The sequence below is a fragment of the Falco punctatus genome (assembly GCF_963210335.1).
Source record: "Falco punctatus genome assembly, chromosome: 5".
Lineage (NCBI taxonomy): Eukaryota > Metazoa > Chordata > Aves > Falconiformes > Falconidae > Falco > Falco punctatus.
This window is the reverse complement of record NC_137584.1, coordinates 36,054,876-36,343,233: the sequence shown is the minus strand read 5'-3', so window position 1 is coordinate 36,343,233 and position 288,358 is coordinate 36,054,876. Positions and strand designations below refer to the sequence as shown.

Here is a 288,358-nt window from a genome sequence, read left to right as displayed (position 1 = left end):
CCAGTTTAATAGAACAGAAAAGGAAGGGAAAAGAATAATGCCAAAAGAATATACAAAGCAACTGATGCACAATGCAATTGCTTACCAGCTGCTGACTGATGCACCACCAGTCCCTGAGGTGTGAGCCACCACCCCATTGTCTTCTACCCTCAGTTTTATTGTTCATTATGACATCATATGGTCTGGAATATCCCTTTGGTCAGTTGGGGTCAGCTGTCCTGGCTGTGTCCCCTCCCAGCTTCTTGTGCCGCCCAGCCTACTCATTGGTAGGGCAGTATGAAAAGCTGGGAAGTCTTTGAATTTTTTTAAACACTGCTCAGCAACAACTAAAACATCAACGTGTTATCAACATTATTCTCATCCTAAATCCAAAACACACGACTGTAGCAATTACTAGGAAGAAAATTAACTCTTTCCCAGTCAAAACCAGGAGACTAGTATAAGAATCTATTTCTTAAACTATCTGTCACTGTCATGGTTTAACCTCAGCTGGCAACTAAGCCCCACACAGCCACTTGCTCACTCCCCTCTGGTCAGACAAGGGAAAGAATCAGAAGCCTAAAAGTGAAAAAAACCTTGTGGGTTGAGATAAAGACAGTTTAATAGGTGAAGCCAAACCTGCACACACAATCAAGCAAAACAAGGAATTCATACACCACTTCCCACCAGCAGGCAGGTGTTCAGCCACGTCTAGGAAAGCAGGGCTCCAGCACGTGTGACAGTTACTTGAGAAGGTAAACACCATAAGTCTGAAGGTCTTCCTGCCTCCTTCTTCTCCCCTCTCAGCTTTATATTCTGAGCATGATGCCATATGGTATGCAATATCCATTGGTTCAGTTGGGGTCACCTGTCCCAGCTGTGTTCCCTCCAAACTTCTTGTGCCTCACCAGCCTACTTGCTGGTGGGGAAAGGTGAGGAGCAGAAAAGCCCCCGACTCTGTCAGCACTGCTCAGCAATAATGAAAACATCTATGAATTCCTGAATTAGCAACACCATTTTCAGCACAAATCCAAAACATAACCCCATACCAACTACTGCGAAGAAAATTAACTCTATCCTAGAAAAAATCAGCACGGTCACCTTTAATAGATACCCGCATATGAACATAAATACTCCTCTCTGAGCATGCCATGTGTTGCTCAGAAAGGTTGCTCAGAGAGGCTGTACAGTTTTCATCATTGGAAATATTCAAAGCCCTAATGGAGAAATTCCTGAACAGCAGGGTCTGATCTCACAGCTGTGCCTGCTTTGAACAACAGGATGTACCAGAGACTTCCTAAAGTCTCTTCCATCTTGGATTATTCTGTGATTCTGTGTTCTTCTCCAAATACTTCTGATTCTTTTTTTTTTTTTTTTTTCCCCATTACATTCTATATAGCATAATTTACAAATTATTTATGGCTAACCTCAACAACTAAAATTAGCTGTCCATAAAGGGATCTAGACTTTACCAAAACCCCTGGAAATTTTAATTCGAGAAGAAGAATAGGTTTAATCTTCTCTTTGATGACTAAAATGTAGATAACTGTTTTGTTGTTCTTTATTTTTTCTCATCTGTTTCCTTTACTTTTTTCTGCCTGACACCAAAGGCGAATAAGCTGCCTTTCATTACTCTGCTTTTTCAAGTTTGTTCGATCTTCTTAGTGATTCGATGGTGTATTATGATGAGATTATTATGATAATGTTATGGTACTTATACTTTGTCCTTCTATTTGTTCCTTGTTTGTTCATATTTTGCCTTTCGCTATCTCTTCTCTGTATATTTTTCAAATATTGCCACACAACCCCATTTGTCATTCTTAAAGATGAATTTTTGAAGTTATATACTTCGTATTACAACCATGATACAACAAATACCCCAAGATAATCTAATTACTGTAAGTATTATATTTGTGTATGTTTAAGCATTGTGTTATAACTGGCATCTCAGTGGTATCAAAGCTTTCCTTTTAGAGATTTCATGAGTCTTTTGTCTGAGTTTTTACTCTTCCATTCTAACTAATCTTACTGTTTTACATTTGCTTTTGATAGGTCAATCCACGTAGACCCAATGTACTCATTAACATACTTAATAGATTTCCTGTATAGTTTGAGATCCTACTTCTTTTATCTGCATTAACAATTTTGTGTATTATTTGCAGTTCTGATACCACTTACCGCATACTTGCTGTTCACTTCTCTGCTCATTATTCCATCAGGGCTATAACGATAACAATTGTGAAAGTGGCAAGAAAAATAAAATCTCATTATTTTCAGATTGCTAATACTCAGAAAATTGTAGTAAAGCTTTGTCAGTTCTTGCAAATTCTTTTCACTTTCTTCTTCCCTTAACAACTCAGTCATGGAAAAGAACACCCATGACTGCAACGTAGACACCTATGTTGGAACAAGCCAGTCCAGACCCATTTGATAATCCACAGGAGAAAGGGAATTTCTAGGCAGTAATTTGTCTTATCTAGTTTAGATATATGAAGGAGGTGGATACAAATTGTAATCTAGCAGTGCCCATTTCTCTCCCCAGGCTACAAAGACAGGCTGAAGAACTAATTCAGTGTACAGAGGTTTGCACTACAGACATAATATTAAGTGACATAAATTCCATTTCCAGTAGGAAATGGCAAAACCCCAACATACAAACTTAAAACATTTGAGAAAAATGTATCAGATATACAGAACTTTATACTTTGACAAATTGTATTTTTCAAGAAAAAAGGTGTGTTTCTGCAGCTTTTTGTAAACTTCCTGAGCTTTTGGTCTAGTTAGACAGGTGCATGCTCATCTTTTACAGGTAAGAGGCAATAATCAGGGGAGGATGGACTCTTGGCTGTTTCCTTGTTATGTAGTTAAATGAATGCAAGGTAACTTCTGGGATGGTATTATCAAGCAATGAGATACACTATCAGCAAAATGCTACCTACTCCCCTTCTTACAAGCAAAGGTGAAGCAAAAAAAGAGATTCCCATACACCGTGTGGTGTCTTTAAAAGGATAATCCTAGGACACTGCACTTTGTTCACCACCCTTTGGTGTGATCAGTGCTTAAAAGCATCATTTAGCCTTCTGTGTGTTCTTAGGCATTGGAGAACTCTCAAGGTGGTGCAGTAGTTTTAGCTCATACTAGCAGTAGGCAATGTTTTGTGAGGTTTTGTTGTTTGATCTCATGAATAATCAGAGATATGTATATTTAAAACATTGAAATGTAGGTAACGTATATTAACATAATTTTTCATGTATATTGTACTGGCGTATATGCTGTACAGTTACACTGCAAAATGCTAGAGTTAAACCGTATGCATCACATATTTGCATTTGCTGTTGTAAACTAGAATATTGGGCTCATTTTGTAAGTGCAATATATATTCATATGCTTCAGGATTTAATAATTTTAATGCCAGGAGGGATAATTCTGATCATTTAGTCTGACCTGCTGCCTAATGCATGCAGAGAATTTCGCTGAGTTTCAATATTTTTTGGAATAAACAACACAAATGAGGATCCCCAGAAATAAATTTGATGAGGAAATGACTACTAGATTGATGATTTTGCAGATCTTTATGTTAATGCAGATATCGCAGAACAAAACATAGAAACCCCATACAGTCAGATCACTTTTTCGGCTTACATCCTTAGGCAGCCTTTCCCTGGCCCTAATGAGTAAAATCTTACCCTGCTTACAGCTTTCTCTGCTACAAAGAGCATTTTCCTATCACATGGGTGAGATCATGCTACAACTTACCCTCTAATGCTTCACTAGCTCCCCCTTAGACACATTGAAAACAAGCTAGCGGTGTTAACTTCCATGACTCTTGTGTTTCAGTCTGTGCATCACTTCTGTCTAACAATCACCAGGCTTCAAGTCCTCAGACTAGGCCTAGCCTGTTAGAAAGACCTCCAAAGACCAAGAACTAAGAACCTGGCCGGAAAATTGTATTAATCCTTTAATATTTTCATATCAGAATTCTGACTTTTATTGGCTGGGCTTTAAGCTAAATACTAGGCTTGTCTGTCACGGTTATGGGGTGGGAGGGAGACATTGCTCTGCTGCTCCGGGTATTTTGGGAATATTACTGTGTACCTTTAACAGTCACTTCTTCGGAGACAACATCTAGGCCATATATTCTAAGCCAAACTCAAGTTTTTCATCAAAGACTCAACGACTTTCCTTATTGCCACCTAAAGTTAGAAGATGTCCACAAACAGCTTCAGGCTTCCATTAAGACCTTCTTTTAACGAGTCCAACATAACAGTTACTAAAACTATTCTGCAAAAGATAATCCTGTTGTTATAAACCTTTCAGCTGCTGTATATCATGGTAAGCAACACTTCTTTCCATTCACCTTGTTATCTACAAGTATATTATCTGTCCTTGCTTGTTTTACATGTAGATGATGAGCTCTCTGTAGGAAAGACCATCTTTCCTGTTTGGGTTTGCCCAAAATTTACAAGGAGATAGATACATTTTTCTGACTGGAGACCTGAAGCAGGATCATACTGCAAATGAATAACTCTTATAATTTTGAAATACATAGTTCTTCTTTAGCTGTAGTGCTTCCATATGAGGTAAATCAAAGCTGCTTCCAAAATGGGAATAGCAAAATCTATGTCTCTCAGGAAGTCTGAAAAAGCTATTAATATATTCCTAACTGAATGACATAATATGACCTATCAACTTCACTGGCAGCTTTATAAATGCATATACATACACATATATACATAAACCCTAAGTATTTTTGGAAAGGAATCTGAGTTTGTTCAATGTGTGCTATGCTTAAGTTTTGGTCCATTCACAGTACAAATAAATGATAATGACAATCCGTTACTTTTCATTGTCTGTCTTAAACTGTTGTAAAACAGTAAGAACATGAAAAATTATGAAAAATTAGGTTGGTCTAAATTTAGGGGTTTGTCTTATGTACCAAGATGTATATTAAAAATGAGGGGGCTTTAATATTTTTTAAAATGTAATGAGAGTTATCCCTGTCATCTTAAAGCTGTTCAAACTATAACCTGACTCATTTAGTTGCATGAGTAGGAAAATATTCCTGACTACTAGTTTATCATGCAAAAATAATTGAATTAAAACTGTTTCTAAAAAAACTGTGAGAGGGATGTGTCAACATTTTGTGAAATGTGAATGCTTCCTTGAAATAATAGACATGTCAAACTGCTGTTTCCAGTGAGACACGTTATAGATAAAAAGCCATCCGGTAACATGTCACTGATATTCTTGGCACGTTATGCTGGAGCCTTGATTCATTTATATGTGTATGTGCATGTATATATATACACATATATGTTAAAACCCAAGAGCTTGATTCTGATTTTACTTAGCTGCTTCCTTTGATGTTACCTTGAATTTTCACTGCCTTAAAGAAAAACTGATTGATCCTCATGGTATTGCTAACAGTGTTCAGAGTAGTTTCAGGTATGAACCACGTGACGTGATGATTTTGTCACAGCTTTGGTCTATACACACAATTGTTTTTTGTTCCCTGCATTTTGGCATTACCAGGGAATCTAAACAGACTGTGATGTTCTCAGCTATGTGTATTATTTAAAACTATTTGCTAAATACCTTCTGCAAAACATTTTGATTTAAAAAATTTGCTACACATGCTTTCTTGTAAACATCCTGTCTATGAAGTACCTTTCTCATTAGAGTGGTTTTGATTTTTCTGACAAATCATGTGATATTTTTTTCTGATGTCTTACTATGACACATAATTTAGTTGCTGATTAGAAACCTCATATATGCCAGAAAATAAGTTTATCATAACAATCTTCTTTGCAAGCTCCTTCCATCAGAATTACTTCTGGCAGGCATATTTACTAGGATCTCACCCTTTTCCTAACTTTGGAAAGCCCTTTGTGCTACACTAGCCTTGCCTCCATGGGAAGGCACGTAGAATGAGGTGCTAGTCAGACCAAGCGGGTGCATTGCAGCTTTTAACTAAACCTTAAGCTAAAACCTGTAGTCATGGCATTTTCTGGTCTGAATGGAAACTCTGGGAGCTTGTCTCTCTGCAGTCATATGAGGGAGCTGGAAAAATGGGATTTATGTGTGTGCTCATTTTGGCTGGGATAAATTTGTAGTAGCTAGTACAGGGCTGTGTTTTGGATTTGTGCTGAAAACAGTGTTGATATTACAGAGGTATTCATTATTGCTGAGCAGGGATTACACAGAGTCAAGGTCTTCTCTGCCTCTCACCCCACCTCACCACTGAGAAGGCTGGGGGTGCACAAGAAGTTGGGAGGGGGCTGATCCCAGCTGACCAAAGGGATATTCCATACCATATGACATTGTACTCAGCATATAAAGCTGAGGCGGGAGAAGAAGAAGGTGGGGAAGATGTTTGGAGTTACGGTGTTTGCCTTCCCAAGTCACTGTTATGTGTGATGGAGCCCAGCTTTCCTGGAGATGGCTGAACACCTGCCTGCTGGTGGGAAGCACTGAATGAATTGCCTGTTTTTCTTGCATGCACATGCAGGTTTTGCTTTACCTATTAAACTGTCTTTATGTCAACCCATGAGGTTTTTTTCATGTTCAGTGTTTCAATTCTCTCTCCCATTCCACCAGGTGGGAGTGAGCAAGTGGCTGGGTCAGTCATTTGCTGGCTGGGGTTAAACCATGACAGTGTGACAAGGCAGTCAGTATCCAAATTATGCTGATTGTAGATACTGCTGTAGGATGCTGAGGACACACCCCATGAAAATTCTGCTGTTTGAAAATAAGAAGCATGCAAATTCCTTAAGCATTCCAAAAAAACCCTAAACAATAAACCTGTCTAGTGGATGCATATACTCATATACACTCACATAAACACAGCCACACATGAACATGGAAGAATTTTTATACTGATGATAGTTGTCCTACTCATTCTGCTCATTAAGAGTCCTTAGGTATTGAAATGAGATTCAAAGTTCCAATCAGATTCACAATAGCTTTATTTTATCTATAAGAGAAAGGCAGAAGGGACAAATATCATAACATATAAAAATGTTTCTGGACTCAGTAGTAGCCATATTGATTTAATTCATCTCACTGGGGTAGTACTATAACGGCACAAAAAGTGTTGGAAAGTTCAGAGGCATTAATCTTCTTATCTGCGCACTGAAACTCACTCTGAAAAGATAGATGAAGGAGGGCTGATGAATGCTGCTTCATTAGGAGAATTTTAAAATGCAATTTGTCTTCATGAAAACGAGGGGTTACACATTTCCAGCTTTCTCCTGGGCCTGCTAGAAATATTTTTAAGCAATAACCTTTGATGCAGAATAGTCTTTATGGTAGGAGAGTAATTATTATAGAAGAGAGGTATGTCGTGGTCAATCTGTTTGTGAATTATAGCAGTGGAAAACCTTAGAACTTCAGGTTCAAATTTCCTAAATATGATTATGTGATATCAGAAAAAAAAAAAATCCCTTTAACTAACTTGGGTCTATGTTCAGTAGATTATGCAGAAGATTTTCATAGTGCTTAAGGCTAATGGTGCAGGTGATGAGCTAAAACTTGATTAATCCTCAAAATTTGTATGAATCAAAAAGCTTTTTCCTAATAGAATAGTGGATGTTAAAATAACATTCTAATAGAATAATGGATACTTTTGCTGTTACTCACACCTTAATTCCAGACTGCCTTGTATTGCCTAAGAGCTTTATGACTGCAAAAGGTGGAAGAAAAAAAGAATTGCAAAGGTGCAGATATGACACCTGTAAACAGAGAGCAAAACTTGGCTAGGCAAACACATTTTGTTGGGATAATGAGGTTTCAAAAAATTCTGTTGCCTGATTGCTTATTTCTTGTCTTATTGTGCATAATCCTTAGACATACAGGGATCTGAAACCAAAGCCAGTGAAGCCAATGGACAGATTAATGCAAGCATGTATTAGACTGGAATTTAGAGCAAAGTTTAAGAGGAAGAGTACTCCCCATGTCTGGCACGATGAAAGCTCTCTGTTTTTCCCCTTCCCTACATTTATTTGGCTCTTCAGCCTTGTACTCAGAGGTACCCATTCCACATTACTCTGCCTGATCCCACTTACAAAGCTCTATAATACAGTTGCAGTGGAAGAAAAGGTTAAGAGGGAGGGCACTAATCCAACTCCTCTACTGGAGTGGGCTTTTCCGCTGCCAAGTTCTTCCCCCCCGTCCCCCTCCCCGTCCCCCGTCCCCGTCCCCTCCCCCTTTTATATGCTCCCTTTTTGTGTATTGGTTCACCGAAAAAAAATTATTTTAGCCTTCTGCTACAATTCTTAGTTCTTCTGCATAGCAGAGTGGTTTACACCTAAAAAAACAAGCCAGCTCTGCTTGGTACCTTCTGTACTTATGGTGCTTTCCCAGGGCATTCTGCATAGTTGTCCCCTACACAGGCTGAAGCCTGCTATTCTGAAGGCCATAGTCTTAATGCTGCTGCCCATCCTCCAGCCTTTGTCTTGTTTTCAACTCTGAAGCTGTTGCCCATGATCGCTGTCACCATGGTTGGCCTCATTTGTGAGCAGCAGGTCAAGTTCAGCATCAACCCTGGTTGGCCCCTCCAGCATTCAGGTAAGGAAATTGTCACCAGCGTGATCTAGGAGCCTTTTGAACCATCCACCCAGGTCCATGTTGTCTCCCCACAGATGTTAGGATGGTTCAAATTCCCTTGGAATGTGAAGGCCTGAACATGGCAGACCATTACCAGTTTTTAGAGAAAGTCTCCTGTGTCCTCATTGTGAGGCCATCTGCACTGCACCCTCATCTCAATATCTACTTCATGCCACTTAATTGTTCTCTATTTCTGGAAATTTGGTCTCAGAAGCTCCAAAACTGCAAAAGCATGTCTGTATTTTACAGTTTATTTCAGTGGGCTTTGAGTCAGGCTGCTCTAGACATCATTAACTGTGCTGGAGACATAAACGTGCCACATTTTGTGTGTTTCACGTGGCAGTTCCACTTACCTCCCCTTCACTAAATTTTTCCTCTCCACCTCCGCTCCCTGTACTGCTCCCCTCAATGTTTAAGCCTCAGAGGTGTTGGAAAGTAGGTGGGAAGATACTGCAAAAATGAATTTAAACTTTTATATATGGGAAATGGAGTGTGGTATTGAATCAACAAAAATTATTCCAGGTCTAGGCAGAAAGAATCTGAAACAAGACATAAGCAGCCATACATAAAATGTCGGAAACCACAGAGGAAATAGCTGACAAGATGAGTGGTAACAAGGTGAACAACATATCAAAGTGGAAAAAAAATCCCTCTAGAGAAGACAAGATGGATGAAGGAAGCAAGTTACTGTATGTGTGAGAGTGTGTTTAATATACTCAGCTGTGTAAGACCTTCAGGGAAAAGATCACTGAAGCTATCAGAAAATTCACTGCCATTATGGACTAATGCTCCTATCAGACAAAGGACACTGGTGAAGTTACAGGTATATCTGCTCCCTTTCCACAGTCTATAAAGTCTCCCCATGACGTAGATTAGCTGAATCCCTCAGGTATGGAATCATTCAGGGAAATAAAGAAAGTGTGGCACATACATGAGCTGATGATCTGACTATGGAAATGCTATGGATGTGTGCTGGAGGTAGTGGGGGCCACCTGTGTGTCCATTTGAAAGGCGGAAGGCAGGAGACTAATCAGGGTAGTGAGACTTACACAAAGGGAAAACAGGAAGGCAGGTGAAGAGCAGATCTGTGCTCTTCTTTACCCCATGTCCTGCACTTCAATCTAAAACTATCTTCTGTGGATTGTTCATTATGACTTGTTTGGGCAGGTATACTCAATAGTACACTGCATAATGTCTTCCACTAGTACAATCATCCTCCTGTTGTCTGGATTTCAGCTTCAGAAGCAACAAAGACTATGGCAACAGTCCAAAGTCAGTGTAAGCACTCTGATGTTTGCTTTACATCAAACTGTGTATGTCTCATTTGCTTTGATTAAAGGCTGTTTCAAAGCTCCCAAAGTTTGACTGTTTGTAAATCCACATCTCTGAAATGAGGTAACAATTTAATGAAGACAAATATGTACTCATTGCTAATTAAAAAATAAAATCCAGAGCACTTTTCATTGTAGATTTCTCTTTTTTCTCATAATTTAAGAAGGCTGTAGTAAACATCTCACCTTAATCTTAGCTACTTTGAGGACTTCTGTTTCTAAGCTGGTCAGGAAATATCCAACAGGGATATGTCGCTCTTAAAATAGGCATATTTTAGTGCCTTGGGTCTGGCTGAGATGGAGTTAATTTTCCCCATAGCAGCCCTGATAGTGCTGTGCTTTGTCTTGGCAGCTAGAAAGGTGTTGATAACACACCAGTGTTTGGGCTGTTGCTGAGCAGTGCTCACACAGCACCAAGGCTGTCTCCCCAGCCTTCCCCCTCACTAGTAGACTGGAGGTGGGCAAGGTCTTGGGAGGGCATAGCCAGGACAGCTGACCCCAGCTGACCAAAGGGCTATTCCATCCTAGATGTTGTCTGCTCAGCAATAAAAGCTAAGAGAAAGGAGGATGAAGCAGGGACATTCATTATTACAACATTTGTCTTCTGGAGCACCAGCTACATGTACTGAAGCCCTGCTTTCTGGGAAGTGGCTGGATATCGCTTGTTGATATGGAGCAGAGAATAAATCTTTTGTTTTCCTTTGCTTCTGAGCATGGCCATTGCTTTTGCTTTATTAAACTGCCTTTATCTTGACTCACAAGTTTGGGTTTTTTTTCCATTTTATTTCCTGCCTTCCCTTGTCCTGCTGAGGAGGGGAGTGATAGAGTGGCTTGGTGAGCACCTGGCGTCCAGCCAAGGTCAACCCTAAGTCACCACACTAAGTCAAATTAATTGCTTTCCAGAAATGACAATTTCCCTCTTCATTACAAAGTGGATCTAGACTGTTAGATCTCAATACAAGGATCTCATATTAAAGCAACTGTGAATTCTTAGAGTAGGGTTTCATTTGAGACTGAGGTATCTACATCTGTGTATCCACCACAATTGTCAACAAGTACTGAAAGTCTGAACTCTAGTAAATGAAATCAGTAGTCTGGAGAGTGGTTCATTTTAGTCTAAAGAAGATAAGTAGGAGATGATTTAGTTGCTGAGATGCTCTGAGGTGACAGCGCCACATGGGTTTGGCAGCTCTGACACAAGACTTACACAAGACCCGTAGCATTCTGGTTTGACAGCAGGAGGCCGTGTAATATATCCCATGGTGGTATAACAGTGCATGCTTATGTTCAGGAAGCTGAATCCTGTCCCTAATGTCCCCCTAGAAATCTATATGCAGACATTTTAAAATAAGCATTTTAATCTTTGAATAAATCCTCCCTCCCTTTCTTAAATTAAGTAGATAAATCTTGCTTTAAACCACCAAAATTAAATTTAAGAACACAACCTTGATTCTAATCTTCAGTGTATATGGTCCTAACGTATTTTGCTAACAATGCAGCATATTCCATATAATTTTAGCTTAGGACATAGATTGAAAGCCAAAATAACACCTACATACTTCAAATTAAATTTATATGTAAATCAGATATCTAAAACCAAAGGGATGACCTCAGAAATCTCCTCAAACTGCTTAGATTCCTGCAATGTGAGCCCATACCCACCCCCAAAATATACTGCTAATCACAGTCATGCTCTGAGACACAACAACTGTCCTGATATCACAAGACAATGAAGCAGAACAAGCTTCATTTGAAATTATAATGGCAGTGGTGTGCTCCCAATCTTACGTGTGGCAACCTGTTTCTACAAAGCACACAGCAGTCAGAACACTGTCCTAGGAAACATTGCCAAAAGGACAGCAAGAAAGCTGGAGATTCATCGGCCTAAAAATGCTTTGTATTTTGTCAATGGGTATTTCTTACTCTGCTCTAGATTGGCTGCAGGCACTCCACGGTCTACATATTGCTGACCTTCTGTCCATATGGCTACCCTGTGGACAGCTTGAAGATTGACTATAGAGAACTTTTCCAAATAGTCTTGCTGGCATGTTAGTGCAGCAGTGTGCTCTACCGTATGTGTGCCCTGTGTTCTGGATAGAACCTGGAGTTTGCTTCAGGCTTGCTCTGTAGAAAGAAGATGAATCTACTCTTTTAAGGTGGCCCCAGGGCCACGAAGGAGTAGCAGCATAGTGAGAATCGCTATCTAGTATCATTTAGGAGGCCCTGGAAGATCCCAGACAACCTCACAGGGCTGGTACATACAATACAAGATCGTTTTGTTCTCGACTAGCATCTGCAACACAACTGGGAAAATTCATCACAGTCGAATGAGAACATTAGATACTTCTGTTCAGCCAACTATATCTCAAATGACCTCAATGTTTAGAAGTGGTGGCATGTATCAAATTAACACATTTATGTGGTGTCGCTATAGCAAGATGTCAACCGCATGCCGTGCCACAAATTCTGTTTCTCTTGCCTCATACTTAGAATGGCAGATATTAACGTATTTGCTGCTGTCTCCTCTGAGAGAACATAGCAAGGTCTACTAAGTTTTTTGAGGGAGAAACTGGTAAAATATAAGAGAAACTTTAAAGTTGATGTCACCCCTAGCTTTAAATATGGTATAAAACTCCTACATTTGTGTGCTTATAAGGCAAAATGAGAGAGGTGGGCAGATCCCAGTATATCTGAAAAGTGTAAATATGACTACAATGTAATATGGAAAATACATGAAAATTGGAATAATTTAATTGAGAAGTAATTTAGCTATCATAAACTAAGAAATAGCACAGCTGGAGGATTTTAAAAGTGATTTGGAAGCAAAATCCTCTCATTGAATTGGAGAATAAAAATTCGGTTAGGGACTTTGTAGAACAGCAAAGCTGGTAGAGCTTCTATAACTAAGGGCCTGTCAGCATTTCCATTACAAACCAGTACTTTCTGGGGATTATTTCTCATCCAGAAGAGTTTGATGTGGGATGAACTTGGGATAAGACATCTCAGCCTTTGAGTAATATAATGGTGCTCTATTATAATAAAAATCTGTATTAGTTTCATAACTGTTGTCTACTGCATGGCTACATTATACCTTTTGATATAAAGATACCCAAGCTAATGCTGACCTAAGGAAGTATGCCCACCTAATATAGTTCAGGTAAAGCTTTTAAGGCAAAATAGCTTCATTGGTGTGATGTTATGCCCAAGTTACTCAGCCAAAACTCTCAGCTTGGCTTATTTTCTCAGGTGAGTTTTTCACCAGGGGTGTTTCCATTCCATTCAACATTCTCCTAATGCACATCTGCAGCTCATCTGCATTGCTCCTACTAGTGATGAGATAAATGGAACAAAGGAAAGGTAACAGTTACATGAAAAAGCAAGTCCTGGTCCATTCCAGATCTGGCTTGGGCATTACAAAAGGAAAAAAAACAAACCACAAAACAACAAGAATTGTGAGGTAATTCCAATGATATCTTAATATTCTTAAGGAATATTAAAAGGAATTAATAAATGTAAAACCTAGCGTTCTTCTCTTTTGAATTATGTTGCAATTACTTTTGTGGTGCAGACTTAGAGGTGAATTGTCAATGGTTCATTATGCATGACCGAGTAAATAGCTTGGATTGCTTGGGAACAAACTTCCAGCCTCCCTGGGTTTGGGACAGCTCTGTCATGGAGCTTCAATATTGGGTAAGCAGGGTTGCAAAGATCATTATTAATGATAGATATATTATCATATGATAATATGATAGCGTATGGGAACCAAAGGGGAGTCTATTCTCTTAGCTAAAGGTTATAAGAGTTTAAGGTCCTGTTCTCTCATCCCTTTGTGTTCTCGAGGCTGCAACACTAAAATTTGGAAAACTATTTAGAAATTTACTTATGATAAAAGTCGAAAAGGAGAAAAAACATAGATGGACTAAGTAGCTAGACCTAGATGCTGAAAATAAATAATTTCTAGTGATGAGGTAAATAGATGGATTAGAAGATGAATGTGATAACAACCGTACATTCCCCTTTGGGGAACAAAATAGCTTGCTGCAGATGCTGCAAGCTGACACAACAGTCGGAGAAGAAAAAGGTTAATTTTTTAGTCTTTTCTTACTAGTATCCTACAGATTAACATGAAAATGATTTGCTTTATCTCTGTATTCATTTTATGTACTGGAAATGGAGTACCACATCTGATCTTATGGCAAATCATTCATTCTCTTTTGAGCTGTCTATGTGAATTTGTCATATGTTTTCCTTTCCAGCAGGTATCTTTACCTCATGAGTATATACAAAATATTCCTAGCTAATTGTTACCATTTTTCCAGGTAGAAAAAGTAGGTTGTCACAATTGTTACAATAAATATTTAAAAATAATAAACATAGTTCAATTTCAGACAAAATATCCAAGGACTACAATTCTCTAGGGACCTTACTATCTTTCTGAGGTTGACAAAATAGTGGTAATCTGGACTATACCACCCATGAAGCAGTCTCACCTCTGACTTCAGTTCTTCTCAACCTCACATCTCTGAATCCCAACAGTTTCTTCCTCCATCACCTCCATATTATCAAGTTCTTGGCTTGCTAAAGGTGTCTAGAAATGTATAACCTTCCCTGGAAACAATTTACAATTTCTGCTAGACCGGTACAGCAGCACTGCAAGTAAGGTGGGGGGGGGGGGGGGTGGGTGGGGGTGGGGGCGGGTGGGGGATGGGAATGATTTTTTATTGGTTTATTGGTGGGATTTTTATCTTCAAGAAGGACTTACAAGAGATTTTTCCTGGTGGAGTGCTTGTTGAAAGCCTACATGTGGCTTCAGAGAATGGCATGAATTAAAAAAGAAAAAAAAATCAATGCTCTTCCCACTGTAACAAAGAACTAACCTTTTCTCACTAACCTTTCTCTAGTTTGAAGGTTAGTGCCTAGATAAAGTAGCTTGCAAGGGAGTGAAGTTGGATTCCTCAATGACCCCTTGGAAAGAACATGCACTACATATAGAATATTTACTTAGGTTTAAAGGTAAATTTTAGAGCAGCCAAGTCATGGATCAATGTTGGAATTTGACGCTTTCTTCCCTTCTAATTTAATTTTTAATACAGAAAATAAAAGCATGATTTATTATTGGATTCAGCAAAACAATTATGTTACTCTGTGTACTGGCAGTTCATCTAAGATGGTACAGATTTGATCTCTGGTCTCACTGTGCAATAAGTAATGATACCATAAAATTGCTCTCCTTCAGCTGTTGTATTTATCCCTATGAAGCAGAACAATTTCCATGGAAGAATGTGAGTGTGCCATCTACTTATATGCATTCACATTGCTGTGCAGTTTGCCCAGCTGGAAAAGATGTAAAATGGGAAGACTCAAACCCCTTCATGAATAAAATGACTTAAAGGCTGTATTTAGCATATTCTGCAGGAGTGCTGTAAGTCTGAATGTATTTTGCAGAAAGGTAGTTGGAAACTCCTCGTGGTTGATTCACTTTGGTTAGTCCTGGGAAGTTACTTGCTTACGATGGTGGTTTCTCCCTTCAGGAACACAGAATTCCTTCTATTTGCTATGGAGAGAGTGGAAACACTTAATGTGCTGGCCAGTGTGGCTCTGAGAAAAGGTGCCCTAGCTCAGTACAGAATGAACACGTATACAAAGTTACGTTGCCTAGAAGACCAAATACAAATTCAGACTAGAAATAAAGTCTATGTATTTAACAAACTGAACAATTTAACATGGAAGGAAATTATTAACAGCTAGTGTAGGTTTTCCATCACTAGAAATTTTAAAATCAATAGTGGCTGTGTTTCTAAGACATATGCTCTACTTCAAATGAACACTGATTCACAGTCTTTATAATGGCCTGTATCATGCAGAAGCATAGACTATTCAATCCCTTCTAGGTTTATGCTCTGAATCTTTGAAGACAGCTGTTTCCATTAACTGGAAAAGTAGAAAAGAAGCTTTTGTCAATAATAGCAGTGATATATGAAAGCAGAGGTTAAAATAAGCATAAATGGGACAGTTCGTATGCTGCTGCTTCTCTACTAGACATAAGAAAGAAGATTCTTATGTCTCCTGCATGGTGCATCTGTTCTTCACTCATCATGTTGTATTCCTGATAAGGTGACACACATTCATCACCTCTGCCTGTGGGTAGAAGAAAGCTTATAGCTCTTCTCCAAACCCTGGAAATAAACCCCTTCCCCTTCCATCACTCTCCTGAATAAATCTATTTGAAACATACTTGAAGGAGTGAGGAGATTATTGAAAAGTGGAAGGAAAAGGGGAGCAAAAATTTACTTTAATATGGTATACACAAATATACCAATTAATAGGATGTAAGGTTGCCTTGGGAGAGGAGAGGGAGACAGAAAATAAAGGATGGGAAAAAAGAGGAACAAAATGAAGGAAAACAACCTTGAATTCACAATAAACTAACATGAGGCTTTGCTAATTTGCAGAGGCCCTCAGCTTACTGCCTCTTGATGAAATAAATAAGTAATTTACATACATCCATCAACAGCTCTATGAGCACAGTGATGGGATCACCAGACTTTTAGCCTCCAAATTATAGAAGTGACAGGAATCTAGAAAACTAGTTAAATTAAAACACCCCTTGACACAACAGATACTTGATCTTGCAGGCTTCACAGAGGTTTTTACTTTCTTTTATCAGACTCTGTGTGGTGATATACTAGATTACAATTACCTGGAGAGACAGTCAGAAATTTATAGACAATATAGCCAATATACTTTTATTCATCACAGTAGAAACAAATATTTAAAGAACCTATTTCCATAAAAAAAAAAAAGGCAGAAGGTATGATTATAATTTCTAAAAATTAATAAAGTGTCGGAACTGGTTTAGTATAGAATGTACAGGAGGGCATTAGTGAAGAATTATTAGTCCTTTTGGAATGCATTGTTGGGTGTATATTGTTAAAGATTCTGTCTAAAAAAGAAATTCTTTTGCTCCAATTTAAAATCTATCTGTATATTATATTCCTAAACAGGTCTGAGAAGATGTTTTCCTATTAAATTATTTTTGTTGGAAAACTAAGCTTCTGAAGAAACAAAATATTACACAATATGAATTGTGTTCAGTTCAAGTAGTAGTGAATTCAGAAAATTCAATGATATATGATATGAATGAGGCCAATGACTATGTAGTGGTCAATAACTATTGTAGATAACATATTGATAATCTGTGACTTTTAATGGAGGATGTTAATTTTAATGTTCATAAAATTACTGTTTCAAACCTGTACTATTTCAGACAAAATTAAAACCCCCATTTGATATTAAAGTACGCTGGTTTCTTGACAAAATGTATGAAAAAATCATTTTCAAATAGTCTGTTTTTTCTCTTTTCTCCCACTCTCCATTACTCTTCAAAAGTGAAGCTTTTCATAGTTAATTTGAGAGGAAATGGCTTTCTTGCATGTTTTCCCTTGTATTTCCTACAAGAATAGAAAATACCTAGTTCTGAGTACACGGTTTGAATACTGCTGTAGTCCAGACTTTGAAAACTTCTGTCCTCTATTTCCACTCTATTCTGCTGGGTGTATACACAAAGCGGAAATTGTACTAGCGCTTGAATTAGGTTAAGAAAAAAAAAATCCAGGTTAGCTGACATAGGGGAAGCAGAATGTTACTCACCTGATTGTCTGAACAGCACAATAGGTGCACTCTCCCCCTCTGTACCTGTGTGTGTGTGGCTCTTCAGTTCCTCAAAGAACACATTTCTCCTTCACAGAGAAAACAACTATTTTCTTCTGTGCAAGAAGAAGAGGAAGGGCAGAGGGAAGGTTACACTTCAGGGAAGAAAAGTCTTCTCACACTTGAATTAGTTTTGCAAAACCAGTTGAGAGTAATTCATAATGCTTCACTGTTTAAATGAGTTCATTTTGGAATGCAGCTACTGGAGATGGAGGAGAGCAGCATGTCGTTATTGCAAAAGACAGACAGGACTCACTCTGTGTGGGGCATACTAAGTTTTATCTTTATTAAATATTGATTTTAAAATCATTAAGTCACTAAGAGCTTGGAGATACTGATTAAATTACTTGCTAATCTAGAACAAACTGGTTCTGTTTTAAACAGAATAAACTGAAATAATCTCAGGAGGTTTCTTTATGTTATGAGTAAACAAAAAAACCCAACCTACTTTTAGATTCAAACACTGATAAAAAGCTCTGGAACCGGTGAACACACAGTATCTGGACAAATTCTTATTGCACATGAATAGTCATCTGAATGTATCTCAGATTTAACCCAGTCCTTATCTGGCCTTATCTGTCTGGGTAAGGCAGATTAGTTCTGAGTAAAGACAAATTATGTCACTGGAAATTAAACACAGCTGCCACAGCCTTCAATAAAACACTGTAAAGTCAGTTCTAGCTCATTTGTTTGTCCATGATGTGTTCTGGAGCAAGCTTTGGGGTATGGTAACCATAATGTTTCTGCAGAGGTTTGCAAATGCCAGGTATGGTCTTCAAGGACTACCAACAATTTTCTTCTACTACTTCAAATAAAAATATAGTAATCGTCCAGAATTTCACACAGCCCTCTCTAAAATGTCTTGTCTGACTCAGGTTCTCCATTCTTTGTCTGGGTAACTTGTTAGCTGGTTCAACCTTGTGTTAGCAGCTCTTATCTGTCCTTTTTCTCAGATGTATTTTCACAGTGGCTCCAGACATTTCTTATTGCATTCTTCACCTGTATAAGGCAACAATATGCGAGAAAAGTTTCCTGCCTAGTATACACATACAACCAACATTTCAAACAAGGGCAAGTACGGTTAGAATTCTCAATGTATATTTAGACTTCTTAACAGTAGAAAAACGCTGAATATCTGTAGGTTCAACTTATAGCAGAAGCTCAGGTTCTTCATAGTTTTCCAATTTCAGAATATATATGAACTCTATACAGGCTAAATGAAAAAAAATTAGAAGTCCATATAATTTAACAGCCAAATTCATTATAGAATTTAAAACCCACATGCATTTTTGGTATATGTCAGTCTGAAAAACTACTGTTTTTCTTTTAGCTGAAGTCTTCATCTTAACCTGCCTGACTGGCAATGAAGAGTTTAATCTACTGATCATATTTCAGGTACTGTACATTTCTAGATAACTATCAACCAACATTTTTTTTTAATAGGAATAGTGGTAATTGATCATTTGATCTATTGATCACACACAAAAGGATGTGTAGATGCAAAATCACTTAAAACCAATAAATCATATTTGGTGATCTTCTAAAGCATATAATCTAGTTCAGTGAAAAGTCATAAACCAAATACATGAATCACTTGTGAAATCTATACCTTATTTTATCTAGAAGGTGAGAATCACCTCTGTTGAAATATTTGTGAAGTCATTGACTTCAAAGTTAAATACATGCTCACTGCTTAGCTCTACTGAAGTCAAAGGCATTTGGATTATCCCACATAAAAACTATATATTATTGTTATTTCTTCCCATTACCTGAGATCTCAATGGAAACATAACTACTAATGTATCTCTAACTTAGACTGTTGTAAGTGAATTCAGAATTTTATCACCTTCTTCAGTGTTGCAAGTGTTCCCATCAAGGTTGCTTTCTGTCATGTCTATATTCAGTGTGACTATACTCAGTGTGCACAGTACTGCTGTGATAATGTACCATGAGATTCTAGTGCACAGCAAATAATTTGGTTTATGCTTATGTTTTTCATGCCCCACAGTTTCTTCAGTTTCTGCCAGATCCTAGTTGCCATTTTTAATTTAATTTTTAATTAAGCAAATTATCAAACAACAAAGTCTATAGGGAGACACTCTTTTCCCTTCCTCTATATAAGCCACATATTTGGTGTTCTTGAATGCACTTCACAAATGATAATGATTTTCAAAAGTTTAGTAACATTTTTGTATCTTTCTTGTCTACCATTTTGTTGCACTTTTGACAGTATGGAAACTCTTCCTTTTTGAGCCTGTAATTCCTGCAAAGCTCCCAGCACTAAACACTGGCAATTCTGTATTTTATATCCATCTCTAATGTATCTCATGCATCTGCTTAACGATTAATAGTCTTTAGGTTCTGGACACATATCATACATTCTAGATACATACTTCTTCTACTGTGTCTTTTTCTTTTTGTGAGTGATTTTCTATATTTCCATAATTAAACTTTCTGGGTAAAAAACTAGTTCCAACTTGAGATGCTTATATTTAGGCATTCCCATGTTTATATCTATAGGCTTCTTTGGGGCATAATTTAAGTGCAACAAGCAAACATCTATGGTTTTTATGGGTGCCTGAGGTTGTAGAAGTTGCCTGTACAAGGCAGGTAGCTATAATGCAGAACTCTACGACCCCCTGGTCTTTCTGGAGGGTCAGCTGAAGGCCAGACAGAATTCCTTTGAGCATCATAAATGATGCTGGACACCCATATTCAGGCAATGGTGCCCAGGTGCCACTATAGTCTCCCATAGGGCACTTGAAATGGCAGTAGGGCAAACCTCTACTCATTACACACAGTGAAACTTGAGCTTAACCTGAAGCAGAGATTCAAATTTTTGTCCACTGTCTGAATTTCATTCTTTCTATTGAGTGTAAAGGGATGTTAGACATCTAATGTACTGGTTCACACCTAAAACTGCTCTTAATTTCTTTTCTCAGGTTTGCATTCCATTTAAAACCTGACACCTTTTGTAAATCTGTATGTAACTGTTCTAACTCCGTTACCCTTCTTTCCATTTATTTCTAACTACAGATCTCACACTGGTGTCTTTACAGTGGCTTACGCTCAGTGCCATTTCATTCCTCTTTCAGTGTTAGAACTTTATCCAAGATATGTTCAATCCATTTTCTGTCTCTTCAAGAGTGGTCTGTCACAATAAAATTTTTTCTATGACATTCTAGTTCACTTGCAGCCTGTTGTACTGTTTCTATGATCATAAAGCCTGTTCACCCTAAATTCATGTTCCATGCCTTGCAAAAATTGCTAAATTTAGCCTGGCTTATCTGCCCAACTCCCTTATATCAATCTTTGCCCAATGCAATACTGCCACAAAATTCTATGTATTTGTGATGGAATCATTTTTTCACTGCCTCGGACATATTTTTTACTAGTATTTCCTCCTTCCTGAAGAGCATGCTGTTTGTCTACACCAGAATAGTTTTGTTATTTCTTCATCAGAAGTTACGTACTCTTAAATATTTATAGTATCAGCTTGTAATGGTTCTACACTTTTCCCAGTCAACTATTTCAGGTAGACTAACTTCTTTTCCATGTAAATTTGCTATGCAGACATAGTTCTACTTCAGTTTCTTGTAGAGAAGCCAAGGATGCAAGTCTGTCAAACTCAGTACCTAAGTGCAGATTCCACTTCCTTCCCTGTGATTGCTACTCAAATGCAGATTATCATGATAATTTTTCATCCCTCTACTTCAAATCTATGATGTAGTTTTGTCATTTAAAAACTTTTATGTTGATATAGTTGTTTTAATGTGTAATCAAATGCGTATTATGTACCATTTCTGCTGTTTCTGCTTTGACTCCTCTTTGGCTCTCACTAAATCAAATTATAAGATTCATACTCTTCCAAATAAACTCCATTGGCTTAATCAACTTTTCAGTTTCAGTTGATTCAGCCACTGACTTACCTTGAAACTGTCTTAACTATTGGATTTTCTGACTAATCTGGGTCACCTAGAAATGTCTTTTTCTGGTAGCAGTTTATTTTAGTCTCTACTATGATTTTCAGTTCTCTTTTTGCACTGTAATACAGATTTTGTAAACTCCTCAAGTCCTTAATAGTTATTCCTCCATGGCATTATTAACATTTCCTGAGACTTGTTTAGGCTTCTTCTTACTGACATTGTTCAAGGTCCTCAATGGCACATCTTCCCCAGTTTACTCGGCACAGCCACCGGCTCCTCCTTCACAGTGCTTTCCTCCTGTTGTTTAGATCTGTTAACAGGATGATTTTAACAAGTATTTAAAAACAAAACAAACAAAACAAAACAAAACAAACCAAAACAAAACAACTTTTGTAATGACCAGGGCTTTACCTGGCCGTCACACCAGTTTTCCTCTAGTTTCTTAAAAAAAATTGTAAGGAATATACCACCTTTCACAATGATCTAGGCTACTGTAACAACCATTATGATTAAACCTTCTAGTATTAGTATCCCCTACCACTGTGACACTGGTGTGCTGTACTTCCCAGCACTTCAGTTATTTCTGCAGAAAATGTATGTCAGTCTATGTAGTCTCTGTCAACAATCCAGAATCTACAATATACTTAGAAAAGAATAATGTCCAGTTAGTAGAAGCAAGTCAAGCAAATCATCAATATTACATCAATATTTCCTGGGCTACATTGATGTCTGGTCATTCTACATGAAGATCACAGAAGTTTGAAGCCCTTATAGAGCCTTGTCCAAGTACCTATTTGAACGTCATTTTCAAAAGTTCTTATCCCTTTCCACTGACTCAGCTGGATTCATCCTTCTCTTTGGTTCTGCCTAATGGGGCTTGCTGAACCTGGTGTAGTCTGGCGTGCTTCTTTGCTGCATGTCTACAGTCAGAGGATCTATTCTGATGCTCCAAATTCAGTTGTGATGATTAAACTGAGATATTGGCATTATTGTAACAAAGCTCTTTCTATTCCAAAAGCAGAGAACATTATTTACTGAGCCAGGGAAGTCTTGCTGCTGGCCACTGGAAGTAGGCATATGATATGAATTTAAAAAGTTCTTACTCCATGCAGCAGAAAGAGAGGGATGGTTCTTGCTTGCCCCAGGCTGTGATTGCACATAGTGTTATACACAAGTACGTCACAGCTTGGTGCTGGGTTCCTGAACTGCTGAATTGGACTGTAATTGAAGAATTAGAGAGGGAGCCTCCAAAGATTAAAAGATTACCTAATTTATGTGACATCTGAAGCTGTACAAGCTGTTGTTCATGTTGTTTCTAGAATTTAGCCTGTAATACTGGTCACTACATAAATTCAAGAGAGATATCCTCTATAAAACTGGTTCCTTACCTGCTGCATGACTTAGTCCTCACAGAGTAATAAGTTCTTAATTAGACTATAAATTATTTGCAGTAGAAACAGTGGATGAGATTCTCAACTAGCACAAAATCAGTACAACCCCATTGACTTCAACAGGAGAATGCTAATTCTTACTGTGTTGTCAATGCTTAGAATTTTATTGGTGGTCTTGCCATTTGTGATGCTTTTCTTAAGATTTTGGCTGCAGAGGATGTGTTTAAGTGAGAATCTCAACCTTTTTTTTTTTTTTTTTTAAAAATGCATCTCAGCTTTGCAGAGAAGCAGAGCTTGAAAACATGGCTTCAGTAAATTGTCAAGGCTTTAAAAACACAAGGTGAGTAGAACTCATTAAATATATTGTGTATTTCTGTAAATCATCAAATATTTATGTCACTTGCATAATTTCATTGAGTGAAGCCAGAAAGGGTTGCAGGGAGAAGGTGCAGTTTATTAATTTTAAACACTTGGATTTGGTAATAGAGAATTTGACTCAGTATTGGCTTTGATGTATTTCTGTTGGGTGTCTAAGAGACTTTGAGGACCTATGTGTTTACTAATACTAGCAACACTCCTACCGCTCTTAAAGCTCTTGTTGCTAGTGGTATAATACATTTGTCGTTACTACTGCCACCACTGATATTTTGTGAAGGGGGAGAAACACTTTTTACCTCTTTTAATAGGGACTATACAGCTAAATAGAAGACCTAGTGTATCTTACTCACAAACCGTTAGAGATCTGGAGATGGAAGACTCCATGTTTTCCCCTTGGGTCCTCATATTGGATCTTGAGGATGGAGCTTTAGGGACACATGCTGTAATGTGTTCTTTGAAGAGGAAGACATAGAGGTAGTGTATTTGAATGAATCATCTGAGAACAACTAGCTGTCTTTGTGAAGTGAGATGTATTGAATAAACAATGGAATGAAGACAATGGTTGTCTATTGTCATGAAACCCAAATTTTTCATTCTGTTACCCTCTTCCAAGGGTAACATCTTGTTCCAAGAGGACAGGTTCCCCTTTTGTGCCCTCTTTAATAAGAGTGAGTGTGAGAGGGAGCTTGTTTTCACTGTATTTTTATCAAGGGAGAAAGAAATTGCTGGCTGCTACACTTTGTCTGAAAAGTGTATTTAAAAAGAAAAAATAACAAACATAAAAATTGTTGTTTTCTTAAGTGAAGAGGTAAGGGACTGGAACATGGCAATTATATTAAATCAGGTTGCATTTTAAACTGCTTTGTGCTCTCACAGGAGAGACAGGGTTTTATACTGAGTTCTGTAAATGGGCATTCTGAAACAGAAGACTTTAAAAAACTGTCATGCTTAATGATACCTACAACAGAATGCCAAGAGGAAGATAAAAGATCAACTCTGTTATTCCCACTTTGGCTCTCAGGAAGAGGTCTGCAAAGTATCCTTCAATCTTTTAGAAATCTGTGAAAACTAGCACTAGCTGAAAGGTTTTCCACTTTTAATAATATGAAATAGCTTTTCAGTTAAACAAAAATGTTCCTGAAAAAATGTCCACTTTCATGAAGAACATCTGGTTGGGTTTTCATGAAAATACATAAAACTGTAAGTGGAACTCACTGTTAGTGGGAAAAAATGCATAATGGTTATTAAAAAAGGATTAAAAAAACGAAAAAAAAAACCCTCCCCAGAATGTTTCTCCCTATATTATGCACACAAAACAAAAATTTCTGGTCAACGTGTTCTAGACATTTCTAGAAATTATATACATAGTCAGAACTGGATATTACTATTTCAGGAGTGAATTATTCCAAAATAATGACGTAAAATATCATCGGTGAGATAACAATGGTGAGATAATTCTACCTCAAATATTAATGGGGCCTGTCAAAATCTCATGAAAGACTATAGAAATATTTCTGCTGAATTCTGCTGCTGTTTGGTGAACTACATTTTATCTTTATAATAGTGGATTAGCCAATGCCTTATAAAACTGGACCAACAGAATATTAGCTACAAGACCATTCTTAATGTCGCTAGCCTTTAATGTACACAAATAATTCATTTGATTAAAAAAAATAGTTTTATTAGAGTTTTATTTACTCTTCATTCTAAAGGCAATAGCCATGAATCCTACTCTGGCACCTTACTCTTGTTTTTATCAGGAGTTAGGGATTAAAATAACTTTGAGATTCTGGACCTAAGGCTTCAGGTGCCAGCAGCTGTGTCAGAGTCAGGAGTGGTATTCATAGATTCACAGAACTGCTCAGGTTGAAACGAACATTTAAAGAACATCTGGTCCAACCTTTCATGGGAAAGCAAGCCTAGATTAGATTATCTAGAACCTTGTCTAATAGCATCTTGAAAATCTCCCATGATGGGGACTCCATCACATCTCTAGGGAGGTTGTTTCAGTGAATGTATTTCTTACATCAAGGAGAAGCCGTTTCTGCTGTGACTTTTACCTGTTGCCCCTTTTCTTCTCCATGTGGCTCCTTGTGAAGAGAGAGCCTTCATTGTTTGGTAGCTGTCCTTTAAGTACTGGCATACTGTAATGAGTTTCCCCAGATCTTTCTCCAGGAAGAAGAGATCTAACTTCTTCAGTCTTTCTTCACAGGGCAGGTTCTTCAGCCCTTTGACCTTCATGGCCCTCCTTTGGACCCGCTCAGTCTCTCTGTATCTTTTTTGTATTGTGGGGACCAAAACTGAACACAGTACTCTAGATGTGGCCTGACAAGCAGTGAGTAGAGTGGGATGATCACATCTCTATCTTTGCAAGTGATGCCCCTGCAGACTCAGCCCAGGATTTGATTTACCTTCATTGCAAATTCCTGACCTATAAACTCAAGACAGTCCTTTCTCTGGAAAGGAATATTTGAATACTTGTTCATTTAACATCAGAGAAGAGATCACAACAATCAAACAACATTTATGCTTCTAAGTCCATTTCACATTACACTTGGTAAAATGAAGCATTTGGTGCTCAGTGACAATGCCAGGGCAGGCCAAATGCTACAGAACATGCTTGAATAAAAATAATGAATTAATCTGATGGCCTTCCTGTTGTTTTTTGCCTTTAAATACTTACGCAAGAAAAATTGTATCCATTGGAATGCTTGTGGAAACAGACACTACCACCCTTCTGATGACCATAGTACAAGCTCTTTAGTGTTTTCTGATGCACTGATGACCTGCATGTCAGATGAAGAAGCCAAATACAAAATGGACATAATGAAAAGTTAAAAGAGAGGGTTTTGTAAATGTTACCTTATAGCTTAAAATGAAACTGCATATACCATACATGGATTATTTTCAAACAATGACAAAGCAAAGAAGAACCAAAGTCCATCCACATCATAGAATTTACAACAATAAAAAGATTATATTTAGTGATTGTGTTGTTTAATGCTAATTTTCCACTCACTTCTAGCCAGAGTATAATAGAAAATTTGGGATTAGTAGAGACATATTATTTTGATTTATTGGCTCGCTGAGTTTATTCATTATTTGTGAATGATTATTTTTTGCTGCTACATAGGTCTAATTAATTGTTACAGTACTAAGAAGGTTTTTGCATGAACATTTGTATCATTCTGTGTCACAGAAAATGAATTAGAAAATAAAATATTAACAAATGGTTTTATTTCAGGGCTAACCTTGATGAAGGCAAGAGTCTTGCCTTTTTCTTGTTCTTCTGTTTCTAATATGACAAAACATCTGTTGTCAGCGGAAGCTTTACTTTTGTCATTCTGTTGTGTATCCTGACTGACGAGGATTTTCGAGTGCCATTGGGGATCTTTCGTCTGCAACAAAAACACCCTTCCATTTGAAAGAGTGAATCTCAGTTAGCAGTTAAATGTGTCAGGACTATGACACTGTATTGAAAATTTCTGTCTGGTGGTACATGCAGAATAGTATGTACTATAATACATAAGAATAATATATTACTCTTTTCAGTAAGTACCAGATACAGACAACAGAGCTTGAAAACTATAAAACAAGGCAGAAGTGGCCCACCATAAACATAGGCAAACACACATAAGGAAGTGCTAAGAGTTGCTGAGGACCAGAAGAAAGCAAATGTCATTCCTGTCTTCCAGGAGGGCAAGAAGTACCAAGGGAACTGCAGGCTGGTCATCCTCAACCTCACTTCCTGGGAAAGTGACGGAGCAAGTCATCCTGGAAACCATTTCCAAACACATGGGAGTTAACAAGGTCATTGGTAGCACTCAGCATGGATTTGTGAAGGGGACATCACGGTGGACAAAACTGATAGTATTCTAGGATGAGATTACTGGGTGGGTGGGTGAGGGAAGAGCGGTGGATGTTGTTTACTGTGAATTGAACAAGGATTTTGCCACACCTTCATGGCACTTTATAGGCCTCAATGTTACTGACTGGCCCCACCTGAAGCCCAGACCCACTCCTCCACCTCAGTCTGGGACCTTTGGTTCACCATGAGGGTTATGTGAATCCAAACAGTAATAGAGTCTGACAACACATTAGAAAACTAACTTTATTAAGGCAATAAGAAAGATGAACAGCAATGGGCCCGTATGGCAGCTTACCCCATCACTGATAGCGAACAGCGGATCAGAGGCAATGCCATGGCTCTGGCAGGCAATGTGGGTAAGAATCTCACCCACCCCTTGGCTCCATCAATGGTATTGCAAATTGTGATCATGAATGACATCTTACATTAAATGTGGGTGGCACCCTGCGCGGGCTGCCAGTATAAGCCAGGGGCGGTGTGTCAGGAGGCAGAGTGTTGGGTGGTCAGACAGTGGAACCGGTCGCCCAGAGATGATGTGGAGCCTCCACCCTTGAAGATATTAAAAATCTGACTGGACACGGTCCTGGGCAACCTGCTTTAGATGACCCTGCTCTGACCAGAGCCGTTTGACTAAGTGATCTCCAGAGGCCCTTGTCAACCTCAGCTAATTCTGTATTACATTCGATATCTCAAAATAAATTAGAATATTTGAACCATGACTGAGTATGAAAATAAGAGGAAAAACATGGGGGAAACATGTAGCAAAAGTTGAACAATGATCCATCTTCCTAGGGTTATTTAAGGTATCTAAAGCCAAATCACAGAGGTATTCAACTCCTTTGATTGAAATTAGTGGTAATTAGATGCCTTTATACAATTAAGGCTCTGGCCAAAATAATCACTGTAAGATTAGTTACTGTCACCTTCTTTAGTTTTATGGCATTATTTCCATGCCTTATTAAGGTATCTGTCTCTTTATTAATTGGTAAAAGCAGTGCACCTCACCTTCCATCTTTCTTCATCCAGTGTAGACATCCCAGTGACATGATTTACTGAGCCAGAAGAGGACATACCAGCATATCACAAGATACTCTTATCTTGCAGCTAGAAATTTTCCTGCTCATGGAGAATGGAGATAAGTTTAGTAGGGCTAGTTGTGTAAGGGATGTTTACCCCTAACATGCCTCTGTAATTTAACGGATGCCACTAGTTTAGTCCTATATGTTGCTGTTGGATCAAGTCTGCTACAAGTGAAACAGCAATTCCATTTCACTGCTATAGCTAAACTGTGAAAAATATAATCATCTCATCCCACATATTTCAGAATTTAGAGATTGAACCCATAAAAGGAGAATACTGTGAAGATACTTGAAATTAGTCCTTAAAAGAGTCACCAGATGTTCAATGAACTAAAAGTCTAGTTTCAAAGGGTGTGGGTCATGCTTGTAATTGGTATTAATGGAACCTGATTCTTTCTATCATATTATATCAAATGATCTTATGGGTGCTTTCTGTGAGACTAGAAGAAAAATCTTGTTCTGTGCATGAGTGAATATTTATTTGCAAAGTTCATTTCCTCAGTGCTACATATGCTCCACTTCAATAAAATATACTGCTATGACTATATAGCAAATGCACAACTCTTGCAAACAACAAAACATGTCACTCTATTAAAGGTATCAAATGCTTTATAATTCACTGACATAAATCAGTAGATAGCACAGTGGAAGTGCACTACATCACCTTTGTGACTATGCACTGAAAGCAGTACTGCAATATTTTTGAAAAGCTAATTTACCCAGACATGGTATGCTACAAACCAATAGAATGATATTGAATAGAAAAGTATAATTTGTATGTGGATTCAAGGCTAGAAACCAGCCTCATGATACCATTCTGCATGTCTCAGCTGATAAAGTATCAAGGCTTTTCCATTCACCTTTCCTCAACTCCTAGTTTTCCCTCATTTGAAGGGCCAGTATTTTGTGCTTCTACATTTTTCCTTGATATTAAATGTAATTTCTTATTATTAACCCCCTCAGTTTTTATCAGCTTGCTTTTTATCCATTATAAAATACATATAAAATATAGTTCTTTTTCATATAATAAGATGGTGAGCTGCTATAACCTCCAATCTTGTAGGTTACAGCAGTAACTCTGTAACGGAAGAGCTGTAATTCATACATGAATACAAATTCCTTCACAATATTTCTGTTATTTCAGACAGTGCCATTACATTTCTAATTTCTGTCTTTCTAAACATGATTTCCTTGAGTTCCCTTATCAGACCACAAAAGGGGATCTTCCACCCTTTAAGGAAGAGTTTCCTTTCCATTTAATCCTTCTGGTTTTCACAGTTCTCTCATCAGGCCCAGCTGTGTCTGGAAGATTGCCTTGCCAATCCATGACAGTTGCCTTTATGGCAAAATGTATCCATAGGCCCTTCTGTCCATCTGAACATGGATTGCTTGGTAGAAGTGTGGAGGAAGATGTCTATGGCTGTTTTTTCAGACACTATCATCAGAGCACAATGGCGTATTGTTGCAGATGGAACAGAAGATACAGTCCTGGAAAGGGAAACACTGCAAGCCACAGGAAGGTTTCCATTGCTTCTGAATTACATGTGACCCAGAAGAACTGTGCGATCAAGAAAAACTGGGACTGAAAGAAGATAAAGAAGTCATCTCATCTATTTTGCAGCTCCAATACAAGATTAACTGTCCTTGACTGTTCCTCACAGATCTGCTCTTTAAAACACAGCCTCCCTAAACCTGGTGACAGGACGCATAGATTTTCTTTCCTTACAGTTGAAGCTGCTTCTTTATTGAACCATCTTAAACCCATTACCCTTGCTGTAACCACAGGGGACACGAACAGTCTAGTCCTTTACTCTCTACAGCTACTTTTTACATTATTATGTCTGCTCTCAGCCTTCTCTTCTATAAACTAAACCACCCCAATTGTTTCAAACTCTCCTCATTGCTCTTGCTTTCTAGATCACTGATAATTCCCAGTTGGTCTCCTTTAGCTTCTTTTGAAACTGGTGCACACTTCTGAAATGCAGTTCAGAAAATGAAGCACAGTGTGGTTTCTGAGACTGAGCACAGTATGAAGTGCTGAGGAAAATGAAAGAACTATTTCATATTATACAAATTATATAGCTCTTTACACACCCTAGTAAGTTGTGTGCCATTTTTTTTTAACTTACTTTTTAGATCCTCCAACTTCTCAAGAAAATTCTAATCTGGTTCTGCAGAATATAACACAGGGAAAGAAGCTACTGAGTCAGTACTCATTCTTTAGCAAAGGATCTTGGCCACTTAGTGGATCACAAGCTGAACATGAGACAGTGGTGTTAGGTGGTGCCTATACACGTAAGTACACTCTCCACACCAGTGCGTACTGAAAACATTGAGCAGCAGCAGATCTGGGAAAGGTCCTGTCAGAATTCTGCTCCATACATCTTTTGCAATTAATAGAAGTGCTTCGAATGGTTGTATGGTTCTACACTCACACTTTATACATATATAACATGCTGATGTATTGGCTATAATTCACTGACCAGACCTATTTTGGCCAATGTTTAAGCAAAGCCTTTTCAGGAGCAATATATGATGTGACCGGTGTACCAGTGCAGCTTACACAGCACTGAAACTGCTTTAATTTGCCATCTAAGTGTTTCAGGGCAAATTTTATTCACCTGATCTGACTAAAAGTTTTGAATCCCCAGTTTTCTAGTCTAGTCAAGTTTGGCTGAAAAAAAATTTTTAACTTTCCTTTTGACAGCAAACCAGATCAGTCATTCTCAATGATTTTGCTTGCATTGGTATCCACATAATGCAAAGCTTCCACCAAATATTTTTTTTTTAATATGGCAGACATGAAGCAAATGTGGTCTTGCTTTGCTGGCAATTTGAACAGTTTCAGGTTTATTCTGGCTAAGCTCTGAGGTCATGCCAGAGCCATGAAGATATGTTTGCAGGATTTTGAAGCCAAATTGATAAACAATGTCCAAAGCATCGGTCTGGACTGGGAACTGCTCTAGCTCTTCTCACAGTTTTTAATTTGTTCAGTGTGAAAAAACAAAACACATCAGTTTTGCCTCTACTAAAAAAAAAAAAAAAATAAAATACACAAACATAAAAACAGCCCTGCGATGCCTGTTGCAGGGAAAAACTGCTCAGTTCATGTAGCTGAAGTCAGAATAGGATTGAAACAGTTTATTGATTTATTAACAGCATGTAATTAACTTGCAATCAGTGAACTATATGTATTCAAGATCTGTATCACCAAGACAATCGACAAACTGCAATACTAGATGCAGAGTGTTAATGGACACCTACAAATTTCTAAACAACCTTCTAAAACAAATCCTGAGAAGTTGTAATCACACCTATTTGCATGCACACACATGCACACTCACACGGCTACATGAACCCCCCAACACACACCTCACAGGCTGTGGGTGTTACCACCATCCCTCTTCCCATGGAGTGTAGTCCCTACATGCACGCCCTTTCCATGGCAGATGCAGACGCTCCAGCGCTACGTGAGCCTGTGCTGCCAAGGAGGGTTTCGGGGGCAGTCCTATAGTGGTTACTTTGGGTGCTGCTGATGCTGGAAGAACAACAGCACCTGTGCTCAATGTGGGTGAGAAGGGGCACTGGGAAGGGCTGCGCTGACATCAGATTTAAATTTAACTGATTTTCTGTACGGGTCCTATTTCTGTCCTGTGATCATCTGTCCTTTGTGCACCTGAAGAGATTACTCACTGACTATATTTTTTCTAGTCATTGATATTCAACAGCCCACTAGGCTGGTCCTTTTGGATTTTTTTTGTGATACATTGGAAAGTTGGTTCTTTGTGGTTTTCATACACGTGCTTTTAGTGGGGTGCTTTCTTTGCTTTAAAAAAGGGGCAGAAGAAACTGAGTGGTGGTTTCCTTTTAAAATCCCTGGAAATGGCTCAGGATCTGTTCTTGTCAATGAAATAAATTGTTTTAACTAACTCTTCTAATTTCTTCTAACTGCCCTCAGTTGCATTAGATCACACAAGAATGGCATGCTGACTCAGACTTTTGTGCTGGAATGAATGTCTTACTGCAAATCACAAGCTTATCTCCATTTTTAATTTCTTTTTATTTTGATTGTGGAGGATTTTGAGAAGCCTGGAACATTTTCTGGGCTTATTTTCCTGGTGAAAACGTGGATACTCATTAAGGAAAGGAAGATTTTTAAATGTGGAAAAAGTAAACAAGGGCACTGCCACCCTTGATAGAGGCTTATTACCCCACACCAGCACACCTGCTCTTGTGATATCATTTCTACATTTATTTTTTTCTAGGTTTTCTAATTTTCACAATATAATTTCTGCAGGTGTGCTATCGGTGAATTCTGAGCTTTTTACTTTTGCTCTGCTTATCTGTTTTCATTGATTTCCCCTTGGAGGTCAGACAACTTTACTGGCAACTTGCTGGACACACCATTACAGTTTTCTTCATTTCAAGTCTATTTCACATCAGCATCCTCCTCCCCAGCAGCACTTGGTTTAGATTTTTGTCTACCAGTCATCAAAAAGATACCTGCTGCTTTTTTTTTGCCTTTTTTTTTTTTTAGTAATGCTATTATCCATATGAACAGCAACGCAGGGAATGTAGCCTTGGAATAAGGCATTGCTTCACTTCATCTATTTTACAACTCTCAGCTTGTATAATTAGCAAGAATAGTGCAGGATCACATGGTGAACCATAACACTAGAATTTACTGTCAGTGAAAACCAAACAAAATACTGTGTAAAAAGGGCAGGTTATTTTGAGACCTATTGAGTAGTTGGTTTCTACCAAGAGAGAAAAATCTCATAGATACAAGAGATTTGGAAGAAGTCAAATGTTTGAAACAGCTTTAAAAGAATATGTTAGAAAGGCTGGTACCCTGCTGACCATGTGTGACAGGAAGTCATCTTCTGAGATTAGAAAAGTGAAGGGGTCTAAACCAATAAAATGCTCAATGAATTTGATCCCCACTTACGTCATTAGAGTCAAGAAGGTCATTTAAACTCTGTCTTTCACAAGTTTAGAACCAAACTCATAGAGAAAAATAATGCCATAAGGTTAGGCTATATAGCACTCTGAGACAAATGAAAAGCTTGGTTATTTAGGCTTGGTGGTAAAGTAATATGTTGATGAAAATCTCCAGTGAAAGCTCATTTAAAGAAGCAAGTGATTATTATAATATAAGTATTTACTTCAATTATCACTGAAACTATTCAGAAACAAAATTCAAAAAAATTAACATAATTCTTAGGGATACAAGTGAGCATATCCCTATAATAAAAAAGCCTGCACAAATGCACAGTAAAGATTAATCTCAAATATAAATATGTCACATTCTAAATAAGTGTACTGGTTTTAGTTGGGATAGAGTTATAGTTCTTCACAGCAGCTTGTACGGGGCTATGTTTTGGATTTGTGATGAAAATGGTGTTAATAGCACAGGGATGTTTTAGTAATTGCTGAGCAGTGCTGACACAGAGCCAAGGCATTTTCTGTATCTCTTGCTGGTGTTGCGCAAGAAGTTGGGAGGGGACACAACTGGGACAGTTGACCCCAGCTGATCAAAGGGATATTCCATACCACGTGACATTGTGATCAGCAATAAAAGCTGAGGGAAAGAAGGAGGAAGGGAGGATGTTCAGAGTTGTGGTGTTTGACTTCCCAATTAATGCACAATGGACCCCAGCTTTCCTGGGGATGGCTAAACACCTACTTGACGTAGCGAATGAATTCCTTATTTTGCTTTACTTGTGCTTGCTGGTTTTCCTTTACTTATTAAACTGTCTCTATCTCACCACTTTTCCCTTCCAGTTCGCTCCCCTGTCCCACTGGAGGGGAGTGAGCGAGTGGCTGTGTAGTGCTTAGCTGCCTACTGGGGTTAAAACACAGCAGTAAAGATAACTAATGAAAGTTTGTTTTACAGCTTTTTAAAGACAGGGAAGTAAGATCCAGATAAAGTAAGTGTTAATATTTAAGGACCTCAATACTTTTGTATGAAAATAGATTTAACAATGCTGGATTTCATCTGGTCATGTGAGAAAGGGGGGAGCCACAAAGTTTAGCCTTTGAAGCAAGGAACAGTTTAAGATAATTTAAAAAACCCCAATGTGAAAGATATGCAATAAGAAGTGGTAAAGAGTAGGCTGTTTCTTAAGTCTTACCTCACACTTTTTCAACAAATGAGTCAGAAATTCGATGTGCACCATATGGAATCATTGAGTGCCAGGATAACCAGAGTGGATGAATAAACACCAATTATCCTATAGACAGAAAAGCATCACAGAAAGGAGCTGTTGAGTTCAGGTGGAAGGTCCTCTGTAGTACATAGGTTTTGCTCCCCAATTTTGGTACTGACATGTCTTGACTAGTCTGGGGCTTTCACATTTCATTTTGGAGTTTCTAATCCAGTCTAAAGGGTCATTTAACAGTTCATAGCTGCTACAGGTTGGGGCTCCTCCTCAGCTTTTGGCATTGCAGTGTGGACACTACAGGCTGGAGAACGGAGACTTATGTGGGTACACCTGAATGGGTTGTACTCCTTATAATCTGACACTAGCGTGGTTAACAGAGATTCCTTGAGACATGGAGCTGCCTGCAGATCAACCTTGGTTAATAGTCTGTGCTGTTGCTGGCAGAGCCCCTGTATGGTCCTGTATGGTTAGGTGGTGCTGGTGTGGCAGAAAGAACATCCACAGACAAAAACAGGAGGGACTCATGACCTCCAGGGAGAGCTTCCACTCCCGCTCATGGAACTGAGACAGACATCTGGGCAAGGCAGGGCTCTTTGCAGCTGGTGTTGGATCTCCAGAGGAATGCTCATCTGTTCATGTATATTCCTAACTTTTAGCTACACCTCTACCTCAAAGATAGCTGAATACTCTTGCTAATCTTTTGGAGCACCTGGAGATTTAATCATCTTCTTGGGCAGCAGAGTTGTTTATTTTGAAAGGAGGATTTACAGCCCTGAAGGGTTTCCTGAGCTTTACTGTTCTTTTTCTTTCAAAAACTAGAGACAATCATGCCTTCAATCAACAACCTTGCTGCCCCTCTCCTTTCATTCAACATTTCAGGTTAATGAAGCACTGAAGATGTGGAAGGCCTACATTCAATAATTACCTTCCTCTGACATGGTGTAAGTTCCCCTTTAAATGAAAATTCTAAACAGTAAATCATAACTTAAAAAGAAGGAGAATTAATAGGAAAACTTCCTCCTTGAGAAGCTGTTCTCTTTCATCTCTGAACTCTGCATTAATTTCAGAAAAGTGGAAGTGAGCTCTTTCCAAAGGGAAGCAGAAGTATTCTTCCATTAATAAGGGAAGAAGACCAATCTTCCAGGGCTGTGTTTGTGTATTTCATATAAAACAATAAACAAGTACTTTGGTTAACTGACATTTCAGAAAATGGATTAGTATCCAGGTCTCCATGCTCAAAGCTGTATCATGCCATATCTCTGTCATCAAGGTTGCCATGGTAGAAAATGATACTTGTTCTTGGCCACTTGCATAATTAATTCTCTGTACAAAGAGAAGTGTTTTCCAAGAGAGAATAAGACTAAATCCATCCCTGCTTCCTGGCTTGAATATATTCAATTTTTGGAGTACTCTCTGAGTTAGAAAATCTCAAACTCTTCAGACAAGCCCACATCTTCAGTGACTGCTTTAATCTCTGACTGCACAGATAAATGATTAGGAAGGTAGCAGTCTGAAACACTGGTCCCTTTCTTTAACTTTTCTTTTCTTTTCTTTTCTTTTTTCTTTTCTTTTCTTTTTTCTTTTCTTTTCTTTTCTTTTCTTTTCTTTTCTTTTCTTTTCTTTTCTTTTCTTTTCTTTTCTTTTCTTTTCTTTTCTTTTCTTTTCTTTTCTTCTTTTTTCTTTTCTTTTCTTTTCTTTTCCCTCCCCTCCCCTCCCCTCCCCTCCCCTCCCCTCTCCTCTCCTCTCCTCTCCTCTCCTCTCCTCTCCTCTCCTCTCCTCTCCTCTCCTCTCCTCTCCTCTCCTCTCCTCTCCTCTCTTCTTCTCGTTCACTTTTATTTCTTGCCTTGCCTTGCCTTGCCTTTCTTGTTAGCAATGTCTACAATCAGTGTATTGAGGTTATACCTGCTGGATCAGATTGCACTTGCAGGTTTGGAGAACACTGTGGATCTGAAAACATTTCAGTTCCTGTTAATTCTTGAGTTTCCTCTTACTATTAGTATTCAGGTACATCTGCACACAGGTAGATTATCTATCTTTGCTATGCTAAAAGAGTTTTGGAAACTACAGTATCAGGCAAAGGCTTTAGGTAATTTTTAGAAACATGACTTCATGGATAGGACTTGGTATTTAAGGGCTTTTATGCTTCTGTTCTTGGATAACTTACAGAAGAGTGAAAAAGGAAACTTAAAGTATCAACAACTGGGCTCCAATTTTCTTCATACTATTGCCAGGTTTTTCCCACCAGGCCATATTTTCCATTTCAATTATTTAATTATTGTTGACCCTAGACATTGCTTGACTGAATATGAATGAATTCAATATGCTCAAGTTTGAGTTCCAAATTTAAGTATTATTTTATTAATAATTCTATCAATTGATTTATTTTTTGTAAAATCATTTTATGATTTGCCTAAGAATAAAACTGCAGAAAGACAAAAGAAACAGATAAGAGGGAACATTTAGCCCAGACTAGATTGCCATGTACTATTTTCCTTAGGGAGTAAGAATAAAATAATTGTAAAACAGTGTTTATAATTACCACATTGGATAAAGGTCAAATAAAAGCCAAGCTTTATTATAATAGCTTCATTTCAGAAATTAAAGGGAAATCAATACAATTCATTAATAGTGATTTAGGGCTCTGGATCTCTCTGAGGTACTTATAGGGCCCCCATTAACACAGTATCTAAGCACTTACTAATCTTTAATGTATTTATTCTCCCAACACAGCTGCAAGCTAGGTTTCTAATCCTTATTTCATTCTGCATTGGAGCATATCCCAAAAAGTGTGGGGAATTGTAAATGAAGGAGAGAAATTTAATCATCCCTTGTTCTAGGACAGACTGTCATTAGTAAATCATTGAATCATATAATGATAGAATAAAACAGGTTGGAATGGGACCTCAAAAGGTCTCTAGTCCAATGTCCTGTTCAAAGCAGGGTCATCTTTGGGGTCAGATTATGTTCCTCAGGGATTTCTGTAGCTGGATCTTGAGAATTGTCAACAGACACTGCACAACAGCTCTGCGCATCCTGTACCAAAACCTGGCTGTCCTAATGCAGCGAAACTATGCCAGTATGAGGTTCAGGGGTTTTCTGGACTGAAGCCATTGTGTATGGCATCCCATATTCTGTACAAGTACTATAAGTTTCATGTGTTTCTCTCAGAGAATATGGCTAAAATTTACCTATAGAATTGCATGGAGCTCTAGTAAGAGACACTGAGATTGATTTTTAACCCTGGAGTTAGAATTACTCATGTAGAAAGGTCAGGTCCCCAACCTGCGAGGTAAAAGCATCAGTTTTAGCCCTCTAAGTGCCATTGTGGCTAGGGTTCCTCTAATGCCAGGGAGAAGTGTAAAAGTAAAGCTCAGAGGCACTCGGGAATCTACATCTATTGCATGTCACTTCACTCTTACTACTGCAAGATGGAGATACAGCTGTCTGACTTCTCTAGATCACTTCTGCAGGTACTTTCATTACCCCAGTACTGGCCTCATTGCTCAGGGATAAAAATTACATCAGGCAATTACAATTGTTGAGATCTAGGCATCACAATACTGACCAGAGAAATGCTCAAGTACGTGGAGCTTTTTGCCAAAATTTTTTGCTTGTGGGAAAAAGCATTGCCCACCAAAGCTAGCTGGAAGTGGATGCCATGCTGTACAGAAGCTCACATTCCCCTGTGATGACTGTGTGACTGAGCAAAGCCAGCTTCTGCCACATCATGAAGACAAAGAACCTTGGAAATGTATGTGTGTGATAACTGGAAAATATTTAGACACTGCTGCTGTTTGCATCCCCGAGTAATGGGTGCAACTAAAAGGAAGGTGATGAGGATTTATGATAATAGCTTACCCTGATGTGGTTTTGATCTTCAGAGCAATTGTATTACAAAGCAAAATGGAATGAAAACATTATAGAAATTGGAGGAATGTTTCAAAACACATCCCTAAACATATGCCCTAAAATTTTGGGGTTCTGTTTTGACTTTTTGTTTGTTTGTTTGTTTGGTGGGTTGGTTGTTTTTTGTATGGTTTTTATTGCTTAGGTTTTTTAAGTCACTAAACCAGAAAACATTGTCGTTCAGGAGCCAATCTTGCAATTTGTAGAGAACTAAGCCAAACCCTGATAAGATGCCAAATTGTGATTGGTATCTAGAATGAAAAATGTCCAAAGATACACTTGAAATTAAACCTTGACAAATGCAATTAGAATTTGCTAAGGCAAGGAAATCACACAGATCAAATTAAAGCTTAGATCTGATGAAGGTGCAAAGAGCTCCAAGGTGGAGTCCACTGAAAACAACAGACAGAGCAGCATATAGTTTGGCAAATAAAGTGATACAATACAGTGCTTTAGTAAAAGGGTCGGGAACTGCATTGTTTTTTAGCAATTGCAAGGATATGCAAGCAAAGGCAGAATATACACTATGTGAACAAAGAGGATGACAGTACTACCTTTAGCTTCAAGGAATTCTTTATACAAGAATGAGATATACCTAAAGTTGGATTAGGTAGTAGTCAAAGAGCAAACAGAGAATTTATTAACTTTAACGTACATGGGTTCATAAGCCAATATGTCACTGAAATTGTAATAGCAGCCCAGGAACAAATAAATAAAATAAATAATAATAATAAAAAAAAACAAACCACAAAAACCACCAATAATAAGAAGTGAATATATAAAATAGAGGATTTAAAGTGATGAGCATCACACCAAGAAGGCAAACAATAGCTTTGGGTAAATAATAAATGAGAAAAATACAGCACAATTCAGAATTGTACCAAGAGGAAAAGTACCCAGCATACATGGAAAAATGTATCAATTCCTTTGCGTTCTCAAGAAGCACACTTGTCAAAGGGTTAAAAGGTTAAAACAAAAGAGGAAAAAATATGGTATCTTGTAACACAAAAAAAGCTTTCAGAAGCATATATTCATCATCCTAAATACAAAACACGGCACTATACCAGTTGCTAGGAAGAAAATTAACTCTATCCCAGCTAAAAACCAGGGCAGGGACCATTTATATTTACTTCAGAAGTATATTTGTGTTTTGGAAGCAGATAGGTATAGTTTGTGATGAAGAGGTGTCGGGCATCTAGTCCAATGTTACTGCCCAGAATTTGGAATCAAGGTACACTCCCAGAACCTGGAACTAAGAGTATAATGGATGACTATCACACTTCGGGTACAAATCAGAAGATAGGACTGTTCCAGCTGCCCCACATTTCACACACAACATGCTAAGAATCAGTCACAGTTGCTGCTTGAAGCAGAGCTATTACCTGTGTCACCTATAAGACCACCATACTTATAACCCAACACACTCACCCAGCAATTCTTAGCAGGACTTAGCTTTTAAGAACTTAGTTCTTAAACCATAGCCTTGGAACTAAAAAAGGGACCAGAACGCTCTCAGAAAAATCTTTGCTTGCTAGAATAAAAATACTCAAAGGAGAAATAAATAGAACCACCATGGTTTTTGGAAGAGGAATAAACCCAGAGAAAATCTAACAGTTCTTCATCAACACCTGAAATTTAAAAAAGAATAATCCCTAATGCAGGAAGCAAAGATGGATGATCCCAGATTTTTTTTTTCCCATATTTGCACATATTTTATACCCCTGTGGCCAGACAGTTTTTCAGAAGGTCACACAGATTTTTTTTCTGCAGACAATACGTTGCACAGAAATGCAATAATTTTTTGATGATACAGAGGATAGTAAGATCAAGACAGATGATGCTTTGCAGGGTAGAGGATGAAAAGCAGTAGAAGAGCATGACCAGAGGTTCCTGTCAGCTCTGACAGGGTCAGACTTGCTGGACTAGCGTAAAACAGTGAAAAATGTAACATGTGAAATACACCTTGGAGAGATGTTGACACAGCAAGGTGCACATAGAGATCACAGGTAAAGTTCAGATAATCATTAATCTTGTCCCAGTAGGCAATGGAAGGATGCAAAGACTCTGAGAATCTACAAAAAAGACACAAAACAAAATACTCACTTTATGGCAGGTTCTACAAAAAATGTCTAGGGGACACAGGATTTAGCTCTAAATTTAGGGTCCGGGAAAGCAAAGGAGTTGATTAACAAATCCCCAGTCATGAAAGACCATGAAGTCTGTGTTGTCCAGAGACTCCACTTGAGAAGAAAACTAACATCACATCAATACAGCCAAAACTAGAAGTGATTTATATATGTTTGCTGAAACAGGGTACCACAATTCTCAAGCACAAAATAATTATTTAGCTTTATTTTAGAGACAGAAAATTATTTATCATAAACCAGAATCAGATGGAGCTGGCCATAAAATACTACTGATCTGGGGAAAAGGATAGGGTCAATAGCCTTTGTTTATGATTACAACCAATTAATCAGTTAATTGATGTATAGTATGCCATATGCTATATAAATATGTATGTTGTATAAATATATGTGTGTGTAGAAGATATAGGGGTTGGGTTTCTTACTTTTGAAGGTATATGTATGTATACCGTTTGTATGTTCTGTTGGGTCTGAGATGGAGTTAATTTTCCCCATAGCAGCCCTGATAGTGCTGTGCTTTGTCTTGGCAGCTAGAAAGGTGTTGATAACACACCAGTGTTTGGGCTGTTGCTGAGCAGTGCTCACACAGCACCAAGGCTGTCTCCCCAGCCTTCCCCCTCACTAGTAGACTGGAGGTGGGCAAGGTCTTGGGAGGGCATAGCCAGGACAGCTGACCCCAGCTGACCAAAGGGCTATTCCATCCTAGATGTTGTCTGCTCAGCAATAAAAGCTAAGAGAAAGGAGGATGAAGCAGGGACATTCATTATTACAACATTTGTCTTCTGGAGCACCAGCTACATGTACTGAAGCCCTGCTTTCTGGGAAGTGGCTGGATATCGCCTGTTGATATGGAGCAGAGAATAAATCTTTTGTTTTCCTTTGCTTCTGAGCATGGCCATTGCTTTTGCTTTATTAAACTGCCTTTATCTTGACTCACAAGTTTGGGTTTTTTTTCCATTTTATTTCCTGCCTTCCCTTGTCCTGCTGAGGAGGGGAGTGATAGAGTGGCTTGGTGGGCACCTGGCGTCCAGCCAAGGTCAACCCACCACACTAAGTCAAATTAATTGCTTTCTAGAAATACACACATACACATTTTACTTATATATATGCATATATACTCCAATATATATTTATACATACACACACATGCAAGCACAGTCACACACTCTGCTTGGAGCAGAATGGCTGGAAAGCTGTCTGGTGGCAAAGTACCTGGGGATGCTGGGTGACAGCTGGCTGAACATGATCCAGCAGTGTGCCCAGGTGGCCAAGAAGGCCAACAGCATCCTGGCTTGTGTCAGAAATAGTGCAGCCAGCAGGACAAGAGAAGTGATTGTCCCTCTGTACTCAGCACTGATGATTTCACACCTTGAATCCTGTGTTCATTTTTGGGCCCCTCACTCCAAGAGGGACACTGAGGTGCTGGAGCGTGTCCAGAGAAGGGCAATGAAGCTGGTGAAGGGTCTGGAGCACAAGTCTTATGAGGAGAGGCTGAGGGAACTAGGTTTGTTTAGCCTGAAGAAAAGGATGTTCAGGGGAGACCTCATTGCTCTCTAAAACTGCCTGAAAGGAGGTGGTAGTGAGGTGGGTACAGGCCTCTTCTCCCAAGCAACAAACGATAGGACCAGAGGAAACAATCTCGACCTCATGTTGTGCCAGGGGAAGTTTAGATGGGTTATTAGGAAAAAGCCTTCACCAAAATGGTTGTCAAGCATTGGAACAGGCTACCCAGGGAAGTGTTTGCGTTACCATCCCTGCAGCTATTTAAAGGATGAGTGGTGCTTAGGGACAGCGCTTAGAGCAGACTTGGCAACATTAGGTTTATGATTGGACTCAATGATCTGAAAGGTCTTCCAACCTAAATGATTCTGACTCTAGGATCCTAAAGAATATATAGAATCATCAATATTAGAATACGTCTTCAGAAGTGTCCCAGTTCAATGTGCTGCACAAAGAAGGTGAATTTCCCTGTTAAACATGACCCCCTCTTTTTCTATGAACTCTCAAGCTGCAAACAATTAAAACCTGACTGAAATTTGGTGGTTACTGACACACACTGCTGCATTTTACTGAAGAGCTCATGAGCAGCACACAATATACACATATATAAATATCTTAATCAAATCATATAAAATAAAAAATAGCCTCCAGTCCAATTTTGTTCTACTGCAAAGGACAATATCAAAAGCATGCCTTAACCTCTACTAACTACTAAGAGGAGGAATGGGATATTGTCGCGTTGCATTCATATGACATTTCTAAGGTGTTACAAGGAAAACACAATTGAAGGATATACCAAGATCTTTATAAACTGAAAAGCCTTAAAAAGCTGTGATTCATTTACAGTAGTAAAAATATTGTCAGAGCTGTTAACATCATCAGCAACGTTCTTAACTCTGTTAAGGTTAATCAGATAGGGGGAAAAGTCTAAGACTCAAAAAAACTGGTCCAGGAAGAGAAATTAGACTTTGTCGTGTTGTTCATAAAAAATATTTATACTTGTCCTTGATCTCTATTTTCACTTTCTTGAGAAAATCTAAGTAGAAGATATGATTTCCAAAGTAGTGATCACCATGTCACATCTATAGTGGGCTAACAATAATAAAATCTGACAGTGGCCCATAGTGTGACAAGACAACCATCTCTATCTTGTGTGACCTAGTGAGCTTGTGGAGAATGGTGTCAAAATAATAAAATGCCTCCTAAACAGAGGCTGCAAAATCTGTATTTAGTGCTGGTAAAATACAGAATGTAAACAATGACGCATAGGTTGCCACTGTAGATATTTTGTTCATTAGAAAACTGACAGCAAGAACAGTAACATTCTTAAAAACTGACATTAAGTCTTGCAGACTTAGACACAACACAGATAAGATACCAAAAAGCAGCATGATTTGAGGTCACTGATTTGCTGCCAGTTCTCAGAACGATGTTAGCTTGTTGACAAAGTAAAATCACAGTATCAAAGAATATAGCTCTGATGTGATGCTCTTAGAGAGACACACACCATGAAAGGATGGGTATCATTGCCTCAGCACCATGGAAAAGGCATCAGAAGCTGTAAGCCCCCTTTCACAAAAAGCTGTCTGGCAGCAGCCCAATAGCCAGCATTAGTCAGTCCCAGGACCTTGATTCAAGGGGAATTAAATGACCTAGTGCTTCTTGAAAATGTCATTGCCCACACATGAGGAGAGCACCAATTATGTCATCTGAACTCCAAATTGTAGTAGAGAATTCCTGAATATTAATCAGTGGGTGGTGTGTTGTTTTGAAATATTTTATGTCTCTGGTGGTTATTGTTTGGTGACAGCCATTGTACAGCTGGTGAGAGAAGAGGCAGGTAATTGCACCTTCAGGTGGTGGTCCTGATTGCTGCCTGAAGCTACTCTGCATTGCAAGGGCATTTGTGTTACACAGAACCTGAAGTGCATCCATCAGATTCCTTGGCAATCTAAACCACGCATTGTTAGAATTATTTAAGAAAGGGGAAAAAGAGATAATTCAGTCCAAGTCTTTGACCAATGCCTGAACTGTTACATAAAACTTCCTGTCTTTGGACTTTCAAAGTGGAACACAGATGGAACTTTCTAGAAGAACTTTACTTCTGTGGATTCTTCCTTTTTGTTACCCTTATCTATCAAATGTTTCAGAAGCCCTAAAATCCCTGTGTTCCTGTTCACACAGAGACAGAAGGTTTTCGAACAACATATGCCTGGGGAGAGAATGGGCACAGTGATTCCACTCACCCTCTTTTCCCATGAATAACGGAATAGAATAAGGACCCTGTCTACAGAAATGCAGAAATAATAAATACAACAAAGTAGGAGAAAAAAAAAGGCACAGAACTGTCAATTAATTTGCATATTTCCAGCTGAATTGTCTGATGGGAGAAAATAACAAATTGTTACTGTTTTGTTGTTTTGGATTAGAGATATGTGCAAATACTTGATTTAGTGGTGAAATTTTTTGATTTATGTTCTACTGAAGATAAATGTTATAACTTCAAAATTAGGAAGTATTATGGAAACAGATGGGAATTGAAATGAACAACAATAAAGTTAAGTTCCAGCATAGAAAGACTGCATGTCAGCTCTCTAGCTTAAATTTTCAGGTTCATTAATAAGAATTACAGCATTCTTAAATATGTAGTCTCAATGCATCAAAGCTTCCTATGGGCATCTTCTACAATGCAAGCTTTATGGATCAAGCACTGGTTTGATATCTGTGTTAGAACTCTACTGTTATTGAAGAAAAAATACAAGTAAAAAATGCAAAATTGTACCTCTGTTGGCATAATCATGAGTAAGGGCAGGAATAAGGTTATGTCTACTTACAGATGTTGGGATTTGTCTTTCCACTTGACAATGTTTATTCAACTAGGCTGAACCCACAGAACAAAAGGATCTGCAGACATGGCTCACTGATTTGGTTTACAGGGCTGGAAACAGACCAGTCCCACTGTGTTCTCCTCAGATTTATCTCAGTCCCCATTCTACACAGCAGGAGCTGCTGTTTGGCCTCAGTCGCACAAGTGGGCCCAATATTCAACTCATTGTTCAGGCCTCCAGGGGGGTGGGAGTAGAAGGAATGTCTCTTTGTGGAAAAGGTTTGTCAGGTTCTCAATCTTTGCAAACAATTGCAGGCCATTTTTATTAGTTCTCTAAGCAGGCGATTTGCAAAAGTATCAAATCTGAGTTTTAAGTGTCACTTTAAGTAGCTATCAGACCTGAGGCAAATAAATTTTGTCATATGCTGTCGCTCTTGAACTTTCCCAAAAGTAAAAGATTGGAGGAAAGCATGATTTCCTAAGAGTATACCTATAGACTGCTGGAAAAGATGGGAACTGGGCTAATTGGCCCTTTTCTGACAGTAATAGGAACAAAAGCCTTTTGGAAATCTAGTATCATAGACACAAACACAAATATCAACAGGTTACAAAGTACTGCAGTAAAATTACATGCTATGCAAAAACTAAAAACACTAAGTGATTTACTGAAATAATAAGAGATTAACAACATTTTAAAAAGAAAAAAGAAAAAGAAAAAAAAAGAAAGGCCTAGCTCTTTAACCCAGTTATATAGGAGCTATTTTTAAAATGATAGAACAAATGCAAGAAACAGATCAAAACACATATCTCTGAAAGAGGACAACATTCTAAAGGAAATATTCCTACTGGTAAATCAAAGTAAAAATCTGTCTGAGTCACTGAAGATAATTTCAATTTTCTATTTATTTTTGAGTCATCTTGAAAACCAAAAGACTACGGCAGGAGTCCTCAAACTTTTTAAACAGGGGGCTGGCATGTGGATGAAGTGGCAGGAGGCCATCTGCGGCTGCTTGGTTTCCCCCCCCAACCCCTGGCGGGGGGGGGGGTGGGGGGTGGGGGGGTTGGGGGGGGTCTGTAAATACCAGGGGACGGATTGAGGACCCTGGGGGGCCATATCTGGCCCGCGGACCATAGTTTGAGGACCTCTGGACTATGGGACTCTAATAGTTTGTTTAAAACATATTTCAGCTAGATCCACAGTGTGAAAACCACCACGAGCCAAAATACCTACAGATACTTGCAGGACAATGGAATATTTCACGTGTCTATACATATATTTTTATATATCTATATATAAGACAGGCTACAATTGAAAGAACATTTTAATAATGCTGTACTCTTCATGGTCAAGTGAGCCAAGCTACCTGCTGTTAGCTTCCACAAGTGTTAGCTTTCTTTGCTACATTTTAAAATATACTTTCCCCATCACTGAGGTCATAGAGCTGTTTCTGTTTTCTAAGGCATTCTTTTGGAAGCTTTTAGTGAATCGTTTTTTCTTTCTTGTGCTTCTAATTACTGTTTTCATAAGTGAGATTAAGGTCTTCTTTTGTCTCTATTTACTATTTGTATTGCAATAATATCTAGAAGTCCCAATTATAAGCACTTAGGAACCTATAATATGCTTCATGTTGTACAAACACATATTTAAAAATTATGCCTGACCCAGAGGATTTACAGTCCCAAGTAATTCTATTGTGTTTAAGGCATTTTACATATATACTAACCAGAGTATGATATTACTCTGGGTTACACTACCAGCTGAAGTACAGCCTAGAACAAGTAATTTTGTCTTCCTACTTATTCTCTAACCCTGGAATGAGAGTAGTATAATATTAACTCATCTTTCCTAGGAGCATGCCAGATAAAATCACTACTGAATTCCTGTCTAGAGATTTATACTTGTTAAAAAGGGGATAAATTTTAGGGTCTGTGATTATTAAGATTTAATCATCAGTTGTCAAAAGAAATTCATATGAGGCATGGGTGAAGAAATAATAATTATATTTTTGACACATATTGAGGTTTTCAAATTTATTATTGTTCTGCATGTTTGTAATTCCTTCTTTATCCCATATAATAAAGCTATTCAAAACCCATAAGATTTGAATCTCAGTACGCCATGCTTTAGTCTTGCTGTTGCTCTTTTACTCCAATTTCTTTACCTCAAAAACAGCCAGAAGAGTCAATATTGCCTCTTGAAATTACATTCTTCTGAAGTCTTTGTAGTTATTTATGTATTTCTAATAATTTTTGCTGTTTATCTCCTTCAATAGACAAAACTTTCCTCTAATCTAATCATAAAATCCATTGTCAAAATCTTCAGATGTCTCCAGATGTGGTACATCTTTCTTTAAAAACCCAAACAAAATAGAAAAAAAAAAGGCAACCCTTTTGTTTATCGCCCTGTGTATTTCTGTGCTACTGCATTTATAAAAAGAATCAAATTTATACTAAGGGTAGGGTACAGTGTGCTTTGTTTTGAATAGGTTATTTGTAATGTAATAGTCTTGTGAATTACCAATATGCTGCAGAGCAAGGGGAAAATGTGATTGTGAAGGGCATGATGATGATTCAATTGGTTTTGTGGCCATAATGCATCCTTTCCAACTGGCATTTCAGCATTTGTTCTATCTTTGTATGTATTATCTACTTGTACTGTATATTCAGAAACTCTCTTCTGTAACAACCGTGCACTTTTTTTTTTTTTTTCTCCCCAAGTTTGGTGTGTATGAAGGGCTATGGGGTGTTTTGACCAGTGTTCAGTGCTAGCTTTGTATGACCCCTCTCCTGCCAGCAGCCTTGAGAAGCAGTACCGAATTGTCATCTTGGACTATATCAGTACACAAACTGCTACCTCTGTGTGAAGGACTTGTGTGATCCTACCTCCCTCCATGCCTACTATGCTGCTTCTTGTAGTTGATATTTTTGGACATCTCAACTCACTTCAATGTGTATTTGCTTCCTTCTCCATCTAAAAATGTATGTTTCTGCAGCTTGGTTCTTCTTGTCACCCATCTTAATTTAATCAAAATGCTTAAATATTCACGTAGCCAATGCACTTGAAGAATAGCAAGGGACATCTCTAGGAAGTAACTCAGCTACCATACGTTGAAACAGAGATCATCCTCTGGCAACAACCTCTCTTACTTTACTGACTATAGATGGAGTCCATATAAGCTTCTTACTTTAGAACAACAGTGTAAATGAGCAGGGCTGATTCACATCTTTTGTTCCCTTATTGTAGCTCAAAGATGCATTTTTAAAATTGGATTTGGAGCGCTTTTCTGCACCTCTGTCCTTCAGGCACTGTTTATATATTTCAGTAAATTGTTACCTGAGCATCAGAATTAAAGACACTAGGTTCTTGCAGGCTTCAGTCTTATTCACTTCCTCTTGTCCTTGCATAACACCATCCCATTTTCTATGCAGCCTATGGATTGCTCCAGTTTTATTACTTAGCTAACTTGCTAGAAAAAACACTGAGTATTTGACTGGCTCAAAACTAGGTGTATTGATTTGGGAGCTGACACACCAAAGAGAACTGCTAATTATTCTGCTCTCTCTGCAAGCTATTAGGTCAGTAAGTAGGTCACACAATGTACGTTTCTACATATAGGCATCCACAGGCGTTGTAGGCGTCCAAGCTCCCATGACAGTCCATGTGCATCATCTAGTCAGTGTGGTAGCAGAGAGCAAAGAGCTGCTCAGCTGCACTGTAGTCACACTCAAGACTCCATAGACTAAGTATGTATTTTTTTAAACATGGTTAAAATGTAGTTAACTTCAACACCTAGTTCACATACACATACATCCATGCAGTCCTTTATACTTTGGTGTCAAAACCTGGAGCCAGCTCTATTTCTGTGTTTGATTCAACTGCCTTCACATAGGTGTTACATCTAATTTTTGAGATGCTCAAGGCTATGGGTCTCCCACAACTATTGTGGTGTGCACAACAGTCTTGTGTGGATTTCTTTGCAGTTCATCTATAATGGTATTAGATTCCTGTGGTAAGGAAGAGGGATGGTCCTGTTATGCCTATGTGCAAAAACTGCTATCTCACTTAAAACATGGGCTTCAGGCCTCTGGCTACAGCTGAAAAAGTCAGCTCTCCACTTCAGAGTCCCAATGCTCCATGTTGCACTGTGGAGACATAAAGCATACATCTCTACTAGGAAGCTACATGAGGCAGAGCAGAGTTGTACTGGCATTTGATAACTCATATTTAATTTTTTTTTTTTTGCATGTTCTCTGGCATGAATTTGGCCAATTAGCGCTCATTCAGAAAAGGCTGGGCACAGTTCAACTACCTGTTTTCAAACTAGTGTGATCTGTATCACTTGTCCTCAGAGCCTGAAAAATGTCCAGGGTCCATGCTGCTCATTGAAATGACACAGCAAGAATGTAAGCAAGAATTCAGTTCTGAATAGGAACATCTCATTTTCTGTGTGAGTTATGGGCTTGCATTGACAAGTACTACTGTTGAATGGGCAGAAAGATGAAGAATGTAAGTGGCTTACATTAGTACCTTATTGTATACATTGTAGTGGACTGAAATATTATAATCTTCTTAGCAAAAAGTGTATTACTTGGTAATAGATACTACAGAGCAGTAACCAAGAGGAAAAAAACCCTCTACAACCTTCATATTTGAAAGAGGTAATGGTATTAGGTTTTATGGTGACTTGAAAAGATTGAAAAGGTTGATATTGGTAGTCCTAACTGATGTAAATAAAAGTATTTGCCAGTGTTTCATAAGTTTCATTTTCAAAGAATTGTGGGGTTGGCAATATTTTTATGACACAGAACAAATAATTTAAGGCTAAACTGAATCTGTAACATGCCATGATTTAAATCAGGTAGATGATACGTGCACTTCACATGTAAATGAACTTACCAGAAAATTGCTTCTCATAAGTGCAGTATAAAAGCGTACAAAAGTGTAGAAGCTACACAGTCGATTAGTAAGTGCAGTGGTGATGAAGCAACTCTAAGTAGAGAAAAGTTACTTTTAAGTTAATGTGGCTGAGGGTTATCAATAGAAAGAAAAGCAACTGGAATAGGGACAGCCTTCTGCTACAGTGACTTCAGAAACTGAGAGGATATCTGCCAGTCAGTAGAAAGATCTCAATTTCTCTGTTGAGGGTTTTTTGTTTTGTTTTGTTTTGTTTTTCTTGAAATGAGTGATTCAACACAATTTGAAGGTTCATATTTCATACTGCTATATCGGGCTTTGTGTGGTCTGATGTCTGGATATAAACTGACATGCTGCAGTGCTCATGTCACAATGCATCAGGTTCTTTTTTCTTTTTGCCAGCTTTTAGGCATCATGAAGGCTTTAATTTGCTCTTCTCATTGTACGAACATGCCTAATTCCAACTCAATAGACACTATTTCAATACTTGAGACAGTATTTTAATAAATAGCATATGATGGTTTCCATCATTTCTTGTTCAGCCTTTCAATTAACACATCTGTGTGGACAAGGAGAGGTGAAAAGTGACAGACACAGGATGGCCCAGGGAACTGGGTCAGTCCTGCAGCTTCCACTAGCTATTCCTACCAGACAAAAATGATTACAAGAGGAACAAAACTCATTGATTATGTCTATTTAGTAGTTAAAAGCCTTTAAAACTTGGCAAAGCCTTTAAAACATGACAAAGTAAACTGTGAGGAGGAAATTGGCTTCCTGTTCTTTGCAATAGGTGAAAATATGAATGTTGAGTTTGAGCACAGTGTTATTTATGCACTAATATCAAAATTACAGCTATGTGCTGCGTGTGTCACTTCACAGTTGGAAATCAAATTATACTCCTGCTGGAATATTGGCACATTGGTATCAGCTATAGCAGCTGCTTTGCTTTCTCTGACTTTTCTTACTATTGCTGCTAATGAAAAAGGAGGCTGCTGTCGCTGCTCTTAACAGCACTATTTTTCTCCTCACTTGAAAAGCAAGCAGACAGTCTGGGTCTTCTCATGGCACAAAAGGAAAGGAACAATTAATTGCTGCTGAAATGCTTGTACAAAAGGTCACCAAACAATATAAGTTCTTATTTGGTACTGAACTTTGAAGCAAAGAATTATGGATTGTAGAAGGGATCCAGCAGTTAGATCCCCAATACATAGAAAAGAAGGAGAAAGAAGGCTAAACTTGATGGGAGTTTCCTAGACAGTCAGGAACAAGCTTGCCAGCCATCTGTAAAGAAGGTGTTCATGAAGCACGTTGAAGGAAACCATTACAACGTGTCATCCATGCCCTAACACAAGCACAGAAGGAGGAGGAGCACTGAGAAACTGAGTATGCAGAAGCTGCTAGTCTTAAACCTAGAAGTTATGTATTGGCAACAGCTTGGCTTCTCAAAGGTGGCATGAGGCACTAACTTATAAGCACCTAAATATTTACAAGGCTTCCAAACCCATCATAGCCCAAGGGAATAGTGAATATGCAGAACGTCTCTGCCCCAGCAAGAAAATTCCAGACCTTTTGGTGTTGAATCAATGATTAATTAAAAACACAGACTAGCTTTGCCTTGCAAACAATGACAAAAGATAAATTGAGATTCTTTACAAAAACATAATTTTAAATTCATGTTGAACATAAAAAGAAACCTGCTCCTTACCTGAGGGATTTTGCCTGCTTCACATTAATAAAAAATCAGTTGTCTAATCAATATCATGATATCACAGATTTTGTCTTCTGGGGTTGAAATTTTATCTTGCACTAAAGGAAAGCATTATTATTATTACTACTACTAATAATACTATCGTAATCATATTTCTTTGTAACTGATACTTTTTTATTGTATTCTCATTGCTCTTATTTCACTTATGATTTGAAAGACACAAGTAACACCTGATGAGCATTGCACATTTGCTATAGTACAAAGACTTTTTCAGAAATAAAAGGCTTATTTCGTTTACAGAGCAAATCAATTCCACAGCCTCTCCATCCCACATACTTTTCCTTTGCTTTTTAACGTGTTTTCCCTCCTCAAGAACTTTGTGATATGTACTGTATCTTGGCCACACACAGAATAAGAAAGGGAAGGTTTTAACTTGGTAGGAATAAAAGCTGAATTACACCAAATGTTTAATATAGAAAGTTGAGACAACTCTTACTTTTTATGCACCATCTATAACCCATTCCATCAGCAGATAAGTTGATAAGATTCTTGCTTTTAAAGATGTCAAACATGTTTGGCAGTAATAGCTTCGTGCCTACTTTGTACTAAAGGACCCAAACCAAACATCAGGACACATTGGTACTACTTATTGTGTACTGTATTGTGCACTTTTTCCTTTGTGCTTGATCAAAAAAACTGGGAAAAAAGTACCTGAAAGAAGTATTTGTTCCTTTAGCTCAAAAAACCTGGCTTGTAAGTCTAAGTTCAGTCCTTGGCATTAATCAAAGTCCTGATATTCACATTTTTATGACTGTTGACTTCTGCCCTCTTCCATTTCACCACCCCATTTCTGGATAGATATTATTCAGCATTTTTGACTTGATAGGATCATCTGACCTGATGCACAACATTGTCCCATAGTATTACATCAGTAATTACTTCAGTAAATATAGTCTCCAGAGACTTCAACTTAACGTATATGAATTCATATACTGTCAATGGATTCTGGAATTTCTGTGGTATCTGGTCAGAAATCAGCAGCTCTATTCACAACAATTTATTTCTCTTTCAATTAGACATCTGCACTTGACAAACTTTTCCCTTAAAAAAACATCTTGGAAAATAACAATCCACTGGGGATACAGGGAAGGCTGTAAATACTGCTACATACTCATCAGTGAGTAAAATGCACTTGTAGTCAAATACTAAGTAACAATCCAGTAGATGGAGCTGCTGAACACCCAGTGTATACCCAGAATTTTGTAGGTTCAGTATAATTTTGCTTGTGACATGTATTAAACACGGTTTTTCTCATCAGCTTTTTACCCCAATTAAAGCAGCTTTTAGAAGGTGGAATCAAGGATCTCATGGCTTAATTACCAGAATAAGACTTAGAGTTCTTAATCCTTTCTGATGACTGATCTGGGCTCTAGTTCTACCACTTATTTTAGTAGAATTTTGAAATCCCTACGAACTCTGTGTTCGCAGCTCCCCAGCCTTAGATCCTTTCGATGAATGGGCAATGTATCTTGATCTGAAGCTTGATAAAGTCATTTAGTTCAGTAGCTGAAAAATATTAGTCACCTATATGTGAGTTATCCTTAATAAAAATACCTGCAGGCATGACCAGTCTGAGACAACCACATGTGAAAAACAGCTTCTTTCCTTCTGTGGAGATGAGTATGAAAAGAATCTTCCAGATAAAGTGTGGAAAATAGGAGATGGACGGTTTTTAACTATTTGAGGAATAATGATTTCAAATGAAATTCACATCTGCCTAAGCTATTATGTGAAACCTAAACCAAACTCAGTCCCCACTATTGATAAAAGTGCCTATACTTCTAGAACCCAATGAGTTAACCCTGCTCACATCTTCTCTATTATTCTTCTTTCCTCCAACTTGAATAAACACAATTTCCAAGCAGAATGTAGCATTAAAGTTCCAGTTACCTAAATAGCTTTATCAGCATCTTCTTCCCCTTATTCCCCTTACATCCAGCAGGATGACTCTAGGTGTGTATTCCAAAGAGCTTGTTGATCTTTTTAATGCTAATTAGTGTTTGATTAGGATCTGAGAATCAAGGAAACAAGGCCAGATTTTTCCACCATTGATTGATGAATTAATTAAAGGCATCTAGATGGAATTTAATGCTGGAAGTGTGCCATGTTGATTGTCCTTTACATTTTGCAGGAACATTTTCAGCATTATCAATCTAACATTGTTTTACAAGATTAAGTCTTTAGGACATGGTTTAAATGGTTAGGTAGGTATCTAAAAAGGCAAGTACACCTGGGGGAAAAAGATGTCAAGACACTTCAAAAATTCAAAAGAAACAAACCTGCAGAACCCCTTATACTCATTTGATTTTCAGAATGGATGAAAGCCTGCAGTTCTAATTCATTTTATCACTGCATTTTGGATACTCACTTGGAGAAAACAGCAGCAAGCATAGAGCAAATCAGGATGAGAACAAACTTTGTGCAATCTTACATTCAGCAGAAACCCTCTAGTCCTACATACTCTACTGGTATAAAGCAACACAGTTCCATCAGTGTTATAGATACTTCGATAATTTATACCAAACAATGAACTTTTTTTTTTTTTTTTCCTTTTTCCTGCTTGTAATTAATCTATGGCTATTTCAGTATACCTGCTGTGACATACTGATGAAATAACTAATTGTCTTTAGAAAATAGCAAAAATTTAAGACAGTTATAAGTTGAATAGAACTCAAGAATGATTTTTTTCAAGACATGATTGAGACTGAGAATAATTTACACAGAGAGGCAAAACAAAAGCTACATGACTGTTTTTAAAATTACACATATGGCTTTTCCATTTTATAGCAAAAAGATGTAGCAGGGGCTAATCTTGTACAAATAGCCTGCATCTTGCCACAATAGGATTGTTCTGACTAGCATGGATAAACAGCCATACCTAAATACAATCTTATGAAATAAATGAAACTATTGTTAAATGGTAGATGCAAACATGATGGGTTGAAGTGTTACTTAAAAAGGTTCTGCTGCTGCTTTTAAAAAGCTATAATGTTCTATGAAGTTGTTTAAAAATGGTACTTTATTCTTACTTGGTTTTGTCTGGCTATGACAGAGTCATTCCTGGTATACTTGCAGATTGTTTTAGAATCCTCAAAGGATATTTTAAGGAACTGCAATTCATTTGCTATAGCCATAAAAAAGCACACATTACTTATACATGAAGTTGAATACATCCCACCTACCTTTAGCAGTGGGATTAATCTCAGCTAACTCTAGGCAACTTCAGTATAGACATCTGTACCTGAGAACGTTACCAGAGGTGCCATGTGTAGCCAAAGAAGAAAAATCTGCATTGTTGGAGTTTTTTATCCAGCCTATTTTAGAGAGCTGCTTGAGGATGAGACAAAATTGCCTCTCCGTAGCCAAGGGTTAGAACCCAGCCCGACTGCAAATAAAGTGAGGTAATCAAAACAGGTAATATTCTCAGTTCAGTTTTTAAATGACCAAATATTAACAAGTTTATGTGAATTAATCCTATAGCTCTAGGTGGGGGGTGAACAGTACAGAAGATGTTGGGCATAAATATGAAAAACTGATCACTTTAAAAAAACAGGAAAGGAGATAACACATCAGGTTTTAGTGTTTTCTTTCTGTTTGTAAAGAATTTTTACACAGCTTCAGATACTGAATAATAATTGGGTGTACCCTAAGTAAACCTTTAATTTTAGTAGTACTAAAATAAAGCTGGTCAAATGTGTTTTTTAGTTCAGTGGTCAAATTAAAAATGTGGGAAACTGGTCAGTTTGGCTTGAACAGAAGCTAAAACATTTCAGGTTTCATGCTTTCACAAGAGAAATCAATTGAATAATGAATGGTACTGTTTCTACTAAAACAAGATGTTTCATTTCACATGGAGTTTAACCAGAATATTTCCTCAATTTTCTTCCTTTTATTAGAATTCTTGCTAAGCAAATTATGCTGTTTTGAAAGGTAAAGTATGTTCTTTTAAAATAAGTTAACTGGGAAAACTTTCAAACTGGCATTGCCTTACCTTTTTGTGCTAGATGCAAATTGCAGAGCAGAACCTAAGTGGCTCTGCTTGAATAGGGGAATTACCATTCCTAATATTAGCTTCAGGGAGATTTTATGTGCAAACTGCAGATATTTCCATGGGCTTTGTTAAGTTCAGTTACTGCATAAGACTTTTCTATACTCGAAGTCTCAATTATTTTATTATTCTTTTTAAGCCTAACTGGTAGCCATTGTGCAATTTGCATACTGCAAAAAAGTGTAGTTTAGGAAAGAGATCACAGAATCTCAGAAGGGTTGAGGTTGGAAGGGACCTTGGTGAGCAACTAGGTCCAACCCTCCTTCTCAAGAACAGCCACCCAGAGCACATTGCCCAGGGCAGGTTTTGAATGCCCCCAAGGAGGCTGACTCCACAGCCTCTTTGGCCAACCTGTGCTCCTGCCTGGTCACCCTCATAGGAAAAAAGCATTTCCTGATGTTCAGAGCGAACCTCCTGTGTTTCATTCTGTACCCGCTGTCAATGTGCAAGGCCACAGTGCTGTCTCGTGTTCTGCTTGGTGTCCCCCAGGACCCCAAGGTCCTTTTCTGCTGAGCTGCTTTCCAGGTGGGGGCCCCAACTGGACGTACTGGTGCATGGGGTTGTTCCTTGCCAGGTGCAGGGCTTTGCAATTCCCACTTCTCCAGCCTGTCAAGGTACTTATGGATGGCAGTATAACCCTCTGGCATGTATGACTCCTCCCAGTTTTGTATGGTATTTTAGGTAGCCCAGTTATGGAATGCTATATAAAGTTAAAAATCTAACAAAACAAAAATAGGGGAATGAAAAATGGGGAAAAACCACACAAGCTGAGGTTTGGACTGGTTTTACAATTCATTCAGTCAGTTATTTCTTTTTCAGTCATATTTTGCACGACCAGTGGAGATGCCTTGGTTAGTTTATTGAAAATTATCCTGGAACAGTTGCTACAATCTGAAGATTTTATATTACTATTTTTGCAACAGAGTTTATTAATCATAAAATGTTCATATTGCATTAGTTAGAAATGAATACTGGTGACATAGTAAAGATGAAAAATTATAATATTTCTTATATTAAATATCCTAAGTGTGCTACAGATTACAATTTAGCAGCAGTAGCAATTGCTAATAGAAAATGAAAGATAGGTAAAATAAAAAATCTTAGTCATATGAAATTATACATACCTCCATTCTGCAAGCAAAGAGACAAGGAAGTTCACCATTTTTTGAGTGTAATGGAGAAAACTACATTTCTGATTTGCCTTAATCATATGATGCATGCTTTTTTAACTCAAATATATATGCACACATATACTGTAGTAAAATTCAACCATTGCACAAAGGGTTAGCTGCAAACAACAAGCATCTTTTGCATTTACTTTGGTCATGCTTCTTGTTTCAGCTACACATTCCCACCAAAACAGAGGTCCAGTGTGTTGTCAGTCTTTTTTTTCCCCCATCAATTAACTAATATCTCATATAGTACTTTAGAACGTAAGTATTCCCCCTAAAATATCCCAGGATCACTGATTCTAGGTATGTTTTAAAAGTAATAACCTACATAAATGCTCAGATAGGAGGTGTTGTATATGTAATTAAATATATACATTTTTAAACTTCAGGAAAAGTTCTTTTTCTCAGATTGTTCTGACTGCAAGAAAACATCTTATTTAGTGCTAGTGGTCAGATATAGATATTATTACAACACAGAAAATTAATATTGTTATAATTAATATGAAAATTTGAGATGAGATTCAATACATAGACGTTTAAGTTTCAAAATAATAACTTTGGCTGATAGTTTAAATCAACATAGCAGACCAAATAGTGCAGACATTAAAATCTGTCATTTTCACAAAGATTATCACAGTAGCAGTACAAGACTGACTATATGCATGGAAAATAATTTTATCATATTGCAATGTATGTTCTGACTCAGCAATGCTCTTCTCTACAATGTAATAAAGCAGACAGCAATAAAAATAATTTAGTCCAATATAAATGTAATGAGAGAAAGGACAAACCAAAGTGCGGGATGGATGAGAATGACATCAATACATTCTATTTTGACAGATTAAACATAGTAAAATATTGAAATTATAATATATGTGAAGTGTGATATGATCTCAGAAGGAAAAATCCTGAGTCCTCAGGAAAGAAATTATTAGTATATCCAAAATAACCATTGTCAATGTAAAAAAGAAACTCTTTTATTAAATATCATTGCATTAAACATAATTTCCTCCCATCTTTTAATGTATTAAAATCTTTGTTCATCAAATAAAGGTAGAGAGACTCTACTGGACTTCAGCCATCCATGTAAAAGAGTTTAAACTTAACAGCCTCAAGGAGTTTAATTTAGGCATAGATTGAAAATCTGAGTTTCAACAGGGCAGAATTTATTTAAGAAGCTGTACCCATCATCCAAATATAACTTGGAAAATAGTGATCTGAAACTGCTGTAACAGGCTTATTTGTGAAAATTCTAAACCTTAGACTTTTGAAGATGTTGTAGTGTACATTTCCAGCACAGACCTAAGTACAGTGGAAGGTTAAGTACAGTTAAGAACATCACAGGAGAGAATGATGCTACTTGGAGATGAGAAGATTTATAACCAACCCTCTTTTAAAGCATGTGAGAGAGTTAGGTCCTGTTTCAGAAAGCTGAAGAATTATGTTTGTAGGGATGTATTTAGGGGGTAAGAGGGGTGGATACATCACCTGGATAATTTTTCCTGTATGGCTAATCATGTAATAATCATGTTAAAAGATTTTGGGAAGGCAAAAAGAAAAAATAAAAAGTCTTGGGAAGGAAGGTCAGAAGATGACTTTATTGACTTTTTATGGTGAGTTTTTTTCCTCCAAGTGAATCGAAAAAACAGAAGTGATAATGATGAGATAGGGACTATAAGGACGTTTTGGTTACACTGTTGGAATCTGGAATTATTTTTGAGCAAAAATAATATAAGACACTACCACCTACAGAACATGTCACATTAAGGCTTTGCAAGTGCAGAAGGGCCAAGAGCATGATGTCACTTCCAGCCATCTCTGAAGTCTACCTTGTGGTCTAGTATTAACACACTTGGAGAGGTAATATATACCACAGCTTCATCTGAAATGTTTAGTGGTAGAATTGTCTGGCTACTGTCAGAGACAGGATCTGGCGTCCTTGCTCTGTCACAACATGGTAATGACTTGTCTTCCAGGAGAACGTCCAAAAGAAGAAAGGCTCTGGCAACCTTGGGAAGAATCAGCAAGTACAAATCAAATGTTTTCAAAGTTTCAATTTCCAAACACTTTTATTTTTCAAATAAAAGGTAAAGAAGGGACAGAAAAGGATGGAAGCAGCAGAGAAGATAGGTTTTGTTGTTGTTTTTTTTTAAAGTATCTCCACCAATTCTAATGACTACAGAATAATTTGATGTGTTTTACCAGTTATACTATTAGTAAAGCAAACTAAAATGTCAATTGGTTAAAAATTTACTGAACTATAAATTGAAATTGAACCAACAAAAAATGTAAATCATAGAAATATTACAAAATTATCAGAAAGAAAATGGAATTTATAAAACTTTGACAAGTATTTACAACAAAAGCTGCAATAAAAATAGCTTCACAAGCAGGCATTTTTCAGGAAACACAGCTTATAGATTACTTATTACTTTACTGGTGAAATTTCTGAGTTTTTCATCATCCACATAAAAATATTTCAAACAAATTTTCATAGCATAGTGCATTCATAGGTAAGGATTTTACGCTCTTCCTTCATCAATGATTCAACATTACAAAATGTAATGTTATGTGAATATGATATGCATCTTTTTATAAAGATCCTGTTTCTGGATTTGCTGGAGGCAGATGGAGATGAAGATTGTTTTTTATCTTGACTCCAAAGGAAAGGAAGAAGCAAAAAATGAAATAAAGGCTGATATAGTTTGTAACATTTAATAAAATAGTGTGGCATCACCTTTGTCTTCATTTGTAATTCACCAAGAATCTTTGGCTCTAAAGCACAATCATAAAGTCTTGAATCTCAAACCATAAGATATTTTTTTTTGAAGTGATTTATATCTTCTGTGGAGATGGGTAATACATTAGACTAATGAACAGCAAAACCTCTTTAATTATTTAATAGTTATCTAAGAAAAGCAGTTACATAGTATAAAAATCCTTCAGCACTTAAAACTTCATAGTCATTGTCTTGTTTCAGGCCACAGTCACTACCAAAACAGAAGTAATCTACTATTTATCAGCTTACTATTTGAGAAAATTCTCTACATAGACTTATATCAGTCCCAGGAGTATGATGCATAGAGAAATATGCCATATGAGTTCTTAAAAATTCTTTTGTGTTTGAAAAGTGGAAACAAGATTGGTAGAAAGGAAGTATGAATTAAATGGTAAAATTCATAGAATAAAAGATTGACTTGCAAAATTTCAGAAAGCTGAGTGCTAATTTGATTATCAAACTATTTATGATGGAAGTAATTTAATTTCTAACACTGTTCTTTAAAACTAGACCAGAGAGAATGTGTGTGTATATATGTGTGTGTGTATATACATATATATATATATATATATATATATATATATATATATATATGTACACTGACATTCAAGTATGAGAGACCTCAGTGATGAAAAGATCTTTTACATTTTAGGGTTAAAATACTCAAGAACAAACCAAGGACTTTGAACAATGCAAGAGAAATACAACTGGAATAAGTACAGGTAAGTTCAGCTCTCGTCAGTGTGCAAGAAACCTGGACTAGGGTTTGACAAAGAGCAGGTCCTTCTAGGTAAAAGCCTCCTTTTTCTTAGCCATGGTTATAGGATCTTAATTAAGTTCTCCTTAAATAATTTCCCTTCCCTAAAGCTATTCTCCCCAAGCTCAGTAGAACTGTGCCAGATACTATTCAATGTGATGATAGTTGGAGACTGGAGATACTGATCCTAAAGTATTTACATAGTGGGGCTTTCATGAAGCCTGAAGAAAGAACAGGTGATGTTCTGTTAAGCCTCTTCTACCTGGATTAATTCCTCTTCTACCTGGATTAGGACTCTCTGTTAATGTTTTTATCTCCTTCTTGGTTAAAGTGAAGGGTTAAAGCTGAAAACAAATCTGATCTTATGGTTTTCTGCTAAGAAAAGGAAAAATTGTGACATATTTGTTATACATGAAAGGTATTAAATAAGATGGCAAGAATACAACTAAACAAGTATATTGGAGGAAAAAAAAACCAAAAAACAAAAAAAAAAAAAAAAAAAAAAACAAAAAAAAAAAAAAGAAGAAAGATAGCAAGAAATGTTAGATCATTCTCCCAAAGGTGTTCTACCCCTATCAAAGTGGAAGATCAGAGAAGAAGATAGATAAAATATTACAGGATAGAATAGGGAATTAAAGCATGAAAGTTAGAAATAGCCAAAGTACTATATGAAAGCTTTTAAAATATGTATAAAGAACACTAAAATATGCTGACTGACTGTGCTTTGCACACCATGTATCCATTTACCTGCAAGACACTAAACTGAGAAAAGCAGAGTTTTGAATATGAGTACAAAACCACTGGATCTTCAGATCTGGTGGGCTTTGCTAAAGAAAAGCTGACTGGGGTACAGAGGTCTGTTCTTAAAGTACAGCTGTACTTGGAGAAGTGACTATCTGAAGTACTTACAAGTTCCCATTTCTGCAGTTAGAGTGCTTCACAATTGTTAATACTTTTATTATCAGAACATCTTGCAGAACTATGAGACTCTTGTTATAGATATATTACAGACAGAGAACATAAAGGTGAATTACTAGTTCATTTGGGGAAAAAATATTATTTACCACATTGAGAAATATTTATTTTGGGACTTAGGATACTATTTATAGATCAATGAATTTTTATCAAATTTCTATAATGGTAGACCTAAAGACTCTTGCCTGCTTGTAGCAGTATAAATGTTGGTTGCCTAAAGTTACTTACTTTAAACTGTGCAATCTGCTGTAGGTGAACCTGCTTTTAGCAGGCGGTTGGGCTAGGTGACCTCCAGAGGTCCCTTCCAATTTTGACCATTCTGAGATTCTGTGTGTCTGTAAACTTGTTTTACAATGAATAGGAAGAGCAGTCATTTCTAAAGGGCACTACATATCATGCTTAGACAGGTAACTAGCACAGGTGGGATGAATCAGCCTCTAACTTAATCTATAAAAGGAACCCAAAATATCTACTTTTTATTTAAATGGCTAAATTTCATATATGTAGTGTAGAGGGATTTTTAAAGGACTGAAGACATATGTTACCATTGTCTGGGTTGGACAACCCAGGCCTGTTAGTTGAAGCTGCAGAGCAACTTTAAATTGTCCTGGGAACAAGCAGTGTGAGAAGGTGCAGAGCAAGTCCTGGGAACCGCGGAATCAGCACACTCTCATCGGGACACTCTGATCCGCTGCCTGCAGCGTGCCCACCAGCCAGCAACACAGACTCCACGTGGCCAGAGACTTTTATCCAATCACCTGTGTGTAAAGTCATGTGAGCGGTTGGTTTAAGTTATAAATATGACCTGTTTGTTTAATAAAGTGAGCACGGCATGTAGCCATACTGGTGTGATTGTCGTGACTTAGCGGACTCTCCACGGGGGACCCTCTTCGATATAGAAATGATTCACATGCCTGAGCATAGGTATCTAATGCCATTTTAAATACCTGAGGGCATCCAAGACCTCTTGAAGATACAGCGCAGGACATATAATGTCCTTTGGAACCAACAGCCAAAGCTGACAAACACTACGCTAACAGGGGCCCCATCCTCAGCTGGATGGTAGTGGTAGTGTCGTGGTTTAACCCCAGCCAGCTGCCAAGCCCCACACAGCTGTTCACTCACTCCCCCACGGTGGGATGGGGGAGAGAATCTGATGACTAAAAGTGAGAAAACTCATGGGCTGAGTTAAAGACAGTTTAATAGGTACAGCAAAAGCTGCGCATAAAAGCAAAGTAAACCAAGGAATTAATTGATCATTTTCCATCAGCAGGCAGGTACTCAGCCATCCCCAGGAAAGCTGGGCTCCGTCACATGTAACAACACTTTGCAAAGACAAATGCCATCACTCTGAGCATCCCCCCTTCCTGCTTCTTCCCCCTGCTTTATATGCTGAGCATGATGTCGTACAATATGGAATATCTGTTGGGTCAGTTGGGGTCAGCTGTCCCAGCTGTGTCCCCTCCCAACTTCTTGTGCCTCCTGAGCCTACTCGCTGGAGGGGTGAGAAGAAGAAAAGACCTTGGCTTTGTGTAACCACTGCTCAGCAAGGACTAAAACATCCCTGTGTTATCAACACTCTTTTCAGCACAAATTCGAAGCATAGCCCCATAGTAGCTACTATGAAGAAGACTGACTCTATTCCAGCCAAAGCCAGCACAGGTGGCAGAGATCACATTGAGGTGGTGGTAAGGCTGGGTCAGAACAACCTTCTGCTCTTCCTGGTCAAGTTGGGCTGCCACAACCTGAACTCCCAGTTATGTATAGGTCCAGCAAAAGAGAAACAAGAGGGAGATGTACTCCAAAAGAGTCAATGAATAAAATCATGTAATGGGTTTGGTATTGGTGACTAGAACCTGAGATCCTTCCTGGGCTTTTGTTAAACATCCCAGCCCTGGGTTTGAGAGTAACTGCCTGCACTAACCACACTCCCATGTGCCTGTGCAACTGCATCATCTCCTGTGGTTGCTTCACTACAAGACCTCTCACTCTCTAATATAGGTCAGCATAGCTGCTGAACAGGATTTGATACTGAGGCTCTGTGGGTGTGTATTTAACTTTTTCAGGAACATACAAAAAGCTGGAGAGTGTGGCTCAGATACCAAATGCCCGCTTTGAGTCTGCATTCTAATAAGAGTTCATGAATTATGTAGGCAACACAATGAGAACATTTGAAATGGTGTTTGCATCTGCTGTGAGACTTAAAATTTAATGGATTTTTAAGTAATTAGCATGAGCTATTTACCACACTGAGTTATACTGTAGAGGTAGCTGAATATAAAAATAAATATGATAATAATATGCATAAAGTGCTCATTTCTTGCAGCCTTATATTTTATTTTTAAAAGGCAGTGCTTAAGCAGACTATCCAAATTGACAGGGAGAATATGATATAATGCCTTTCCTCTTCTTTTTCTTAAAAGAAATCTTTTGTCATTTAGAAGATGACAGACTAGTTTTTGATAGCTTTGATGTGACATAATGCAATGCATCCATAATCTAGTATGTCACAGCCATTTTTAATATGTACGGTATCCATTAGCTAATCAAGGCATCTCAATGAATGATCCATTCTCTGTATTTTCTTCTAGGGACTCCACAGTTCTGCAGTTAAGGAACAAAAGTAGTCAAAATTGGCTGATGTTTGTGCCTTGCTCTGTCATCAGCTAGTTTAAGTGACTCTTTATCTGAATGGTAAAAGGCATAGCAAAATCCCACCAACCAGAAGGTAAAGAGACTGTTTCAAATCAGAAATAATGTGTAAATAGATTTTAAACTATGAAGATAATAGATTATTAGGATGAACTGGAGGACTGGTAAGTTCTCTTTGTCTTGTAATAACTGGTTCCTTAAAAGGGTCTGTTTCTTATGGCAGATTATGGTGACAACACATTAGGATAGGCAGTGATGTCTATATCGTTAATGACCAGACATGAGACCCAAGACATGTACCCAAGGCAAGTGGAACTCTGCTTCTCCATCACCTTCTAAAAACAGATACTTATCAGAACAACATCTTTTAAGGCAAAAGCAGGGAAAGACATCCGGAAAGTGAAAGGCCTTGATTCTATTTTGACTCTTTACCCATCAGATTAAGATAAGTAGATGAGTTGTCATTGACAAAAAGTAAGAATCAAGAGTAACTTATTTTGCAGAAATCTAGTATATGGTGATCTAGACCCTTTCTTATTTTTACAGTTTAGACTGGAAATTTCTATATGAACAGTAAAAAAGTAAATCAAACCAAAAGGGTTCCTCACTTTAATTTGCATCTCCTGTGCCCACTGTGTTGCTTTTTAGCTCTGAAGACATGACACTCACACCTGTAGCTGGATTTTGATCCAGTTTCAATAGGAGAAATGGTGAGCCACCCATGCAGAGTTTCTTGTGATCTGCTCTTCGGGCACCTGACTGCAAAATGAGTAGTATGAGTGAGAAATCACCAGGGATAAGGCAGCCCCTCCCCCAGGAATCTTGTTTCCAAAGCAAACAGGCTAACCTATTCTGCAAGACACTAGCACCACCATGTTGTAGAGTAAAAACCATGTCACCTAATTAGAGTTAGTAAAAATATGATGATGACCAGGGCTGGCCATGTCTAACAAGTTATGTGATGTTTTTTCAACTAAGGATGTTGCTTAGCTTTCACAGGTCCCTAAAAACCTTTCAGAAGAATTAAGGAAACTTTCTTAATTGCTGAGGTGGACAAAGATAAGTTTTCTGAAAAATTGGCTGGGTTCCTCAGTTATAGAATACTTGTGTAATCTGTATCTGACCCAAATTAATAATGAAATTATTCATTTATTAAAAAAAATAATACTCCAAATTCACCAATATAATTAAAATTTAAAAAGGCTCAAAATGTACATTAAGTTTTAAAAGAATTCTTCGATATGAGTTCAAATCTTCATCCTAAAAAAGTTTATATAGCAGGACTTGTCTAATGTTGTAGCAGTGTTGGAACAATTCCAGTAGCTTTAGAAAAATTACTCCCATCATATCAGAAGCTAAATTCTGCTCCTGTTTGTACCCAGTGCTCTACAGGTTCCAATAAAAGTCAGTGAAGCATGCATTTCAAGGCAGAGTTTGTCACATTCATTTCCAGTTTCATGAGGTTAATGACTTAAAATCTTTTCTTTTTTTCCTTGGGCCAACAGGAACAAATAATAAAATGGAAACACGTGTGCTGGCCCCAGAGGGCTAAGTGCTTTGCACTTTTCCACAAAGACCTCCTCTGAGTGACACCAACAGTGAGTGACACTTATGGGATCCAGGAGGGACTATTTCCAGCTGCCTTTCCTGAGCCATAAAAGTAGAGCTGCTCTGTTATAATAGCTTTTGTGGACAGAATAACAGTGATGTATTTGTGAAGATGCCACAGAAGCCTTAAAATGAAGATACGTCTTCAGTATTTTCTCAAGTGTTAAAGACAGCTTTAGTAACTTCAGCATTCATAGACAGATAAATAAAACCTCTGGAAATAATACAAAGAGTTTACTTACCAAGGTCTAACACCTTGATCTAACTAGTAAGTAAAAAAATTAGACATAACAGTGAAAATATCTATGCTAGGTCTTGTTTTGTACAGTATTGTATTTGGAATTTGATTATGCTTTAAATGCACATACCTCTTTAGGAAGGCAATAATATCCTAATTGCCTGTGTGGCAAACTTGGCTTTGGACAGTCAAGTTAGGCCAGCTGGTCTGAAATGGCTTTCAAAATGGCTTTGTGATTTTAATACATTTTAATTTGTCAGCAAAGGAATTTGTATCTCACAATGAAATGTGAGTGCTGGAGAAAAAATTGATAATATTTTGGAGATAATAAAAGTTATCTCCAAAATCTCAAAGTGGTATCACACAAAATCACAAAGACATGAGTGGTTAAAGGAACAGCATCAGCCATTACGTTGTCTCTACCACAGCACCATTTTGCACCAGGTGAGCAGCAAACACCCCAAGCAGTCTCTTTTGCAGGATGTTGTGATTCCAGTAAGGACAGGTGCAGGTTTTATGTGCCTACCCTGGCACTTAAGGTATTTCTAGCCAGGACAAATGACTTCTGATTCTTTCAGGCTGTGTCTGCAGGAGGAAGTCAAGAGAGCCAGGCAAAACACTGGAATGTTAGATTTTGACTAGGATCATGTAAGTCATGTTGGTTGTCTGCAACTGAGGGCTGCAGTACATGGGATGGCAGGGCAGGGCAGGGAGCATGGAAGTAGGGAGAGGCCTCCTTCCTGTGCTCCTTTCCTGTAGCCTGTATCCTTCTATAAAGTGATTTTACCAACAAGCACACATTGTTTTTCTTCTTTATGAATTCATCTTCTCAGACATCAGGTGTCTCACAACCAAAGAGTACACTAATTAGTTCAAACCAACCTTCTACCCCTCCCTCTTCTCCACCACCAGAGGCTATGGATCAGAATTCAACACTTCCTGTTTGCAAAAACAATTGCAGCATCTATCTTGTCACTTTGATTGGAGTTTTTACCCATATTTTTTTCTTGGTTATTACTGTAGTAGCAGGGTGGTGACTTTTTCACCCACGAGAAAAAGACAGAGTAGTGTGTAAGTAGCTTCCAAGTTGAAGATTTGATTGATTTACTCTGCTGAAATTAGTTCTTCCATTTCTTAATATATCTGTTGAATTGGATCTTTAAAATCTGGTGATCCCAAATTGATTCAGATTGAACATATGGCATGGTTAAAATTGTGGCTAGAAGTCCAGCAGAAAGAAAGTAGTAGCTGAACTTTCACTTGACAAGTCCATACATATCAGATGATGAATGTTGGAAAACTACTCAGCAAATACTCTGGAGTGGTTTTTTTCCACCTTCACATTGTACGTTAAAGAAATGGCACTACGAGGAAGAACATGATCCAATACATAAGGTTTTCTTCAAAAGCCTTGGACTGTGGCATCCCCATCAAGTTCATCTTGAAAAAAAGTATTCAACTGGGAAAACCCTCTCCATTACAGCACAAAATGTTGGAATACCATTAAAAGTCAGAATGCTGCTCCCAGTATAGCCCTCTTAATTTATTTTGAACCTGTCCCACTGCTTATTTGCATCTCTTCTCTAATAGTTTCAAACATAGTTTCAAGCGTTCAAACAAGTATTAAACTAATACTATAGGGAACTTACTTGGCTTATCTCTTGTCTTGCTACCTGTTGTTCAGTACCAAAGGGTCATGTCTTCTCAGAACTACACACAATCATGTGCTTGCTAGATTTCAAAGAAACAGTCCCTGGCTACTTCTTCAGCTGGAGGAAAATGCTTAATGATCAAAGACACTTTGTTGTTCTTTATATCCTATCTTAAAACTTTCCTTTGTCACATTGGCTGCAGTGATGCAGGCTGCAGTCTCTGGGGCATAGCAGATAATTTGCCTCAGCAATTAATGCAGGCTGCCTTGGTTTTTGATGAAGAGTTTTGGAAACCCCTATTTCCTGAAAGCTTATTTGAAGTCTAACTGATCATTTAGATTTTCTTTATACACAAGCAGTTCTTGCTGTCATCAGGGAAGATCACTGCTTTAAGACTGGCTTTGGCATTCACATGTGTGTGGTATAAGTTACCCTGTTTCTGAGCGTTTGGGCCAGGTTCAAAATATTTGGAAGATGCAGTCAGATTAATGGTGACTCCCAGACTTGCTGACTTGTCAAGTCTAGAGGTCCCAAACATAAGCAAGTGTTACAGATGGAATATCAATCAAAGAAACATACAATCACTTAGGGTGGAAAAGACTTTTAAGATCATCAAGTCCAACTGTAAACCTAACACTGCCAAGCCCCCCACTAAACCCTGTCCCTAAGCACCACATCTACACGTCTTTTAAAAACCTCCAGGGATGGTGACTCAACCACTTCCCTGGGCCGCCTAGTCCAATCCTTGATGACCCTTTCAGTGAAGAAATTTTTCCAAATATCCCATCTAAACAGCCCCTGGAACAACTTGAGGCCATTTCCTCTTGTCCTATCACTTGCTACCTGGAAAAAGAGACTGACACCCATCTCTCTAAAATCTCCTTTCAGGTAGTTGTAGATAACAATTATATGTGTAGTTCAAACACTGACACTGGGCTTGGTCTCAGTTCCTTTGTACATACATGTTAATTCTGATAATAAATTAGTTTTAGAGTTCTGTGCCTGATTCCCAGAGACTAGAACCTCTTACAGTGACAATTGCATGGTTCAACATTTTATGGTTCAACTTTAGCTCACACTGCAGTGACTCATGCTTATGAGGTAAGGGGCAAGACAGTGGTTATTTCCCCCCTCCCTTCTTGAAAATTTACTATGCTAACCTCACTACCAAACAGCCAAAAATTCTTGAGCCTTCCTATAGACTTGATTCTCAAGATGATCACCATGAGGGTCACTCATAGTTGTGACATTGGCCTTTTAAGAAAGGAAAGCACTGTTTAAGCCATTTGAAGTTTCACATTAAACTTAATGGATTTAATTGTTGGAATCCAGCATTACTTTCACATGTTAAAGAAAAAGAGGGTTCATTGAATCACTTCCAATGCATGCATTTTTAGAGACAGATCTTTTCTGAGAGAGTGCAGTTACTTAAGTGGGTGCCTTTCTGCGAAATCCTGGATTTTCATTATGCTATTTACTTTAAGAGCATACCCAGGTAAGGGAAAAAAATTCTATGAAGATTCAATACTACCTGCTGTAAGATTAAATAAAACAGCTCCTATGAAAAAAAATAACTTACATTGCCAGAGCAGAAAGGGTCAAACAATAAAATACCCATTGTCTCCTGTCAAAGTAAATCACACTAACAGGTTTCTATGGCACAGGTGTTATGAGATCTTGATAGCAATATTTTTAAGATGGGAAATCTATATTATCTAACAATAAAGGTGGCATGGTGAGAAATGGTTATCTCAGGTTATGAACATGCATCCAGGACCAGGCAGGTGACATGTATTGCCTAGCATTGAGTTTAATTTCCTGGAATCAAAGTTAGGCCTTTTTTTTTCTTCTCACTGTCACTGATAAAAACATCACTTGATAATGTTGTCTGCTTTGATCCACAAATTTAGGAAAGGCTTTTGACTAGTTCCTACAGGCCTTATCGTAACAAAAGGATGGTCTGCATGGCCTCCTCCTGGAGCTGAGCTACCAGCTGGGTGACACTACTGAGACAATTATAACCCCATCAGTTTACTCTTGGTTTCCACAAGTTCCATGCTGAGTTATGAACAATTCCTTCTCTCTTCTCCCTAACCTTTTCCATGTGATAGATACTCTTTGAGGATGTGGAGTAATCAGGCTCCATAGTCTCAGTTGCAGAGGGACCAACTCCACCCCTGATTCATGAAGCACGTTTGAGCAGGGGAAGGGGAAAAATGTTATCGTCTCCTCTTCACTAGCAATTTGGTCTTGCAAAACCAAGGTCAGGTGACAAAATACCTTTTGGTATGCGGAGGTGAAGGAATAGGGATAGAACAGAATTTATGACTTTGTAGGTTAGATTCAGTACTCTTGTATGCTGCATCTGGGTAATTACAATGTTCATGACTGACCTTAATTTGCAAGGGAGCCAGGGTAGTATTTCCCCACTGGGCAAGGTGAAGGCTTGTGGTATACTTCCTGTTCTACACAAATCCCACAGTCCCCTACCCCAATAGATTTTACTCATTGACTGTCTCTCTGTTTTGTTTCTGTGAACTCAGCACCATCAGAATATGATCTAGGTCTTTAGGTGATAAACCACTACAAATAATAATAAATCTACTACTATGACATTATTAAAAACAAGTCTTTAGTACTCTACTACCAATTACCAAGCTGAGAACATCTTGCAAGGAAGATGGTGCATAGGGAGGAAGAAATGACACACAGGGAATAGGTCTGATTAAATATGCTGAACTGTCATGTCAGCTTTAGACCTGGACCATTTCATTATCTCGATAGCTGCTTTTGGAAATTTAGGAGTATACTGATAGTAAGCAGGCAGTGAGTTTGCATGTGCAATCAGATTTGTAATTGCAAAATTATGCTCAGGAGATGTGCTCTGCTTCCTCCCACCTTTCCACATTTTCACAATACATCATATTTTTCACTATCTTTCTAAAACTTCACAGAAACTTCTGAGATCTCCATTCTCCCACTCCACGCCTCTTGGAATCTGCACATCTGAGCAGAACCAGAGTTTGCATTGCCAATAGAGCAGACATGGAAATGAAACACTTTTGATTTCTCTCACCCAGAATTTTTTAGCTAGAGTCCATCTGCTCACCAGTGCCTATTTAGGAATGCACAACACCTTTTTCTTCTTCCATAGCAGCCAAACTGAACAAGAGTGGGTGGGAATATTAAAATGACACTTTTGAACTGAACTGTAACTTTTTATTAAATGAGAGGGAGAAGAAAAAAAAAAGTGACATATCGCCTTTATAGATTCTAAGCTGGAGCTGAAAAGGCAAAATCTATCTGTTAAAATAATCATGGCTAAATTTTCAGTAATGAGCAGAACTTTGCCTCTGTTGCCTCTGACATCAAAAGGTAGCCCTTTGAGTAAATAGCTCATATTGACCTGTACTCCATTGTTAGAAGAAAAGGATCATTTAATGACAAAAAATAGTTTTTACATGGATTGCAAAATTTTGCTTAAAAATGGAGGGCATGATGTGGTTCTGCTGAAGGCTGGAAGGGTGATACTTTTAAAAACTTGGGCTTTATATTCTCTGAAAATTATTGCATGTGATATTTCACCCACAGATAAGTGTGAATGCAAAATTTGGCACTGATTATGAACTGGGAGTTACAAGCAATAGTCAATAGGTTTGCATTTCAAACATAAACAGCTTGAACAAGGGAAATATTACTTCCTATCACATTTATTTCACCAGTCTGTTGTAGCACAGGATTCAAGCACTTCCTCACATGCTATAGTGAACATTTTACTCCTCTTATCTGAAATAATATAATTGCCATTAGACAAAGCAGCTGCTAGGCATGTTCATTTGCTGTTGCTTTCACTTCAAATTGCAGTGGCTGCTGTCATACTCTGCTGCTTTCAAAGGCGTACCTATATTGTGCACTTCTGCTGCTACCATGCCAGTACTTCTCAGAAGAGATATAAAACTACAAGCTCTGAGCATGCGCAGTCATGAACAACACTATGCTTACATCCTTCAGCTGCTACTGCAAATACCACAATAAAACTCTTACTGCTTTAAGTATTTTCTAAGATACGATGAGGAAAAAAATATTTCTAACCTACCACCTGAAAATTGGACCCTTCAAGTTATCATGAGCTGCACATATGAAGATCTATGCACCCCCAACCACTAATTATTTTGATGATGGCTCTTGAATTTCAACAGTAATAGAAAAGCGAGTTAGATAAACATGTGGAGCACCTGTAACAACTATTAATATCAATAAGAACTTTGGGTACATACCACCTCTTCAAATGAGATTGTTTATTGAGTTGGCTACCTTTGCAATTTTGTCTTGAAAATTATACCTGATAAATCTGTGTAGCTTGTCTTTAGGAATCATAGCATCATGCCTGATGCTGGGGAAAAAAATAAATTACTGCATCCAGTGATTCCTTCCATGAAACATTTGTTTCCAACACATTCTCATATAGTGATATGTGCTACATAAGGAGCCTACGTCTGGAATTTGAATTTGAAAAAAACCTAGAAAAAGGCCTCAGATTTTAAAGAAGAATGCAGAGGTCTATTAGTAAAGGTAATTATCTTGCCACCCAAGTGTTTGGTTTAGGTACAGAGAATTGTGGTATCAGGCATTTGTGCTTACCTAGGAAGTTCCATTTGTATAATTGATTTCCACACCTGAAGTAGTCACCTGAGTCTGCCCTTATGGATAGAGTAGGTATTCAACACTGGAGAGATTGGTCACCCTGTAATGATTATGGATGTGCTCATTTACCTCCACTGGTTGAAAAAGGAGGCCAGTTTGACTAGTTCAGATGATGATATCTGCAGCTGCAGATGGCAAAATTATGGAGGTCAACACGATCCACAACACTCAGAGTTCCATACACATAAAATGGCCGTATTTAGGAGAGCATTTTGTCCAAAAATATATATTTTCTTTGAAAGGTGAACATTAATCAGATCTACCTAACAGAGGCCAAAATTTGCTCTCATTTAATAGCTGCAGTTCTTTGGATATCATTTTTCCACTGACTCACCTAGTATATATGTGGTACATTCCTATGACTGTGTAACATCTTTTTCCTCTGTTCAGAGCTCCATTTTATACCAAAAAAAGACCAATGAAGTAGGAAGATTTCTTATTGTTTCAGTGGACTTCAGACAGAGACCTCAAAGCACCCTGCAAGAGGTAAATACTATCCTTACTGAACACACAAGATTTACTGAACCTGCATTATGTAAAGTGACAGTAAAATTGTTTGTTCTGAACTGCTCTTTTATTCTATTATAACCATTCTTATTATGTGCTCTTCTGCATCTAATGTCAGGTGACAACACACTAACATGTTTAACATTAATGACTAACTGATAAACAATGGAAGTCAAATGATCTGCAGTCTTTGATTATACCTATGGTAACCCTTTTAATAGGTTGTTTTGCATGTTCCTCCTTCTGAAAGTGTCAGCTTGCCATTCTTCTGGACATAGTTCACGTGATTCACATGCCCCTTGGGCATATGATTCAATGAGTGGTTGGTGGGATTTTTTCTATATATAATGATACATTATCTGCCATTATTGAAATGCTTGGAAAAAAGTTCTTAATGTTTAGCTTAACACAGGTGTCACACTTTGCTGCTGTAGGTAGCACTGAGACTCAAACCCACTATAGTGTGTTGGATAACAGATGCAAATGTGCTTCTTTGGGTTTGATTGTTATGGATTTCTGTATAGAATAAGTTCCTGACTCCTTGCTTTGCAGATGTTGCACCTCAAACTGTATCCTTGAATCATGAGCTGACTAGTGGACTACACTTGCTGGAAAACCTGTCTAAGTTTTCCACTATATGAGGTTTTTCAGTCCCTAATATCTCAGAGCCATGGTGTTATAGGCCTTTAAAAAACTACACTACTGACCAGAAGTTCCTGTTGCCTCAAAAATAGAGGGAAACTCTTCAAGCTGAAAATGTCTGATGGTATCAGAGAAAGGGTTGGTGTCTGTTAAAGAACTTGGAGTAATAAGGCTATTTAACATTTATAACACATGCTCATTTACAGGTGAGGTATGCCAAGATTATTACTACTGCTAGCTCCATTTTCCAGAAGATAATATTATGCCTGCAAAGTTGAGAGACTTAAAGTGAGGTTCCAGAGTACATACAAGTACCTGTATACATAAACTAAGAGTATACGTGGAGAAGTTATCCTCTGAAATACTGAATCATATATATAACATTATATATTAATATTATATATAAATATAAAACCACAACAAAACCAAAAGCATAGCTAGATTTAAATATCAGTATTTACCACATTCCTGAGCTTTGCTTCTGTACCACTAATAGTAGCAGCGGTGGTTCTAGTTACTTGTAATAAGGACAACTTCAGATACCAACAGCAATAGGAACAGCAGAAACAGATGATGCCTACTCAGGTGCTGGCTTGTTGCTTTTAAGTGCTCAGGAGATGTGCATCAGTCCCCTCTCTGAGGGAGGGTTTCAACAACTGAGATCCTCATTTGACCTCTTTGCTCTTGTTTTTGTGATTGATACCTTCTCACTAACCACCACCACCACCTGCCCCATCATTCCATGAGTAACTGTTTGCTCAGAAACAAATGCCTGCAGGCTGTTGGGAACTGGACTTGTCTATTCTGTGGAAGTGATCATTGTGCCACAGTTCAGGAACCCATTTCCACTGATTTCTTTCTTACTAGTCTCTCTGGGCACGACCACTTTGAAACCTGCTTGAAGATGGTTGTAACAGGGTGTTTTATAAAGGGCTTCTCCTGGCCTTTGTTAAGCCCATTCTTTGTGGGACAGGCACACACAGACAGTTCATTTTCTGTTTTACCATCATTTGGGCCCAGTGTTTCCTTCTGCTATAGAAGTTTGGGTAAAGGGTCGTGTTTGACCCTCCCAGAGAATAAACAAAATTGCTTGGGTGAGAAAAAGACAAACTATCTAAATGTGCATTTAGGGGCTTAATGCTCTCCATGTATTTAATAAGTAATGGAAGAACATAGTGTGGGGTGGATGGTTTCTCTAGGTGACCAAGGCCAAGATTCATGAAAACATATATTTAAGTACTTTGTATTTTAAACTCTCAGGACAGTTACATGGGACAAGATGCAGACAAGCTCAAACACCTCTCATGTCTCCTGTCTTGTATTGTGATTTCTATATAATCTCCCTGACAGGTTCCTCATCTTGATAACAGGGGGAACAAACAAATTACATGTACTGTGGGACATCTTCACAGATCTGTTTAGTTGCAGTCCATGGAATTTCAGCAGTTATGTCTCTCCTTGATTTCTTACTTACCATTTTGGGTGTGATTAAACTCATTAGTCTATATGCCTAAAACCTAGAATTCTAAATCTGAGCTAGTCACCCTCAAATATCCCTGTGATCACTAGCTAAAAAATATCTCCAATGCACAAGCCATCTGATCCTAGGAAATGTGTCTGAAACCAGTAAGATTAACTGTCCTCTGGAGGATTCTATTTCTCTACACTGACTATAAAAAAGTCTGAGAATGACTTGTTGAAATGCAGTTACCATTTGTATGTCTGAAATTAATTGCGATGAATCCCACTGTTTATGCCTCCTAATCCAGCCCTGACACCTCAGTCAGAGAAAATCTGGAATCAGTGTTTACCAGACCACAGAGGTTTTAGCAGCTGTTGTGTCAGAAAACACATCCGAAATTTTAAAGACCACCAAATTCTTCAGAGCCCTGCTTCACCTTTGTGTTTCTGGCTGTCCTTCTCCTGCTGTAGCTTTTTGGCGGTGCAAATTCCACACCCTCAAGATCAAGAGGCCACAAACAAAAAATGAAGATAGGATGGTTTTGAAACAGCTTTGCTCTGCTACATCAAATAACGTAGTGACTAGTGTTTTCACCTATAGGATAGAAAACATTTTTGTTTCCTCATTTGGAAGGAATGCTTGAATCAGAAGATATTGCTATTCTGTGGCAGGTGACAGTATCTTCTTAAAGGCTTTTCTATTTGGTAAGAACATCTACATGAATCAGGTCTTTCATTCCCCAGGACTGGGGGATATATCGATATACTTGATAAGTTATTGACTGCAGATGAAAAATGGCTGCCATATTTTACTGCCTAGTTTCAGGGACCACTCACAACTACATGTTTTCAAACTGCTTTGGTAGTTAGATATCCATAAAAAGTGGGTAGAGTTTTATTTAAACTGCAGAAATAAAAATATTGAGTTAAAATTCTTGTTAGGTCAAAATAACACAAATATATTTTGGGGAGAAAAAAAAAGAGAGAAATTATTTCAGTTATTTTCCTATTATTTCATCCAGTTTTCCTGTTGACTTTGCTAATGTAGGTCTTTCCTCAACAAAATTGATATTTTAAGAAGAAAAAATTTACAAAGTTTCATTAAAAAAGCCAAAATGAAAAGTTACGGCATTTCAAAAATGAAGCATTTAATTGAAAAAAATTGTAAGTAGAATATTTTTACTTTAATAAATTCCTGTTTTCTGGCCAAAATTATTCACTTGAATTGACAGTTGTTTATGCAGAGAATTTACTATCCACAGAAAAAAGTGTCACTCAATTCTACATGAACACCTCCTAGGGAACAGGCGTAGGCCCTACCTTTTTTTCACTAGCTTCCTCCTTGCTAGTCCTGGTGTTTCCCCACTTACCTCAGTACTTTCTGCAAGTCTCAATCTTATCTGCCTAACTTACCCATCTGTCAGTAGTGTTGCTATTTAACTCAGAGATAATACAATATTTGGCAATAGCGTGCTTAAAAATTGGTGTAGCACTCCCCCTCCCGCCCCATTTAATTTATACTTAGCTTTTTGTGAAAAAGTTGAGAGAAACATTGCCATTTCATTGAGTCAATACAGTTTAAAAATATTCAACAAATGTAGTTCAGGTTCTGTGGGTTTACAGTGGTGAGAATTGTATCCATAATTTCTGCTATGAGAATTCAACCTTTGAAATAAATATGGACCTTCCCACACCTGTCCCTGTAATAAAAATGTTGCTATTCTACTGGCAGTCTTTTAAAATCTTCCTCTTTTTTAACAGTCAGCATTTGGAAGGCTGTCCCTAAATTTTTTATAGAGCATTTATTGAAATAACCCATTCTCCTATCAATTCACTGGGTATTGGAGAATTCTGTGTGGAGAATGATATTTTGTTTTTGTTAATAGCTAACAGATTTTTATTCACATATTATTCCTGTGAACTTTCAGTTCTTTGTCCTTATGGAATGAGCTGCCACTCACATTTTTAAATGACACTGTATAATAGACTCATTCTCTCCTAAGGTGAACTGGTCTATTCCTTACATTGCTTGCTGCATTGTAAGAATACAGCCCCTTTCTTGTAGTTACATGCCCTTTAACCTGCACAAAACTCTCAGTTCCCTGGTTTCTTTTAGCAAGAAAATTCATTACTTTCTCCCCATAAGAGACTATTGCTCTCTCCCAGGGACATTTTAAGTTAGTTTATGCTTAGCGTTAAATCTGAGGATGTTATGGATATGTATCCAGTTACAAGAAGATGACCAGATAATTTTGATTGTTTAATAAAGTAGGCCCGATCTGTGGCCAGTTGAGTTTCCTGAGTTACTTTACTTTTGTGAATGTTATATATTATTTATGCAGTAAATAGCTGCCTACACTGTTTATATAATTCACCTCCTCTTTCTGGGCTACTCTAGCATGCTTCCGAGGAGAAAGCATGTATGACTGATGTTTCCATCATTTGTTCTCTATGGAGCAAGTTTTGACACAGACACTGTACCAGTATCATTAAATTTATAATAACAATCGAAATGTGTTCTACTTTGCAGTGACCTGGTGTGGACTCAATGCTTATTAAACAAGGTCAGCAGTTATATACGTATAATCTAGCAAATGGTATATTCATAATATAAAATGTTAGCACAAGATGTAAATTAATATTTGTCATTACAGTTATATGATGAGAACAAAACCAGAAGGAAAACTAATGGGAATCATGATAAAAGAAAGTCAAATACTAAAAAACAACTGTTGAAAACTTAGGCTGTCCAGGCTAGACTTCCACATTATTCATTCACAGAATAGGGTGGGAAGTTATCCTCCCTCCTCCAAAAGAAACACCTTTAGAGGGAATGAAGACATTTCTCCCAGGCACTGTTCTTTGATAAAAGTGATCATTTCCTGTAGGTATCAGAGTTATTTGTTAATTGTGCAACCAGTGAGGGACAAGAACAAAGGAAAAGCTGCCTTTCTTATCATTAGTCCCAGTAACAATCCAAATCAGTGCTCAGGCCATGCCGCCTAGCTCTGTCCAGACCAAACATTCAGGTAGGAGGGCTTCTCTCAGGTGTAGCTCCCATCACACCTGTGTGTAGGCTGAACAAAAACTGAAGAAACACTACATGTTGGAAACACAGTGGGATAATGTGCATGACTGGACTGATGCAATGGATAGCTACAAACATTTCAGAAGGGAAAGGCAAGGCAGCAGAGGTGGTGGGGTAGCTCTGTATGTCAGGAACTGCCTAGAGCTGAATGATGGTGACAGGAGGGTTGAATGTTTATGGGTAAGAATCAGGGGGAGGGCCAACAAGGCAGTTATCCTGGTGGGAATAGACTGCCCAACTTGGAGGAAGAAACAGAAAACATTCTACAAGCAGCTGGGAGAGGTCTCAAGATTGCTAGCCCTTGTACTCATGGGGGACATCAACTTGCCAGATGTCCACTGGAGATACAACACAGCGGAGAGGAAGCAGCCTGGGAGCTTCCTGGAGCGTGTGGAAGATGGCAGCTCCCTGACCCAGCTGGTGAGGGAGCCAGCTAGGGAAGGTGCCCGCTGAGCCTGCTGTTTGCCGGAAGACTGGAGGTTAGCCAATGTGACACCCATCTACAAGGGCAGGAAGGAGGATCCAGGCAACTACAGGCCTGTCAGCCTGACCTCAGTGCCAAAGGTTATGTAGCAGATCATCTTGAGCACCATCACATGACACATGCGGGACAACTGGGGATCAGGCCCAGCCAGCATGGGTTTAGGACAGGCAGGTCCTGCTTGACAAGCCCAATCTCCTTCTATGACAAGGTGACTCACCTAGCAGATGAGGGAAAGGCTGTGGATGTTGTCTAGCCGGACCTTAGAAACGCCTTTGACACCCTTTCCTACAGCGCTCTCCTGGAGAAACAGCTGCTCATGGCTTGAATGGGTGTACTCTACACTGAGTTAAAAGCTATCTGGACAGCCAAGCCCAAAAAGTGGTAGTGAACAGAGTTTCATCCATTTGATGGTTGTCACAGGTGGTGTTCCCCAGGGCTCAGTACTGGGGCCAGTTCTGTTAAATATCTTTGTCAATGATCTGGATGAGGGAATCGAGTGCACCCTCAGTGCACTCAGTCTGCAGATGATACCAAGTTGGGGTTGAGGGTGGTGCTGTTGATCTGCTGGAGGGCAGGCAGGCTCTGCAGGGGGATCTGGACAGTCTGGACCAATGGGCCAAGGCCAGTTGTATGAGGTTCCACAAGGCTCAGTGCCGGGTCCTGCCCCTGGGTCACACCAGCCCCACACAACACTACAGGCTGGGGCAGAGCAGCTGGAAAGCTGCCTGGTGGGAAAGGGCCTGGGGGTGCTGGGTGACAGCTGGCTGAACATGAGCCAGCAATGTGCCCGGGTGGCCAAGAAGGCCAACAGCACCCTGGCTTTTGTCAGAAACAGTGTGGCCAGCAGGACCATGGCAGTGGTAGTCCCCCTGTACTCAGAACTGGTGAGGCTGCATGTGGAATCCAAGGTTTTGGGCCCCTTGCTGCAAGAGGGATATTGAGGTGCTGGATCATGTCCAGAGAAGGGCAATGAAGCTGGTGAAGGGTCTGGAGAATAAGTCCTATGTGGAGAAGCTGAGAGAATTGGGGTTGTATAGTCTGGAGAAGAGGAAACTCAGGGGGAATCTTACTGCTGTCTACAACTACTTGAAAGGAGGTTGTAAGCAGGTGGAGGTAGGTCTCTCCCTCCAGATAAGTGACAGGACAAGAAGAAATTTCCTCAAGTTGTGTCAGAGGAGGTTTTGATGAGGTATTTGGAGAAATTTTTTCACGGCAAGGGTGTTCAAGCACTGGTACAGGCTGCCCAGGAACCATCTCTGAAAGTGTTTAAAAAATGTGTAGTGGCGGTGCTTTAGTGACATGGTTTAGTGATGGATTTGGCAGTCCTGGGTTAACAGTTGGACTTGATCTCAAAGGTCTTTTCCAACCTAAATGATTCTATGAATCTATGATTCTATACATTTTAAAAGAATTTTTACAGTAACATGGGGAGATCTTGTATGTTTTGGCAAATGAAACCCCAACCCAGTTGGATAAAACCACTAGGATTCTAAAAATACCTTGTGTTTATCAGGAGTGCAGAGAAGGACAGGAGAAGTAACAAAGTATATAATGTAGAAATAGCAAAATTAAAGAAAAAAAAAACCACAACAAAACAGGCTCTTAGTCATGCTACATGTAAAGGACTTCACATCTGGTTTCTCCAGTTGACAGCACCAGGTTTATTTCTTTTCCAGTCTTGCTCAAAAGACACTGGAGACCTTGAGACTATAGATAATTCGTTAGGACTGGTTCAATGGAAATTAAATCACCTGTAGTCAACAAGATGCTCAGGTCTAGAATTTTTACTGAATTAATATTTCTGTGGAAGATAATATGAATCCCTGGTGTGCCTGTCATTAATTTGAGATGTGTAACTAATCCCATTCATTTTAGAAGGTGTATTTTAAAAGTTTTTGTAATTCTACTGGCTTCCGTGGGACTACACACCTGCTTAAAATTAATCACGTGCTTCTGTGCTTTGCTGGATTTGAGCTTTGGATTTAGTAAAAGCTTAAAGACTGACAATAATAATAACAATAAAACTGCTATAATTAAGACAGTGACACTACGATGGTTACTGCTGTGGCTACACTGAGCGATATATACCGTAACACACAGCATAGTAACAGTAATTACACACTTCACTAGTTTTTATTGTAATGTATGCTATAGTGTAACTTAATTTCCATCTTGTGCATATTAACCCAAGATACATTTGGAGTGTTTACTACCTGGGTTGTTTTAACAGAAATGAGGATTATGTGTTTAATGTGCACGTAGAATAAAAATAACATTTGCATTACTTATGTGAAACCAGGAGTTATAACAAAACCTTGCATCTTCTAACCACGGGATTTTAGAATATTAAGTTATTAAAACAGCCTGCTTTGCGACTGGATTCAAGCAAAATTTTGGCTTTACAACCTTGCAGCCCTGAGTTCCTAAAATATTGCTTTTGTTGTCAGACTCCTTCAGGCAAAAGCTCATTATGTTCGAAGTCTAATCAATGTATATAATTGCAAGGCAAACAATGCTGAGCTACAGCATTGTCAAATTAAACCCAACTTCATGTACTGTAACTAGTTAAGTACTTGAGTGCTTCAGCAATTTATGTTATGCAGCGCACCCAAGCAACTTGGCTGTATTTAAGAGAATATCATTGCTGAAGCCCCCTTTTCTATCTGAGGGGTTTATAACTCAGCTGTTTTAATTTGCTTTGGGTGGAGCAAAGGTGGTATACGAGCTCTTCAGCCAGATGCTGTAATTCTCCCTCCCTTATACCTTGCAAAATTAAAATGCTGTGTGTTGGGCTGCTTCTGAACAGTTTTTCCTTATAGAATAGAAAAAGATCCTTGTTGCCAGTTTAGGAGGTTTCATTCATACCCATCAAATGAAAAAGTATCCTCGTTTTTCACATAAGTGTTGTGCAACGTGGCAGTCCCACTTAGTAGCTGGTGCAAAAATGAGGATTGTAAAACATGTAAACCAAACTCTTCTTTGATACCAATGGTGGTATCCGAGTTTCCAGCTGAGTTTTACCCACCGCAGAAAAAAATGCTTGTCCATGGTATTTCTTCAGTCTCTTCTGCTTCCATTTTCCCAAGCAGTTAATTTCTTTATTTCATAACAATCTGGCTAGGGTTTTGTGTCAAGTATTTACAGCCTTGCCTTTGTTCTCAAACCTCTTCTTATTTGTGTATATAGATTAGAAACCATGAATCAGACCTTCCCAACCAGGACCAGGGTATTTTTGCATGGCTAAAAAAATTGTTTTTTTCTGGCATTGATGGTTAATGATTTTCTCTCCACTCAGTCATTTGGGAGACTGATATTCCCTATAAATTATAAGTAACATACTTTTTAATTTTTGTCACAGACACACAATTTAAGACCAAAAGTGACCATTTGGTCTTCTAGTAGTATCTCCAACTATATAAATACTAATCATATATATGTTTCAGTTTTCGAGAACCCCACTGAAAAAGGTAAATCTCTGTCTCTTTTGACTCCTTTCTGGGAGCTATGAGGAGTCACATTCCTGTGGACTTTTTATTCCTTTGCTTTTGAACACCTTCTGATTCATTCATTATAACTAATGGAGTAGTTCCTATACACACGTTTACATGCAGCTAATGTGTAACATGTCATCTGGAACTAATGCTCTTTGTATAGACAGTTTACTTGATAATATGTAACTTCCACCTATACTTACACAGGCTTTGAAGGTTGGGGTTTTTTTGCTTATCAACAAAAAAGTCAATTTCTAAACCAAATGTCACCTTTCCCATTTCTTTCAAGTCTATATTAAGGCTCAGTTTGCCCACTTTTACCCATACTGAGAGGATCTGACCACAGCAGTAATGCCACTGACATCGTTGGACTTGTGGGATAAAGAAAAAATTATTCATTTGATTTATGATTCCACATTTGAATCCATACAATTATTTAGGTTTATATAAAGAGGCTGTCCTCACTTTGACATGAAACAATATAAATTTAAGTATGTTTAATCTTAAATATGAGAAGAACTAATGCTGTTATGACTTATACTTTTCTTAAAATATCATAATAAACTATGTATTCATATGTATATGTTAAAATTTTATAGCACAATTTTGGTTTGGGCTTTATGGTACTAAATGGTAATTTTCCTCTTACTCTTCCCTTTCTTCCTCCTCCCAATAAAGCTGATAACAATCTGCAACATTTATTCCAAGATTTTTAAGAAAATATATTTTAATTCTGGTTTGCCCTCCATGACAACATCTTCATCTTTTTTTCTGTAGAAACATGTCTTTTTGTGTGAGCAATATATGGTCCCAGAGCTGACTGATCTAGCTGTGGGGCTGTCTCTGTGAAGCAGGACTAATTAGCACAGATATAAAATTGTACTGAGGTTTTCAGGACCCAAATGCCGAGCTTTGTAGACTGCTGCCCTGTGCCATGAAGTCATTCATGTTCAGGGAGTCTCTAAAATAGTGCAGCACTGCACCAGGTAAGCACATGTGTTCTGCTGAATTTGCAATAGTAACACCTATAGTTTGCAGAAGATATTTTATGTTTTGACATTCGTCTCAGTCTTAGGCTAGTATAGAAAAACTGTTAGGGCTGCAGGCAGACAACTAGATCTCTGACTTTGCCGTGGCTTGAGGTTAAACTAGCTGAACAGGAGTAAAACTATTTGGGATTGATGTGGGAGAAAAAAAAAAAAGGAGACACATGGGAAATGAAAGAGATGGTCAAGAAATGGAAAAAGGAAAAATCAGGTTTGAGAAGCATGTGTTTGGTGCTGACTGAAGGTGGTGCTGGGCAGCTCTGCTCTTCATCACTGGGGGACAATAAAGCAAACCTGTACCACACAAGTCAAACCTGTTTCAGCGGCCACAACTGGGAAAAGGTATGTTTTTCCTGGATGACTGGAAAACACTGAACTTAAATTTCAAATCACAGAATTGCCTGCTCATATAAAAAAAGTACATAAAGCCCAGTAGTGTTGATGCAGGTTGATGGAGTGGTAACAGACTTATACTGACAGCAAATTTGATCCTTAAGTTTCCAAATGCTAGGGATGAAGTAAGCTTGACATAGGGATGTCTGAAGTTTCAAAAATACCTCTGTTCTTTATCTGACACCTTATTCATTCTCAATATGTCTTATTTTCCCTGCATAGACCAGTTCTGTAGTCTTTCTTCATGCTCTCTTGCCTTCTAGCCTAGTTTCTCCTGTGGAATTAACTAATCATATTTCTCTTTTGGTAAGGGTAAGGGCTTGTTCTCTGAGACTGCAATCTTGTAATTAAAGAAAGCTTACAATGCCAGTGTCAATCACAATGCTCTGAAAGTGGATAGCAATGACCTCAGTTATGTTCCTTTATACAGCACCTTTCAGACTATGATCAGGAAAGTAATACTTTAGGGACATGAATCTGACTCAACCTGTAACTAAGGGTTTAAATGATGCTCAGACTTCTGCTTTTGACCCATTCTTTTCTTTGCTTTACAAGATAATGACCACATATGAAGACTGTATGAAAAACCTGATTTTCTATTTTTGCCCAAAACATTCTGTGCTAAAAATGCCCCATTCGGAGCTGATTTCACCCCTTCATTTCTGGGTTTGCTTGTTCATGATGAATAAACTTTTTTATCTTATTCCAGAGATTTTTTGTGTGTGTTTGACTTCTTTCATAACTTCAAAAAGCATAAAAAGACAATTAATGATAAAGTCTTCTCCAAATGTTTAGTTATATTTCATTGTGCAGTAGTTCCAGATGACTCCCAAATGAAGGAGGACCACAGTGCAGTATATAGTGTGGCCTAAGTTCATCCATCTTAACTTGAATCAGAAACTAACCTTGTCATTATTAAACATATAAAAGCTTTTGACGGTAAATGGAGCAGTATATTTAGGACTGGTTGCAGTGTAACACTTTCTATTAGAAGACTTTCAGCTACACACAGCTTTATCTGACTCAGGCTGAAAATTCCTGCTCCTGATGACTCATTCCAGCTGATTTGTTTTCGATACTTTCTCAGACCTATCCAGATGTGTCTGAGAGGGATGCCATTGGTGAATTTATTGTTCTAGTTATAGTGAAAAAGCCTATCAATATTTGAGAAATCTTACTTCTTCCATTCTTGGGAGCATGGGGTTGCAGACATGTCTCTTACTGGTAAGACACACAGCTGGCAACTTCCTTAGTGTAGAAAAAAACAAACACACACCACACACACCCCCAAAACAAATAAACAAACAAAAACCCCCAAAACCCAGGAAACAGTTTGCCTGCAATGACGGGTTGTAACTGGTAGGTGTCCTTAGGGGCTCTTGTGCTTATGTACATGACATTGTTATTTCCATCTGTCTCCCAGTAATGGTTGCTAATTATTCCTTAGTAGTCACTTATTACTCCTATGCCTGAATCATCTCAGCATGTATTGTGCTCTTCAGGCTTTGCAGCTTTTTGGTAATTTCATATACCCTACTGCATATGCTTTGTCCCAACACTGAAAAGAAACTACATTTCTAGGTTCCCAACTCTCAGGCTGATTGATTTGGCTGGTAGACCAGGACCTACACCTTTTCAGTCACTGTTGTTTTCCAAAGTAGCCAGTGTAACTAAAGCAAAGATTAAATCCTCATGGGAGGAAACCTTTATCTGTCTCTGTTCCAGCCCTAATGACATTTATGTTTTAGGTGTTGAAGCACAGAGACCTGATCTGGCCATTCTAGATTTCAGATGCCAAAAAACAGTGGGATGAACTGACCTGAACTTTCAGTCAGCTTAGCTAGTAAATTGGGAAGGTCCAGGCCATGGACTTGAGCACTGACTGTTTCACTGTGTAATTGCTAGTGTTGTCCTCAAAATCTTATGGGTGTGAAAGAAAATATATTTAAAGCCAAGATTTGTTGATTGAAATCTTAACAGTCTAATAAAAAGATATTATTGGTCCAGATCTAATTACTGTAGAGAAAGAAAACAAAGAGACTCATAGAATCATAGAACCATTTAGGTTGGAAAAGACCTTTGAGATCAAGTCCAACTGTGAATCCAGGACTGCCAACTCTATCACTAAACCATGTCACTAAGCACCACATCCATATGTTTTTAAACACTTCCAGAAATGGAGATTCCACCACCTCCCTGGGCAGCCTATTCCAATGCTTGAACACCTTTGCTGTGATGAAATTTTTCCTAATATTCAATCTAAACCTCTTCTGGCATAACTTCAGGAAATTTCCACTTGTCCTCTTGCTTGTTATCTGGGAGAAGAGGCCTAACCCCAGGTGCCTACAGCCTCTTTTCAGGTACTTGTATAGAGCAATATCATTCCTGTCTCCTCTTCTACAGATTAAACAACCCCAATCCCCTCAGCCTCTCTTCATAGAGACCACCAGGTCTTTTTCCACCAGGCAGCTTTCCAGCCACTCTGCCCCCAGCCTGTAGTGTTGCATGGGGCTGTTGTGACCCCAGTGCAAGACCCAGCACTGAGCCTTGTTGAACCTCATACCATTGACCTCAGCCCATCAGTCCAGTCTGTCCAGATTCCTCTGCAGATCCTCCTGCCCTCAAGCAGATCAACACTCCCCAACAACTTGGTATCAACTGCAAACTCCACTGAGGGTGAACTCGATTCCCGTGTTCAGACTGTCGATAAAGTTATTGAACAGGACTCGCTCCAGTACTGAAGTCCTGGGGAACACCATCTGTGACCAACCACCAACTGGTACTACCGCTTTTTGGGTTGGCTGTCCAGCCAGCATTTAACCCAGTGTAGAGTGCACTCATTCAAGCCATGAGCAGCCAGTTTCTCCAGGACAATGCTGTGGGAGACGATATCAAAGACTACTGAAGTTCAGGCAGACAACATCCACAGCCTTTCCTTCATCTGCTAGGTGGGTCATCTTGTCATAGCAGGATATCAGATTTATCAAGCAAGTCCTGCCTTTCACAACACAATTCTGTCTGAGATTAACCAATGCTAGCTGGGGAACCCAGTCAAAAATGGAGACTATAAAACCATTACAGAAAAGAAGTCTCAATAAAAATGAGACAGTTATAATTGTTATACAGACACTTCCAAGTATCTAGTCCTTTTATCTCTTGCTATGATCATTTCTTTGCTGCCAATCTGAGTCCTGATGTCTAGAGCTTCAGCTGGGCAAAGGAATATGACAAGTCATCAGCCTCCTGAGTCCTTTCCTTGGAGGAGTATGATGTTGACAGATCCTTCTACTTCACTCTAGGATCCAATGGAAGCAGTTTTCTCTGTGTTTGCAAACATGTTTTTTCTTTGTTGACACATAAGACCAAATTCACCATACATAGTGCATTTTACAAACAGTTCCTTTTTGTTCTTTTTTGTTACCACCGCAGCTGGTTTTCCCCAGACATGAAGACATTACTTCAAATGTCCTGGCTTTCAACATAGGAGGTTCTTCTCCCCCACCTCAAATGAGTTTTATGCTCAGAAATGTTGATCTTGACTCCCAAATCATCCAAGTCACAGTTAAGGAAATTTTCTATAGTAATTCATCCTCCCGGTACTACATTTTTGGGACACAGGTACAGTGTGATTTGAGCATAGTGCAAAGGTGTCTAAAGTAGGTAAAGCCAAAGCTGGTAAGTCTGCCAAACAAAATGGGAATTTGTTAGGTTGGGGGTGAAGACCGTCTAGTTATGGTAGTGTGATGCTTATGAGAAGCCATGCTCTGTGTCTTTTTGTTCTGTTTCTGGGGTATCTGCTGTGGGACAGACCCCAGTTATGGTGTAGCTGTGATATGGTGGTCTCCTGAGAGTCTTAAATCCATTCTCCGCAACATACCCTATTTGAAAAGATTGTTTGTGAACATTTTGGGTTTTTTCTGAATTGTATCAATTTCTTACCAGCCACACTTATTGTGTAATTTGGTCTTCTATCAGTTCCGTTTTCTTTGAACACAGTACAGGTATAAGAGGAGACATGATTTTCTAAGGGAAGAGATATGAAATCATTTTCCTTTTGGAAAATCATATAAAGGTAGTATCTAAATTGCCTAACATAGGCAACTAATCTAGATGGACTGGATTTCCTTTTAGAAACCTTCAGGGACACTAATCTTCTCCATTAACTCTATGGGAAGCTATGGCATTTTCTTTAGAAAAAAAGGCCTGTTAGTTACCTATTAGGCATAGTGAATATCATCCACAAACTTTTCTATTGAAGTATTAAATACTACCTGGGTCACAGACTGGATTTTTGACTGTATGATAAAGATGTTGTCCATGTTTCCTTTTAGTAGAGGCTTCAACTTTAGATTTTTAGATGCTTATTAATGCTTCTAGGATAAGTGCCAATAACATTTTTTTTAATACTTTTGAAATTCATCAGAGCCCAAATGTTCTGAGGCACCATTTGACATGAGTAGAAATTTCAATGCTATAGTGTAAGGCATCAACACAAAGAAACAAATTCTGCCTTAAATCCTTCTATATTAAATCACTGGTTGAAGAAATATGCTAAATATTTTTTGGTAAATATTAATTACTTATGTGATGGAAATGATTACATTGATGAAATTTGTTAATGACAAAGTGAGAAAGTTTTAAGCTAGGTGGAGCACAGGATTAACATTTGAAATGATCTTAATCAACTGGAGAATTGGTTCAAAATCAACAAAATGAGATTCAACAAAAAGCTAATGTGAAGTACCTTGTGAAATCAATTACGCACATACAAAATGAAGAGTAGCTGACTAGGCAATACCATTGCAAAAAAGCATCAGGGAGATAAAATGGATTGCAAGCTGAATTCAACATTAACAATAAGATGTTGCAGAAAGGGCAAATGTCTTTCTGCAATATAGGAACAATAATGTTGGAGGAAGACAACCAGGTAATTATTGCTCACTATCTAGTGCTAGGGGAGGATGCACCTAGGGTACTATGTCCATTTCAAGAAGATGAAGATAAATTGGCGAATCCAAAGGAGGTATACAAGAATGATTAGAGGCTGGAAAACATCACCTCTGAGGAAATGTTCTAAATAATTAGATTTGCATTTTCTAGAAAAGAGAGAATGAGAATAAGTAAAAGAGAGGAGGGCTGCAAGAGAGGCATGTGAGAACCATGGTTAAATATGCAAAAGGTTGCAGTGATCTATTGCTCTCCAAGTCTACTGAGTTTGTGTTACAAAAACTAATTTGCTTAATTCTTGAGGGAGTGAGTCAGGAAATGTATTTTGTGTAGATTCTGGGAAATGCTTTTTAGTAATTTTAATATTTAAAAAAATAATAATTTTAATATTTCATAATTTTATAATTTAATAATTTTTGTTGCTTTTTTTCCCCCTTTTCTTTTGCCCACCCTCTGGAGAACAACAGCAAGTAAGATTCTTTCAGGAAAGAGGAAAAAGAAAACCTCTTTTCAGCAAAGTTTTTTTTGCTTAATCCCACTTTGAAAATGTGGTGAAAGTTTCGATAAGTTGAACAGTATAGAGTTGGCATGCATGAGGTATTGATGGCAATACTAAAACACAGAATCACAGAAGGGTTGAGATTGGAAGGAACCTCTGGAGGTAATTTGGTCCAACTTTTCTACTCAAGAATGGCCACCCAGAGCCAGTTGTCCAGGACTATGTCCAGCCACCTCTTGGACACCTCCAAGGAGGGTGATTCCACAACCTTTTCGGGCAACCTTTACTACTGATTGGTCACCCTCACAGGACAAAAGCAGGTTTTGATGACCAGAAGGAAACTCTCATGTTTCAGTTTGTGCTCATTGTCGTTGTCCTGTCACTGAGCACCACTCAAAAGAACCTGGCTCAGTCCTCCTAGCACCTTCCTTTCAGGAATTTATATACATTGATAAGACCCGCTCCTGATCCATCTCTTTTCTAGGTTTAACAGTCCTAGCTCTTGCTTTTTCCTCATAGAAGTGATAATCCAGTTCCCAGCTGTTATACTATTTTTCAATCCACAGGAAATAGAAAACAGAATCTAATAGAAAGCACAGAACAGGGCAGAATATAATAGAATAAGAAATATCTATAAAATTAACCAGTTTCCTATTTGGAAGTCATTTGAGGAAATGCATTCAGATCTTCCAACAAAACTTCCTGACAGAGATATGTCTGACTATAATTCAGCTTGTTTATTGGACAGATAAAAATTGTGACTTTCCTCATCTGCTTTGAATGTAAACCTTTCTTCTTTTGCATAAAAGTTGGATCGCCTTCTAAGAATCCGGCACCAAAGGTGGGAGATGGGGAATTAAAGACCCCAAGGTCAAAGTCAGTGTCAGTTCATTTACAGGTCCAAGGAGTTACAGAATTTTTATTTCCTGCTAAGGCTGAAGCAAAGGGAGAGCCATATCTGAACTGAGAGCTTCATAATTTTGGCGTCTAGATTCAGTTTATTTTTAGTTAATTTAAATCTTATATTTGATACAATTAGAAAGATTTGCAGTTTCTCTATAAAGAGAATGGATAGAGAAGGGAGGAGGCAAACTGAGCACATGAATAGCATTAGTAAGTCAAATATTATTACTTTTATGCTCAAAATTTAGTCTAAATCGAAATGTTATGACTGATTGGGGTAGAGCACACTTCTGCATCACTGAGTCTGTTAAATACTTCTAGTTTTAGAAAGCATTAGTGTGCATGTTTAACTACATAGATTCAGCATGTGCTTAGAAAATGGATTGCTCACTAAAAGGTATTCTTGTTTGGCTCATGGAGCATCCTGAAATCCTGCCTCTGTATGCAGATGTCCACCACTGCTCTCAGAGGAGTCAAGACCAATGTTTCCTTTGGCTGTAAGCACTCAGTCATGCCTTCCATGCTTTGGTTCACTTAGTATCTCAATATGAAGAGGCACCTACCCATTTTTGGTCTGGCTAATGCTGCTAAAAGAAAGATCAAAAGCAAGTTGTACAAGAAAACACGTTTTGTGGGAAGTAGATGTTTTCCAAAACACAGGGAAACTAAAGCTTAAAAACTATTTACAACAATACCAAACCACATGATCTACATCTATAATTTTTTTCAAGACAAAAAAAAATGTCTGATTGTTAATCAGGGCCCTGAGGGCATCAATGGACCTTACTGGTCTCCAGTCAGCCCCGCCTACAGCCTTCCCAACCCCTGCCCATGGACTCAGGGGCTCCATTTCAGCTCAGGCCTGGTCTCCTTTTGCTCCTGCCTAGGCTCCCTGAATGGACTCCCTGGGATGGATATTCCACTTACGACAGTTTGGTATGGTTTTGCTACATATGCATTTTTCTTGTGATAGATGCTGGCACAAGATGTAGGACATAAATCTTAAATGCTTCTTTTTAGCTTTTTCCTTCATAAATCCTATGCCAGAAGCCTTTCACTGTCAAGATAATACAAAAGGAAGAAAAAAAAAAAGAGAAAAAAAAATACAGGCAGTTTCTCTAAGTAGTCAGTTAGTGACTTCTCTGTAGTGGGAAAATAAAAAGGTACTGTTGGGTGTCCCCTCACGATACACTGAACTGTCTCTTCCCTGGTCTTTGGCCAGGGTAGCTTGGGTTGTGAGCTGAATTTGTTTTGGCGAGTCTCACAGAGTAACAGACCTCTTCGCAACCAATTTTTTTTCATGCATGATGAGACATTCAGATTGCTCAAGAAGTCACCCAGATATACACAAACAGCAAATTGCAGGACCACCTTCACTTCTAAATAACAACTGCAAATCGCCTCTGCTGCTACCAATATTCAATTGCAAATCGTCAGTTCCACCACCAGTCTTCTTAGTAGGCACTCTCATTGCTCTAGTAAAATAGTTCTTATAGCCAACTGGGAACCTCTGGGATTACGAATATAAATCCCACAACACAGTTGAAGAACATGCTTGCTCGGTCTTTCTGCAAGTCATTATTTGCAGAAAAGACACTGACTAAGGAGTTAAAGGATGCCGAAGAAGTCCTTCAACAACAGTCATGTCTATTTAAACTGCCTTTCATACAGCCTCTGAAATATATTGATTTATTCAGCATAGCAAATAAATTCTCTTCCAATGGCCTGAAGAGGATGCTTGTGGAACATGGCTATAAGGGAGCCTTTTTATTTCTTTGTGACTAGTTTTGAACCTTATTCAGAGCTATAATAATGTATCTGAAATAAAAAAAAAACCAACAAAACTAAACCCCCCATGCACATTTTTGCTTAATGTGTGCTGTGTGGTTCAGATAAGAAAAAAAAATTATGTTGCTTAGAATCATTCAAGCTGCCGTTATCATGTATGTATGTGTTGCATCACACATTTCTGATTCACAGGTTCTCAGTAAAAAACCTCTTGGTGCCTCAGGTGAACCAGCTTTTGCTTTCTCATCAGCTAAATTTTTGAATTATTTTCTAAAGTGAAATATATGTATTTCACTGATGCTGGGCAGAACAAGTTTAGAATTTGGTCTATAAAGAAAATTTAAAAATATAAAATCATTCTAATGGATTAATCATTTTCAGCATTCTCTTTGGGAAATACGTAACTGCAATAATGGGTTGGAGCTATTTAACAATCTACTTGGTTCCCTGTATTTACCTTGAAAGTCAGTCAGTCCGTGTTTCCCAATCAAGTGATTTGTACTATGTGTGAGGTCCAATCTGAGAAATTAGGGCCTAGGTTTAGATTCGTTGCAGCTGCCTTTATATAGCTAAGATATAGCAGAGATGGTTATGTCTGTGTGAGTCAGTCTGCGTCTCCTGTGGTCAATGGTGAGACACAAATATTTCTAGGGCACAATTCATTTGTCCTTTAGGATGAAATTAATTTTACCCTGACAATACTTCATTATCTCTATTGATTGTAAGAGGAAGTTGGTGCAGACTGGTTTAGATAGGGATATCTGCATTTGGTCAGGTGAGTCACACAGCATTAGAAAGGGACAGGAAAATTTTATACAATCCTAGAAGAACTCTGAGTTTTCAACAGCTTTGCCTTTGCTGAATGGGTTAAAAATAAATAAATAAATAAATAAAGTTTCAGAAAATGTGCATACTTTAAGGAAAACAAAATCAATTGTCACATAAATGACTCGGGTATTCCCCTTTCAAGTTTTCTGTTTCTTTTCTTGAAGCTATACAGTAATATGAATTTTCTATTAAAGACAATTTGACCTTGTTCCAAACATAAAAACACAGAAAACATGAGCAGGTAAAGATTCTGGATATTAGTAATTTCTAATATTGAAGTAATTTTTCTTTTGATGGCAACTTCATAGGTTCTGCTTCTAGAGTTAAGTTGAATATCAAATTCAGTTTCATTTCTGAACAAGCTTCTGCTTATTCAAAAGGATTACTCCAATATAACTCTGGGAAGTAGACTGGCGTGAAAACTAAATAACTGTTTTCTGTTACAACAGAATTTCCAGTCGGCTTTGCACATTGAAACTGCAGCACTACCAACTTCACAAATGAAAATTCAAATATCCAGAAACAATATGCAGAGTTATAGCTGCATAATCTTTACAGATAAGGTGTTCTTACACAGTGCCACCTAATATTCAGGTGGTGAGGAAGCACAACTGTCTTCCCTTTGGACACTGAGCAACCCATAAGATTGTTGCTCAGAGGCATCTTTTGGAAATCACATCACTGTGGAGAAAACCCCAGCTGATGTGGGCTGGCCCTTGTCCTCCCTGCCCAGTCCCAGCACCCTCCAGAGGAAACCAGTCACATCTCCATGTCAAACAGCTGTTGGTATTGGTGTCCTTTTGAGCATTTTGGCTTTCTTGTGGCTCTGACACATACTCATTATTTTCTGGGCTCTGCTTGTCTCTCTGTTTCAGATCAAAGGGATAAAAAGAATGAAAAGGTTATGTCAGAGCTCATTAAATCAGTGCTTTTGCAGCATTATGTTGTGTGCCTCATGCTTTTACAAGGGTGTGGAGAAGAAACTGAGGACAAGGCTGGCTCAGATGTTGTTAGAAGAATGTCACTGTTGGAGAAAAACAGAACTGATGTGATACACTTCCATGCTGTTGATTTGGAGTGAATGTCATGGTGATCTTGACAGTGTGTCTTGGTTTCTTTTTGGAACTGTCTGGCTTCAGAAGGCAACTGAAAACTGAAATAGCATGCACACAATTTGGGCATTTGAGGAAATAGACCTTTGAAGCAAAAGCAGCAGCAGCCAAAGGGACAAAACTGTTTGTCAGTTAGCTCCAAATGATGCTGCATCAAAGCTGTTTGGAAGTGCTTCTGGTCTAGGATTGTTCCACTGTGCCTGGGGACTCCCCTGACTGCTCTCCCTAATCCTCACTTTTCCTATTCAACTGCAAGACCCAAGAGAAGAAAGCAGAAGTTGGATGTGTGTGATGTAGTTGGTGTGGGCTCAAGAAATGGAATCACAGAATCATAGAATTGTTTGGGTTGGAAGGAACCTTGAAGATCATTTAGTTCCAACCCCCTTGCCATAGGCAGCAACACATACTACTAGACCAGGTCACTCAAAGCCCTGTCCAACCTGGCCTTCAACACTTCTAGGAACAAAGCATCCACAACTTCTCTGGGCAACCTGTTCCAGTGTCTTCCCCTCATCACAGTAAAAAATTTATTCCTTATATCTAATCTAAATCCACCTTCTTTAAAGTCATTCCCCGTTGTCCTATGCCTTTCTGCCCTTGTAAAAAGTCCCTCTCTGTCTTTCTTGTAGGACTTCTTTAATTGCTGGAAGGCTGCTATTAGGTGTCCCTGGAGCCTTCTCTTCTCCACAGTGAACAACCCCAACTCTCTCAGCCTATCTTCATAAGAGAGGTGATCTGTCCCTCTTGTCATTTTCACAACCCTCTTCTACACTCGATCCAACAGGTCCATGTCCTCCTTATGTTGGGGACTCCAGAACTGAACACAGTACTCCAAGTGGGGTATCATCAGAGAGGAATAGAGGGGTAGATTCCCCTCTCTGGACCTGCTGGCCACACTTCTTTTGATGCAGCCCAGGATTTGGTTGGCATTCTGGGCTACAAGCACACATTGCCAGCTCATCTTGAGCTTCTCATAAACAAACACCCCCAAGTCTTTCTCCTCAGGGTTGCTCTGTATTTGTGCTTGAGATTGCCCTGACCCAGGTGCAGAACCTTGCACTTGGCCTTGTTGAACCTCATGAGATTCAGATGGACCCACTTCTCAAGGTTTTCCAGGTCCCTCTGGATGGTATCTCTTCCCTCCAGCATGTCAACCACACCACTCTCCTTGGTGCTGTCTACAATCTTGTTGAGGGCGAACTTGATCCTGCTATTTATGTCATTGATTAATATATTGGACAGTACTGGTCCTAGTAGAGACACCTGAGGCAAACCACTTGTCACAGATCTCACTCTGGAAGTGACCATTCAACCAACTCCTCATCCACTGAACAGTCTATCCATCAAATCCATGTCTCTCCAATTTAGAGATAAGGATCTTGTAGGAGACCATGTCAAAGGCCTTACAGAAGTCCAGATAGACAACGTCCATAGCTCTTCCCTTGTCCACTGTTGTAGTGATTCCATCATAGAAGGGGTTGGTCAAGCAAGACTTGCCCATGGTGAAGCTATGCAGGCTATCTAAAATCACCTCCCTGTCATACATTCAGCTGTACATATGCAAACTCTGCCTTTAGAACCACAGAGTAGTTCCTGGACTATTTGATTTACAAATAAAGATGTAGCTTCAGGATCCATGGCTGTTTCTGGTTTCTATTTGTTGCACTGTGGTTGCACATAGATGTTAGTTACAGTTATGGTCTTGAGCCTTGTGATACAAAGGCCTATGAACAAAATAAAAATTCCACAGAACTTTCTAGAACCCTCCCCCCACCACCCCCCAAGAAAAAAATCAACCCAATAATACCAGAAGGTATGTTAAATTGCACTTTCCCTTCCTCCCATCGTAGGACTCAGAGAGGCAAAAGAAGACATGTCCTGGCTTTCAACATAGAAGGTTCTTCTCCCCCACCTCAAATGAGTTTTACGCTCAGAAATGTTGATCTTGACTCCCAAATCATCCAAGTCACAGTTAAGGAAATTTTCTATAGTAATTCATCCTCCCGGTACTACATTTTTGGGACACAGGTACAGTGTGATTTGAGCATAGTGCAAAGGTGTCTAAAGTAGGTAAAGCCAAAGCTGGTAAGTCTGCCAAACAAAATGGGAATTTGTTAGGTTGGGGGTGAAGACCGTCTAGTTATGGTAGTGTGATGCTTATGAGAAGCCATGCTCTGTGTCTTTTTGTTCTGTTTCTGGGGTATCTGCTGTGGGACAGACCCCAGTTATGGTGTAGCTGTGATATGGTGGTCTCCTGAGAGTCTTAAATCCATTCTCCGCAACATACCCTATTTGAAAAGATTGTTTGTGAACATTTTGGGTTTTTTCTGAATTGTATCAATTTCTTACCAGCCACACTTATTGTGTAATTTGGTCTTCTATCAGTTCCGTTTTCTTTGAACACAGTACAGGTATAAGAGGAGACATGATTTTCTAAGGGAAGAGATATGAAATTGCCTGTCAAGGTCCCTCTGGATGGCATCCTTTCCCTCCAGCATGACAACCGCATCACTCAGATTGGTGTCATCGGGAAACTTGCTGAGGGTGAACTCAATCCCACTGTCCATGTCACTGACAATGTTGAACAGTACTGGTCCCAGTACCAAGCAGTGATTCAAACTGTTAATCCACAAGCATCAACAAGAGAAAGGAAAACAGGGTAACCAGAAGAGAAAGTCTGAGCGAAAGGAGCCCTTTGGAACATTTCTTCTAGTGGGTATATTACTGCTGACTGCTCAGCCTTTCTGTTGGCTGTAGAAGGTGCTGGAAATGGAAGGTAAAATAATCCAGAATATTTGCTCCATAGCCAGACTGCCTTATCCCAGAAAAATGCAGAGGGTGGGTAATCCCACTTTCACCACACTTCTTTAGCTTTCTCTATTCAACAGCAGTTCAAGAAAAAATAGAGATGAGAAAATTAATGAATTAATTAACTAAAACCCTTAGTCATGAAACAGTGGAAATGGGGTGGCCACATGGGAAATAGCAATAAAAATAAGCTTCACAGAAAAACTCCAATTTTTATATTGAAAAGTCAAGTGAATGTACAACAAATAGACATCACACACAAGATAGTCATAAGGTAACTATTTCTGAAAACAGCATATGCTGAAGCACTCACATTTTTGAGTAATTTTCAGTTTAGTCATGCAGAGGTGACCAACTGTGAAACTAATTATAGAAATTTAAAGAGCACTGACACTTGTATGAAAATGAAACGAGTGATGTTGTCAGAGTGGGCAAAAAAGCTGAGGTGATCTGACTTATCTGAGTGGAAGAACCAGCCTCTTCATTTTGGTGGAAGAAGATTAAATAAGCTTGATAAGTCACCAGAGATAAGATGATATTTTGAACAAAACACACACATGCACAGATAAACCTGGGGAGTTTCAGAACAGACTCTTGACAAAAAAATCAGAATTTGCCCAGAAAAAATGATGCTCTACCACTAATTCCATGGAGGACAGACAAGGCTCTAGCAGTGCTGATGTTCTGCAAGGGAATCCAAAATACTTAAAAAAAAAAAAAAAATCAAAGTCAGAAAATAATGGAAAATCAGGCAGAGCTCAAAGTCAGAATTCCCACTAAATGGCATTTAGAAGTGTAAAGTACCTAAGATTTTTAAAAGATGCAGGAACTGCAATAGATTAGACTTCTTTGTGAGAGTTTGCTTGTGAAGTCAGAGTTTGCACAGCATAGACAAAGAGGATGCCAGCAGCATCATTAGTTCAGATGCTTTTTTCAAAGCAAGAACAGACAAAACTGCAGCAGAAAATCCCTAAGTGATCAACCAAAAAGTAAATGTATAATTTATTAATTCTAAATTGAACAAGGGTCTCAGAATTATGTCACCCTGTGCATGGTGGAGCAGGGGGTAGCTGTGTTCTGGGTAGCTTTTCCCTTGTTTCATGTTTACAAAGATATGTGCTACACTGGGCAGTGTTATTGGAAGGCAATCATTCTTCCTTCCCCCCCAGCAGTAGACCTTTGGATACATAAGTGGTGCCAAAATGCTATTAGAAACAGTGAATTTGGCACAGAACAAAAAGCCACAAACCTTATGATTAAAACTTTGCACTTTAGGGAACTTACTCCCCAAAGGGAACATGAAAACTAAATATATGGGTAAATAATGAACTGGAAAAATTACAAGTTACACTTACACTGTGTGTGTATATGTGTGTGTGCGTATACATTAATTTTCAAGTGGAAACAAGCCTCTGGTCTCATCAGGGTATGAACTGACTGGGAATTCAGGGCATCAAAGCAATTGAGGATGAGTTAATTTATAAGAAATAAAAAACTCTCAGTAGGATCAGGAATGAAACTGGCAGAACTTAAATGTCCTGGAGTTAATGAGTTTAAGAGCTGACAATATGAGTGTACTTAATAGTAGGACAGGAGAATTAAAAAAAAAAAAAAAAAAAAAAAGATACAGCCTTTCATCTTGTGTATATACACTTAATGTAACAACATGAATTTGCACAGTTCACATTTAACATTCCCATTGGGAAACTCTGGCTCTGCCTGTTCTATTACATAGGAGTTGTGACTCTTCCTCAAATCCAAATTCACCTGCTACACAAGCAGTTTAAAAGTAAATATGCCAGCAGGGATTATTAAGCTCTTAGAGAGCTCCTAAATACCATCCTCAGCTGGCACAAGGGCAGGTTGGTCTTCATAAGATCTATGCGGGTCAGGCACATGGAGGGCAGGACAAGGGACACCTTAGTTCCTTTGCAGCTATTATGACCTTTGCTTGTCCAAGAGGTGGGGTACAGTTTTTGACCTCAAGCATGTTTTATGGGGCTTGATGTATTTAAGGCTGCTCTAAAGCTTTCTCTTCAGCTCATGGCATAGGCCTGTTTACAGCTTCACACTACAATTTGGATTGTATTAGGGACCTGAAGTGTTTCACAGGAAAAGAAAATGTGTTTTTGATGGGATAGTGTTGCTGTATAGATGAAGTTTTGAAAAAAACAAGACTAATGGCTCTAAGGTCTCTGCAGTGACTGAGGTGCTGTTCTGGTATAAAACAACCAAGATTGTAAATCCTTGAGGGATGGAAGTAACGTGCCTGAGAGCAAAATGAAAAAAAAAAATGGTACAAAGATGTTACAAGACTTAGTATCTGGACATTAATAAGGCAGACATGATTCAATAAATATAAATTTCAAAAGTCATGCACATGGGAAAAATAATTTAATCTTTACATGTGGAATGAGGGACTGAGCTGATTGTTATGGCTGAGGAATTAAATCTTGGTATTATAACACATTTTCCTTTGAAAATATCAGCTGTACTCTGCTTAATGATCAAAACCCAGTTGGAAAACTACGATTTATTAAGAGCAGAATATAGGACAAAACAGAGAATGTATGACATATAAGCTACTTTGTAACGTCAATCATCAATGTCAATAATATTATAATATGTACTGACATAAGGTAATGGCATCTGACTATATTGGTTTGGCTTGTGATCTGGTTTGATCTCTGCAGAATTATACAGCAAGACTAGAAAATTTGCAAAATGTTAGCAGACCTGTTAAAAAGCATTGAACAGCTAAATAAGCAAGCTGGAAGATAATTGTTTGGTCTTCAGCCTGCAAAAAGAGATAGCTGAGGGTATTGGAAGAGATCTGGGACTGAGGTCAGTTAGGTTACAAACAGCACTGAGAAGATCAGTTACTCAGTGTCTATTCCAGGACAAAGCTGGAGAGAGTTGGACATTAAAACAAGATAGCAAGTAGCAGGTTTAAGGAGGTCTTCACATGAATGCAGAGATTTAGTGGAAATCCCTATCACAAGATGCTAGCTAGAAGTTTATGCACCTTTAAAGTACAGTTGGACAAACTCAGAAGAGGAGTTCCTTGGGATTCTTAAATACAAATAAATTACCTCTGTTTTAGAAGGTCTTTGAGCTGAAAATTACTGATCTCTGGGAGAGTACTGTGGAGAGGCATCACATGCACTTGCTCTCTTGCCTTATATTTTTTTCAGACATCCAGTTATGATCACTACTGAAGACAAAGTTCAGGGCTAGATGGTCCATTTTGGTCTGATCCAAAATGGATATTCTGTGTTTCTTAAGATCCGCAGATGGATAGCAAGTAAGACTGGGGCCTTAACAACTTGATTTCACCATCATGCAATGAAAGAATACAGGGTAGGGAGAGGAGAGGTAGTGGGAAACACCCACTGCATTGTGTAGATCTCTTCATCTGAACTATTTGTTTAGACTCCCCTTATAGTCAGTGCAGATCAGTAAATACAGCCTATGGAGTTTAAGCTGTGATTCATCTGGTCAAAAATCATTCTCTGTTATAAGAGGAGATGTGTTCCAAATTCAACGGATTGACTAGCTCTGAGCTGATGTAAGCTACAAGTGATATGTTTAGACAGAGGAACTTATATTGTAGATGACTCAGTCAGTCAATTGAATTTTGAGACCTCCTAGACTAGCAAACTGGAAATAAATGTGTGTCTAACATAACTAGGATAACTTGGTAGCATGACTATGTAAAGATGTTCAAAAAATAGAGCATGCAATTTTGTTCCAGAGAACAAAAAATGCAATTACACAGATGTCTATCTTCTCTCACAGATGTCCAGAGCTATGACAGTAAGAATAAAATCTAGTTGGTTTTAAAACTCTGAAAGCATAGCATTTTATCTTATATTTGTTACTATGAAATGAAGTAACCTGAGCATCAATAGTTAGGACACTTGGAGTGGGAGGAACTCCAATATACTTGAATAAAGAAGGGAACTTGGCTTTGTTATGCTTGTAACTTTAGGAAGATAATGTTAGAGCTGATGAAAAGCACTTACTACATCAGGGAAAAGGGCCTGGCAATTCTATCCCTTCCTGAGGTTCAGGAGCACAAAGACTACATTGCAGCTATCTATAAACTGTGTGAAATTCCACTGTTAAGGATTTCTCTCTCAGCAGACAGGTGAATTTGACCACATTGTTTTACAGGGGCTTACATTATATATGGTCGATCAGAACAAATAGAGACGTTCAGAGCAGCAAGTCACTATTTATCCTCTCCAACACTGCAGAACAACACATTCAAATCTACAGAGCAGCATGCTCTCCAAGCCACTTCTCCTTAGGAAGCATATCCAGAACAGAAACTTCACTTACAAACAGGTAGGTAGACAGGCTTAATGCAACCTATTTTATGCAAATTAAAGTATAAGTCAAAGTAGAAAGTGTTTCCAGCTAATAGGAAGCATCTTTTGGGAAAATGGCAGTGGACTTATGCTTGCTTTTGTTATGGGGAATCTAGGGTACAAAAAAGAGAGTCCAAAACCAAAATAATGGATTTTTTTTAAAAAACTTGTTAAGTCCCACTTACCTGAACACTCAAAAATGGGCAGTATTGAATTTGTGATGGTTCATTTGCAAGGGGGAAATAAAGCTGTGTTGCAAATTATATTATTTTCCCTGGAAAACTAAAGATATTATTGCTTCAGAACTTCTCATCTTTAAAAACATACTGCAACAGAAAAGAAGAGATCATCTCTTTTCAGGTACTTTAGGGGTGTTCAGATTAAGGGCTTTTTCTTAGAACAATCACAAAACTAGACCTGCAAACCAGGAAAGGATCTATTGCATTTGCCTGCCAAAGCAATAATGTGCCTAAACCTAGATGGCCTTATCATCACAAAGGACCATGGTTGGTCATGTTACATCTATGTACCTAGGGAAGTCAAATAAAGAATTCCAGACTAAATTAACATAATTTTCATGAGAATAAAATTTAGCTCATTGTCTTAGCAACAAAAAAGAGGTTGAAAACAAGGCAAGGATAGATTGAAGTCATATATGCATGAAATTTTCCACATTGTCTCCAGAGTAAAGATCTTTTAAACTATTATGTATCCCCCATAATTCTCCTCCAGGCTTTTTTCCTGTTAAAGATAATGCTGCAGCTCTAGCTGATGTCAGTTCTAATTTTTAGTTTCTTGTCTGTTAGAGTGACTGCAAATTTTCTAAACTCAGAACCTTTCATTCTGTAGTTTTTTACTAACCTCACAACAGCTTTCAACATTGTATTTGCATAAAAATATGAGATTTGGAGTTCTTATCATATTAGACATAGAAGTCATGCCCATAATTGTTTTATAATCTATTAATCATACAGGGATGCTTAATGCAACAGGAGCATCGTGTTGTCCCCAGGAGCGTTACATTAGTTGCACTCATGGTAAAGGTGTATAATACCTGCTTTATTCTGTTAGAAACACTTTAATGTAACTTTCTATGAGAATGTAGCCCTACTGAGTATTGATGCTGCTGTGGAGCATTCAAAATATTTTTAATCTTATGCATAAGCATAACCTCCTGCCACCACTGCCTCCATTGCCCTTACATAAGTCTGTAAAGGGACCATTAAAAATCCATTAAGCTTGTTAGTTTGCACAGCTTTCAGGGAATCTAGCTGAAAGTTTTGCTATTTCAACACTTACGGGCTTCTAATAAATACAGCAATCTTTGAGCTGTAAGGGTTTACTGGAATGGCCCATTAAGTGAGAGTTTTCTAGGGGGGATTACATCTGGGAGAATGAGGGGAGATCAGAATTGTAATTATACAAATGGGTTTTGCTTTCTGCATTTTGTTTGTTTGGTTTTGTTTTGGTTTTTTTTGTTTTGTTTTGGTTTTTTTTTTAAAGTTATTTCTGTTATCTCAAGAAGCCCAAAAGAAAATGTTAAAGAGTAAAAGGATGGTGTCATGATTAAGGTATTTATAAGAAATTTAGGAAACTGGTTTCAAGTATTTGACTTTAGATTTCAGAAAAAAATAAAACACTTAAGAACTGGTCTGGAAGTGTTCAATATCTAAAAAAGTTTTGTCTAGTTAAACTAGAGCAGCAGCTGTCAAGATCTCTTAGAATCAGGCATTTTTCACTTCTATAATACAGAGTTAATAATACTTCTTTTAGCCTCCTGTCTATTTGCGTATTAAACTTTTTAGGGTAGGGGCAGGCTCATTTATGACCTCTAGTTTCTCATATGATTCTAAAGAAATATTAATAAGGAAAAATATGCCTGTCTGGAAGATCTTTTCACTTGCTTCATTGGTATTCACATAGAAGACTGTCTTAAAAAATCAGTGGATACTCATTTCAACAGCACATGCAGCTATACTTGTTCTCTCTGGCCATTTAGTCTTGCATTTTAACATGATTTTTTTCATTGGCAATCACTGCCCTTGCATTGTGAAAGAGGATTCATAAAGACTCATTGCAAGCTATTGTGAGGGTAGATTGGTTCCTCCATATGAGGTCTAGCATTTGAATTGTTTGTTATTTCTGGGAAGGCATTAAATTCCTGAGACAGCATTGAGCTGCTTATGGGAATATGTAGTACTTGACTAGAATAGTAAGGTTTCACATACTTTTTGTTTGGAAAGTGCTATCAATCTTTAACTTTAGCATGCATAAGAATATGGTTAATGTTTTCCAACTTTAAAAAGAAATACAATTATTTGTATTTGGTGTTTTCACATAGCTGAATACTTCCGTGTTTTGCAAAAGGAACTTGAGATTTGTCATAAGTACAGTTCTGGGGTCAGGAAGATGCCTTTTACTCTTCTCATGTCTTCAATCCATTCAGGTTTGGCTGAATTGTAAGCTGCCAAAAATCATTATTCCCCATCTGTGCTTTCCTCACTAGAGCTTGCTAGAGGCTGTCTGCTAAAATTCGTCAGCCTTCTATCAGTCCTGCCCATGCACCAACCTAGCATCTCGTTTAAGTATGCCACAAAGATGAAGCTCCAGATGGGATCATGCAAAACTGGTTCTCTTCCAGCTGCTCTTTCCTCATTTAAACAATACTGTGGGTTCATACGGAAGGGAGATTGGGCTGATAATGACAAGACCATAAGTTCAAGTTTTACTTTTTTTTTATTAAGTTGCTTCTCTTAAATCTGTGCCTTTCTCACATCTTATTATACCTCATCTAAAAGTTGCACAATCTGGAGAGTGATCTCTAATGTGGAGCAGCCAGGATGAAGCAATGCTGTTCTGTCGAAAGAACCCGCCAAGTCTTAACAAGTCTTGAGCACTTTAGTGTGTTGTCTATGCAATGAGACTGCTCATGCATATATAACCTTAAGTGCAAATTTCAAACCTTCAGGTCTGATCATCTTACTAAAAGGGACTTTTTTTCTAAGGTGCAAAAGATAGGCAGTGACTTACTGTCTTTTCACATGCTTGTAGGCAATTCGGACCTGAAGAACATTTAAGTGGACAAATGTGTGCATGCAACTTTAATTTTCCCATGTACTGACTGTTGAATGCTTGATGTTGCAAATGTAGTAGCATTGATTGGAAGCCTCACCTAAAATACAATATATTCTAGGTCTACCTATGCTGCAACTGATTTTAAATATAACACATTCCCCCGAACAATGTCCTCTGCAAGGCAAGTACGTATATGTTGCCAACTGACAACATTTTTGTCACAGCATGGCCAACCAAGGGACACGGTCTGTTCAGCTGAAGTGAAGCTGAATACAGAGAACACCGAGGCAGCAGGGAGTGGAGGAAAATATTTACATGTTCAAGGGAGTACACAAAATGACTCAGGAATCGTTTCCATCCTTTTTCTTCTGCACTTCCATGAATATAATTCCTGCTTGGATGTGAACTTGCATCATGTTTTACACCCTACTCAGTAAAAAGACAGGAATCTATATTTATGGGAATGGTTTCATTTCCTATGGTATTATCCGGTGCACAACACTGTGCTGGGAGCCTGATGGATCTAAGGAACTGTGGTAATGGGAGCTGACAGTGATGGATAGTTGAAAAACCAAGAAACACACGACTGATCAAAAGAGGGTGCTGTTATTCTGGGATGGTCTTACATCATCTGTGCCAGAGCACGGGCAATGCCTCAGCAAAATTCTGGAAGATGCTGCCTTTCAGCACAGATGTAATATTAAAGACTTGGCTATTGGTGGTAGTAATTAAGAGACAATAGCACTTTTCACAGTGAGACAAAGATTTCTGCATAAACCTGCATTTGGCCATTTGTGTTCTGTGGACAGAAGCTCCCATATCAAATGAAATTATGGAATTCCTTCCTTTCCTAGCCTGCAGCAAACTACTGTGTATTGCTGCTCTACAATACTGAACAGCTGTTCTTGTTCATCCTACAGGCAATTGCATGTGAAAAGATAATAAATCACCACTTTCCTAATCTTGAAAACACGTATGCATATTTCAGTTATAGGAACCACACTAAGTGAATCCACGCTGCTAAATAAAAGACTGCAAGGGAGCAAAGACAGTCTCTGACCCCTGGTGATTTATATTGCTTAGTTGTTCTAACTCTCACCAAGAAGCCAGGCTGCAGACTCCGAAGACTGCTCCTCCAAGGCAATGAGGATGAAACAGCATCAGGTTCAGTACTCCCCACCCCACATCATCCTTCAGTACTATCCCCACAGCCTTTGCACCTTCAAATATCCACTGCCATGCAATGTCCAAGAGGTTATCTTTACTTTTGTGCAATAAAAGTATTGTGCTGCTGGGCTGAAACAGATCTCATGTTATTTCTGACACCTTGTAGTGAAAACCACGTAAAATCATAATTATGTTTTAAGGCCACACAAGGCGTCGCTGAGGCCCTGAGATGGTCCAGGGACAAGTGATGTGGAGTTTTGCCATAATGCCAGTCTGCTCAAGAGTAAGCCAGTCCTAAGCATTGTCGCTTTAGCACTGTCCTGTCACTCTATAGCTACATCTACCCATTGGCTACTTCTATAATAATAAGCAAAACAGCTGAAGGACCACTCTGATTGTAATAATAAAGCATAACTCACATCTGCAAAGCTAAAGTCCACTTATAAAAATTTTTTGACAGTTTTGGGTAGCCAAGAATATGTTAGAATCCCCTTACAGCAGTACTTACAATCTGACTATATGGATAATTGGATGATTGTGGGGTAGTCCCTCAGCCTAGGCACTTTTACATTTTGGTAGCACAGATGTAGCCACTGAAGCCAATGTGTGTCAACAGAGGGGCTATTCATACACATAGAGCTATGCCAGCAATGTTTTTTTTCACCTCTGGGAGTAATATGTTTGAGAAAATTAAGAAAGACTGAAATTTGCTGAAGAAAAAAAGGGATTCAGTGGAAATCGGATACTATAATATTTGATTAATAAAATGTGCAAGGCAATATTTTCTGGCTCTGAAGCCTAGTGACACAGCACAACTTCAACTGCACAATAAAATATCCTTATCCTCACAAACACCGCTGGAATAGTCCTATCCATGCCACACTTAGAACTTGCCCCAGTGTTGACTGGGAGTCTGCTGGTTCACCCCATCAAAAACGGGGTCAGGGTGGCCTAACAATTTAGCAGGTGAACAGTCAGGTACTGTTGCATGGGCCTTATCCCTCACCCTATTTATGTGACTAATACAGGTATACTTTTAGGGGGTTAGGGATCTTGGTGTAGGTCAGATAAAAAAAAAAGATGATTTCCAGAAATATAATCTAAAGATTATTTTTTTAAATGCTAAGATTATGTTCATATTTGAAGAGAAATACAAAATAAGTCTGTGAGTATATGTGTGCTTCTTACTGGTGCAATATGTAGACTCATTGTTCATCTACTTTCCTGTATCATAACCAGCAGAGGGTAGATAAGGTATTTCAGAAACAAACGTGAAAGGCCTTTCAGAAAAATGCTACCAAACCTTGGATGGGGTGAATATATCTGAATCCTGGTCTTACAAGTAGTTTTGTCAGTTCAGAAAGTGTGCCCTGTTATTGCTGACTTTGCTGTTCATTGACTGTTATCTGTGCATATTTAAAATATCTGTTTTAATTCTGCTAACCTCTTAGCCTCCTCTGGCAAGAGGATGTACTTAGTCCTGATCAATAAAAGGTTAGTTTGCTTTGTAGTTGTTTTTGTGTGTGTTTTTTTTTTTTTTTAAATGTGAAACATTGTGACCTGCTCAAATTGTCTACAAAAAGTAACACAGTAACTTCCTGATGAAGGCAAAACCTTCTTTGCCACCTGTTAAAGTATTACGCATAATTCTGAAAGTTGGTATTGGGCACAGTATTGAACAGCAGCCATCGCTACCTCATGGAGGAAATCTCCAGGCAGTGAGATTCTCATTGACCATAACTCATGATCTAACCTTCTGTAGATGGAATATTTACTCTAGCATTTTAATTCCGATTAGAAGTGTGTTCACCACACTTTGGTTCTCACAAAGGAAATAAGAAATGGGTTATTTGAAAAAGGAATGGGCTTCAGATTAAGGAGAATACAGTCCACAGGCAGACTATTTTTGAGGCCAGTTCTTTTAATATCTTTATCGATGACATGGATGAGGGGATCAAGTGCACCCTCTGTAAGTTTGCAGATGACACCAAGTTGTTGGGGAGTGTTGATCCGCTGGAGGGCAGGCAGGCTCTGCAGGGGGATCTGGACAGTCTGGACCAATGGGCCAAGGCCAGTTGTGTGAGGTTCCACAAGGCTCAGTGCCGGGTCCTGCCCCTGGGTCACACCAGCCCCACACAACACTACAGGCTGGGGCAGAGCGGCTGGAAAGCTGCCTGGTGGGAAAGGGCCTGGGGGTGCTGGGTGACAGCTGGCTGAACATGAGCCAGCAATGTGCCCGGGTGGCCAAGAAGGCCAACAGCACCCTGGCTTTTGTCAGAAACAGTGTGGCCAGCAGGACCACGGCAGTGGTAGTCCCCCTGTACTCAGAACTGGTGAGGCTGCATGTGGAATCCTGCGTTCAGTTTTGGGCCCCTTGCTGCAAGAGGGATATTGAGGTGCCAGATTGTGTCCAGTGAAGGACAACAAAGCTGCTGAAGGGTCTAGGAGAAAAAGTCTTATGAGGAACAACTGATGGAACTGGGGTTGTATAGTCTGGAGAAGAGGAGACACAGAGGGGACCTTATTGCTCTCTACAACTACCTGAAAGGAGGCTGTAGGCAGGTGGGTGTCAGTCTCTTTTCCCAGCTAACCAATGATGGGACAACAGGAAATTGCCTCAAATTACACCAGGCGAGGTTTAGCTGGTATATTAGGAAATTTTTTCACAGCAAGGGTGTTCAAGCATTGGAACAGGCTGTCCAGGGAGGTGGTAGAATCACCTGGAGGTGATTTAAACACCTATAGGCAGTGCTTAGGGACATGTTTTAGTGATGAATTTGGCAGTCCTGGGTTAACTTGGTGATCTCAAAGGTCTTTTTCAACCTAAACAATTCTATGATTCTACAGCCAGTCCAAATAAAACTCCCTGAAACCCTGTGCACAGTGTGGATGTAGATCCTCACACTTGACAAGCCCATGCTTGTTTGTGCTGCATTGATTATGTAGGCATAGTCATAACAGGATTGGAAAATCTCTGGGAAAAAAAAAAAAAAAAAAAGGTTTTATCTGGGAATGACATGAAAAAGTCCACAATGAGTTCAATTTAATAGCAGTTATTTTAGAAATCAAGCAAAAGTAGCTTGCCTGACAGGCATCTTGTAAATGTCCCAGGTTTCTTGAAAACTCATATATGTGGATACCAGTTGGTTTTGCTGAAAAGACAAGACTATGAAGCTTCGTGTCACTGAGGCAGCCAAGCAGGGAGATTGCTTCTAATCCAGAAATCCCAGGGCTTTCAGAAAATGCGCCCAGGTTCAGCCTCTCAGAGTGGATTGTCATTGTATTAAGAACCTTTGGACTACTCCTGTCGGTGAGAATTTTTGGGATTTGTTCTGAATCAAAACTAAACTAAGTTTTGAATATCAAAACCTGATGATATGATTAAATCCTCTGTGAAGAAGAACTGCCTTTCCCCTAGCAATTCTGATTATAAAATTGTGAATATGAATAATGATTTTAATTCAGGTCAGAGATAGTTGCATTAGTAGAGCTGTGCAGAGATTAATACTCCATCTACAGTAAGTTCTACTTGTGCTTCAGTTTCACAAGCGTGATATTCACATACTAAATTTGAAAGATTCCCACTCCTCCAAAACAGGATAAAAATATCTGATAGTCAATTTAAGATATTCATTTCACATCTCACAAACACATGACCTCTGCAAAGCCCTTTGTTTCAGCTGAAAGGTGCTTCTGTTTGCTCTACCTCACGTTGAAGCTGGTTGCCTCTCCAAAGGGTCTGATCCCTGTAGATTATAAAAAGAATAGATTTGAAAGACGCTTACAATTCATTTAATTTTAATTCCTTTACTTTCTTTCATCCAATATTCTAGATAAACAAACAAATGAGGTAGTCATTTCAGTGACTATATAATTTTCATTTTCTGCTCAGTACGCACAAAAGCCAAAGCCATTTTTCTTTAACACCATTTTTTTCCCTCATAAATTGTAAAGTAGAAAGATCTGCTCATGTCTTTTTTAAGTTCTGCATCTATTACATACAAACTTGGCTGCTTTAAGGGACATAATGAAAGTATATTGTTTTCTAAATATATCCTCAGAAAAAAAGAAAAAAAAAACCACAACAACAACAAAAACAAACCCAAAACCCACCAAAAATATCCTGATCCAATTAATTCTCACTTTTGGAACATTTAATTCTGGAGCCAGAACAGTTTTCTGTTCTTTTCTGTAAATTTTCTGTCAATGGAATATAAAATTTGTGTCAACCACATTCAACCATATGTTAGATTTTGACAACACAGATTTCTGGTAGAACTTTGGGTTCCCCGTAACACCCCTAATGGTTCAGGGTCCTTTCTAACGGCTTTTGTGAGCCTATAAAAAACAACCCTGATAAATCAGTAGGCTGATTGGATGATTCTAATGCCATGTTACAATACCGATGCCATCTGTGTTATGAAATTTTTCAGACATTCCAATCATTAACACAGCTCCACTATGGGAGGGGTTTAAGCAAGCAGGAGGAAAGAAACAATACCTGCCTCAGAGAGCTGATAAATCTTCCCGTCTCCTTCCCACACATGCACTCTGATGTGGATTAAAATGTGTCTCTCTGACTCTCAAAGATAGTAATGATTAATGACTGCAAATAACAGGCACATTGTTTGCCACACACTTTAGACTTGTAAAATGTGGATTTTTTTCACAATTATCAATCAGGGTGGTGGTGGTGGGAGAACAAATAACCCCTCCCTGTTTTCTCTTATTTGGTATTTAGTTAGATTTAGAGGGTTAAATCTATTCAGTTTTAAAAGAAGAAGAAAAGAGAGGATTTGATTGTTCATGACATTTTGTTCAGAATCAATCATTGTCAGCTCAGGTCAGACTGATTTACTATGAGCCTGCCATAGAAAAGATTTGCCACAAATGGCAAGGCTCTGAGCTGTTTCCACCGCACTGAACATAATGATGGATTTATCGTTGCAATCAAGATGGTAAAACAGCATGGTCCCCAGAGTCGTGCACCAGGCAAATTGATCACAACAGCCCTGAAGTTATATAAGGGCTTTGTTTATCTGGTCTCAGTCTGCAAGAGTAGTAATCCAACTTAAGATAAGACACTCTGATCTTTACAGAAGTTTGGACAGGTTTTATCTCCTAAACCAGTATACAGCAGAATTGTCCCTGTTGAGGAGCAAAACAACCAGCCATTAAATATATACATATATATTTTTAAAATAAAAAGTAATCTGAGAGAAACAGAAATAATAAATACTCTTATTATTGATATTCTAATATGATAGTATTGCCATAATCTGTAATTGAATTAATATACTGTAATAATTCAGTGAGAAAGTGAATAATATAGGAGCAAGAACATTTGTTTTAATACGTTACCTTTTCATTACAGTCATTCTTTCTTAATTCAGTGAAGAAATGTCAATGTTAATGTCTCAGGTCCCAATAAATTATAAAGCTAGAGGGATATATTAACCCCTCTGCAATAACACAATGGCAAACTGGGCTTTTACCTACGCAGAAAAATAAAGTCAGCCTGTGGCTTGTGTTTCTGGAATCATATTTCAAAGGAGAGAAAATAGTAATTCTTCTCTTTGATAGCGAGCAAGCTTTGGAGAGAGGAAGGGATACTGTGGACAAAGGAAAGGAACCACTGAAAACTACTGATGGGGCATCACCTGGGAAGGCTCTAGCTTGTGGCTCAGCCCTGCAGACTACTGCTCATTTTCCTGAAATTCCTGGACCTATACATAAAAAACCTGAAATAGAACCTGAGAAAGAGATCTCTCCAGTGGGATGAGTCTGAAGACCAGAGTGCCGTTATTTGGTGGGGTCGTCCAGGAATACTGAACTTTCCACAGCCTGGCCTTTTCACATCTGTGTACAAAGCCTTATAATCATTCCTCAGTCACATGACAGAGACTTAAGAAACTAATTTTGACCTGCAGTCAGCCAAGGAACACAACTGGCCTTTTAGTTTCACATAAAATACAGCTAGGTGTTCTTTGTCATTGGGCTGGACATAGAAAATAAAAATTGAGTGGAAAAGTCAGAATTTAGCATATCTGTAAAATAATGAAGAATTTGGGAGCATTCTATAGATTCTAAAAACAGAATTAAGCTACAGTTGATCCTCAGAAATAGCTATGAAGGAATGTAATATGCTCCCACATTGAAAATTCCTTAAATTACATTATAAATTCTCAGGAGCAGGGAATGTATTTGTATGTTTATTTGACAGTATCCATAACGATATGAACTAATGAACATAGATTAGTATCTCTATCTTAATTTTGAATTTAAAATAAGTTGATTAAATAGTTTTCTATTTTGAAGCATGGGTGTATCTTTATAATGCTTGATTGTGTAACTGGTAAAAAATTATATTGCACTTTATTGATTCACTTTGGGCTTGAATATAATCTAAGCTATAATTCATGGGCAATAAGGATTATAAAGTGGCTATACAGATTTGAAAATAGAATAGCAGACCACCTAGAAAATAAAAAAGTTTAATTCAGAGACCTACTGGATTCTTCAGGGATTCATTTTGTGCACTGAAAGAGAGGCGTTGTTCTCTCTTTTCACCTAAGTATTCTTTTCAAAGCACTCACACACAGACATTGGCAGCATTGTTTGACGCAAAATGCATTCAGGCAAATTTACTGTCAGCCTAGCCTTCAAGGTATGCAGATACACATATACAGGAATATATAAAGTGGAAGTAAAGTAGACCTGCTTTGCATTATTTTGATAATTTTTTTATTGTGCAAAAGCAGAAGTTTAACAAAAATAACAAAAATGTAAAAAAGTAATGTTTTTTAAAAAACCTTTCCCATTAGTAAGATGAAATAAAATATTAGGAGCCCATCTTTTCATAAGAATAGTTTTCTTTCGGAGGTTCTCCTCATGCTTTAATGAAAAATGCAAAAAATTCCTTTTCAAATTTAAAATCTCTAAATTTTCCAGAAAGCTGAATTCCACCTTTTTCCCAAAAGCCTATTAAATAGAACATGTTCCTTATTTACAGTGAAGCCAACCTGGGTTGAGCCCATTTGTGAAGATTTAAATACCTTCTAAAGGTCTGTTTCTTTCCAAGACAGATGGACTTAGCTCTGTGAATTCAAAGTGTTTCTACCCTCAGATGGTCTCCCACATCAACAGGAACTGGCTGCCCCCTGCCATTGACCTTGTGACAGCAGAGGGTGGCTGAAACAAATACATGGCCAGCCGTAAACCTCCTCAGCTGTGGTTCCCCCACAGGGCTGGTTCTTCACAGTTCTGTTTAGATTGCATTATCTGATTTTGTAGTAATGCTGATCTTTCACAATGGTAACTTTCAGAAAAGAGTACTGGGGTAGTGAAAATACCCCAACCACAACAACCATTTCTGCAGTGAGCCTGATAGCAAAGGGAAACACCAGATATGCTGATTTAGGTATGTATAGGTCACCAGTCAAAATTAACAGAAAAGTTACACAAAGCTGTCATTCAGAAAGGCATCTCTTTCTTCTTTTGTACTATTTTAATTAGTGTCATTAAAGATACTAATAAAACTGATTCCTACATTGACTCCAGTCTTTCTGGAAGGCCACCTGATTCTGTCTCTGGCCTGAGTTGAAAGGTGGTGGAACAGATCTCACACCTGATTCACAGAAAATATGATAGACAAAGTCCCTCAATTTCAATTATTGGACGCATATTTGTGGAATCAATCATGTGAGGGCCTTGGAATTATTCTTTAAAAGTTAGACACAAATTATTTCAGAATTCATTATCAGCCTCAGTTTCTCTGTGACAGTGTCCTGGAAAATTTGATTAACAGTGCACATTAAGAAAGAAAAGAAAGAAAAGAAAGAAAAGAAAGAAAAGAAAGAAAGAGAGAAAGAGAGAAAGAGAGAGAGAAAGAGAGAAAGAGAGAAAGAGAGAAAGAAAGAAAGAAAGAAAGAAAGAAAGAAAGAAAGAAAAAGAAAGAAAAAAGAAAGAAAGAAAGAAAGAAGGAAAGAAAGAAAGAAGGAAAGAAGGAAAGAAAGAAAGAAAGAAAGAAAGAAAGAAAAAAAAAAAAACAACATTCTGGATGAACACCTAACCCTTCACCTGCAAACAGACAACTCAAACAGCTCAGTTTTCATCATCCTCCTATAAAATCAGGTGAGATTTGATGTATTAGATTAGGATGCAAGGATCCAAAAAGAAAGAAGAAAAAAAATCACATTCCTGAGATCCTAGTGTAAATCAGCTGCTTCCCTCAGGCATCATACCATTTTTTAGTTAGTAAAATCACTGACATAGATTGTGTCCTGGACCATTTGTCTCGCTTGTTTTGGCAAGACTTGTCTAACACACAGAGGAAAGCAACGTTGGCTTCAGGTGTAGAAAGGCAAGAATGTGGTCACCAGAAGGGGGCTACCCTGAAGTTTGCTGGGACAGCTAAAACTAATGCTTTTGCAGCCCTGTTTCCCCAGAGTGCTGTCTTAGCTGAGCAGATCAAGTATACAACCATTATACTATATTTCTGCTTTTTTTATCAAGCATAGCTGTTACTTTGAAGCTTCTTTTGTCCCCTACCTATTTCTCTTTCCTTTTCTTGTCTCTCCTTCTTTCTTTGGAGGTTAATGGGATGTAGCTCATCAGTGATCTCAGGTCAAACTGTTTGGCCATCCCTATCTAGAAGTCATCTAATGAGTGAACTAGTTCTTGATGCTGGCAACCATAGGTCAATCTGATTTTGTATTAACTCGAAGAAGGTCAAATGGTCTCTAAATTTGATAAATATCCCATTTCTTGAACTGCTGATGGAGAGCATAGACAAGGTGAAAGTTAATACAATTCTGGACTTGTACAGCCACACAAATAGGTACTACAGCTTAATTTCCACAGGACATAACTTAGACTCTGCTTGTGCTCAAGAAACTAATTCCTATGTATCCCAATTAAATTAGAACTAATAATGGCAAACAGTGTATTTGATAAATTTAGCCTCTTGGTATGTAAACAGTCTCTGAACAGCCTGATATTTTTAAGCTGCATCTCTCATAATCTTCCTCAGAAATTATTATCTCAAATTTTTGTTAGTGCTTTTTTTTTTTCCTTGACAGATTAATCATTTAAAAAATGAAATTAAAGAATTTTTATTTGAATCTAATAAGCTAGACAAGTCTCATGACGTGGTTTCTCTTTATAAGACTGGACAAGCACGCACACATTTCTGGCATGAATATGGACATATGAATACAAAGTGAAGTTTTTTGCTTATGTCCTTCTGACCTGCTTTATCTGTATTTACAGCAGAGAATGGCTTAAGATATGTCATAGGAATATCAGAATTGGGAACAAAAAAATCACTGAAAAATGTAGAGAAAAAAATAAGGCTCTGGATCATCAAAAGACTTAGGAGAACATTGACAGGGAAAAAAAAAAAAAACTAAAACAAGGAAGGAAAAAGAATAAAGACAAAGTACTGTGACAGTAGAGTATCCTGAGGTCTGGATCTCAGCTGAAAAATGGGGAGTATGTAACTTCCTATCTTTTACTGTAAGAACCATCTCACTGAAGTTGTGGTACCTCCCTAGTTGTCATCTCAGTCTCTTCAAAGTCTTCCTGTGAAGATTTTACATCTGTTTTCTGCAAATGTGCTGCTAGAATAATGCTGCAGCATGAAGGCTGGGCTAAAGTGACCAGAAAACTTTGAATGCAGCAACACTCAACGTATTTATAGATTTTGGAGGAACGTTTGTAAAGATTTCAGTTTTAATTTTCAGCTATGTCTACATTCAGGTTGCAATCCTGTTCAAAAGGGGGCTTTTTTCCATCAGATGCATATAAGGGAAAAATTGCAGGTTTAGCTCAAAATTTTTGTAACTCACAGGTAGTATCTGTGAAGTGTCTGAAGGCTGCTGTCAGGACAGAACTTTCCATAGAAGCATTAAGGCTCCTTCGCAAATGAAATGTCCAGGTTGTGAGACATGGAGTTTAGTCTGCCAAAGATAAGAGAAAGCCAGAAATATTTTGAAAGTGTATTGCTAACACATAAGTTTGTTGATTATGACCTAGTGGTACTATATATTCATTACTAGTATTTCATTTATATATGCCTGTTAATTTGGCCGTTTTTAATAATCAGTTTTTAAAATTAATAATAGCATTTTCATTTTAATGTAACACTCACGCATATAGAAATGCCACTTAGAGTGAGAGTTAATATGTATGGGGGAATTCTAAAGCCACAGCTACAGAATTTCAACTAGCTGGTAACAGTAGGCTTTGAAAAGCATGAAACTGGATAAAATCAGAAACGTGATTATTGTTACTATTATGACTATCATATATATATGCCCTGTGGCATACAAATATATGTTGCTAACACAGGACTTGTAGAAAATAACGGAAATGATATGATTATGCCAAGTGAAGGTTTTGATTAGAAGGGTACTTAGTGATCAATGTCTGCTTTTCTTTTTGCTGAAAGTTAAATTGGCATAAAATGGTTAAACATGCAATTTCCATGAAAACACTGGAATACTTTGTTATTTCATATTCTGCTGGTGATGGTTCTTAAAAGGGTCCTGAGGGCAGGTGGTTCTGAATTCCAATGTCCTACTTTACCTGTGTTCACCAACTGAACATGGTGACCCATGAGGAATTACAATAACAAAAAAACTGTAAGAGGGCCATAATGTATCATGGGTGAGATATGTTCTATGAGGAACACTAAAGGACTTTGATTGAAAATGAGAAAAGGATACACTAGTAGATAACCTCCCATGAAACAACATGGTGGTAGCAAAATAGTACCTACTGTGGGTAGAATAGAAATTTTTTGAACCGTTCTTATGAAACCCAAAATATTCCACTGAATTTTCTTTTTTAAAAAAATACATATATGTATATATATTCAGTTCCTCACATTTACTTGCATGAATTTTGGTGAAAGTGCATGCTCAAGTTCTATGTGTTGAATGCTATTTCCAGCATGAAATGGCATGCATTTTGCCAAGCATGTATTCTGAAGAAAATGGATAGAATTTGTAATTTAAGAAGAAAATACATGCAATGATGCAAGTTAGGAATCTTTTCAACCTACTGTTCTCTGCTTATCTGAACTTTTCTGTTCTCAGCTGTTCCCTGTATACAAAAGTAGTGGGGCTGCATTCTCAGGAGACTAGGTGCTTTATTGCCTGAAGGATTTAACTGAAAAATACCAGTTAGCCAATATTTTCCAGGTTGACAGGAAGGCAGACTATCTTCAGGAACATGGACATTTTGACAGTTGCTGAACAGATTGCCTAGTCCATAGAACTAATTTGTCTTCTGTGAGTATTAAATAGAGTAGAAAAAAGAATTCCCCACCACTCTCAAAAGGGCAAAATTACTAGCATGATGTTGAAATTCTCTTTCTGTTTCACAGCAAGTAAATCTTGGGGAAGTTTGAGCTGACTTGAGATTGACCTTGAAGCTCACAAGCTAGAACAATTGTGTAACCACAGTCAAACCTAGGGTTACAGTAAGAAGGACAGCAACAACCCCAGAAGTGTCTCGGAGCAAAAGGATAAGTTCAGGAGAGCACTGCTTCATGGGCAGTTCTATAGCTTTTCTGTCTTTCTTTTTGATTTAAAAAAAAAAAGAAAAAGAAAAAAGGCAAGCAAGAAGGAAAAGAAAAACCAGCCAAAAGTGCATGCATCAACAAGAACACTTAGCAATAACTAATACTCAGCTTTATGATATTGATCATCCTTCCGGTTTCCCAGTGTGTAGCAGACAGTCTCAAGGCAACCATCACCAAACATGCACTACGATATATGCATGTGCGCTACATGAATGTAGCATGGTAGCAGATATTGTTTACTCAATACAGAAGTTAATTGTTCATAAGCATTTTAATGCACGTTTCATGGGAATTAACATGATATAAGCACATGTTTACGCTTACTTCTGCTCAACAAAACACTTTACATACACCTGTACCTCAAGCAAATTTTAAGCAAATTAAGCAGGATTTATGCAAATTGATATCACCAGGGTCCAGAACTACCAATCAAGCACCTGTAGTGAGGCAGTGTAATATACCCCAGATGGGACCTTGACCTAACAGGAATATATATCTTCTGATACGTGAGATATCTTGTTTAGCACTAGCTCTGATATCTCTGCATGAACCAATATTTTATGATGAAGATTTATCCTAAATCCTTCATTTGATCTTTCCCTTAAATACAATGGGAATCAAATTAACACTTTCCAAAATGATGAATTCCCAGGTCAAACCAAATATCCAGGTTCTTAATTTACATTCACTCACTGGAATTTGGTAAATCAAGGTGTGGTATACAACTCTTGCATAAGTCCTGATCTCAGTTATTTTACAGAGAAAAAGTGGATTGCTGAATGTCTAATTATTAGTAATTGCTTCTAGAAAGGAAGAGGAAGGTTTTTCCTAGGATAAGTAATTATATTTTAAAAAAAAGCAGATTACTTTGCACCTTGTTCTAAGCAATTCCCCCCCCTCCCCCCCCCATCGCTGCTGGACTACATTGTCCTCATTGATTGCTATTGCTTAAGTTTGTGCTGTGTTGTAGACAATGCAGCACAGAATAGGCAGCCTTGAGAATGCCTTTTGTTGAGACTGTCAATGGTATGTTGAGTTAGTCTGTTAGTTATTACTCTGCAGTCTGCCTCTAGGAAAAACTTTCTTTATCATTAAAAGAATACATCTTACCTCAGGTCTGAGCTTTGCCGAGTTCCACCTTCTGTTATTGCTTTGTCTGCTCTATTAAAAGCCTTGTAGTATCACTGCTTTAGCCATTTCTCAAATTTTGATGAGCTAAGATTCAAAAGAAGACATCTGGACTAATAATTGTTTTACAGAGTCATCCAGGCAGCCCTTGGTAATGTATGCAAAGTCAGGAACTTCATCAACAATCACATCATGGATGGCAATAAACTTTTTAGGCATTGACTTAACAATTAAATAGCATGAATCAACATGTTAAGTCTCTGTCAATCGGCAACATGTGCACTGAATAAGAGATGTCAGGCAAAGCTAATGGTGCTGACATTACATACTTCACAGTCTGCTCAGCATGTTACTCTCCCTGTTGCAGCTCTATTTCCCACCCACAGTTTTTGAAGAGCCGTGTGCCCCTTCCTGAAAGGGGATAGTTTCACCAAATTCTCATGACCTCATCAACTCACAGAATGGTACACAGGCTCTGAAGGATTTGTAGTTAGGACATTTTCTGTAGGTGTAAATGCCTATGCTGAATGGTTACTATAGCATCTGAGGCAGTTTTCCTCTCTTACGGTTTGGACAATTGCAAGCTAAGGTGAGTTATGTTTTGTGAAAATTTTAGGGTTTGGCTATGTTGGAGTGTTTTCTTGTCTTTTATCCCTGCCTATGAGAGACAAGAGCACAGAATTTTCCCTGTCTTCACAAGACAACATTTAGATTATGGTGCACCAAAATTTTACCATTTTTAGAGTTTTGTAAGTGAAGTCATTGGTTGTTCATGTTTCATGTTCACTCCATGAAAAACCAAAATGTAACAAAGATTTAAAATCATTTCTTTAAAACCATATTCTTTTTTTCAGCCTAGGTTTACAGTTTTACGCAGTGTTCTGCTACTTGACTTAGCAAATAAATCTAAACAGTAGCTTGTAATTTTTGGGAACCATAAGGTGAAGTTACACTTAAATTAGCCTGTCATTTGAAATTTCAAGCCACAATAATGGTTTTATTCAAGATGCAGGGGGACAGGGGAAGATAGCTAAAGTTTCTGTGATATAGACTTCTGATTACCACTAGTTTTTCTGCCTGCTGCAATCACTTGCTTCATGGAGAAGGAAATATGAGATACTTCATTCTGAAATGCTTGTTGGATATTACAGAGCTTACTCAGTTGCAGATCTGCTCTTGAAAATCTCTGAAGGACAAATTTTAATACGTACACCTAAGGTCTTTTTTTGTTGTTGTTCTTTTATGCATCCTTCATAGCTGATGACATGGGTATTATTTAGATATTACTCATAGACATTACAGTTATCTTTAGGATTTTATTAAACACATATTAAGTAGTTTGGAGGAGATCTTGGAGGAAAATAAAAATTATTCTCATTTTAATTCTTTAGTAGTTAATCTGGTACACTTTTTAAAAAAATAGAATAGCTGATGTGTAACTCAAAAACAAAACTGAAAATACGTTGGTTTTTTAAAGGCTCATTCATTTTCACATTTTCTCTTTAAATCAGCTGGTTTTATCTACCAGAGTTAGGAAGGAGCTACACTTTAGTCAGAGAGAGTATTTGAAAGATAATGGTATTAATTTCTCTGAAGATATCGGAATGAACAGACTCCACAAGGACCCAACATCCAGACTGCCTAAGAGCCTTCCCAGCACAACCTGCCTATGCAAATCTGTTGACACTAGCCACACGATGTGAATGATCAAATATCCAGGCAAGTTGCAGTTCATCTCAGGCAAAGAGGATGGATTTTGAATGTAGCTATTGATGAAGGACACCGGTTGAGTTTTTGTTCACCCTTTTAGTGTAATATTATCCCTTAACGTTGACAGGAACTTCACAGAGTTTGATGAAGGGGAAATGCAAAGTCCTTTGTGAATTAGTAATCCCATACAGCAGGAAAGACTGGGAATTGCAACCTGGAAAGTGGTTTTGCAGAAAAGACCACATTGTCCTGGGGGACAAGAAGTTGACCATGAGCCAGCAGTGTGCTCCTGTGGCAAATGGGCTTGTGGCTTAATGGGCTGTGTTAGGGTGAGCATCACCAGCAGGTCAAAGGAGGTGATCCTTCTTCTCAGCACTGGTGAGGCAGTATCTAGTCCTATTTCTATTTCTGGGCTCCTTGGTACAAGAGAGAGGTGGACATACTGGACAAGGTCCAGAGCAGGACCATGAAAACAATTAAGGGACCAGATCATCAGACATGCAAGGAATCCCTGAGAGGGCTGCACCTGTAAGCCTGGAACAGAGAAGTCTGAGAGGGATCTTATCAATGTGTGTAAACACCTGATGAGGGAAGTAAGACGGAGCAAGATTTTTCTCAGTGGTGCTTAAATGAAAGATGAGAAGCAAAGGGCACAAAATTGTATACAGAATCTTTGCATAAACATAAGAAAAAAATTGGTTTTACTGTGCAGCTGGTTAAACAAAGCAACAGGTTGCTCAGGAGATGTTGCAGAGTGTCATCCTTGGAGATATTCAAAAACCAAGTTGCCATGTCTTCAGTGTGTCTATCTTCTTACTGGGAATACATGTTCTGCCACTGTGTGTGGGAGCTGGGAAGAGTAGCAGCCACATCTTCCAGAAAAAGGAAGAACCTGCTAATTCCCACTCTACCAGATCTGGCTATCCTTAGAAGAAAATTCAGTTTGTCTCAGAGAAAAGTGACTGTGTTGGGCCTAATTCTATCAACTGAAGCTGAACTGATAACTCTTGGTTAAAACAATCTTCTGAAAGCCTAATAAACATTTGCTCTAGTTTTTGTAGTTGTACAAGTTGTATAAACTTAACATGACTGATAAGTAACCACTTTTTAGACTAATGAACAGGACTTCTGCAATCTCTCAAAGGACTGATGTGAGCCTACACACCATATTTGGCATGTGACAAGATTAATGTCTCCAAACAATGCATGATGCTGTAAATCACTGAAAGATATCTTTTATTTAGCATGTAAGTAAACTGAACAATGAAAAACATAGTGGAGGAGGACATGCGAGGCAATAGGAGACTAAATGGTAAAATGTACAGAATGATGGCGAGCCATGTCTTCTATTCTTTGGATTCCAGGTGTTGGACAGCTGTGTTGTATTTATTTCAAAGGATGATAAACCTTCTGTTTTTCACACTGTTTTGAATAAAGAAAACTGGATGATAAATCTAGTATAAGGTTGAACTCTACAACTGGCCCAGGCTGAATAAGTCCAGTCTTGAAAGAGGAGGAATCAGGAAGAGCGTGAGTTTAGTATTCATACACTGAAGGAACAGAATATGATTCCAGACTGAAGACGTAACTATTGTTTTGGAGACATAGGAATAACTCATAACTAGAAAGCAATAGTATGTAAAATAGTTTGCAATCAGAGCATAGGCTGGAAGACCCTTGCTTAAAAGATTTACTTGGAGTAACAATGACATTTGTAAAAATGAAAAGCTCCTTATAGGTAATTCAAAAACAGAAAGGGAGGCTAAATTTATCAAATAGATTGTTTGCTGCAAATAGTTCTCTCAGCTCTTTCATCTGGACTTAATTGGCTATCAATAATGCATGGAAATGCTGAGACACTTAGAGAATCATGTAACAGGTATTCCATTATGTAATTAAGGATCATTAATTATATTAATGACTTTTCTAATTCTTATATTGTTAACCGATGAGTATTGCTTTATGCCAGGGATATACTTTCAAATTTCCCTGAGCCAATGAAGAAGATACATCTTGCTTATCTAACTCCTGCAGGTAATTCACACAAAAGATTTGGTCTGAATAAATCTTCGGGAAGCTCAAACAAAAGCCAGATGACTAGATCACACCTCACTAGAGGATTAAGAAAAATAAAGATTGGCAAACCTAATATTTCTAGATAGTGACTAGAAAGCTTATATTGGCTCAAGGGGAAAAGATGTAACCATATATGTGTATGGGCAGAATACATATGAGAAACTGCAGAACTGTAGGACTGCAAATACGAAAATCACAGATTTTCAGCATCTGCCATGTGAAAATGCTGGGCACATGAGTTAAGTCTGTGAAAGGCTGACAAAACTTGTGCTGTTTGCTATATAAAAAAAGTACAATATTCCTTCAAGAATTTGTCGATATTGAGCCCTCCTCTTTTATGTCTCATATAAACTTATGGGGAGATCTTCATATTCTAACTATATGATAAGAAAATCATAAACATTAGATCATTTTCTGTGAATTTTCTAAAAGGTCTTGCTACCCCCTAGGTCTTTGTAGCCACCAGTAGCTGGCCAGTGCTATTGCATGGTTATGTAGACAAGGCTTTTCACGTAATGTAAAGGTGCTACATAGTATCACATTTATGTTAAAAGTTAAATTTTTTTAGGATTTTCTGATTAGTCCACCTGGTAAAAAGCTGATCAGCAACTGGGTTGGGGATGCTCAGGGTTGCCTGCTAGCACGTGGTTTCCATAGCAAGCTCTGGTACTCCTCATCTTGATGATGAAGGACAGAATGGCATGAAAGAAGTAAAAATTCAGAAGAGCTATCCATGGAAGTCAAGGGTGGTAATCAGAGTATGGCAGATCACTTTGTTGTGGTTTAAACTGAAAGAGTTGTTGTTTTGTTTTTTTTTCCATGGAGTTACACTGTTCAGCACAGGATATTTTAGTCTGATGGATTGAAAAGCAATTTCAGTTTAGTTAAAGGAAAAACGAACACTGTTACTACCTCAAGGAAAATCCTTCGCATGCCCAAGCTAACTTGTATCTTTTCATCTTGTTGAAATGTGCAGCATAGATGTACTTTATAGTCCTATATGTATTGGTCCTGTTGGTGTTGTCTGTACTTTTTTTCTGAGGAGCACTGGGTCTTGAGAAGCACGGACCACATAAATCATGGGATGGAACATGTCAGCCTGTGTGTTTGCAAGTAGTTGTCCAGAACTGGAATCCAAAGGTTCAGTCTTCTAGCTCTGCTAAGGAAGTCTTTAACTCAGGCATGGGTAAACAAATACCCTTTAAATAACATAAAGAACTTTTCATCTACTCATGCTCAAGTGACTTAGGAAGGAAGATAAATATCAGTATTTCTGTTTTACAGACTGAGAAGCAAAGACCAGTGAGCTGAAATGATTTGTCAAAGATCAGTGGGGCTGAGATGAAAGGAAAAAACATTGCTTCTAAATCCCATCTCCACAGTATCAAATTTGCAGCTTTGCAATTTTTTTTACCCAATATCATAAGGTTTGTATAACTATTTTCATATATACATAATGTTAAATCAACAGTTGTGCAGCAGTGTTCACCAACAATATTTCAAACAGCATTTCTTCCCCTAATGATTATGTTATAGTTGGTGAATGGTGTTTATGATATAGATGGTGATCTTAGGATATTTTTTTTTTTTAAGTAATTCTATCATCTTTTTTAGCAGTTACCCTGTGTTTTTTGTGTATTATGTCTTATATATTCTTAGTGACTGAACTCACGATCCTTTTGTCTGAGACAGGAGGTTTCATTAACCTTATGTTCTGCTAGTATAACTGCTTTGTGAGCTGGGGGTTTTGGTTTTGGGTTTCTTTTTTTAAGGTTTCAATATGGTGTTTAAAAGCAATATCCATATTCCAGAGTTATTTTGCATTGTTTACAGCTCCTGTGTAATTTATTACTGAGTGAATCACCATGAGTTAGATGTTATCTCTGTAAATTACACTTTTTGTGGGAATTTCTCAGATATTACAGAATTTTCTGAAGCTTATAATCCTGGAAGTGGGCAAAACGTGAGCAAATTTTGTCATATTTCAGAAAAGTGTTTAAATATATTCTTAGTATTATGGACATGCTTAGATCCCCTTGGCTGTACCCTTACATGTGTCTGTGTTACACATTTGTCATTATTTGGCTCTAACAGCAGTATTTTTACAGGGGACCTTGTTGCTGATTTTTATATGTGAATCAAATATCTAACTCTCACAGTCCATCTAAAAAGAAACCCCCCAGCCTAAACTTTCTGTGATTCTCTAAAACTTTTCTAATAAAAAAAATCTTAAATTTATTGAAAAGTATTCATCATAAAGTGAGCTAGTTGGTCCTCTTTGAAAAATACTTCTGAAAGTACAGTTATGGACTTTTGTAAATCAAGTCTAAGAAGGCTTTTACATATCACATACTACTGTGAGTCTTGTAACTCCTTTTTTTCTTTTCATTTCCTAGACGTTGAGGAGCAGGGAAGAGTAAAAGACAAGTGTGCATTTTCTACCATCAGGAATCTGTTCATGGTTCTCTTAGAAATTAAAAATGTTTCTTCCTCTCACTTAAGTAAATATCTATGACTTTACTAAATAATCACAACAATATGTTTTCCATGTATTGCAAGTGAAAGCAAGCTTACATGGATGCTTCTGTATTTTCACCAATGCAGATCACAGTAGGTTTCCCCAATTCAGGTGAAAAAAAAAATCTTTAAAACATTTTTTACACTGGAACCATTTTCATTGTGATCTCTGTTTTGTTTTCTTTAACATTCTTGTTAGCTTGCAAAATATTTTTAGGTCCTCTGAGAGCAGTGTCATCTTGTGTACATTATCCAGGTAAACTGTATCTGAAGATGTTAACAATATTCTGGTAACAGTGTGAGTTCCCACCCCAGGGGAGCAGGATAAGGCAAGTCTCATTTGGACAATGTTGTCCTGGATAAGAAAGTTGAAGATGCTGCAAGTAAAGGAAGAACTCTAATTCTGAACCTGGGCGACAGTCAGACTCTGTGGGGGTAGGATGCAAAGAGCAGGCAAGCCTTTTGTTTACTATTTCCCTGTTGAAAGCAAGATCTCCAGCAGTTACCTACAGCTTTTGGTGCCACTAACCCTTTGAGCTTGGAAAGCTTGAAGAATAAGAGAGATTTTAACATCTGGTCTTTCCAAATGGACTTTACTGGGTTTATTTCTAATGCAGCTGAAGGCAGAAGCATTCTGTCACTCGTTACTCTCAAAAAAGACAAGACATCCTGAACTGGCATGATCTGATTTTTCCTGAGTTTCATTATCACCAAATCTTTGATACCAGAAAACAAGTAAGCCTTCAGAAAGGAGTGGAAAGATATAGATTGGTATATAAGAGTCCTCTTAAAGCAGGGGCCAAAGATCAGAAATGTTTTGCAGGCTTGCGATATAAGTGCTCATAAAAAGTGGCAGCAGCTTTTGATGAAATTACTGAAAGTTGGTGCACAGATGAACAAGAAAACAGATTTTCCCTTAATGATGTCCCCAGATTCTTAAATTAAGCCTGGCAGGTAACAAGATCCTTCCTGGATTTCAAAAGATACCTTACACCCAGGTGCTGAAACACATTTTTTAAAGCCCTGGAAACAAGAGCTTAAAAATTCAACATAAAAAAAAAAAAAAAAAAAAAAAAAAAAGCAAAAAAAAAGCGCCTGTAATTCCTCCACAATATCTCATTCTCAAATACAGCACAGGAGTATGCGTCTAATGCAGAGCCTGTTTTTTCATGTCTAGCTCAGAGTGCTTGCAAAGGCACAATGTAAGCATGTTACAATTTGGAACTAGTCACATAAGACCTCAAAGGTAAAACATCCACATTTTCAAGTGGATTACTTTTGGACTTGGAAAGTAGATAAGGTGGAAAGCATTCTAAAAGAAAATAGCTGTGCTTGAAGAGATAGATAGCAAAAATGCATATTGAAGATTTCTTTCAAAATTGGCAGCTGGTTGACTTGTTGAGAAAGACTGTTAGGGCTTAAGTTTTTTCCTAAGCCTTTTTATATTTTTATCTTAGTAGTACTTATTGACAGTAATGTTCCTAATGTGTATCTTCAATTACAATTTAAGGAAACCAGAAAGATAGTATTGTAACATTCTTGCTACAGAAATATGAAGCTGGAAGAGTTGAGCCCATGTCTTTTGCCTTGAAAGCTAATTATAACAGGGCTGGATTCATTTACCCAAACTGCTTAAATGATATTTAGTGTAATTTTAGAGTCCCTCAAGTACTCCGTCTGACCTTCAGAAGGACATAGGTTTATCAAAAGTGGTGTGCCATATCTGCCAAACCAGTGTAGGTATTTCAAACAGCTTAAGGTATCACAAATGGTATTAGATGTCTGTGTTTGGGCAAATAAATCCCGTCCTACTGAAAGACAGTAAGGTAAGTCCACCAAAGTTTATTTAAGATTTCTGGTGGGGTGAACAAATCCATTTTGTGTAGCCATATGCAACAAATATTTTTTCTAAAACACTGAGTTTATCAGGTCTGTGGTGATACAGCTCTTCTGTAGCCACGCTGTGAATCTGGTGGATCATACAGTATTCAATGCTTTCCATGTAAACTGCGCAGCTGGTATGTTCACACCCAGTTTTGCATTTCTTGAAGGGATTTGCCTCCCTGGGCAAAAATTATATACTGTATATGCTTGTATTTCTGTCTGGAGATTTTGGACATGGGAGACCAGAAGACAGATCTTACCAGTAAAAACTGAAGCAAGCAAGATTTTCAGTACCTTGACTTTATCCGTGGCCTGTTCCACTCACTAGGTCCCTTGCCCCACTGAGCAGTGAGGACCACTGTGATCACACTCTCCTTAGTTTAATGTTGCTGGTGATATAATTATAGAAGGACTTTTTCATGCTTTTGAAATCCTTCTCATACTTTTTGAACTCCATCCCTGCATGCTTGAGCAATGCTTCTATACTTCTGGGCAGCCCTTCTCTGCTTCCACCTTCTGAATAACAGATCCAGCAGATTATCTGATGAGCATTAGCATATAGAATCATAGAATCGTTCAGGCTGCAAAAGACCTTTAAGATCATTGAGTCCAACCATTAACCTAGGACTGCCAAGTCCACCACTAAACCATGTGTGATCCATAATTAAGGCTCAAAGGAAGCTATTCCTATGGGATTACACAGGGAGCATCTATCAGCTGCAGCAACAATCCTTGGTACACTCCAGGGTCTCCTGGACTGCTTCCAGCCAGCTGTGTTGCCCTTCCAAAAGACAATGGGGTGTTTAAGTTTCCCCAGGAATACCAGAGCCTGTAATCATGAAGCTATTTGCAGTTGTCTAAAGAAGGCTTTGTATACTTCTTCCATATATATCCATAGCATTGTATATATCCATAGCAGACACCTACCGTGACACGTTGTATTGGCCTGCCCTTTCTAACACATAAACCTTTATCTCACTCCTAATCCAGTGAAACTGAAAAGTGTAACTTCTTCTGCCTACTCATTAGCTAGTATATATCAAAAATTAAGCACATGAAGCCAGTACAAACTCGTGTTAGTTTGTATTTATACTCAGATAAGCAAGAATCAAAATCTTTATTTGATCCTTTTAATTCTTCCATTAACATAGTTATATTAATGTTTCTGCCATAAAGTTTCTGTCAAAAGAAAACTACCTAATATTTTTTTTTTGTCCTTTCTTCTACAAAGAGAAAAGGTATTTTTGTTAAAGAGACTGCAATGGAATAATTAGTGCCTCCTTACCTTGTGTATTGCTCTCTCTATGCAGGAGTTACACACAATTTAAAACATCAATAAGAAGTAAATTGTTGCAAATTACTATTCTTTCCTCAGTATCCAATAATTTGCTAGAACCAATAACAATGGTGTCAGAATGTAACCTTGGATCAGTTCTGTTCTGTAGTGAACCCATTAATTGTTCACACAATACTAATCCTTTAAGAATACTCAACAAGCCCATGCTAACTCCTTGAGCTTTTTTCTTACCTCTGTTTATAGACCTGAGTGCTATATTTCTCCTGGTGTTAATGCTCCTGAACAGCAAGCAAAAGAGGAAAAAAAAAAAAGAAAAGAAAATGTAGCCAACTCAAAGCTTCAGCTAAGTGAGCTATTATCACAGCATTGATATAAAATTGACTACTCTGCTGATAAAAGAAAATGATGATGAAATCCTCTTTCAGTTCTTCTGACTTGCTGTTTCTCAACCAGGGATATGAGAACTCCAAAACCTGGGGTAAATGCACATATGTGCGTTTTCTCTGAGAGTCCTTGATTCATGTATCCTATGAGTATATGTCTTCTTCCAAGATTAAATGAACTTTATTTTTGGAGGTGAGTTGGTTTCTCAGATCCGGGAATATACCTGGACCTGCCCAAAAGTAGGTAGGAGGAAGAATTAGCAACTGCATCTGTGCTTTCCATGTAAATGTGCTAACTAACCAGAGTCAGAAACAGCATCTCCCTCTATCTTTCTGAACTGTGAAGGAGATCTGAGATATCTTAAATGATCTCACATTTGCTGTTCACTATATACACACACTCAGACAGCTACTGCCAAGCTGCCGATATGCAGTAGCATGTTACCCGGCAGTAACTCATTTGTGTTTTGAAGCCATGAGCCAACAGACTTAAATCAAGCTGTTCTGCCTGTAAATTGAGAATCCCATCTACTGAACTTGACACCCCGAGCTGGCAATGTGTAGCTCACTTCTCAGGCAAGAGGTGAAGTGTTGTGCCAGATTAGATATGATTTGTTGCCTTCTTCCCAGTTGCCCAGTCCCCATTTCACAGCAGAAGTATGGTGCCGAAGGACAGAGAGGATGAGAAGGTGTTTCCTGCCGCATGCCACATCAGGACACGCTTTTCCATGGCACCGTCATATTGCACACAGAGGTCTAGCAGGTGGGTTGCTGGTTTGAAGGAGCAGTATCTGAGAGGGGAGTGCTGTTGATAATCTGTTTTGTCCCAAAGAAGTATTTGACTGGTGAGGTGACGTTCTGGTGCACTTCATATGAGTTCAGACACAGATCTGTTCACCCTCCTAGTAAAGAGAGCATGTGGTGTCCTCCTAGTCACAAAGGAAAATGTCTATCAGTTCCTGTTCTCCTCCATCACAGACATTTTTATTCCGTTGGAACAACTTAAACTTTCTTGACTGACAAGTGACCTCTTCCTCATGTGGGAAAAGGCGGTCAGTGAGGGAGAATGAGATAAGGAAAGCAGAGATCAGTTCTCACTACAAGACTAGAGCGATGTCAGGCTGGTTACAAATAGTTCTGGTTTAGCAGCTGTGTGTACATTAACCTGTTGATCTCTTGATGAATGCTACTTCTTTTGGAAGAATGGTGTTCATTGGTGTTCTTTGACATGATTCTTGTGTTTGGTATTTAAATATGATGCTATTATTGTGAAATTAGTGGATTTTATTTTGTAATTGAAAGAAGTGATGTAACTGTAACTTCACATTTAAACATGAAGAGAGTTCCACAGAACAAAAATGCAATTGCTAAACAGACAGTAGAGTTAAAGGTGCATCAGAACTGGATTTATGAGCCTTGTCAAAATTTCTGACAAATCTCAGATTCAGTGTGCTATGTTTTCATTTTTTTACTAATGATACTGTGAGACTCTATGAACTGTAAAAGCACTTGGAAGTGAAGCAGCTGACTGCACAGACCAAGGCAATGTTTCCACCAAACCTTGAAAATCTGTATTGACAGAAGTCTACTAAGCTAAAAAATCTTCTCAAAGACATCTTTGATGCCAATACATACACACAGCAGTAGTGGGGTTTTGCAGTAAAATATGTGAAGTTTCGAAGAACAACAGGCTGAATATGAGTCAGAAGTGTGGCCTTGCAGCAGTGAAAGCCAATTCTAGATGGGGCTATAACAGCAAGGGTGTGGCTAGGAGCTTGAGGGAAGTGCTTTTCCCCTCTCTTTGGTACCTGTGAAGTATCTGGAGGATTGTACCCAGTTTTGGTCTCCTCAGTACAAGAAAGATCTTGGCATTCTGGAGTGAGTCCAGAAGGACCAACAAGCAGATCAGGATGATGGAAACGCTGGAGGAGCCTGGTTTATCTACCTCGACCCAAAGTTCAGGGGAGATCTCATTGCTGTCTCCAATACCTAGCAAGTGGTTACAGAGAAGGTGGAGTCAGACTCTTCTCAAAGGTGTGCAGCAGAAGGACAAGAGACAATGATCACAACTTACAAATTAGAAAACTCCAGTGAAATAAATATAAGGAGACTCTTTTTTTGCCATGAAGATGGTCAAACACTCACAGTTTGCCTAGAGAGACATCTCAATCCTTTTGAAATATCAAATTTTAAAAGGTTATTACACTTTCAATTGTACAAAGCTGTAAGCAACCTGGTGTAACAACAAAATTGGTCCCACTTTGAGCTGGGAATTAGGATGTACGAACTAAAAGGGGCCCTTTCAATTTAAATTATTCTTGAAGTCTCTTAAACTGTATAGTTTTAGTTAGGAAGGGCCCTGCACCTGGAGAAATAGATATCATAAAGGCAGTAACACACATTTTTTTAAACTTTTTTTCGGGAAAAAAGTGCAGCAAAGCAGATGAAACACAAGACCTTCCCCAACAGAAGACTGAACTTAGAGAAGACAAGACAGTAGACTGTACACAAAAGGGAAATGTATGGTCTATACTGCCCATGAATGAGTCAGTATGAATTGCAAACATGGTTAAGTTACCTACCAACTCAGATGTATAGCAGAATGTAAAGGAATAGATAACATGATATATTTAAAGGAAGTAGTTGAATGACTAGTGAAGAAATCCTTATCTTTTTTAAGGAGTTTGAGTAGTGAAATATTGGATTACCTCAAGTGCGTAAGAGTATGCAGATACAGCTACTGACATGTTTAAAAAAAGCTACCAGTCTTGACAGAGACAGTAGAAAGCAAGAAAGTGAGATCTTATGCAATACTTTTTGAGATCATTGATCATGCAGAAGCACTGATAACAAAAAAGCCTGTCAGCACTGCTGCAAAAAATACTCATTCAGTGAATCAAAATGAACTTAATCAATGTGCATGTGTTAAATTCTGATTTTTAGCCATTCTATGTGATGAAACTAATCATCATCAACTTCTGCTGCATACCACACTCAGATGATTCTCCATGGAGAACCACTCTGGAATCTGTCTGACCTTCATGAAGAAGTTGAAGTGCTTTTGATAGATAAGTCATCCCTCGTTGAACACCTCTGTGACAAATATTTTCTTGCACATCTGGTTTCCTTAGGTAAGATTTTTAACAAGCTGTCTTTCTTCCATTTGCTATTCCGGTAGAGCAAGGCAACCATATGATGTTAGCTGCAAGGCAGAGGGATTTCGGGGGGAAACTGATTGATTTCCAGAAAAAAATGCAGTTTCAGAAGCACAGGGTTTACAGCGTTTCTGTTGTTAATTATAGTCTTAGGGGTACCCACCTTGAGAGGTATGCTCAGGAAGGATGTTGCCATCTATTTAAATGCACTGAAAAGGAAGATTTGGTTTCTTTTTTTTAATGGACGAATACTTACATGATCAGACATGCAATTCATTCTTTGCCAAAGCTAAGTCTTTGTATCATTTGACAGTTTAAGTAAATCTCAATAACTGTAGTCTTCCAATGTTATATCTTAGCAGTGAGGTCTGGATGAGTATGAGGGAAGAATTTGTTAAAATATGTACTAAGTTACTACTACTTTCATTACTTCTTATCTGAACATGACTTGAGAAAAATTGACTCTTTAGCAAAGAAATCAAAGCACAGGAATTGGTTTGTAAGTGTCAAAGTTTTACCATTATGCCTTAAAGCCATCAAGAGAGGCAGGCACAAGCCTGTCAAAAATAAGATAGGCATAACTGCATGTTTTCCCCATTTTTAGTAGGAATGGCTCATTCACCATCTGAAACTATTCTCTTTTGACATAATTTATTTATTTTTAAATTATATTTTATGGCTTTTGCTTTGGGGGAAGCTCGTAAGCATCAGATTGCCAACGAGACACAACGTGTTAACAGGTTTCAAAAGCAAAGGTCAGTAACAGAAAGTAAGCCACTGTAGCAGACCACAAAGATTTCATAAAAACTATCCATTCTGCCCAGGAACAGGGCTGATCTGTCTCAGTTTCACAATCCCAACCCAGAGTCCTGCCTACAAGTTGATACCACTTGTCTTTTTGTCACATTCGGTTTCACAACAAGCAGTCTTGAAGCTGTGGCAGAGCTGATACTTTCAGCACTGTGAAGTCCAGAAAACTAAAATCTTACTCAGTACATTGTCAGCAGAGGTTTTCAAGGATCAAGTCTTCAGTCCATGGAAATTTTGTGAACCCCAGTGTATTTCAGAAAACATCTGTCAAGTCAAATGAGCATTTCTGAACAAAAGTTTTGTTTCTATCAGTCCAACCAGCTGTTCTTGAATTCAGCTCTGCACATTTCCACTCTGCAGATAATTAATATTGGAAAAGTCCCATAAAGAAGCTATACATTCTTTTGAAGATCTGCAAGACCTGACTGGACAAAGCCCTAAGTAGCATAGCCTTAATTCAGTGTTGATGCTGCTTTGAGGTGGAGCTTGGATTAGAGACCAGGTTCTTGGACTACAGAGCCAGTGACTACCAAATGGCTGATTCTGTAAACCAGAAACCCTCTCTGGGACCATCAGGATCTGCAATAAATAATCTGAGCTTCTTCCTTTGCAGGATGATGTCAAAAGTGAAAACTTTACGTATTGGTATTGCTACTGTTTACTTAGGAACAAAATACTGAGACTGCCTTTAATCATGTTTTAATGTTTAATAAAAAGAAAGAAAAAACATGGTCTGAGGTTTCAATTTAAACCTATACCTTTAAAATAAAAAAAGGGGGGGCAGATGGGGAAGAGCAATTCATACCAATGAGTTACAAAACAATAAAGCCCGGTGCTGACCCATTGCATTGCATGACAATATGCCATGTTTGCTGAAAACTGAATCCAAGTGCTGGCTGCCAGTTGCCATCAGGGTCTGCAGGTAGCACTTGCTTATTGACTTGTTTTGAATATTCACTTCTGACAGATAGAAGCCACCTTGGAGAGACAGTGTCAAGAAATGTCATATAATAAAAGATCCTTAGTCCTCATCTGCTTGTGAATCAAAACCTATTAACAACCTGGTTTAATAGAAATAATTGGCATTGTTATGTTAGTGCATTTTATTTATTTAGTGCAATTTATTTATTTTCAGTAATTTACCTGATCTTTATGTTGACTCCTCCCAAGTCAAGGTAATAATTGTCATAACAGCTACCTTTCCCTTTTTTATAACCTATCCTATCTCCCTTAATTGAAATAAAATAGAAAAAAGTAGCCAAACACTCCATTTATTTCCCTGCAATAAACCAAAAAAGAAAACAACAGTTTTCATTCACTTTTCCAACTTTTTTTCCAACAAGCTTAATGCTTGGTAACCTACCTTACACATTATATAAATGGAGTCTCAATAACTGCCACCTTTATTTTTCATAAGAAAAAAAAAGTACTATGAAACCCCCTTTCTTAAAAACTTGCTTGCGAAGAGGTGCAGTGAGACCTCTTTAAAATATGAAATGAGTGAACCTAAATAAAAATTAATTCATTATAGCTGGAAAAATGAAACTTGGAAGAGTATTTGTACATAGAAAAAAAGAGTTTTAACATTTCATCAGCCCAAAGCAGGATGCTAGTAATATGCTAGTAACTATAAATTACCATTTTCAGACTCTGGACTTTACACAGACACTGGGAACTTGTCATTGCAATTCACACTGCAGAAACGAAGCCATCTTGTTCATTTATATTAAGATTAAATATTTTAATAAAGCATATATGAAAAAGCCAGTCCATAATATTTGCTTACATTTTCTTAAAAAATATACAGAAATTCCTTCACAGTCAAATTAAAAACCAATAGTAATATCAATAATAAAGAGATAAAAGATTTGGTTGATGATCTTTATAATCACTCTTCTACTAGGAGAGACAGAATACTCCTTCAGGCTTTCTGTGCACTAAGAATTTTGCGCTGTCCAAATTTTGCCTAGATATTTTGTTCCGCATTAACTTTTGGATTATTTTTCATTTGCTAGATTCCCACTTCCCTGGATTAAGATAAAATTGCATAGCAGGCATAAGAGATTTTCCTCACAGCTTGACTTGAAGTACTGAGGATAATAAAAAAAAGGAAAAAAAAAAAAAAAAAAGACGAAAAAGCAGAGAAAAATCTGACTCTTAAATAGCAGACTGCATTTCATATTTAATGTTTTAGCATAAGTGCTGATGTGTTTAAACAGAATAATGAGGCATTGTTATTAAGGTAAACATTTTTTTTTGCCTCTTGTGTGATTAGATGTACTTCATCAGGTCTACTGTTGCAGGAATTACTTTTAAATTCACAAAAGGCTTTCCTCTGGATACGTAAAAACACTCACGGAAACTGAGATGTCAAGGCTTAGGTGCATATAATTGTATTATGTGGAACATAAAGTTGTGAAACAGAATTACTATGAGTTCAATAAAAGAATGAACAAAACAGTGGGTATCTTTCACTTGGTCATGCTTTAGAACTGGAATTTACTTTCACTCCTGAAATGTGTATTACTCACATGGTTTTATTTCACCCAAACATAAATAGTTGGGAATGATATATGCTACCTCAGTGCTTATGGTAGTTTGTTTCCAGTTGTAATTATCTAGCTTTTTGGATGGAAATTTTAATATTGTTTTAGAAACAAAGATTAATTTCAATAGGAGAATTAATCTATTCCAAACATTCCTTTCCAATGTGCAACCGGAGGTGGATGTATCCTTCCACCCAATAGAGGCCCTGCTGAGGTCAAAGTAGCAGTCATAATTGCTACTTATTTTGAAATATTAGCATTGACATTGGCGATGGTATGCAAGGGATAAAATTACATCACACTGATGTCACAGACCATGTAGCTGTACACTGGCTGTACAGTAATTTCCTTGATTTGTCTGTCATCCATTTAATTCAGCAATTTCATTCATTTCATAACATATGGTCATTCAGCTGTATGCTTTTCAGGTTAATTACTTGGGAGTAAAGCCCCATTTTAAAAAGAGACTCAAGATTTTTAAATATACTGAAGTGGCCAAAATATACAGAAGTGGACTTAGGGAATTAGGCATTTTTTAAACAATAGGGAGATTGCTTGTCATAATAATTTGAAAAATCTACAATTCAGACACGTGAAAGTCATGCCATAGCAATGGTTAGGACTTTCACATATGTTTGAATAAATATATGTGTATATACATCTACATATACCTAAACACACATAAACATACAAAGATAACTTATGTACACATAAGCTCATATGTGTACATACACAGGGCTAATTATTTAAAGTGTGGTTGATAATGACACAAATGAGAAAAAAATCCTTAAGTCAGCACAACCTTCAACAACAAGCAGTAATTTGGTTTTTAAATTTTGTATTCAGATTTCTGGAACAATTATCACCTCACCTGGGTATTCTAACAAGTTAATCAGTAGCTGAATTGAAATCCTCATCAACACACTATGTAATTTCATTGAGAGTATCTGCTAACTCAGATCAACTCAATTAATCTCTAGTGGAATAAAACAAAGAAGCAGATGGTAATGTGTTTTAGTCAACACCAACTTTTTATTCTGTATACATTTCTAAATATACTATTCCTAGGCATTAGTCCTAAGGCATTTAGAAATTGCCTTACTTTTAATCTAAGGCTTTAAATAGACAGCAGTAAGACACGCTCATATTCCATTCTGTCACTAATGATTACAGTTTTCTCAAATAAAACATTTCCCTTAGGCTTAGTACTGCTTGGTACCCAACCTGACACTCCCACTGGCTCCCACAGCAGCGGCAAGTGCATGCAGCACAGGGTGTCCCACCACCACCTTGTGGCAAAGGGCATGTCACATCCACTGAACTGCACTAATATTTACTTAAATGCACTAACCACTGCTGCATCCACTAACATGTGGTGGTCACTAAGGATGCATTTGATACTGCTTTTGCCATACTTCTTCAAAGCTGAGGATCTGGCATCCTAAACTGCACTGTCTTCATCCTCATCCAGAAATAATGAAGGTAGGGCTTTCAGTCCACGTGCTCCTGAGAGCAGCAAGTAGGGGTCCCTCTTTTCTTCTGGTCTGGTGGTCCAGGCATTTGGAAAGGTGGATGAAGTATGGGTCCCCAACTTTTAATATTATTTATACATTTGGCATTCAATGAAACTGACGTTAAAGCATGCAGAAATGGGCCAGGAAGAACTGAAACCTGTTTTTTCCTATTCTTACCATATGCCATAACTATCAGTCAAGGGCCCCACTCATGTTCCAGCTCTTGTCATCTTGATTGCTGCAGTCATGTCAGGAGAATTGGGCTGTGACCTGTGCCACAGTTAGACTCTAGCCTTGAAGTCAGGGCAGCTTTTGAGCTGTTGGGAGACAGTTTTAAATATGGTCACATTAGGAAATGCATTAAATCCAGGCTTCCAACTTCACGGTTTATCTTCTGCCTATAAGTGCAATCATAAAAACAAATAAACAAACAAAAGAAACCACCCAAACAACAACAAATGGGCAGAAACCTTCTGTTTCTAAAGCGTTTTGGAGGAAATTACTGTATCTATATTTTTTTGAGATAAATTTCCCTGTATGATGAGTTTGATTTCAAAATAGCTAGCTAGCAGATTGGACCCATCAGGTGAGATAAACATATTAAAGTTCAGTTTCTGGATCCCATCCGTTGTAAGGTCTTGAGTAGCTGATGCTTAGGCTTTGGCAAGCTGAGAAGCAAAATCCTTGTGTATAAAGAAACAAATGACATAATTTAACCAGCAGATGCTCAGCAATTTAAACCACATTCAAAATAAGGTGACAGATAAGGGAAAGTTACTTTGCATCAAAATTTTGGTTCCATCGTTCATCGATGTGGACCTTCGCAGGCATTATGTTTTTACCGCCATCCTTAGTATCTTTTAGCCAGGCTCTTTACCACCTGCATAGATCCACAGAAGCCTATAGTATTTTTAGCTCCTAAAAGGCAGAAAGAGCAGTCAAGATTTAGGCATGCAGCGAAGACATGAGTTTTACCAATAATATATCACCAGCATAGGAGGACAACAGAGCTCTTCTGTCATTTGGGGTCTGCATTAAGGGTTTTGGCCACATGACTGTGGCAGGGAGAGAGGGGTATTTTTTGACCTGAAAGCAATCCTAGCAAGAAAAACAATACTGCAATACTGTTCCACCCTCAAACAAGATTTAACTGTCCTGCCTCACTGTTTCAGGTTTTCACGCATTGTTTTCTACTTTGTTTCCATAGTTCCTGTGTTGATTTAGCTGCCAATTTCTCTGTTTTCAATTTATGTATCTCTTGTTCTATATCATATTTCATCTGTTTGGCCCTCTCTTTACCCTCTCTTTTTTTTTTTTCTCTGGCCTCTCTCCTCATAACCCATCCTTTTTCCTGTCACTATTTTATGCACTCTTATCTTTGCTTGCTTTTTATTCCCTTTTGCTGCTTGCTTGTTCTTTGCATTTCCCTCTATTCACTTTTTTCCTGCAAGTTGGCTTATGAAGAAAGATATTATGGATAGAAGTTGCATGCATGATATTTCTCTGAAAACAACACAACTACTTTTACAGTAACAGAAGTCAATACTTTGTCCTACAATATTGAATTGTGGATTAATTTAATTCAAACTAAATTAATGCATTTATAGCATGCCATATGTGTGCTAGATACTTTACATACATTAAAGACAAAGTATATGTACTGAAAATATTACAACCGAGCATTCTCAGTTTTATAGAATCTATTTCATTTTATGCTAGATAATACTTTTCAAGGAGTATAGATAAAGTTGTTGAGCAGATCAGGGTGTGAAGGCTCATAAAGGAGGGAGTTTTATTCAAGGACTTAAAGGAGAAAAGAGATTGGTTGATATAAGTCAGGACTTTGAAGGATAAGCTCCATGTCCTAACACTGGAGTAATCTATATAGTCAAAAACCAACCTGGATCCTACAAACCTACTCCTTTGTTTTCCTATGCTTGAATTAAATAGTAATAATAAAAAATAAAATATATGTGCACATATATCATATGTATACACATATATCATTTATTTTATATACATTACATATATTACATGTATATTTTTTATATATATACATATATATGAGAGTTTGTGAATTACTTCTGGTTGATTATTTCACCTGTACTTCACTATAAACACTGGAATTTTGTAATATATAGATATGTTTTTTTCCTTACAATTTTGTCCAAAGAGCTGTTCACAGGTTTTGATGATCCTCTCCTCAAATCTGCAGTTACTGGGCTGGATCTCCTTTCCTGGTGATTCACATCTCACCCTTATGATTACTAGAACTTAATTTTATCTTGCATATACTCACGTAACACCATGAAATATCCTCATCCCTAGCTTTGCTTTTAAAACAAGAAGTCTCTTTCAAAAATTGTTTATGACTTTTTTTTTTCTTTTTCTCTTTTATTGTGACTTCGTGCTAGAAAGAGATCTGTTGAGTTTTATTGTGAAGGCAGGTCTGAAAAATAGTTACCTAGAATAGTTAAAAGCTTGATGTTCTAAAATGGAAAAGACAGATACTTTAGTCCCTGATTTGCCTTACATAAACTTATGTCTTCCAAATCCTGGCTGAGTTCTTCTAGACAGCACATAAATTCTCTATTTCTATTCTTAAAATTAACAGAAATTTACATTTCTCTGAAAATAAAATGAGTTTCCATTAGAAGGTTTTAATAAAATGAAGATTTCCACTGTTTCTATACATTATTGTTATTTTTGCAGCTAAATCTGTAAGTCATTTGCCTCCTAAGCCTTGGTGTCTGCACACATATTCTGTCATGACTATGGACGTTATAGTTCTCATTACAACTTGTGAAATGGAATTTTCATCCAGTGGGAAATTTTGATATATCAGCACAAGTTTCTCTTTCAAATAAAAAAACCCAACATTTTTCAGAATTACTGAAAGACATCACTTAACAAAAACCTGAAAATGCTGAAATAAAAAGGAAAAAGAACATTTCTAAGTAAACAAACTAATTTAATGCATCACCTGTTTATTTTGCACCAACGTTCATTATATTTTGAAAAATGGACTTGAAACAAACAATTGATTTTCATTATTTCACCTCTTAAGTGTAAAATCTATTTCTTAATCAATCATTTGATGATTTTATGAGTGTTTCCAAAGGCAAAAAAAACATTAGTGTGAAACATTTCAGGCAGAAGCAATTTGTAAACAGTGTCGCATACTCTAATCACACTGTAATGTTGCCTTTATCTTGATCATAATTTCAGAACTTCTCCAGTTCATTCTAGTTTTCTTTCTAACATTTCAAGAATTTGTTCTTAATCACTTCTTAGAATATCAGACCTCTTGTTCAAGATTCTGTTTGCTTATATCTACATAAGAAGTATTTCCCATTTCCTTTTTTTAATTTCTGTTCCTTTCCCCAGCCCAGTTTCCTTAAATATTCTGGTGGTAAAACCATCCTCCCCATAGTTTGATCCGTTCATGCCACCCATTCTTTTTGCCACATCATTGGTCCACTCTGGTCTTGATGTTGGCAGTCAATAGACAAAGACCCAAAAGACACAAAATTTATATCAGTGTAGAAACTGACACTCTTTTTCCTGCTTCAGAAGAGTATAGGAGGTTAATGGAAAAATATGTTGTGAATTATTCTTTGCCAGAGACATTATAAAGCACAATTTAGATGGAGAAACCACTAAAGACTGTGTATACAATTAGTGTTTGGATTGTTCTTTTGAAAAAGTACTATAAGATTCAAAATTAGCCTGTGCATAAAACAAGATACTTAGCTTAAAAAACAAATTCTTTGCTTCTTGGCCAGTGCAAACTCAGATGAGCTGTTTCCTGGACAAGTAAAATTTTTCCTTTGTTAGTTAAGTTGCTCTTGGCAATCTGCCATTTAGTATCTAATAAGGTACTTTTTCTTTAATCAGTCTAAGTGACCTGAGTGACTGGCTGGTTCCATTAGATATATACCATAGATTTATGCATTGATTTAGTTCACATAAATAATGTTGAATCAAAAGCTTTGGAAAAGGTAGTATGCCAAATCCAAGTATGAATCAAACCTTTTTGGAATGGATAAGTACCAGGGTTCAGTGACCAAATATCAAAGTTCTATATTTATTCAGTCAGATCATAGGAATTTCCATATTGAACCAGATTGGATCATAATCCATCCAATTTATTATCTTGGTTTTAACATTGGTCAGGACCCAGTGTTTCAAAGGAAGATAAAAAAACCTCTCCTTAAAAATGGAATAAACAAAGGTGGTATAACGTTTCCATAAGGAAAGGAAAACTTCTAAACCCTGTAATTTAGAAATTGCATAACCACCAAAAAAGCTTATATTTCTTCCAAAAGTTTTATTTAGTACATGTGAACATGCTTACTTCTTCAATATCACAAAAATTAGTTATTTTTCTTATACAAATAACCTTTTATTTTTCTGCTTGAGGACAGCCAGTTTCTTATTTTTGCTGCAGACAGTAGCCATTAATACCTAGTCTATGTCTAGTACTAACAGTGTCAGTATCTGTTGGGCATCTTTGACAACTAAAGGCTGGATTAAGAACCATATTTAATCAAACATCTCTCCAGATGAGCACAAGCCACTTCTACATTTTTGCTCGGTGATTGCATAGTACCCTGTTTATTTGGACTGGTGACTAAGATTTGCTAGTCCTTGTGGGATTACTCTTGAATAGCTGATGAACAAACCCAATCAAAGCACTTTGATTAAATTCTGTCTAATTCTGGAAGCTTCCTGAGCAGCTTTGTATCATTTTCATGGTGAAGAACAAGTGCTGTTTTGGAGGGGAGAGAGAAAGCAAGCTGACCATCCCCATAAAGTAATATTTTTCCCATGTGTAATAACTGTGGAATGACATACAGCTTTTTAATAGACTTTTAAAAGCTATCTGGAGGCTTAGTGAAAAGCTTCCATGCCCAGTAGATAAGAAAATGTTATATTAATTTTAGTGCCAGACCTTAATTAAAAAGAAAACCATAAAATGTATAAATGGGCACTATACAGAATGATGCAGCTTTGTGGAACCATTTAAGTCTTTTCATCGCAGAGATTACAGAAATTAATAAGAGGACATAATTTGTGTAATAGTGTACTGGACACAAAGCAGTCAATGCATTTCTACCCCTTTGAACAAGCAGTTGTTTCTTGCAGTGTACGGTTTCCTCTTTCCAGGTAAACTCTTCCATCAGGAATAGTCCCCAACAAGCAAGCCTGTTGTTAAGGCTGTGTCTGCAAATGAATTGTCTATAAACAAACTCAGCATCTGGCAGACATTCCAAGGTGAAAGCCAAACAGATGGCTAATTTAATATAATCTAAGTGACTTTGGATCAGATAAAGCAATTGAATTAACAGCACTTTAAATGAACGTATACCACACATTCTCGCCATGCCATTATAATAGGCACCTTTTTATATCTTGAAAATCATTGCTAATTGAAGTTTCATATGGTGACTGCTTATATCTGTAAGATGTACAGCTAAACAGCCTGAAAAAATATGCCATTATAAGTAAAAGCAATCAGTGTTATAACCTTTAAATCAAATGTAGCTATTTTCTTCAGAACTCTTCCAGACAATTTTTAAATCAAGCAATGTAGACTTGATACCGTATGAACTCTTAATTGCACATGCATCAGGCATAATTTAACTGAGAATTAAAGTTAGTTTGGGTGGGGGTTTTAAGTAACTCTTTATTAGGTAAATAAATAAATAAATAAAAACCAGCTTTGAATTATAAGGGGAGTTTAATTATTATTAGTTTCTATTATTTGTGACACTTTTTGAACTGGAGTTTTATTTGATCTATGGCAAACGAAACAAAGTTTTTTTCTCTTAATTATTTTGTATGCTACATCTGTATTGACAGGGTGAAACCCTTCATGAATACTGAGATGTACTGTTGATAACACAGCCAAATAAATGCTTACAGTTCCTTTCTATTTTTTTTTTTTTCTATGTAGATGTAAGTTAATTCTATGTGCATTTTCTGATACCTCTTCCAGCAAAACTCTTCTTTAGTATGAAATAGGTAACAAGCAGACGTAACAGAGCTTGCGCTGTACAAAACTGAGGAAGTTTGTGAGAAAGCAGCTCTTCAGCTTCTTTTCAATTCTCTCTTATTCACACAGAACTTGGAAATCACTGCCAAAGCCACAATCGCATTATGCTCCAGAGTTAGACATATGATCTATTGGAGATGGATTAAATACTGGCCTGCAGTGCTGCACGTTGTAAGGAAGATCTCCTTCCTGGTACTCCAGAGCTCTGTGAGAATAACCTTAGATTCCTGGGCAAAGGTCCATTTGCTGTCTTTTGGCAGCATCTGCCTACCAATGTGAGGTTAAAATAATGGGTAATTTCATGAACACAATTTGAAAACTCAGATGCCGGCAACTGCAAGAGACTGATTTGATTACTCACGGAGTCTCTTTCAGTTATGTGGTTTTGCTTTCCTATTACCATAATCTCAAAAAAAACTTTTCTGGTTTTCTGGCATAGGTTATGCCTTGCTACTCTTTACCTTCTAGCAAAAAATATCTGAAAAATTTATGAAGTCATAAACTTTTTTCAAATGCCTAAGTTGCTCTTTTTCTTCATGAATGGCTTAAAAATATTCACTTGTGGTAAGAAGGCAAAGAAATCTAAAGCAGCTGGAATTTTACAAATTGTAATAATCAGTAAAAGAAGTCAAGAAAAAAGCTTGCAGACTTGCTACAGTTGGCTCTCCTGTGTTATGGTCCCTAATATGTACTTATTCTTGGAGACTGGATTTTACCAAATATTGTATTGCAGCACTTCTCTTGCAGAAGACAAGTTTTATTTCAAACTAAATAATAACCATTTTCAATGTAGATGTGTATGTAATGTACCTGTAAGTACAAATACTTCTCTTTGAATGAGATATACACAAATACTTGAGTACAGGCCTAGGTTTCCCATCAACCCATATTAAATAATATTATTCTCTCTTCAATAAAAAGATGTGACCTCTTGTCAAAGTCTGAAATTTCAAAGCTGCCTATGGAAGAATTTCAGTCCTTAGGTATAAAATCTAGATAGCAGAAACATCACAGATTACTAACTAACTAACCAAAAAAAAAAAAAAAGAAAAAAAAAAAAAGAGAGAAGAGATAATATTCAAAAGAAGTCACTTTCCTCACTCCAGACATACCCAAATCAGGAAATTCAGGTATGATGTTTTACCAAGAAGACTTCCAACCATGCATTAGTGGAAAGTAGGACATTATCTTGACCCTGCCTTTAAAATACAAAGTCAGAATATATAACTATGAGAAAGCCAGTCTTTTTAATCCTATAGCAAATTCAACTAGGCACAAGTTGGGATTTTCCTTTTTTTATTCATCAAAGGCAAATGTTGCCATCTAAATCTTATGGGCAAAAGAGAAAACACTTTTACACAAAGCCAAGAATTTACTGTAGATTAATAATCTGCTCAAAGAGCAGCAGATAGTTTTTATTAGTCCAACTGTAATGATATGAACACTTCTAGTCAAATTCAAATTATTATAGAAAAGAATCACTATTAATAATTATAGAAAATAATCACTATTAATACATATACATACAATACATATATTTTTATATATATATGTGTGTGGACTTCCTGGTATATCCCTTTTCCCTGGTGTTATTTATACTCTCTCTCCTCCCCCTAGGTAACAGGGCACAGTTTGTATGATCCTTAGGAATAAAAAGGGGGTTGCAGTGAGCTGGCAGTATCCTGAGTTCTTTGTTGGGAGGAATATGATGTTGATCGTGGTGGTTTCTTCCTCCTCAGTCTTGGGTCCACCTGGCATTATGTTCACACATTTCCTGATGCACTTGCTTTTCCCCCACTGTTTTCCAGTTCCATGTGTCCTCTTTCTTACCTTTAAAACAAGGTTTGCCTGACACACAAGATGAGTTCTTCCCTGTGTGAAAAACGATCGACCACCGTGATCTGTGATCATGCTCTGGGTTTTGATGCCATCTGATATCTATACTCTTCTATAATATGTTTTAATCACAGAGTCATAGACAGTTCACTCAATGTATAATAGCTGCTTGTTTTTACTCTTTACTAATTAGTAGTAGGTGTTGTGCCACATAGTGGCACAGAAATAAATTAAAGCTAAAACAAATTTCAGCAATAGTCACCTGACCACTAAAGAACTGCTACCTCAGCTAAAAGAAGTTAAATTCACCTCAGGCCAGTACAAGTCCAGACAAGTCCTGAGACCCTGTACTCTCAGGTCAGTACTAAGCCTGTCAACGTTTACCAGAAACATTATAATTTTAAGGTCATATTTGTTGAGCTATGCAGTCTTTGGCTTTTTCTATCTATGAAAATCATTGGAGTTAATAGAATGGTTTAATGAAAATTAGTTGTAGAAGAAATATGGGGATTGGTGGAGCTATGTCTGAAGTCACAATTGCTTTATTAAAGAGTTTAAAGTTTATTAATAGTTGATAGTTCATTAAAGCTTGCTAAATATATACAATTATTAATGTTATAGCTTGATTACTGCCTAATCATTTTAAATGTGGCTTGTGCATATTACACAAGTTAGAAATATGTAAATCTGGAGAACACAGGACTCTACTACAGACCACAGGATTTTGCAACACAGGAAAAGAGTAAGATAATTGTTAAATAATTAAAGGATAGCATTTGTAATTAGTTATACTAACACATTCACAATGTATTGCCAATATTTCTGGATATGAGCAGTATGGAAAGAAGAAGGAATTTATCTCAGCTAAATTGAACTTTCTTGAATTTAGGTGTTCAGTATAAACCAGATGTTTCCTATTACTCTATATTCAATGAAAACAAAAGTATAAATTTCAGGAGACAATTAGCTCAACCCTAAGGTGGGTGTTAAAGGCAGGTAAGTTGAACAACCACATCATGGCTTCTGCTTTTGTGTGAAAACAGCCAGTACAGAATTTATCCACCATCTCTTGGCAGCACTGGAGAATAATCCATCAACTAACACAATCACTGCTAAGGTCACAGAACAGCTCTTGCTGTTTCCCACAGCCATGCGAGAACTGCACTCTGAAATATCCTCAATAACTTTGACCTAGGGAAGAAAGGCACTTTAGGCTAATTGGTGAAGAGACCCTTTTGGGAGATTTACCCCCATCTTTGTAAAGACTCAATATGACCAACAAGACAGGCTCTGACACTCATGCCAGAAGTGATAATTCATGTTTGACTGTTGTAGGTGAATAAAGAATGTGGAGTACAACTATCTGTAGCATTAATCTGGTTGAAAAAAACTTACAAATTCTATGAGTTTAGGATCAGAATTTGTTAAAGTTACTGTCACAAATTCCAGGAAAATATTTTCTTCTTTTTATACTAGACCTTTCAACTAGATTTTAAGGGGAAATGGGATAAAACCAGGCCTGATAGAGATAAGCCTGGGGGCAGCATGCCAACATTTGAGGAATGGTGTGTTAGGGAGGTCCTTCAGTCTGCCATCTCAGGGGAGGCAGGAGACGGAGATCCATGTGATAGCAATGATGCAAGGGTTACTGATGTGTTAAAAAACACAGAAGTGCCTCCGAATGTTCACGTAGGGATTAGGGCTTATCCCTGAAAAAGGTGGCAGGATCAGTAGCACAACTGAAGTGCATCTACACTAATGCATGTGCCAAGTGCAAGTAACAGGAGGAACTGGACGCCAACATACAGCAGGAAAACTGAGATATAGTTACTGTCATGGAAACATGGTGGGATGACTCACACACCTGGAGTGATGCAGTGGATGGCTAGAAAATCTTCAGAAGGGATAGGCAAGGAAGGAGAGGCAGCAGGGTAACCCTGTATGTTAGAGTGTGTTTTGATTGTCTAGAGCTTAATAATGGTGATGATAGGGTTGAGTGTTTATGGGCAAGAATCAGGGGAAGGGCCAACAAGGCACATATCATGGTGGGAAACTATTACAGTACACTCAACAAGGATTAAGAGGCAGACAAAGTATTCTACAAACATTGGGACAAGTCTCACAATTGCTAGCCCTTGTTCTCCTGGGAGAATTCAGCTTACCAGATGTCTGCTAGAAAAAGTCTAGGAGGTTCCTAGATTGTGTGGAAGATAACTTCATGACACAGCTGGTATATGAGACAACTAGGGAAGGTGACCACTGGGCTTGCTGTTTACAAATAGGGAAGGACTAGTAGATGATGTGATGGTTGGAGGTCATTGAGCATAGCAATCACATGATAGAGTTTTTGATTCTCAGAGAAGTAAGGAGAGGGGTCAGCAGAACTGCCACCATGGACCTCCAGAGGGTGGACTTTGGCCTGTTTAGGAGACTGGTTGACAGAGTCCCTTGGGGGTCAGCCCTGAAGGGCCAGGGGGTCCAAGAAAGCTGAACATTCTTCTAGAAGGAAATCTTAAAGCTGCAGCAGCAGGCCGTCTCCATGTGCTGAAAGATGAGCTGGCAGGCATGAGCCTGTCTAAACAGAGAGGTTTGCCTGGAACTCAGGAAAAAAAGGAACGTTTATGACCTTTGGAAGGTCATAAAGACTGTGGCTGTTGTCTACCTGGGCCTTAGTAGAGCCTTAGACACCCTTCCCAACAGCATTCTCCTGTGGAAACTGGCTTGGACAGGTGCACTCTATGCTGGGTTAAAGATCTGGCTGGACTGCTCGATGATTTTTACCCACCCAATAGAAAGCCCGAAGAGCGGTGGTGAATGGAGTCACATCTAGCTGGCAGCCGGTCACAAGTGGTGTTCCCCAGGGCTCAGTGTTGAGGCCAGTTCTGTTTAATATCTTCATCAATGATCTGGATGAGGGAACCTAGTGCCCCCTCAGTGGAGTTTTCAGATGACACCAAGTTGTTGGGGAGTGTTGATCTGCTTGAAGGTAGGAAGGCTCTGCAGAGGGATCTGGACAGGCTGGACCAATGGACCGAGGCCAATTTTGTGAGGTTCAACAGGGCTCAGTGTTGGGTCCTGCACTTGGGTCACAGCAGCCCCAGGCAGCGCTACAGGCTGGGGGCAGAGTGGCTGGGAAGCTGCACCGTGGAAAAGGGCCTGAGGTGCTGGTTGACAGACAGCTGAACATGATCCAGCAGTGTGCCCAGGTGGCCAAGAAGACCAACAGCATCCTGGCTGGTATCAGGAATAGTGTGGCCAGCAGGACAAGAGAGGTGATTGTCCCCCTGTACTCGGCACTGATGAAGCCGCACCTTGAATCCTGTGTTCAGTGTTTGGCCCCTCAGTGCAAGAGGGACATTGAGGTGCTGGAGCATGTCCAGAGAAGGGCAATAAGGCTGGTGAAGGGTCTGGAGCACAAGTCTGATGAGAGGTGGCTGAAGGAACTGGGATTGTTCAGCCTGTAGAAAAGGAGGATCAGGTGGGAGAGACCTTATCGCTCTCTACAACTACCTGAAAGGAGGTTGTAGCAAGGTGGATGTTGGTCTGATCTCCCAAGCAACAAGCTTGGTCAAGAGAAAATGGCCTCAAGTTATGCCAGGGGAGGTTTAGGTTGAACATTAGGACAACTTCACCAAAAGAGGTGTCAAGCACTGGAACAGGGTGCCCAGGGATGTGGTTGAGTCACCATCCCTGGAGGTATTTAAAAGACATGTAGATGTGGTGCTCAGGGACATGGTTTAGTGGTGGACTTGGCAATGTTAGGTTTATGGTTGGATTTTATGATCTTAAAGGTCTTTTCCAACCTAAAGGATTCTATAAGTGAAATAAAATGTTGGGTTTTTTTAAATAAAAAACAAATGCAATTCAGCAGAAGAAGAAAAGACACCTAATAAAAAAAAAAAAAAGAAAAAACGACTGGCGAGAAGACGTTAATATAGTCAACAGAAAACAAATCAAGTAAATGAATTCTGAAATAAAACTGACAGCTGCCAGAGTGGGAAAAAAAAACCAACCCAACAAAACAAAACAAACAACTGTTTAGTGAACAGTCTCGAATCTGGCAAAGCCTCCATGCAGAAAGAGCTTTAAAGATTTAAAGAAATACTTTGAGTTTTCATATGAGAAATAACTGAAATCTAATGGAACAGTACATATGTAACAGACTGTATGAAATATTTGTAAGTTGCTTTCTGCTTTAACTAGAGATTTCATATGATTTTTAAACATTAACTAGTATGTGGACCAGCTCTGCTGTCCAACATGGAAATAACAGAATATGGGCATGGGAAAGGAAGGATGTTAAATATCACTGACCGAAAGGATTGTGAAAATGATGCTCAGAAATTGAAGGAGTATGACTGGGATTATTTTTAGAACACAAATGTGTTATTAACATATATGTCAATCCCTTTAAAAGTTATTTATCCTCAAAAATCTACCATTATACCTCCTGCAAGCATTCCTGCCGTAGCTGTAGTGGAAAAGTGGGCAACATTCTCATTAAGGCACAGCTAATATAACCTAGAATTATTGCGGTGTATAGGAAAATGAAGAGTAGGATTTACATAAACTTTACATAAGCTTTAAGAGGTTATTTAATAATTCCTTGACTGGAAAATAGAAGTGGGGAAGAAAGAGGAAAGTTAATAAGGAAATTAAAACTTCAAAAGTTATTATAGAAATTCTTTTCCAGTAAAAAAAAATTAAATTTCAGATCTAAAAGACTGAAAACTTAAGTTTCTACTGTAAATATTTAAGATGAGACCTGTTGGAGTGAGCCCAGAGGAGGGCCACAAAGATGATCAGAGGGCTGGAGCACCTCTCCTGTGAAGACAAACTGAGAGAGTTGGGGTTGTTCAGCCAGCAGAAGAGAAGGCTCCCAGGAGACATTCCAGTAGCTAAAGGGGCCTATAAGAAAGCTGGAGGGGACTTTTACAAGGGCAGGTGGTGATAGGACAAGAAGGAACAACTTTAAACTTAAAGAGGGTGGATTCAGATTAGATATGAGGAAGAAATTCTTTCACTATGAGATGGTGAGGCACTGGCACAGGTTGCCCAGAGAAGCTGTGGGTGCCCCATCCCTGGAAGGGTTCAAGCCAGGTTGGACGGGGCTTTGAGCAGCCTGGTCAGGTGTCCCTGTCCATGGGGGGATGGGGCAGGGGGGCGAGGGAGGAGGTTGGAATGAGATGATCTTTAAGATCTCTTCCAACTCAAATAATTATATGATTCTATAATGCTATTAAAAATGCTTTTAGTTCATTAATTAATGTGTTTTGAATTAAAAAATTTTATCATGGGTTCTGTTTGTAAAGTCCAAATTTCCTGAATGTTGTATTTGGTCATGCTTATAATCCAGAAGGTATATGCTGACCATTAAAATTCTTTTCTAACAATTTTTACACATCTCTTAGGTCTGAATATTTTGGCTCAATAGGTTAGTTTTAATCATCATTTTTTGGGCAAAGCTATCGGAGTCAGTCTCTGTCAAGCTATTTTCAATGCAAATGCATTTGATCAGCATCATTGTTTTACCATTTATTTTCCTAACTTCACACTTTAGCACTGCCCTATGTGTTTTAACATATTCCTATCCCACACATTTTCATAGAGTTGTAGAATGACAGAATCACAGAACAGTTAACATTACATAGCCACTTCTCTCCTGTCCTATCATTATCTTTCCATGCAAAGGCTTAGTCTGCCATGTCACATGAAGAAAAATGATGAATAAGAATTGCATTTCACCTGATAGGTAAAAGAAACCGGTAATCCAACTCAGACTGCCTAGGCAAATTTAGACTACATAAATACAAGATTGACTATAGGGCAATTTGGGCTCCATATATTTTTTCTTTCACCTTTTTCACCTCTTAGCTCCTGCCTAAAATTTACAATGATTAGTATGGTTACGAGTTTTTATCGATGAATTTAAGAATTAAAGATTGACATTCAAAGGAATATTTCAGCTGGTGTTAAGGAAGGGAAAGAAGGTTCATAAATCTTGTATTACCTTTGCCATGCCTATCATCTCTTTTCCTTGTGTCCAAAGATGGGACTTCTAAGTGGAAATAAGACAATGTTTTAATAAATTTTTAGTTTATTTAAGAATGCAAATTTGGTGAGTGTGAAAGAGTTTTCAAAATTTTATTTGAATTTGGAAAAGACTTTCAGAGAAAAGAAAAACAAAGTAGAATAAAGACTTTCCTCTCATAGAGTCTCAAAAGCTGGGGTTTGGGGTACTTTTGGTTAAAAAATTTTCCGGGTTTTATTATGAGCCCTAAAAAAAAAAAAAAAAAAAAAAAAAAGTTTTAAAAATACACAAGTTCTTATTCATCAAATATAATGTTTCAGTAAACCTGAAGTGTTTTTCTTATTTCAGTTTTTTGGTTGGGTCAAATTTGCCTGCTGACACTTATCTGTACCTTCTCCAGCTTCATCCTTAGCTCTCTGTTAATGCCAGTGAGCTTAACTGGCAATCCAGGAATGCTTGCCTCCTCTGAACACATGGATTTCTTCCTCTGCAAGGTGCCAGTGCTACCTTTGGATGTGAAAGTTTTCACTTTGTACCCCAACTCACTTCCACTGGATCAGTACATTTTGTTAAGAGAATCATTTTTAAGTGACCTTTTCTTCTTCTTTAGTAGGCAGACTGGAATAAAGAGCTATTAAATCAGCTCCCACTTAGATTGTGAGCTCTGCCAAGCTTTGTCTAAAGCACAGAAGGAAGGAAAGGCAAAGAGGAAGAGGGTTTTTTTCCTGCTGAGCTGATTTTCTCAAAGTCTAAACACTTCAGTTTAAAAGCAATAAAAATTCAATTATATGTTCAAAATTATAGGATTTTTTCCAGTAGCTCCTTCTGTGATTAATTACTGTAATGGTTTAGAAATAGCTGTTATTGCAGGACCATCTTATGTTCCAAAGCTTATAGATGTCTGCTCACTGTGAGAGTGAACTCATAAAAATACAACCATTTTCTAAAACATAAGGAAAGAGGGAAAATCAAGGTGGTTATTTTTATCTGCTACAGGGAGGTGTGATTATGTGAGTCGACTCATTGCTACCTGAAGGGAGTCAGATCAAAATTAAGACTTTCTACTAAAGCACACAATTAAAGTTCATTGCAAGTGTTGTATGCAAACTGGCATTTGCTGGAGAAAGTACGTGCTGCAAACAGATGCACCACTGGAAATAGAAACAGAAAATTTCCTCCCTAGGACCACTCTATTTTATTAAATCTGACAACATCTACTTGAGCTCAGTGTCCTGAGCTAAAAAAGGGTTTCTCATTTGGTTTAAGCAATTGCCACATGACTTGCAAGTTGGAAGAAAGTGGGCTTGTAATTTTAGTCACTGACCAGGAAAAATAAAACTGCATTCTTGATGGTGAAAAATAAAAAAAAATACCTCTTTCACCTCTGTTTCATTGTTTTCTGCATTTTTTGAGAGAATAGTATTAAAAACAGGGTTTCAAAGCTTCTCTTTATTAGTTGAACTAAAATAAAGCGTTTGAAAATCTCCCACAGCGGAGAAAATATTCAAGTTCAAATTTTCCCAATCAATATGTTAGTTCTGCAGTCTTACAAGCTGTATAATATGTCATCTGGGTTAGTACTAAATGAAATTTTCTTTAAATATCTAGTCATATTGTACGACATGAATCAGAGATATAATCCATAATAAAACATACTCTAGCTTTTTGCTTTCATACCATAAGTAACTTTACATGTCATTTCCTCCAAATAAAGTTATGTCTGCTCTCTCAATTCACACACATAACACCTATTACTGCTAATGGAACTTGTGCATGAGAACAGAAAAACACTATCCCCCCCACTGTTAAGTCTCCACACCTCTGTATTAATGAGGTTCATACGGAGACAGAAGACAAGGAAACCTGAAACTGAGGACAGAAAGAAACACGTATCCAAATTGGATCTTTTTAAACGCACAAAATTCAGTCATAGGACAGTTTAGAGGAAAGTACCTAACAGCCACACCCATTTAATCTATAGATTTGGTTGAAAATGTAAAAAAACCCCTTTACTGAACATATTATATGAGTGGAAAAAGATAATAGTTCATTATTTGGATTACAATAGCACCTGGAGACTTGTTGTGCTAGACACTGCATAAATATATGGTAAAAGTCAGTCCCTGTCTGTAAAGGTGTATAATCTGAACAGACAGGAGAGGTGAACCAACTTTTAGGAGCGCATTAGTGTCAAAACAAGAAATGACTCAGAACTGGGACTGAAAAACCAAAGACCTATCCATTGTATCACCTTGTATTTCCAGTGAATTTTCAGTCTCTTCTATTTTTATTCAGGTATCACGTAACTCAGAAGGGAGCAAACAGTGCTTGTAACGTAGCTGCTGAGCTCTTTTTTCCCCAAAGACAACAAAAATTTCATAACTGTATAACCATTCCTTCAGACCTAAGGATGATTAGCATCCCAGCTTCTTCTGAAACTAAGAGGCCCATGGAAAAATATTTTAAGGCAGCATAAGCAACTCTTAACATTTCCGGTTTATATTGATTATTGTAATTAACAATAAACCCTCAGATTAATCTTACTGATTTGATTTTGCCCTTGGGTTTCTGATTAAAGAACTGTTCCAGTCTTCCCTTAAATGGAGTTGGGCTAGGATTTGTACCATTCCCACTCATCACTGAAGGCAGTGGTCACTTCATGTAGGTTGAGCCCTGTTTTTCATTCAGAACTTGCTGTCCCAGTCAGACAATGTTCTTCCTCTGGACATATCTTGAAGCCACTTGCCACATTTCACAAAGATCCTGCTCTTCAAGATGCCTGTCTGGCCGAGATACACACGATGAGTGGAAGAAAAGAACGTGGAAGGAACAAAACAGGAAATTCAGATTTTCAGTGGGTTAAATGACCCTGGACTCTTGCTTTTTTTCCTGTGAACTGTGTGGAGGGAGTGGGGCAGACACCCCTCCTTAGCTATCAGTTATCCTCCTGTAAGTGTACCTATAGCAAAACATGGTCATCTGGACCTTAGTGTACCTGCCCCTGAGTTGGCACAGAGAGGCTTTTAATTGCAAACAGAGCTCAAACAGCCAGCAAGTGATCTAATTTCCTTTATTATTTTATCCCAATGCCACGAGAGTGTTTCCTATAAAAACTGCATCTGGATTACATCCTCTGGTTTGCTATACAGAGGGCACTTCTACACAGTAAAGACTGAAGTAGGGAGAAGATGGAGGAGGCAAGACCCGAGGAAGGCATAAAGGCAATCCAAAGCAAGTAGTGAATCATAATGGAAAACTAGCTCTTCTTCTGTCTTTTTGGCCTTTCTATTTTCTTTTGTGCCTCATTGTTGCTGATGAATGTGATTCTTCAGGCCGAGTGTTCCTGTTTTCCCCTTTGAAAGCCTAGCTGTCCTATTTTTATTTAAACTCATGTCATCAGCTATTAACTATCATGAGCCCTTTCATTTACTTAGATACAGGCAATTACATTTCAGGAGAAAACTTTCTTATCTCTTTATGTAAAAATTAATTTGTTGTTTGCATGCCAAAAATAATAATAATCTTTTTTCCATATCCCGCCTCAACACTTCAGTGGTTTTTCACTCACTTTCCCAATCTTTTTATTACATCTTCAGTTTTTCTTGGCCACCTGCCAAACATTCCTGTAATCAAGTGTCCCTATAACTGTAAAAAACCAAAACATTAAGTTTTGGCTTCCTGCAAGTAAAGAAACAGTTTCTGATTGATTGCAAGTTCAGGACAAGACAGGTAAAATTCCAGAGAGAGGTCTTGAGCTCCAGTATTGACTCTGGTTTGCTTTTAGTCTCCTTTGTGCAGTCTTTGACAGATCAAACAAACCACAATACCTCAGGTGTACTAGCAGTTTTTCTTAACTTGGGTCTATCCTCTAGAACGGATGACAGCTTTCGAACACTTTGCTTTCTTTCAGGTTGATAGTAATAACATTGAGGCTGGAAGAGCAGCTGAAAATGCTTTTGCTAAGAAGAAAGTAGAGCTGAATAGAAAAAGGAAGGGACTTTTTAATGGGATCTAGTGATGTCAAAGTTTAGTTTAATTTGTTTCTTGGCATCTTAGAAATCAAGTTAAATACTTTGCAAAATACTTAGGAATGCAGTGTCTATCAAAACACTAAATATTAATATTTGACTTCTTTAAAGAAATGATGGAAAAGAACATATATTAAAAAAAAAAGAAACAAAATCAAAGCATGCCCATTTCAGAACAGCAAATTGGCATATACACTTTTGTTATTCTGAGAAAATTTTTTCCTCTTGCTTTCATTCAAAACAAATTTCAAAGCAATTGAACACAGATCTGAATTAAACACAGATTTGGCAGAGGATGGGGAAGCACCTTCACTCATATTTCTTATTTTAATTTTGGTCTACACTCAATATTACTACTGCTACTACTACTACTACTGCTGCTACTACTGCTACTCATGGTACATATTTTGGCTGACCTTTTCTTGCCTATTTACTGAGTAAGTTTACTCTGTTTAATAATAGTTGAAAGATAACATGACTTTTGTAGGATGTGCTAAAGATTCTGTCTTCAAAAGGAAACAAAACTAAGAGACAGAGACTTATAGACCAGTCTACTTCAGTTCTGCTCCACCCTGGGATAAAACAAATAGAACAAATACTCAGATGGTGAGCACCTACATAATGGTGGGATGCTAAGTAACAGACAACATGGATTAAAAAAAAAATAATTTTAAATTAACTTAGTCTTACAACATGTTAATCAGCCTAGTGGATTGTCAAACAGCAGACTGCAAATACTTCAATTTCAAAGAGTATTTTATGCAATGACATTCCCATAAACAGGCCAGAGAAACACGGTCTACATAATAGGAAGGTACTAATACCATCAAGATGGCAGAAAACTGGTAGAAAAAAACATATCTGCACAATGGTTTCCAATCTCTCACTTGTCAAACTGGTCTGATAAATAGAATAAGGTTACCAAGAATTGGCCATAGAACCAGTGGTGTAATTTAACATTTTCATTAATAAAATTAATTACTTAGGTGATACAAGTAAATTTGTTGACACAGTAAAGTTGACTAGACTGTACACATATTGGAATGTGGAAGGACCTTCAGCCCAGCACGCTGTTACAGAGAAGTAATGGAAAGAAATATTTGCAAAGAAATGTTCATTGACTTTGGGTGAATGAGGAAAGAGAAGGCAATTGTTTGGATCAGAACCTAAATTCAGCTGTGAATTTTGTTTCCTCAGACTTTTAATGATCTTTTCCAACCATGAACAAAATCTGAGGTGTTTTGAATGCTGGGTCTGGGTCTGAATTTTGCAGTTTAAGTCTTTTATCTACTTTAAAGGGAAATGCTGTCACATACTGAGGTGGGAGCTAGCTCCCTGACACTGTGAAATGGAGAACACAAAAGTTTAGAAAAATCAGGTTTAAAACCCATGATTAAAAATACATCTTTCCTCTGCCACAAGAAAACTGAAGAGATAAGATCATGGACTATGCAGGGTATTATGTTCACTTAATCACAGTAGCACTGAAGAGTTTAACATGATGATGTTTCACTGTGGGAGGAAACATTATCTCTGTAATACTTCTTAGAAATTGTCTGTCACTGTTGTGGATTTTCATCACTGAAATAGTGACTGTCAAGGTAAGAATGGGAATAGACCCCTCTGAAACTACACATTTTACAGGAAAGGGAACAGATTGGCGTAGCCTTGACCCAGTGAAGATTTACTTTATGGGGTCTGTTCTTGAAAACAGAGGTACAACCAGCTAACTTTCAGGTTACCTCATGATATATCACAGTATGTCACGTGTCACTTCTTTTTTTTAAGAATTTTGTAATGTATTAATTTTTGATGGTGACCTGAGTTTATGTTTATATTAATTTTTCATAAAATACTGTGTCACATAACATAAATCATGTATAACTCCATGAAGTTGCATGAAGCTTACAATATATCAAAAGGTTACGGAGAAGTACAGTCGTATCAGTCTATGTCACTACAACTTTCAAAGGGTTCCTTTAACATCTATTTGCAAGTTCAGATTATTTTAAAAATTCAAAGGGCAGATCTTTTTACAGCAACAGACATTCCCTTGGTTTTAGTTTACAGTATGTTGAAGTCAGATATTATTACAAGCTTTCACCTAAAACCATAAATGTTTCTTTCATACACAAAATTAATTTCCAAAGCATCATATGCTCAGGTCCCTTATGCGGGACAGCATATGCTGTTATTTTAGAAATACAAAAAAACAACACAGAGCAAAGATTAATATGTCTTTGTATATAGCTCAATATTTATCTCTCCTTTCCCACTAATTAATTAAAATGTACTTGAAATTTTAAAAGGTACAACAAAAGTGGCTGAAGTTTTGGAATGTCCTTCATATAAAAAGGTGCTGTGAAGATTATAAATTCAATCTGCATTTAAGAACTTTATTTTGGACACATAAAAAAACAGCAGAGGTAGGGAAAAGCATATGAGTAAGCCAGATGTTTCTCTGGACCCTTAATACAAGAAAAGGGGACAAACAACAATTTTGAAAGGCATTTCTAAAAAGTTCACAAAGATGATTGTTGTACAGCAAAGAATAAAGGAATTTGGTTGATGTGAGGCCTGATGTTTTGAGTATGAATACACTGACTAGTAATTAGTGGAGTACAACCCGCAGTGTGTGATTATTCCATTAAATAGATAATATCTTCTTGAAGCATTTGGTACTGGCCCCAGTTGCCCAGACAGGCAACACTCACTTCGAAGATATTTGTGTTACCTTTGTATTCACTGCCATGCTTCAGAACTCTTAAATCAAAGGGGTATAAATTCCAGTAGTGAGGTTTACAACTAGAAAGTTTACCAGGCATGACTTTACATACACAAATTCATGTAGTGTTTACTAAAAACCTGGGGTTTTACCATGAACTACACTAGGAACATTGTAGTACCTGGAAAGGACAGTACCATTTCTTGCTTTAAGATCCAAGTATATATAGCGATTCAAAGAGGAGGTACCAACTATATGTGATTTTCGCACTACATCCTCCTAATTCTAGACTGCTTGTACTGAAATTTCCTTCCACATAAATCAAAGATATCCCCAGGGTCTCTACCTTATAACAATCTGTCTAGGGAAAAGAAGAGAGCATTCCTCCCTGGAGACGTACCTGGCATGGATGAACCCTACAAAAATCACAGTCAATCACTGTTGTTCAAATCTGACAAAGAACACTGTTTTACAATGTCTCCTGAGGGATGTAAATAAAAGATTTTGGCAGAAAAGATTATTTCCAAAAATGTGGGTGTTCCTCTGAGTGCAAAGTTAATACAACTGAATTATCACAGCAACAGACTCAATTTTTCTATCCACCTTCTCCCAGATCCTAAGCATCATTTTCAGGTGATGTACCAAATACTAACAATCTGCAGAAGACAAATTTGCCCTTTGCCCAACTAGCATGTGGATAATTAAGTGTAAGAGAGTCTCTGCCCCATAAAGTAGGGTATATGGATGGATGGATTGGTGACTGCTAATTTGTGTGGCTTTAAGACAAACACAATATGTATGTTTGTGCTGAAAGTGTCATACACTTCAGAACAGCATATTCTGGTGTGACATGTGCATCCAGATGTGAACATTTAAAATAGACTGAACTTTTTTTTTTTCTCTCCTTGAAAAGTTGACGTTCTGAAAGCTATGATTAAAGAAATATAGTTGTCAGGAGCAAAAAGCTCTAATAATAATAATGCCAAGGAGAAAGAGTAGTTTAGAAAATTTACCAGGAAAAGTCAACTCTGCGAAATAGCTTTTCTGTGTATAGCAGAATGGAATGTGGTGTACAAATGTTGAGCCACTACATTTCTATTTCCACTGTAAGTATAATAGAAGTACTAACATACAGTAATAACCCCAGCATTTTGGACTGATGCACATAAAAATGTTATTTTATCATCTTTTTATATATACAATTTTTACTATTAATTTGCTTTTTCAAGATTCTGTTTTGTTTATTCTTAATGTAGGAACCAGGCTGTACTTAGGGAATTTGTGCCACCACTTGCGGTTAGCCAGCTTTATTCTGGGAATCAGGCGTGCTGACTGATAAGTACATCGAGAAGAAATAAGCCTGGAAAACTGAAGTTTAATGAGATTAGCTGGCATGGCTGTTTTAGCCAAGTGCAACTCACGCTTTTAACATTTTAAAATTAGTTTTATCAAGAGTAGCTAACCAAGTGGGGGTATGAATGGTGCAGGAGACACAAGGAATGTCTGCTCACAGGCACACACATGTGCAGGCACACACACAATTGTGGTGGTCAGTAGCCCTGGTAACTGGCTGGCCAAGAGAAAACTCCTTGACGAGTCAGGGCACAGGGAGCCATACAGTACCATACAGTACCATACCGTACTATACAGTGCCCCTGTGATGCTTGAGTCTAGGCAGGTCCTCAGCCATGGGCTTCCAGCCCCCTCAGTGTGAATGGAGTGCTGAATAAACTCGTGGGTGTTTCCTTGAAACAGAAAAAGGTCTTAAAATAAAAAGATTAGTCAGGATGAGTTTGGTACAATGCTCTGGGTGATGCTCTGTTTGTGTTGAGAAAGGAATGTACTCAATAATTATAAAAGATAAGGTGGGCACCTAAAGGAGATAAGGAGCCCATCAAGTCAGGAATTCATTGAACAAAGAAAATTGAAAGGTCTACTCCACCTAGATCCCACCTATTGTGAATGGAATGATTAAGTGTCAAAATCAAACGAGTATGTATGTTAAAGTTGTTGTAACCTTTCACAAAACCTGTATAAAATACCTGACTTTTCACTGAAAACTTTGGAGCTAGTTTGTCCAGTGCGAATCGGCTAGCTCCCCAACGTTGCACAAGATAAATACCTTTGCTGCTTAAAGACAAAATTCGTCTCTGAGCAGTCACTCTGTGCCGTTTTGGCATCATCCTTTTTGTGTGTTTATGTTGTTTTGCTTAAACCAGTTTTACACAGCTGTCAAAGTTGCATCACATTGCATAGTTTGAATCACCAGTACTCAGTTATTACTCCCTCCTAACAAGGAGTGAGCTGCTAGCTAGCTGCTAGCCCCGGGGTCTCTCGTTTCATCTTGCCCTGCTTTCAAAGCCCCAGTCATCAAACCACACTTTTAGTAAGAGTAAGGGAGCTGTTACACCACCTGAATCACACAGGGCACTTTCACCAGGATTTTTTGTCTTGCTTTGAACACAATTCTTTAACACTAAATAAAGTCTTTAACATTTAATGAATCACAGAGTTGTGGGGTTTTTACCATCTGATTCCTTCCATTAGATGCATTAATGAATCCTTATTCTCACCCTGTCTGCCTGGTATGGTTTTTTTACATCTCATAAGAAGATTTTTCATTTTAATACTAGCTGATGAATCATGACGACAACACAGAATAAATCTAAAGCATTTTTCTCACCCATTGCTGCCAAAAAAATCCCAAGGAAATTTTTAGACTTTCTGTAATAAACTTAGGGTATAACTGGGAAAATAAGAGTTCATTACCATAAAGGCATTACCCCCTCCTCCCCCCACTGTAGGTATAAGTGTTGGTTTAAAGGGAGTCTGATCCTGTTCTGAGCCTCCAGGGCAGGGCATAAGCAGTGCTAACAATAGCTTCACGTTTAGTTCTTTAGGCTGGGCTATATTGGTAGTGATGCTGCATTATGAATGTTAATGAAAAATTAGATTTCCTTGAGTTCCTTGCCATGCTCATCAGTTTTTCACCTTACATTTTTTGCCAATAGTGGTCTGGGGCTTTTTTCTACTAAAATGTTTGTAGTCTAAATTGTGGAAACAAATTAATACACTTTGATCTGTCTATGATAAAAATACGATTGCATTTGGAAAGGAATTTAAATAATGTCTGTATATATAGCGACTGAAATCTATAGGAAGATGAGAAAGAGAGAAGGTGACTTATTGGGTGCTGATTGGATTATGTTTCAGCTAGGGTGATGGAAAGCTGAAACCTCTGTTGGTATCTAAGTTGAACAGACTGTCTCATATCATTTGCAAAAATTAACACCATCTAAACTGGGACTACAGCAAACCTTGAAAATGTCACTTTTTGCATTGTAATAAAAGGACAATAATTTCTTACTGTTAGGAGAAGATCTCACGCTTGCTCTACTAGATAACCTGCAAAAGTACATGAGTGTAAAAGAAAAGAAACTTTATTTTATTTTATTCAGTATAGATCTAAATTCAAATGGCTAATATTCTAAGCACAACATAAATGCTCACCATTTCTTATTAATTAGGTATTCGCTTTGAAGCTACTGAATTAGTGTTAATCTCGGTTACACCTGGATTGTATATGGTCCTGACAGACCTGAAAAAATTCTACTGGAGTTAGTGTAAAGCCACTTGGGGTATTAGCATGGTTTAACCCCACCCAGCAACTAAGTACCATGCAGCTGTTCGCTCACTGCCCTCCCTGCCTCCCACTGGGCTGGGGAGGAGAATTAGAAAAAAAAATATCTGTGGGTTGAGATAAAAACAGTTTAATAATAGAAAGAAAGGAAAATATAATACTACTAGTAGTAATAATTGTAATGGAAAGGGAGATAACAAAAAGAGAAAGAGAAATAAAACTCAAGGACAAAATAAAACAACAAAACAAAGCAAGTGATGCACTGTAGGATTGGTCACCACCCACTGAGTGATGTCCAGCCAGTCCCCAAGCAGCCCCTGGCTAGGTTCCACGAGTTTATATATCCATCAGGACATCACATGGTATGGAATATCCCTTTGGTTAGTCGGGGTCAGCTGTCCTGACTGTCCCCCCTCCAGATTTCTTGTGCCTGTCCAGCCTACTCACTGGCAGGGCCTGAGAAACTGAAAAGTCCTTGACATTATAAACATTACTTAGCAACAACTAAAAACATGAGTGTGTTATCAACTTTATTCTTATCCTAAATCCAAAACACAGCACTGTACCAGCTGCTAGGAAGAAAATTAACTCTATCCCAGCTGAAACCAGGACAGGTATCAGCAGGAACTGCATAGGTTTGGACATCTGTATGCTCACATATATGTTTACCACCAGTTTTCAACAGCTGTCTGAAATATTTTTGTCATTTTGATCACAAAGGATATAAGCAGATGTACTAAAATGTACAGATATGGACATGGCTGACTTCTTCAGTTTAAGTCTAATAATCAGCTTTTTTGAGTTACCTGGTAGAATTCCATCTTTTTGATGCCTGTACACCTGAAATAATGTTCAAAGGCTTTCACGGCAGTGTTGTTTCTTAATCAGTAGGTAAAATGTGGAGCTGAAGGTGTTTAGCCTGCAATATGCAGGAGGTCAGACAAACTCATCAAAAGTAGTTTGTACCAAAACTCAGGTACCTTCCTGCTGAAAATCTATAGGCTGATCATGAGGCTGCAAGTGCACTAAACTTTTGCATGTGGATCTGGGTTCCTCATAAGTAGGGGGAAACTTCCGCAGGTTCCACAGATGCCAAACATGGTTCGCTGGCTTTGCTGGATGTTACCATATTCATGTTAGGAATTTCTTCTATCCAAAGCTCTAAAGTCATTTAATAAATATAAAACATTGTTAAGACAGAAGTAAAAAAACCTAGTACTAATGTTCTTCAAATATAAACCACCTTCGTCTGTTTTTTCTGAAGGATTCTGGTGACATCTTTTTCCAGATTTGGTAAATAGAACTCCACTGTCACGCTTTTTATTAACTCCCAGTACCATGAGATCCATTATTTTATAGTTCAAACTTTCTGAATTGGATATTTCAGGAATTATTTTAAAAATGAAATCCTTTGCAACAGTAAAATAGCATTTACTTTCCTTCGGAAAAAAATAATTGCAGCTAGAAGATAGGAATGCCATGTCTTCAAGGAAGACAAGCCAAAATTGAGAATGTGACCTAATTTTCAACACATAAAATCGCTTGTTGCGTACATCCCACAGAGAATATCAGCTAAAGTCAATAGCACATCAGATTGGTAAGATGGCCAAACTAAACCCTTTTTGCTGTTTTTCATACAATTCTAAGCCAGCTCACATTATTAACCTTTCATTGATAAAGGAAACCTGTTTTAAGCAGATAACATCTTCTAATGATGGGCCTAAAACCTGGAATTTAACACAAGCAAAGAGACATTTTATTGTATTCTGTAATGCATCTAGTTCAGTTAAAGCTGACAAGCCATTTTTTTAAAAAAATAATATTAATAAAAACATCCTTATTTCTAAAATGATAAAGCTAAAAATATCTCCAAAGATAGTGCACATATGCATCAGAAAAAAATAAATCAAAAAATAAACCAGAACTGATAACTCTCATAGAAAATTAGACTTAATATCCCCCAAAATGACCGAACTGAATTAGAAGTCATAGAATCATAGAATGTCTTGGGTTGGAAGGGACCTTAAAGATCACCTAGTTTCAACCTCTTTTCCATGAGCAGGAACATCTTCCACTAGTCCAGTTACTCAAAGCCCCATCCAACCTGGCCTTGACCACTTCCAGGGATGGAGCATCCATAGCTTCTCTGTGCAGGCTGTTCCAGTGCCTCACCACTCTCACTGTAAAGAATTTCTTTCTAATATCTAATCTAAATCTACCCTCTTTCAGCTTAAAATGATTCCTCCTTGTCCTATCACTACCTTCCCTTGTAAAGTCCTTCTCCAGCTTTCTTGCAGACCCCCTTTAGGCACTGGAAGGCTGCTATAAGGTCTCCCTGGAGCCTTCTCTTCTCCACAATGAACAACCCCAAATCTCTCAGCCTGTCTTCATAAGCGAGGTGCTCCACCCCTCTGAGCATCTTCGTGGCCCTCCCCTGGACTCGCTTAAAGAGGTCCATGTCCTTTTTATGTTACAGTTCCCAGAGCTGAAGGGATCTCACCAGAGAAGAGCAGAGGTGACAATCACCTCCTTCAGCCTGCTGGTCACACTTCTTTTGATGCAGACCAGGATACGGTTGGCTTTCTGGGCTGCAAGAACACATTGCCAGGACATGTTGAGCTTTATGTCCACCAGCACCCTAAATTCTTCTCCTCAGAACTGCTCCTAATACATTCTCCATCCAGCTTGTATTGATTCTGGGGGCTGCCCTGACCCATGTGTAGGACCTTGCACTCGGCCTGGTTAAACTTCATGAGGTTCACACAGGCCCACCTCTCAAGCCTGTCAAGGTCCCTCTGAGTGGCATCCCTTCCCTCCAGAGTGTCAGTGGCACCACACAGCTTGGTGTCATCAGCAAACCTGCTGAGGTGCACTTAATTCTACTCTTCTTGTCACCAAGAACAGCACGGGTCCCAATACTGACCTTTGAGGAATGCCACTCGTCACCAGTCTCCACTTGGACATCAAGCTGCTGACTGCACCTCTTTGAGTACAATCATCCAGCCAATTCCTCAGCCAACAGTGGTCTATCCGTCAAACCCATGTGTCCAATTTTGAGACAACAGTGTTGTGTGGGACAATGTCAAATGCTCTGCACAAATCCAGGTAGATGACATCAGTTGCTCTTCCCTTATCCGCCAACATTGTAAACCCATCATAGAAGGCCACTAAGCTTGTTCTGGCACAATTTGCCTTTAGTGAAGCCATGTTGGCTGTCATCAGTCACTTCCTTACTTTCTATGTGCATTAGAATAGTCTCTAGGAGGATTGTGGTTAATGCCATGACATTAAGCGAGTTGTTGATGTCAATTTATATCTATATTTTCCTCATTAATTTTCTAAGAAAAGAACAAGCCACTGCCATGATTTTAGCATTAACTATATAAACACTGAAGTCAAAGGTGATCTCTCTGAGTTCTGAGTTCTGTGGTACTCCCGAGGGATCATGACCCAAGGCCTGTGAAGTAAACTTCAGATGTAGCCTAAGAGTACTTTCTTTCCATTAAGTAGGCCTACTTGGGTAACTAAGAAAAAAAATATTTTTTCCTAATTCAGGAACCAAAGGAGTGCTCAGTGTTCATAAAGGTGACACAGCCTGCTCAGTGACAAGCTTTTACTTCTAGCTAGGGCTTTTGGGGATTAACTATATTAAAATAATTGTTTCAGGCATCACATATCCTATTGATTTGTAATGAAATGTCCATCTGTGTTTATAAAGAGAACACAATCTATACCCTGTGCAGCTTCCTCCATAAATCTCCAATATCTCCTATGTATGGGTATTTCAGTGAGAGTTAAGTCTAATTGAATGATAATTTGCCATAGCATTACAAATTGTGGTTTAACTAGAATTATGTAGAACTTCATACAAAACCCAATCAGACAGTAAAACAGATTTTTAGCCTTAAACCAGAGGTCACCCTCCCACTGAATTGTAATGAGATATTCTGAATACCTCAGAGGAAAGAAATGTCTTTAACCCTTACATTGGAAACAGGGAATTACCAATTGCAGTGTTTCAAAATTCCCTAGTAAAATAGTATCACGTGACATCAGGAACCAGTTTTATCTGATGCCAATTAATCCATTTAATCATAATGAACAACAGAACAACATAATTCCAATAACCTTTCAGAAAAAAAAAAAAAAAAGAGGGTCTTTCCAAACTGTGTCACCAGGGCAGAAAAAACATGTAATAGAGGTTTAAGAAGTCCAAAAACAAAGTGTAACTGCTTCTAGAGGTTTTTGGCAGAGAAATTATATGAAGAACACTCTTACAGCTGTGACACTGAACAGCGTTCCTGGAGTTCAGGTTTAATTACTGTTTTTTTCCTGTGGACCTGATAAAAGGGCAAAACATACTGTATGTGTTATTAATTATGCAATGCATCTGAGAAATCTGAATCACCTGCATGTAAATGTTGTTTATTTACAATAATAAGCTCATATGTGTATTTTTACTGAGTTCTGTAACAGGCTTGTTGACGTACTTTCAGTGTCTCTGTAGGACCAATTTCTGATGTTCAGAGGAAACCTCCTGTGGTTTAGTTTGTGTCCATTGCCTCTGGTCTTGTCACTGGACACTGCTGAAAAGAGCCTGGCTATATCTTCTTGGTACCCTCCCTTCACGTATTTATGCACATTGATGAGATCCCCCTGAACCTTCTCTCCCCCAGGCTGAATAGTCCCAGCTTTCTCAGCCTTTCCTCACATGTGAGGTTTTTCAGTCCCTTAGTCATCTCAGTGGTCCTTTGTTGGACTTGCTCCAGTAGGTCCATGTCTCCCTTGTACTGAGGAGCCCGTAAGTAGACAGTACTCCAGGTGTGGCCTCATCGGGGCTGAGTAGAAGGAAAGGATCACCTCCCCTCACCTGCTGGCAATGCTTTGCCTAATGTAGCCCAGGATGCCATTAGCCTGCTTGTCCGCAAGGGCACATCTAGGACTGTGTGGCTTGAGGCTTTGGGGAAATGTCACAATCAATGCAGTAATCTGGAGACAATGACTCTGGTTAGCATAAATTACCTTCTCAAATGCTAAAACTCATGGCAAAAATATCTGTTTTGAATCTTAGTTCTTCTAAAAATGGAAGACAGAGAGGCAAAGCAATATCTAATGGAGCTATGAATAACAATAAGCATCCATCCCATGCCTGCTTTCAATTTATTCAAATCAGCTTTTAAGGTCCTGGGCTGGGTTATATTTGGTTTTGTCAGAATCATTAGTAGACAAATGCAGAGCATTACAGGAAAAGAACTCGGTTCTGTCTGTGTGCTCTGCATGTCGGAGCCCTGGAATGCTTTTCACTTTTTTAGCCTGCAGACCTTTCTTGTGTTTGAGCAGATAAATGTAAATTGGAGATTGAGCAAATAGCGTTAGATATTTTAATGCAAGCAGATATGGCTGCTGCTGGATAAGAGCTTATGCTTCTATTATGTTCTAAATTGGAATAACTTGGTACAGCAAAATTCCTTCAGAGTTCTTCGCAAAAATAAAATCAGGAGAAAGCTTGAGCAGCTCTGAGTTTATGACCAGCAATTTGCCATAAGACTCAAACGAATCCCACAAATAATTCCTTTTTATTATTATTAGTTTATTTAAACAAGGATGGTACAAGAAGCCTCAAAACATGACAATTCATTAAATTACCCTTTTGGTGTCCTGAGTGTCAGAAGACACCCACCCAGTGGCAGTCCAAGTTCTGCAAATACTTACGCACCTTCTGAATTGTAAGTGTATACAAACACCCTCCTACATACTTAAAGCTAAACAGAAAAAACATGATATATCATACTGCAGTGGACTGCTAAGACATCTGAGCTTGTAAACTATTTCAGGTACAGGAACTGGCTGCCTAGCACACTGGGAAGCTGTAATGAGCTAACTTGTCCAGTTTCTTAACCTGGATAAGCTCAGCAGGCCTCAGGTTAGATTACTTTCATTATTTAAAACCAGCCCATGTATGGCTGGCTCGGGTATCTTTTCACCAGGCCACACTGTATGGCATAGATGTGCTATTTTAATAACCTTTGTAGGTAGTTCATTGAAAATTCACCCCTAGATATGGTTTTGATTATGCTATTGATTCACAGATCCTCCTCTAAGGTGTTGGCAATGGCAGTAGTGCTTCCCCAACCATCAGCTGGGGGTGGGATACTTCCCTGGACAGGTGCCCAGTGCCTGGGGCTGTTCCTGGCTGTACACACACACACCCCCCAGCCTGCCCTGCTCCCTCACTGGGGCGGTGGGACAGGCCCTGGCTGTGAGATCCTGCCCTGCCATCCCAGTGGGAGCCCCACTGCTCCAGCTTCTGGTCCACAGGGCTATCACTGCACCATGACAGTTTTAAGAATTAGGACTTCAAATTAAACTTTACAAGTTCTTAAGATTTGGTAGGTTTAGCAAAAAAGAAAACTTTCAAGTAGGTTGAAAAACCATTCTCAAAAGATTATAAATCTTGTCTTTGCATGGCACTATTTTTTGGCATTCAAATTGAATGCCCTTTATGCATTTTTGCATGGGCTTTTAGCCCCCTGCATTGGTATTTATTCTTGAAGTGTTCATTTTGTCTGTGCTGCCCATAGAAAATCTAAAATATAATAAACTGATTGACAAATGAATTGAGGATTATACTTTCCATAAGAAACTATTTTGTTTTCTTGAACACACAGTCAAAATCTAGTTTGAAGATTCAAATAACAGCATTCTGAAAAAGTACAAGAACAGCAGCACTTTACATAAAGACAGGAAACTCTGGACAGGGCCTAAAATTAACCGAAAAGGAACTATATGTACCTTACTTTTAATCACTGGCTGCTCAGAAGTAAAGTATCTAAAAATTATTCTACTGCTAACAATATGTGTAAAGAAATTTTAATAGAGCAAGGCAAAAAATCTCAGGTTATGTTTCTTTGTTGATAAGAACAAAGGCCAATTTGCTAGCGTATGGGGGTTTTTTGTTATCAATTCTGTCCTAAAGTTCATTTGTTTATTTTTATAGCTCTATGACTTTAACTGTAGAGATATTGATTCTATGGATGAAAAGCTTTATTGCTTTTGTTCTTTTAAAAATCTATTTAATTTCAGAAAATATGTGTAGGTACTGAGGAATAGATTCTTCTTTTCACACACAAGAGTTCAAAAGGAAGTAAATCCCTCAACCTGCATTTAGTTAAGTAAACTCTTGGTTTACTGTAGTACTAATAAGAGGAGAATCAATCCCATATATCCAATGAATTACAATACTGTAACAAACATAATGCTGCTTAGCATGTGTGCTGAAGAATGCCATTTATTTACAACCTGTTATCGGTGCTTTTTCTTGGTCTCCCTTTAATGTACCTATGAGAGATGGTCCATAGATCCTTCTTGGTTTGTATTTATTGTAATGCTTATAAAACTTTACTAAATTTTTATGAGCACACTTTACGAAGTTTTTATAGGTATTGCAATGAATACCAAACAAGAAGACACAGGCTGGAATTACAGACTTTGTGGGAATTAAGACTCTAAGCCTCCCTCTCACAAATATCCCTTGGGTAGAATTTCTAAAAGCAATTCTTGGAAAAAGGTACCCTGTTGCTATTGATTTTTCGTTAGACACTTAACGGATGTACTGCTATAGAACCTTCTATGTTTTATTAAAAAATAAACCTGAGTACAGCATAATGCAGTGAATTTCCCAACTTAGGTCTATGCAGAAGTATTGGTTAAAGAGAAACACAGCAAATAGTCTACCAAAAAAGGCATAGCATTTTTTTCTTCACCTGTCACACAGTGCTTATACTTAATGCTCGACGTGTATATTATATTCTTTCTTCACTGGTCAAAAAAAATATTTGGGAACCATTGGCATGGTGACAAGTGCATGCACAATTTGCAGCTTTCCAGGCTGATATTTTTGTTTTAAAGAGGAAGTACTGTCATAGAGTTAGGTCTGTTCTCAGTGCCACTTTTCAACTTAAAAGTTTTACAAGGTTTCTGATTCTTTAAACAGTAGAGGTACATATATATGTCCTCAGAAAAACAAAAGCACACTCAAAACAAAGCAAAACCCTCTAGCAGTGCACCATGGCCTTAATCTAAAAGATAGCATCCTGCAAACTCTCCAGGACTTCAGATGGGATACAGCATAGCTTCTGCAGATGTATTAGAACTAGTTTGCAGTTGTGAGTGCAACATCTGTAACATGCATGTTAAACTTGATAAAAAAAAAAAACAGCACAAGTACAGTGAACCCATTCCATGTGCTCTGTGGTCACATATGTCCTGCCAGCAATTCTCAAGCAAAAGGATTAAAAGCTAGGTCAGGTACATTCTGCATACAGAAGCAATGCCAGCCACTCTAGTATGCTTTCCCCAGCTTTTCTTCCCCACAGACTCAATGAGCTATGAGTCCAAGATTTCATGTGGACCCTAATCATTAACTATCCTGTTGTGTAGCTGTTTTGCACTACAGAAAGATCGAACGGCTCAGACAAAGAGGCATTTAATCCACACAATACCCTTAATAACTCTCCTAATGTGGTTTCTGCATGGCATTCATAATTATTTCTGAGGACAGTTTTGCCCTGAATGGCTATGTGCGGATAAACCTCATGTGTTTGCCATTTTCATATCTCCTAATACTTATAACGCTTCTTAATTTAAACCGTAGTAGAATAAATTACATATAACATTACGACCAATCTTACCTATACCAGTCATTTGTGTCCAGAACAAGTCAGAAGCTATCACAAATGCACGCTAAGGATTAGGATCAATAATCAAGCAAATGTGAACTACTCTGCTTAGCAAGAGCTCCTGTCTTCATCATGGTGACACTTCTTTCTGCCAATGTCCGCACAGGGAGCATGGCAGAAATAGTTACTGCACTTTAAATTTACACTTTAGCATGCTGTACACTAATAAAACATGTCAAGGTTCCTGAGGTTATGCAGTTCTTTCCTTCTTGATTCTTTCTGTGTAGAAACACAGAACTGGAGAGGTCACAGTGCTGTGCTGCTGCTGGCCCTTTTGCTAGATGACAGAATCCCCTCCTCTGAGGGCCTCAGCTCCTCGGATGCAGTCCTAAGCAGTAGTTTCTCCTGTCTCACATCACCCACTATGCCCTTGTCATGTTACCTGTCACAATGCTGTCTGTCTCACTGAGGGGAAAAAAAAAAAAAAAAAAAAGACACTTGAGAGATCTGCCCAACTTGCCATGGTGCATAAGCCATAGATTTCTGTTTATAATCCAGGAGCCTGGTGGCATGCGTTTAGAGAAAGCTTTCCACACTCAGGCCAAGGGTAAACTGCTGTTCTGCTGGTCTTCTCCGACTGGAAGTAAAGCACATTTCTGCATTTCTTTCTGCAGATTTAAAGCCGCCTTGTCAGCTCTCATTGCTGTTTTCCAGCTCCATATGGGGAATGGAGAAAAAAAAAAATCAAGCCAAATTTATGACTAAAACTTACCAGTATCATTTAGGGGTGAAGTTTTGAATAACATCTCAATGCTAGCAAAAAGCCTAGCAGTGTTGAAGTTCCCAGGGAAAAAAAAACTGGATGAAAAGCTTTTACTTTTCTCCTCCACAATAGAACTGCATCCATAATAGAGTGCTTGCTGGTATTAGCTGTACTGAGAGATATATCTATTCCAGTAAACCTTTTACTAGTGTAGGCTACACATCAATTTCACTCTGCTGAAGCTCAGGAAATCAATGACCACCTGCAAAGACAGGCACTGGAAATAATCACTGAGAATTATGTTAAATCCTTCTGGAGTTATGAGATTATGGGAGAAGCTCAGCCTACATTGAAATATGCATATACTCCAGTTCTTGTGGTTGCAGAAAGATGGCGAAAAGCACTGTGGCTAGTAAAAGGGAAAAAACAGACCATAAATGTTATGAAAAAGCAAGCATGACATGAAGGTTGCTTCCTTGTTCAACTCTCTCCTGTTACTATGGTAAAAGACTGACATAATGGTACAAACAAGAAGTTATGAGCCTAGGTTATAACCATGATCCTAACCCTCATCCCCTCAACCTCATCTGGTATGCGGACATCACTCAACACAGCCATTATCAGTTCATTCCAGGGACAATTGATTCTGTATCAGCCATTTGCCTCTTCAAAACTCACATTCCTGCATAGAGAAAAAGTATCAGTATATATAAATGATACATCTATATCTGCATAAGTGTGTTAAAGGAAAATATATTATGCCAGATCCAACTGCCCGAGACAGATGAGGCTGCTGCCACTCCATGTTCCTAGGCACAACCAGCAGCAGGAGTGAAGAAGTATTCCCAGCAGGCACACACACATAAAGTATGCATATGCACTACATGTATATATATACACACAAATGTATACATGCACACACACATATATATACACACATACAGAACCACAGAATCATTCTGTTTGGAAAAGACCCTTAAGATCATGAAATCCAACCATTAACCTAGCATTACCATGTCCCTGTGTGTCACATCTACATGTCTTTTAAATACCTCCAGGGATGGTGACTCAACCACTTCCCTGGGCAGCCAGTTCCAGTGCTTGATAACCCCTTCAGTGAAGAAATTTTTCCTAATATCCCAGCTAAACCTACTGTGGCACAGCTTGAGGCCATTCCTATACACACATATACACATGGTCAGCCACACAGGTCCGACACACAGAGCGCCCATGCAGACAGAGACATCCTCTCTGGGCAGGATGGAAGTCCACTAGTGAAAATATATGCATATATGTATGTACAATATACATGCAGGAACTCTCCAGCAGCTGAACTCAGACAGCCTGTCCAGCAGCTGACCCTTGGATCCCAGTCTCCTCAGTTGCTGGCACATGTGATATCAAATGATTAGTAAAATTGAATGTATTGTTAGTGGTTTGACTTTAAGACAATTAGAACAAATGAATTGTTAATGGTTAATTCAAGTTATAAGCGTTTTTGTATGTCCTGCTAAGCACTTGGTTAAGCACCAGCAAGTTTGTTGTTTAAACCAGGAAGTACCACCACAAGATGAATGAGCTGACTAGAAGTTTACCACAAGAAGCACTATCTAGGGGAAAGGTAGTTCTGACAGGGGGAGATGGTGACAGCCAACTCATTGACCACTGACTCAAGAAACCCCCCAGACCCAAAAGGAAGTTGAGACTGAGCATGCGAGCTAATTAACTGACAAGTGGGACAATTACTTGACAAATAGGAAACTGGATATTAAGTAATAAAGGAATTATGTAACATATAACCAATGAAGGCTGTTGTCTTTGCTTGCTGAACTGTATAAATAATGCAAAGTTTTGACAATCGGGGAGCTAGACATTTGTGGGTTACCACCCAGCTCCCTACTTTGTGCAAACTAGAATAAAGGAATAGGAATACTTCAACTAGGTGTGTGAATTGGCACTGTGCTCTGGGTAATGAACCTGCCTACAGGACACCACCTGGATATACAAGCCCTCAAGTCCATAGCCTTTCTCCAGTTGCTGCTACAGTGTCAGGCATCCAGAGCTACCCAGGACCTCTCAGGTCCCATAGCTGACACCCCTGTGCCCTCACCCCTAGACATACATGGGCACTTTCACACCCACAGCTGTCCCTTACAGACCCACTCAGCCCTAGGGCTCCCAGATCACTTCACCTACTCACTGGCTAGTCAAGCTTGATATTCACTAGTGTTTGCACACTTGTGGTTCTTCCACCTGCTGGCACCATGGACACACAGGATCTCACCTCGTGGTCTGACTCTGGTTGCTGCAATGAGACCACTATACACATGTGTACACACAACATGGGGTCCTCACTCAGGAAAGAGTTTGAAAGTAATGTAGTAAGAAAATATGACAGACTAGCCTTGTCAGATGCAGGGTATGGCCAGACAAGAGCACTGAGCAGCACATTATTTACATATGAGCAACCTTTTTTGTCCCCTTAACCCTCTATTTTCCCACTTTTGTTACTCTCAAAATCACCTAAACGCCTTCCTTGTTCTGCTTTTGTTTCCTCCTCTAAAAATCCCAAACCATCCATGAACCAAAACGGCTTTTTCCTGCATCCTATAATATATCCTAAAGATACATGCCACCCCTGGGCAGCAATCCCCGTAGTCCAAAAGGTGATCTGGAGAGCTTCTCCCAGTGACCTGTGGTGGTGGGTTTCATACCTGGACAATGGGGTTGATGATTTTGCTGGGACAAACTTGGGAAGAGTCCATACAGGGTGGTCATTTCTTGGGAGTCTATAATTTGGGTTCCTGCCTACCATTGTGCCCTTGGGCGACTCTGGGCTTGTGCAGATGGGCCTTTAATGGGCTAACGGCCCCTGTGATGGGCCTAGAAGAAGCCTGACAGGGCATTACTTGGGATCCCTCTCCCGTCACTGTCTCTCGGAACTCCTTTGTAGGTGTGCAGATAAGCTTTATCACATAACCTAGCAGTATGTATATAGCACATAAGAATACAATGTATTTAGATTAGAAGTAATCTAAACAGGTTGATTTTGATTGTACCTTCTCTTGTCATACTGGCCTCCCATGATTCTAGTAAAAAAATCATGATTTTAAATACCTCTTGTATTTTTACACATTTGGATTTGGCATATTTTGAAATAAAGGTTATTTAGAGATAATTTTAAGTAGCTAGAGAGTGGGAAAATAGCCAGTAATGACAGTAATGAGTATTACACAAAGTAATGAGGACTCCTGAGAGAATAGTGTAGAACACAGGGCCTGACCTCCGCCCTTCTCACAAGTGGAAGTGAAGGTCGGGGTGTTGGAGCCTTGGAGCCAGCTTCAGTACGGAGCTGATTGGGAGGTTTTCTACAATGACTTCCAGTGGAAGTCCGTAACATTAATGAATTACCAAAATACTACCAAGTCACCCACTGTCTGGTGAATATTTAAGAAATGTAATGACAAATTACAAATTCTAGTCATGATACAAACTAATGAAATTGTGACATTTTTGAAGCTTCTGAGCACACAGTCTGCTTACAGCATCTTACAATTTTCCTCATGAACTTAATACAATGGCAAAAGATCGAGCTCAGTGACAAGATAAGTTACACTTACTGGGCAAGAACTATACTACTGAGATTTTTAAAGGAAAAGAGACACAATTCTCTTTTAAGTTTTTGTAGGGGACCAGTATTTGGAGAATAGAACATTACCAGGCACAGAAGGAGGATGCTAGGGGTTTGGAAGGAGGATGGGGTATAAACTAGGGAAACTTCACAAAAACATACAGATGTTGTGTAGGAGTGGAAAATAAGTATGAACAGATTTTCAAAGCAAGATGTCCATAGAAGGTTTGATTCCAGTGCAAGAAGGTGGATGAAATTCACGCAGGAAATTACAGGCAGGGTTTATTGTAATTTGTGTTTATACGCTTCTTGAAATCACAGTAATTTAAAAATCTGGGGAAAATTATTGGTAAAGGAAGGAAAAGTTTCATTGTCACACACCACAGATTGGTTAAAATCCCTAGACAGCCATGGGAGATTTCCATTTTTTCATGGGAAAGTAAATAGTGACTCCCCTAAAGGAGTCAACTGAACCCTGGTTTTAGTGAAGAAGCAGTGTGATACAGATTGTGTGCTTTCACAAGAAAGCAGGTAACTTAAAACACAGGAAGTCTAGCTGGTTATAATGCAAGACAGGGGTCTTCAAACTTTTTAAACAGGGGTCTGGCGTGCAGATGAAGTGGCAGGAGGCCATCTGCGGCTGCTTGGTTTCCCCCCCCAGCCCCTGGCGGGGGTGGGGCAGGGGGGTCTGTAAATACCGGTGGCCGGATTGAGGACCCTGAGGGGCCATATCCAGCCCGCGGGCCGTAGTTTGAGGACCCCTAATGTAAGGCAACAAAACAGCAAACAAATATGTGCACAAGAAACAGTGCAACATATACCAAGTTGTGGGTTCCACGCATCTGTCACTTCCCATACCTGGGGCAAGAGGTAGAAGGCCCAAATCCCCTGTAGCACACCTATCTATGTGCTAGGGTAATTTTAATTCAGCCCTAGCTGTGTCTTCAGGCCTCCCGCTGCCGCTGCTTCCGTGCCCCAGCACGGGCCCTGGCCCTGCACCGTCATTATCACCAGCCCAGCCCTGCTCTGATCCTGTAAGTCCGTGCCAGGTCAGTGATGCTACTGCCTCTGCTGTGGTGGTCCTCAGCTCCCAGCTCTGCCTCTTTCGTGGAGCAGATCTGCTTTTGCTGCTCCTTAAGAACGTGCTCTTTCCTGGCACAGCTATATAAGTAAATGAAACAGGTCCAGGGCACAGGCTGAGCACTGGCACTTGGCTGTCCACAGAATTCAGTTTTTAGGCTGGTGCATGGCACAGTTGCAGCTGGGGCCCACCTCAAGACCATGTGTGGTTGTGGACACTGGTTCTCTGCATGAACCATGGACCATTTCCAAGAGCCTATTTGAAGGAGTTTGGTTTTGGAAGTAAGAGAGCTCTGGCCATATGGGTATAATCCATGTAGCACCTGTTGGCCTTGGGGACAGAACAAGGTTCCCAGCTTGTTTTGTTTGCAAATAACCTTATGCAGTTTCTATTGCCCACTGAGGTATTAGGAAGCGATGGATTTCGGTAGCAACAAGCTAGACTAAAATCTGACATTAAGTAAATTCCTTTGAAGGCAATATTAATTAGGCAGTGGGTGAACTAAGGTGATTGTGGAAGCTGTGTAACTGGTGGATTTAGGAAGCCTTTGTGAGGAATACTGGAATATCCATCCTACCTCAGCAAAAGACAGAGGACTGTTTTAAAAGCATTTTTTTTTTTAAGTCTTATCACTAGCTTTAATACTCCTCTGAATAGACAGGTGGCATAAGCTACTACAGGAAAAAAAAATGGGAGAAGTAGAAGGAAATACACAGAAAACAAAGAATGTACTTGTGAGTGAAAGCAAAAAGAAAGGCATCAGTAAGCAATATGAAACAAGGCACAGCTCTAGGAACAACTCACCATAGTCTAATTAAGAAAGGGAAACATAGAATGAGGGACGACAGGAATATCCGTGTGGCAAAGCCTAGGGATGGAAAAACTGCTAACTTAAATGAATAAATTTATGCCAATAGCTGAGCATGGGCTGTTTATTAAGGGTTAATGAAGACCATTTTGCAAGCAGCATTGTAGTAATTCTATTTAAAGCGCTCGCTTTTTCTTCTGTCTATTCTGTCTCCTACTGAAAATTGCACAACTCTGTTCTCAAATACTATTAAGAAAAAAGCAATCAACTCAGTTGTCTGGGGCGTAATGATGCCGACTACCTCCTTCCAGCATTCACAAAGAAAGAGAGAGAGAAAATAAGATAAATAACCTGGGACAAAACCACAAATCATTAGAATTTTTAATAAGCCTTCACCAACAGAAAGCTGAACACTGTTAGTTATATCTGCCAACTGCTGCTCATGGTCCAGTGGACAGCACACTACACAGGGAGTTGAGAGATTTCTGCTCTTCTTCCAACTCTTACACTCTTGCTGCATAACAGCTTACACGGATCACGTGAGCTCCAGCTTCCCAGCAGTACAATGGAGATCATTAAGTAACATATAAATAGTGCTGGAGGTACAGTATTCTGGGAAAAAATATGCCAAAATTGAGAGCAAACTTTCTTTGTTCTTGTTCAGATAGGAACAGTGGCCTTCCCAAATGAAGTGTTGTGACCTCATGTAAGACATGGGGTCATGAGCCTGAGGGAAATTCAATTGCAGACCTAGGGTTGTAAGTCTAGAAATAGACCCAGACAAGTATTTCTGGCAAGAGGTTGCAGGAAACTGAACTAGAAGTTATTACTATCAAGACTGCAGCTAGAACTTTCAATGTGCACAAAGTCCCTGAGAAAATCTATGGGAAACCATAGTCTGAAAGCCTTTTAATGCCTCTGTTTCTGGTCCATTCTTAGTGTCATTTCTCTGATCTCTCTGATTAGATTTTCCATGGTTTTTTTTTCTTGGCAAACAGGACCAGTATTTTTTAGGCTATGCTGGAGAGATAAAGAAACTTGAATCTGCCACACAAAAATTGTGAAAGATTACCTGGATAGTAGAAGAAATATCAAATTGCAAAAAAGCTAGAAAAATGACCACACCCTAAATCAAAGGCATCAGCAGACCTGGAGTAATGTATATAAAAAAAACCAGAATTGCACTACAGCAAAGGATTTAAATCCATGTCATTGCATCTGTATTATGTTTAATGACATGCTTTTTATGTTTGTCTAGATAATACACACACTTCAGCCTATCTGATTCTCCTTTGTACTTACAGACTTTACAGCATTAAATGTATGCTGCATTTGTGATTGGTCTGTCTTATAGGTGTAGACAACAGAAAAGTCAAAATGTCCTTCCTCCTATTTGCTTATTTGTCCTTTCACAGACCATGTCTCAATAATCACATAGGTTTTGATATATAGCTGGTTTTAGCTCTCTTCAAAAAGGACTAAGCTTGATAACAAGCCATGCCGAGAAAACAACATGGAAACAGAGCAGCTCTTTGTCATGTCAGTGTTGTGCCCCTGTATGCAACAGTGGCAAAAGGAGGGAAAGTGCATGAGCCTGGCTGCTCTCTGCATCCCTTTCCTTTGTACTCTTCCTTCATACTCACATTAACTTGTTTTTTTTTTTCACTTGTTCATATTTGGGGTGCTCACTGATACTGTTTGCTACCACTCTATTCCTTTGGCAGTGAGTTCTAAAAGTTTACAGCTATCCATGTGTAGAGTTTCACTTTTGACCTTGTAAGAATTGAACTGTAGATTTTTATATAAAAATCATGGCTTTTTTTTTTTTACCACAACCCAATACCTTTGCGAACTCTTAGCCATGATCAGGTTTTCTGCACAGCTATACTGACTGACTGGTTTTTCTGAGCAGGCAGCTCAGACTCTGTGGGAGCAACAGGTAAAAATAAAGGACAGTGTTAAAGAAAATTATCAGCTCCATCTCTTCCATAAGAAAACAGGAGAAACAGCACATCTACTTAACTGGGACGATTTCACATGACTGATTCAGAGCAATTCATTTCAATTACTCTGATCATCAAATAAATAGCACATCTGGTAGTGTCTGCAAACTAATCATTAACAGGTGTGAATTGGTGTCTGCAAGCATATATTTCCTACTGTGTGGCCCTTTGTTCACTTCAGGACACTTCTTAATTAGAGACAAGTCTGAGCCACAAGCCTTTAGATGTGGATCTGTTCTTTGAACACCCCCAAAATCAGCACTTTGTACATCAGGTTGTTTAGAGAAAAGTTGTCTGAAAAAATAAAATCAGTTTAATGGTTCTGAGCAAGCATTCATTGCCCAGTTCTGACTCACTGGCATTAATTTTACATTTTAGCTTCTGTTTACAGCAATAATGGCACATATGATTCATGTGATAAGTTTACAGCCTGTAGTATTTATGATAGAAATGACATCCATTGCTATTGTCAAGGACACATAGCTAAAATTCTTCATTACAAATGTAGAACCTGCTGCCATCCTTACTGCTCGATGATAGTTATCATTAAGTATTTAGGAAAAGGCATTAAGAGACTTTAGGAAAGTGTATAAAAAAAGTGGGGAAAAGAGGAAACAGAATTGGGATGTAACAGTAAATGATCTGGCAAAGGTTTGCTGTCACTGTATCAGCAAGTTTTATTCTAGATGGAGGTTATTTTTCCATTTGAGTCCTAACCCTAATCTGACCTACTGCAATTAAATTCCACATCATGGTTTTAGAGCTGTATCCCAAGAAGGTTTAGTCATACGTGCCAGTGTGTAGTCATACAACAAAGCTGTGTGGCTGACCTTGGTAACTTGCTTTGAACATGGTTATGTACATTCTTTTGAATTAGGCAATTTAAATAAACCTTAAAGTAGATGTATACCACTAGAATATGTGAACTTCTGAGCTTCTGTTTATGAAGCTATGAGCTTTAATATTAACTCAGAATATAGTCTGCATTAGAGATTGTGAGCTGAGGACCAAAATATAAAAGTTGGTTTTCAAACCTATTTACAAGGCTAGTATTGCAAAATATCACCTTTGGAGAAGAACTCTTCTCGGTGAATACTGATGTGTCTTTCTGGCAAGAGACAGCTAGTGGAGAATAAATTCAGGTTACAAATAATCCTGGCACAGGCATCAAAGATTTCACCTTATTTTACTATTTGACTCTTCTGTGATTAATTTCTGATGGAGTAAAGCAAATTTGGAATCTGCAGTTTAGAAGACATTAATTGGTTATTGCTGTTTCTATTCATTTTTTACTACAGAAATGTACATAGAAAACCTCAAATGGATAAGAAAAGACAGTTTGTGGGTCAATATTTAGGGAGAGGACTAACCTGCACAAATGAAATAAATCATGGAATGAAATATTTTTGCTTGTAGAGCAGGTTAAGCAAAGTATTTCTAACATCTGAGATGAATACTAAGATAACCCACTAGCTAAACACATGGTGTATGTAACACTCATTTTCTGATCAATTAGTGACAGCAGAAATTAAGTCAGGAAACTATAAGGCAAAAGAATAAGGCAAAAGACAGAAAAGAGACCAAGAGACCACAGCAACCATAAAAATGAAAACAGTGAAAGGTAAAGTAAGAAACCAAAGACTGAGAAGTAGCTGAGGCCCTTTTCTGATTAAAAAGCAGATGATTTTATTAACAGAGTTAGTAGTTTAGTAGTTAAGCTACTTTTAAACTCTACTAGTTAAAAATACCAGAAAACATCCCAGAGTTTTGGATCTGGTCCCCTCTAGAGTTAAAATTTTAGCATGGTGTCTGGCCAGCCACCACTTTCTTCAAAGTTTCCAGGCATGGTTCAGGAGTTAGCACAGCCAAAGGATAATTCTCTTTAAGTGGTTTATATATGTTCAGGGTTTTTTAGCAAGTTTGAATGTATACAGACCTGGCCATTTGGCCTCAGGATCAGAAAATAAGCCCTTGCGTATTTTGTTTATAATATAGGTGTAGCCATAAGATAAACTCCACACTCATCATAAGGTAGGGAGTGTCACTGATGTGAGCAGGAATGCTGGGTGGTTGTGTGGGCTTACAGACAGCTGTGATCATATTTGCTCAACCAGGCAAAATGAGCTGGGGGCATTTCACACTCACTTTACACTGCTGTAAGTGTCTGCTCAATTTCCAGGAAAGCCAGAATGATATCTTATGATCCAACAATATGGAGCAAAGAGACTGAGGAAATGCTCAGAGAAAAACCTCTAAAAAAATGCTAGAGAAAAGAGTTCATTTGAGGTGGGTTTTTTTGTTTGCTTTTCTTCTTAAGTGTGATAATTTCAAGTCCTTCTTCTTGGAAGATTCTGGACATAGACTCAAGTACACTTGTTCAATTTAAAAAGCTGAAAACTGTTGTGATATAGCACCAGACTATTGAAGCCTCACCACTGCACATGTGAAGCCCCAGGAAGTCAATAACAGTACACAAAGTCATAAGTTTGTATGAAATTCAGAGCAAGAGGGAACAAAACTTGTGTGTCAGTAAAGTTTAAAGAGGTAAGATGTTATTAACACTAATAAATAAAAACTCATTCATTTAGTGAAAGATCACAAAGTATTGATTTTTTTTTCCCCTTCTGTTTTTTAAGCATACCCAGCTTAACTATTTTGCAGAGTTAACAGAGTAATGGATTCAGAGCACAATAATAGAAATTTATTCTTCCCAAGGAGAAAACATACTTAGAAGAATGCCAGAATAACATAGAAAACAGATCTCTATAGAACAAGTTGAAGAATCCTCCGGCATGCAAAGACTAAAGATGCAATTCATGTGCTGTGAAAAAGCCTTTTCCCAAGGTTCTAAAGTTTGCCCTTGATTATCTGCAGAATGAAATAGAATGTGTGTATGAGGCAGAGCACATAGTGCACTGTGAGGAGGAGAGTCAGTAATGGGTGGGAAACTACACGATCTAATCTGCAGACTGCACATTTTCAAATGCCACAGTCTCAATTATGTTGAATTCAAAGCAAAATTGAAACTGTCCCTGTTCCTGCAAATCCCATCCTATCAGCCTCTATCTGGATTTGCTTGAGGGACCTTCTAAATAAATAATAATAATAAATAAAGGAGTTGGGTTAAGATATATTTTTAAAACAGCTATCGTTATTTTGAAACGAAATGGGGGCTTATGGCACGGACACTCTTTTGTTAAAGTTAATGTACCTTGAAATCTTTCGACTCAGCACAGCAGACTGTCAAAGGTGCTTAAAAAAATAGTCCAATATTCTCCAAAGCTCTTTCTGCAAGAGGGGTCTTGTGTGAAATGATAACAGCCACAACCCCAATATTGTTTACAGAAATACAGCTTTTCACTACAGAGGCATCACAGTGAAACTTGATGGAAAAAAAGATTATAAAATGAGACAAAGTCTTTAGTCCATGATTCTTGGAAGTTAATAAACCTTCCAAATTGTTTCCACATATTTAGGTTTTTTCCTGAATTCATTCAAATAAAGGTCATAGTGTGATAAGTGCATTTTAAGGGTTACTTCTTCCCATCCAAGAAGTGGTGCTTTCTTGATTTTGGAGATAAAAGTTATTTTCCTGTCCTCAGGATTTTGTACTCTCAGATGAATGGCTGCCCACCTTCAAACCTCTCTTTACCTTTTGTTTCCCTGAAGTCCCTTAGCAGTTCAGGGGTGTACTTCTGGAAAGTGGGGTATTTAGGTTTGTGCATCCTTATGATGATATGATAACTCCTGGATTAGTATGCAATGCTACAGGTCTTGCCCATCACAACAGCTCCTCCTTTGCCCAGTGTTGGGGTGTGGAAACAAATACAGTCATTGCACTATCTGCTTTTCAAAGTAATATCGGTTTGCATAAATGAAGTTACAAGTAGAGCAAACAGGTTGGGCAACTCCAGGGATGGAAGTACACTTAATGTACTTAAGGTACTAAAAGTCTCTCTCAATGAGTTCCAGGTCACAGTCATGCTTAGCACCTAGTTCTTCAGTCAGGATGTGAGTGTGTGGGCATCTGTAGATTTGTGGTCCAAAACAAAGATGCTGACAGAACTTTATGTCATGTAATGCTGATTGATGAAATTGCACTCCTTAATTCTTGATGCTTACATTCCAGCTAAGTACTGTCTCAGGCTGGAAAACAGATGCTCTGAATGTTATTCTTCATCTCTTTATGCTTCAGTTTACTGAATATTAGTCACGGTAACAGTGTTGTAAGGAAAAGCATATACCACATTCCAATCACTCATCTGCTATAAAAAGGGAGCAGCTACTCCAGATCTGTGCATATATTAAAAGCAAAAAAAATAGTGAGGTTGTGATTATTACTGCAGTTATGTTCATATTACAGTAAGACCCAGAAACTGGAAGACTGACCTCATTTCATGAAATACTTTACAAACACCAGCCAAAAACATGCTGCATAAAAGTGCATGTAGCCTACAGGAGACAAGAAATGGCAAGATAAACAGCATGGGAAGAAAAGGAAATAAAACAATAGTGATAGGGAACAATCTTAGTATTATTACAGCTTATTTACACAAAGTATTTTTATAAGCATCATGTCAAAAGGCAGATTTGGAGAAGGGACTTGAAGGAAAGCAATAATGTTACTTTGGAGTGTTTCTTCCAAGCATGAACATGAAAGTAACTGCTTGAGAATGAATCAAGTGGGTGATGGAGGGTATTATCAGTAGCTGATTAGAAGCAAGAGACAATCTTGTGCTTCTGAAGGAGAGATAAAGTGGGATTAGGTTATGAACACAAAACAAATAACATGAATTCAATAGTGAAGAGGAGTCACAAGCAAACTGTAAACAGAGCAGCGCATGATCAAAGGGTAGGGAAATGCTATACACAGCAGCATTTCATAGCAGAAGAGGGCTAAATTCCTTGTGTACTCAGTAAGCAGGATACTCAGCAAGCAGGACCAGAGCTTTGGCCATGTGAATGGCCAGGTAAAGGTTAATATTGCATGCAGAACAAGTGTGAGAAAGTTAGGTATAGCTTGGATCTAAGAAACCAAAAGTGAAATAGCCTGTTAGAAGTCAAAGTGATTGGCAGAATAGCAGTTGTGTCAACTGCATTGACAAAGGATAGCAGAGACATCTGGAGCTACAGAGTTATTTCAGTTATGCTCAGCTTAAACTGTTCAGTGAGTGGTATCATGGGTGGGTGGTATAAAAAGGGACTAGATAGTAGTATTGAGATAAGTGTGCCATCCAGACAGAGCTGTTTCTTAAGAATATTTTGCAGATGATGAAATCTGGGGGGACATGGGGGAAGAAACAAGAACAACTCTTGCATATTACAGAAGAACACAAGGGGCTTTCTCTAAAGAAAAAGCTGAGAGAACTGCTGGAGACAAGAGAACTGAAAGATAGGATCAGTCATATAAGATAGAGTATAACAAGCATGAGCAACAGTGCTGAAATCAAGCAGTCATGAAGGGGTTTTTGTCACAGCACTCTCAAAACTAGCCAGCTGCAACAAGGTGTTTTAACATCATATACCAAGTTAACTTCAATGAGTAGTTAACACACCTTGCCCCCAGCACAGCCACCAATCCCCCACAAAGTCTCAAAGGTCCATCAACTGTTTGTGTCATTTCTTCATACTCTTCATGCCCATCCCTCTGTTTCTCACCTCTGCTGTCTCCTCCTTGTTTCACCTCATCCAGGGTGCTCCCTCTCCTCCCTTTCCAGATCTCTCTTCATTAGCTGCTCTTCTTCCCTACCCCTTAGTGCTATTTAACCACTTAGTAGGATCCAGCCACAGCTGCACCTTATCTACATTGGCCAACCTGCCACCCCTGAAGCCAGCCCACAGCTGTATATTATCAATGCTAATTAACCCAGCTTCATTTCTCTACAGGTTTTCTCATGAGGGAGTACACTGATCACAAGGCTTGGCTGAGAAGAAACTGGTGATTAGTGATTGTATGTGTACCACCAATGTTGTTATTCTGTCAACATGCCTGCCCAACATAAAGTATCCAGGAAGGATACATTGCTGGGTTGCTTTCTAACAGCTTCATAAAAATACTCTCAGTAAGACTGTAATATAATATACCAAATAGAATTAAAACTTTACTTATTTACTTTAATTACAAATATTGCACTCTTTCAGTGTTGAATCAAACATGCATATTATATCCATTGGTGTGAGAAGTTACTGACCTGGATACCTGCCCTGTGTCCATGGAAAGACTGGCTGATCAATGGGTGAAACAGCAGCTGAACCATGGCAGTTTATAGGTTTACAGCCTGGCAGATTTCATGTTACCTTTGGCAGAAGGTTGCTTCATTATCAGTTTTGCTATAACTGCTCTAGGGATGGTAACTTTTCGGAGGCAGGTTGGGTAGATGAAACAAAATAGAACGGTTGGTAGGACTTCATTCAGGGCTTTAAGTGGAGCAGCCCTAGGTCTCACTTTAAGGTAACATTCTCTGAATGTCCTGAAATCACAGACCCAGTTACAATGGACTGCATAAACAGGAATATGGTAGGATGTAAGAACAGAGTTAATGCCAACCCAGTCACTTGACTTCAACAGCGGCTATAATATATGTCTAGGGAAAAGCAGCCTATATGTAATACTTCTGAGCACTCGCTCAGCCTGTGACTGTTTTCTGCTTAGTGGGTGACCTGAGCCCGCTGCAGTTTATATATTTTGTAACCCTAGTAGATCTTTTTTTCTGAGGTTTTATTGCGCCTCCCCTGGAATCCCTAACAATTTTTGCATGTACAGCATCATACAATGAGGAATTCCACAAGTTCCTCATCTGTGTGAAGAACCAACCCCTTCTGCTGTAAATCTGGACCACACTGGTCCCAGGTGACTGCACCTGACAAGACTGAAAGTCAACATCTTAACTCACTCCAGACCACTCATGATTTCATAGTCCACTATCCTTTCCATCACACGTAATGACATCAGCCACTATGGGCCTCTGGCATTTTATAACCATTACCAATTTTAACATGCTACCTCTGAAATGGCAGGCTTATATTAATTAGAATGGGAGTTTCTTGTTTATTTTCATTGTTGTTGTAAAGCATCAAGAGGATAGTTTGAAATCCATCTATGTTTTCCAAAGCCTTAGAGTCTGCATTTACTGCACATGGATCAGAAACTGGATTTTTTTTCATTATATTCCCCAACCTCTCTTTTGGTCTATGATTAGCTTCAGACAGCAGCCATCAAAAACTGCACTAATGTTTCATTAGAGGTAGAGTGGGTTTTCCAATATTAAAAAGCTGTTTGTGTTTTTTCTTTCCCTAGCAGTTATGCTGAGGTTCATTGGAAAACTGTGGGTTTAATAGCATTCAATTTTAAATTTTTTTGTGCAAAGGCATTTTTTGTTTTACATTTCTTCAGGTTCTAGTACAACTGTCTCAATCCATCTACGGGGCTAGTTGGTGTCCCTCTAGCAAATCACTACTGAAGGCTTCAAACTCTAGGTGTGGAAGATTCCAAACAAATACTAATTAGTTAAACATCCAAGATTGCTCTTACTCAACAGTAGGATATATTGCAACACATGCAATATATGTTTGAGCTGATGAACTCTCTCCCACCCAGGAACTAGTAATGATTTCACATTAGCAAGGCTAATTGACATCATGTTTACTCACTGCAAACATTGATAGATGAACAAACACATTTCAATTCCTAAAAAAACCTTCTGTGTTTAAAATAGTTTTAAGAGGTCAGAAAGGCTTTTACTTTTTTTTTTTTTTTTTCCCTTTTCCTCCCCCTAGTAACAGAAATGAGGCTCTTAGTTTTACAGTTATTAACCATGATTGCCCCCCAAGATGATTTGAATCTGCAAGAAGTTCCAGATAGAAGACAGGGATTCTGACCCTTAGAGATTACTGGAGACCTTGCTGTGTTCTCTGGTTCTTTGTCCTTTATCTCAAGCTCTAGCTTCTTATTTGCTCTTATTTACTCTACCTCTATAGCTGAGGATTGATTAATTCATGTCTCTTAACAGGAAAGGAACATACTCCTTACTTCTGCATGATGCATATTTAGTATTTTGCACACCTGATTCCCTGTGCAGAGGGTTTAGCGTTGTTCATAATCTTCAGCATTGCTGGCTGGGTTTTAGGACAGAAATGAATACAGACTTCCTGAAAACTCTGAATCATCTCTTTTTGCTTTTATCTGCTTACAGAGTTTATGTAGATAAATTTTGGTTTTAATTAATTAAAAATATTTTTAATTAAAATACAACAACTTTTCCAATTTAATATCATCCTTTCCAGATACTCTTCCTTGTTTTTCTTCTTCTAATATTCTGTCCAGCACCCACACTCAATTCACTGTACCTTGTCCTTCTTATCTGATATTAGAGTTCCAGATTTATGAGGACCATTCTAAACTTCTTACAGATTTTCTGTCCTCCTTCCAAGGATATTGTTTGGCTTGTAGTGTATTCTTTCACCCTTCGTTACTTACACAATTGATGCTTTTTCTTACCTTGTTTAAATGCCTCATGGTTCTTTTTATAGTGTGATGAATTTCTCTATATTTGTGTCTGGTTTCATACTCCTTTGTTCCATCACATATTTCTTCTAGTGTTTTTGCTTAGCCTTTTTACACTTCTTCTGTTATATTTATATTTATATCTGTAATATAGTTATATTACCACACCCTTTTATTGCAGTGTAATATAATAATACACAACATGTTTCTCTTGCTGCAAGGAAACTTAGCTACATAGACTGAGCTTCATTCATCAGCACAGAGTTCCTGTAAAATGTCACTCCCCTCTCCAGAACAGGAGAGACTTTAAAATGCATCAATAGTAAATATTTTCGTCATTTTTTCTTGGCCATTGCTTGCTGTTTTCAAGTCACATCTTGTCCTTTATCCCTTACTACTTTACATGGGTCTGTTTTCTTCTTCAGTATAGCAAGACAAATTATTTATATTGCAGTGACATTCAGACTGGCAAATGACATCAGCCTCCTTTGTGTTAAATGTTGTTGCAGTCTCTAGTACAGGAAGATTTCACTTTGAATGTAGACTATAGTGAATATTAAGCATACAGTCCAACCTCAGCACAGGTTTATCTTCCTTTCTCTAGCAAAATGGAATCAGTAGAATTTCCTAAAGGTGAAGTACACCTTGGTACCTGACAGAACTGGGACATCAATTATTTATTTAAGGTGAGATTTACCTTACTTACAGGTGGGTGTCTAAATCAGGGATAATTTCCTACATTTCTTTTATGAGCAAAGGAGATATAGTCGATAGGATTAGTGGAATACAAGGTGTAATTCATCTGAGCAGGTGTAAATAAATGTCTATTTCAGCACAAGACAAATCACTCCCAAGGCTTCATTGACACTATTGAGTAGATCCCTACTGATCATAAAGAAAGTCTAGACAAATAGGTCGGGTGTAGTGACCTTCATTTAGCAAGAATTCCTGTGAAAGAGATAGGAATTGGATGTCTATCATTAGATTTCCGCCTCTATCTCCTAATTAAATAGATTATGGTTTAACTTCTGCATAACAATCAGTCTTCATTCTTTGAAAACTGTATGGGAGCTTTTAGATTAATGCAATGAAATAAATACTGAGTAGAATCTCTTTGCCTGTATCTGCTCAACAGGATAACAATAACATTCCCATCATTGATTGTAAAGGATGCCATAGAGCACTCCAGGGTGCTCTTTGAAGATATCCACAGATCCAGTATAAGACAAAAGCTGTTAGACCTTTGCTTCCATTTTTTACTATTATTATTATTTCCAAGGCTGTCATATGCTCAAAAGTTACATTGCAATCAGTTAATGATTTAATGGAAATAAGTAAGACAATTCCCTTAGAGCTAGTAAAGCCCCAGGATTAGACAGATTTCTGTCAGGTTATAATAAACCTTCCCAACACCTACTGGGCCCAGTTTCATACCTCTTCAAAGAATCATTTAAAATATCACCAATAAAAAGAAAAATTGAAAGAGATTTTTAATCACTTTGTTTGTCCTTAAAATCATACAAAATACTCTCACAATGACACCAGCTCAGGGAAAAACAACACTAAAGTAAATCTTTGTAAGCATCTTTATTTAAGGGTATTTTAAGTGGTGCACACAGAGACAGAATTACTGTACAGATGTTTCTCATTTAGTTAAAAGCAACACATTTTGCCCATAAATCCCAATTTACACACACTAGAAAGGGTCTCCTCACTATAATAGTAGTGTGAATGCTTGGTGATGTGCTGCTGATGCAAGATTTGGTTTCCTGTTCTGAATTTCTTGCCACTTGAGCAGGGAAGAAGGGCTGTGACTACAGCAGCAGGTGGCATATAGTCAAGGTTTTTGAAACTGAGGATGCCCACCCTTTTGTTTCTCTAAGGGGCTCAGTATCTCTCAGGGCTCCACTTTCTCTTCCTGGAAGGCAAGGCTGCAGCAGCACCCAATGTATTTTATGGGAGAAAGATATGTGAGGTGTCCTGCAGAACTGATTCCTTCATTGGTCTTTTGTTCATTACTTCCTTTTCCTTCTTCTGCATGGTACTTATTCTAGAAAAATATAACCATAAATTGCAGAAGACTGAGTGTCAAACTGCACACCAGTGCAGGTAAAAGGAAAATATGACTCCAGTTCCTAATTTGTGGTTAAATACTGAGTACTCTTGCATTTTCATTGTAGCAGTATTAGTATGTAGAAGAAAGTGAAGATGTTTGTTCTTTACCTTCATTTACAGTTTTATAACATGTAGCTGAATCCACCGTATAGTTACAGGTGCTTTAAAATTTGCTACTAAGTATTAAATCAACACATTATGTGTTTCATCATAAAACTCCCTTAAGTATTGGGTTATTTTAGATTAAGTTTGCCAAATCAGTCTCATGCTGTGACCTCTGAAATGCTGAAGAGATGTCTTGTGTATCCTATCCACTTGAATTAAACACGGAGCTTCTTTAAAACATGCATTTTAATTAGTTTTAGAGCTAAAAATGCCACCTGTGCTGAATGGTGATGCTGAGGGAATTCCATTAGTATTCCAGAATTTCTTTGAAATCTATCTTCCATGTGACAGATGGTAAAAGATCGTACATAAACCAAGTGAAATAAATAACGCAAATAAGTGTGGCTATGTGTGTTGTGGACGTCCCTTTTTCCTGACCAAATTGTTATAATAAAAGCTGTATTTGTCAATATGTTAAAAATAAATCCCTATTTAATTATTTTACACGTTTCTAGCCATTCCCAAATAATGAACTTCAGGTGCTCACTACAAATGAGGTTGATTCTTAACCTACAAGAACAAGCATGAACTTTATGTCACTGTTTGGCAGCCATTAAATATTGTCCACAGACCACCATGTGCACGACAGCACACTTCTGCCAAGGAGAAAGAAAATGCATGTCACTCTTGCAAAGCTTAGATGCAGTATTTCTCAATTCTGGGAGGAAGAAAAGAAATCAGACAGGAAAAGAATCATGTGGTAGATTGTTTGTTTCGTGGTTCCAATGCTACATTGATCTTCATATTCTCTATTATTCAGAAATAAAAATTGGTACTGCAGTTATTGTAACAGTATGTTTCCAGTCATGCAGCACTATCCAGGTATTAGCAATTTATTGGGAAGGCAGAATCATTTACGCATCCGCTGTTCCATTTCTAATTGCCTGACACTTATTTAGTATTGAATGGAAGGACATAGTAGAGATCATTGGAGCAAAACTCCTTTTCTACTTTGCCCCATAAGCTTGCCTGGCTTTCTAAGATATCTGTGAGACGGACACTCACTCTCTCTCTGCTGCTATGAAAATTGAGAAACCCAAGATCCGGAAAGGCACCAATTACTGTATTTTATGGGAATATATGTTGTTCATTTTTAAGGTGATAGAGGGCAAAGAAAGTCTTTTCCTTTTCGTATACTTGGCTGCCCCTCTCTTATTAATCAGAAAACTTTTTGGCTCAAGCACAGCTTCGAATATATATTTTTAAGGTGCCTTATTCTTATTGATTCTTTTGTGACTTGGAGTCTTTAAGTCCATTAACATAAGAGCCAGCACTGCACTCTCATGAACGTAGCTCTGCGCTTCACCATCTCTCTCAAATCTCATTCAAAATGTGAGAGTGACATGGACTAAGATCCATGTGGTTAGTATTGTATACACCTTCCATTAAAAACTGGATTTCATGGCTAATGTCTGCCTTGAACATACCAGATCAATTTTAATATCATTATTTCCAGCATCTGTCAGGGAGAAGAAAGTCGAGTAGGGAAAATCAATAAACTACAAAAAGAAGAAAAAGAAAATATATAATTAATATATTAAAAAGCTTCAGGTATCTGGTAAAGGCTTATTAATCCGTTTGATTTCAGAACTGCTGGTATGAACCCTGGTTAGTGAAAGTTATCAAAAGATGCCACCAGTTAATGGTGACATGATTCTGTGTATGTGATTTGCACTGCTACTTGCTGTTTGGCATGTTTGCTAGCTCAGACTGTGGCCTCAGTAGTCCAACTTCATCTGACCTTCTTCTCCAGCTCTGTCATGAAAGCTTCCCCTAATTAACTGGAAAAGTGTCTAATGGTGAGGCCTGCAGGGATGAGCGATGTTTGCAACAATGGCATCAGACCAGATTTGGTATGAAAAATAAAAATAGAATGAAAGGTAAAACAACATTTAAACCTGAAGTAATGCTTTTGACTGCAGTAGTTTTCATTCTCATTTAGCCTTTTAACCTGTTTTGTATTATCTGAAGTCAGTAATGGCTTTGCAAATTATGGCTTCTCGAAATTCAAACCACTTTTTCCTTGTCTTGATCCCACTCTGGCATGCCTCATTCAAAAGGTCAGGCATTGAAAACCTATCAACCAAATACCTGGGATTTAGCTGTATTAGTGGAGGAAGACATAGGCTGCAACACATTCACTAAAAATATGTATACAAATATACTGTGTTTCGCTACACTGGAATTTAAGTTCCCTCCTCACTTAGGATATTGTGCATTAAATGAAACTCAGTGGCAAATTACCAGTAAATTCAACCATTAGAAATGTATGCAATTGATCTTCTCGTATCCAAGCACATTATATGTCATTTGATTAGGCTGCAGAATAAACTTTATATTTTTGTGATAAGTAAAAGAATTGAGATTTTGTATGGCACTAGACTCCAGATCACTACACCTAAATGGAAACTCAAGACTGTGCAGGTACAGTATCTGGATATGTGCTCTTGGTTACACCCAAAAGGCGACCTTATATTCATGTATTTGCAACAGCATCAGTCCCGCTTTGTCCTCTGTTAATGAGATGTCTTATAATGTTACTAAACACTCTTGTGTGATTTTCTGCTGACTGGTCATTTCCCGTGATTGCTGCCACATCCACTGTTCTGCTTCTACATGTCTGGATGTTGGAAAAGGTGCCCTTTTAGCTCTGAATTGTTCGTCCACATGAAACCAATATAACAAAAATAGCAGCAACTGAGAGATCAAGATAAAGCATTGCTTCATTTGATTACTAATCTATTAAAGATCTCTTCAACATAGATTTCTGCTTTTTTACTTCCAGACTTTTTTCAGCCTTCTAGAAGAAAACAAAAAAATCATAATTAACAACTATATTTTTGAAATATAGTAATTTCTTCTTCTAGATAGTTTAATTTTACTATTTCTGCAAAAGGTACTTTCACCTTGAAGTGAACCTTTGATCCCCTTCAGCACAGTTCTCCGTTTCACTGGGATGAGTGGGATGAGCAAGACATGACAAATCACAATGAGAGTAGCTTTTTATAAATTGGTGACTGTGTAAATGTCAATCTGTAAATGTTTGTTTTTATAGCTGAAACAGTCTTTCTTGATTTTGCCCCATCAAATGCAAGTACTTGAAAATTCCACAGGGAAAGCAGACACTTCTTATAGCTCATTTCTTCCTTTAAAATGTGCTTTAGATATTCAAGCTTTGCAAGTGCCTTTGTTCTTGAATTTTTTGTAAAGACAGTTTTCCTGAGGGATATGCCAATAGTAATCGCTGGTGCATCTACACTATAAATTGGAAATGCACGTTATTGATTCTGTCAGAATTGTTGATGATAATGCAAAATATTAAGAAAAAAAAAAAGGTTTCAGTCTTTTTCTAAAATTAGTTAATTTCGTATTTCATCAGGAGATGGATTAGGAACTGAATATAACAATCAGAGGAGGCTGTATCAAACATCAATTAAAGATGGAGTGCTAGTCCTGTGGTTGTATCCTGGGAATGAAGGTGAATTAAACCAGTTTTTGCCTGTTCCACAGATCACCTGTGAGATCCCAGTCAGGTATGCCTCTCCTTTAATCCCCCCTCCATCTACATATAAGTACAAAAAAAGATGCACAATTTGTGTTAACTAGATCTTTACTCAAAAATAGGAGACATCTTGATTAATAAGACTATCAGCTTCTACAACTAAGATTAAAAGAAACATAATTTTTGCCTTCCAATGGCACCTAAAACTGTCAAAGATTACAACTTGGAGAAAATTACTAAACGTTTAAGTTCTCTAAGGCATGTCTGACATGGCAAATGAGACAGACATAAAAAATGTGGTTCTTGTATGCAGTAATATGGTGCCTCTGTGTGTTTTCATTTTTTTTTTCCTGAGACTATATTTAATTTCACTTATCTGAAGCTTTACCTTTGCCTATATAGCTCATGAAGTATCATTTTTTGATTTCTTAAATATTTTAATCTGACAAGCAAAATTACTCCAAATGTATTTTTAATTAAGTTTAGGAGACACTAAAGGAAAAGTATGTTTGATGAAACAGAGCTGGGTACACAGTAGAAGAAAGTTTAGAATTTCTGAAAGCTGTCGTTAGAATTGACATTTTAAGAGAAAGGATTGAAATACACTGATAAACAACTCTATATATTTGTTGCCCCAGGGGACACTTTTCATGTTGAGAATTAACACAATGAATTGCTTCAATGAAGTTTGCTTTAGGTTAAATCGAACTTGATAATTTAAACCTAGATTTAGAAGTTCATTGTTTTTCTATGACACTTTCCTGAAAGTGAGTGTTTGGTATAACTAAACCTAGTAGTATGAACAAGAGATAAGCTGCTGACCCTAAAATAATTCAAAATATAATTCCTATGAAAGGCAGATTACTATTTCTTATGGTAAAAAACTAACACGACTACAAATATTTTAAGGGAATGATATATTGAGTATCTTCAGATCATCAAGAATAAATACATGACGGAAGATATACTTTACACTGCTCTGCCACAGATATTTCTCTGCTGTCTCTTGGAAACACTTGTCTGTTTCAGTCAAGAAAAAAAAGAGTGATTTGTTTGTCTGGTCCTCTACTACTTTTTCCTATTGCTATTACTTGCAATCTTTCATGTCTTATGGGGATACTTTTACCTACTAGAGTAAAATGAAGAAACTGTATTATAAGGGATATCCAAAAGAAAAAAAAAAAAAAAAAGTAAAACCACTTGTATTTAAAATCAGGCAATCCTTTAAACCGAAATATATTTGATGGGGGGCATGGGGGCAATTTATTTTATTGGACCATCTGACAAAGCTAAAAAGTGGAGAAGCATCCCAACATGATGGCATTTTTACAACAGTAAGAAAGAAGCAGCAGCTTCAAGCAAACCCCGAGGTAAAACCAATCATTCCTTGTTTAGGTTAATTCTATAAAACAATCAGACAATTTGAAAGAAAAGACAGGCACAAGCTTCTAAAAAGAAATGGGTGTCTTAGATGTAAGCCCCATTTGCCCTTTGAGAAGCTGATAATGTGGGGCAGATTAAAAGTTTTTGAGTGGGATTGCAATAGCTGAGGTGGTCAGAAGCTAGTGGTAATGTGCTGGTGGGAGGAAATGAGTCATAACACATTATTAGTTCCACTATTCATGGAACAACTTGTTTCTGTAGCTGCTACTGTCTTGGTTCTTGATTAGGTTCAATGGGGCAGAGTCAATAACATTTCCAATATTTCCACAGGACAACCCTTGCATATAGCAAGAAGACCTGAGGTTTTTGTACCAGACATTCACCAGGATGACCAAATCAGAAGTGGCTGAATTTTGTTAGAGATGGCAGAACTGCTTTAGAGACTGACTCCATCATGTTTGATCCTTATAATGGTCAACTGAGAAGGATATATTCTGTTGTAAAGTTCTGACCAATACATGTCTTAGCCACCGACTGTTTCTGAAAAAAGTGAAAAAGTGAGTCTGCAAAGAACTATAGGCATGAGGCTAAATGGGTCATTTGCTTTGAAGACAGAGTCACTTACCCTTATTTTAAACATGCAGCTGTGATTATACTTTACAACATAACAAAAAGAGTTAGGCCAACAGTTGCCTTATCAGTGTTTCACTTCTAACTGTAAACTACCTTTAGCAGATTATTTGCTAGTTCCAGGACAGAATGGCAGGGCAAGTGGGCTCAGGGAATTCTGTTCAAGATCAGCCACACAGCAAGAGAAAGATGACAAATGTTAGAGATCCTTTACCCATTTACTATATATAAAAAAAAATAATACCCAACTATACTGGCTCAGGCCATAGACCCACCTAGCCCTTACCCCACTTCTAACAGTTTCAAACCAATAGATGACTACGACAGCAATTTGAGACTCAAGAGTGTGCTGACTAGCAGCATTCTCTGGTTATAAACAGAGCAAATAAATGCTGACCCACCCACCCCACGATGTAAACCTGCTAGATGGACTAGCATCATCTGCTATAAACCACTGTTGAATCCCATACTTGCAAAAAGTTGGTAGTATTCATTGAACTCCAAAAATGTTGATGGAAAATGTATTCTTTGTGACAGCCTCTTATCGGAGAATAAATGCCTCATTAATCTTAGACATTTCATGCTAAGAATATTATTGAAGTTAGACAGAATGATGAGTAACATTGTAGGGAGCACAGATTGCTACATGCAGGAATGCTTTCGCCCATTAGTCTCCCTCCATACTGTACAAGTCAGTTCTTTTGTTTCTCAGGCTGCAGGCTGGAGCATGCTGCTCTACCCCTGCTCCACAGCTCCTGATTTAATTAAAAGAAGACAGATGGAGTGCAGTGCATTAGGATATGTTCACCTGAGTTTCCTTTGTCATCTAAGGAAAAAGATTGGAGGAGGAAATGGAAAGAGTCTTGAAACCAGCATTAAGTGTTACTGGCAAGAGTAAATCTAAACAAAATACCCATGGGTATTCCCCAATATTCTCTGTCTGCTTGTTAGTTGTGTTCTCACCTTTAATTTAGTGCAAGCATGGCAAAGCTGAGCATGTATAGGATGGATGCTGCAAGTTTACACTGTTTTGTTGTGAAGATAATTTAATCTATAATGGAAGAAAATAGCAGAATACTCTATTGTGCCTAGATGTTTAAAGCTGTGTGAATGTTATGAGTGTAACTGGTATTTTGGTTTTAAGAATAAGAAAAGAGAAGACTTGGTTGGAAGTTCTCCATGGGTGAGCTAAGGAAGGCTGCTGTGATAATCCCTTCTTATATTGTCCATTGAATGTTTTCTACATTTTTGAAACCTTGTCTAAAACAAGGCTTTATGCATTTGGTCAGTGTTTTCACTGGAAGCAAATAGAATCAGAGACTTCCACAGTGAGGTTTATAATCTCACTGCTTCAATGATATGTGCCTGGCAGTGTGACTATCAACCACAGATCCTTTTCCAGCTCAGAAAAAAAAGATGTTTCTTTAAGCTTCATTCTCAAAGAGTGACCTTAATCATGTGGTCATATGACTTGGGGTGTTATTTGCAATTCAGTTTCAAAATGTAACTGCTTAAAAATCTTTCCACTGCACTTTGGAGGTCCACTAAACTTCTTGTTTCTGTTGGCCTGTAAGGTTAACCCATATAAATGCAACATGAGACTACTGAAGCATTATAAGACAGAAAGAAACTGGGGGTTCAAGAGAAAATTAGCAAGGGCTAGCTGTCATGCTTGAGCCCGTCTTCTTTTGACACTCCAGGATACAGCCTGTCCAATGGGCACTGAGACTGTGCCTGTGCTTTGGATAGCTGGAGTGTTTGGGATGCAAAATGCTAAGTGTTTGCAAAGTGAGAAAGGAAGAAACATTCAGAGTTGGAAACTCTTTGCTCCTAGATAGAATTTCATTATAGGCAAGTTTAAATGTGTACATTTCTATAATTCTGAGGAAGAAAGATGAGATCAACCTGATGAAAGACACAATTTTCCCTTTTCTCACAGTGTTTTTGAAGGTCTAAGTCACCACAAAACATAATCGCTTTTCATGAATATTGAAACCGTGTTTGTAAAGTAATGAGGCTTTGAAAAACAATTTTTTCAACTATATGCATCTCAGTCAGTCCAGCTAATTTTTTCTCCCGTAACCAATACAAATTATAGTCTTTTTACTTGATTGGAAAGATCATCCTGAGATTTATAGACTTACTAAATGGGAAGTATACTATCAGAAAAACAAAGAAAGAATGGAGTGAATCTAGAAATGGTACTTTTGAGGTTTGTAGTGGGAGAATTAGCTCAGAATTAGTGGGAGAATTGAGAATTAGCTCAATGTTAGTCTTTCACATGATCATCTATTACAAACTTTTTAAATGAACAGACTAAATCCTTCACATTGTGAGGTGCAGTGAAATCATATTCTTATTTCAATCTATTTTCATCATTGGCTCAAATTAATTCCTAGATTGACAAAAACCTACAGACTTTCACCAGTAACATGCTCAGTTCACATTGAGTTAAGTTGTTAACTGGCTTATTTGAGTCTTCTATAGAGATACATGGAAAAGATACTTAACTAGCAGTTTCTAATATCAAAAAAATAAATTAAACATATACTGTAAGAAAAGAAGAGATGAAACTGAGGAGGCACACTCATCATTCCTATTACTCCTAAACTCTTTTGAGGCCATACGCTGTTTATCATGACTCTTTATTTTCAAATATGGTTTTATAGACTAGACCAATAGAGTTCTAGTTCTGTGTCCTGGTTTCAGCTGGGATGGAGTTAATTTTCTTCTTAGTAGCTAGTGCAGTGCTGTGCTTTGGCTCTGATGTGAGAACAATCTTGATAGCACACTGATGTTTTTTTAGTTGTTGCTGGGTAATGTTTATACTAAGTCAAGGACAAGCCAGAGGGCTGGAGGGGCACAAGAAATGAGAGAGGGGACGCAGCCAGGACAGGTGACCCAAACTAGCCACAGAAGTATTCCATACCGTATGACGACATGCTGAGTATATAAACTGGGGAAGAAGGAGGAAGTTGGGGGGACATCCAACATTATGGAGTTTGTCTTCCCAAATAACCATTACACGTGACAGAGCCCTGCTCTCCTGGGGATGGCTGAACACCTGCCTGCCAATGGACAGTAGTGAATGAATTCCTTGTTTGCTTTGCCTGCGTGCACAGCTTTTGCTTTACCTATTAAATTGTTTTATCTCAACCCTGGAGTTTTACATTCCTTTCAGATTCTCCTCCCCATCCCTCTGGGTAAGTGGGGGCGAGTGAGAGGCTGCGTGGTGCTTGGTTGCCGGCCAGGGTTAAACCATGACATTCTGACAAGGAGGCCTTTGTGTACAAAAGCAACAAATACAGACTATAATACCATATAATCTGGCATTCTGCTACATTTCTAGTTCTCTCAAAAGATTTTCTGGTTTCCTAAATTTGCACCCCATAGACAGATTCCTGATGGGTTTATGCTTCAGATTAGACATTTAAACTTAGATGCTTACATGGGCATGGTTAAGCTTCTGTTAACTTCAATAGACTGAAATTAATATGTATAACCTTGTGTGATTTCCATCTATCTGTTTATAAACTTCAGAATTATCCTGAAGGATAATGCTCCAAAGAGAAAAATATTGCACTTTAAGGCTTAATATGAACTATGCTGCATGAGAAAACATACAGTTTAAAAATATTTATTTGCAAACAGCAAGTATTATTTCAGGGCACGCTTATTTGTTGAGCAAGACTGTCTTTTAGGTGGTGGTAAAAAAATGTTCTTACTCAACATGTCTGGTCTGTGGCTCATGAAATACACATGTTAAGTACTAAAGCTATAACTCATAGAGCACTTCATCTTTCCCTGCCCTGCTGTTGGCACTATTTTCTTAAGTATTTCACATACTGACCAAAGTTAATCACATTCATTGTCAAATTGTTGAGAACCTTGCCATGGTTTCATTTTTTTTCCTATATAAATTATGAGACTTTAATGATGAGATATGGAAATCATATGGCCTCTATTCAAATCAAGAAGCTGATAAGAAAGAATATATCTTATTAGGTAGACCTTAAAATGGTATCCTCCAATTCACAGCCTATTCTTAAACAATAAAAGAACCGAAACTACAAACAGAAAGCAAAGAAAGAAGAAAAAAAATCTAATTATTGTTTTCAGCAGTACAATTACCCTCTTTAATTGCTTATTGTTGGTGATTTAAGCAAACTCTAGGAACCTTCAGGGAGATAAACATTAGCTATTTCTGGAACAGCTAAGTGAATCTAAGAAGGTGAGGCTAAATACAAACACCCAATGGGTGTTTTTCCAAAATGAAGACAAAGCAAACACTGATCACCTTCTTCAACAAAAATCAAATCCATGCATTCATTGATTCTGGTGTTTAATGAGAGTTTTGTAGTGAAATCTGTCCATCAAAGTATGGTTGTCTCTTGTCTTAATCGTTTAATTTCACTTTCTCATCCAAGTCTTTCAAACAAAAATTAAGCTAACTCAACAGATAGATGCTTCCTGGTGTCTTTGGCTACCACTCTTTGAGATTCAATGCAGAATTTTGTCAGCCCTAGGTGGTGACAAGAGTCATGATAACTTGCTAATTCACCAGAAGGTAATGTTTCAGACCTATTAGTATGTGATATATATAAAGTGTATTATCAAAAGAATGTGCAGATTCTTTGCTAGACTTGTGACACATTCATAAAGTATCTGTTTGCTGATCTTTCTTTGGCAGGTGCATCCTCCCATATTTCCCCAATATGTTCCCTTGTTTACAATCTTGCAGCCAGCTTGTTGACAACAGATACTTTCTGCTACTGTGGCTTCATGAAAGCGAGTGGAGTTCCTGCTAATTCACTCACTACTTCATTTTCAGGCAAAAGTATAACTTGGGATTGTGCCCTTTCCTATGCACCAAGTCTAACCAGGAGGTTTTCTTAAATCAAGTTTAGTTCACTGCTTTATTGGCTTTTCATGAGCTTAGGGTGTACTGGATGTAGTTTCTCCCCTATCCCAAATAATTTCATCATTCTTTGACAGCAAGTTTAATTTACTCACAGACATTTGGATCTTGCATTTTGTTAAAAAATGTAACATGTGTCAACTTTGAGTTAGCTTTTGGGTCGAGATATTCATCAAACTTACTGTAATACACTCTTCCCCCCTTCTTTTCAGATAACACATAAATTAATGTATTGCAAGGCCAGAAAGAGCCATTGTGATCACCTCATGTAACCTCTCACATAAAACAGGACAAGGAATGTCATCCAGAGTTCTATCCACCTATCCATTTATTCTAAGTGTACCTCTCTCCATGTGCCTCTGAAATAAACAGGTCACATCTCTTTGTTTCAGGATACTCTGCAAGCTTTTTTGGGTTTTTATGCCCTATTCAGGAAAGATTTTCTATTTTTGTCCAGTCCAGGGTAATTGTGTCCTAGGCAGTGGTTATGAATCAGAGACACATGGATAAGAAGGGGAAATCTGTAACCCCTACTTGATCATGTGTTTGAACAATGTAATTTCTTGTGTTTCATTTTACAAGCAGTGTTTCTTTTTTTTAAAAACAAGCTCCAAAAAACAAGCTTTCTTTACAGTTTCTGTTTTCAGCATGAAATACTGACCAAAGCTACCAGCCTCATGAAACATCATGCTTCTGTTAAGCTCATGATGAAATCTGTAGATGTGAATATGTTTAAGGGTAGAAAAATTTCTAGTAAAGGATTCATATGGTAATGAAGGTGTTAAAGCTAAAAGGTTTTTAAAATATGTGTACTCTGACAGGAGTGGGGAACATGCTGAATCACTTACAATGATGAATATTTAAAAATAGGGCACAGATGTCTAATTTAAATACAGAAAATTTCTTGGCATCTTACTAGTTGTTACTACATTTTTTTAACATGTATTTTATTCACACATTCAAATTTACTTGCTCTGATTTGCTTTGTCAACTGCAGGAGGCTGACTGATAATCCACACTTTGAAAGCTGCCAATGCCTCTCAAACAAATGTGAAATTTAAGTTTGCAGTGTGGACTTCAAAATCGCTCAAAACTTTTACTTGCTTTGTCATTAAGTTTGGTGGGTGAAAGTGCTTTTCTAATAGATGAGAAAGAAGAGTCAGAGGGTGAAATCCTGGCGCCTTTGATATCATGACAGACCTCCCATTGACTGTAATGGGGCCACAAGTTCACCTGCTGTTATCTGCTTAGCTATCTGTCTGTACATTTTTAATGTACTCAGGAAAGTGGAATTTGAACAATAGTTTAAAGCTGGGATATGGAAATACCTTTTCTTCCTAAGTGACTCGATTGATTCTGCAGCCTGTAAGATGTGAGAAGCTGCTAATCCTTTTTAAAACAGCTTCAAATAATGCATACAAAGAACAACATATTATTCAAGTAATCTGTTTGTAGTGTGCTCAGTGTTTCTTTTCAGCTCGATTTTAAAAAGTTTATATATTTTAAAAAAGAGGATGCAATTATTTTTGAGAGGAATTAATTTTTGACAAAATATATGTGTTTTGTACATGATTTTAATTTTAATTAATTTTTTTCTTGAAAAAAGTTGAAAATTACTTTCAGCTGTGTTTTGTTATTTTTTTCAGCTGTTTTTGACAGAACATTTTTAACAAAAGAAAACAACTTATACCTCAGCTGGTTAAACAACAAATGAAAATCAGCTTTTAGATTAGTTCTTCTTTCAAAAAAACACATTCCTATTGTGACTTTAAATTTCCACAAAAAAAAAAAAAAGAAAAAGAAAAAAGAAAAAAGAAAAAAGAAAAAGAAAAAAAGTCTGGAGCTTTTCACCTAGCAATAGAATTTGGTATACTTATGATTTAGTTATTATATGCATTTAAAAAAACAAAATAGCGAGATTTCTTTCGTAAAATACCATAATCAAGCTGAGAAAGTTTGTTCTAAAGAGCCTATCAATTCCTCTTTTGATCATCACCCAAATATTAAATACAGTATTTAGTAGGTCCATTATGGTAATGCTCATGAAGCATCTTTCTATTACTCGTTTACGTAGATATTCATTTCTCTAGCAGATTAAACTAAATTGTATTTAGCACATTGACACAATGCAGGAATCATTACGGGAAATTCAGTGCCATGGACCACAGCAAGTAAGATGAAATTGCTATCATGTTTGGGTTTAGGACTAAAATCTATGAATCTACATTTATTCTGAGCCTTCTTACTAATGAAAAAGGCATAGGTTTTTATTCCCTAAAATGTGCATGTGTCCTTCCATAGAACATCACTGACAGATATGTAAGTATCAATAAAATAGCTTTGTGAATGTCTCAGAGAATTACTTGAGGGGAAGAAACCAATGAAATTATATGGGAAGGTGTTAGTGCAAACATCAAGTATGTTCCTGACCTACCAGCAATGGCACACCTAGTTAAATGCGATGGGTGTACTAAACATCCTTCAAAGGAGGACTGTAATGTTTTTTCTTTTCATGTTACATAATATGGGCTACAAGTAAAGGTATTTCTTTCTGTTCATATTCCAACACTTTCATATTCTTTAATGTGTTCTCAAAAATGCAATGATTCTGAGCTTGGCTGAGCACTTGATGCACATAAATACTTTCTGGCCTTGCTTTGACAACGGCTTTCCTTCCCTTATACTCACAACTTATGTTCCAGCTTTTTGGAAGTAGGTTTACTACAGAGAGTTCTGTGGATGGTTCTAGCTCTGCTGATTACTGTTTGTGTATTTCCATTCATGAACTGACTGCACTATTTTAATGCACAGGCCATGCAGGCTGCAAAGCTAGTTCTTTATTTATTTAACAGATAATCCTCATAAAATGACTCCTCTAGATGCCTATCAAGTGGTATTTATTAATATGAGTATTACATTTAGAAAATATATGTGCACTTGAAGCTATGCACTCTTTAATTAAATATCAGCATATAAAATGAAAAATCAACTATTAATTTTTTTGCCATTATGAGCTTTGCAGCTGATATTGCAAACAAAATGCTAAAACATACCTTCTAACAGGGAAACAAGGAACATTACTTCTGCTTCTGGACTTTGTCTGCTCTAATTTGTGCATAGAATTACTTTCCAAAATACAGCAACTGTAAAAGTAATATATTACATATATTTTTATTGAAAATATTATAACCACAGACACCAGGCAACATATGGTATAATATGTATTATTTGATAGCTAATAACATGCAAAGAGTGAAAAAGAAATAAAAACAACGTGCATATGATTTTAAATGTAGTAAAAGCATCAAAGTAATAAAATTATGCCTTTGGGTTGGAGTTTTCAGAAATGGAGCTAAAACCTGTGTCGTAAGGTAATTAGGACCTGCTGTCAAGGTCAATGGTCATCACTTCAATTTCTCTTGGAGATATTTGTGCTTTAAATGTCCTACAATGCATAAATAAAAGGTAAATTTGCCTGGATTACAATAAAAATTTTGTATTTGGTTTCAGAACTTGTTTCCCTGGGGTATTATTATAATACATAGCAATATTTATATAGCATATAGGAAAAGATACTTTTTCTTTATTACAGATTTTTTTAGAATACTATTAATTGACAGGGATAAAATCCATTAGCAGAACTCATTATTTTTTCAATTTTAATTTATTTACACTGAGAATACCTCCTCCTTAGATGATTAGCTGCACTATTAGTAATAATAATTCTTCTTTGCTTTCCCCTTATTAAGACAGTTAATTCATTTTTGTATGGGGATGAGCACTATCGCATGGGCTGAAAAATAGATGAGGGATGTTGTAATGAAACAGTACTGAGGGCTACATCTGGGATCAGTTCAGCTGTATTTCATATTAGATGTGGTATAACACGTGCATTATTATTCATATGCTATTAAGTAAGGTATTGGCTAGTGTAGAATGGACATAAATAGTACACCAAAAAGGCAGGTGAATTTTGTTGCACATTCTGTAAAGCCCAATATTTAATTAATGTGAATGGATATCTTTAATCTCTTCCATATTTCTCTAAAGAAGAAAAGATTTAAAGTTGTGAAATGTAGCAGAAATAGTTTACAAATTCTTGCTGTGAGTTTTCGAATTGCTTTAGTACTGTGTTGTTCAGTAAAGGCAAACACAGGGGTACCCAAGAACAACCACAGTAAACACCAGCTATAACATAAAGATATCAAGAATCTGTGAAGAGTTGGGTGAGGGTTCTGTGGTTTTACACAGAAATGGCAAGCTACGTAATGGAAAATAACTTGACAATTCACATTTGTTGTGATTTACTCATACTTGATTTCTTTGAGATATTGTGAAGCTTGCTCTGGATTGACTGTAACATAGCCTTTCTACACCCAGTAACATGAACATGGGAAACTAGAAGCTTTCTTGAGTCTAAAAATCTGTCACACAATCATCTCTCTGTAATGTTATTCTGTACGGATTTCTTCATGAATTATATATAGGTTAAAGAAGTTTGCCATAAATAGTGGGTTCACAGAAAGGACAGGATGAACATTTGAACTCATTGGTAGAAGGGGGAAGCCATTTTTTACTTTCTCCTCTCAACTTGCAGTCACCCATCAAATGGACCCAGCTACAAATGTAACATTAGTTCAACATTAAAATTCAATAAACGTCTTTCTCAGTTTCCCCACCAGGTCTCAAATATTGCACAGACAGGAACTACAAGGCTGCTGCTTCAGCTCTTCCTGAGAACTATGAGGAAGTGGATAACACCATGCCTTTGCTTGACTTATATGTTAGGTAAACAAAAAACTTAGAATTGTTGTTTAACACTGTGACAAACATTTAACCCTGTAAGAGTTTGTCCCTTCCTTTCTTTTTTCTTTTTTTTTTATCTTTTTGTATCCTTCATAATTTTTTGTTTTGTTTTGTTTACAAAAACTAGAAAGGAAATTACAATATTGAAAATAGAGAAAAAAAAAATCAGTTGTTTCCAGTACTATAAAGAATGTCAACGGACAGGAATGGCTAACAGTAGTGTGAAATGGTAATTAATAATTCAGTTAGTGGATAAGTAGTCTGTGTGCAAGTGAAAAAGGGAATTAAATCTGGTTTTCTCTCCATCAGATATCAGGTGAAACACCACCAATGTTCATCGAGTCATATGGGTATAAAGGAAAGTTTGGTGTGTACATATTTTCTCAGAAAATTTTCTATGAACATATCATGTATGCATATTCATTAAATCGTGCATGTATTATGTAAGCAAAGATTGAGAAAGAGAAAGAATTTTAACCTTTCAGACAGGTTAAGGAAACTGAGTGCATCCCAAACCTGCTGAAGATGGTGCTGCGCAATACAGTTCCCAGGCAAATAGTGCTGTTTTACTACTGGACAATGTCATTGTATTGAAAAAAGGAATAAAATATTGGGTTTCTAATGAGGATGCAGATATAAATAAATAAATAAAAACAACCTAATGAAACAGTGGTATTAAGAATCCAATCTTGGTTAAAACTATAAAATAAAATGAAGGTGCTTACAATGAGATAGCATTTGCTAATTCTTGTGAGCTCTCTGAAGAAAACTGAAAAAGGTAGCTCTCAGGGATTGTTAATTATGCTCTTTGAAGAGAATAGACACATTATTTTCTTATAATATTTTGATACTAATGCACGTAAATGTATCTGAAATGAACTGTGAAAAGACAAAGAGTGATTGTATTATTTTCCTGTAGTTTTCTAAATATCACCTTTGAGGACTCTGCCTCTGTACTCTCTCTCTAAATTGTGCTTCTTGCTGTCAATCTACATTGATGAATTGAATTTGCTAATTCCAGAAATCTTAAATTTATTGCTTATTCAGAACCATTTGCAACACTTTTACATACCATGATCTCTCAGTCATGGCAATTTTAAATAGCTAGTTGCTTGTCTCAGGTTTCAGAAACAGAGAAATATTGTTTTGCTTCAGCATACGATTAAGGATTGACTCTGTAAGCACTTTCTGTGTACTTAACTGCTCAACTGGATAGCAGACTTCAGAGAAGTTGTCCTTATGACTTATTGTATTGATGTGATTCTGTTTTGTTTTTCTTTATCCAGAGGCTTAATTGTCAAAAGATGTACATATTTCAGAATATGCTGAAGATACCTTTGGTTCAAAAATGTGTAAAAAGATGAGATATTTTTTTTCCAGAATGATTTAACAAACTGCAAATAACAAATGCTTATGCTAAACATTGCCATTTCTGAAACGTTGTTCGTCTGAAAGCTTTAAGCAGTTCTGGGTTTGGTTGGGGGTTTTTTTGTGTGAAAATACTGAAGTTCATTATAAACATTTAGCTGAAATACACTGAGGTGATATTACTGACTTGCAAAGCTGTGATAAACCTGTTCAGTGAAAATAGTACATTTTGACCAATCAGATGTCATTTCTCAAAAGTATCTAAAAAAGAACAAAAAAATGTCAAACTATTCTTCCTATATATTTTTAATTTTCTCAGTACAATAAACATGTTATCTTTCTGATAATGTAGTTGTTTTTATAATGTGGTTGTCAGGTATTAATGTTATGTTAGCATGATACTGAATATTTGAAGTAAACCAGTGGTGAATAGGATTAAAAAGTATTTTTAAACTTATAAGAATGTGTGTTCCGTAGAATGATTATATATCTTATTAAATGTAATAAGTGAATGTAATTTTCTAGATTTTTTCTAGAATGTAAGGCATGCAGAGATCACTTGTATGTATATTTCAGTCATTTAATAATTTAATGTATTGGTATTTCAAGGTATTGTTGCGCCACTTGTGCAAATCTCTGCTTAATTTAATTCAGATGTAACTCAGCCCTTACTTTTTACAGCCATTTAATGCGCAAACTATGGTAAAAATGCCAACATTTATTGATTTATTATCAAACATTGCTTCTAGCAAATTTTTAAATTTCATATTAAAAAGGTTTTGATGGGGTTTGCTTTTTTCTTGGAGAATTACCTTATCATACTCTATCTGGCACTAGCTAAAAGCACTAAGGACTCTAGAAGCTGCAAGGAAATGACAGCTGTAGGGTTTTTTTTTCTGCCTGCCTTTTTTTTTTCTGTTCATGGTGCATACACTAAGATTTGTTTTACATTAATTTGGGGCCATTTATGAAACAAAAGCAAAGTTTTTCATACATGTTAAAATTGTAAAAGGTTTGTAGTAAGTCAGTAGGTTTCTGCTTTTATGTTTAAATGACAACATATAATTCACAGGAAAATAGCATGATGTGTCAAGCTACTCTAGGCAAAAGGGTTTTGCGAGACATTGTGTTGTTCTTTTTTCTCAGCAAGAAACTTGTCAGACCCCTGAGACTCCTTAATTACATTCTCTCTAATCTACAAGAGTAGTTGTTGTTGTTCTTGGTTTTTTAAATAGAATTTACTTGGCAGGTAGGTTTATAAATATCCCCAATGTCTCAGTCATCTATGAAACACACATAGATCTTTAGGCAAGATGTTTAACATTACTGTGCTTCTTTAGATGTTACACTGGTGCATGCCAGCTATAGGTAAAAATACTAGCAACAAATTGCTCAGTGATCTAGCTAGACCAGAATTCTTCTCCCTCGCTGATTTTACAACTTCATGAGGGTTAGCACCATCTAGACAACCCCAATCAATACTGAATACATACAGCAACGAAAGTGTTAACAAAAAAAAATTCAGGAAAAGAATCCTCATGGCTTGTCATTTACCACTTTACAGAAACAATGCCAGTAAAAGTGGAATACAGTTAACAAAATGAAATGTCAAATAAGCAGTTTAAAATTCAAGGAGAAACCCTTCTAAAGGCTTGTGGTCTATCAACTGGCTTTCATGGAGCATCCCTCTGTTCTTAATTCTAACAGTGAGGGCATACCTAGCCTCCATTGGCTTAGCCTCCAAAGCTACAGTGCAAGGATACCTTTTAAAAATGTGTCTGGGACCCTAATGAGTACAGTGAGGTACATGTAAAACACACCATTCTAGCAGATTAGGAAGCCACAAGGTTTGATGCACTCTTAGAAGGAATTCTTCACAGCAGTTATAGGTGGTAATTCATCTCACCTAATTTTCACCACAGAAAAGATCATAATCTACTTAAGGTAATCATCTAAATCCTCTTTTAGGTAACGGTGAGGCTGTCTCCTTGAGAAGATAAGTCCTAGCTTTGGACCCACAGGTTAGGTTAGGAATGGTTCCTCAATGGCTCACAGAAGGACCCCAGACAGTTAATTTAAGTAAGGTGATCTGCAGAGCTTTTCTCTGCAAACCACATCAGAGTCTTTGCTGCTCTTTCAGCTTTACTTAGCTTAGGATTGTGGTTTTTCTACCTTTAATATTTTCACTTTTCTGGTAGGAAGCTTGTTGCTTTTTAGCATGAAGCCTGGCACATATTTTCTTAGAAATTTGCTGATGTGTAAGATTTGAAACTGTTACTACACTTTTGTGATAAGTACTATGGTTTTATTCTATATTCAAAATACTGATGAAATTGTACATGATAATAAACAAAGCATCCTACATTTCTATGCCACAGCAGTAGTCTGGAAAAATTTTATGACAGCAATGGGTGTTTTGGAGATACCTGGGTCACAGTTATGATATCATGGTGCAGGAAAGCAGATAAATGAGATTCACTATGACTTAAAAGGTTTATTTTCTTCCAAGGAGATGGGATAGATTGTGAAGACAAGCCAAAATCCAGGAACTGGGGGGAAGCAAGGGTTAAGAGAAGGAGGTGTACCTCAGCATCTCAGAGAAGTGTGAGAAGTTAAAAGAAATTTCAGAAACTATTTGAAGGGATATAATACCAGGGATTTGGAAAAGCTTAGCCTGACCAAAGACAGCCAGTACTGGAAAGGAGCGCTATGCTTCACTGCCTTGTAATTCTTTGTGACTGCTACAGCTGGAGAAGGCCATGGGATAGTGCTGATTATCAGTAAATATCTGACAATGCCACATTAAAGGTTTATGTCTACAGTATTGAGCCATGACACAAATGACTGTCACATCAGATTATGAAACTGATTAAAATAAGAAACAAACAAGACAAAAGCTATAGCTTTAAAAAAAAAAAAAAAAAAAAAAAAAGCAGCAGGTGAGGACTAGCTGAAGACATTAAGAATAAGGAATTTACACATTCTGGCTTCCGTCTTTGTTTTATACGAGTAACATGGGGGATGATGCCTGATGAGATTAATACCTTTAAGCCAGCAAGTTTCTTAATGCTCAGAAAGGAGAACAATGGGGGAAAGGATCACCAGATTCAAAGAAGACAGATAATGGAACTCACTGCAGATGAATAAAGAATCATATGCCTCAGTGCACTGAATGTGAAAGAGGCCCATTTCCAGTGCTGTAGCAAAGGCTGTTTTAAGGTTAAGGATTCTAGCAAAGGCTGCATCTTTTGCAATACATCCATGTAGCTGAGCATTACACAGTGGCTCTGATTTCCATAGTTATGACCCCAGCATAAGAGAGATAGATAGTGTGGGCAATTCTCAGAAGGAACTTTCATGTTCTCCTGTTTCACAACTCTTTCGACACCCATGCTCTCTCCCCATAATATGAGTTTTATTACATATATTTTTTTCTTCATTTGTAGCCAGGATATGTTTTCTAAAGGAAATTTAACCCAAATGGCAACATTTTTAATATATTTAAGATCTAGTTATGCATTTGATGAAGCACTGTTTAAAAATAAGTAAAATTTTCTAAATAGAGTTGGAGTTGATGGACTGTAGCTAAAATAGTCTGATGATATTTTTAAAAGGTTTGCACAGATTTTCTCTTTTGTATTTTCAGTCTGTGTAAGTAGATGCAGGCTGGATGACTGTTTCAAGATAAAGTTAAGAGTACCAAAACATGAATGAGTAATAAAGGAAAGAGCAATCTTTAAAACATGCATAAGTTAGCCAAGAACACATGTCTGCACTATTCTTGATAAATGTTTCTATCTCTGCTTTCCCTCTTTCCTTTTTTTTTTTTTTTTTTTCCACTCCAAAAGTGGCTAGACTCAAAAGACTGGCTTTTCACAGCCATGTCTAGATCTCAGTGATGTCTATTCAATTGAAACACTATGATCTAAAAAATAATAAGCAAAATGATAAAAAATCTGGTTTTGCTGTTAGTGTCATTTTTGTTGGTTTTGTGAGGTTTTTTAACCACATGGAACTTTTTGACTGAGTTTGCAGTGAGCAAATTTCATCATTCAGCAGCACACAGAAATTGCATCAGTACACAGCAGAAAAAAAGCTCTCTGGAAATGCACAGTGTCTGAATGTTAGCTTTTCTGTTTAACCCTTTTCTTCACTTTATTTTAGAGTCTGTTAATTTAGAGAAACAAAACATTCCTAAAACCCTTATAGATCTTTTTGAATTACTGGGATCTTTTTATGAAATATAATCATTTTCCTCAACTTGAGTGCTGCAATAAAAAGATAACAACAAAACAAACAAAATAAAAGGAAGTCCCACCATTATGCTCAGTAAGTGTTCACAACAATGTAAATCAATGTCTCTTCAAACTGGGTGAGTGCCAGCTCCTATAAGCTATTAACTGTGCAGCTTTAACAGAACAATATTTAACATGACAAGAACTCATCTGAGAGCACTACCAAAAGAGAAGGGTCTGAGTTGTCCTCCTGTTGAACTTACAGTGCCTAAGCAAACAGAAAATGTCATTAACTTGCAGCTACGAGTGTGCCAATTTATTGTCAGAGGAAATACTTTGAGATTGCTGTCACTTTCTTAGAGTATGAAGAAACTTGCTAATCCCAACTTAAGTTCTCACATGTATTTTCATGTCTGTTTTCTGGAAGGAGTTGCCAAACCTAAGTATTCCCTGTACTGGTACTATGAAGAATCTGCCTGAAATAAGTCTTATCTCTTTGAGTTCAGTGCTTCCTGGTTTCTCTAGAGGAGGGTTGCATGTAGCTTAAAAATAGTTTCCATGTTTTTATTATAAACATTCATTATGTACATACAATTACATAGATCAATGCTGAAACTGAGATGTCAGCTGTGAACTCACTGAGCTGAAAGTTTCCCCTGAATAAGAGTTTATGCAATTTTTCAGCACTTCCGTAGTGAATTGAATGTTGACCAGTATGATAGCATTGGTGAAAACTGAACTTGAGGTTTGAAAATGTTAGCAGATCCCAAATTCATTTAAGATCATCAGAGGAGTGTTGCTGAAGCCCCTTGCCCCCATGGTTGTTCAGGTAAACCCAATTCACCTTTCCTGAATAGGACATGGGTTATGTGTTGAAATTCACTGGGTTGAACCTGCTTGAAGGATACCTGACCTGAAGGATACTGAACCTACAGAACAGATTGGTCCAACCCTTAAATAGGACAATAAGGTACAGTAAATTCAGCCACTTCCAGTGGGAAGCTTTGTGTGTCAGCAGCACCATTTAAATTTGGTCAAGGTCATTTTGTTTTTCCCCACCAGGACTCAGCAGTGATTTTAAACCAGGTCCATGTGCATCCCAGCCCTGAACCCATAATGAATGCCTTGGTGTGCCAGGCAGTACTATTCTGCAGTCCAAATAAGATTTCCATATTTGCCTTTGTGCTAGTCTAAACCTTTAGCTCATCTACATGCCAGCTGAGCTGCCCACAGAATTGTTTATAAAGAAAGCAAACAAAAACAAAAGATGTTTAGGCTATTTGAGTCTGGAATAGAAATGTAGTAATTTTGAAGATGAAAGTACAAATCTAGGCATTATTTTAATGAACTAGTCCATTAGTGAGCCTCCTGATTAGCAAAAATAACCTCGCTTATGTGAATAGCCAGTCCTCTAAATGCATGTTTTGGCTTACTGGGCCACTTGAGGCACTTGGCACATTACACTTTAAGTATGTTGTTTTGGACCAGTGACAATTCCTCCTGCAGCCCAAAAGAAAGATGCACTTAGAGGAAATGTTGGCAAAGGACCAACTCCTACAAAGAAATGGCAATTTCTTGTCAAAGACACAGCACAGCTCTATTCTCATTTCCTGGTAAATGAAAGTGTTCTTGCTGTGACCTGTAAACATATTACACACTCTTCTTCAATTTTGTTGGTTGCAAGACTGACCCTCACTTGATAAAACTGCTTGATTATGGCAGTGTGACAGGAGCATGGTATCTCACGTTTCCATTGCCCCCATACATGTGCAGATGTTGGTAAGAGTAACTAGTCTGGAATTTATTCTACTGCAATGGCTATTTCCCCTCTTCTATTTTTCAAGCTGTTTTCTTTTTCTTGTCTTACTTTTTAATAAAATCTCTGAGCTTTCTCACTGTATCATGCAATGAATTTTGCCTCTAGACAAGAACAAAGTGAGAAGGGAAGCAGAAAAAGAACAGTAGACGCTTCATGGTATTGCATGGTCTCTGTACATTGGTACTATTTACAGACCTCTGTCAGGAGATACTCCTGTGCCCCAGAGGCAGAGGGAAAAATGTTTTCCATTTAGCTTTGTAAATGTGAGTCACAAAGCTTTTTTATTTTCATCCCTCCAACTCTTTGTGCTGTTGCAAATATCTTGAAAGAGTTTCTTCCAGCCCTTGATCCTTGCCTGTGCCAGTCCAACTTCATGGGATAATTCCCAGTTGCTCTGAATCAGGCGAAATCTTGGTTTTGGTGCAGACTCACCATTTCTTCCGGTGAAGGATATGTTCCACCAGTCTGAAGACAGCTTGCTTTAATTTAAATACATTTTGCACTATAGTTTTCCTTGGTTTATCTCATGTACTCAAAAGGGATATAATTCTCATACACAATAGCCTTTCATGTAACGTAGCTGGTGTCAGATTAATTTATACCTTTTTGAAGGCTTTTTTCAACTGTGGCAATGAAGTGAAAACGTAAAAATAAAGATCAGACTAACTGAAGTGTAGCACAACCCCACTGAATAAACACGTTCTTTTAGTGAACTGAACACATGCACCAACAAGAAGACCTTTTTCTGAAGTAACGTTCATAAGCCTACTGAACACAGAGAAGAACCATATAGGAATACACCAGTTCCACTCAAATTAGGGTTTCTCGCTGCCTACATTTATTTATTATCTGTGTTGCATGGAAATAAGAATTACTGTGAGACGTAACCCCAAAGGAAATAGATGGTCTATCAAACAGCCATGGGATTTCCAGAGTAATGTAAGAGAAGGTCTGTTGGCAAAGGTCCTCTGTAAGAAAAAGTGTTTAGGTGAAGGTCTACATTTTGTTGAAGAAGCTGTTTGTGTTGTGGTTTAACAAGTAAATTCTTGAAGAGAGGAGGGGGGTTGCGACCATATAAAAATATGTGTATGCAGACAATCTTCCAAAAGGAAGAGAAATTAAAGTAGACAGCATATTAGCAAGCTGTATAATGTAAGAGTAATTTTTATTAAATAAAAAATTAGAGTGTTCTCTCAATTCTCTGAATCACTTCTTCTTGTAAATCCTTCAAGGCTTTACAAATCAGAACAGCGGAAATTGTCCTGGTTTTAAAGGCCTTTGTTTTTTGTTTGTAGGGTTTTTGATATTTTATTTTTATGTCTTCTTTTTTTTTTTTTTTTTTTTTTTGACAGCCTTTCACAGCAAGTCAAAAAAAGAGCTCGAAATTGAGCACAGATTTCTTAAGGCCAGAAGTTATGACTAAATTAGTATGCAATTTATAAGAAAAAATAAACTGTTCTAAACCTTAATGTTCTGATTTCCTGAAACATTGATCTAAAACCCCGGTCTTTGATGCAAATACTATTTGATAGGAATACTTGGATCATGATCCAAAATAGCAATGTCTTGTTTCTGAGCTAGTGTTGCCTTGGAAATATTCTCGTAAGTATTTAACTATTCAGAAGACCTAGACATGTATTATGCCTTAAACAGACTTGACTCTCAAGGGGAGTGGCCAGCGCATCTCCAGGAACAGGTGTAAGTAACTTCTCCATATGTTATTTGTGATGCAGGCTTTGTCTGTGATGTGAAACTTTGTTGCTCCTCAGAGTTTACATAAGAATTGGAAGAATTTCAAAGAGCAGAAATGTGCCAGTGGTAATGTATTTCAAACTCAAAAAAGTATTTTCTAAAATACCACAGAAAGTACTAAAAAGGAAATTTCTACATATGTAATAGGAAAAAGGTGCCTGATTCAACAGGTAGTATTTCAATTTTATGCTTTCATAGCACATTTTGGGGGAATCTAGCATTCTTCCAACCACACCAGTAAAATTTTGGGAAAACATTAAGGACTCTCAGGACATCTTCAGTTTACTCTGTATCATACATCACTGGTTGAATTATAGAGGTATCACTTAAGGAGGTCTTTATTATACATTTGTAGAAGTATATGCATTTTTTTATTCCACATATGCAGAAGTAAAGCTAGAGGCCATAACCATGTGAAAGAATCTTTTATTTAAAAAAAAACACCAACCAATGTTTGCAAAGTGTCCATGTAAGGAGTGACATTCTATTATAATTTTCTCTTTATTTTTAAATATATTTATTTTAAAACTTTAAGATATTTTTAGAAATCAGTTCCAATATCTTGGCATTTTCATGCAGACTCCTACAGAAATCAGCAGCAACCAGTCTGTAAGCAGAGATATTGACAGACTAACACTGTGTGAAAGATTTACCAGGTTCCAGAGTTATTCTGAGTTATTGTGAGTCTGGTATCCTCACACCACTGTAGAGGCTTATAGTGATATAAACACCATCACCCCAGATTTTGGCTCAGGGATTTAGGTGATATGTATTTTAGATGACATATTTACTGATTTTTACTCTATGATGTGAAAAAGCAAATAATCTAGACTTTCAAGACCCTGTTTAACGGATGTAGTTTGGAACAGTACAGGACTATTTTCTGTAGGTACATATCTTCTGTGGTCCCAGAAAAATCCTACAAAATTTTCAGGTTAACTTGTTTTTGATTTTTTATTTAATTATTCTTTTTCTGAGTTCTCATTTGTGAAAAGCAATAAAATACAGCTTCTGATGCAAACTCCATTTCCTTAATGATAGAGCAACTGTTTTTGCTTCTTAATATTAGAGCAATGAGACACGATGCAAGATGACAATTTAAAGACATATGTATAAACATTTTATTTTGCTGCCTCCAGCCCAGCTCTGAAAATCTACAGCATGTGTTGTCAGGCCTGGTGATTTAACAGTTCTGACATTCCTGCTTTTAAGCAAATTAATCACGATAGCAATACACAGTCAAGCCAAAGCTATGATTGGCTGAACATATCTCAGCACTTAAGTGTTCTGGGGTTTTCATCTAAGAAAAGGTATGTTTAGAATGAAAAGTCTTTATGTGTGCATAGGCACATGTGTGTGCATGTATAAGAGAGAAAGAAGGTGAGCTGCTGTGCAAATACATTGAATGGAATAAATGCATTGATTATGCATATCACATATCCTCCTTTTAAATTGCAAATCCTGAAATCAGAGATCTGGGTGGGATTAAGCTAGAAAAAAGAACAGATGGGACTGTTGATGTGACTGCCAGAGGCTTGGGCAGAAGGCAATGAAAAATAATTCTATTTTTCCCCTAAATTGAGAAAGCTAAACTGGTGATCAGTGGTAGGTTTTGGGCAGATGGGATGACTTGGAGAAAATGGTTGGCAGACTTAGTCATGAGATAATGAGAGTAAGATAAGGATTTTTTAGGGTGCATCAGGGGATCTTGAACATTAGACTATGTAGCCATGCATGTTTTTAAAAAGACAATAATATGCAGAGGAGAACCTTTTCTCACAAAATGTGAGGATGACTCCAGATCTATTTATCACATAGCACATGTAATGCCATGATTACAGGATATATGTATGTTTGAATCCAGAATGGCAAATGCTTTTGTATGTGTGTCAGTCTAAATATTCCTGCTACTATTAACTGTGTAATAAACTAATGTTTTTTTCCTTTCCCTCACCCCATTTTACACTCAAATCTTGTCCCAGCACTTCCACTTCACCCAGGTGCTCACTCTCTCTTTTTCCTTGCTATGAAATATCCACTGTTAATTTGTAAACACTTGAACACAGCCAATATCTTATTGTGTTGGGAACAAAGCAGAAAGGTGAAGTCAAAACGCTTTGCAATGATAACTGAAAACTACTAGCATGTACTACAATAGTAACAGCAAATGTGTAATGCAGCTGCACTGACATTTTACCATCTATCCTGAAAAATACATCACTAACTTAAGTGTGATGGGCTAGAATAAACCTAAAAGAATGGGTACTTTATTGAGGAATTTCTGAGAACTTTCTATTCTTTCTGTGTCAGATGTTCAGATTAAAAATCACCATAGATATAACATATTTTGCTTTATTTTAGTACCACTTATTGGATCAAATGTATATTTTATAAATAAGGAAAAAGGGTTCAATTTCTAGGAAGTATGGAAGGATTATTTAAATAAGAAAGACTGAAAGGATGATTAAATCTCAGCTATTAAATTTTCATTATTTGTCTTGCAAGGAATCTGTTGCATGTTGAAAAATGATAGCAACAAAAGTCTTGGAGTTGTAATATAATTCATGAATGTCACTATACCTTTAAATATTGGCAAAAGGCCTCAGTAGATAGACTAAATAGCCACAGAAAATTGATTTTTTCCCACTGGTTTTTCCATAGTCTGCAGCAATTCTACCAGTCAAATCTAATCGACTTTTGCAAAGAAATTTCAGTATTCCTGGAAGAGTACCTTTCAGACTTGCTCTACAGCATTTGAAAGACAAGTTGACATCTTTTAACCAATGAATAGAATAGCCTTTCATATAAATTACGTTAAAATTTTAAAGTACTTGTTGGAAAAGTAATTATGTGATCAGATTGCCTCATGTATAAAATGGAGCTCACTAAGAAGGACTGTAGGATCAGGGAAGCTCTGAATCTCACTTGTTAAGTATTCCCAGCTGTGCAGGGCAAGAGATGAAGATTCAGAGGCCTTTGGAGTGTGACCTGGGCAATCTTTCATTGTGAAATGACCCTGGTTACCTGGTGGGTATACTCCATAGTACTTGCTACTGGTATACACATCTGTACAGACAATTTCTTTTATTCATCCTACTGTCCTGCTGATCTTCAACTTTTAATTGCAGGTCTCCTTCCAAATTCAGAATCTGCATTTGAATACTTGTATCAACTGAGCAACAACCACAGACTTAGTTGTAACTGCATTGTCCTGCATATTGCTACCTAAGCCCCAGAAGATTTAAGTATAAACTTGGATATAACGTGCATTTCAGCACCCATCTACTGTGTTAACTCTAGGAATGCAAGGAAATAACCAGTGTGGAAAAAGAGTTGCTGTCATAATCACATCTGATTTCCAGTCAGTTTAAGAGTGTGGCAGCTATAACTAGCTGGCTACAAGCTGACATCCTTCAGTAGCCAGCTGAGACATCACCTACTAGGTTTTGGGTACTGTACAAATGTTGTTTACACCAGAAAACTTTGTAGGACTTGTTTAATACCAGAACTGCCGGAGTTCAATGACAAAACTTTGTCAGCTGGTGTGACAGTTTAATGAAGATAAAGGGGACTTTAAAAGCTGGTACTACAAAGGAACATCCTATTTGGGGAAAATAATGAATGGTTACCTTGCTTGGCTAGGAAAGAGAAAAGATGAATCACTTCTCACTGGTGCAGGATGTCACAATCACATTTTGACCAAACTCTCTTTGAAGGATGTCCTCATAAAACAAACCTTTTATTCTGATGTTCAGAGCAACAGAAAACATCTGGAACAGTGGCAAAAAGTTTGAAATTTTGAGTCAAATTATAGGAGATTTAAAAACATTAAAAAGTATCTAAATAATAAGTGAATTGCTCATCTGAATTTTTCAGCAGAAGTCATCATCAGAGATCCCTCTTTTGTCAGACTTTGTGGGAAAGAAGGCTGAAGGTAGCCAAGCAAATCAACCATATAGTTATATGTAGTTAATGAAAAGAAAAGAAAGGATTTTAGCATACTGACATCCATTTGCAGTAGTGAGGCGGGTGCTTTTCTTATCATTCAGTTTCACACAATCTGAGCATATAGGCTGTTCCTTCATGTCATACCATATGTGTAGTGCAGCCTCACGCTCTGAAACTCCAGGATTCCTTTTTTTCTCTCTCTGAATTTCTGCAAAACAAGTCACCTGCAAAATTATTCCATACCTTTATCATTAACCAACACCTCTCACTATTTCACTTTCTGACAGAGACCTGGGTGTTAGTTTCACGTTGTGTTTTAGTGCAGTTCTCACCTGCAATGGCAGCTCATGGAACTGTCAAGACAAGTACTTTGCTTCTGCTGAGTTCAGGCACTACTCATGCATCTTTACTGCACCAGCTACCCATTTTTGAGCTGGCATCCTGGCAAGTGTCTGAAAGGTCTATCAGAGTTGACAGAAAAATGTAGGGTTGGGATTACCTGGCTGCCTACTATCTTAATATTCATTCATCATTCTGGGCAATTTAAGACTGGCCTTTCTGTAGTCTTGGCAACTCTATACACACTAATGATAAATCCAGCATAACCTTGGATCCCAAGTCTTTTCCCTATTGTATGTCTGAGTAAGAGAATAATTTCCTTTCTGCAACCATGAAATGCAGTTTGGAAGCCAAACAAGTGAGCTAAACCTATTACAAGACCACAATAAGTAAAAATTGTCTTCACATTATGTTTCAGATAAATATTTATATACTCTTCAGAGGTAAGTTCCCTCAAATTTCTACCACATTCCTCTATGAAAAGCTCACCAGGAAAACAATGAGTTATTAAGAGAATCATCTACCCTGTGGTTTCCTGAAACTCATACTTCAGTTTTGAGAGGTATGCTGCTTGTGGGCCTTGGATACATTTAACAATGTTGGCCAAATGGTTCTCTGCATAACACTTCCCATGGAAGTATTCCTAGAACATGGAACAGTTTTCTTCTACAGTAATAAATTGTTTATATTCATGCCTATTGTTTTTTATTAGGCCTTACATTTATTTAGATTTTTTGAAAGAGTAATATCTAACACCTGATAACAGAAATGAGTGAGAGACATCCCAAGCCACAGACATCTGCAATGCTCCCAATACCACATCATTTTTGTGTGGAGCATTTTAATGTAAAAATATGCATCATATTGTTACTATACCTGTGTCATCATGCCATTATGCAAGTCTCAGATAAATCATGCAAGAGTCCCATTCATCATGAATGAACATTTTTTCACAAAAAAATAATACATAGTATAAAGATGCATAATGGTAGCTACTGTAAAAACAGCTTACTGAACAAAGTTTTTATCACACTCAAGACACCTGTAACTACATTACTCTTCAGTGATGCTCTTCATAATTCTATAATTCCTAGACAAAAATGTACTTGTATTAAAGGGACATCATCAACTTATGAATGGCATACCACATTCAATATTTTACTTGCTACTGAGATAAACCCATCTAGCTTGCAGTGAACAACACATATTATGCTCTTATCATGATGCTATCTAAAGAGCACTTTCAGCCATTTTATACATTTTGCCTCTTGCTCTTACTCATCTTACTAGAAAACTGTAGTTAAATTTTTGCTAGTGATCATTTCTAATGTCAACCATTCAGTCCCTCTTTCAGTGGTGGAATGTTTTGAGTTCTGTGTGTGTTAGCCATAGTGAAGAAAATATCAAGTGCAGTTTCCATCATGCTTGCACGTTGAGAATAGGAAACTGGAACTGACATGAGCTTTAAGATAGGTCACATAGATTTGATCATACTTTACCGGAGGGGTGGGCGGGTGGGAGGAAGTCTTAATTTTTATCATGTTCGTTTGCATATTTTTATTCTTCTTATCAATTCAGATTGTGCCACACTGTCCTAGTCACATATAAGGATAGTGTTAAGACTCAGTTGTTTATACACACAGCAGAGACATGTTGTCCAGTTTGTTTCCAGCCTAATCCTGGAACACATTGGATACATTTTCTAGCATGTCTGCACTCACACAGCCCTTATTCCATGAGCTGAAACTGTTAAATTATTTTCAGGAGGAAAGGAATTCCTGAGTTTTCCTTTAACTCTTATTTTTATTTTTAATACACATGAGTCTCAGAGTGACAGTTTGTGGAGCGAAAAGCGCAAGTGACAGGATCTGCTACTTTCGTCTCATTCTGCTCAGTATTATGTTCAGTCCTCTGATAATTGTTCTTGGTCCCATCCTTCCAGGCAAATTGACAAGCTCTCTGCAAGGTTCTGTTGTTGATTTTTTGATACTTTTTTTCCTCTATATAAAGACTACCATTAAAGGAACTCACAAGTGGGATTCATGTCACCTAACTTTTACCAGATTACAGTTTTGTACTGTATGCTGGCTACTTTGCCAAGCTTCTTCACTAGCCAGTGAATGAAAATAGGTGACTTTGGGACACGAATCCTCATACCCTAAAATGCATTTCTGAAGCTACATTTCCTTTTATTGCATGAAGATTTTTGATGAATGGTTTACACCAGACATTAATTTTTAGCTGTCCACGGCTGAGTGGGATAAATCCCACCGTGTAAGCTTAATTGAGGTTGCAGAAAATGCAAGCACTGAAGATCTTAAATAGCCTTACTAATGTACTCTGTTGATCTGAGTCATGCTACCCTGACCACAACAAATGACACAATGCTGACTTGTCCTCCCAACACCTAAATGAGCTATAGATAAATTTGTTAACTTCTGTTTCTGAGAAACCGCTTTATACAGTTCACATACCAATTTTAGTATTCTAAAATATATATTTACATTTTTATATATTTATATATAAAATATAATTTATTTTATATTATTAAATATAAATTTAATATTCTAAATTCTTCTGAAGACAAAATCTGGGATCAGTTTTTATGGTTCTGTTTACACCTACAAACTTTTTGGTCATACAACATCAATTAAACAGTCACTGAGCTCTAAATACTCCTAAATTAATCAGAACATAAAATTGAATAAATATTGGCTCATGAAGAGACAGATGCATCTTTGCCAGATAATGTCCTTCATGAAGAGATGAATTAATGCATGTTTCTTCCTCCCAGAATTATTCTTATGCTCTTTATCTTTCTTGCAGTTACCATTAATTTTAATTAAGAGAATTGTAAGGGCAAAAAGCAAGAAGGCGGCCACATTGGTAATGCTCTATCTCTGTCATCCAAGCCAATGTATAGACCCAGTTGGGTATGCCCACTGGCCATGAGAAATGATCAATATTTTTGGTCAGATACTTTTTTTATTTGCAGAGAAAAATAAATCAGAATATACTGATACGTAATGGAATGCAGCTGGTCTAGAGCCAGCCCTTGCATTTTAGCAGGAAGTACCATTCAGGGGCTTGAAGCAGAATAAATTTATCAAAGTCCACACCTAATGACAGGATAGAATTTGGATTCATACTCTCTGTCTCAGTCTGCTCAGTTCTTGTCAAAGATATGCCAAGCAGTTGAAAATTATTCTGAATCATTAACTAGTTTTCTGTTAAAAACGTACAATAGATTATACTGTAGTTATTGCTGATTTTGAAAATCTTGTCTGGAATTGAACAGCATGCTTAAAAATGAAATGAAAAAAAAGACCAAACACAGCACATTCTGGGCAAGAAATTAGCATAAAATGAGACACTCCGAAAAAAAAAAAAAAAAAAAAAAAAGTTTGCAGAGAGATGGATGTATTTTACAGATTAGCTCAGATCTTCAGTTGCAAAGCACCCTGAAGTCAGCAGAACTGTATCCATTTGTCCCGGTTTATGCTTCTGATCCAATCTTCCCTTGGAGACCATGGGGAGAGTGCAGACACTGTTGTTGAGATCAGCAGCAGTTTCGTACATCTAAGCAGCACACCAGTGGAGCCTCCCAGAAAGTTGCATGAGCACAATTAACAGATTGGGCTTGAAAATCACACTGTTTCCGTGATAAGTGCCCCTTTGCAGGGTGCAAGCTGTTCCACATCTCCAAAACATTTTGCTGCTTTTTCCTTTGCAGAGGGAGAATCCTCCACAGTATGTGACTTAGTGGCAAACTGCCGCTGCCAAATGCACGCAGCTATTTAATGCCTCACTGCTGAGATCTGGGATTTCTTGATGTTCATCTCAAATGTAAAATATATCTGAATCATAATCTCTTAGAGGTTAAAGATTTCAGCAGGGGGGAAAATGGCATTTTGTCATCCTGTCATCTGAAATTGTTCTATGTTTCACACTACAAAGTAAAAATATAAAGGGATCATCACCTACGTGATAAACTGCCAGTTTCCAGACAAACATTTTAACTGATTTACACCTGTTTTCCTCTAGGAAAAGCTACATTTTATGTGATGCATTTCTTTCTCAACTGATAAACAACAGTGGTGCAAATATCTTCATCTCAGTGTGAATTGACCCAGGTTGTAGAAGACGAAGTTTCTACATCACTTTGTGACAAAACAACTTCTAGAAACTTTACGCTTAGAATCTAGTTCCAAATCTTCTACAGGATTCAGCTGGTGGCAGGGTAATGTCATTAATTATGTATTTTAAATAAATGAATAATTATGGCATTAAACTACAGGAAAAGATATAAAACATTTTCATTGTGGCATATCAATATTCGATTTCATGTCAAATAAAAGTCAGAAAACATATCTCAGTCACCTTTTTTCATTTCACAGTCTTATAATTCCTGTGAACATCTCCAAGACCTTTCCAAAAGGCAAAACTGAAAAAAAGGGCTCTAAAACAAGCCTACACATAGATTTAAAATACATTTCTTTAACTTACACATCTTAGGAAAAGTACATAATTATAGAAATATGCATTGGAGTTTGACAGTAATTTTGTAAACCATGTTGAATATCTCTCCTCAATGAAGAGTGATGTTTCTGGAAAGCACTAGAAGATTCTTTTTCCAATGTGTCAGGACACTGAAAGCAAAAATGAAGAATCAAAAGTAAACTATCTGCAGGTACACAGTACTATGCTCCCTGCAACTCCCTTAAAGCTCCCCTTTCCACGGTGAGTGCCAAAACCACTGGGCATGCATAATATGCTAATGCTTTCCTCTGTGCTGTATCATGGTTTACGTGTGCTCTCTATCTTTCTGCATCTTTTTGTAAGATTTGGTGGAAATGTATGTCTTATTAATCAGATAGTCCAGAATGAGAGTACTGAGTATTATGATAATGCAAATAAATAATCATGATGACCATACATGATGTGATCAAATACACATTTCAAGATATTATACACCATTATGAGAAATGGTTTTCCCCCATAAGCAGTTAGCATCACCAGGCATGATTCAATTGTAGAATAATCAAGCCAGGGCACTGCAGGTTGGAATGGAAATGTACTGGGCAGATGCAGGCCATCTGACTGTAAAGTTACATGACTTGAGTGCAGTTCTATCAGAATATATATTGCACCAAATAAACATCAGATCAGAAAATTATAGTCTTTTAGAGTTACCTGCCTTATATAGTATGTGTGAAAGGCTTAAAATCTGGAGTGTATTATAACAACTTTTCCTTAACTTTATTGCTTGCAGACAAAAGCTACTTAAAGATGGAGATTGTGTTCTTAATATATAACAATATAAGATAAGCCATGGTAAAACATTGTAGTGGTTGTTATGGTTCTCAGCTTGAAATATTATATGTCTAGAGTATTCAGTTAATATATTAGGGTACATGACATCCTGTCAGTGTGTAAGTGTGTATATTTTTATCTCCATTAAAAAGGAAAAACTTTCTCTCTTTTTTGTTTTTGGTTTTCCATTTAGCAATTTAAAGGATTTGATCCTAAACTGGATTTAACTAGTTCTAAGAAAACAATTACTGTTTAAAAAATGTGGTTTTCCACACCAGAACAGACAAGATTTTAAGGAACTAAGGGCGTGTCTTGCTGTGGGATACATTAGGTCCATCTGAAATACTTCAAGCATCTTGTCTAGGGGTTATATGTTGGGAAGACCCCATTTGTGTAGCTGGGTAGATTCCTAAAGAAATATTAGTATAACTGAACTGAGTAGTCAGGGAGCAATCAGGACAGAATTCAGAGTGAAAAAATGCCAGATTTTCAGCTTGCTCACTTGTATGGAAAAAGAACCAGATATTTCATTTTAAGGCATTTGAAAATTGTTGCATGTCTACTTGAACATCCTCAGGCTACTGAGTCTCAGGGATGTGTTTTCCTAATGAAATTCAGCAAGACAAAGTTTAAATGCTTGCTACTACAGTATTCCTCGGGCACTGGAATTTTGGTAGCTGAGGAGTAGGTAATGAAACTCTATGTAACTTTTAGGGTTTTTTATTAGTATTATATGACTTGTCCCACTATGTAGTTAGTCAGCAAATGCAACTCCTCTGAAATGAAAGCTTGCAAGATTTGGTCTAGCTTTGGAATGCTAAACATTTCTGCCTTTTTGTTTGTAACCTGTACATACTTCCCCTCCTCCACCTCCTCCTCCTCCTCCTCATTATCATCATCATCATAACTACCATATTATTATCATTATATCTAATTACTATTATACCATTATTATTGTTTCATTATTATTATCATATTTCATTATTATTAATTATTTCATTATTGAAATTTCATTATTGATATTTCATTATTATTATTATTTTAAGGTAAGGTCTAGTTTGATGTGACATGATTTTTATTGTATGACCAAAGAAATATGCTTTCTATAATCTCTTACTGCTGGAAGGGAAAAAAGTTTAGAAGATAGAGTTTTCAATGAGGTTTTCCTTTTTATACAACAAAATCAATACTTATTTCATCTTTCCATTGTGTGGCAAAATTAACTTAAACCTGCAGTATTAATATATAAAAATGATGAAAATCATAAGAAAGGCTTTGAAAATCACAGAAGCATTTTGCTGATTAAGTTCTTTCTTCTTTTGAGATGCAGCTACACAACTCATTTACTTTTTCACATAGAGAAATGGAAGAATCATTTATATAAAAATATGTGTACAGTTATGATCATTTTCTCATCTTGACCAAAGAGACAGAAATGATTCACCTTATCAAGATAACAGTGTTACTTTTTTGGAAGGGGGAACTGTCCTTTGCAATGCTATGTGGACACACGGACAAGGCCTTTTCATCTTTCTCATGAGTTTAAGGAGGTAGTTAAGTTCTCCTTGAGCTTAGTCTGTGCACTTGAGCCTCTGCTTACCTATGCACTTCAGGGAAGTTTCAGGATATGTTTTCTCCCTCCTCAAGGGCTCTGTCTCTCATGTCATTGACATAGCTCAGGGATGACAGGAGGTCATCCTGTCATGCTCAGGTCCTTCCTGGAGGGGCCTTTAAGGTTGCATGTTTCAAAGGCAGTTGAGGTACGTGATGACATGTTTTGGTCTCCCCCTGCAACAGCACTTTGGTTGCTGTCATCTTTCACCAGGGTTACAAGGCTGGAATCTGCTTCATGATTCACACTTATGAGGGGGAAGTATGGAAATACATGTTTTACCACATATGTTCATGATGCCTTGTTGAGTTCCATTGCATTGCACTCAAATTAAAGAAAATATTTGAAATTCATGTTGAATAAAATATGGTAAGGTGGTCTCTCTGGCAGACTAAAGATTTGGTCCTGTTGTCACGGAAAGCGTGAGATATGGGTCAGTAATTTCAGCCACTCATTTGTGGATTCTGTGGATTGATCCTTCTCGATCAATGCTCTCCTCATCGCAGACTTCTGATAAAGATAGAGAAGGTTTACTCTACCAACACACTAATCAATGTCCCTTACTGTTAAAGAATGAATATTTCTTTAACCACTTTGAGGTTGCAAGGGCATCAAAGTCTGAATTTGTCTCCTTTAGAGCTGATCTCACATTGAACAAGAGTATTACAACTAGCTTCTGCTCAGGAATGTGAAGAACATATCCAGTTCAGCAACCATGTACAGACGTAAATAAAATTGTTGTGCTATTTTAGTGACTGTAAGATTATAAAAAGAAGTCTTCATCCTTGAAGGAGAAGCATCATTCTTTTGTTTGGATAAACAGATGCTTCACACAAATACAGAGTAGTAAGAGATACTGCCTGTAAAGTCCATTTGGGTCAATCTTATGAATTCGCAAATTTCTTTACATGCATGCACTTGGAAAAGTTGGTTGTAAGCAATCTCACACAGAGATTAGAAGAATGTTAGCAAAGAGGAAAATCACCATCCATTTGTGTCTATATTCTTTTAAAAGCATTTTTAAGTGCTTTCTCGTTCCTAACTTCACCTAGCAAAGCAAGAGGAAAACATAAGGAACATATATTATAACCTTGAGTATTTTGTTAAATCTTGGTTTATTTTTGTAAAGACTTACTTTCACAAAAAGAATAACTGATTCAGAAATTCTCCAGACAGAAGAAACGTGTTCTTATATACTTTTTAAAGTACAAATGGGCTGGTCTCTTGAAGATTTTTCTATTTATATCTCTGTCTTAGATGAAGAAGAAAGTTTCCTATTCATACATCCTTCTGATAGTGATTCTTCTCCAGAGGTGAAATTTCAGGGTGGTCTGGATTTTGGGATTTGAGATGGCTTTCATGGGTTAAGCCACATTACAAAGAGATGTTCTTTTACATCTCGTGAACAAAGTTGGGCAGAGACTGACTGTATCCTACTAGTACAACTCCAATTCAGCTTTCTTCTTCATGAAGACACTAAACACTTATTTTGTATCAGAAAATTTCTACAGAGAATCAAAGCTTTTTAATCATGCTGTGACCCACATGCAAACTCTCAGAGTAATTCTTAGTGATAAGACATATACAGTACTGAAGTAGTATAAATTTAAATGGATCAAAGCATGTCTCACTCCATTGACACTACTTGACAATTCTTAAGGTATTTCATTGTCTAGAAGTGGAGGAAACTTCAAATTTTATATAGAAATTTGTTCTTCTAATTATACTGAGGTTTTATGAGAAAGTACAGGTTTGTTGCAACTAAACCTAAGATCGAGTGAACTCTTCAGTGGTAGGATTCATCTTTCTCAAGTTTGTGTCCAAGTATGTCGGTTTCCAGTCTTCTATAATCACCTTCTGAGATCATTTACCTTGTCTATTCAGAACTAATTAGGTCAGGCGCCTAATTTTTCAGATAGCTACAGGTAAGCAAGACAAGTCTTAATTAAAAAAAAAAAAAAAAAAAAGAAAACCACATATCATGAAACTGACTGTAAAATAGGGGGGGAAATGAATCTTTTTCTCTTCAGAGTTTTTTCTTTATCCTGTTCTTTCTCTCCTGGGTGGGGAAAGTGCTGGCTGAAGAACTCAGGGAAGAAAGAGATGTTTTTCTGTGCGAAACTCCTATTTGTCCTTCTGTCCCCTTTTTTCAATTAAAATATTTTGATGATAAACACCATCCACTTAGAATATTTACAACTGTCTTAGAATTTCCTATCTGAATCCAGTGAAGTACATAATCTTTGGCAGCATTTCTTGAACAAATGTCAATAAGTTGCATAAGATGTCCACATTCTAGCTTTATTTTAACTATAATTCAATGGTACTTCAAGCCATTTCATTATGTTCACATTAACACTTATGCGCTACTGCAATACTGTATCAATATATAAGCATCAAGCATGGTAATTTTTGTACCATTTGATTGGCAGTACTCTCAAAGGCTATTCGTAAAATTTACTGTGGGTAACAAGTGGTAATGGTTTTGCATGGCAAGGTTTTGGTAGCGGGTGGGCCACATGGGTGGCTATCCCCACATCCAATGGAGCCAATGCCAGCCAGCTACAAATGGACTCCCCACTGGCCAAGGCCGAAACCAGCAGTGATGGTGGTGGTGGCTCTGGGACAGTATATTTAGGAAGGGGAAAAAAATCCCTGAGCAATGACAACTGCAGCTGGAGAGGGGCGTGAGAGCATGTGAGAGCCGCAGCCCTGCAGCCCCCAGGCCAGGGCAGGAGGCGGCCGGGGGGCTCCAGGCGCCGCGGCAGAGGCTCCCCCAGCCCGCGGCGCAGCCCCCGGCGGGGCAGGCTGTGCCCCCAGCCCACGGAGCCCCCGGGGGCAGCTCCCCCCCCGCAGCCCGGCAGGGCCCCACGCCGGGGCAGGGGGTGCCCGAGGGAGGCTGTGACCCGCGGGCAGCCCGCGCTGGAGCAGCTCCGGGCAGGGCCCGCGGCCCCGCGGGGAGAGGAGCCCGGGCCGGGGCCGGGCTGCGGGCAGGGCCGGTGCCCCCGCGGGGACCCGCGCCGGGGCCGGCCGGGCCTGAGGGGCTGCGCCCCGCGGGGGGACCCACGGCGGGGCCGGGCGTGGGGAACCGCAGCCCGGCAGGGCCCCAGGCTGGGGCAGCCCGTGGAGGGCCCCCTGCCCTGGCAGGGCCCCGCGCTGGGGCAGGGCAGGCTGTGAGGAGCCTCCCCCGGAGGGGCAGGAGCGGCAGGGACAGCGCGGGAGGGACTGACCCAGCCCCGGGCCCGCCCTGCGCCGCGGCCGGGCAGCGGGGAGGGACCGCGGGGGGAGCCGGGGAGGGGGTGGTGGCGGGAAAGTGTTGTGACGAGACTGCTTTATTTCTCATTATCCTACTCTGATTCGATTGGTAATAAATTAAAAATATTTTCCCCCAGTCGAGTCTGTTTTACCCATGAGGGTAAGTGCTGAGCGATCTCCCCCTGTCCTGATCTCGACCCAGAAGCCTTTCCTCATGTCATCCCCCTGCCATCCTGCTGAGGGGGGCAGTGACAGAGCAGCTCGGTGGGCACTTAGCATCCAGCCAGGGTCAATCCACCGCATAAGTTAAGACAGGATTGACTGTAATTATGGATTGACATGGATAAATATGGTAAATTAATAGAAAAATTGAGAAATATAATTTCTTTTTTTTTTTGGCAACACATTTATTGTCATCTAATAACACATACATTAAAAAGAGATTAATTAATCAAATTTTACATTCTTTAGTTCTCCCAAAAATACGTGGAGCAGCAATTTTGATTAGAAGTGCTTTGATTTATAAAACACATCAAACATTTACCAATAAAAATGGAAGATTTACTATTGCCAATTATGTCACTAATAGTTTCTCCTTTACCCTTATTAATCTTACTATACATGACTCTAGCACATGTAATCATGCATTTGTCTTGCATTTTTTAAAGGAACTTCAGAAAATGTTACACTTCTATAATTGCTGGGGATTTTAATTGTGTGTTACAGAAAAATCTGGATAAATTGCAAAGCACTGACACTCTGATACTTAAAACCAGGAAAGTGCTGAAACATTTTATAACAGCAGATTGAAGTTAAATCAGCTATTGAAGTGGAGTTAAAGTGCTGTCAAAAGGAAGCGAATATTTTTGCTGACATCCACTCTACTTAGTTAAGAACTGATCATTTTCTAGCATCTCAAACTTTGAAATTAAGCATCTGACTTTTCCAATGAATCAATTTCTTGGTTCATGCATTAATATGACACTAGATTAAGCATTTCCAACACAATTTTAGAAGAAGAAATTAATTTCGTGTGAGGACATGTGCATTCAGGTTTCTCCCAACTTTGCCTGTTGGTCCTGATAAAGATCTCATTACAGAGTTGGAACTCTTTAGAAGAATTTTGTATTTCTTTTGTGCTAGGTTGGGGCCCTTGCCCAGAGATGGACAACTCATGTTTCAAGTCCACATCTTGCACTTAAGCTGCATCTGCTGACCTGTAGTTTTGCTGTTATGGCCTGAGGGCTGTAAGAAAAAATAAATCCTATGATAAGAGCCAACATGAAGCAGTGGAGGCTGTTGAGATCAACTTGATGGATTGTTTTGGGAACTGACTGAAAAATTCTCCCAGGGCTAGTCTACAGCAGATTGAGCTGTTTTGCTTTGCTAACTATGAACTGCTCCCATGCTAGGATGAGGAAGGCAAGATACCTCTATCTTAGTACAATTCCAGCGCAGTGCAAGGTTGCTAATCATTGTACCTAAGTTGAGGGGAGTGCTTTCTTCTCCTAAACCAGACACTTTCATTTGGTTGGCTGGATTAATCTCTATTGCTTATAATGGGAGCGTAGGCACATATACTTTAAATGTCTAAAGTAAGATAAAATCAATCACACCCTAGATATCTGTGATGTAGACATCTACAGCAGGGCTAGTTTCTTGGTATTCCTTTATAGTCAATGGAGGGAATAGGCACTTTTATGTGCAATTCATTTGATCTATTTTAGACATGTACTTTAGGATGAGATGAATTGCATACTAGAAACTCTCATTTCTCTATATTGAATTTAAAGGGAGTCTAGGGTGACTAGTTCAGGTGCAGACATCTGCATTTACATTTAATTAAATGAATCCCTCTGCAGTATGTCTGATCCTTCCAAGAAATGTTGGGTGGACTTTAACACATGCTTATAGCATTTTTATAACAGGGAATATTAGATTTACTATGTGCAGGCAGACAATCTGTTTATCCATCAGCTCAGAGTTTCTTGCAACTGTTATTTTTACTCCATTTGTTTAATGGAGAGTTCACATGTATTTCTGGTCAGTAAACCAAAAAGTAGAAATACGGCAGTTTGAAGCTGAAAGAACAAATGCTTAATTGCATATTTTATTCCCTATACATGTTAACTTTTTCTCTGATTCTAAGTGATAATAAATTATCATTAACTACATCAGAAACATGAAATTCCTGCCAGGGTTTCATGGGATGAACCTTGCTGGTCAGCTGTTGGTGGAAGGGAAAAAGAAATTGTGAGAAAGCATAATTTCGCTTGTGGCTCCTTCTCTTTCCCCAGCTTCTCTTTGGGTGCAGTAACATTCCCATCTGGCTGCTAGAAATTAAATTGTGACATTTGGATATATCTGTGTAGCAATCAAAAAAATTTCATTTCAAAACTGAGCAACACACCTCAGTGATCTTTAACTTACTTGGGCTACCGAAAGCAGTGAATTTGTAGTTGCATGGATTTTACTTGTGGCCATGTCTGACAACACACAGCTAAGAAACTGCTGTACACCTTGCAGAGAAGATCACACTGGTGTAAGTGCATAGTTACTGCCCATGTGTCTTCACCATACATCCAGACTCAGTATAGTCAGATGTTTAAATGGAAGATATTTTATTTTGGGAGCTCAAAGCTTCTAAGTGATAAATGTCTGTAAGTACTGATCAGAGTTAAGACTGAAGTATTTCGAGATCAGAAAGGGGAATATGAATCAATCATCTCAGGAACTTCATTGATAGACTCAGAGCTTTAGTTTTGAAAGAAGCCCATGTTCAGAAAGCAAAAAGAAGGTTGCTTGTGAAGAAGAAGAAAGGAAACTGTCCTGGAGAGTGAAGAAAGCTCAAGCCTGTTTTCATCATAAATCTGACAAAACAGAAAGAAATTAGTCTTATCCATGAAGAAGCTTAATAGTTCAGAAGTTGTTTGAGTTTCTTTTTGTTTCTGTGACTACTATATCTCTAAACCCAAAATGCAGACTGGTAGAACTGGATAATGCATTTTCTAATAACTAATAAACATTAGTCAACACTGATTAAAATTTTTTCAACAGCTGCTACACCACCGATTAGAGAAAAGAGCTGTTCTTAACTAGTTACATGCTTTAAGTCAGGGCTTGACAAGGTTATCTTATATAAAGATTTTTCTTTAAAAGTTATATTAATACAGCAATATCTTGAAACATGATTTAGATAGTTTGAGGCATATCAGATCAACCAGTTTTGACACTGCCACTGCTTTAAGTTTTCATGGCTATAATAATATCCCTTTGGACTATAGTACATTGAGTCCTCTGAGCTGGAGCAACAGCATCTCTATCTAATCATGAGAATAACTTTTATGCCTCCAGTTCCTGATCAATATTTTCATTCACCTTCCTCTGTTCAGGCGTCTTTTCATTGTCAGTTGACACAGTCATAATTTTTCTTCATATTTCATTTTTTGTATTATTTTATTTTATTTATACGTTATAGAATTGTTCTTGCATCCCTGTCTCTGACATGTTGTACTACTTGAACCCATAGAAAAGGACTCTCTTTCAATAATTCCCCAGCAGAGTTTCTCAGTGTTTGTATTAAGAAAAAACAGCTCTGAATAAATAAATAAGACAAAAAAAGAGACCCACCCACACACCCCAAAATAAAACAAAAGGACCAAAACACTGAAAAGGAGCACTAGTTGCCTCTTCTGAGCCATTCCTTTACTGGCTTCTTTCACTATCATCTTTGCATGTCTTGCCAATTTTAGTTCCCAATGAACCCAAGGGGGAATTTAGAGTGCCTCTTTAATCATCACTTTCTAAACCTGGGGCAATGGTTCTGAGAAGCTGTTTGCATTGCAATTTAAAAAGGAAAGGAATTATAGAAAATGTCTCCCCCTAATCAGCACTTGTGGTAAAATACATGTTAATAAAAAACAGAATTCCCATTCCATTCATAATTTATAAAGCAGATAGATCGGAACTCATACACAATATGGTGTGAAGGAAGCAGGCAGGTGACTATAATCCTTTTTTTGATTACGGCAACATAGCTTTATTGACACCGGTGGAGCTACTGCTGATTTACATCGGTCTAAATAGGATGCAAATCAAGTCAGTTATTCTTTAAGGAAAACCTTAAGCTATAGAGAGTATTTTAAATGAAGCATCCTACTTTTACACATTTAATATTTTGCAACTTGATTCTCTTTGTTAACAAGGTTTTTATGCTGTTGCTACAACAAAGCTAATAGTCACAACAAGGTGAAAGTGTTATAGCAGACTGGAAAATCATTGAAGTAAGATGATCTGTCCATACTGTAGAAGCTGGGGACATTTGTAGCTGGGAAGATTAACTTGTGTTGCCCAAGATCTGTCTCTTCAATATTTTTCTTAAAACTTTATCTTGGAAGGACCCAAGGCACTGTATATTGCTCCAGATGCACCACAGAACAGAATATAAACTCTGCTGCAGCAGAGAGATTAGACTGAGGAAAAAAACCTGACTTTGGTGTCTCTTCCCTCACTCCATAATGTCTGTCACCAACTCCAACAGAAGCAATGTGGTGAGGCACTCACAGTTATAGGAGATCAGCTTGTAGGAGGATGCAAGGGAGCACCAAGTAAATGTTTTGGGAGGAAATAGTCTCATAAAAGAATATAGTGTGATTTCCAAAATTGAAGAGACATTTTCTTTATGAATAATAGAGTATCTCCTTGCGGTTGGATTCTCATATTAATAATTTTGGTATTGGTGAGATGGAGCTGCCTCACAGTCTGCAATAACTCACCTCCCACGCTGTCTGAAGGCTTCGTAGTCTTTTATTTATCCTGCAACATTAGTATTTTTACAGATAGAGAAGCAGACAGCTGTAATCAGGCCACCTACGTGTACGGGAGATGAGTGATTCAGATGGTACTTTATGAGCTGACAGTCTCTGGCTCCATATTCAGTTAATGAGAAGAAGCAGTCAGAGCACTTGCTATGGATGCTTCACCCAAGCATTGTGATAACTTCTTTTCAGTTTCAATAAACAAATCCAGAGCATACATTTCTTCAGTGACTCAACCCCTCTTTGAATTTATATGCCATAGGAGGCATTTAAGTGCATATTTGGCTCTCTACTAGGCAAACTGACTATGGACCAGTAAGACTAACAACATCCTGATGCTTAGAATAATTTATATGGCTGTTGGAGCCCACTCCATAAAATAATACGTTTGCTGGCTCAGCCATCTTCCTTGGTGCTTTTAAGCCAGATGTACAAAAATGTGGCACCAAGATGAGACAGAAATCAGGACCTTACCTTAAAAAAAAAAAAAAAAGCCCTTAGATTTATGAAGTCTCTGCAGAATGTGGATGTCTACTTTTAAGGTACTATTGAAGATTCCACCAGAATAAGTTTCATGTAACTGCTAAAATAGATCACTATATATAGATTCTACTGTGATTAAAACCTGTGATTCAGGATAATATAGACAGGGAAGCCATTGTGACAGTTGGGAAACCATCCTTATAATGGAAGTGCCGCCTCCTTGCAATAATGCAGAAATAATCACTGCTTTGTACCATATCTCGTTAACTATACTTAAATGTTTTAACATTTTTCAAATCTTTGGCTTTAAATGGTTACAATGTTTCACGAAGTTATAGCAGCAATGTAAGCACTATTAGATGGGTATAGAAGTTAAAAATGAAACTGCAAAAAAGAACGGCAGAACAAGGTATCATTACAATGAGCTGTAGGAATAGATGACTCCTAGTCTCACTCTTCTGGACTGACAAATGTACCGTCTGTCTATATGGCATTAATGAATGACAGTTTCTCACCATTTGGTAGATGCATGTGTCATCATTTGTCTAGATGACATCTTGATTTATAGACATCATTGGAAAACATTAGAAAAACTTTCTACAAGTTTGATGGGAATTCTGAATATGTGCAAGTAAGGACTAGGGTGTTTTGGTTTTTTTTTCTGAAGAGTTCATTGAGGGGTACTATTTCAGGCAATCGCAGGGGCAATATGCTCCATTGGTTAGGCTCCTCACCCAGAAGATGGGTGCCTTGAACTCAGTTTCCTGCTGCACCTGAAGCTCCTTTCTGACCTTGGGCAAATCATCTACTTTCTCAGACTCACTTCTCTCTGCTGTAAACAAATACCTTATGTTTCTTCCTCTGGCAAGGGTAAATAAAATCTTGTTGAACATGGTGAGCTGTTTAGAGGCTACACTAATTAGAATCGCATGTTCAGTGTTTATGTATTTAACTAGATCTGAAAAGCAAATTTATCTTAAAACTATCTGATGAAATGTAAAGGGGTTTAAAAGGAATAACTGGCAGAAAATACTTTCAATTGTTTCATTATGTACACTTAAAATGTGGAAAAGAAAGAAAAAGAAATTCTGCTCCAGAAAAGTAATTCTAACATAAGGAAAATCAAATGGGTGGAATGCCATGGTGTGTCAGCACTAAGTATTGGCATATATGTGTGTGTGTGTTAATGTGTACAAAAACACACACAGGTTTGCTCAGGCTGCCTGTACACAGAAATTTGCATAGTTCAAATTAGCAAGGTAGCACATTTTCCAAAGAATGAGCACTCATTTGTGGCTGAAGAGTAAGAAAAACTCAAGCAAATATTTATTATAGTTCTATATCAGAGAACGATTATTTTGCCATGGAGATTTCTTTATTAATAACTCTGGCTATAACTGCCATCCTGTCCCTAACATTTTTTATGTTTCCCTAGCACGGAGAAGCCCCCTGCATGCTCTGTGCGGGCGGCAGCGGACGGCCGCGGCCCCGCCAGCCTGGCTGGCAGCGCAGGCGGGGTGTCAGCAGCCTGGCAGCCGCCAGGGGGCGCGCGTTCCGGCAGCTGGCCGCCTCCGCCAGCTCGGCAGGGCCGGGCAGGGCCGGGCAGGGCCGGGCAGGGCCGGGCAGGGCCGGCAGGCTGAAAAGCTTCGACGTGTCAGAAAGCGCTTAGGAACAGTTTCTTCTTACCCCCGTCGGGGTCTGCTGCCCTATTAAACAGGGAAATAGGGCACAATGACCAGACATTTTAGCTAGGACAAGGCCGTGCTAGAAAACAATGCTTTCCTTGCCCTCTGATTTAAAAAAAAAAAAGTAAACTTCCAGGACTTTATTTTGTCCCAGGTTTTGATTGGTATTTTTTCTGGCTTTTACCTTCCATTTATATTCCTGGCAACATACCTTTTCCCTAGACTAAAGCTGGAGAGCTGAAAACAGAGATTTCCTTCCCGGCTTCAGCTCCAGCCTCGGCTTCTCTGCCCAGGCAGGATGAGAGCTCATTAGCTCTTTGCATCACCCAGCCCTCCCCCATGTGACCCTCCCCAGAAATAAGACCAAATTTGGTTAAACTGCTGAAGGAGTTTTAAGGGGAGCCAGGGGAGGTACCTTTCTGTTCCTTTCCAAGAAGTTTAGGATGAGCAGGTACAACAGAGTCCAGAATGATTACCTCTAGAGGAAGGATTTTTTCTTCAGAATAAAGGATCTCATTAAGAATAGCCTCCGGGCTGTTTGGGTTGCCTACACAGTGCTTTGGAGGAGGAATGCAAAGCTTCAGCTGTGCTGTAAGAAGTATTTCCATCTTCCCAGGAGTGACCAGGCTTGACCCCATTTAGCTAGTGAGATCAATTTAGGTCACAGAGCAAGGTGAGCTTCTATACACTGTTCTTGGAGAGTTTAAAAACGAGGTGGTTAGCCATTACGCTTGTCTCAGATCATCTCTCACCTCTTTCTGCCAGGGTAAGGCAACTCATATGTAAGAGTGCTTTGAAGTGACAGATGATATCGTTGAACCTTTGGTGGATGGTCTGTTATCGGGGATGAAAAAGACAACAATAACATATAATAATGTAAGGAAGCAAGGTTGCACATGCTAACTTTCAGCAATAGCCCCTGAATCAGATGCTGTTGTCTGATTTTTTTGCTTGTGAGGTGAAGCTGACCTAGAATATTGGAAAGGACTCATGAATATGAATACAAATTACATGTCATAGCTGATTAGTGATTGATGATTAAGCACTATACCACTCTTTTTCTGGAATTAAAGGCTAACACTGAGAAAACTACATGCTGCAAAATTTCTTTCCAACCTTTAGAAAAGATACATCTCTTTATTCACACACTCACATTTCTTTTTGTCATTTTTGTTTTTTGATGTGGGGTTTTATTTAGGTTCTTTTGCACGTGCCCTTTTTCCTTCCTTGTTCTCAGCGAAATACATCATCTGGAAGAGCCTATATTTTTGTAAATCTGTATTTACAGATTAAAGCAATAGAAAAAAACCCAAAACTAACAAGCCACTCTTAAAGCACTATAAAATGATTGCAACAGAAGTCATTACTTACAACCATGGTCACTGAGGTAGTTAAATTACAGGTTGTAGGAATGGAGAAAGAGGACAGAAGAAACAGATCCTTTAGTTTGCATGTTTAGATCCTTAGTCTGTACATTTTCTAACACATGTAGAACTCCTAGACAGCCACAAATAGTGTACCAACAATAGTCATAGTAAAGATTAAATTAAATGACTCAAAAAGCCAGAAACCCAGAAGCAGCAGTGAACCATAATTGGAGCTGGTATAAGTTGGCCTCTGTTGGTTGACCTCAAAAGTAAATGCATTTGAAGATCATATATCTGATTATGAGCTTTTGAAATTTTTTTGTTCTGTCTTTTACAAATTTCTTTGCCATAAGCAAAGCAAAGGGTGACTCAGAATCTTCAGAAATGGGAGCTGGGAATTCCCGATTTCTAATCAAGATGATGTTTGGGCAAACAAATGGGTATTTGCAGGTAAACACAGCATGCTAACTTTAAAGCTGCAAGCAGTACCTTTGGCTTCAAACGTTTGTGCCTAAATATCTAACTCAACTATGGTCATAATAAGATTTTGAAATAAAAAACATGTAGTGTCTCATTAGTTTATGTTTTCTTTCATCTGTAGTCTTCTGACAAATTAAATAAGAAGATTTGCAGAAATCCAAAATCAAGGCTAGGAATGCTGATCTAATAGCCAGCTGGTTAACACAGAGCTGTGATTAGTGTTGGCTGTTCTGCCAAAAGTGCAGCTTGTTTAATAATGCTGTTATTCATTTCAGAAAAAAATAGAAAGGAAAAAAAAAAAAAAAAAGAACTAAAGGACCTCTGTCAGATGAGGATTAGCTTTTATGAAGAAGATGAATCGGCAATACTTTCTAAGCATCTCCCTACAGCCTGCACTCCTCCTTTCCCACCTCCCAACCCCCCATCTCCATATTTAAAAAGAGATAATAAAAGGACATTTTAAACTATATATTTCCTGAAGATTATTATTTTATTAAAACCACTTGCAGAATTTCAAATAGTGCAGTGCATGGTACTCTTATTATGTGAAACAAAAAGATTAAAGTATGGCTATACATGTCCTTTTAGAATAAATCACACACATGGACTGTTCTTCAGGATTCAAGGTAAAAGGGTCATTTTCTATAGTTTATGCTAGTAACCAGCAAACCTTTGGGGGCCTGATGTATGCGCAATTTACATTGCTCACCCACAGTCTTGCATTGCAGTTCTAGTAGTGGGAAGCTCAGAGCACCACCCTGTCATACACTACTTTAAATAAATTAGTTGAATAGCAACTGACATTTACACTCAGTAACAACATACCCTAAAGAATTTTGCATGAGGAGACCTTGGGGTAAATCTGTATTTGGCATAAATTGCCATTTTCTACTGAAGTCAATGGATCTATTACAGTTTACACTAGCTGAGTATTTGCCCTTTCTCAGATCATGAGCTGTAACAAAACCGGAGATACAAACAGATAATAAATAAAGACTTTTAATGTTTGGAGTAGATGCTATGTAAGGAGAAGGTATATCTGCAACAATTTGAAGATGCATATAATGACAAGTACATAGGCATTTTTCACATATCTTTGAATTCTTTTGAAAATGAAAAATTTTAAGAGAGAAAAGCACCTATTTACCAAAGTTTTGTATTTTCAATCCTCTTCTTCCTAAGATTGTTTTAAACATGTTTTAAAATATCTCCCTATGCAAATTTCACTGTACTAAAATATCACCCTATGCAAATGTCACAGTTTCTTGGCACCTGATATACTTGCAAAGACTATTTTCTTTCACATTTTTTGTATGTGATTTTGTCCTAATCATATTGTAATGGGGGGGGGGGGGGGGGGGGGGGGCGCGCGGGGTGGAGTTCTATAGCCAAAATAGGACATGACATTGTAGACAGATTATTCTAAATATTAGTGGTATCATCAAAAGACATGGTGGACTCTATATGAAAATATGAACAATATAAAGTACATGCTGATGTATGTTCATAGAAGCATAGAACCATTTAGGTTGGAAAAGACCATCAGGATCATCAAGTCTAACCAGGACTGCCAAATTCATCACTAAACCATGTCACTAAGCACCACATCCATTTTTTAAACACCTCCAGGGATGGTGATTCCACCACCTCCCTGGGCAGTCTGTTCCAGTGCTTGAACACCCTTTCAGTGAAGACATTTTTCCTCATATCTAATCTAAACCTCCCCTGGAATAACTTGAGGCCGTTTTCTTTTGTCCTGTCACTTGTTATCTGGGAGAAGAGAGCTACACACACCTTGCTATAGCCTCCTTTCAGGTAGTTGTAGAGAGTGATCAGGTCCCCCCTGAGCCTCCTCTTCTTCAGACTAAACACCCCCAGTTCCCTCAGCTGCTCCTCATCAGACTTGTGCTCCAGACCCTTCACCAGCCCTGTTGCCTGTCTCTGGACACACTCCAGCACCTCAGTGTCCCTCTTGCAGTGATGAGTCCAAAAGAATTTGAGGTGTGGCCTCACCAGTATCAAGTGCAGGGGAGCAATCACTTCCCCAGTCCTGCTGGCCCCACTGTTTTGGACACAAGCCAGGATGCTGTTGGCCTTCTTGGCCACCTGGGCACACTGCTGGATCATGCTCAGCCAGCAGTCGACCGGCACCCCTGGATCCTTTTCTGCCAGGCACTTTCCTGGCCACTCTTCCCCCAGCCTGTAGCGCTGCCTGGGGCTGGTGTGAGCCAAGGGCAGGACCTGGCACTGAGCCTTGTTGAACCTCACACAACTGGCCTTGGCTCATTGGTCCAGACTGTCCAGATCCCTCTGCAGAGCCTGCCTGCCCTCCAGCAGATCAACACTCCCCAACAAGTTGATGTCAACTGCAAACTCACTGAGGGGGCACTCTATCCCCTTGTCCAGATTGTCGATAAAGATATTAGACAGAACTGGCCCCAACACTGAGCCCTGGGGAACACCACCTGTGACCAGCTGCCAGCTGATGTAAACTCCATTCACCACCACTCTTTAGGCTCAGCTGTCCAGCCAGCTTTAAACCCAGTGTAGAGTGCACCTGTCCAAGCCATGAGCAGCCAGTTTCTCCAGGAGATGCTGTGAGAGCTGGTGTCAAAGGCTTTACTGAGTTTCAGGTAAACAACAGCCACAGCCTTTCCCTCATCCACTAGGCAGGTCATCTTGTCATAGAAGGAGATCAGGTTAGTCAAGCAGGACCTGCCTGTCATAAGCCCATGCTGGCTGGCCTGATCCCCCAGTTGTCCCACATGTGCCATGTGGTGGCACTCAGGATGATAAGGTATGTCTGTTTAGTTTCAACACAGTCATTAAGAACTTTCACACATATTTTTTGTAAAACTTCTTGAATGTTTAGATTTTATTATTAAACATAGATGCTTAGCTTTTCAGCAGCATGAATGTGTCCATGTTGTTTATTTTATCTTTTAACTAGGGATCCTTTTCCACATGTGATTGAAATGGAAAAGACCAACAGCATCAAATAAATTAGTCATGCTATAATTAAAATAATATTTTCTCCTTCTTTCTTTTCTCTAGCCCATACCCCATATTTTGAGTACCTTAGACTCCCACTTTTACTTATTTTTGTAAATACTTTTTTTTTTTTTTTTTTTTATAGGGGTCTCATATTCCCTTGCAAATATCTGCATTTATTGCTTAATCTTTACAGATAGAAATATAATTCTCATGCTGCTGTCTGCAGTTTGTGGATCTATTTTCCAATAAATTCAAGGCAACTCATTAATGCGATGAGAGCTTTCATGAATAAATCCCTCATTTTTCAATGATAGAATAGATTCTTCATTATGGAATTGCATGCATTCAAGTGGGATCTATCTGCAACCAAAGAAAGAAATTCTTGATTTCTTGAATCATAACGAATGCCCCAGTACATTTCTTACTGTTTTGGTTCTTCAGAACTGTATCTAATTTCCTGAATAGCTTTGATAAACATTGGCTTTTTTCTGCTGTCTTCGTTAATGAAAACTCCAGAATTATATCTCAAGCCTATCAATTAGAGATGTTTTTGCATTTTTTCGAACTAGTCTGAAAAGTGAATGATAACCATTGATATGAACTCCATGGAGAGTCCGAGAAAGAAAGGATATATGGGTCATCATTAACAAAATGACAAGAAAGAGTCTTTGAGCTTTGTTGGCATGGTATCTATATAATCAGTGGTAGATGCAGTTCAAATGCAGGTAGATTATTTTGAAACATCCTTTCTTGCTTTAAAATCATATGGGAGGTGTGCATAGTTTACAAAAACATTGCTATAGAAAGTAAAAATACAAAATGAATATACTGGGTAGAGTATACTGAGTTTCATCCACTAAATTAAATAGTATGACCTTATCTGAAATACTTGACACCTAAAAATTAGTCCTATTATTTTTATTTATTTATTTAGGAGATAACATCAATTTTATTGATGATATTATGAATTACAGCATAGAATGTTATATAATATAGAATATTTATGTGTATATATTTAATTATAGAAGATTATAGTATTTGGTGCCTTGATTACAGAGTCAAAAATACGGAACATTTTAAATGCCCTTCATTATTATTATTTTTCATTAAGGTGACTGAAAAGGTAAAAATGCTGTTTTGTGTCCCATTAAGACAGAAAAAAACACTTCTTATGAATGAGATTCAGAAGTCTGGAGATCCACCCTTGACCCAGCTACAAATTCCTGTGTGATTCCACCTTACCTTTTTGTAAAATGAGTTAGCTCTGGCTACAGGTCCAAGAAATATCTGGTGCTGCAGGTGCTGTAAGTATACATGAATTGGAAACACAGGAAATACTCATGCAAGAGAAGTCCAATAACAGTTAAATGCAAAGACAGCAGTGCTGGCTCAGGAAAGCACTGGGCTGGAAACTGTTGAAGGCAGGACAGGTGCTTCACAGGGAAGCACATCTGCTTGCTTGCTCTGCCCGAAGTGCCTGCTTCTGACACCGACCAGAGACAGGGCACTGGGACCTTCTTGGTTTTCCTTCTGTCTCAATCTTCTGTTCTTCCAAGGCTGCTCTTCACAGGGTGATAATACCACATGAAGTATTAAGCCACCTTCACAGAAATAGGAAGAAGGCTATGAAATGTTATTTCTTTATAAAGAAGTTGAATAAACACCTGCCAGGTATCAAGTGCTTTGGATCGTGCCTTAAAAGAAGGCAGTGAGCAGAATGTCTTGCTGAAGTGTCTTCTAACATCCATTTCTAGGACTTTCACTGAGAGTTGAGAATTAGTCTCACCAGAGGATACTCCCATCTGGGTTAATCTATTGGAAGCAAGTTGCCCATGAGCCAGCAGTGTGCCCTGGTGGCCAAGCAGGCCAATGGGATCCTGGGGGGCATGAGGAGGAGCATGGCCAGCAGGTCGAGGGAGGTTGTGTCCTCCCTCTACTCTGCCCTGGTGAGGCCCCATCTGGAGTGCTGTGTCCAGTGCTGGGCTTCCCAGTTCAAGAGAGACAGACTACTGGAGAGGGCCCAGCGGAGGGCTACAAAGGTGATAAGGGGATTGGAGCATCTCCCTGATGAGGAAAGGCTGAGAGAGCTGGGCCTCTCCAGCCTGGAGAAGAGCAGACTGAGAGGGGACCTTATCAATGTCTACCAATATCTTAAGGGTGAGTGCCGAGAGGACGGGGCCAGGCTCTTTTCAGTGGTGCCCAGGGACAGGACAAGGGGCAACGGGCACAGACTGCAGCACAGGCAGCTCCACCTGAATGTGAGGAAGAACTTGTTACCTTGAGGGTGACAGAGCTCTGGGACAGGCTGCCCAGAGAGGCTGTGGAGTCTCCTTCTCTGGAGACATTCAAAACCTGCCTGGACATGATCCTGCACAGCCTGCTGTAGGTGAACCTGCTTTAGCAGGGGGTGGGACTAGATGCTCTCCAGAGGTCCCTTCCAACCCTGACCATTCTGTGGTTCTGTGATTTCACTATAGCTAAAACAACTAGATTTTCTGTGTACAGCCATACCTGGATCCTTTAAGAGTCAAAGAAGGATGGGCTGACATGTTAGGTCATAATTCAGGTTTGTATGTGTAGCAAAGTTCTCATTGCATGTAAGAATGCACTATGTGTCTGCAGAGACTTAAAATATTTCTCCAATTTTATTTCATCCTAGACTGTCGGAAAGAGGAGGGCTGCAGAAATCAGCTGTAAACTAAAGTCCACTGAGTCCAATGATTTTAGAGATCTGTTAGGTTAAAACAAAAATGGCATCCCTGTACAAATGAGGTATATTATAAGCAAGTGCGGTTTGTGCTGCTTTAGCACTACAAATGATCAAACTTTAATTTTCAAGTCCTTATTACACTTTTAATATTATTTCAAGTTTATGTGAGATCGCATGTATCCAAGAAGAGAAAAAAAAATATTAAGTTGTCTCTTCAGCTGTAAATATTAAATGCTCCAACAGAATTAACTCACATTGATTGCTGACAATTAAGAAACACACCACTAATGCATTGTGATCACCAGCAACTCACTGTCATAGGCCACCTTAAGCAGTAGATGGCACTTGTGACTTAGGGGGAACTTGGTACCAAAGGAGACAAAGTAGATCTCCTTCTCTGCTATCAGTAGAGCAGTGCAGCAACGCTTCGCCATGGATTATGGAAAAACGACTACTTATGGTCTTGTAACCAGCACTAGTGAAAAACTACTGGACAAATGTGGTTCCTTTGATCCACAGAAAATATCTTAGTTTTTTTAGCTGCAACGTTACACTGTTTGCTAAGTCACTAACCCCTACAATTTTAGCAGATGTACAGTTTTCCAGGATAATTCCCTTTTCTACGTAAAAAACCATAAGGCCAAGTAACAGAAAAAGGACATTTGTAACAATGCAAGCAGACAAGAGTTCATACTTTGCTGCAGCGACACTAGAGGATGTTGAGGGCCTGACTCTGCAGCCAAATATAGAATATGCGGGTAAATTGCTGTGCTGAGCATTATTAATTTCAATGAGTTTATATACCCACAATAGTTTGCATTTTTTCCATTGCCGACCATTGCTCTATACTGTGATTTGCATTCTAAAATATTAATTCTTTGCCTAGAGCGTTCTGAAGTTGACAGTTGCCACAGTGGCTTACACTACTCAATATTTTGTAGTCCCCTGTCTCATCCCTTTTTCTTGAATATAGTAGAGTTTTCATCTAGGTCAATTCTAGCAGTCTATTTGGCAGTTACCCTTTAAATGGATTGCCTTGATCTATTTATGAATCACTCATCTGCTTCTTCCCCCTCCCCAGACCCTTGCCCTAGAAATAATGATGGTAGCAGATTTTAAAAGAAACCAACAACATAGGTACCCACAGCCTCACTACTAGGGGCAAAAACGACACCACCCATTTACAGACAATCTGCACTATGTGATATACTCTGAACCAATGGGTTGTTCATTTCTTTTTCCTCCTGCATGATACATAAAAGCTGGTTTTGTGGTCATTTCCCATACAATAAATAAACTATAAACATAATTTTTTACTTTCAACTACTGGATTTCCTGATTCATTAATTAAAATAATAATTTCCCTCAAGTTTGTTCCAGTAGTTTTCAGTGTTTTCTGTTCCTGACAGTATGGAAGATGTAGCCACAGAGAAGGTATCAACAAATGGAGTAAGTCTACTAGAACCTGCAGCTAGAAGGAAAATGGAAAGAGAACTTATGTTGCTATGTGTCTGAATGTGTTAACTGCACTGGATTATTAAAGAAATATGATATTTCCTTGATGAAAATATCCTTTGTACATAAAAATAATTAAAAAAAAAAGCAAAAATGACTGTAAAGTCAATATTCACACAAAGTGATCTCTATGTTGTGAAGAAGACTGGTTTTGTTTGTTTTGTTGGTTTTGGTGTTCTGTTTCTGGTCAGTTTTCGTTTGTTTTTTTTTTTTTTTAATACAGGCCTCTGCAGGGATTTCTTTATCTGTGACACATGCTTTAGAAACTACATGTTAGCAGAGTAAGAAAATTTTGTGGCAAGATTTTGTGGGTTTGAGGATTTTTTTTTCTTGGTTTAGAAGAGCAAATTCAAGGACAACTCCATGTGTTCTACAAAGTTCAGCGGTAATATTATTATTCACGCAAGTTTTCTTAGCTGTGAAGTCAGTACATTTGTTCTGGATGTCTCTTTATTATTAATGACCCTTTCATCTGACTTTCTACATTTGTTTGAGCCAGCATTGCTCTTACGTGCTGGCCAGTTCACTTAGATTGTTTTCAACCCCTGGTTGCCTTAAAGGTGAAGCTTTGTTCCAAATGTCTTTTGAAAGGTTAGTCTTAACTACGGTATTGATATTGCATTGAAACAGAAAATACTCAGGAAAAGCTATGGCAAATGAAACAGTGAAACTCTCCTCCTACTTTCAAGGCATCACTCATTCTATCCAAAATGCTACCCCCAGCGTGACATCACAAGGTAAAATTCACCATGGACCCAGGCTAAATATAGCACAAAGACCACAGACTGCTTAAATCCACTCAAGTTTGACACCACACTGTATCTACCTTAAGCAGAAGCAGATGTTTAAGCAGGAATTAAGTGGTGTGTTCCCTTTTTGATGGCTCTTCGCAAATGGGTGAATTTCACCCAGAGAGAATAAGCATAAAATTGGATCGATCTATTAAAAGTTCTGACTCGAAAAAATTCATAAAAAGAAGATTGATCAGGAAAATATGACTTCCATCTTGGAATAATTATACTTAGGAAAATTATAATTTTTCTTTCAAATATGAGTCAAAACGGGAATTTCTTATCTTTGAAAATGCCCTCAATTTCTGGTGTATTTGGAAGAGGTCTGGTTTTCTGTAGACCATTTGCAAGGGTCTTATAATCTGAGATTTATTTGTAATTTTATTTTCATATGAATCTTAAAATACTTAAAAATATTGCTGATGGAGAACTACTTAAACTATCAAAGATGTTTATATAAAGCATAAGTAACACTGCCAAAGAATTAATTAGCACAAGCAATGGAGGTCACTGGAATGTGAAGTGCAAGGCTCTAACTGCAAAATCAAGAGCTGAGAAAAATGAGATATTGGTTTAGCTTCAGTAGATTATGTTACAAAGAACTCTGTATCAAACTGCTACAATTTCATCTGCTTGTCTTTCCTTATTTGTAGAGTACCTTTAGGAAGTTATTCCAGTCTTTAAGGAGAATTTGTAGGAAGACTCAGGACTCAAAAAAACATTTATCACAATCAGAGTGAAATAATATGTAACGGAGAGACATTTTAAACTTAATACAAAGTAACATTCAGATGATTTTGGTGTATGGGGATGTACGCATGCATGTTAGAGTAATGTGAAATATAGAGTACCAAGGTGATAATATGCCACATTAGGACAATTCATTTTATACATCTTAAAATAGAAATGTCTAAGGAATGAGAGATGGAGGTCAGAAAAAATTCATGAATTCTTCCACCTTATTTTCATAAATCAATGCCTTAGGCCCCACTGAGGCAGCTAAAAATACATTTCTCTTTCAGATGAAGGAGATTAGGAGGTGGGAGGGAGGGCATGTTGCCTTGCAAACTTAGAGGATGTCAGCATTGTCATGAAAATTATGAACATATTATGTAGGTGTTACTGCATGAGAGATGCACTTTCCCTTTTAGTGACATAGATAATAATAGTCTTTTATAATCCACTATATAGAATTTGAAATTTCACCTTTTCAACCTATTATGTTTGTGGTGCAGGCTCTAAATAGCTAATAGGAGAGAAGAGGTGAGCTTGAATTGACTGAATTATTTCTCTTCATTGCTGTGCAAAATCTGTGGATTTCAGGCAACAAGCTGGTGATGAACTGGTACATAGTGAATGCAAAATTTTCTGATTCTAGGAACTATTGACTTTCCTGGGTACTCTGTTTAGAGAAGACAGAATAGCCAAGGTGAGTGCATTTCACTCTGGATGTCAAAGTAGAAATTGAAGTGACTCAGCTGATACTTTGAAACTTCGTGAAGCAAATCTAGAGACTACAGCCACTGCAAAGGTAGAAAATATGAGCTGAAGTCAGGTAAATCCAGTTTAAAAATCTACTTCTTAAATCCACAGCTATTAATCAGTTGCTTAAGTTAACTAAAAAGAGAGTATAGGCTGTGCTTGAGAGGTAAGAGCCTTTACATATTCATCATGGAGAAGCAAAGCCTCATCTCTAATGACTGGGCCTTCATGGCACAAAAATTAAAAAGACAAATAATGCAATGCATGTCTGTTAATTGGAACAACTCAGTGGGTAGCCAGTTAAATGGCTGTCTTGATGAGGAGAAAAAAATTTTAAAATAGTTTTGAAAATAACTAAATTGACATAAAACTGCACACAAACTAAAAATTGTAAAGATAAACATTTTATGTGCTCCTTCTTTATGGAATTTGCCTCCTATAACATTTTCTGTGCAAGACAGAGGGTCAGCATCTGTTGCATACTGAAGAAACTGCACCTCTGTTACAGGAGATACTCCAAGTATGGGGCAGAAAAGGTAAAGATGGTTGCACTCATTAGGTAGATCTTCATTTTTTTCAACAGATGGAAACTTTTGAGCTTCTACAAGCAAAGGTTCCTTTTTCTCACTTGTTTGTTTCATATAATTTTCTATCGCTACCTGACCACTCCTGCATCAAAACATCAATTTCTGTGATGTGACAGAAATGTTTTCTGTGTACAGATGATGCAACTACTTTCACACCCACCAAGCTTGACCTACCCATGTTCTAGCGAATAGCACTACCAACCTTTACCATGACATATTCCCATTTTCACTTAACTGCTAAGTATCGTATTTATGCCTTCCACATAGCAGCTCAAGGAGGGCAGTATCAGTTATACTCTGAATATTTTCCCCATACTTAAATAGACCTATAAGTTTCCCACTGAGATGACTACCAGAGAAACAGCTTCTTTCTTACATGCTCCACAGTCTGTAACTAAATGCATTTTGCAAAATTATCTGGTGCTCTAGTCTGATTCTTTCCTAATGCTGTTGTGGTGGGAAGTTTTCTCTCCACTGTGATAGAGCTGCAACACAGTGTTTCATCATTGTTTTCCACAATTTTCTTTCTGCTTTTTCACCCACCTGTGATGCATGTCCTGTCAGCACAAATGTCATCAATACAGTTGTGTGCTTCACCCAGCACACTTTTGGACAGAGCTTCCATGGCTCACATTGCAGTCATGCATATGAATGCAGAAGCAGAAAAATCTCTGGTGGACTGCTCTTTCCTATTTGTATTGGGTTTATGTGGCAAGGTTTTTGTAGCAGGGGAAGAGGGTGCTACAGGGGTGGCTTCTGTGAAAAGATACCGGGAGATGGCCCCATGCTGGAGGGCACTTCTTTCAGCTGACTCCAAGATGGACACAATGCTGGCCATAGTTGAGCCATCAGTGGCATTGGTAATGCCTCTCTGACAACATATTTAAGAAAGGGGCAGCCAGAAGAAAGAGGAGTAAGACTATGTGAGAGCAACAACTCTGCAGACACCAAGGTCAGTGAATAAGGAGAGGCAGGAGGTGCTCCAGGAGCTGAAGCAGAGATTCCCCAGCAGCCCGTGGTGAAGACCATGGTGAAGCAGGCTGTGCCCCCAGCCCATGGAGGTTAATGGTGGAGCAGATCCCCACCTGCAGCCCCTGGAGGACCCCACACTGGAGCAGGTGTATACCAAACAGGGGGTGTGACCCTGTGGGAAGCCCACGCTGGGTCAGGCTCCTGGCAGGACCTGTGGCCCCATGGAAAGAGGAGCCCAGACTGGAGCAGGTTTGTTGTCAGGATCTGTGGCTATGTGTGGGACCTACACTGTAGCAGTCTGTTCCTGAGGGGTGGCACCCCATGAAAAGGACCCATGCTGGAGCAGTTTGTGAAGAACTGTAGCCCATGGGAAGGACCCACATTGGAGAAGCTCATGGAGGACTGTCTCCCATGGGAGAGACCCCTGGGGCAGGGGAAGAGTGTGAGGAGGAAGGAGCTTCAAAGACAATGATGATGAACTGACTGTAACACCAATTCCCCAACCCCTTGAGCTGCTTGGGGGCAGAAGGTAGAGAAGTCAAGAATGAAGATGAGTCCAGGAAGAAAGGAGGGGTGGGGGGAAGGTTTTTTTAGAAGTTTTTTTAAAGATTTGTCCTTATTTCTCATTATCCTACTCTGTTTAACTGGCAGTAAATTAAATTATTTTCCCCACGCCAAGTCTGTTTACCCATGATGATAACTGGGAAATGATCTCTCTGTCCTTATCTTGACCCACAAACTTTTAGTTGTATTTTCTCCCACTGTCCTGTTCATGGAAAGGGAGTGATAGAGCAGTTTGGTGAGCACCTGGCAGCTAGCCAAGGTCAATCCATCACATCATTGTTCATTTACCCAGTGAAATACCAAATCAAGGAGTCTAATATTACAATTTTGGATAAATATACAGATATCCTGTGTACATTTTTTTGTGAGCTATTCCTCAGATTCTTTCTTTTCTCACTCCACTTTATGGATTTTTTTTTCTGTTACTCATAGGAACACAAAAATAGCCAGCTTTGCATTAGATATTGTTTTGAAGTCATCTAGTATTTACACTCATGCAAGGTGCTAAGGTTCTACTTTTGTATATAAAGGCATTATCATATACACCACAAAAGCATGGCAGCAACCAGTTTTGTCAGTCAAGTGTCTCAGAGATAAAATGGGAGAATGTAAGTTGCATTTGTCTGCATGTATGCATACTTTTAGAACTTTGTATATATGGCCATCATATAACATAATGTTCCATTACATAGGTTGGTGTGTAGATTTATATAAAGCAGGAACTTCAACCATATATTATATACTATTCACCTTGTATATTCTGATTTCCATTGCCCTTCTCCATGAATGTCATGGAATGCATAGATTTAAATTCATGTCATATTTTTATCCAACTGTAAAGTAACTTTCTTATAGATGGATCTAAGCTGCAATTAACTCAGCCAGAGGTAGAAGCACAAATTTGCTTTAAATACTAAGAATATACTTTGGCTTGTGTCTCAGAAGAATTTTAAGAAGTCACAAAGAGCAATTTTCCTCTGTGCAGTTTAGTATAAATTATGGAGCTCAGGACCGTTGCCCAGATCTGTGCTAGTTTACTTGTTTTAGCATGGAGTACCTGGGAGCAATCCCAGATCCCTCTGAGATTCCCTCTGCCACCACGGCTTCTGCGGGGGGCAGGGGGGGGGGGGGAGGTTTCTCCTCAATGGTTGTTTTATGTCACAGAAACAGACACCAGAACAATCACCTTCCACTCTCATTATCACCAATTTGGAAAGTTCTGAGCTAGTCTTTGGAGACCCTGCGTTATGGAGAGGGATGTTACCTGCAGTATCCAGTTCTGGAACATGAAGTTCAATAGTATAAGCACAAAATTATAATGTGTCTAGAACAGCTGAAATCAAGTTTATCTCTGTTGCCTAAATGTATCATCAAACCTAAAAAGAAAAAAAAAATCCTGTATGAAAACCTGTCAGTCTGTTAAGCTGAAATAAATGATTTCTATCCTGCTTATCATCACCAGCACTCCCCTTTTTAATGAACACTGGATGGTAAAAGGAGTTTCCTCAACTAATGAAGAAAAATACGATTGTAACTAATTATACACAAATTATTTACAAAGAAAACATAAATCCTAGCAACACTGAAAATCCCAAAGATTTAAGTGCTAATGGATGTTTTCACTTAGGCATATCCAAGTTAGGTAGCGCAGCTCATACCGTTTAGGTCCTGTAGCCCTAAGTAAAATAAAAAACTTGTGACAGGAACCCAGATTCTCATTCAGTTGCTTAATACCATTTGAATTGCCTTTGACTAATCTACCTGGTTTCCAGCTGTTGATCCAGAGGTGTGTAGGTTTTCTACATCAATTCTGTCACGTTAATTAAGCCCTTTTGTATGTTCTGGGTATGTGGGTGCAGTATTAAGGCAGCTGAACCCTGTCCTATACTTCTTGAAGGAAACATGGGGAGATTTTGGCATCTTATGACATGCAGAATGGAAATACCAAACAAGTGTAAACATAGTTAAATGCCTTAAGCTGAGCAAGAATACTGTCCAGTCTTTCCAGTTTTCCTGTAGGGCTCCCAGTTCATGGACCAGGATTTTCTATTGAAAGGGTATCAATACACCTTCTTTGAAGAAAAAAAAAACAAAACAAAACCCTAAACACTGCTTCTCTTTATTTCACATTTTTGAGAGGACTCACCTTGCTGAACTTGAGACATCTACACTGTAAATACCTGAGGTAGTACCCTTTGCACCCTTTATAGTCAATGATGACTTACACCAAAAAAAGACTCTGATTTACCTGAAGTGGCTTTTTGGGATGAGAGAAACTGAATTTTAAATTGTGTACATCTCTCCAGAAAACCAACAACAGGTTTTAGGCCATCTAATTTTGGCTAGCTCAATGCAGTGACTGCATCTATAACCACTACATCTAGTTAGTACAAACAAAAGAGTGTAAGGAGTGCTGTGGCTCATCAGCATTAAGAGTATGATCAGTTTTGGAAATGTACGCGTTATTTTTGATGCCGTGGCTCACCCTGCCATGTAACTACTGTTTTGAAAAATATCCTGCAAACCCTGTCTTGTATTTACTTATCTCTAAGGTACCTTAGGAGATCTCAAATGGCATCAGTTGTCAATGCTTAGGCAATTTAATCCTGCCCTAGTACCTTCTTTACAGTGAGTTTAATTGCTCTTCTGTTATCACTGGCTGAGGGTTCTATTCAGCTGCCTGATCAGAAGCACCTAGAACTGTTTGATATGACCAAGGGTATCCAAGACATGCATGGGGCTGGCAGATATGACACAGGACAAATGAGAAATCCATACTTCTTAAGAGATGAGAACAAGATCCAGCACAGCACCTTTCCCCATTGGCCCCTCCGTCACTTGGAGAAAGAAGGTCTTTTCAATACATTTCAAGAACCTCCTGGATTGCCTATGCTCTGCTGTATTGTCCCTCCAACAGATATTGGGGTGGTTGAGCTTCCCATGAGTACCAAGGCTTGTGAACTGAGGCCACCCCTATCTATCCATCAAGGGCCTCATCCACTTGGTCTTCCTGTTTGGGTGGCCTGTAGCAGACCCCTGTAGCAGCACTAGCAAAACTAGCCAGCTGCAACAAGGCTTTTACCATCACATACCAAATTAACTTCAATAAGTAGCTCCAACACCTTGCCCCAGCACTGCCACCAATCCCCCACAAGGCTTCAAAAGGTTATCTACTGTCCATGCTGGTTTCTTTATCCTCTTCAGGCCAGTACACCCTGCTTCTTGCATCTGCTGCCTTCAGCCTCTTCCTTCTCTGGGCCCCCTTCTTCTCCTTGTCTCTCCTACATCTGGGGGGCTCTCTCTCCTCTCTGTACTTCTTCCAGGTCTCTCTTCATACCCCTTAGAGCTATTTAACTACTTAGCAGGAACCAGCCACAGCTGTACATTATTCACATCAGCCAACCCACCGCCCCTGAAGGAAGCCCACAGCTGCATATTATCAATGTTAATAAACCTGCCTTAATTCCTCTATAATTCCTCTACAGACCCCCACTATAATGTCACCAGTCCCTGCCCTACCTTTAGTCCTGACCCATAAGCTTGTGGTCAACTCCTTATCCATCCCATCCATGCACTCCAACTGGTTGCTGACGCAAAGGGTGACAGCCCCTCTTTCCCCCTGTTTGTCATTTGCAAAGAGCTTGTATCCTTCCATTCCAACACTCCAGTCATAAGAGTCATCCCACCATGTCTCTGTGATGCCAATCAGATCGTAGCCCTACAGATGTGCATGTGTCTCAGCTCCTCTTGTTTATTCCCTGTGCTATGTGTGTTCGCATAGAGGCATTTAAGTTGGGTTTCCAATGAACATGACTTACTGGCTGTAGCAGGTGGAATTCCCTTGTGCTGTTCTTCAGGTGTTCTCCTGCTGGCCTGTAATCCCTGTCAAGGCTCTGGGCATCTTTTTCTGGCACTGGCATCAAAGTGGTAAGAGTGGGGTGTATGGAGGTTCTCTTCCCCTGGCAACTTTAATTTAAAGCCCTCTTCACCAGCTTGGCAAGCCTTTGACCAAAGATGTTCTTCTCTGTCAGGTGGAGCCCATCATCCCCCAGTAGACCAGGTTTCTCAAAGTGAGGTGCATTAAGCAATAAAATCAAGGTTTTCCTGTTGTTGCTTTATTCTGGTGTGCATGAGCTATCTACTTATGCATCCTGCACCTCAGTTAACACATGCTTGAAATAAGCACAGGAATGTGAACAGTTCTTAAGGATTACCTGTGTCAGGCATGGAGGTAGATGCATTCTGCACTGTGTCTGACTGCCTTGCTTGGAGTTTGAGCATCCTGTGCAGCCAGATAGTATAGCTGCTGTGTTCTACGAGATGCCACATAGTTATAAACCCCCAGGTCATTCATCTGCAGTGTCAAACCACTAGAGCTCATTGTGGCTGGTTTCCTGATCATGCACCGAGATGGTGAGGACACAGTTTTTGTGCTTGTGTGCAACTGAAGCAAAAATGTTGTACAAATTTGGGAACTCACACTACAGCATACACAGACCTATAGAATCCACTGAGCATTGGGAGTGCCCATTTTGTATGGGCAAACACTGCCTCTTGACCCTGCTGCTCTTGGTAAGCTGCATTGCTTAGAGACCTGTAAAGGTGAGATCACATGCACAAAGGGACCTCTGTACAATGGTGTAGAGCTTTATGGTGGCTTTACCTCAGGTCTGCAGAAATTATGCCTCTGCTGGCATGGTGATGTGATGGGATTATATCATTTCTGATTCTCAAAACTTACTCAACTTGTCTGTATACTGTGCTACTTGGCTGTAAATGCATCCCAGCTGACAGATGACTGTGCAGGGATTTCAACATTTGATTAAAAAAAACAACGTACAAGTGTGGTATGAGAACTTACTCACATTTAGGATGCCTACAAACAATAACTTTAAGCTGGATCAGAATTGACATCTGATGGTCCTGACCCACATACGTGAGACTAAGAATGATCTTAATTCATCTTGGGCTTTTGGGCCTGATTAAAGATTTTGTCAAATTGCTGTATAGTTTTATATTAATCATGCAATATCTGAAAAATCATGTATTCTGATTGGTTGAGGTCATTATTAACTAGCCAAAGTCCTGGGAATCACTTGATATGCACAAAGATTTTCATCATCCGATACTCACTTTACAAATTCAATCTCTCATTCTCAAATAAATACCTCTTTTCTGATTTGCCGCTACTGTCAGGATTCTTCATCTCTATGTCATTACCAGTCATGGGAACCTGTTTGTCTTCTGACCCTGCTTCTCATCCCAAATCCAAATATTTTATCTGCCTCAGGCAGATATAAGCACATCTTAACAACTGTGAATCCCCATGGGAAGTGCAGATCAAAGGATGATAAATCCTATAAAATGTAATGCAATTGATTATTGGTTGCCAGTGGAGAGGGGGTAAATGCACCCTTTTTTGACAAAGAGACTTTAAGAGTAGTTTATGCCTGCAGTTATACCTGGTGAGAATTTTTGCTTAGCTTTCTTACTCTTTCCTCCTGGTTGCTCATCATCTCCCTTTTACCAAAGGCTGTTTATTTCTCATCTCCCTCTGTTAGGCTATTTAAGTTCTCTTTAATATCTTTCAGTCAAAATATCTGAAAGCAGAAAAAACCTGTCCTACTTAAGCTGTTATCCCAGTTTGTCTCATTTTTATGGAGACAGGCTGGAGAGCTACCTTGTGGACAGCGTATGCCACAGCTCTAATGAAAAACAACAGGGAGCAGCAACGTGTGCAACCCACTTTTCAGGTTTTGCATCTGAAGATGGAAGGGGACAGGAGTACAAGCCCTGAGAAGCCTGGAAGTGTGATATTGGGAGGGAGATACACAAACACAGAGCAGACAACACCGTAAGCATATATGTTCAGAGAGCAGGAGCTAATCAGACCAGAATATAGACACGGAAAGAGCTGCTATCAGTGTCTGGGTACTATTCAGTAATGCTTGCCAGTAATGACAGATGTCTCATCTTAGCTTTGTAAAGTTCAGAGCCAGGTCTAATAAAAAGCTCTGCAGTCCATTCATGTTATTTTTTTTTCTTTTTCCCCCAAGAGAATTGAAGAAATTCCATAGGACCGGGTGAAAAGCAGTGTTAAAGCAGTGTTAGCTCAGTACTATAAGGGCAAACAGGCTGACCTAAGTAGTTGTACTGTGGTTAGTTTGAAACTAGTACTAGGCAAAAACCAGAATGGTTAGCATAAGAAACAAACAGCTCATAATTAAAGAAAAAGATATTCTTAATGACAAACAGTCAGTGTAGTTTGCTGTGAAAAAAACAGTAGTGTGCAACAAAACTACCAGCACTTTAAGTGTATGGCATTGTCTATGGTCACCTGTAATAGAAACCAATTCTAAACCAAACCAATTCTAAAACCAGTAACAAATCTGGTACCAACATGGTGCTGGAAGACAGAGCTGTAACCCATGTATTTCAGGTGATCATAGTGTTGTGGCAAATTATAGGACTACTGAATATTATTTTGTGGAGATTTCCTGCAGGAGAAAACACTTTCTTCAGTGTGAATGATACTAGCTCCCAAACCATTACTGTTTTTCAGCACAAGAAGTTGCAGCTACCTTTGGTTTAAAGTCAGGTTTAAAGTCAGGTGCTCAAGGAAGTTCATCCACAGTAACAAATAGAGTTATCAGGCTCCTAATGATCTATTCTCCCATTGATACTCCTGGGACTTTGCATAAAGCTCTCATTAATGCTAATGGAAATGTGGAAAGTACATGCTGAAATCAACAACTCCCCCTATTGTTACAATAGGTGAATAGTCCCCTTAGGCAAAAAACATACTGAGTTTAATTTTTCCTTGAATGCTTCCTCCTTCTTATGAAACAAATGTTAAAGAGTGTGGTCTTTCAAGTTTGTTTGGTTTTTTAAGTGGATGCCAAGGGAGAGAGTCAGTGCTGAGGATTTATCGAAAACAACATTCTTGTTATGACCCAGTTCTGACCTGGTCCAGCCAAATCATCAATCACGGTGACAGTGGGCCATATTTATCCCTGGTGCAGCTGCACTGTAATTGACAGAATTACATTTTAAGAGATTTGCCCTATAGCTGTTTAGTAAGAAGTCTGGGGTGACGATTAGTCAAAGGTTTGCCTTTCTCTGCAGCTTGGATTAATGCATACATTATGCAAAGGTATATGTATGTTTCAGTTTGCTACAGATGTAGCAGTTAAGAATTCATGGATGTTTGCACTTTGCTGTTCCAAATTTTATTATAATAGAATGTGAAGATAACAGGGCCACAATCTAGTTATACCGTTGAAAGGTTGACAGCATAATTTGATTGTATTCTGCTTATTTACCACTATATTCTAGTAGACTTTGTGGCTTTTAATAAATGCTAGGCATGGGACAGATAAAATAGGTAACAGTGATGATGTTCTACAGTAAGAAATATTGTTCCTAGATCTTCCATGACTGCATTTGCCAAAAACACATAGAGAAAGTGATAACTTATTTACATGGTTCTAGTAAAAGAAGAAAGATACTGGTTAGTGTTTAAGTTGTCTACTAACTTTTTGTCTCCTTCTAGATTTAGATACCAGTTAGTCAGTTGGAGTGATCACAAGCAAACATGTTAAATTCTATGAATGGAAGTCTTTCAAACTCTTTGTTAGCATTAACAGATCTGTTAAAGCTAGATGGAGCTACCCAATGTTAAATAAGCAGTGTGTTTCAACTTATTTCCTAAACAAGTAATTGCCATTAAATGACAGTAACAATCAGCTGCTTACTGGATGAAATTGTTCCTAACCTGAATTAAAGGAAGTTCTAACATTGACTCCACTGGGGCTATGATTTCACATTTATTACATTAATTAAATGTAATGTGCCTCAGTAACAGAGCTCAAAATATTGATCAGTTAATGAAAGAGCAAAGATCAATGCTTAATGCAGGTGTCATCTGAAACAGAAAGTAAGGATAGAATAAGTCCTGGTTTATATCAGTGACTTATGTTACACATTTTGCAGCTGTGCTGTATCTGTATATAAATGCAGTAAGCAGCACTTTCTAGAACTGAAAATAGTTATGAATTTGTTATTTATTAAATTGGCCATATATGTGAGGAAATAATTTGCTACCAGTAATGCTATAGTCCAGCTAAATAATTAGTTGTCTTACTCACCAGTAGGTAGTCACGTATCTCATGTGCCACTAAAATTCTACCACAAATTGATCAAAATATATTGGGTTCACAGTTAATCCAAACACACAGCTTAGGCACAAAAGTGTAAAGTTCTTGGATCTCTTTAGAGGGAGAGATATAGAGCAAGATTGGACTGAACAATTTGTTTTGCAATTTTACTGGAAAACTTTCTGAGATGTAAAGTTAATGTGATGTGCAGCAACATGAGGGCTTTGTACTGAAATTCCATGTGGGGTTGTGTTATCACTCAGTGCATCCTAGGGATTTACACAGAAATCTGTTAATGGAATACAGTTAACTTAAAACTATGCCATCAGTAAGTGTCACTCTCACTATTGGGAGACATTAGCTATCACAGCAGTCGCTGGGAAAAATACAGGATACAGTACATGTAGTTCACAAACTGTTGTGAATTACATGGCAGCTCTTTCTGATTTTCTCTTGCCTACACAATCTTCAGATTTTTAATAGCACTTTTCACTGTTACCCTAGCACAAAAGACAGGTCAATTAAAAGAAGAAATCAACATAAACTTTCTACTGTGTAAAATAAAATAAATGTTGGAGGTCTTGGAAACTACTAACTACATCTACAGCTTAGAGTCTGTGTCAGTGTTTCTCATTCAGTGGGTTACAATCCCAAAGTCATCAGGAAAGTCACCAGAGGTCTACAAGGGAGTGAAAATCTTATGACAACTTAAAGTAAAGGTTATCTCACTCTCCTGTTCTTCACAAATCCTTATCTTTTAAGGATTAGTAATTTTTCTAAATCTCTTGAAACACACATTGTGGCAATTACTTTTGTCACTGTTAGATTTATAGCATATAGATGGGGTTCATAATTATTTTCTAACATCTATTAAATAGTCTATGTAAATGCTTGTAAGTCATAGCTTCATTAAAATGAATTGATGCTCGTGATACTAACTAGCATTTATTAGCAAATGTATGTTAAAATTCTTCTGAGGACAATGTGAATTTTAACACATCAGCTGAGAGGACTTATTGCAACTAGCATTGACCAGATAGTTCATGGTAAAAGTACAGCAGGGCTTCAGAACATTAATTGTATGTGCTAGCAATAGGAGTTGAAAATAACCTTTTTATCTAATGAAGATTGAATCAAAGGCTGATTTTTGTGGGATGCAAAAGTTCACAAAATTCACAAAGAAACTCAGCAAAACCTTACTATGTTTTCTTTCAGAGCTAATTAAACTAAAAACACCGGTCTATTATGCCCATATTTAGAATTTACACCTGCATTTATCCTAGCATTCAACACAGCTGTACCCTTGCGTGTTAACAGCATTTGTATTTTCTTTGTTAGAAAGTTTGTGCTGATAAGAGCTTTATTGAGCTGAAGCAATGCTAGCTAAGCAAATGAGCCCTGAGCTGTTTCTCATTATTGTCCCTTTGAGAAGTTACTCCTCCTTCAGTCTCCTCCAGCTGCTCCTTAAATGTTGTCTCACTGGTTGCTTCACCCTCTCATTTACAAGTCTTATAAGAAGCAGCTGAAGGAATTGGGGATGTTTAGTTTGTGTAGAAGACTCAGGGAGGACCTTATTGTCTTCTACACCTACCTGAAAGGAGGTTGTAGCAAGGTGAAGGTAGCTCTCTTCTCCCACGTTACAAGTGGCAGGATAAAGGGAAATGGTCTCAAGTTATGTCAGGACAAGCTTACATTAGATATTAAGAAAAATTTCTTCACTGAAAGGGTGGTCAAGCATTGGAACATGCTGCCCAGGGAGGTGGTGGAAACACCATTCCCGGAGGTGTTTAAAAAACACGTGGATGTGGTGCTTAGTGACATGGTTTAGTGATGGACTTGGTAGTTCTGGTTGGACTTGATGGTCTCAAAGGTCTTTTCCAACCTAAATGATTCTGTGATTGATTGTATGATTTTACCAGCCAAAGGAGGTGCCCTACTTCAACAAGTTTAATAGCAAATCTTTGCTCACCTGGGTTGTGGGCTTATGTTTGATAATTTCTGTGATAGCCAATAGAAAATCTCTACTTTACAGATAATGACAAAGAATAAAGACAGTTTTTCCAGAAAATAATGTGATTTCTTCCATCATACAGATGCATACATGTATATTTAGGGTATCTGTTTTGCAATGTCTACCTGTGTATTTAAGTTATACTCCAACCCTCCTTAAGAAGAAGAAAAGATTGAAAACAAACTCATAGAATGAAGAAGCACAGAACATGTACCTCACCTAAGAAATAATCTTGCTGCAGAAGAGACCACAGGCAGCCGGAGAAGCCTGCAGTAACATGAAGCTGTAATTTGATTGTTATTTAGGTCAAAAATTATTAGAAGAAACCAGAACATTCTACACTTTTCTCTGTGTCACTATATTTTTCTCTGCTGGTATAACAGTTTGTACTGTAATCTGGTTTGGGGAATTGATGTAGCTGTATAATAACCACCAAAGGACAAAATAAAGATTTTTTTTTTCTTGACTTGGTGAATTCTAGTTCATGACTGAGTTATACTTTTTTTTTTGCTATCCCAGTGGAAGACATGGCACCATGCAGAAAGAACTAGCAAGGTTGTCTTCAGTGCAGCTCAGTCTATGCCTGGGACTTGATATGGGGAGATAACTGATGTGGCAAGATGCCTTACAACTATAGGACTTTGCAGGTAGGTGAGGAGGTGGGGAGGGTTCTGGGTCTGGCTTTTCTCTGTCCTCTTCCCCAGCTAAGCAGGGTAGTGAAGCAGTGACCCACTCCACTAAAAAGATGCAGGGTGAAGTGAGAAAAGAGAAAGGAAGAACAAACTCTTTCACTGCCCTGGGCAGACTTTATAAGGCTCTGATGGAATGTATTTTCCCTATTTACAAGTAACCAGAGTCTGTGTTCTGCCGTTACCCATCTCTTTCTGTTTATGAAAGTATACATGATGAGACAATAGAGGACCCTGATAAAGCACCAGACAAATTCTAACAGCTAATAAGAGGAGCATAGCCTCTAGATTCCTCATGGGGAGAGAGGAATAACCAGAATTTTTGCTGTCCTGTGGGATGCAATTATGCTGTCTAGAACCAAAAAGTGACCCATCTCACCTCCCCTGTTTATTGAGAGCAACCTCATATCTTGTTTCATTGCAGACTCCCTCACTGAGATGGATATCTTGAGGCCGAATTCAATAGGCAGTCCCCTACTGTACCCACCAAGAACTAGTATTTCCAAAAGAATGCATGCCAGTAGATTATCATGTCTGTTTCAGTAAGAATCAACATTTCTTTTCTGATTCACTTAAAATCAAATACACCACAGTCCAAAAGATATATGCCTTAATTCCCACGCAATTTATGGCACCATGGTTCTAATATGTGATTCTGACACCCAGAAGAATTTGGGTTAAATTTTTTAGACGCTTCTGTGATGTCGGATGTTTAACTTCTTTGAATCCCGAAAGAAGAAACTTCAGGATTAATACCTGGCTATGTCTTCTCAGGGAATAAAAGTAGGAACAATAAGCTGCCAACTGAAATATGTAAAATAGAATCAGTATTGCAAGTGTCAGAGCTATGGCGTTTTCAAGGAGGCACTCAAAAAAAAAAAAAAAAAAAAAAAAAAGTGGGGAAAAAGCTTTGAAATCTTTATGGGACTTTCTCCAGTGGTGATTTAAAGGATGCCATTCCAGCAAAGGGAAAACACACCAGTTTCCATGTTGTTTGTAATCTGTTTGCAATGAAATGTGCAACTTGCAGAAACCGCAGGAAAAGACACCAGTGAAGTACACAGAAATTTTAATGTTGATTTTTTATGGGTTTCAGACCAGAGTAGTACAGCATGGATTTATCACACTGCTCATCTTTGTCAGATTAACAATATCTCCTAGACACCATGCCCCGGATTCACACCATTGTCCCTGCTGTTATAAAGATCTCTAGGCTATCTGTGCATATTTCTTTACTGGTGAGACACAGGATTCTCTAGAGAACAATTCAGAGCACCTAGCATCAGCTTTGCCCTCTTAACAGAATTTATCATTGCGGTATGCTACAATAAAGTAATAACATCAGGTAAACTAGCTCAGACTGCTAAGATAATAACTTAGGCATCTCATTTAACTACCTAAGAGCAGATGAAGCAATCCTGGCTGATGGCATTGCAAATGGTCAAAATGATATGAAAACCAGTAATAACAATGAATTAGTATTATTGGACATTATGGAAAACTGGCATATTTTATAATTGAAATTATAAAATATGGGTCATTTTCTATCAAGTCACTAAGAAACTTAGTGAAGCAATGAAAGACAAAATAATACCGTATGGGATCAAACTATTTTGTTATGATGTTGGTTCATTTGGACAGCCCATGATGAATAGTCTTAGGATCCCATTAAACTGAGTGAATAAGCAGAGACTGTTATATATGATAAGACGGCTGGAAGATGGAAAAGCCTGTATCTATTCCAAAGCAGACAGACAAGCATCAAGAAAATCTTGGGGTTTACAGGAAAGAAAGAAGATCCTTACTGATTTGAATCCACATCAAATTATAGCAGAACTGAACAAGAATAGTACATATTCACCCCCAAAAAGATTATACCATTATACATGGAGAGGGGTGTGTGCTGTTTCTGGAATGCAGCCTCATTGGGATCGCAGAGATGTGGTGGGATAGCTCGCACAATTGGAGCATTGCCATGGATGTATACAGTCCAGGAAGGTGAAGAGGGGTAATGGCCCTTTAAATGAGAGAGGAGTGGGAATGCATGGAGCTGTACCTTGGGATGGGCGATGAGGCAGCTGAAAATTTATGCATTAGGATTAGACAGCAAACCAACATTGAAAGCATCATGATGGATGTCTGTTCCAGAATGCCTGATCAGGAAGAAAAAATAGAGAGACCTTCTTCAGAAAATGGGAAGAAGCCTCATATTAACAGACCCTGGTCCTCCAGACTTTAACCTCTCCACTATCTGCTAGAGGGACAGCACAGTAGGGGCACACATGATCCAGAAGGTTTTTGAAGTTCATTGATGATAACTTTTTCACCTAGGAAATCAATGAGCCAATGAGAGCAGGTACTGTGCTTGACCTGATACTCAGTAGCAAAGAAAAACTGGCCAGGGATGTGAAGGTGAGGGGCAACCTTGGCTGCAGTGACCATGAGATAATGGAGTTAAGGATCCTGAGAGGAGGGAACAATGCAAAATCAAGATCGCAACCCTTGTCTTTAGGAGAGCAGGCTTTGGTCTGCTGAGGCATCTTTCTGCAAGGTATATTGGCAGCAAAGTGAAGACTAGGGAAAATGTGCTCCTGCTGCTGAATGGGAGAGGGAGTCTGGCAACTTATGATATAGAGAAGGCCCAGGTACTCAATGACTTCTTTGCCTCAGTCTTTGCTGTTAAGATTTGCCTTTGGGAATCTATGGCTCCTGAAGAGCCTGAAAGTGTTTAAAACACTGGATCATCTTTCATACAAAGAGAGGCTGAGAGAGCTGGAGAAGAGAAGGCTCAGGGGGATCTTGTTCATGTGTATAAATGTCTTATGGGAGGCGGTAAAGAAGATAGACTGTATAGGAGGCAGTGGGCACAAATCAAAATACAGGAAACTATTTAAAATGAGTTTATTTAAAACTATTTAAACTTTTTTATTGTAAGGAGGGTCAGACACTGGAAAAGGCTGCCCAGAGACATTGTGGAGTGTCCATGCTTGGAGACATTCAAAGTCAAATTGGATAATACCCTGAGATGTGGCTGACCCTGCTTTGAACTGGAGATTTGGACTAGATGATCTCCAGAGTCACCTTCCAGCCCCAATTGTTCTGTGTGACTCTGTGATATAGAGTACATTTTGTTAAAATGGAAGGAGTGGTAGCCGAAGTTAATTAAGCTGTGGAACATACACAAACTCAAGAAATCACAGAATTAGAGCCACTAATATTTCCTCTGTCATTTATAAGTGACTGAAGTCTGTTTCATGCCATTGCCCGTCTCTTTCTATTTATATGTCTGCACTGAATGATATGAGTAGAAGGCTTGAGGCAAGATTTTTAGAGAAAAGAGAAAAACTAAGTCAATTGAAAGCAATTTCTGAAGGGAATAACATAAAAAACAAGGAGGAGAAATATTTGAAAAAGAGGAAAGGGATTGAAGGATATTGAAGATATTATGTTTATATGGCATTCTGGCACTTCTGAATGTCCTAAAAAAAGAAATACACGAACACTAAGTTAGTGGATAAAGCAAAAATTTTGAGGAGAGGCACAAAGGAAATCCAGTAGAGCATCAAGAGCATTTGAAGTGGTAAGAGGCACTTTCCTTGTGGAAAATGTCTGAAAATCCTTAAGAGAGCTGATGAAGATTCATTTAAATAGCCCAGCAGCTCATTTAAGCAGTCAGCCAAAGCCTCAGTACAGCTTTAGTTCAGGCTGTTTATATTAACTGGTGGCACAGAAGATAAAAGCAAAATTGTATCATGTGTCCTGATAATGCACTTTGTCAGAAATTTGGTCATAACTGCTCAAACTATGCACTGAAGTAGGCTCCACAAAATGCTTTTTTATTTACTACTTGCAGGAGGTTACAGAACAGATAAACCCCCCCCAGACCAAGTATTTAAAAATGATGAGATGAACGTTCTTTGGGAATATACTTTTACTCTCAAACACCAAAGCAAACCAGAAAACTAGAACTTCTGTTGATTCTGCAAACTGCTGAAGCCAACTGTACCAGACAGTGATTCCTCATGGAACATCTTTTAGCAACAGAGGAAGGAAAAGTATTCCCATTATTGATATTTGAGGTAATATATAGGACTAAGATAAAAGCATTCTGCATTCTGTTCAAGACTTTGCAGGGATATCAGAATGACTGGAGGTTTCCATGAAGAATTCAAATTCTCTGCTGCTGTTTTGAAGATAGTTTCCATGTTTCAGAGATACTTTGAAATCTTATAATCTGATTAATCCCACTTCCTGGACATTGGCACTAGTTTATAAACTGTGAAAATCTGTGTTTGAGGGAGGAGTCACCATAACTGAAGTGTGTGTAACTAGGAAAACTGACACATCAACTAGTTCCTAGAATCTTTCCTTAGGGAAATTTACACCAGCATCCAGACTCAAAACTGATCTTTTTTTCTGGTGAATGTCCTAGTCTCCAAAATGCTGGGATTACATTTGTCGTGGCCTTCATGCTTGTTGGTTATTAGATGACATACATAATAATGCAAATCACAGTTTGAGATTTAAAAGTAGGCATTGGTCTTAATGGCCTAAATATGCCTTATGCCTCATGTTTACTATCTCTAAACAAATAATACAGGATCTAGATACTAAGGTGTAATATTGTCATTGCCATTATACAAAATAATGAAATTAAGCATAGTGTTATATTTACAATTATTTATGAAGTAAAAAATGTACTATAATAATACCATTATATTTACAGAAATAATTATGTTATAGAAAATACTTGTATGGTTGACATTCACTTTCTGAAGTATAACTTGTTTTACTTTCCACATTACATTGAACTTGTTCCACACATTTGAAGATAAGACATGAGTGAGGGATCTGTCAAAAAGAGAAGGTTGTGTTTGACTCTCGTAACTCAGCCACACACCCAAGGATTGATAGTTACCTAAGAGACAATTATCCTGCACAAGGTTTGGAAGCTTCAGTTTTCTTTCTTTCTAAGCTGAGCCATGACAGGCAATAAAACTTACTTTATCTGGTTTCTTGATGCAAGTGATGAACCATTGAAGAAACTTCTCATGCTTGGCCAGCATTAGATGTGGACAATACTCAAGCAAACTGAGAAATATTTGATTCATCAAAAAAAATATTCAATCATTTTCTGTATTAAATGTTTAAAACATTAGTGTTAAATATAAAATAAATACTGCATTATGTCTGTTGTTCTTTGTGTGAAAAATGTGTGGCTGATTTTTCTGAATTGGGAGTAAGAAATAATGTAAGTTTTCTTCTGTTATGAAATAAAATTATAAAAAACAAACAAACAAAAAAATCCTGATGAGAAAAATGGAGGGGGGAGGAGAAGCTGCAGGCATGTTTTCTGTGAGAAAACACCAAGATGCCCCCATGTCCAATGGAGCCAGTGCCAGCCATCTTCAAGACAGACCTGCTGCTGGCCAAAGCCATCAGTGGCAGTGACTCTGGGATAACATATTTAAGAAGGGGGAAAAGCATCCTGCACAATGGCAACTTCATCTGGAGAGAGGAGGGAGTATATGTGAGAGCAACAGCTTTGCAGACACCAAGGCCAGTGAAGAAGAAGGGGGAGAAGGTGCTTCAGGTGCTGGAATAAAGATCCCCCTGCAGCCTGTGGTGAAGATGATGGTGAGGCAGGCTGTCCCTCTGCAGCCTGGGTGGGGGGTGGTGTTTGGTACCATTTCTACCCTTTGGTACCACGACAGAAAGCTTGCTTGTTGACAGTACTCTGTGCCTTGCTCCAAATTCAGTAATATAACAATGAATAGATTTCTATGTGACAGAACCTTTCAGGACTTCATGTTAATGCTGCTGTGGATTCAAAAGCCTAAAGGTCTCTTCAGACATGAGTTTTTCCACTGGCCTACAGGCAAGCTGTTGTAGCAGCTCCTAAAGCACATTTCTTCTCCCTGCAGCAAATTATCAGAATTGTTCCTGTGTTGTCTCAATAGCATTGTGGCCTCCAGGCACTAAAGCAGTTTTGTCAAGTTGTTGGCAGAGCACTAGAAAATGCTTCATAATGATTTTGCATTCAACATAAGCACAGATAATCAGCAAAAAATTAAAAATAAGGGTGAAACATTAATTCAATAGTACAGTTTTTGCAGTCTAACAGGATGCACAGACTTACATGGATTCTCTGGAAAATATTATGTGTATCTATAAACTTTACAGAAGGGGCTTTTCAAGTTGTGCCTCCTTTCTTGGACTGCTTTGGCTGAGATATAAAGTTCTCTTAAATGCTACAGAAGGCTTACTTCAGAAAAGGCAGGCCAAAAAGACACATACAGAACAGAATTTTAAATGGGAAGCATGTAAGATGTTGTAAAAGACAATTCTGCCATGACAGAAGGGAAACTTCTAATCATCAACCTGTCCTACCCTAAATAAGAGCATAAACCCAAACCCCATACTTTTCCTTGTCACATCAGTATACTAAAAGTGAAAACAATGGGAATTGCCGAGCACAGATCAGAAGTTAGGACCAGTAAATACATGCTACAGGAACCAAATGTATGAAATATGTCTGATCATTGAGGGTAAGGAATTATATCAGTATTCTTTTAAATGATTAAATATGTGTGATACCAGCTGATGACATATATTTGTCTGCTGAGGTATAAAAAACCCAGAGATGTTCAGCAAATGTTTCCATACACACACAAAAAAATCATATTTTATGGTACTAATGAAATGTTTAGTATTCTGTTGCTATGTAGGGAGGATTGTTACACAGCAATTGCTGTTTAAATGCCTTGGTTACCAAACATAGATAATTTTCTCCCGATATTCAAAAAAGAATTAATTGTGAAACTTGCTGGGTTGGTAATGTTGATTTCAGACACTCAGTACATTTCAGACAAACCTCTGCCATGTTCTACAGGACAGGGGAAAGCTTTGTCATGATAGCATTGATAAAAATAAGTGAAATGGAGATGGAATTCAGTCCACATAGACCTAAAACACAACCACATTATTCTTGCCAACTAACATCACATGATGGCAGTTACTTTGTTTTCCAAAGGAAATAGGATATTTTTTCCCCCCCATTAGAATTTCCTTGATTAAGGCAACTGTGTTAAGGTATCTTTACATGGCATGAACATAGTTTAAAGTGAAATTTTTGGGGTTTTCTTTCTTTTAAATACCATGATTGTGAACCAGAAGATCCCAAATGCAAGCAAGTATTAAATGGTTATGAACAGTTTTGCAAAAGTGCTTATAAATAGTATGTCATTGTCCAATGGAAAAAAATAATCTTTGTTTAATTGCACTTTGTCATTAATTCACTTCAGTGCTTCTATCTGGGATCACCCATCTGTTTTTCCCAGAAGGAACGGAGAAGAAGTCTTTCCCAGAGGTGATAAGAATGTTTTTTTTTCCTTTTCATGTGTTGCAGAATTGTATAGCTATCAGCAATATTATATCTACGGGAAGGATTTTTTTTCCCCAAAATCCTTTATAGTACTTTTAATTTTTTTTGTGAAAAACTCAAAATGCCTACTTTTCAGGTAGACATTTTTTGTGATTGATGTCTAATCATGATTATCATCAAATTATTTTTATAGTTACATTATATAGCCCTTTTCCACAAAGGTAGTGGGTGGCTAGAAGAATCGTTCTCAGCACTGTTCTTTGATCTTATTGGTGACAGATGTGGTGTCTCTTTTCAATAGTGGACACTGGTACAGTGATTTACAGCATGCTATCATCTCATTTTGGTATTGATCCAAATTTGCTTTAGTTATTTTGGTAAAAAAGCATGTTGTGCTTGTGTGGGGAGTCTGTCTTGTGGACTGTGCGTGAACTTTGCTAGATAGCATCAACTTTTTCTGTATTACAGCTGTTGGCTATATTGTTAACATGGGCCAATTTGTCATTTTAGCTTTACATTTGTGATGTTAATGGAAAGTTATTAACTGGACAGCAATATGGAACATTTTAAGACACAGGATTCATTGAAGCCCAAGGATGATCAGTAATCTGCAGCTGTTCTGCAGATATTTGGGACTGAAGGAGAAAAAAACCCAAACAAACAAAAGGTAAAAAGTGTCAAACTGCAGAACCAGGTGAAGAAAAAAAAGTAGGACTGGTATGCACCTGACTTAACTTCACTATCTATAAAGGAAACATGTATATCTTATCAAGTCTCCATAGGTTTACTTTAAAGTCGATGGAGACTTAGCAAAAGTCCATATGTAGGCACTTGGTTTAGGATTAAATTCATTCCCTTCCTCAAGTATACTGCCTAGAGATGTGCTAAATACAAAGGGAATCTCAGATACCTAGCCTACATTTCTACTTTGTCAGAAACTATATGTAATTGAATAAATTCTGCTTCAGCTTTACAGAGAGAGAAAGATCATCTGAAGAAATATTCTGGATGCCTTAGAGAATTCCATCCAAAGACAAGTTTACTGTGCTTGGGAGGCTGGAAAATTGGTATCTGCAGTTATGGTTCATAGTTTGCTAAAACTGCATAATTTGGGGACTAATGAAGAAGCCAGTAAAGGTTTTCAGGAATGCTTACAATGCCTGTAGCATGAATATACCATATAGCCCTGAAGAAAGCCGTAAGTGCAAAGCACGGCACAGGTAAAGCTCTGCAAAAGGATCTGGGATCTGAGTAGTCCATACAGGTGGTGACAGGAAAACAGAGAATTTTTCTGTGAAAGGTACTAGATGTGTCCAGTGAAAGTCTATGTTGCAGCATATAAAGTCAAAAGAAATGCAGCAGAACACTGTTCTCATTGGGACACAGATACAGCAGCCCAGTGAGCTGCCAGGCAAAGGGAAGCTGTTAGAAGGAAAAGTATTTCAGAAGCATATAAAAATTAAGAGGTTTAGTTAGAAACATAATGCTGACTACTCCTCTATATGTTCACTACCACTCATGAAAGTTGCAATCAAGGAACCACACGTAGTTGAGACCAACAGAGTAACTTACGTATTTGTCATCTAAAGAGTGAAACCCAGCTAGTTCTACACTGGTCATTTGCTGTATAAGCAGCCAACTATTTGTTTCCTGATTAATTTTTATATTCCAAGACGAAATAAACCTCCTGACTGGCATACTTCACTGTATGTAAATACCAGCCAATATGCAACACCTGAAAAAGCCAAAGCCAACATGGTTGCCTGTTGTCTATTCAACTGTCAAAGAGCAACAGGATGACTAAAGGCAATCTGCATCATTTATTAGTGAGACAATACCATTAAGGGAAACCACTTTCCTTTTCAGAGAGGAAATATATGTTAATTCATGCACATGAGAAGTCTTTTTTTTTGCAAGTACCCGTAGGTAGAGGTAAATAATGTGCATTCTCCTATCTACATATTTCTTACACATTAGATTTGCCAAACAATGTTCCTTTATAAAAAATCAGGTATTAAAAAGAAAGTGACTTGGTTTTACTATTTTTTTTTTCTCCAGTAAGCAATTAGCAAATAAGTTTATGTTTGCCTTGAAGTGATCCATGTACAGAAGACTGCCAAGATGGCTCTTTAATAGGCAGCTGGTTGGCTGTAGGTCTTTTGAATGGACTGTGCTCACTGAAAGATGACCAACCAACTTTATTATTCTTGCTAATTGAGTTGCTGCCTGCCTGAAAGAGCATTTCAGGTGGTAAAACTTGTTATTTCATTTAGCAAAGACGAAATGAATATAAATTAACAGAGAAAGTATCACCTTTCGTACACTGGCAACAGAAACCTGACTGCAATAAAATATATATTGGAAGACATTTTCAGTACTTACGAAAATAAATTTTCTATACTTGCAGATGGTAGTCTACTTCAATACTTTAAGCCTTTCAATATTACAGATACATTTAATGAAAATTTTATATTGCTTATTAACTAATGTCATCTAATATTTTTGATTAAAAATAAGAGTGATTGAAAATATATTCCACAAATACTAATTCCAGGGTTTTTATTAGACTTCACTTTTATAGCATTCATCCTCATTTTCTGCATTTATTCTTCAGAAAATTTTAAGTGATCTTATTTTACTGACATTAAGTGTACAAGGGGAGAGGATTCCAAGGTCACAGTTGTGAATATGTATTCTGGAAATATCTGTGCTGTCACCTGAAAAGCAAATAGCAATAAAATAGTTTGAATTATATCATCAGTCACTGCTAAAAAGTGCATCTCAAGCACCAGAGGTTAAGAAAATTTTGATTCTTATAGGATTTTAAAAATAAATAAATAATTTAAAAAAGTAGAATACAAAACTGATTGAAAGAAAGCACAATCTGTTCATTGAAATATTATATATGAGGAAAATAGGTAGCATCCTGTAATTTAAATGGTTATTTTTGTAAGGGTTTTTTGTTTTGTTTTTCTTAGTGCTAAGTAGTTGCAATAGTCATAATAATTTCCATTTTATAATAGGAAAAAAAGCCTCAGCTCCTTCATACTCTTGGTGATAGTGAAATTGGTTGACAATGTAATTTCTAAATATATTGCTTAATTTATTCATCAAAGCAGTAGATAAAAGCAAATATGTGAACGGCGAGCACAGTCTCCCAACACTCCCATCACCAATACATAACGCACTGAATCCCTGGCATGCCCTGAAAAAAAGCACAAACATCACTTGATCTGAATAAAACAAATTACTTCTTAGAAATTCTGCCTTGCACCATCCTTTCTTCATTGATTGAAATCATTTTCTGGTGGTCTTGTAGGTACACAAAAGCGGACAGCTAAAAGGATTTTTGCCTTAATTTCTGAAAGTGTTCAGAACAAAAATGATTAACAGGCTCGATCTGCGCAACAGATGTTTGTAGTCATTTCAGAGCAGAATACCAAGCAACACATGGCAACCACTTACATGGGAGATAATACGATAACACCACATTCTTGTACACTGTTTTTCATCTGGGCAGTTCACTTTCTGCAAAGGAGGCTTCTGCCTTAACAAAGCCAGAACTGCTCTGTGTACTGTCCCCGTCCCTCTACCACACACACCGAAAGGTGCGTCTCTTGGAAACTATTTCTTCAGGCTATGAAGAAGATTTTTTATGCAGGTTTCCAACACTGCAGAATGCAGGTGAACTGATACCTAAAAGTCCTGGAAATCTCCAGATTTGATATGGAGAAAGGGCAAATTTCCTGAGCTACAAGTTCAACTTCACTTGATTCACTGGGTCAAAATTATACCACTTTATACAGGAAGAGAGGTACTGGGTCATAAGTTAATTTCTGAAAATTAGAAATTTCTCATTGTTGTGGTTTTCCATAAATCCTCTTCTTTCTTTTTCTCTTTCTAACATTTAAATACTTAAAATCAGCATTCAAATTGTCTCAAACTCTCTTCATTTATTTAAGACTTGTGAGCCTTTTCAGATAATTTGGAACATTCCTGAATTACTGGAATGTTAGATTTCACTGTTGCTCATATGCACTAATCAAAGCAAGTGTGAATGTATTAAGTAGTAATTTCACATCCTACCTGTAGAGGGATTTTTAAAGGACCGAGGACATATGTTACCATTGTCCGGGTTGGACAACGCAGGCCCGTTAGTTGAAGCTGCAGAGTAACTTTAAATTGTCCTTGGAACAAGCAGTGTGAGAAAGAAGACAAGCTATGCACAAACAAGAAGCCAGGTGCAGAGCAAGTCCTGGGAACCATGAAATCAACACACTCTCATCGGGACACTCTGACCTGGCACCTGCAGTGTGCCCACCAGTCAGCGACACAGACCCCACATGGCCAGAGACTTTTATCCAATCACTTGTGTGTAAAGTCGTGTGAGCGGTCGGTTTAAGTTATAAATATGACCTGTTTGTTTAATAAAGTGAGCACGGCATGTAGCCGTATTGGTGTGGTTGTTGTGACTTGGCCGACTCTCCACGGGGGACCCTCTTCACCTACCCAAAACTGTTTACCCTAGTATTAGTTATAGAATGTATGTGTTTGGAGAAATTTTCTTCCAAAAATATAATTTCAGGGTAAGTATAAAGTGAGGGATAAAGAAAGGACATGTTTCTTTATACTGTTAATATAGGTTAAGTGATGATTGAGATTTCTTTCCCCTTAAAAATGGTGCACTCTCAGGCTTACTAAATACCATCTTCAACTGTACTCTTAGTGAAGTGATTGAAAAAAATAGTCATGAGAAACTTTTAAGCTGTGTATTTGTTTTCTGTGTGACAGGATAAAAAATAGAGGGCTGTAGTTTTTGTTGTTTGTTTTTTTTTTTTTAATTCAAAATAAATTGAGCTATGAAACTTCAAAAACATCAATCTTTTTCAAAAAAAACCTACCATAGTCAGAATATTTTCCCATCTGTACTTGAGGCCTCTCATTTTTCATTTTCTCATGAATATGATGCAATGAATAACCTCCAGCTTTTATCCAACTATCTTTCTACATCCTTTCCCCTTTTTCTTCTATCTATATAACAAACTTCTACAGAGTAAATATTTTCAGTTGCAGCACTTTATATATCTGTCGACTATTTTGTAACTTTTCTGATACTGAAGACATTTTTAAAACCTACATGACCAAGAGAAAAAAACTAACACAGAAAAGTGATAACTGATATTAAAACAGTTAGGTTAATAATAAAAATCTCACTGGGAAACTAAATAATCTGAAAAATAATTTTAAAATTAAATCCTTAATTAAAAATAAAACAGTATTAATATCATTTTCCTACTAAAATAATTTGACCGTTGAGTTGTTCGTTTTTCAGATACAAATTTTTTAGGACAAGTTATTTTTTTATAAAATTGTTAAAATCTTTAGCCAAGCACAATTCTCATCCAGATTTAGAAACTGGTCAATAATTTACTGAGGATAGGCAAAATAAAATAAAAAATGAGTACCCCACTTGTTAGTATTCTTTCTCTCAGTGAAACAGAAGGGATCCAACTTCATATGTGGTAGGTGTGCTGGTTTTGGCTGGGCTAGAGTTAATTTTCTTCATAGTAGCTGGTATGAGGCTGTGTTTTGGATCTGTGCTGAAGACAGTGTTGATGATTCAGGGATGTTTTCATTATTGCTGGGCAGCGCTGACACAGAGTCGGGGCCTTCTCTGCTCCTCACCCCACCCCACCAGCGAGCAGGCTGGGGGGGGCACAAGAAGCTGGGAAGGGATGCAGCCAGGACAGCCAACCCCAGCTGACCCAAGGGATAGTCCATACCACCCACCATAATGCTCAATATATAAAACCAAGGGAAGCAGAAGGAAGTGGGGATGTTCAGCATTATGGCATTTGTCTTCCCACATCACCGTTACACATGATGGAGCCCTGCTTTCCTGGGCATGGCTGAGCACCTGCCTGGCAGTGGGAAGTGGTGAATGAATTCCTTGTTTTGCTTTGTCTGCCTGGGAGGCTTTTGCTTTACCTTTTAAACTATCTTTATCTCAATCCACAAGTTTGGGTTTCTTTTTACTTTTACTCTTCCGATCCTCTCCTCTTCCTACAGGGGGTAAGGAGCGAGCAACAGCATGAGTCTTAATTGCCAGCTGGGGTTAAACCACTCCAGTCCTTTTTGGTGCACAATGTGGGGCTTGAAGGGTTCGAGATAACAATAGATTTGATTCGAATGTGCTGGTTTGAATTTGTAGCTGTTATTGCTGTTTAGCTATTAATCAGCAGACTCATGTGCTTGCCATGGGGCTTGCTTGCCTTACTGTATATCAGAGTCTAGTGCTCATTAGAAGCTGCTTTTTGCTTTTGCCGCTTGCTGTACCGCTGCACTGCTTATCATCGTACTCTGCTGTGCCTGGGAACATTCTGATAACAGCCACCGTGATGTGCCTGGCTGGCAGGTGGCCAGGGCATCTCTACTGTTTCTGGGATGCTGTACTGGACAGGCTGGAACTCCTGTGTGAACTCAAGTCAAAGGGACTGTGACCTGCAGATAACTCCATGCAATAGTAGGGCACCATGAAGTGTCTGTGGCCATAGATAAGCCCATGCCAGAGCAGGTACATCTCAAAGTGTCTGTGGCCATGGTTCTGTCTGTGCCACAGCAGACATACCTCTGAAGGGACTGAGACCCAAGGGTAAGTCCACACTGGGGAAGGCACTCCTCAAAGTATCTGTGTCTGTGGGTAAGGCCATGCTGGAAAAGGTATATCTCTGAAGACATTGTGGACCATTAAGAAGGCTATGGTGGAACAGGTACGTGTCAAAGTGATTATGGATGTGAATAAGTCTATGCCACAGCAGGTATACTCCCAAAGAGACTGTGGCTCATAGATGAGGCTCCACTTGGCGCAGATACAGCCCTAAGGGACTGCAGTCTATGGATGAGACCAAGCTGGAGCAGGGGCAAGGCAAGGAGTTCATTGCAATGTTAAAAGCAATGATCTGATCCAAAGGCAGCAGGGGTGGATGTTGTAACAGAATTACCTTTACATTGTTGTAATCCATGATTTGAGTTGCATGTTGTAGGAATTACTGTAGCAGGAAGCACCCACACCAGTGGAGGACAAGCCTTACAAGAAGCAGTGCAAGTGTGGCACTGACCCAACCTGAGCTGGCTTTGGTGCCCAGTAACTCCACACAACACACCACCTCTCCCGTCCTGAGTGACCACCGTAACAGAGGGAGCCCAAAGTCATGGACTAAATGAACTCAGTGGACATTTTGTTGACATTTCTGGACATTTTACAATCATTTTATGGACATTTTACCTGGGTAATCCACAACCCATAGGAGTATTGTATGAAAGGATGGGAAGGAGACTGGTGGTTAACGCGGATGTATTGGATAGTGTGATACCTAAGCATGATGTAAATGGCATGGAATAAGGGGTGGGGAAGGTGCTGGTTTTGGCTGGAATAGAGTTAATTTTTTCATAGTAGCTAGTATGGGGCTATGTTTTGCATTTGTGCTGAAAACAGTGTTGATGATTCAGGGAAGTTTTCATTATTGTGGAGCGGTGCTGACAGAGCCAAGGCCCTTTCTGCTCCTCACCCTACCCCACGAGTGAGCGTGCTGGGGGGCACAAGGAGCTGCGAGGGGACACAGCCGGGACAGCTGAACCCATATGACCAAAGGGATATCCCATATCACATGATGCCATGCTGAGTACATAAAGCAGAGGAAGAAGTAGGAAGAGGGAACATTCGAAGTTATGGCATTTGTCTTCCCAAAAAAACATCACACATGATGGAGCCCAGCTTTCCTGGCAATGGCTGAACACCAGCCTGCTGATGGGAAGTGGTGAATGAGTTCCTTGTTTTGCTTTGCTTACATGTATGGCTTTTGCTTTACCTATTAAACTGTCTTTATCTCAATACACATTTTTTTCACTTTTACTTTTCTGATTCTCTCCCCCATCCCACCTCAGGGCAGTGAGTCAGCACCTGTGTGGGGCTTGGCTGCTGCTGGGGTTAAACCATGACAGTGGGTTTGAGTGCACCCTCAGCAAGTTGCGGATGACATTAAACTGAGTGGTGCCATTGATTCACCTCAGGTAAGCAGTGACATCCAGAGGGACCTTGATGGGCTTGAGGAATGGGCCTATGTAAACCTCATGAAGTTCAATAATACTAAGTGTGAGGTCTTGCACCTGGGTCAGGGCAGTCCCCTGTATCAGCAGAAACTGGGGGATGAATGTAATGAGAGCAGCCCTGAGGAGAAGGACTTGGGGGTACTGGTGGATGAAAAATTCAATATGAGTCTGGGGTCTTAAGCAGTAGTCATACTACACCAGATATTATTCTGGATATATACCTATATATATATTTATATACAGAGATGAATTCCCAGTTACAACCTTTCATACTAATTTTTAGACATCTGATGCTCCTATATACTTCAAATAGGTACTAGGAAACCAACAAAAGGCTGAAATTTCATTATAAAGCTAGTATCTGTGACCCTGTGTGGAATTAGTTTTTGGAGACTTCCCTACAGCAGAGCTGGAAATTGATGTCTGGCTTTCAGTATTTTAATTTAAATTATCCTTCCTTTTCAAACAAAGTATTTCCAGCACTTGATAATTCCACCTGACAACATGCATAAGCAGAGTATCATTTAGTCTCAGTAAGATTCAGAGGTAGTCTAATAGGAGGGTAATACAGCACAGTCTTCCATTCACGTACGATAAATTGCAGATCACATGTAGTGTACAGGTTTGATAGAAAGCACTTATATTTCCTTCTCTATTTCCATGCTTAAGTATCTCTGTCTTTTCCTTGTCTTTCACTTGCACTCTCAATTCTAGCTGTAGAAGCTATTAGATTTGTAGTAGCAAGCACTGGTCTTTGCTGTTAAGGAGTATTAAAAATAGGCTAAGTGTGGAAAGTTTGCTATTTTGAAAACATGCCTGCAGTAATTATTTGTAAGATGCATGGTAATAGGAGTGAAAATGCGGTAAAGACATGCCCTGAGACACGTGTCCAAAGGACAAGTTTATCTAGGCCTGCGAGGATTATTCAAAAAAGAAAAGATAGTTATAAAAATTTGCTTTTTAAACATATGTGCTTGATAATAAAGGCTGTTAGGAAAAAAAACAACTGAGGAGGGCTGAAAATTAATGTTGGTGACTACCTCCAAAGAAAAATCATGTGGCTTAAAATATAATTATAGTATTGAAAACTCCTAGGTATGATTCCAAAAGGCAAATGGTTTAAAAAGGAATTGAATAAACCCTGTCACTGGTGAGGCATGGCCCACAATACCGCAGAAAAGTGAGCAGAGCAGGTCTGCTGATGGTGACTGCTGATGCTGATGCTGATGGGGTCAGCCACAGTCCAGGGATCACCACACTAATGGTTGAAAAGTAGGTCCAAGGTCAAACCAGGACCCCAAGTCAGCAGGGCAAGGTGAGGATCAGTGAGGTACCTGGGCAAGTGCAGCCTGAGAGGCACAGCTGGCCTGGTCTAGCACTATGGGCATCCTAAAACTGATGGGACAGTTGGAGTGGTTGACCTGCAGAGATGCCAATGAACCAACACTTATCTGAATCTGCGATTCTGGGAATTCCTATATCTGGAATGGATGAAATAGAAATGGAACTCAAAAAATGCAGTGGTCATAAACCTGTTTTAATAACAATGATATGTCTTAAATTCTGTACCTAATGTCTCCTCGGTTTGGCAGTCTTTGATAGCTATATACACAAACAGCACCCAGAATCATATGTATCAGTTCAAGTCTTTGAGACACTTCCACACTGTTGTAAATAAAAAGAAGAACAAGAGAAGTTTATTGTTAGAAGATTATTAACCTTTCTACATTGAAGCAGAAACTGAAGATTCTGCTGGAAAATGATGGCTACATCCGAACTGATAAACAAAAGGGGACAGCCACTGTTCTGTTGCTGAAACCAAGTGGCATACTTTGAGTTGTGTCCATACAAGTAAATCACTTTACCATAGCCAACAGAGACTCCTCAAACAGACTGCATGTAGGGAATTGTTCCTGGGTCACTTTGTGCTATGAACTGTGGCCAGACGTTATCCCCAGGGGAGCGTTGGCTTCAAATAGTCCAATACTATGCCAGGAACTAACGGAACAATTAAACTGTAAAAACAAGTGTGTGACAGGGCTTGATCTCAAATCCTTGCCCTGTTATTTCCTAATATAAACATGTAAGCAAGGCACACATTATTTAATGCTTAACTGAAAAATTATATTAAAGGTTTACACATAGTGGGATGTGCTTTGGTGACAGATATAGATTGTTGACTTGTGTTAGGGCCTGGAAAATTCTAGTGCAATGGAAAATACTCTCTAAATCACTGAATCCATTCCAGGTTTATAAAACATAAAGAGACACCATTACTAACCCAGGCCACAGCCACCAGATTTTAATGCATATGTCCTCTTAAAGGGTCCCTGGATAGGATTTTTTTTACCCTTATTTTTCAGAAAGGTGAATGAAGCACAGATCATTAAAGAAGTACAAAATGCAATACTCCTATTACTTCAATCTAAATGAAATGAGAAATAATCACTTAAATACCCTGGGGGTCAGGATCTAGGTCTTTTACCTGCAGTCACACAATACACTTGAGTTGGATTTTCTTTAGCTCTTTAAATAAACTGTCTTGATTAGAATAAAGGATCACCTTTCACAAAGTAGAGAGTATCAGGCAAAAGGCTGTTAGTATATTGGGCATAGTAACACTTAGGTACTCTTTAGATTTTCATTGTTTATATGATTTTTGTGAGCATAGTGTTACTAGTTTTTTAGGAACTAAGTGAGCAGTTTAAGTTACAATAAATGGGCGTTTCAAAAGCCAATTACATTTTGTATAATCACTCCAATCCATCTCAGTAAGATTATTTCATTATGTACTTTGGAAAATATCTAGCTGTTTTGTTACTGGTTTAGACTTCTAAGTTTGAAAGTACTGGCCCAAGGATGTAGCCCTGCATTTTCCAGAAGGAAAGGAAATTGCAGCTTATTCACAGGCCCAGCTACTTAATATCCCATGTAAGCACATTTTAATAGGTGCCTGAATTTATGGGAAGTGTTTATCCAGAAGCTATGGAAGCTGCTATTGATCTTCCTCCCATTTACTGTTAAAAACACAATTTGTTTGAACTCTTGTAGTCTTTCTGTTCTCGGATTTTTTGTTTCAATTTGTTTTTAATTATCTTCATATTTTTTAGCACAGCTTTGTTCTACCCATGCAGCCAGATGGGACTCCCCAATTAAATTGTATTGGTATTTTTCCACTCATGCAGACCAATCTATTTACCTTGGCAAAGTAAAATATGTTTTCTATTTAAAAATTCATTTTACTATACATGTGTATATATACTTATAATATATGTATACTATATATATACACACATATAGATTATATATACATAGCTATCTATAACATACTTATATTTAATGCACATACATATCACAGAACCATAGAATCATACAATGAGTTGGTTTGCAAGGGAACTTAAAGATCACCTGGTTCCAAACCCCCTACCATGGGCAGGGACACCTTCCACTAGACCAGGTTGCTCCAAGCCCTGTCCAGCCTGGCCTTGAACACTGCCAGGGATGGGGCATCCACAGCTGCTCTGGGCAACCTGTGCCAGTGCCTCACCACCCTCACAACAAAGAATTTCTTCCTTATATCTAACTCAAATCTACCCTCCTTCCATTTAAAGCCATTCCCCCTTGTCCTATCACCACCTGCCCTTGTAAAAAGTCCCCCTGCAGCTTTCTTGAAGGCCCCTTTTAGGTACTGGAAGGCTACTGTAAGGTGTCCCTGGAGCCTTCCCTTCTGCTGGCTGAACAACCCCAACTCTCAGTCTGTCCTCACAGGAGAGGTGCTCCAGCCCTCTGATCATGTTCATGGCCGTCCTTTGGACTCGTTCCAACAGTTCCGTGTCCTCCTTATGTTGGGGCTCCAGACTACGACTATACAGTGTTGTGGTTTAACCCCAGCAAGCAACTAAGCCCCATGCAGCTGCTCACTACCCCTTCCCCGGTGGGATGGGTGAGAGGATCGGAAGAGTAAAAGTGAGAAAACTCAAGGGTTGAGATAAAGACAGTTTAATAAGCAAAGCAAAAGCCGCACATGCAAGCAAAGCAAAGTAAGGAATTCATTCACTGCTGTCCACCAGCAGGCAGGTGCTCAGTCATCCCTAGGACAGCAGGGCTCCGTCATATGTAACAGTGACTTGGGAAGACAAATGCTATAACTTCCAATATTGCCCCTTCCTGCTTGTCCCAGCTTACATACTGAGCATGATGTCATGGGTCCTGCAGTATGACAGGGAGCAGCTGAAGGAAAACAACATCTTCACAGAAGATGGTCAGTTGTGGAAAGTGGGCATGAATTTCTCTTGATGGACTAAAAGAAAAAAGGTATGTTTGGAAGGAGAGGACAATGGTCTGAGGGTCCTACAAGAAGTGTGGTGTGAGAGCACTGGTTGCCAGGGAAATAAGGGAAGCGAATGATATTAGAAGGAAGGACTGGCTGAAGGGAAGGGGAGAAAGGCATACCTGCCCTCCTGAAATCTCTGCTCACACCTTCTGTACCTGCCATAATGGGGGCGGTGAAACACTGGAACAAGGTGCCCAGAGAGGTGATAGATGCACCATCCCCAGAAACATTCCAGGTCAGGTTGGACAGGGCTCTGAGAAACCTGATCCAGTTGAAGATGTCCCTGCTCACTGCAGGGGGCTGGACTAGATGATCTTTAAAGGTCCTTTCCAAGCCAAACTTTTCTATGATTCTATGACTCTATACTAACTTCCTTAGTAAAATCTCAGTACAAAGCTTAGCCTAAGCTACCACCTCTAGTTGAACCCCTCTGAAATATTGTTGATACCTCTCAGACATCCCAGTTACCATCTTGAAGATTTTCTAAATACCCCTCCAACCCACAGTCTTCTGGAGAAGCTGGAGAATGCTTAAGGACACCTGAGGTAACACAAAACTCTTATCTTTACAAAACCAAATCTGTCTTTGTGTTCCTGAGAAAGATTTCAACAAGCAGTAATTCCATAGCTGAACGTAAGCAGAAGAAACAGCACAGTGGGGATTTTGCCTGTTGTTGGACATGAAATGCAGTTTCAATTAGATTAGGGGCACCAAGACAGTATTGGGTAATATTGTACTTTACCTGATATAGAATCACAAGCATCCAAAGTCTTTTTAAATCATGTAGGCACATACCTAATTAGGTGTTTCTGACATTTCCAGTATCACCTAATTTTTCAAGTCCAGTTTGGCAGAAAGCACAGGGCCAGCTCAGTGCTGGATCATCTATCCCTGCTGTTTCACATAGGTCAGATGGCTGTGCTTTGTGGTCTGCTGTGTCAGGATACTTTAATAAACCTAAATTCAGGGTATCTGTTCTCTCTCATCTGTATCTCAGGTTCCTAAAGTGCCTAAGAGAGAAGCACCATTGCCCTAGCTTCCCTCTGTAGTCAATGGAAAGGGACTTCTGGATGCTGTGGCCTGAATCAGTTAAATGGGGTCTGTCCAGACTTGACTATTACTGTACTAAATCTGTAAGAGCAATGAAAATTTCCTTCTACTCAAGGAGAAAGACTGTAGCTTCTAAGTCAGCACCTGAGGCTACCAGTCACTTCTTGTGACTTCATTCCTTCCTCCAAAACTCACACACAAACACTTTTTTTTTCCCTTTTCATTTTATCAGAAATGATGGTAGAAGTGCCATTTTACAGCAGATTATCAATGTTAGTATTTTGGCTGTAATTGGACAAATCTAGAAATTCTTTTGGGTATTTTAAAATAATTACCAAAGGTAGGGCCTGGAGATTTGTAGAGCTCAGTAAGCAGTAGTGGATTCACTTTTAAGATCTCTTGTGACTTTATGTCTTTAAAAAAGCATATTCCAGATGCTAAGTTTTTATTAATGATTCTGGGCTTAGAACATTTGAAATAAGTGCAGAATAATAAAGGTTTCATATGAAATATGAAATGTTCTGTGACCTACTTTCTCAGTCCTCTCTGGTTATGAGCTAGTGGTAGCAGAAAACAGAAAAGTAACATAAAAGACAAAATGATTTAGATTACCCAACTAAGCAAAGTTAAATATTGTTCCTTTCTCTGTAGCAGAAAGAAGGTTGCATATTGTGTTTGAAATAGTGTATGAACATTTGTCACTCTGTGGTAGGATGAGTTACACTTAAGGAACGTCTTTCATGGCTGGCTCATTGAGGAATATTCATGGCATATGCAAACTGTTCTCAGAGAGGTGCTATACCCCAGTGGCTCAAGGAGTGTAATTCAGTTTATGTCACTTTTATCCTTGCCCATGACACTGTTTTGTATGTTCAGGGTGAATCACTGTGTGAAAAATCGATAAAAGCAAGCATTTTTTTAGATTACCCAGACCTTCCTTGCTTCCTAAGATATTAAACACAAATAATTTTATAATTTGTATTTTGCATAGAGAAAGATGTGTGTGTACAGAATATATTTATGAAATAGCAATAGTAATTAATAAGGAAAGGAAATGGTGGTGCAAGAAAGGACTCATTGTAAGAGCAACTACTCAGATACAGTAAAAGGTCATAAAATTAGTCTCATAAAATCAATGGCACTGTACCACAGTGTATTTGAAAGCAATGTAAAGGAACTCCACAGGTGTCAGGATATTTATTGGAATGTTTGAAAATAGTGTTACGGCATACTATTAAAAGCAATGTTCAACATATGAAAGAAAGGAGCTAAAATATCAGTCCAAGATTTCTTTGACTGGGACATCTGATTGAAGACACACACACACACACACACACACACACACACACACATATATATATATCTGTTTATAGAAAATAATCAGCTAAAAATATCTTATTGATCTTCAATATTTCTGAGGGGTTCACGTGCTTTTGGATGAGTTTTAGCTGAAGGTCTATGTGAGCTCATTAAAGAAGTCCATAACGCTGAGGCAGTTGTCAGGCAGCAGTCCATTCCTCCCAAGTCTAGAAATCTTATATTTCTATATAGTGTGGGTTCTGCCACACAAGATCTCTGGGCCACTTCTAGATCACACAGATACAACTATTTTTCATTACTTTTTCTACACTGATATATATTAGTTAATTACCCCCTTCACCACCTTGCAGTATAGCTCTTAGAAACAGTTTGAAACAGAAATCCTGCTTAGAAATTTTGTGTCAGTTGTGCTACAAACTTGTGCTTTTAGCAGATGCTTGCTTCCTCTCATACTGCTCCTTCTCCCCCTTGGTTTGTGCATAACAAAAATAATAAGGAAAGAAAATGCCATTATTGTGTTTTCTTTTTCCTCTTTGCTACTGTGCAAGGACAAAGCAATAAAATTCTTCCTTTCTTAAGGTCTGTATGGTCTTATTTCAAATCCATTTCCATCCTTCTTAATTTCTTTGGAATTGTGAAATTATATTGGTAAAATTAAGAAATTGAAAGGGTCATGAAGCTAATCGAGGCCCTGAGCCAGGGAACCAAATGCTGGATTATATTGCTCTTTTTGCCTTCCCAAGGGAGCTCAGAGATGGTCCTGTATCTAGCTAGCTACACTGAACAGCAAATATATGCATCTCTGGAAAATAATGGAATTAAGTGGCAAATTAGGAGCCTAAATGTGGTCAATATAATAATATGACATCCTTTGATGAAAGCTGAAGAGGATGAAAGAATTTCTATAAGATGTACTCAGGGGTTGAAAAAAAAAGCATATTTCAGGGGCCTAATTTCTCAAAAAATGTCTGTTTCACTATTAAAGACTTAACTCAGACTCTTGAGTTTATAATATTTATAAGTGGGGACATCTTGTGTTTGGACTATGAGGACCATTACTGAGCTTAAGTGCTAGTCAGCAGAAGTGTAGCAAAACCTGATGATTGATAACCTGATGCCAGGGAAAGTTTACTAGGCAAAAATGTAGAAACCTGTGGGTGATTATCCACTGGAGCAAAGTCCCAAGAAAGTAACTGAATTATCCATTATACCTATAAAGATCACAAGATGTTTTCCAGGTATATATATTTTAACAGACAAGTTAACAGGTCCAAGGGTAACTAGAAGAAATGTACTTATATGCAGATCGCACAAACTGATCTAATTAATTTATTTATTCCTGTTAATCTTCTCCTAGCTCTTTAACAAGAGATGTAGGTGTCAAAAAGGAGGCTTGATCCAAACTGAAACTTCTGAAAAGTTAACCTAGATTTAGATTGTTTTTCTTGAAGACAAAGAACATTCTCAACATACTTTTACCGATAAAAATAAACATCCAAAAGTGATCAGAGAAAACAGACCTGAAGAATTTGAAAGACACACACACAAAAAGGATGAACTATTATTCTTAATAAATACAACATATTTGCCATTTTTCTTCATATCTATTGTGATAAATAAAATCCCTAAGGCTTTCATTCTTTAAAAAACTTCCCTTTTCCAAAATTATTCATTGAGGCACTATATTTAGTTCATTCAGATCTGCCTGTAACATCCACTTCTCCCACAACAACGTAAGAAATGAGACAAAAATAATTTCTTGTTTTGTTTGTTTCCTGAGAGGTTTAAAAAAATACATAGCTATACAAGGAAAACAACCAAGAGTAACTTTTGATTCAGCTGTGCTGTGCATATACCTTTGCTTCTGCTTGTTTTAGAGTAGTCAATAGAAAATCAATAAGAATTCAGGGTTCTAAATAGAAGTTAAAAGCCCAGATAATTTCTTGAATCTTGGCCAAAAAGATTAAATGGCTTGTCAAAGATTGGCAGGAGACTCAGGGTCTAGATCCAGATCTTCTGGTACCTTCCGCTTTACTGCACGTATAAGGCCATCAGTTTCCAGATGTTTTTTCTGTGATACTTGTCATCCCTAACAAAACAAAACGGTGTTTCAATTCTTTACTACATTTCATGCAGAGGTAAGCTGCATGCATTTTGGGATAGGATTTGCTCTGGTGCTGGCAGCAGCCTCACTTATTTACGGTTTCTGTCAAAACAACTTAGTACTATTAATTGTTTGATCATCCCTAGGAATAGGCTAACAAAGCTCCAACTGTACATCTCTTAGAAGTGTGTGAAAATAATTCCAGTAAATTAAAAGCCCTTGGATAGGGTTAACTTAGGGAAAGGTTGCAGAGTAAGAGAGAACACAGTCCCCAGAGATGGTTTTTTTCAGATGATTTCATGGCAGTTGACATCAGTGAGATGCCTGATAAGACAAATGAGCTGCAACATTTGAACGATGTCATATACACACACAAAAAAAAAAGGGGGGGGACTATCACACAGGCCACATGACAGCCAGATGCCAAAGGTGCTGAATTTGGCAGAATGTTGTCCATTTGTTAGCACCAAATTCTGTTTCAATTTCTTAATTTAAATGTTCGTTTCTTTCTTTCCTGAAATTCTTATTTCAAATGGGGCTTTAGACATTCGTGCCATGACAGTCCTGGACCCAGAGCTTACAATCCTGGTAAGAAAGACAATCAGAAGGTTGAAGGGATGGAAAGTCAAAGTGCAGGCTCTGCCTTTGCTTCCTCCCATGCCTCTTACATTGCTGGTGCATGTCTCTGAGCTCCCCTCTGCACAGCTTTCCCAGCTCTCAGGTCGGAGTTGAAATGAACTTCTTAATTTTTATGATTTTTAAATGTTTGTTTAATGCACTTGTGACCAACAGCACACCAAATTTAGGGGATTATAACACTGTGGAGCTGAAAGCATATATGTGAAACACAAGTAAGAAAGCCCAGACTTATCTAGAAACTTAAGAACCCCCCCAAGGTTCTTGGTGTTCAAAGCACCCCCCTCCACACACACATCCACTGTATTTCAAGTAGAAAGGAGAGAATGTTCAAGCTGCTGCATCTTCTACTATTGCAGTAGTTTAAAAGTCTATAGATGTATTTGCCAAATGATTTGGAGGCATGCTTTTTAACCAAGGCATTACCTGTGAAATATTGATTTTTGGCTTTTTGTCATTTCTGCACTGCAGAGTCATACTCTCAAGTCACACAGTTGTAGTTTTAGTCCCTGATTATATGACTGAAACTTCTAAAACAGAGATATAATGAATAAACAATGCATATCATCCTGCCTGGTATGAAATGGCAGATAGAAATTGCTTCATCCTAAAATACAGAAAAGTTTTGGTCTTCATACATAGCTTGTCACTAATGTCCTGTGATTAGTGAAATCCTTTTGGATAACTGACTCCAGAAATTCATATACATACTCACAAAACAGCATATTTTATTGTGATACATTCCTCTCTTGCCTAACCTTTAACATTCCTTCTACTAAAGACAAGAAGTGATTGAGAAAATCCAAAAAAACAAATGGAATCTACTGGCAGGAGGTTGGTTAATGTTTAAGTTTGAATCTGGAATCATCAAGATATTCATTAACAGCTAGGCTTAGGGGTTAACTTTCAGCATGTTTACATTAATTGGATGCATAGCTTTAAAAAATGTTCATGTCTGTGTTCATACTGTCTGACATGGGATATATTATATGGATGTGCAGGAATATGTATTATCTGGCTAACATCAAATGGGTATTATTATTTATTTATTTTACTTTTAACTTTCTTCATAATAAAAGCTAAAGTTTTACTTTTAGTTAGCAAAAAAACCCAGGTACAACACGCCACAGAATAAATAAATATCTAATAGTCTTACTTGATTTCATAGTTACTGAGGTAGTAAAAATACTGACAGGTGTGACATACTGGTATTACATATATAAATGGGTTTATGATTTGGGCATGAGAAACAAAATAATTTCACATTATTTCTGTAAACTATCTAAGTATTTTTTTCCTAGACATAAAACTCTTTACTTTTTGCAGAAACTAAAGAAAACTGCTCATTAATGCTGACAGCTTAATCATAGTTGTTGACCCACTTGTTTGGTTTAAGAAATGACAATTAGCTTCATTTATTGAGCCTCCACTCACATAATTACTGGGAAACAGGTGATAGAACCAATGGAAAAAATAAACAGAATAATAACTTTTAAATGGTACAAATACTCTCCACTGAAAAGGCAACATATGGAGTAGAATCTCTTTCTAAAAGCACTTTTAGTATGTAGTTTCTTAGGTGTATTGCTTTAAAAACAAAAGAGCTGGTATTCATAATTGTTCTCTGTGGCAGTATGAAATGTTCTCTTTTTTCCCCCTGAATTGCTGTAATTTCCAACCGTGTTACTTAGCAGGCCCCACCCATTGAATTTCCATTTATCTTAGCACATTAGCTATACTTTTTCCTCCTTTTCACTTTGCTTATTGTCTGTTTTGGCCTCTGTTCAGGGAAATATTCAAGTTTGTGGAGTTCCGCTGGGACTCATGCGTGCACTTAAGTACTTCACTGAATCATGATGCTTTCCAGAATTAGGGGTTTTCTGCTCTGCCAATAAAATATCTTAAGGTAATGTGCTATGGATTGCAGAAAGACAAATGAAAGTAGAAGGGAAAGTGATCTCTCTGCATATATAAGAACATCCAACGTGGAAATGACTGTGAGGAGAAAAACTGGGCAAAAGTGTAGTGCTGAGTGTCAATAGGAAGCCTGAGTGGAGAACCTGAAAAAGATGGTAGCAGCTCAAATCAAGATTTCTAGTTAGTTATGTGTTTGAAAAGACTATGGGTGGAATAGATTAAGAAAAAGAACTTATTTGATTTTAAATAATAGGAAAAGAATGAAGTAAAAATAGTGTTTTCAACCTCTCACTGCAGATTCTCCTTATTTGAAAGACTCAGGAATCAATTTATCCAAGTCATAGGAGTCCATCAGAAGCTACTGAAAACTCAGAGCTCATTTTATGTAAAAAAAATGATGAGCAGTCTTTGGAATGAAATTATTGTAAGACAGACGTCTACAGAAAAGATTTTCGTCAGAGATAGTCAGCTGAAGAAAGTCCCATGAAATTTTTGTTCAGATGTAAAGAAAGAAGTACTTTTCTTTCAAATGTTCACTGAGGTTTTTGACCTTTTCAGACTAGGCTTTTCCCAATAAAAGGAAAGAAAGAAAGAAAGAAAGAAAGAAAAATGAGCCTCCAGGTCCAAACTGATCTGTACAGAATGATCTTATTTTTTTTCCATAAAGCAGTACAGAAATGTCTTAGCTTTTATTTTTAATGAATGGGAAAAAGAGCTAAGATTTAAATCCCACAGACTTCCTGAAAAAAAAACTGAAATATTTGTTTTCATCTGCCCAAAAGTGTAATTAAATAAAACCAGAGTGTTTCAAGAGTACCTGACAGTTAAGGTAAGAAATGCATGGAATACATGGAAATGTTCAATTTTTGCAATATCAAAAAATGTATTATTTTAGTTGGTTAGATCTATGAAAAATATATGTATATAGTGCTTTTTTAGTAATTCATACAGTAAATTTACTGTCTTAATGAACAGAAAGATCAAAAATAGCAAACCTTTCAATGTTGGAATCAGTATAATTTTATTTTTCATTTTACAGGAAATTTTAAAATATAAAATATTTAGTTTTGTATAGCACAACAAATAAACCTTTTAGAATTTGACAAAGAACAATAAATATAGTTCCTGATTATTTTTTTTTTTTTAATATTTGCTAGTTCTTTAGAGGCTCAAGTAGAGGCTGTTAAAGTACGTCAATTTAAATCTCTCATATTTTTATCAGTCTTTCTGAATGTTAGACTCGAAGTACCTTCCAGCACATGAATTAGGCTGCAGCTAAAATTGCATTAAGCATGTTCTTTTGTGAGGCAAGATTTACGTGCATAAATCGCAGAAAAGTCACATTTGTTTCCAAATGACACAATGCCCCTGGAATTTCAAAAATTCATCTGGATGAACTGAGGAACAAAGAAGGATCTAAAGCTACAAGAAAGACTCAAGAGTTAATTCATCCAAAGTGAAACTGTTTAACAGATTTTATGAAGCTTATGTGAATTGAAATTGCTAAAATTTAGTTCCTGGTTCCATGTGCTTATCTGCAGAGCTCATTTCCCCCAGAATGTTCAAGGAAGTGTAACTCCATGACTAAATAGTTGTTTAGTAAAGGAGTTTAATAAGAAGCAACAGCAGATCCATTTCTTGGGGAAGAAATGAATGCTAATTCATGGGATGGTTTAATAATTTTTCAAGTTCACTTTCAATGTTATTTTCAATGCTGTTATTTTCTTCTGCTTTGGTTTTAGATCTGTTTTTACAAGTGTACTGGGCTCTGAAGCCTGCCTGCCTATTTGAAGTTTTCAACTTTGTTTACTGATTAACAATGCCAGAAGCTGTAGTTGAAATTTAACTCATTTTAATTAGCTTTCTTCACCCACTGCACAAATGAAGTATGAGTTTATTTAATGCGACAGTGTGTGTACAGACCCAGAGATTTGACTTTTGCTCCTTAATACAATCCTTCAAGTTGTTATACTTGGTGATTCACTTATATCAATAATTGAAAAGTCATCAATCTCATCTTGACTTGAAAGCCTTGCCATAGTTGCTAATGATATGCATGATTGGTCATCACAATAAGAATACATCATAATTTATTTTTACATTTACATTCTGAGAACTAATCAATAGAAACTGCAATGATAGCTTTTCAAAACCAACTTCTCTCAAGCTATTGCAGTTTTTTTGTTCCCATTGGTGATAAGATTGGGGTTTTTCCTTCCCCTCATTCCTAAGAATGAGAAGTCTTGCTGTTACTTGCCATCGTAAGATTAAGACAAGATGATGGCAAAGCACTTTCTTAATCTTGGATTAATCTTGAACCTCATCCTATGGAGTACAGATCACCATTCGATGTGATAAAACACAGCAGTAATACTTAGATTCCTTTAATATCTGGTATTCCAGAATATAAAAAATTATTCAAAATATAATAAATAATAATAAAAATAATAAATCAAGCCTGGATAAAAATTTAATATTTTACTTGTTTTATAAGTGAGTAAACTCAAGGTGAGAGAAGTTAACATGTATCTAGTTCTAGCAATATATTCATTCAGCCTTGGTTCCCATTGCCTCAAATAAACGATGCTGCATCATATTCCTTAAGGACAGGAGTCATCACTGTGACTTAAGTTACAAACTGGCCTGTCACAGAAGGTAACAGCTGGTTTTCTTCCTTTCTCAAAGCTCAGTATATGTGTTATTTTGCTACAAGGAGGAGACTAACAAAAGAAAAGAAGGGTACCTGTTGAATTTATTAGTTAGTTTTGTACTGGGCCACAGAGAAATGAGGAATTGTGTCTGAAAGCTAAAAAGATAGATCCAACAGAGTGCAGTTATTTGCACTTTTTATAAATTTCTATATAGTTTATAATATACATATATCTTACATATTATAGTTTATAATACTAACTAAGTAATTAATAATCTTAGGCATCAGTTGTACTCTCATTCTGTGGGAAGGAAGGAGGCAAGACCAAGGCCAAGTCTCATACTTTGTGGGATAGATTTTAGTTCTGATGTACCATGTTTATCATTGGCACACAGTGAGGATGGGTGTTGGTGTCCCTGTGTACATGGCACAGAATGGGACAATCAAAAGCAGAGTTTCTCCTTCTCATTAGGAACAGACTAGGAGACTGCTAAGGAGGTGACTGAGAATCATAGAACATAGAATTGTTTGGGTTGGAAGGGACCTTCAAGGATCATCTAGTTCCAGCTCCCCTGCCACGGGCAGTGGCATCTTTCACTAGACCAGGTTACTCAAAGCCCCGTTGAACCTGACCTTGAACACTTTCAATGGTGGGGCATCCATAGCTTCTCTGGGTAACCTGTTCCAGTGTCCCACCACCCTTGTTGTAAAAAAAATTCTTCCTTATATCCAATCTGAATTTACTCTTTCATTTTTAAACTATTATCACTTGTACTGTCATTACAGGTAAAAATTCTTTGCCTTTCTTATAAATCCCTTTTAAATATTGAAAAGCCACAATAAAATCTCCCCAGAACCTTCTCTTCTGTAGGCTGAACTACGCTAACTCTCACAACCTTTCTTCGCAGGAGAGGTGCTCCATCCCTCTGACATTTTTGGGCCCTCCTCTGGACTTGCTCAAACAGATCTGTGTCTTTCTTGTGCTGGGGACCCCAGAGCTGGACGCAGCAGTCCAGGTGGGTCCAAAGGGGAAAGTCACCTCCCTGGACCTGCTGGCCACACTTCTATTTGTGTTTACATCCATGCAGGCATATAGCCATGTACATACAAGGTAGACATTTTCTCTGCATGCTAGAGGTTTCACAAAATTTGTTGCAAACCACAGAAGCAGCAAATATTTTTGGACTGGAGAGAAACACTGGAGGAAAAGACCCACCCTCAGTCTGCACAGAGCACATGATTTTGGGGCTTTGTTTTTGTTTTTTTTTGTTTCTGAACAGGTCTGAGATTTCACTATTTCAAAAACTATTACA

At 38.1% G+C, this 288,358-nt stretch overlaps 1 long non-coding RNA gene across 1 annotated transcript; it reads left to right on the top strand.

The window, feature by feature from the left end:
• Window positions 1-60,739: 60,739 nt before the first annotated feature.
• On the top strand, window positions 60,740-270,288 carry LOC308064292. Its single transcript, XR_013928329.1, has 2 exons — window positions 60,740-61,851; window positions 269,141-270,288. It is a non-coding gene; the product is annotated as an uncharacterized lncRNA (long non-coding RNA).
• Window positions 270,289-288,358: the final 18,070 nt, after the last annotated feature.